Source organism: Myxocyprinus asiaticus, chromosome 41, assembly GCF_019703515.2.
Source record: "Myxocyprinus asiaticus isolate MX2 ecotype Aquarium Trade chromosome 41, UBuf_Myxa_2, whole genome shotgun sequence".
Classification (NCBI taxonomy): Eukaryota; Metazoa; Chordata; class Actinopteri; order Cypriniformes; family Catostomidae; genus Myxocyprinus; species Myxocyprinus asiaticus.
In genome coordinates this window covers 24,893,275-25,181,632 of record NC_059384.1, presented here as the reverse complement: position 1 = coordinate 25,181,632, position 288,358 = coordinate 24,893,275, and the positions used below count along the sequence as shown (strand labels likewise).

General features: G+C 37.9%; 4 protein-coding genes and 1 long non-coding RNA gene across 5 annotated transcripts; 2 read left to right on the top strand and 3 right to left on the bottom strand.

Moving 5' to 3' along the window:
* Positions 1–12,783: 12,783 nt before the first annotated feature.
* LOC127431794 (uncharacterized) lies at positions 12,784–17,587 on the top strand. The gene is made up of 2 exons (XR_007895653.1): positions 12,784–12,915; positions 16,433–17,587. It is a non-coding gene; the product is annotated as an uncharacterized LOC127431794 (long non-coding RNA).
* On the bottom strand, positions 17,258–20,070 carry LOC127431783 (C-C chemokine receptor type 1-like). Its single transcript, XM_051682327.1, has 2 exons — positions 19,971–20,070; positions 17,258–19,724 (listed from the first exon to the last, which is right to left on the bottom strand). The coding sequence occupies exon 2, from the start codon at positions 19,703–19,705 to the stop codon at positions 18,728–18,730; it is 978 nt and encodes a 325-aa protein (XP_051538287.1). The 5' UTR covers positions 19,706–19,724; positions 19,971–20,070; the 3' UTR covers positions 17,258–18,727.
* A 3,056-nt stretch (positions 20,071–23,126) lies between these two features.
* Positions 23,127–86,884, bottom strand: si:dkey-225n22.4 (collagen alpha-1(XXI) chain). The gene is made up of 29 exons (XM_051682304.1): positions 86,803–86,884; positions 82,986–83,543; positions 80,646–80,811; positions 80,189–80,414; positions 77,733–77,906; positions 76,140–76,217; positions 74,827–74,838; positions 74,631–74,732; positions 74,483–74,536; positions 73,342–73,395; positions 73,191–73,244; positions 72,184–72,237; positions 71,755–71,802; positions 71,144–71,197; positions 69,870–69,923; positions 46,777–46,830; positions 41,440–41,484; positions 38,758–38,811; positions 37,609–37,662; positions 36,791–36,844; positions 36,540–36,611; positions 34,681–34,716; positions 34,061–34,105; positions 30,770–30,802; positions 29,545–29,691; positions 28,256–28,310; positions 27,534–27,725; positions 27,354–27,431; positions 23,127–24,713 (listed from the first exon to the last, which is right to left on the bottom strand). The coding sequence occupies exons 1-29, from the start codon at positions 86,882–86,884 to the stop codon at positions 24,523–24,525; spliced, it is 2,880 nt and encodes a 959-aa protein (XP_051538264.1). The 3' UTR covers positions 23,127–24,522.
* Positions 86,885–119,764: 32,880 nt separating this feature from the next.
* Positions 119,765–203,834, top strand: vopp1b (VOPP1 WW domain binding protein b). The gene is made up of 5 exons (XM_051682339.1): positions 119,765–120,005; positions 148,493–148,551; positions 186,766–186,843; positions 192,519–192,652; positions 199,674–203,834. The coding sequence occupies exons 1-5, from the start codon at positions 119,943–119,945 to the stop codon at positions 199,880–199,882; spliced, it is 543 nt and encodes a 180-aa protein (XP_051538299.1). The 5' UTR covers positions 119,765–119,942; the 3' UTR covers positions 199,883–203,834.
* A 1,860-nt stretch (positions 203,835–205,694) lies between these two features.
* On the bottom strand, positions 205,695–272,245 carry LOC127431775 (lanC-like protein 2). Its single transcript, XM_051682316.1, has 10 exons — positions 271,774–272,245; positions 270,803–271,146; positions 261,010–261,127; positions 260,602–260,809; positions 259,114–259,261; positions 237,695–237,841; positions 217,432–217,614; positions 212,999–213,175; positions 209,374–209,446; positions 205,695–206,682 (listed from the first exon to the last, which is right to left on the bottom strand). The coding sequence occupies exons 2-10, from the start codon at positions 270,968–270,970 to the stop codon at positions 206,606–206,608; spliced, it is 1,299 nt and encodes a 432-aa protein (XP_051538276.1). The 5' UTR covers positions 270,971–271,146; positions 271,774–272,245; the 3' UTR covers positions 205,695–206,605.
* Between the last annotated feature and the right edge of the window lie 16,113 nt (positions 272,246–288,358).

Genomic DNA, 288,358 nt, shown 5'->3' with positions numbered 1-288,358 from the left:
TTTTAATAACTTTTATTAACATTAAAATACATTATTGCATTCTATAAAGCTTAAGATTATTAAAACTGCAGCGCTGCCTATTTCCACCATTGAAATCTGCTGCTCGAAAGAACCCGGAAGTGAGGTTTCTTCAGAATTTCAGAATTATTTCATCTATAACATGCGAGTAAGGGCAGCTGGTGGAGGTTCTGGTGCTCCCCTGGGGTATGATGTTGCCCCCCTAGGGAGTTTGAGCCCTACGCAGAATGCATAATATTCATATAGGGAGCTGCGTTACTATGGTAGCCTAATGGTATTTTTCTGAAAGTGATTAGTCTAATGGCTTATTAGTTTCAACAAAACTAAACTGACTTAGGCAGAACCACACAGCTCCTTCAGTTTATGTTAATTTTCCATCAAATACAAATGTAATTTATATTACTGAAAGTGGCCATTATAATTAATAAATCTGTCTACACAAGTGGTATGCGGTGTCGGAAATGCGGTAAAAATCGAGTATTATTCTTTTGATGAACTTACAACACAATACATGGAGTGGACTTTTTATCTGACCTGTTATTCATCTGAGGTAACGGCACTTTGTTGTTCCAGGGCGAATTCAAAACTGCATTTTTTGCTTCCTTGAAGGGCACTCTTGTGGAAGGGGGCGCCACTCGAAAGCTCGTTCAAAAGGAAAGTGAGAAAATTCATCTTTTCTCAGAGGGCCCTTCCACAAGACTGTTAGTGAAGGGTACATTCATACAGTAATGCCATGTTTCCTTCAGAGTATCCACTTTAAGGGCTCTGCACTTCGGAGTGAGTATAGGGCATAGGGAGAATCACTTGTGATTGGAATCCGCCCCCGATCTGCTGTAGCGGGGGCTCTTAAAGACACCTCCACTTAATTTTCTTTAATACGCCCGCGATTTACAAAGAAATCTCATAATAATACATTACTCTTATTGTGAGATTATGACAATATTTTAATTTTGTCATATTTAACTATTTTAATTTAATTATTAAAATGTCTCCCCTTTTTCTGGATGACCAAAAGTGCACCTTTAGATTTGCGCCCCTGCTGCCCCCGTTCTGTGCACGTCAGTGCTAGGATGTGTGTAAGTTCAAGCAATATGTCCCTGTACAACTGTGAGTCATTCTCCTGAGAAGTAATTTTAATGTAGGTTTCATACACAATGTGGTTTGACACAGTTGCATTGATTTATATTATGCTCGCTCAGTGTATGCATACAGTATACAGTAATTCAGACTATATATCACATAAGCCATAGCTGGGAACATTAATTGGCTATTTTGGCCCTGCAGAATTAAGAATTAAGGATTTAAATTAAAGGGAGATATTCGCAAAAGCATAAGTAAAACCTATCAAGACATGTCCATTATATATTTGTTAGTGCTTTTTAAGTTTCAGTTCATTATGGAAATGTATAGGCTATACTGAAGGAGGAAAAAACACAATTTAAAAAAGTGCGCTATAGATTAACTTTGACCCTTCATGAATAAAGCAGGCAAAATATGTGTGTGAGGCCTCAATTAACAAATGAGCAACAGTACAAAATATACTCGCTGTCGTAAACAAGCAAGCACAGACAATGAGAAATATGACTTTGGGGCTTGAATGTGTCGATAAATCAGCTTGATATTCATAGAGAGCAAAGGAGAAAGTAAAATGGTTGAGCAGCCTATACTGCAGTAACTTTAATCCGGAAAGTAACAACTGCACAATCTCTTAAAATGCTAACTGTTCTGTCATGTAAATTATTGTATTGTCAGTAACACAATGTTAAACAATTACATCTGAAATGACAATGGCTAATTGCTGTTAGTTTATATTCTATTTTTATCATCATCTGGGTTTTCAGAAATAAACTTATTCCTGACAGAAAAATCATGTTTTGCTTTTGGCCTCAAACATCTGTCAACCCTTTGCTAAATTCTTTTGAAGACATAAAGGTTCACAGAAAAATGATAATTATTTCATCATTTACTCCCTAATGCCATCTCAAATTCGTATGACTTTCTTTCTTCTGTAACACAAATGAAGATTTTTTGAAGGATGTATGAAGTGGTTTTGTCCATACAATGTAAGTAAATAGGGTCCAAAACTTTTAAGCTCCAAAAAGGACATAAAGGTAGTCCATATGACTTGAGTGGTTTAATCCTTGTCTTCTGAATTAATACGATCACGTTGGGTGAAAAACGGACCAAAATTTAAGATCATAGTCTGGGAGACCCAATTTCAGTCATGACTCAATATTGACAATATGTGAAATTACCATGTTTTGCCTTTGCAGGCAGTATAAGCCTTTTAATCCCAAATGCACCACTGAAGTGCTTTCTTAAGGTTTCAAGAAAATTTCGTTTTGTAAGGTCACCTTTAAGATCTACCACAAATGCTATATTGTTTGGGTAAGCACTGGGCCAATATTGATTTGTTGAATTAATAACTTTCTTAGGCATTAGGCAAGCATAAACATTAAGTAATAAGTTTCAGGTGAACTAACAGCACTTCTATTTATGCTGGCAGCTTATCCCAGACCTTAGTCTATATTCCTGAGCTAATCAGAGAAATCGACCGCATCCAGGCATGAATTCCAAGACAAATAACAACAGATTGGGTCACCATGGTTAATTGAATGGATAGATATAGATGTCATATATTTTGTCTTTTGCGTGACTTATCTTTTCCAAAAATGTTCCCAACCAATCAGAAGTGAACATGCAAAATACTACTGAACAAAACTTAAAATTAGTTCACTCACAAACCATTGTCTGATGTTTTCATAATCAAGTGTGTGGCCCTGTGGAAACCAAACTGATACACTAATGCACCGCACATGCTTATAAACTTACAAACAGATATCAATTGAGGGAGTGATGAAAAAATGAAAATGAATGGGGGTTTTTTCATATAGTGTTGTGTATTTCTTAATTATTGATGCACAGCTTGGTTTTGATGACTTTGAAAGATAAATCTTTAAGTGTGAGAGCTCTTATATGCCTCATTAAATTGCTTGATGGGTTGACATATTTCCAACATGGTCTCATAGAATTCACATTACTGCAAAATCACTTTAAAATGGCTTGTTGTACGTATCGCAGTAGTTTATTGGTGGAATAAGCACTAGAGGCTCCACGACAACAATGCATTTTTTTTTTATTCACTTTCACACAAATCACGAGTAAAATTGCACATTATCAGTTTATAAGTACTTCGGCTCTCCAACCCGGATAAGTTAAAAGGGACCATATTGATTATAGCAGCATGTAGTGAACCATATAGTGAATTTATTTGTAATGCATAGTTCATGATACATCAATCTGGAATGATCCCATTTTTAAGTAATTATTAGGCCAACAAATTAATTAACACTTCTTTGTTTGTAGAAATCAAGGAGTTCTTAAATACTATTCAAATGAATTATTCTAAAATAGAATTAGTAGTTTTTGTATTAATGTATGCCTGCTGTAAAAAATCATAACGGTGGGTCAGCAATAAGGGAAAAAGATAATTATAGTGGCTATCAGGATTGGATGATTTATTCATTTTATTTTGCATTGAAAGCCGACTCACCAACGTGTGCAGCTTTTAATTGTGCTAATCGCCACTCTACAGGGTCTGGTATAAAGTTCCATCAGTGATATATTTCATTAATTATTAACGCACAAACTTTGTGTTGTGAGGAAGATGTCATTTTTCTGTGGCTGGTTGAGCAAGCCATATCACAACTGGTGCTAAGATGGCGCATATTCCTGGGTAGTTGCTTGGACCCTGCGCCAACTGAGCACCACAATAGAGATGAATAGGAATGCTAACTGATAGCTCTCTCCAGGTGTTTTATAGCTCCTTGGGGTTTGGCGTTGAAAGTGTATGCCCATAAAGCTGCAGTGAGAAAATGACTTGTTGAATAAACAGACTGTTCTGTCTGTGTAATTGTTTCATTTTGTACATTTGATTGTCAGTTGTCCTAATTTTAGTGTATGAATTTTTAGTTTCTAGTGTGGACAGACAGCTTGTCTGTCGCTGGAAACTTACAGTGTCACGTCTGGTTAGGAAAAGGAGTTATACAGCCCTATACAACAGTCTGTGCTCAGGTCGTTTTTGTTTTAGAAGGAAATCGCACTTATTGATCAAAAACTTCACCCCTCCCTCACTTCACGTACTGTGTGCTGCCTGCTTTAGAAGCAAGTGCGATACAGAGACATGTTCTCTTATATCTCGCTCGGAAGGTTTTAAACATTAACATGGACATTTCAAAAAGTGGAAAATGTATGTGATATAGTAGGTATTGTTACTCTTGACAAGCTCAGATTTCTGAGACACACACAATAAACAAAGCTGCAACGTGACCATAAAAAAACAAAAAAAAAAAAAACACACTGGGTTTAAGGTTAAGCGAGGGGAAGAAAAGCAGATTTGGTTGATTTAAAACTTAATAGAGCTTTAATTTTTAAAAACCTGATCTATTTTGGAGAAAATTGTACTCCCATTTAGTGCCACACAGTGGACATTTCACCTCAAAGCTGCCACGATATCTATAACGAACCACTGCGTCAGTCACATAAACATGAGATCTGGCTCTGTATTTCTTGTTAAAACAGGAAGTTGCTGCAGGACATACTGAAGTGCTCATCCCCTCTTTTTTTTAAAAAAGCAAATAGGCTTTAGTTGTGTGTACTTTGACTGTACATTTTAAATGTGTATATCTGCTAATTCATTAATTAAGAAAACTTTTAGAAGTACACAAGCATATAGATGAACAGACATGGACAAAAAAGCCTCGAACTCATGGAATTCATGGTTATTTAAAATGCTATAAAATAAATAGCCACACAGCATGGCTATTTGCACTCCAGTAGTCTGGTAGAAACACAGAAATTGAAGACAAACTGCACTTCCTAGTGTCACTGCAGTGGTGTGGGGTATAATGACATTGTGGATGTATTTTTTCGTGCGGATGATCCGGGTTCAATTCCGCCTTTTTGTCCCACTTTTTCCCATCCTGTTTCCTGTCTCCACTCTTAATAATTCCTTAAATACTTCTTATAATAATAAATAAAAATGAAAATAAAGATTGATTTTTGTGCGGTGATTTGGTAACGGTGAAGGTCAGGGAGTTGAGAGAGAGGTTTGATCGGGGTACAATTTGCAGTAGTTTTACCATAGTATATGTATATATTAATATGTTTTTTTTGGCAGAAACCTTCGTTTTAATGCAATTAACCATGGTGTTACTACAGTAATATGGTGTTAATATAGTAACCATGTTTAATTTTGTGGTTATGTGTAAGTTCTTAGTTTTCGTGACAAGGGAGGAAGCAGGAGATAGCGAGATCCAACTCAAAAGGGCTTTATTTCCCACAGCTTCACAGTCTATATATCGTCCTGGTTACTTTCGTAACCTCCGTTCCCTGATGGAGGGAACGAGACGTTGTGTCAATGTAGTGATGCTAGGGGTCACTCTTGGGAGCCCGAAACACCTCTGGTCTTTGAAAAAAGGCCAATGAATATTGGCGAGTGGTATTTGCATACCACTCCCCCAAACATACGGGTATAAAAGGAGCTGGTATGCAATCACTCATTCAGGTTTTGTGCTGAGGAGCCGGGACAAGGTCCCAGCCATTTCAGCGGGTAGTCCAGCGTTGTGGTAAGAGGGACACAACGTCTCGTTCCCTCCATCAGGGAACGGAGGTTATGAAAGTAACCAGGATGTTCCCTATCTGTCACTCACTCGACGTTGTGTCAATGTAGTGACACTAGGAGTCCCTATACGAAACGCCACAACTAGCTGAACTGTGTTACGTGAACTGGCGGTGTGTGATGGGCAGACCACTGTGTGCCTCGCAGCCAGCGCACCAGGCCGACATGTAACCTCCCCCAATGCTGTTATAAGTGTCGAACGGCCCTTCGGAAACAAGTCGACTGCCCAAAAGATAGAGACAGGCTAGCCTAGTCGTGGCCTCTTATCCTCTTTTTTTTTTTTCTTCTCCCACTGGGGCCACCAGGTCTATGTCGGGGGGGGGGGGGGTGTGTGTGTCACTTCCAAGGGGAAGACACCGCGGAGACCACACCCTGCCCAAAGAGGGGGGGAGGGGATATTTTGAGTGAAATACGTCACATGGTCTTGCCGAGCCTTGTCGGAAGTATGTCATGTGGAGAAATCTCATGGTAGGTCCTACCCTACTGGGTAGGAGTTTCTACAAACATGGTGACTGGGGCAGAGGGGCCTCTGCTCAAGGAAGACGCAGTTTACCAACAGGGAAACAAATTAGCGGAAGATATACGTCGCATGGGGTTACCTATGGGGAACCAACACACGCGGAGCTCCTACCCCAGTACAGGGCTTAGTTAGCACATGTACTGAGCCGGCAGCGAGTTTCTCCGCAAACTCGTCTGCCACAGGGCTTGGAGGAAGTCATCCAGGGAACACAGTTTGTGAACACTACTGGGAGCCAACAGCACATGTCTTCAGCTCAGGGGAGGTGAAAGGCACTATACGCAAGCGATACACCTGGACAGCTGTCCCGGACTTACCTGCTTGTGCCTGCCACTACACGGGACGAAACCGGCTCCACCCGGAGATTGTAGAACCTCACAAAGGTGTTGGGTGTTGCCCAGCCCGCTGCTCTGCAAATGTTTGTTAGAGAGGCGCCACTGGTCAAGGCCCAGGAAGCCGCCACACTCCTGGTAGAATGGCCTCGTAGCCCTCCCGGGGGCGGCACATCCTGAGTGTGATATACCATTGCTATGGCGTCAATGACCCAGTGGGCGATCCTCTGCTTGGAGACAGCGCTACCTTTCCACTGTCCACCAAAGCAGGCAAAGAGCTGCACAGAGACTCTAAAGCTCTGCGTGCGATCCAAATAGATGCGTAAAGCGTGCACTGGACACAGCAATGTCAGGGCTGGGTCTGTCTCCTCCTGGGGCAGCACTTGCAGGTTCACCACCTGATCCCTAAATGGGGTCGTGGGAACCTTGGGCACATAGCCCGGTCCTACCCTCTTGATGGAAGTGAGTGCAGTCAGGAGGGCAGTCTTTAAAGAGAGTTCCTTAAGCACAGCTGACTGCAGGGGCTCAAAGGGGGCTCCCCGTAGACCCTGAAGAACTACAGAGAGGTCCCATGAGGGAATGAGGCATGGTCTGGAGGGATTCAACCTCCTGGCGCCTCTCAGGAACCTGATGATCAGGTCGTGCTTCCCTAAGGACTTACCGTCCACTGTGTCGTGGTGTGCCGCTATAGCGGCTACATACACCTTCAAGGAGGAGGGGGACAGCTGCCCTTCCAACCTCTCCTGCAAGAAGGAAAGCACCGACCCAACTGCGCATCTCTGGGTGTCTTCGTGTCGGAAAGAACACCACTTAGCGAACAGACGCCACTTCAAGGCATACAGGCACCTCATAGAGGGGGCCCTAGCTTGAGTGATCATGTCTACCACTGCAGGTGGTAGACCACTTAAGTCTTCCACGTCCCATCCAGGGGCCAGACATGGAGATTCCAGAGGTCTGGTCACGGGTGCCAGATGGTGCCCTGTCCCTGAGAAAGAAGGTCCTTCCTTCTGTCGCAAGGAGTGTGAGGTCCGAGAACCACGTCTGGGTGGGCCAGTAGGGTGCTACCAGGACGACCTGCTCTTCATCCTCCCTGACCTTGCACAGGGTCTGTGTAAGTAGGCTAACTGGGGGAAATGCATATTTGCGTAGTCCAGGGGGCCAGCTGTGTGCCAGTGCATCTATACTAAGAGGTGCCTTGGTCAGGGCGTACCAGAGTGGGCAGTGGGAGGATTCTTGGGAAGCGAACAGGTCTACCTGTGCTTGCCCGAATCGACTCCAAATCAGCTGGACCACCTGAGGGTGGAGTCTCCACTCTCCCCTGAGGGTAATCTGTCGTGACAGTGCGTCCACTGCAATGTTGAGGTCACCTGGGATAAGAGTGGCTCGCAGTGACTTGAGGAGACGGCGGGCAAGTTGTGACATACAGCAGGAGCGTAAACCGCCTTGACGGTTGATGTATGCCACCGCGTTGTCTGTCCGAACTAACACATGCTTACCCTGGATCAATGGCCAAAACCTCCGCAGGGCGAGCAGAATTGCCAACAATTTGAGGCAGTTGATGTGCCAACGCAGCCGCGGGCCCGTCCAGGAGCCGGCGGCTGCGTGCCCGTTGCATACAGAGCCCTAGCCCGTTTTGGAGGCATCTGTCGTAACCATGCTGCGCCTGGAGACCTGCTCTTGGTCCAAGGGCTGAAGAGTCGGCGACAGACTGGCGTGATGGCCACGCGCCATGCCCATCTCGGGACTCGAGTCTGGAGCCAGTGCTGAAGCGGTCTCATATGCATCAACCCGAGCAGAGTGGCCACCGCTGAGGATGCCATATGCCCCAGGAGCCTCTAAAACAGTTTCAGTGGAACCGCTGTCTTCTGTCTGAACGCCTTCAAACAGGTCAGCACTGACTGTGCGCACTCATTCGTGATGCGTGCCGTCATCGAGACTGAGTCCAACTCCAAGTTGAGAAAAGAGATGCTCTGAACCGGGAGGAGCTTGCTCTTTTCCCAGTTGACCCGAAGCCCTAGTCGGCTGAGGTGCGAGAGCACCAGGTTCCTGTGTGCACACAACACATCACGAGAGTGAGCTAGGATTAGCCAGTCATCGAGATAGTTGAGGATGTGAATGCCCACTTCCCTTAACAGGGCAAGGGCTGCCTCTGCGACCTTCGTGAAGATGCGAGGGGACAAGGACGGGCCGAAAGGGAGGACCTTGTACTGATACGCCCAACCCTCGAATGCAAACCACAGGATGGGTCTGTATCGAGGTAGAATCGAGACATGGAAGTACGCATCCTTCAGGTCTACTGCCGCGAACCAATCTTGATGCCGGATGCTCGCTAGAATGCGTTTTTGCATTAGCATCTTGAACGGGAGTCTGTGTAAAGCCCGGTTCAGTACTCGCAGGTCCAAGATTGGCCGCAACCCACCGCCTTTCTTCGGTACAATGAAGTAGGGGCTGTAAAATCCCTTCTTCATGTCGGCCAGAGGGACAGGCTCTATCGCACCCTTCCATAGGAGGATAGTGATTTCCGCATGCAAGGTAGCAGTGTTCTCGCCCTTCACTGAGGTGAAGTGGATGCACTGAACCTGGGCGGACGCCTGGTGAACTGAATAACGTAGTCGAGTCGGACGGTCCGGACCAGCCATCGCGACGGGTTGGAAAGCGCAAGCCACACGTCCAAGCTACGGGTGAGGGGACCAAGAGGACAATCTCATTGGATGTACCGGCGGGTGGGGCCTCGCAGCGGGGTGGAGCCTGAGGTGCCACGTCGTGCCGTGGCCGTGCTGAGTTCAGGGACATTGAAGCACTTACCTGGCTCCTTGTGACCACCCCCAGAACAGCCTGGGACGGGGGAGGAAGAGGCTTGTCCTCGTGACCCGTGGAGACCGTCACATCGGGGGCGGATTTGTGCCACAGCTGGGCATGCAGGGGCGGGGATAGCACCGCTGGAATGCCAAACCTGCCAAAATGGAATGGTGGACGGTGGTCATGATGACGGCCGTGCGCACCGGGTATGTGACCCAGGGAACAAGCTAACTGGTCTTTTGCTGAACTCTTGGGTACTGCAGCCACTTGGGCATGCGGCCAAATTAAATGAAAAGGTAACAAACCCAGGGGCATTCTCTGCAGTGCACCAGTGCAGAGGGGGAGAAGCCGCTGAAATGCGCCGTCAGATCCAGCAGAGGTGAATGAACAGCCGTGAGAATTCAGCTCAGTGAGCATCGACCGTTCGGCTCCGAAGAGAAAATTTGAATGAGTGGTTGCATACCAGCTCCTTTTATACCCGTATGTTCGGGGGAGTGGTATTACCAACAGGGAAACAAATTAGTGGAAGATATATATCACATGGGGTTACCTATTGGGAACCAACACATGCGGAGCACCTACCCCAGTACAGGGCTTAGTTAGCAGATGTACTGAGCCGGCAGTGAGTTTCTCTGCAAACTCGTCTGCCACAGGGCTCGGAGGAAGTCATCCAGGGAACACAGTTTGTGAACAAGGTGAAGGTAAGGTGTGTGCATGGGGATATCCACGATTATCCTGTATTGACCGTGCTGATTCAATTTTGGGGACAAAAGCATAGTGTCGAGGCGGCGGTTAGTTCACGCCTCACCCATCCACTAATTTTGGGCACAAATTGGCCAGCGTTTTCCACTTTATCAAGGGAAATTTGTTCAGATGGGTCCTGCAACAGAGCGTCTCGGTGTGGGGTTTGTGATGCGCTGGCTGGGGAGGCAGAGCCGGGGCCATCTACGTCAGCTCCATGTCAGGATGACGTAAGTGAGGGGGAATTCTCGGCTTCCCCAGCCCTTAGAGGATTCCCTGCAGGGGATTTCCCTCTGGAGCAGATGCGAGACGAGACACTTAGGCATGCCTTCAACTAAGTGAGAGTGATTGGTCACCACCTTCAGCCAGACATTGCACTCGCCTATCTGTACTTTTCTATTATAAATGACCGGTTGTATCAAGTGACACAGGACGCTCAGACAAACGAAGATACAACCCAGTTATTGATACTGTCGGGAAATGTTATTCCAGATGGCTCATTAAAATCTGATGGTGGGTCACTTAGGGCAGGAAAAGACACTGAACCATCTAATGGCCCGTTTCTATTGGTACTGGGCAGGCCAGATGGCTCCTCAGCCTGAGTCGGGCGATGGGGGTATGTGGTGGTGGGGGCGTGGTTAAGCGCTGGTTTGTGAATGGAGAGCGAGATCAAGAGATGAGAATGGTAAGGATCATCACCTGGCAATGATTGTCTCTAACAGCTGTGCAGTGAGAGTGGAGACAGGCTTTTAAGAGCGAGCCAGACGCCAGTGAGGAAGAGAGCTGCATGGAGCAGAGTGCGATTTGTGCTGTGCTGAAAAGCATTATTTGAGTGTGACCACTGAAATGTGAGATATACAGACTGTGAAGCTATGTGAAACTGTGTGTATAGACTCGCCATCTCCCGCTTCCTCCCTTGTCATGAACACTAAGAACTTACACATTACCAAAAAAATTAAACATGGTTACACTCAAATAATGTGGTCACACTCAAATAATGCTTTTCAGCACAACACAAATCGCACCCTGCTCTGTACAGCTCTCTCCCTTACTGGTGTCTGGCTCTCTCTTAAAAGCCCATCTACACTCTCACTACAATGACAAACAGCTGTTAGAGACAATCATTGCCAGGTGATGATCCTTACCATTCTCATCTCCTGATCTCGTTCTCCATTCACAAACCGGCACTTAACCATAGCCCCACCACCACATTATGATTTTTCTACAAAATACCTATGGTTTCTGTAGTAAAACCATGGTAAATTTTTGTAAGGGAAGGTTAGGTTTAGGGGTAGAGGTTGGTGTAGCGTGTCAGTGGAACTCTAAATAAACACAATAAACATGCTGCAGTGATACTCCTATACTGTTAATATGTAATTAGGGGTGCAAATAGTATTGCCACTATTTGCACTGGTATGTAAATAGCATATATTGCTATTTGCACTTAGTGCAAATATCCTCTGCCTAAAATAAATTATATAGTGCTGTTTGAGGTGAAAAAAGGAATGAATGAACAAACAAATGAACGGATGAATGGGGCATTGTCTCTGCCTCTGCTTTTATTCTCTCTTGAAGACTGTAGATCGGAAGCCTGCTTCTAATTTGAAAGTCTCTGTTTGCCCTGCAGAGGAAATCTACATCAGACTCGGAGGTAGCTGGTGGCCAATTTGAAAACTTTTTTGCAAGGAGCTGTCTCGCGGCCTCCCGGGGCCCCGACATCGGAGCACTCAACAATGAATCCAGCCAATAATTGCTTTGCCTGAGGAGCTAGCATGCCTTTCTCCCCCACCAGTATGCTAGCACTGACAACATACAGCCTTGGGAAAAAGCCAGACACTCATGTCTAGAGGGCAAGAAGATGGCTGACAAAAGCACCATGGGGTTGCCTACTGCACAATCAACAAGCCAGGGGAGGGAATTTTTTTTTTTTTTTTTTTGTGATTGTGCTATTTTGTGCTATATATATAATATAACTAGTAACATGAGCTCCCCAATGCATTATAAGATGTGGGTCTCTTTTAAAGGTAGAATCATACATCATACCTTATACCTAACCCTAACCTAGTAATAAACCTAATCTTAACCCTTCCCCTGAACATAACCATAAAATCTGATTGATGGGAATAATGTTTTCAGGACTTACAAGAATGTCCTACCTGGGTAAATCATGCAAAGACCCCATAAAATGGCATGATGAGTGCTGTTTGCTGTATTAAAGTTTCGGCGGGACATATTGGAGGGCCTACTCCTTTTTTTTTTTTTTTTTATGAGGTTGGCATTTTCATTCTAAAGAGCATTTTATTGGTCTAAAATGTGGATTTGCCTTTGAGTGCATTATGAGTCCTCAATATTTTTGGTGTGTTTTCCAAGAAGAGAAAGAATTTTAAATGTATATATCTACTAAAAGTAAATTTAGTTTTAGCTGAATCAAAATAAACGTAATAGAAATGGACATTTGGAAGCAACAAATGTTACATTTTGTTTTCATATAGCCTTAAAGCTCTGCAGTTGTTGCTGATCATTTATTCATCGTTACAGTGAGGCAGTTCTTGTGCAACTTCTTGTTTCTCATACATGCTTTTGTTTTGTCTCCCATGCGGGCAGTGTTGCTGCCACTCATCTTTGCCATATCACATGATAAACAGAAATTCTAAGGAGGAAGTCGAAAGATGATGTGACAAGGAGCAGCGTTACCACGTGTCACAGTCTGTGGTGGAAATGTTATGTTTGGATTGAGGAAAAATGACCATGGGATAAATTACAAGCTTTGGACAAAGAATACATTTTCTCAGTGGATGAGAAATCTGGGACAGAAACCACCTGTAAAGGTAATAGAGAGATAAGGAAGGCTTGGTCCGATGATGAAGCAAATACACACGTGTATGAATTTGAGTGTACGCCACTGTCAGAAGCAACTGTCAGGAAATTGCTTTTAAATCCCAAGGTGCATGCTATTTTCCAGTCATGTTTAAAAGTCAAGAACCCAATCTTTAAAAATCCTACCGATTCAAAAATAGCTTTGGGGTAAAAACATTCAAATCAAGAGCCAAGTGGGTGAGAGAGTTAAAAAAACACTGGCAATTGGTGTGCCAGGGGCCACTGTATATGTCAAAATATGTGGTGCTATAATCCCATAATTATGTGAAATTCAATACACATTTAGAGGAAAAGACTCTAAACAAAGTTACACTTTAGGCTAACATTTGAATGCATTTATATTCTCATTATATATCCTTCATCCACAGGAATTTTTGGGTGGATTTCTATTTTATATAGATGTCTAGACTAAAAAAAAAACTTTGATTTTGATTGTCAATAAATGTATATAAAATAGTTGTATTTATGTATGTCTGTGTGTATTAGTACAGTATTTTGTTTTATGGGTGTTGTCTCTGAATTTTGATACAGTGACCCAATGATGAAGTTTTTGGTCTCTTAGTCACACTATTCTCTTTGTATCTGCAGGTGAGTTTGTTGGACCTCTTAATCACAAAAGCACACAGTTGGTAACTAAGTGCTAAAGAGCTAATGATTTAGATAATATTTTTTAAAACCAATAATAGTTTTAAAAGTCCATTTATCTTGTGACCTTCTGATATTTGACCCAGCTGGAAGCCCCCTCCAAATTATTCTTATTGGAAATTTGTCACACTCATGTTGAAAAAAACAAAAAACAAACATATGATATATTTTTTTTTTTTCTGTGCAACACAAAGGGATAATTTTTAATAAAACAACAGTTCATAGCGACCACAGCTGTAAATCGGCAAAAAATTAAATAAATAAAAAATGTATAAACAAGTACTCAACTTGTGTGCTATATTTTAAAACCAAAATAGCTTTGTGTGGTGAACAAACCGAATTTAATCATCTAATTTAATTAATATTAATCACATGCATATTAATTAACCTCTTCTGATGGTTTAGGTAATGTCAGTAATTTAGGTGTACCAACAAACATAAATCAACGAAGAATTATATCTTACCATTATTGTGAGGTTAAAATGAGGATCCACTAGAAATGAACCCTTTTCACACTTCCGTGTTCGCGAAGTGGAAGTCATCATAGTTGGGTAAACGCAACTATGGCCGCTGCCGAGGTGTATGTGTTTTTTTGCGTTTGGAGATTTTGACCGCATCGTCCATCAACGGTTAAATCTAAACTCAATGAAAGGTTACACGTTGTTTTTCGAGGGTTATCTACATGAATGAAAAGGAAAGTAGATAAAAATACATTATTATTGAGAGGTTGTGCATTAAATCAGCAGGCACTTATTTATGTATTAAAGAAACAATCTACAAATCTGTTGCCATAAATTGCAAAAATGCAAATAAGAAGGCACAGTTAAGAAATCTGTGAGTTGTACTTGGTGAAACTTATACCTGATTGGGGGGGGGGGGATGGCGATGCAGGATTTGAAGGAGTGGAGAGACCCATATCCCGCTCCATCTGACTTATAACCATGTCAAACACACACTCTCGTGTCGGTTGTGATGTGTAATCATTCCAAAGAAACTGTGAAAGTACAGCTCAGATTTCAAAGCGTTTCACAATTCCACCTGTGAGCAACTGCTGTAAGTCCTCATTTTGAAAATACCGTCCACAGACGAAAGTGCCTTCTCATTTAATAACGAAGTTATCTTCTTTGCGTTTAATTGCCTGAGCCCACAGAGCTTGTACAAAGTTCAGCATCTTTTGGAAATTCATGGAAACACAAATCAGGGCGTTTTCTTTTAGAATTTGTGCAAATAGGAACACTGTAGTGGCACTGGTAGTTACTGTTCTTCCTGATTGCCTCCATAGTTTAACCAACTATGACAACTTCTGCTTTTCGAAGACAGAAGAGTGAAAAGGGTCCGTTCCTTCAGAAAACAGATGTAAAAAATCTCATTTGGATTATTTATGTTAATATAATTGTCTATGTTGCATTGTATCACCACAATCATTTGAAAAAAAAAAAACTAATATATATATTAATATTATATATTATGTTTCTAGTATTCTAGTTTTGATGAAACACCAGGTGACCCCCCTAGTTAATTTTTATATTTAAATGTTTTTGGCCTTATAAGGGTACCTTAACTCTTATGGAGGACTGGGGGACCTCAGTTTGAACAGTGAATCAAACACAAGAAACATTATTGACTTGATTGAGAAATCGGAGGGCAGTGGTTGCCATATTTCTTTGAAGAATCTGAGGGAGGGCTGGCCAAAAGACCTGTGCTTTCAAGGAAAATGAACCAGCATTTTCTCACAAATTTATGTACTAAAGACCTCAAAAAGATGGATGAAATGCAAGGAGGAAGCAACACTTTGCATTTCCCAGCAACACTGATGGTTGTAATATTTAATTGCTTCACATGGAGAACCATTGCCTCAGTCTGATTGTCTCAGTTAGTGACAGACCAACCATGTTGTCTCCTTAAGATAAAACAAAAATGTTTCTCGGAAAAATATAGGATCACATTAAAAGTTTTCTTTCTGTTTAAATTCTTTTTCCATTTTCACCTTATTTGGCTCCTTGAAACTTTACTCACTACCTAAAATTCAAATGACTTAGCTGAAATGTAGAAATAAAAGAGAATAAAAAGAAAAGGAAAAGAAAAAAACTGAAATGTTACCCCACAAACATTAAAACAATCTATAGGTTACATTTTGTGATTGGTTTATACATATTTTTTTAGAAAATAAGAATAATTAGTAAAATATTTGGAATGGGATAATACATTGTTATCCCTATTTATTTGTTTGTAATTGTATGCATATTTTAATTAAAAAAAAGTACATTGTTAAATTTATCCCTAAAATGTGTCAAACTGGGCCACTGGAATCATCTACATCCTCCACATTTATTTAGCCCTAAGTAATAACTGAAATGTAATAACAACATCAACAATAACAATTCTAATAATTATACTTTTATTACATTAAAAATAAATATTACAATCATTTACATTTTTCAAAATATTTTTTAAGATTTTGTAAAATGTTCAATCTTTTCTTGTAACATTTTGTGAAAAGTATTAAACATGTTTACACATTTTGAAATTTACCCTTAATGTGGTAAGAAGCTTCTACGAGTTTCTATGCTTATAATTTCACTTAAATGGAGACATCCTGAAATATAATTAAGTGCAGGTAAATTAGTTTCACTTCTGTCTTATTTCTCTTTGCCTGGAGAACAACTTAACACAAAGCAAAAATCTGTCCTATGTTTCCGCACACTCCCCAACAGTAATTCCCAGCTGAAGACACCTCATACTGTACATGACTATGTGTCATTAACCCAGACTGATTTGGTTTGACCAGTGACTCACCCTGGTCTTCTGCTTTCCTCTGCACAGCATTCCCATCATGCTCTCTGCTCCAGACTCTACACTCCCCCGCTGAGGAGGGAGGTTTCCAACAAACAGGCCAAAAGTTCCTCGGGCCCCGTATGCAATCACATACTGCAGCATGATGGAAGGCCCTCAGGAGCCCGGTACTAATCGCATTATCAGGTTTGCACAGAAAAGTCATTACAAGGCAGCTAGTTTGAGGGAAATGTTAGCACTTGTTTTAGTGGTTGAATAGAAGTTAGAAGTTTATGACTGGGGGGAGCTTAGGTAAAGTGGTACTCTACATGGCCAAAAGTACAGTATGTGGATACCATTTAATGGGTTTATTTGGGCCCCTTAATTTATGTTGCCAATTTTGTGGCTCAGGGTGGGCCCTTTTCTGTTCCAGCATGACTATGCTCTTGTGCACAAAGTGAGGTCCATAAAGACATGATTTACTGAGTCTGGTGTGGAAGAACTTGACTGGCCTGCACAAAGCCCAACCTGAACTCCATTGAACACCTTTGGGATGATTCACAATGCAGACTGTGAGTCAGACTGACCCAACTGCACATAAACTCACTTATGTCCTTGTGTCTGGATTGGAGCAAATCTCTGCAGTCATGTTCCAACATCTAGTGGAAAGCCTTCCAAGAAGAGTGGAAGCTGTTATAGCAGTAAATGGAAGACACACTCTCTATTAATGCCAATTGTTTTAAAATGTTAATGCTCAACAAGCACATATGACTGATGTTAGTACTTATCATACAGTACTTTTGACCATATAGTGTTTTGAGAAAATTGAAATTGCAAACAAGCAAAGAAAATGAACCAATACATATTTAATATGGATGAATTGTAAAAAGGAATTTATTATAATGCTTTCAAATGGAACACATTATCTCTAAAAGCAGCTGACCTTACATGAACATACAATGACAAAATGTACATTAAAGAGGATGATTTACTTTAATCAGTTTGTAGCAATGATCATACGTTAAATTCTAAAGGGTCAAAATTAAAAACATAAAGGAAGGAGGCGTTCATTTGTGCAAGAGCAAGCTGTGTAGCAATGCATTATCAGGAATTGAAAGATATTGCTCAATAATAATATGAAAGATGGGCTGACATTATTTAATATTAATTCAGCCCACTTCCTTCCACCCATTTACTCATGAAATACACATGTAGACTGGAAAACTCAAAACATTTTCTGTTTTAGTTAGTTTTCTTACATTTTTGTTCCTTTTTGTCCATTGACAGACAGATTCAAAGCAAATGCATCACATAGCATCAATAAAACTCATTATATTTGCACTACAATTGCTTGCATACTGTATATTTTGCATACAACATGATCATTTGTATTCATAGGTATTTGTATACTTTTGCATACTTTTTTACACTGGATTGACACTGATATCAATGTATGGAAAGCTTCTTAAACATTATTATTTCACTTATTACAACTTTAGAGAAGCACTAATGTTTACGAATCCTTTGAGGTTCATAGAATATTGAATTAATGGAATTCATATGTAAATTCTATTGTATTTATAATACGTGAGATTTTTGTTTAATACATTGAGTGCAAATGACAACTTTTATAAGCTGCATCTAAATTTAATCTGTAAACTAATTTGGCATTAAAAGGTTCTTTCTCAAACAAAGTTTCTCCATCATTTACTGATATATGAGGTTCCTTGTCAACTAGGGTCGCTAACTTTTTGTCACATAAATACAGGAAACATCAGCCTTTCGGCTGTCCCCCCTTGAACATTTTGTTGCTTCGGTATGGGACACAGTTCCTTCAATACGCAATATTTCACCATCCAAACTGGTTCCCCCTTGAGCGTCTTGGTATGAAAATAGGGGACATCTAAATTCCAGCCAAAATATGGGACATCCTGGATAATACTGGACAGTTGGTAACCCTATGTCACCTGTGGTGGTGCCATTGCAAAGATTTCAGAGTTCCGACAAGTCTTCAGAGAATATGTAAACATTTGTGTCTCTAAACTTGTAAATACATTTAAAATGTACAAATGCACATTATGTACGAATACTTATAAATACAAATGAGATCACCCTGGTTTTAAATATGAGCATTTATCAACATTATCTAATAAACACCAGGCAACAACATTCACAAATTTCTCTATAATTAACAACACTACTGTATATCTAGTTTGTCATACTGTATAACTATTTTGCCTTTTCATGTACAGTACTACCGTATGTACTTTTACTTTAAAGGCACTATGAAACCACAACACTCTGTACAGTCATTCTCACCCTCTCATTTATAATTGTCAAGCTTCTTTACGCTAACGACCTGCTGCTTGCGCTGACAGTGATATAGTTCATTAAACATGGAACTTGATCCACTAACAGTCTTCGTACATGATTCTGGAACTTTCTTCCCAGGAAGGTGTAGAAAACAGTGTTAATACAGAAGTATAATCGGGCAATGTTATTAGTGATGCGGATAGCATAATCATCAAGACTGTCATCACATGGGTTTGGGTCTTTGTTCTCATTTATCATGAGTATAATATTATAAGGGCTCCAGCATGCAAAAAACATGAGGACAATTATGAAAATTAGTCTCACTGTCCTGTATTTCCTTACCATTCGAGTGGACATGACTGTTAATATTATCCTGAAGTAGCAGTAAACAAATACAGCCAATGGAAAGATAAAAAAGAAAATAAATTGCTTGTAGAGGCTAAAGACCTTCCATTGAGGCTCACTGAAATCTTCACACAAAAGTCCGTCTATTTGGTACTCTTTTACAGAGAAATGGAAGAAGGGATCAAGGCTAGCGATGAGACTAACACTCCAGACGATTATAGACAGCGTAACAGCATAGCAGCTTCTGCGCTGTTTGTTAGCCACCACACAGTGGACCACAGCCAGGTAGCGATCAAACGTCATGAGGGTGAGGAAGAGGATGGAGCTATAGAAGCCGATATAATAAGCACTATTCACCAACTTGCAAAGAGGCTCGCCAAAGATCCACTCGCGGGAATGGTAGACAGCTTGAAATGGTAGCGTGAAGGTAAAAATAATGTTGGATGCCACCAGGTTGACGAGAAATATATTTGTGACCGTGTTGAGCTTTTCGAACTTGTACATGATGAGCAGGACTGCTCCATTGCCGAGTATGCTAACAACAAAGATGATGCAGTAGAAGGGTGGTAGAAAACTTCTGGAGAACTCATTTATATCAATGGTGTTGCACAGGCTTCCATTGGTTGAGTCGTAATCGTACTCCTCTGTTGTTGCAGACGATTCCATCTTGGTGGTCACCTATAACCTGAAGAATTTTAACTGTTTTATTATAATGAAAGTGTGGCTGTTTGTGGTCCACAAGTCCATTTTCATTGTTCTCAGAAGATTAGGAAAAGTCATAAAGTATCAACCTTATAATTGTTAAGCATGTTTTTTGAGCTTGATATGACGCTTCAGATGTCAACCATGAAAAATTTGCTATTATTTATACTGCTCAAAGACCCCAGCAATATAATATGAACAAATGCAAGAGACTTCATTTTTCACTTACCTCAAAGCACTTCTCACAGACTGTCTGTGAAACAGTGCATCAGTAATAACTGTACTCTAAGGTGGAGCAGCAGCAAAGTAGTGTGAACTGTATGTGTCTGTGAAAAATCTGAATCATTTCTTGATTTCATCCCCACTTCCTTTAATTTGATGACATGGGAATTTTCTCAACACCCAACTTGCATTTGAGTATATTTACTCATTAAAACTACATAAATACTAATTTTCTTCACTGTAAACCCTAAAGTTGTCATTACTATAAAAATCAAGTTGTCTTAATTAAGTATTACTTGAAGTTTTGGACTCATAACTCAAATATTAATGTTGAACTTATTTTTTTTAAAAATCCATAGACTTAAGATTTGAAGTGTTAATAACTCAAACTAATGAGTACAACATTGAGGCTACGGGGAATACCCACAATCCCTTGCTGCTTGAATTATGTTTCCTTGGTCAGAGGGAACAGATTGGGGAATTTAGATAATTGTTATTAAGAATTCATAGATGTTTTAGCTCTTTTGTTGTATTATTTATGCTTTGTTGCAAATAGATGTTTGGTGTAATGTCACCATTAGGGTGTTCTGTGTCTCTATGGTCAAGTTGGACCCTGGTCACATTATCTTAGTTCTCTTTGTGCATGTGCAGCTGAAGTGCATATATGCATTTCTGTAAATAATTATTTAATAACTGACCTGGAATCAGTTATCATCTTTATTTGAACTGTGCTTTTGTTTGATCTAAAATTGAATCAATTCAATTAAAATGTACAACAGTAGAAACAACAATATTTAAATTCAAATCTGAGTTAAGTCTACTTGCATGTAGTTAACTCAACTTAAATAGTTAAGTTCACTCTACTTGAAAACCAAGTTAACTGAACTTAAATACTCAAGTTTTGGGAGACCCCATTACCCAATGGAATTGAGGAAACGAGTTTACTCAATCAGATGAGTGCAATGAACTTATTAGGGTTTTCAGTGATGAATCCACAGAACTAAAACCAGCAAGAAGTATTATTTATTATCTTTTCTACAAAGCCATCCTTACATCAGGTAATAAAGATTTTAAGCAATTAGTTAGAGCTTGCATTATTTACACGATTTTCAAAATCACTTTATGCAGCTTTAAGTAACAGCAACAAGAATATGAGTATAAAACAGGTATTTTAATGGGTTTTACAGTCATTTGAAATTGCTACCTTTGTTCTTAGCGTGTGACAGTATAAATCGTAAAAACAGAAAATGAGTTTTTATTCAAGTGTGTTACTGTAAAACGTATAGAAATATATTTGAAAATGAAGTATATTACAATGTATGAATAAAACAACCTAGCAAAGATGTAAATACATTGGAATACTTTAAAGTAAAAGATAGTATAAGAGAGAATTTGTGAAAATATTTTGCTATTATTAAGATATATTGATGCTGTAATATCAAATTATGACAGCTGTCTTTTAAGAATATATATTTATTTAGCAAATTAGCTGGTTGTATGGATTTATACAACATGCAAGAGATATATGTAAAGGTGAAGTGTATCATTTCTATGCTATACTTGCATCACCAAATGGTATTGTAAAAATAGTGTTAATGTTTTTTAAAAAGGTTTCAAATTCTCCCATCTGCCATCTGTTGGACAAAATAGGATTGGTTTCTAAATAGTCAACCCTACAGTTACCATTTGCTGTGCTCCTTGTTATTCTACTGCCATCCTGTCTATCGCAGAACAACTTAGGGGCAAAGGGCTTTTTCTGTGAAGGGTTCCCAACTCTGGAACCTGCTACCATCTGAAATCAAATCAATAAAAGACATAGAATCTTTCATAAAATTGGTTAAGCGCTGGTTGTGCTGTACTCATTGATAATTTTCAATGAATTTTTGGTCTAATCTTTTATGCTATATGTTACCAGGGTTGAGAGCAACCTTGGTATTTATTTTATTATTTTTTTATATGATTATTTTATATTTTTTCGAATGAAAAAAGCCTATATAGGGACCTGATATGCAAATCAGCTTGTGCTATAATCTCTATGTACAATGCGTCTTTTTTAGTTTTTGTGCTGAAATCATGTTTTTGTTCTGTCCCTATACAAATAATCAAACAATTAAAATAAAATAAAAAGTCCCACCAATAACTCACAGTAATGGTTGGTTCTACAATGTGTTTTTACCAGGGTCAAATTGATCGAAACAGAAACAATGGCTTTGTTCACACTGCACATGTATCTGGGTTGTTTTTCAAATCCACTATGACTGTTTGCACAGTCATTTTGTAAGTGATGAAATCTACATTGGTTGCAATAGTATGCCAAGAGATGTTCTCATACAACAACTGAGAAAACTGAGTATTAGGACACAGTATTGTACATCCAGACAGTATTGTGCCCTTTGTGTGATGTTACATACACGTTGCATCCTGATAAACAAACAAACAAATATATAATATGATCTAAACGTTCAGACCGAGTCATATTCCTTAAAAAAATAAAAAAATAATAATTATAATATATATATATATATATATATATATATATATATATATATATATATATATATATATATATTGTTTGTTTGTTTTTTCCTGACAACAAACAACTAAATGGATTTTAGTTGGATCTGACAACAGAATATATATATAAATGTTTCTCTATTTGAATGAAGCCAATGTTACTAGAATGGATAGCAGTCACATTTCTGTGAAGTAATTGCCTCCTTTGCTGTGATGCTTAAAGCTTCAGTATTAATTTTGAAATTACTCTTACCATTTTTACACTTATGCCTTCAGGGTCTGTGGGACCCCAAACATAAAAACAGTAAAGTTAATCACAACAGAACATGAGAGTTAAGAAAATCAGTAAAGATTTAATTTTCCACTTCCACAAAGCACTTTTCAGTTTGTCTGCCAAGTGCATCAATAGAAACTGGCCTCTAAGGTGGAATCACAAAAAAGTAGTGTGAACTGTATGTGTGTGTAGAAAATGTCTGAATCATAGTTTGAAATCATCGCCCACTTCCTATAAATTGATGACCTAGGAATTTTTTCAACAACCAACTTAAGTTTATTCACTAATTAACACAAATGTTCATTTTAATTAAACCACAAGTAGCAAGATCTATTAGTTTTTATATGTTTTTATTGTCTTTTGTACAACGCCATCCTTACAGCAAATAATAGAGCTCTTAGGCAACTCAGAGATAAATTAGTCATAATCTGCATAATTTACCTGATTTACAAAACTATAGTCAGAATCAATGCAGCTTTCAGTAACAGCAACAAGAATATAAATGTGGAATGTTTATTTATTTATTTATTTGTTTATTTTTATTGTGTTTTACTGTCATTTGAGATTTCTGCTTTTGTTCTTAGCTTCTGACAGCACAGGCCTTTAAAACAATAGAGTGTTTAAAACTAATGTGTTAAAATGTATGGAAATACAATATATGAATAAAACACCAAAGCAAAGATGTAGATCAATACTTAAGAATGGTCTAACAAAAGATAACATAAGAGAAGTTGAGATAAAAATATGATATTATAACCATTTAAAGGATGAAAGTTTTTATTGAAAAAAAAAAAAAAATCTTTATTTAACAAGTTAGAAGATTGTATGCATTCACAACACTTAAAGGCTATTTAGAATAATTATATCTATCAACCTTTTTTTTATTTTTTTATCACTCACAGCTTGATTTTTTTACACTGCCAAGAGATAAGAATAAATTCACGAGTCACTGAATACACAAAATGGAATAAATACTGTAGTTTTGGTTTAATGGTTCAAATTTATTTTATGTCTTGGAATAAAACTCAGTGAGGAAAGCATGGATTTTTTTCCCCTTCAGGCATTGCAAATAATAATAATAAAATATGTCAATACTTAAAAAATATATGTATTATTTAATCGACACTGCCAGATATTTAAAGTACAGTTAATAATTAAATTCAATCAGAAATGAAGATGGCTGTTGAATCTTTTCTTCAAAAAATGGCCAATCAGAAAAATCAAATTTAAGGGCAATTTCGTGCCCAACACAAACAAAAACGTATAAAGCCTATACCCAGTATTTCTAAATTCCTGTCCCTGAATGCACTTATTCTTTTACATCTTCAACAACCAAACACTTTTATTATTGCAGATGTACAGTGCATTGTCATGCTGCAAAAGTACCTTTTTGACAACAATATATTTATTTTATTACAAGGTTTTCATAATTAAGCACATTATTTTGTTGTACTACTTCTGATATTGTTCCTATAATTAATTAGTATTAAAAAGTAATAGTGTGAAAAAGTAAATATTCACATCCATCCACAGTACTTTTCTTGCTGTATTATTTCACATACTGCCTTTGTACCCTAGTTGTTCCCAGATGATATGTTCCATTAATGGTGTTGGCACTTCTTTAAATTATTTAAATTGATCTAAACACCACTGATACACATTGGACAGACAATGTCCTGTACTAAGCCATGTTAGTAAATCCTCTGGATTGGTTGAGGCACTTCTGGCAGTGTGAGAGCTGAGCCCATGTGTTCATCCTAGTATGTGTATGTTAGAAATCAGGCCCTTTACTGTAGCGTTCATCCCTGAGGTTATAGGCTTGGTAGCAGATGGACATGTCACACACGCCGGCTGGCCCAGGAAGACCTTGCTTCCCCGGAATGCCTGGAGTCCCGGATTTACCTGGTATTCCTGGAGGACCCGGAATACCAATGCCATCACTGCCGTGGGGGCCCTGGATCCCTGTTAATGCCAAAAGGGAATTAAATGGATGCAGAAAGGGAATAAAAGTCTTACAATTACACAAGACTTGTTGTTGTGTTGTATTTCATTGATTGTGTATCTTGTTTATAATGTAATAATAAGAATACATTTTCAAACTTTCGGTATTAATTGTAATGTGGATTGATGGATGGATGGATGGATTATATATATATATTGTAATGGGGTACAAGGGAAAGGAGGAGACGAGAACTGGCTTAACAATATAAATAATACTTTAATAACCAAAAAGACACAACCACACACAGGTGTTGGACAGCTGTCCGTAACTCTCTCTCTGTCGCACTGCCGTCTCCGGTCGGAATAATTAATCAGCCTTATTAGGGGCTGGGTGTGCAGAATCACGACCCGGCCCGCCCTCCGCCCTGCCACACACACGCATATATATATATATATATATATATATATATATATATATATATATATATATATATCATATATATATATATATATACATATATATAAGATAAAGATGGCGCTGCAGATGGCTGCTTCGTTGTGGAGCTCTCTTAGTGCTAGAGATAGTGACCCCCCCCCCCCAGAACAGCACTGTGGCAGCAGTGGAGTCATTCAGGTTCCTAGGCTCTACCATCTCTTAGGACCTGAAGTGGTTCACTCATATAGACTCCATTGTGAAGAAGGCTCAGTAGAGGTTGTACTTCCTTCGCCAGCTGAGGAAGTTCAACCTGCCACAGGAGCTGCTGACACAGTTCTACTCAGTCATCATTGAGTCTGTCCTGTGTACATCTATAATTGTCTGGTTTGGTTCAGCCACCAAATCAGACAGAAGGAAACTACAACGGACAGTCAGGACTGCTGAGAAAATTATTGGTGCCCCCCTGCCCACCCTCCAAGACCTGTACATCTCCAGAATGAGGAAACATGCAGGTAGAATCACTCTGGAGTCAACACACCCTGCCCACTCCCTCTTTGAACTGTTACCCTCTGGCTGGCACTACAGAGCATTGAGCGCCAGGACATCCAGGCACAAGAACAGTTTTTACCCTCAGGCCATTTTCAACATTAACAATTAAACTGCCTCAGGACTCCCCCATAGGGCAATAATGTAAATACATATCTCATGTACATACTGTATGTAAATTCACATATTTAATTCAATAACAGTACATACCCCTACCTTGCACATACATTTCCACTTGCACATGTACATACGCCATTCTATTATATGTCCTATTATTTGTATGTCTATTTATACTCTTACCATGTTTTATATTCTGTGTCTCACTGTAATGTTCTGAGTGCACTTGTTTCTCCTATCACCCAAAAAAATTCCTTGTGTACAAGAACACTTGGCAATAAAGCTCATTCTGATTCTGATATATATATATATATATATATATATATATATATATATATATATATATATATATATATATATATATATACAGTGGCCGTGTTCGGAATGGCATACTACCCATACTACTCTTGCTGCTTCTCTCATATCTATACTTTGAGTAGAGGGTCCACAGACCTTCCACAACAAGCTGCACAGCGGTCTCTCATCATTGTGATGACACATTGACATGTACATATATGACAGACAGACATCTTTCCATGCTGCATTGCGTCTTGTTGTTCCAGTGTCTTGCCTATTGATTACTACAGGCTTTTATAACATATCTGTTGCACTAAGTACAAAAGATGGCATAATCAAAATATAATGCATCCTGTTTTCATCACGGTTCTCTGAATGGTGTATTTGCAAACCACGGTTGACTTGACCAGAGATGCAATAACCATTACCACGTTAATGTAAAAATAGTTTGAAAAACCCTGCATTGAGTACCATTCAGCTGCGCTCCATCCAGCTGTTTGAAAGGAAGAACTTACCTGGTGTATGTGTGCATCCCCAGAGTGTTGAGCTGAGTGCTGTCTCTGTCCCGTACAGAAAGTCACGCCGCGCTCTGTTGGAATTTGTTGTTGTGATAATTTATGCTGCTTTCCATTAAACTCGGAATTTCCAATTTCTTTTTTTTTTTTTTATTATTTCCATTACATGATAATAAAACTTGTTTAGCAAACGTTTGCAGAGACAGGTGTTCAAAACACTGTAAATTATATTCTCTTTTGATTATCATTAACCTGCAGAACAAATGCTAGCATTGCAGCATCATTTAACAGTTTGGTTGCTAAGTGACATCTCTGTTGACAATCAAGGTACTGCTGAATATCACAAGGTAATCAATCTCAAAATTTAAAATAAGGCCCCTGTTTGACAAGTTTCTATATTGTTGTCACTGAATTTCGAATTTAGTGAAAAGTCACGCCACGCATTTTCATTACGGATCATCATTTTCATGATCGATCATTGCTATAACTACTCAAGTACTTGTGTCCATCCCTTTTGGTTACATTAAAAAATATATATATTTCAGATTTTCTGTACATTTTTGTTCAAAATTGAATAAAACCAATATAGCACAAATATTACATTGCTACAAACTTGACACGTGTTTTAAACTAGATTCTCTTTTTTATAATCTCAGACAACCTTATTTTTTTCAATGACCCATCCATCCATCCATCCATCTGCAAGAAAAACAGAATCCTCAAGCTTGTTATTTAATAATGCCACTATACCTGTGTCTCCAGGAGGCCCTGGATGTCCTGGCCTGCTCTCTCCTTTATTGCCCTTAAATCCACGTGGGCCCATGTCCCCTAAAAGAGTGCAAATACTATTATGCAATTAAAATAAAACAAACAACAAATCCAAATGCATTTACACAATTTGAAAGTGTTATAGCCTTATATCTCTCTTACCTTTGACTCCTGGGGGTCCTTGGATGCCCAGGGGCCCTGGGTAGCCCTGAGTGCCAGGTGTACCAGGATAACCAGGGGGCCCATTGGAACCTTTAGGCCCTGGAGCTCCAGGCTGTCCCGGCGGTCCTTTAACAGTCTCACAAGTTTCACAGCGTGGAGGACTCATCATTTGCAAGAGCTGAGGTAGCTGATCTAAAAGAGATGCATTACAAAAGAGATTACTGAACACCCCATAGATGCCACTGAGTCCATTGCTTTTAAAAGGGGTCATATTGTGAGAAATCAAAATCGCCTTGCTCTTTTAAAATAAAAGTGTTATTGTACTACTAATTGCACAACTCAAAACTTCCTCTCTAGTTCAAAAAGACCATCTTTTGAAACTAATCTGCAAAGATATGGCCATGGAAAACCAAATTATGACAAATTAGGTTTTTTGGTGCAAAATAATCATAATAAAAAAAACTAGAATCACATTATAAGTGGACCACAGGGAAAAAATAATAAGAATGTATAATACGACCCCCGTTAATACAAAGCAAACTGCAAAAGATGTGATATCTCCTTTATAGTGAACATGGATTTAATCAAACAGATGTATTTGGGTGTCTCATCTTATTCTTAGCTTTTTACATATCAAGCTTGTTCACATTAAAACAAGGGAAACCTGCTCAAGCTCTCTGTTCTCTGGAGAATAATGATCTTGAACAAGGTTGAATACTCACTTCTCAGAATGTCTCCACAGAGTTTTATTAGGTACTCCTCTGAGGGAGGCTTTCCCTGAAAAATATTAGATTGAGTCTGTACATTACAACACATACAGTTTTCAAAGAAATTATAATGTTTCACAGATAATACAGGAAGAAACATGAAAACATGTTTTCCAATAACACAGACCTGAGGCATTGAGGTTTCTTTCATAATGTCTTTCATGAACATCCTGGCATTGCCTCATCATAGGCCTAGGCAGGAACTAAAAAACAGCCCTGGACCTAAGCTGGCCCCATCACAACTAACAGCATATACAGTATATACTTAACTATATGTATCAAATATGCATGATTTCTGACTTTTATAGTATTTAATTAAATATTTCAATTTAATTTAAGTATGTTTGTTTTATCAAAATATAAAACAAATTCAATTAATGTCAATGTTCAAATACACTTGCTTTACTATTTACAAAACTGTAATTTCATGCATCTCATTACATTTAATTAAACACTTCACATTTAATTAAATAACATATCACCTCTTTGAATATTAAAAGTAACTATTTAAGTTCATTTCATTTGTTAGATTAATTTATAAGCACAAATTGCATGAACTGAAACTGACCATCTTTAGTTATTATAATTTATATGTATCATTTTGTCAATTCTTTTTTTTTTCATTCATTTAAAATGCTTAATTTGTCATTTGAAAATGTAGTTTGATAGAATTTAGCATTCAACTGAAATTCATAAATCTTTAAAAAAAATATTCTGAGTATAGTTGTACAAACTATGACCTTCTGTATTAACTAATTGATATATTTAATGTAACTGTACTTTCATATGTTATAAATAACTTACAAGTTCAATACAATTATACAATAAATAATTATAATAATAATAATAATTATTATTATTATTATAATAAAAAAGACTACATTTAACTTTTCAATAAACTAAGTTATGGGCCACATTTGATTGCGATCATTTTATGATTTTACTGACCTGATTAACTTGAGCTGTACTGTATTCTAGCATGATATTCATATGCAGACATTTGTGTCTTTTCTCCCTATAAATATTTGTATATTTATGTTGTGTATAAATTTGCTTTCCACTGTGGTTCCACAAGTCGACCAGCCCACCAGGAAAAATCCTGGTGCTCGCTATGGCCAGTCCAACCCTGGCCCTAATTTATGTATGCATGATTTGTTTATTTTTTTGTGAAAGGCAATACCTGATGGTTATAGCAAAAATCTGAATTCGTAACATATAGCTATGGGATACAAAAGACAACTCACAGGTTTCCCAGGAAAGCCTGGAATGCCAGGTTGCCCTGGTGACCCATCCTGACCAGGAAATCCACGAGGTCCGACTGTGCCAATATGTCCTATTTCTCCCTTCTTTCCATCAGGACCTTTGACCCCAGTCTCGCCCGGAATACCTTTCTATTAGATAAAAAAAAATCAGGTGTCAACAGTACCATGAGACCAACCTGTTAGATGAAGGGGTCATAGTTCAGATTCTGGATTTGCAACATTTTAAGAAGCCATTACCATATTGTAATGTATACTTGCATTTATAAAAATGCATGAACGTAATAGCATTACATCACTAAGTATTAAACCAACTGACATCTGCAAACCAATGAGGATACACTTTTTCTCAGAACTAACTTCATCCTTCTTAGCCATTTTTGCAAATGCTTTGCGAAACACTAAAACTATGCCAACACTACAATCAAAGAACTGTTGTCTCTTAACATACAGTAGTTGAGACAAACCCATCTTTCACAGTACAGAGATCATAGTCTAAGTTTCTGGTTATACCTCAGTTTTGACATAATGTGTAGTTACTGTGTTCCAAACATCTGACAACCAGAAAGTGTCAAAATACATTTGTTTTCTTTTTTCTCTTTCTTTCTTTCTTTCTTTCTATCTTTTTAAAATATTATTTTGAACAGTATATACAGTATATTGTTTAATAACATATAGTTTAAACCTAAAACCATTTGTGTGTGTGTGTGTGTGTGTGTGTGTGTGTGTGTGTGTGTGTGTGTGTGTGTGTGTGAAATATTTTACTTGAAAAGTGTACCTGTGCTATTACACAACAGTTCTTGAAAGCTAGATAATTGCATTATACTGTGAACATTAAAGATAATGTATGGAAATAGGCTACTTAATAAATGTTTTAGTTTAAAGTTTTGCTTTGGTTGAAAAATAGTTTTAAAAAAGCCCAGCATGTCTGGTCCTTTGCCCACAAACATATAATAAAAAAAATATACACCAAAAATGTACTCTAGTTGACATAGCATCCACTTTGCCTGTACACTCTAACAGCACACTGAAACCATCTTAGTATAACTGTCAAGTTGTCAAATGTAAACGCTTTGTAGACATGCTTTAAAGGGCTTTGAAGCGCTTTGCCGTCCCATGTTACTTCCTTAGCAGGCAGAAACGATCTTGTTTCTTTTGTAAAATATGGTGGAATGGATTAAATGTGATTTGGCTGTGTAATTCTACAAACCTCTCCTTTGCTACCCCTGGGTCCGACTTCACCCTGGTTCAGGAAAAGAGAGGGAAAGAGGAAACTGCTTTTAAAACTTTTTATGATAATATCAGAGAAAAGCCTACTTTATTAAACGGTGACTCAATATGCACAGTTGGTGACAGGAAGAAAGAAAACATTGGTTCCATTTTGAACAGATGTTCCCTTACCACTTGCAGGGAAAGCCCCTGGAAATCATTTTTAAACCCTGAATGTGTTTGCCATCAAACTGAAAGAGATGGGATCATGATGTAAAATCACATGCTGGGCCTTCATCAGCCAAATAACAAAGATCACTGTATCTATGTGCACTTCGGCAGTCAATGTGTGATGGACTTCAAGGACACTAAATAATTTATCTTACAGTTCAATCGATATCCTTTATTTTCAAACATTTCCCACCAACATCTACTCGGTTTACTTAAACAACAAATGACTTGTGTTACACATAGATAACTAATATTGGCATTATATACATGCTGTATAGCCAGAGGGGAACTGGCTCCCCCAGCTGAGCCTGGTTTCTACAACTAACAACTTATGGGTTCCTTGCGAAGCGCAAGTGGAAACGGGTGGGAGTGTTTGTGCTATCTGTGGGTGTATGCGCAAAAACTGTGGGTGTATTGGGTGTTAATAAAGTGGTGCAAAGTGCAATTTGCTATTTTTGTCTGTTTGCAATGCAGAGTCTAAATTCAGTTACTACATTGGCAGTTTGGAGATTTCACCAGCAGGTGGTAATATAGTTAATGTCCAAACTCTGAAAATATAGTGGAACATCAAATTATTTCCCTGACGATCACTGTTGTAGCTGTTTTATGAAACAAAAATGTATGATATTTGTGTTAAACTACGTATCTTTGGGTCATGGTTTATTTTTCAATTATTATTGTTATGTTTATATTTACAATTGTATTTATGATATAATTTCTATTAGTATTTTTCCACCTGTTGTCAGAGTGATTTTTAAGTCGGAGAGGGTAAAATGTTTTTGATTTGGTATGATTTTATTGACCACTTCGTTATTTTGATTATATTTGTATTTCAGAAATATTTTTGGTTACATTTTTTTGTGTGTTTCAATAAATTAATACAATTTTTCAAAGTCAAAATTGATCGGTAGAAGTGAAGTGCATTCTGATACAATCACTGTTAATACTTGCCATGATTTGTGAGTCAGTAGATGAAAATTATTAACAAAACAAAACAAAAATTCTCTAATTTAATGAAGCGAATATCCAAATTCTGTTGAGAACCAGATTTTCCATGCATATAAAAGTAGCATGTGTCACTGTCATAGAAATGTGCCTGACATTCATCAAGCAGACAGTTAATGCACTAAAGAATGTAAGTCCATTTTTCTATCCTTCTAATTCATTGCATACAGCCCATTTACACTACCAACTTCTTATGAAAGTGTTGTCTTTGTTTATATCGTTGGTGCTTGACAGGAAATAAAATATATAATAGGAAACATACGGTGCCTGAGAAGAATCTAAGAATTAAATTGCACTTGACCCAGCCCATTAGCACTTTGTGCATGCAATTTCGCCAAACCCACAACTGCCTAGACTTACCAAAACTGTATTGTCCACTTACTTTGCCCACTGACTTTGTGTGTATGACTTATGTCATAGTGCTGTGCTTAGTGCTAGAACTCTTAAAAAAGGGCCCAATGTTTCAGACTATGTACAATTCAAACATGTAAACAGTGTAGAACTATAATTAATGTACAACATTTTTCAGTGGAGTGACAGTAGCTCGACTGTTTTCTAAATAGTGTAGCTTTTCCAGTAACAGGTTACTTTTTCCAACAAGTAGTGGTGTAGTGTGACAAAATGCTATATAGTTTGTGGTTTGTGGTCATATTGTACTGCGTATGCAGCTTTACAGATGGGCAAGCTGAGCCATTAATTATATGCGTTCAGAAATCTGATTCATTTGAAGTGATTTGGTTCATTCAGACATTTCAACCTGTTCTAAAAATGATTCATTAAATTATTTGAGTCCCTTTAAATCTCCTTTTGACCTTTTGTGGCAAAATACTGCTGCTGTTCATGATTCAGTTACTGTATATAAACTAGGGTTTTTTAGTCTTAATAGTTTTATTTAATGTCAAATATTCAAGTTTAATACTGTCACCCTAACTGAGATTCTCATTGTTTTCATCTTAGATAAATACTGCTCTGACTATAAAGTTAAATCACAGTATACAATCTGATTTTGGGCCCTCAAATAGCTTCAATGCAATTTGCTACTTTTTGAAAGTAACTTGTAATGTACTCTAGCTTTAAGAAGGGTGGCTTTACTGTAGTTTAAATTATTACTTTAAATTAGTATAGCGGTTTCAACTACAGTAGCTTCTCCAGTACTTCATGCAAGTATATCATGCATCATGGGCCACTGCACATGAAGACTATACATGTTTATTTATTTTATTTCATTTGGAAAATGGGATTTTATCCCATTTACAGATTTTTTTAAGTTGTTGTGATTAACGAAAGAGTCTAAAACTAAAGCAGTCTAAAAGTAACTCAGTGTCTGTGAGTAAGATTTCTAGCAAGATATGCTGAACTCTGTTCCCCAGAAAACAGGAAAAATTCACTCCTGAGTGAATTATTTGAATTTAAGGAGGGTGAAAGTCTTTGAATGTGGCAATTCAGATTAAATTCTCTCTAAATTTCACTGAAATACATTTTAGTTTAAACATTTTTATTCAGTATAATAATGAATTATGCAAAACTGTCATCACACACACCATACTGAGTATTTTCAGAAACATGGTAATAATGTTTTAAATGCATCTCATGACATTTTTATTTAATATATTAACTTTAATTTTATGGACCATGGAGAAAGAACACTTTTTTGATTGCATTATTTATTTTCATAAAGCATTGATTTGATGACTGTTAATTGTTTTGAAAGTATATAGTTTAGAGAAGTATGTCTAATTAGTTAAGAAAATATATTCTACAGACAGTATCTGGGAATAAATAAGCATAATTACTCAAAAATAATTATGTAATTGTTTATGTTTTGCCACAAAACCTTAGTGTGACTATGATGAATTTCTTTACAAATTACAGTAATTTGGGCCAAATTCAATCAAAATTTCAACTCGGATTGAAAGCCAAATTCTGAATTTTGTCCAGCTCTAAATGTTACATGTTGGCTTTTAATGCTTTACAACAAAAGTACCAATTACATTTTAATGTGCAGTGCTATAACAAGATGTTCCCCCTGGTGGCTGTAAGGTGTATGTACACTTACTGTAAGGCCAGGTATTCCAGGCACCCCCTTGCTGCCTTTCTCACCCTGTAAAGGGACGGAAGAGGGTCTGTGTTAGCAGGGGTCTCATAGTCTAAAAGGTTATCATTAGCATTCATAATCAACAGGAGGTTCCCATTCACCTTTAGAAATCTGTGTCTCTTCCGTTTATCTGAGGGAAATTGTGCTGACTACACTTAGGGTGGTGCAACCCACAGAGATAGCTATATGGTCAAGTACACAAACCATATTAAGGCAGTTGGTCTTGTGTTTAAACATAGCAAAACCCCTGACTACAATCACATAGAATCAGTAATTGTATAATTTGAATATGTAGTAAGCACATATTTATACAAATGTTTTCCTAAGCAATAATAATGTTAACCTTTTCCCACCAAAATCTAAGTCAAGGCTTTATGTGTGGCTTGAAAAAAAAAATGATCATACATGGAGTTATATTTGAGATCTGAGAAAGATTTGTGTTCAAAATTTGTGTTCAAAACAAATCCAAACCTTTGATAAATAATTATTTTTATAGTGACACTGAACAGTATTAAATATTAAATACATACTGTATTAGTAAGAGCACTCCCTATATCTAAAGGAAGGGATATGGGTTCTACCTGAATGCCTTTGGAACCAGATTCTCCTCTCTCCCCCTGGAAAAATAAATAAGTAAAAAATGGCACATACTGTAAGTATGGCACGTAAACTTACCATTCTTAACTCTCAGCAACATGAGAATACAGTATAGTGTTATGTAGCATTTCAGTCAATTAATAAATTCCAGCAAAAAAACACAAAGCCACAACTGTATCAAGAATATTGAACCACGCAATTAAGTAGTAATTTAGCAAACACTTTTATCCAATGTGACATATGGAAGGACAGCCCCCTGTAATAAATGAGAGGTCAAGGGCCAAGATTTTCTCCATATTAAGACAATTTCTCCAGATTAAAAATATCAGATGGTTAAAAAGATACTTAATTTATGGTATTTCATTTGGTAGACACTTGTATACAAAGTGATTTATAGTGTTCCCCAGGAATCGAACCCATGACCTTGCTGTTGCCGGCGCCATGCTCTAAAACTTAAGATTAATGCTAACATTAATGCTAAGATTAATGCTTAATCTTGTATTTGGTCAATATGCATTTAGATTCTCCACAACAATTAATAAATAAATAAGTAAACAAAAACAAAAAAAAAACTTCTTTATATTTATGCAGCAATGTCAGAGTGTTTTGGGTGGTTAAATGGGCATAGCTAAAGTGTTGCTAGATGGTTTCTAGGGCATTACTAAATGGTTGTAAAATGATTGCTTAAGCCCTAGGTCTACTTTGAACCTAGTATAATAGGTTCATTCTAAAACTAAATCATGGCCTACATACCAAAGCACGATGCTTCAATCCCATGAGATAAATAGTGCAAAGAACACATTGTAGTGAGCTGTTTTTTATGAGATTTAACTTTACCTCCCATTTTTCTTTTTTCTTTTTTTTTCGGAATAGAAAAAATTAGTCTGGAATTGACTCTTGATTCCAAAACCAGGAATCGGAATCAGAGTCGATTCCAAAATTTCTGGAATCGAACAGCCCTAGTTGGAAGCATTACAGAGTCTACTTTTAGTAATTACGTTATGGTTAGCACAGTATTTGCTCAATGAAGCGAGCAATCAATTTCATGTGCTACATGTACCTGACCTCGTTGTTAGCTCAAGCTCCACTCTTCGCCGTAATGGTTACCCCCAGAACTCAAAAATAACAGAAAATCTTCTAAATCTCAAAATAACAAAACATCAAACAGTAACAAGTATCCCCCTTTATATTCATCTTGCACAAAAACCTTTACTCTCTATCGAGTCCCATGCAAAGCATGCTGGGAAATGAAAATCCCCTGCCCAGTTTCATTAATGCTACCTTAACACCACAAAAAATATTAATGAAGTCCCAACTCAAATGGATTAAGTAAACTTCCATTTTACAAATGGATAAAATGCAATGAAATCAAGTTGTGACAAAATGTTCTAGAATTGTATTGCTTCTGTTCACATTAAATAAATTGAACAAGCAGCAAATATCCTTCCTTTTTATCTTTTTGAGTGTGTGGGGGCCTTTTGTATGGGATTTTTTGCTAATTTTTCATCCTGCAAGTGGACATTTATATTCTGACATAAAATAGTTTTGGAATAAAAACCACGATTGTTTTTTTGTTTTTTTTAACAGATACAATTCGTAAGTATTGTATTATCTTTTATAATAAAGTATCTTTTTTTTTGCTTTTTTTTTTTACTCAGGATGAAGGTTTACTGTACTGTATACCTACTTTAAAAGTATAGCACCACCATATATGGGGCACTCTTTCAGTGTTCATGTTTATAATTGTAAAAAGAGGTGCTGTAAATCAAATGTCCTCTTCTGGGTCTTTTTTACCTGAACAGAGCAGTTGTTAACAATGTTCAAGTTTTAGCAGCAGAATTACCTTGTGTCCTTTAAATCCAGGAAGGCCCATAGCACCTTGAACCCCTGGAAACCCCGGCTCACCCTGTGCACCCTGTGAGAGTAAGAATACCTCTATACAAATACAATATATAAATATACAATGTATATAAATACAAAAATAAACTCTTCACCTTACTTATCTAAGAGAGCAATGAATGGCAACATGACAATTGTGTGGCTGACTGCAAAAAAATTAACCAATCGAAAAGGCACGTGAAATTAAACTCTTACATCTTGACCTGGTGTCCCAGGAGCGCCTTGAGCTCCTTTTTCTCCTGGATCACCCTAAACACAGACAGACAGATGTAAACCAAGTGAACTTAGAAAGAGCTGACATAAATCTTAGACCAGTGGTCCTGAACTGGTGGGTCACAAGCCGAAAACTGTTCTTAATGCAAACAATACATTGGAACTAAGCATAGTTAGGATATGTTGGCCTGTTGTTGTTGAAAGGTCTGCTTCCAATCAAATTCATCTGTCACTTGGTAAAAGCAAACCAAATTAGGCAGATACTAATATGAGCAGAACTACGCAAGTAAAATTTGACCTAGAATACATTAAATACAGGTTCACTTGCAGCAATGAAAAGAATCATTTGTGCCGACCACAAAGTGTTTTGTGCGGTTAATTATTGGGTTCATAAATAAATAATAATACATAAAAACATTTTTATTTAAAGGAATTTTTGTTTACTTTTATACATTTTCTGTCTAAAAAAGTCCTGTAGCAAAACTAGTTGAGAACCACTGCCCTAGACCACATCTTATTTCTTCACTGTAGCGCAGCTTAAAGAAGGCTTTTTTTTTCATAGACAGTTAAAAGACTGTTAATCACTCTAAACATTATAAGAACTTAAAAAGGAGAAAGAAAAGCTGATACAAGACCAGCAACCTCAGACAAAATGTTTTATTAAGCACACTTTCATAATCCTTTTGATGAGGCCACAATTCCTGGAACAGCATAAATGTTATCTCTGCATGGTAAGTCCCACCAGCATTAAGTCAAGGTATTTGCATAATTGCTAAAGGTGATGTTTGGACCAGACCAACCTTAGGGCCGACAAGTCCGTCTGCTCCAGGGGACCCCACCGGCCCTGGTGTGCCCTAAAGGATTTAAACAGAAAGGATGCAGAGTTAAATACTGTCTGACTAGAGTAGCCAAAGCTGATAACATTTACTGTCCTGCTCTGTAAACTTGAAATAAAGATTAATTACTTGGTGTGTAAGAATAAATGTATTTAAATCTGACTAAATGTGAAAAGAAGTTACTTAAATTATGTATTCATGAAGTTGTACATAACAGTGGACAACACATTCTAATTAGCCTTGCAGAGTTCCTACGCTTTTACTCACCAAATTTACATAACCTTTTCAGTTTTATGTGATTACTGAATAAGGATTTTTTTAAACAATTTTCATTCAGACTTACATTAGATTTACTAATGAATAACTGTGAACTGTTTGACTGATTCATTGCAAAGAACCGACTGAAATTGATGATAACATACATAATTGTTATGGAGCAATTTTTACTCTACACAAGAGCATATATCTATCTATCTATCTATCTATCTATCTATCTATATATATATATATATATATATATATATATATATATATATATATATATATAATATTCTAAATATGTAGATTTTGTCATATACACTATATAGCTGACAAATATACAGGTATTCACCATAAAAAACTTCGCAAATACACCTTTCCATGGCTCTAAAGATTTATTTGAACAGTTCCATGTCTTTTCTTGTCCTTACAAACAGCATTTTAAAATTTGCCATGACCGGCTTTAAACACCTTTATATTTTATTTTATTTAGTATTAAAGTGAATTGCATTTTTCAGTGACTCTCAGAATCTTATTCACCACAAGGTGGCAGCAACACATCTTTTGAATTACAAATTACAGACAAACACTGGTCAAATGTTTGCCTCTCACTAGCAGAGGTCACTCAGCATTTTTTACCCAAATGCTCTGTGATCGCTGGTTAACTTTTGACCATTTCCTAATTGCTCTTTTTCCTCGCTCACTTTGTGGCTGCAGTGCTGATTAGCAGGTCTACAGCTGCCTGGGACACGATCCAATCCAATTTCTCTGAAGTATCCAATATTAAGGGTCATTTGACACAATGAGGAGGTAAAAAGGTAAGCTTGAAGTTTCCCCAGAGGGACGTTTACTCACTGAAGGTCCTTTTGGCCCAGGTGGTCCTTTCTGGCCAGGTGCTCCTCTTAACCCCTTAATCCCACAAAAGACAAGATAAATACCACAGGTGTGTAATACATTCTGTACAATTAAAGATACAGTGCAGTGCATAAAATCATGCAGATACGGGTCAGGAGCTTCAGTTAATGTTCACATCAACCATCAGAATGGGGAAAACATTTTGATCTCAGTGATTTGGACCGTGGCATGGTTGTTTGTGCCAGAAGGGCTGGTTTCAGTATTTCTGTAACTGCTGATCTCCTGGCATTTTCATGCACAACAGTCTCTAGAATTTACTCAGAATGGTGCCAAAAACAAAAAAAAAACAACCAGTGAGGGGCAGTTTTGTGGACGAAAATGCATTGTTGATGAGAGAGGTCAACAGAGAATGGCCAGACTGGTTCAAACTTACAAAGTCTACGCTCTGCACAATTGTGGTGAGAAGAATATCATCTCAGAACGCTATTTTGAGATGTGGGTTGGTGCTGTTTTGGCGACATGAGGGGGACCTACACAATATTAGGCAGGTGGTTTTAATGTTGTGGCTGATTGGTTTATATATACTGTGTGTGTGTGTATATATATATATATATATATATATATATATATATATATATATATATATATATTATATATATATATATATATATATATATATATATATATATATATATATATATATATATATACCCACACAGTATATATATATACTTAATATATATTTAAGCAATATCACACGAGCAAGAGTGTGATATGTGCCCTAATATCAGCACTGCTGTGATTCGGCCTCAGGCCAAGTGCTGTAGGTAATCACAGCAGTGCTGATTTAGGTCCATATAGCACGAGTGTGATATTGCTTATATGCAACAGGTCAATGAACAAGTAAATGTTAAAAAATTTGGAAAAACTGAGTACGGTCACAAAAAAACGCATTTGTGCATGGAACTTCTTTCTTGCACGACGGATCAGAATCTGCCATTGCTGGTTCAATGATGCGTCCAAGCCGCTCAAAAGCATAACTTCAGAACTACTAGTATCACAGCTTGGGCTGTTTCTAACATGTTATTGGAGAAACAAGGATGTGTGTGTGTGTGTGTGTGTGTGTGAGAGAGAGAGAGAGAGAGAGAGAGAGACAGAGAGAGAGAGGGAGAGAGAGAGAGAGTGAGATGGAGCATGTGCGATCAACTGTTGATGATGCTGTAGTGTGTTAGTCAGCTTTCTGAAGATAATGTCATTTTGGTGAAATTCATCCTATTTTCTCAGTGGAAAAATAGCAGTCCAAGCGGGGGTATTCCTCCCTATTTCATGGTAGCTGGCGTGCAAGAGTCTTTCACTATAGAAACTGCAATCTCCTCCATTTTGTCCTCTCCAGTGTGGAAAGACCAGTAAGAGGTAAGTGCCTTGAGTTTGTGTAATTAATCAGTCTGTTGTGTCTCTCATCTGTGATGAGCCTTAATGCTGAAGTTGTTAGTTTAAAGCCATTTAAATCTATTTTCTAGCTTTAGTAGTGTAGTAGTAATACGAGCGATCACGGAAGTGCTGTTGAATATAAACACTGAGTGACGCTGACTCACTTCACTTCACCAACTGGCTCATTTTACTCACAAAAATGGTCTTTTGCCTCAACCTGCTGGCTAAAATATGTAATGTCACAAAATTAAATGTAAAGAGACATATCTCTTAACACATATGCACTGCTCTTACACTTTAGTGTAGAAAGGCACGAACACAAATGCTCACATTTGCAACCAAATTTCATGCTATTTGACTAAAATTTATATATTTAGCAACTGGCTGATAAATGTTCAGATTTTACATTGAGAGAGTGTTGAGAGTAAAAGTTGTTCTGCGTAATGTGTGTCCAAAGACAAGACCCATGCGATTAATTTGTCATTGAATAATTATCTTTTAATACCCTTTCTGTTCTCTACTGTCAGTAACATTTAATTGTAATCACAGATAGTGCAGATGAGATAAAGCCATTCGAGTCTCTCAGTAACATGCACTCATTTACAGATGCTGTTTACAGAAATGCGACAGTACCGTTTTTAGCACGTTCAACAAATCTATGTAAATACCTGTAAAAAGTACAAATTATGCAATAAACAATAAAAATGTAACAAAAAAAATGATATATGCAATATATCTTATTTATTGATGGAATATATGGATTTGTTCATTTTTAAAAAGCTAAAATGTGACCAAAATGATCCAAAACTAATCAAATATAATTATTAAAATTTATATTTTCGTAATGTACCTAGTTAGAAGGTCCCCTGTATAATTACCAGCATTAGCTGGGAGAGAATTTCTTTCATACAGTATGTAAGCATTAAAACTGAAATATGGCCATATGAATCGTTATCGAATCGACTCGAGAGCTTAGTGAATCGGAATCGATTTGAATAGTGAAACTTGTGTCAATACCCAGCCATAATTTTATTACAGTATTTTCTTATAATTACCAAAATTCAAATATGATTCATTTTCTTTGTGCAAAATATAACATTTGGGGTGAGATTCACTCATTGTAAATTCCATTAGGTTGCCCAGAACAGAAAATCCCTTATAAGTGTGTGTGGTAGTCTACTTTAGCACACAGTGAATAGCATACAGTATATATTCCATTTAGTGAAAATTATAACTGGAGGCGATCCATACCTGTGATCCATCTGGCCCTGCCTCACCAGGAAGACCACGAATTCCCTGGAGAAGACACAATATGTCAACTGCATGATTTATGTTCTTTCTAACACTCTGACTGACAGGACAAGTGGGGCTAATGACCTTGAATTCTGATACATAGTCATTTATTATGTTCGTCTTCTCTAGTTATTGTTATTACGCCATTACCAGGATGCCACTCAATTAATCCTATGCTCTGGCAAAGCAGTTGCTCAAATGGTAGCCTGCCAAGAAAAAGGACACAATTGACTCTCTGACATTCACACATTTTCGTTGTCTGTTTTTCTAGCCTACTAAATGACATTAATTGAGATCTATTAAGGACTTTCTCCATCCATCTGCTTCCTTTGACGAGTCAAATAAGTGGCAGCGATGCACATAATGTAAAGCTGGAGGACACCTGACTGCTAATGTAAGTGATTATGCATATAATATAGGACAGAAAGAGCACAGTTGGCATGACTGTCTTCCTCAAAAGTCTGATTGCATAAGATCCTGTTTTTTTTTTTGTTTTTTGTTTTTTGGTCATGGTCAAATATCCCTAAACAGAGGCAATGCTAATATATTGGTATACATTTATGAAAAGAGCATGTCTACTTTATCATACAAAGTTCATATAAAGTTTGCATTCAAGTAAAGGGTAAAAGCTTCAATAATTTATATAATTTAGACAGTTATTGTCCCTGGGACCATACACATAAAGACAGTCAATTCGAACAGAAATTGATGAAAAAACAAAACAAAAAATGTAAGTCATTTACACTGAAAATAGAAAATATCTTAACAGAGGAGTGCAAACCTAAAAAATACCACTATTTTTTTTCCAAAATGAAACATGAGAACCCAATGCCAACTTCCTTCCTGCCATGAATTGAATAATAACTTCCCACACCCTATCTGATACCCTGATGAGGACCTACAAACAAACTGCTATGTATCTTTTACTGGAAAACATGCGTGCCACAGTATGGGTCCTGATAACTTCAGAGCCCATTTAAAGAGGTGGGTCCTGCATTGGAACAGCTAAACAACTCATATCTTTTTTAGCACCTGCAATCGTTTGCCCAAACATTTACAGTAAAATAAAACATTTATCTGCACTTGTGGTTTCCACTCCGAAAAAAACAGCCGGGCTGCAAACATGCAAGTGTTGCTATGTCTTACAACCCTCCATCCCCAGGCTAAAGCACCAACAATCAGAAGCTTCATGCCCATTCAAACCCCCTCAGGTTTTTTTGCCAAATGGAATTTGAATGCAACTTTTAAAATAAATGTATTTTTTTATAACTATGTTACATGATTATAGTAGGTAAAATTCTTATGGTAAAATATTTTGGAAGAAACCACCAATTTACAAGTCTAAATGTGGTCAATCAGACTGATCTCACTGAAATTTATGCAACCATACACCCTAACCCATACCCCAACCTGAAACCTAACTGTCAGTGGAGAAAAAATTATAATTTTAGAGCGAAAATGCAACCTCTCAATCAAGCTCACCAGTGTTATGTGAACGTGATTACTTCCCAAGGGGTTCCCATGGGACCAGAAGGCTGCTCGCATAACACACTATCAATGGCACCAGAGGGAATGGTAAACATGTTTGAATTGATGCAAAAATATCTAATGGGGGATGGCACTTCTGAGTAATTTGGCAAAAAGGGGGTTGATTTCAGAAAACATTTCCCTTGTTCTGTCACATCTTGCAGAAACTAAAAAAAATGATTAAACTGAAAATCATCTTTCCACCCTTATGTCACTCTAAATTTTTATGATTTTTTTTCTCACAAGGAGTTATTATCAAAATGCAAACAGCACAAAGCTTGGTGCATGGTGAAATATAAGGTAAATATTTGAATCCAGGTCTACTCCTAAACAGAAGTTCTACCACTGGACTATCACTCTTCACCATTAAAATAGCAACTACTTCATTTTAAAAAAGTTATTTGGTTATCTTGTTAAAGGCACCAAGTGAGCCACTAGTGACCCCTCAAAAGTAGGGGCATGCTGCCCCTGCCGACAACGTTAATGTTGACAGGCCTACAAATGTGTGGAGGAAACTTCAAGGGCTCTGTTTTATTCCAGAACCCTTAGAGATGGTTGAAGCAGAGGTAAAAATAAAAACAAGGGAATAGTCACACAACTTTGAAGTGGAGATGCTTGCATATTACCTAGCATTAATGAGTCATTTCGCAGTGAGGGGCCTCTATCGATTCCATTTCAGTCAAAGGCTCTTTTCTTTTAGAAAAACCGAATTACATCAAAAAGGAACAACTTCTGAGGCCTTCCAAGAGATTTAATTTAAGACGTAGCATACAGCAGATATGTAAGTGTAGGAAGGAGAGCAAGATCGCTTATATAATTACATGAAAGATGAAAGGTGTCATACCTGGCTAGAAAAATGAGTCAAGTGTTAATTTGATACTTTGAGATAGAAGTAGGAAAGGACTTATTAGCAAATCACAGATTTCAGTGTACAGCAAAAATGTCAAATACATATTATAACTGCTGACACGTTGATTTATTCATACCTGCTTATTACCAGCAAAGAATATGTATCATAATTTATAAAACAGTATTAGTTAAGTAACCATATCCTGTCAGTTTTTGCATACTGTTAAGAACAGTTTTTCAACGTAAAATTTTTTTTTTTCTCTTTTCCTAAATGTGTATACACTGGTTTATGATGTAGAATGACATGGCACAAGATGATATGATGTGAAGAGGCCAAATGCCACATTTAGTACTTGTCAAACCAGCATCTTTAGCATAGAAGTTTTGACAGTATATATGCTGCAGGCATTGAGTGGGAATGGTGGTTAATTTAGACTGGCAAAGCATACAGTGGTTTATTAAGTGTGTGGGCGACATTAACACGAAAACCAGACTGAGGATATTGTTGTGTTTCACTGCCAGTTTCTATAACAGCACTGCAGCTTTCACACGTTTTTCTGGATGTGCATTTGACAAGTGTATTATTACATCTTGACTGCATGTGTGAATTTAACTCAGATGTAGATTAAAAACTAAATACATTTTTCTCTAATTACTGTATCCTGCTCTCAATCAAGAATGCAAACAAAGCTCATGATAATTGATAGCAAATGTAAGGCAGCCTACATTTGGGGCAGTAGATGTGTAACTAGATTTGTACATTTTCTGAAGAAAATGTTAGTAGTTGGGTTTCGAGCCAAATGTTTCACATTTTTAAGAGCATTTCTAAAAATTCAACTAAAGAAAATGTGAATCATTGTGTGTTTCAGTCATGTTATCTTGAGGGAGCCTGCTGTGTAATGATGGAGCAGCTGAATGACCTTTTTTTATTATTATTTATCACACATATACAGTGAAATTATTTTTTTCACATATCCCAGCTAAGCTGGGGTAAGAGTGCAGGGTCAGCCATGATACAGCACCCCTAGAGCAGATAGGGTCAAGGGCCTTGCTCAAGGGCCCAACAGTGGCATCATAGCAGTGCTGAGGCTTGAACCCCTGACCTTCTGATCAGTAACCCAGAGCCTTAACCGCTGAGCCACCACTGTCCCCCTTCTTGTTTAGGGGAGAGTTGTATTTGTGGTATTGGAGTAATATCTCATATAATAAGGGCCGAAATGGCCGCTATGCCCATACGCTGCCAGCCTCCATATACCTGGGAGCGCCTGCGTTGAAAACTGTTCTGGCGGATTGTGAGGACCCACTTTAACGACATGGGGCTAGGCCTATAGTCAAGAGCTATGTACAAAGAACTGTGTGCCAGGGTCAGACCATTCATTAATGTGCACAAATGGTCAAAACACATCATTTTACAAATTTTCATCACCTTAATGCACACTTTGACTTGCGTGAAATGTTTTTGTGCATACAGTATCAAGCACTTCTATTCTGTTTTTTTAAAGCACAAATGTAAATTTCTTAAAAAAATTGTTGGTGCTTGCCTGTGGAAATGGTGCTTGCCTAAGTTGTAAGTTATAAGTTATATATATTATAAGTTATAAGTTGCTACCACATTGCTACTGTGTTGCCCATCCATTTTTGTTGAGGCGCACCCAAATGTAATTTCCTGGCTACACCCTTGGCAAACACCACTAATAACTAAAGGTACCACTGTTGCAAACTGGTATAAGTATTTTGTTGTATTTTTAGCCCAAGAGTTCTTTGAAGTATGTCTCCTAAGTGTCAATATTGCTTAACCGTAATGCCAAGAGGCCCCAGTAAAAAAAAACTTACTGAAGAAAATACAAAAGTATTTTTTTCCTTCAAATGTTCAGGATGTTTTGACATGGCAGCTTTCTTAAATATAGCACACCACTTTTTTTTTAAACGACAGATGCAAGGTACGGGGAATCGGAATGTAAGATGTTTCTTATGTTGGTATGCTGGCTCTGCTTTGAATGATATCTGAGAAATGTGGAGGGTGCCGTTCCATCATGCCCTTAGATTTGTAAACATTGTGGTTGGTGCAGGACCTTGCTTGGAGGAGCCCCAACGCACCCTCATATTTAAAGAATGTACTTCTTTTTTCAATTTTTTTCTCTCCTTTATAGAACCACTGCAATTGGTAGATTTTTGACAAACATAATTATGAAGTAGTCCTACGTTTTACTGGCAACATGTGATGTTTGTTGAGCATAAAAGTGGGATACTAAACTGTTGGAAAAGAAAAATATATTTAAATACATTTTAAGTATGTTGTTACACAACCATTCAAAAGTTTGGTCACACTTTGGACGAAATTAATGTTACTAATAAGTTTTAAATCCTTTTGATCTAAAAGTTTATGCTTAAATGCTTGAAATTAGTTTTGGTAGACAAATAGTCAATGTTTCTATGTAAAAAAACAAAAATTACAAACCAAAACTGCATGAATGTATTGTTGTTATTATTATTATTATTATTACTATTACTATTATTTAATATATGTGTTATAAAGACCATCGAGTAAAGGAAAAGCAGCCAACAGCATATATGGGAACCATTGTAATAATAAATAATAAGTAGGTGTTTCCAAACTTTTGAGTGGTACTGTAATACAATTGCTCCCCACTCACTGCTTGTGTTAGTTCACTACTGTAGCGGATTTAGGCATGGGCAACATGTGCACCTGCCCCCCCCCCCCCCCTCGGTGTCAACAACTTTGAGGGCATGTAGGCACCATACAACCCCCCCCCCCCCCCCCGTCAACAATTTTGGGGGCGTGTTGAAGCGGGTTTCGCACAGGGCGCCATACAAGCTAGAACCACCACTGGTTCACTATTATCAAATGTAATCATTGTCAAATAGCATGAAAGAAGAAGAATAGCAGAACTGACTTACTGGCACTCCTTGTGGTCCATCTGCACCTGGCAACCCAATGTCTCCTTTGTCTCCCTAAAAAAAACACATTTGTTAATCAACATATTTATTTTATCATATTTTATTCAGTTAAAATTTTGACACTCAGAATCACTCTCAAAAGAGCGTTGAAAATTAAACTTAGAAGAAAAAAAAATGCAAAGCACTATGAGGAAATTTTAAGTCAAACAAGATACGTTTTTTCACAGCACAGAGAAGCAGAATATATGACAATTAAGTGACTTTGTGTTTGTTTACTTGCAGGGTACAGGTCTCACTGGACACATAAAACAAAGCCTTTCATTATAAAAACAAGCCGGCAAAGCAGTAAACAATTTTTGTTCCATAACTTCAAAACAAGACTTTTTTCTGTCTTTCCTGTTTCCTTTTTTTACTACTAGGACTTACACCTTTGTATAAATACACAGATCTTTTGTCATTCGTAGATATGTATCTCTGTCGTAAAATGTGTATGTGATCAAGAATTTCATGTCACACCATAGAAGACTTTGATCAGAGATGTGCTGCTGGGACACAGTACAGCAAATCACTGCTCTTAAGCAAAGAGAAAATGTTTGCCCTCAATGAAAGCTTCAGGTACACTTGCTAACAATTTGACTGAGTGAAGGGGGGGAGGGGGGTTCTTTTTTTTCTTTTTCTTTTTTTGAAGAGCATGACCTACCAAGACACATAAAAACATGTAAGCAAGCAAACCATTCATTATAGAGAGTTTTGAGTCTGTAAGAAAAATATAAATCCGGACTGTGGTAGACTTTGGAACTGGACCCAATAACAACGGTACTTTCACTCTGGCCTGACATCTGTAGGTGTGTTTGGCTACATAAAACATGTTCTATGGTGTGCTAACATTTAAAGCATAATGTTAGCTGAGAAGACGTGCAATATGGTCCCAGACATAAAACTAGACAGGCTGTCTCAGTAATGTATGTCCAGTTGTCAAACAAACAGAATGTCTTGACAATAAAATTATGTCTACCCCGTACTGAAAATGTAGACATACAGTATGTATTTACTATAAATGCTTTCATCATGTTATAGGCTGGTTTTAAAGTCTATGTATGTAACAGAACCTAATGGGGAAATGTAATAAGAAAATGTAGTACTTCTTGTCCATGCAAAATTCAAGGGTGTTGTGGGTGTAGTTGAAAGAGCCCATTCCCAAGTCTCTTGATATGGTTCGGGCCCATCCCTCAATGTAAGTGTCATGTGTATTTTGTTGATTCATGTCTTTTATTTTGAAAAGTTTAGTTCATGTTCCCTTGTCATGTGATTTCATGTTTTCCCTCCATGTTCATGTGTCATATTTTCATTGGTTTATTGTTTAATTATCTTGTTAGAGTTCTGTTTTTCATTGGCTAACTTGTTTGTCTTGTTCTCCCATGTCTTGTATTTAAGCCCTCATGTTTGCCATTGTCCATTGTCAAGTACTGAATGTGAATGTATGTGTTTGGTACACTGTTGCCAAGCCAAGCCAAGCCAAGCCAAGCCAAGCCAAGCCAAGCCAAAGTCAAGTCTTAGTCAAGTCTAGTCCATGTTCATGTTCATGTTTGTTTTGTAGTCAGGGTTATTGGTTCTCACTTTCTCACTTTCTCACGTAAATAAACTGCACTTGGGTTCTCTACAATACGTCATCGTCTTCGTCATCGTCATTGCCAGTACCAGCATCGTCACAGAATACTTGACCAGCCACGAACCCAGCAGTTTTATTTCTGCGCCTACGTCAGGGGAATCGTCCCCTGGAGGACTATGTTGAGGACTTCTGCGGTCTAGCCTGCCAGGTGGACTTTAATGAGGTTGCCCTCAAAGACTGTTTTAGATTTGGACTGACTGAGTCCATTTCTTTTTTGATGGCGGTCGCAGTTCCCTCAGTCTGGCTCAATATATCGACCTCGCCCTACAGATCATTGGTTCCATGTTCACTGTGGGGGAGGCGGATGCCGAGCCAGAGTTCCACGACATAGCCGCCGCCGAGCCAGAGTTCCACGACATGGCCGCCGCCGAGCCAGAGTTTCACGTCATGGCCGCCAAGCCAGAGTTTCACGTCATGGCCGCCAAACCAGAGTTCCTAATAATGGTTGCTGAGCTAGCGCCATCTTTTGCGCCATGCCACGTCACAGCAACACCTCAGCCTGCTCCATGCCACGTCACAGCAACGCCTCAGCCTGCTCCATGCCACGTCACAGCAACGCCTCAGCCTGCTCCATGCCACGTCACAGCAACGCCTCAGCCTGCTCCATGCCACGTCACAGCAACGCCTCAGCCTGCTCCATGCCACGTCACAGCAACGCCTCAGCCTGCTCCATGCCACGTCACAGCCACACAGCTGGGCCTGGAGATGGTTCCCACCCTTATACCCACCCTTAGTTCTCCTGAGCAGGCAAGGGGAACTTTCGGCCCTCCGACCCAGCCTGGACCCTCCGAGCCCTGTATTTCGCCTTGGCCTGTCGGTCCTTCGACATTGCCTCAGCTCTGCGTTCCCTCGGCTCCACTGCGGTCCTTCAGCCTGTCGGCTTTGCCGGGGTCCCTCGTCCCTCCGGCTCCTCCTTGGTCTGTCGGTCACCTGGCTCTGCCTTGGCTTTCCGATCCTCTGGCTGCGCCTCGTCCCTCCGATCTGTCAACTCCACCGGAGACCCCCTTCCCTACGGCTCCACCTTGGTTCTCAGTCCCACCGGCTCCACCTCAGTCTTCCGATCCCCCAGCTCCGCCTTGCTCCTCCGAGCCTCCAGCGCCGCCTTGGTCCTCCCTGCCATCGGCTCCACCCTGGCCCTTCGAGTCTTCGTCTACTCTCCGGGCACCAAGTTCCATGGCTCCACCCCTCGAGCCTCTCACGGCTCCACCTTCCATGGCTCCGCCCCTCGAGCCTCTCATAGCTCCACCCCCCACGGACTCTGCTCTGGTCCCATGCCCCTCGCCCTTTCTCGCCACGCCACACCCCATGCCTCAAGACACACCCCCCCCCCAGCTCCCTACAGAACTTTGAATTTATGTCATCTTTTATGTGTTTTGTTTATGTGTTGGGGTGTCGGGAGCCGCCCCTTAGTGGGGGGGATATGTCATGTGTATTTTGTAGATTCATGTCTTTTATTTTGAAAAGTTTAGTTCCTGTTCCCTTGTCATGTGATTTCGTGTTTACCCTCTATGTTCAGGTGTCATGTTTTCATTGGTTTATTGTTTAATTATTTTGTTAGAGTTCTGTTTTTCATTGGTTAACTTGTTTGTCTTGTTCTCCCATGTCTTGTATTTAAGCCCTCATGTTTGCCATTGTCCATTGTCAAGTATTGAATGTGAATGTATGTGTTTGGTATGCTTTTGTTAAGTCAAGCCAAGCCAAGCCAAGCCATAGTCAAGTCTAGTCTAGTCCATGTTCATGTTTTGTTTTGTAGTCAGAGTTATTGGTTCTCACTTTGTAAATAAACTGCACTTCGGTTCTCTGCACTACGTCATTGTCTTGTCATCGTCATTGCCAGTGCCAGCATTGTTACAGTAAGTCTGTTTTTGTTTTGTTTTTCACCCGTTTTATCGTCCGCCAGGCGAAAATCACTTTAAATTAATTTGAGCATTTTGAGAAGTAATAGTATACTTTTCATCAACATGCCACATGATTTGAGGTATCATTCGTGTCCACAGCACACACATGTGGGATGCTTCACATGCCAAAGTTTAATACCTAGGGTAAGGGTTCAAATCATTAACCCTAAATATGAGCAATACCAATAGTGATGCTTGACTTACCAATTAACACTAATAATTTGCATTAGACTCACTGAGCACTTAATCTACTGGGATTTTCAGGCACAACATTACTTTGTTTTAAAAAGTGGTGGGAGGGGGGTGATGTCACGAAGTGGTGAAACTCATGAATATTATTTAGGTTATGTGCAGATAGAGTCAAATAATCTTTTACTGTTTTGATAGTCATTCCTAATGACCAATTCAAGTGCTCCAATAAATATTTTGCATAATTAATTTGATAACTTGATCCATATGTTACACTGTCAGTACTGGGATTTTGTTAGTCAGTGGATAAATACTTGGATCAGTTAGATTTACCCAGAATGACTGATTGGTTTCATGGTAAAGTTTTTGTCTCTAGTATAAGGAGTTCCGGGTTCTAATCCACCCTAAAATAACCTTTTAATTTAATGAACGAAAATTGCATCTGTACATTATTGGATGTATACTAATGTTGCTTTGTGATTTAACTGAAAAAGAGCGTTAACTGTGAAACAGTGGAGCGAGAAGAGAGCGTGTCTGGATGCATTGGAGAACATTGCCGCCTGCTGTCAATAAACGCAAATGATAACAGCCGAAACGAGCGCTCTTCAAAACATTCAAAATAAAAAACTAACGCTGGATCGCCACTTATTATAGCACACATGAATGAAATGGAAACTCTTGCTCAAGAACCGGGTATGTTTCTTCTGCCTTAGAATCTTACCTGACAAAAGCTGTTTCAAAAAGTGTTGGGGACAAAATTGGCATGTTGGCAATTGGTAGGGGCATTGGTAGGGGCATGTCTCCCACCGCCCCACCCGTAAATGCTGCCTGTGTATAGACATTAAGCAGTAAATAACCAGGAATATCTGTTTAAGGCAAACAAAGGCCCAAAATAAACTTCCCTCTTCATAGCAGAAATTTGTCCTTCATCAATCCTTCTTTTTAACTTCCACAAAGTACCTTTTCTCTCTTCTGAAGCATCTTGTTTATTTGTTCCTTTTGCTAAACTCTTTGGCCAGCCCTGCAATCAGTGGTTTGGACACTGGAATCCTTTCCTGTCTATTAGACTTCCGCTTGTCTGTGACTTAATTGATTTAAACTTTTATTTTGGCAGGTGAATGGATCTTTCCAGTCACCCTAAAATACATTTCGAAACAACAGTTGTCAAAAATACCACTGCAGAACTCTGTCCAATTCTCTATAAAGGGTTTCTCATTGATCAGACACACAGAAACCTCTTCCCAGACTCACAGTGGTACAAGTGTTTGGCCCATGTGATGTCGCGACTGCAGTATTGGTTTTGACATAATTGTCCACATTCTCACACAGTTGCTGGACTAAATTGATTCAGACATATAATTTCAGGTATATGATGTGCCAGATACATAAAATAACTCATACTTCAAAAACTTGTTTTCCAAAACAGTACTTATATTCCTATAAATCTGTTCTCCTGAAGCGTGGATATATTGGTGGCAAATACATGGTCCAGTCTGTCCTCTTTTGTTTAGCTTAAAGGTGTAAAATGAGTTCACCACAAAAAATCGACAAACTATCCATCTCAAACATTGCAGAACTTCAGAGGTCAACCAAGTTTAAAACAGTGCTCATGTTGGTTTTGAGCTGTATATTATTGATAAGTCTTCAATTCATCCATCTTTTCCTAACCATTCATTATTTACGGCAATGTATGGAAAGCACACGTCTTTGATTCTGACAGCCATATGAAGTAGACTAGACATTCTTGTACATTTAATAAAACAATATTGTGTTAGTTCTATAAAATACACCTGTTTATGTTTTCTCACCACCAGCCTGACCATGTAAGGTGTATACACAGCTAAAACAATATATGTGCCCATTCAGATTTGTGTGTTTCAGCAAAAGTGTCAAGAATTAATTTCTATTTTTCATGAAAAACAAGAATGATGCTTCTCTGTGGGACTCTGTGGTTTAAATGACAACTGTTAAATACACCATTTTATTCATGAAGGTATAGCATTAAGTGATGTCTCTTATTATGGAGCCAAATTTGAGGAAAACTTGATTTGGTGAATGTTATCTTGTAGTAATATACAAGAGGATTAAGGTGTACTAGATTTTTATACTAGAATTTTAAAGGCAAAAATTAAATTTTCATGTACATTCAAGTAAAATTTATTTAACCTTTAATTTGCTGTTTTTTATTTTACTTTCGGAATTGCACCTTGATAGCCTGTGGAGACCACAAAACTGAATCTAAATTTTAATAGCAAAAATACTAATACACTAAAGTTTAAGCACATACTAATATACTAAAAAAGTTTTTAGATACAGTATACATTGAATGAGGGAATGAATACACCCTAGCAACCACATAGCAATGCGCTTACACCCACTTAAAACACCTTAGCAATGGCATAGCAATGCCCTGGAAACCACCCTAGTATTGTAGCGGCGTTTGTGTCACTATATTCCTTAGAAACATCTTTTGAGAAACTAAACCATACAGGCCAACATAATAAAAGATAACCATAACCACTTTTCTGGTGTTTAAAGATAATAGTCCACGTCTAATCCTAGTTAAACTTTGTGGCAAATGTACAGTATATGAAAACAATACCATCCACATCTGAAGAGCTTGAGCCCGGGAAATTTGTGAAATTAGCTACATGACACATACAAACCCAGTGAAATTACCACACATACATTTAGGCATATACACAGTATACTCTCAGACAGTACTACACACTGTGCTCTTATTGTAAAACAATCCCACCCCAGTGAGCACACAGACGGTTTATGCATTTAAGAACCCAAGCAGTCTTGAATAATGTATGTAGAGTGTACAAATAAACATTTCAGCATTAAATACAAGAGATATGTTTATGGTGTACTAGCCGATGGTTAGACATGACACAAACAAATGACTTAAAAGACATAAATTATATAACATATTTACAGAGAACTATTTGGCATTACTGCTGTGACAACTGTACAGCCTAGTGCATCTCTGAAATTGTCTGTGTGGGTGTTAACTGTGAAAGTCGTACACTTGATCAATTGTGGGAGTTTTTACTGTTTGGCAGACAGCTCTGTGCACATGAGGGATCAGGATTAAATTTACATGGCCTTAATGTGTCTGAATTTTAAAATGTGCATATATTTGTGAGACAGGAAAAGAAGAGAAACTCAGAAAGAATCAGTGATTGTGTGGAGGTGCGAAATACTCCGAATAAATCAATTTATAAAAAAATTAATTTATTAAAATTATTCAAATGAACATTGAACAGTTAATTTTCAACATAATATTGTATTTATTTTATTTTTGTCAAAGTAGGTTCTTCACATAAGAGCATACTATTGATTTAATATTATTATTAGTAGTAGTAATAGTAGTAGTATTACAGTGAATATTACATAACTATCAGTAGTTATCTCTTTTTTTTTTTTTTCAATTAAATTGAGCTTTTATTTTGGCAGAGCTTTTATTTTGGAATTGTTCTGTGTTATTATGATGGTAGCTTCTCAATCCGGCACATCTATGTTTCTCTATGCTAAGACTGTGTTCTCATCCTCTAAGGTACTGAGTGTTTTTTTTTTTTTTTTTTTTTATCTGACACTGCACAAAAATATTATAATGCATCAGTGTTGTTGCTAATCATTGACATATCCCAGACTGTGATAATCAAAAAGTAAATAAATAAATAAATAATAATTCCCCTTAGCATTTAGTATATGGAAAATAATTCATTTTTTTGTGTTTTTTTTTTTTTTTTTTTATATATATAAAAAACAACAGTGGCATTATATAAACAAACTGGCTTTTAAAGGGTTAAAATCCCGAAAATGAATGAATATTTGGTAGTTATGATAAGGGCTGATGTTGGTTAAAAAAAATTAACTCATTGAAAGTGGAAAATAATATTAATATATAATATTATTATGCCAGTTTTTTTACGCTGACATTTTTGTCCTCTAAGGACCTCTGAGTAACTTTTTTAAATTGATGCACAAGGGTTAAATAATCTCATGGGGACATAACTTAATTGTAATGTGTGTGCTTAATGGTTACGGAATGGCATTCGTACATCAAATGGTATTGGTTTTTGGAATCTAAGCATTTTTACGAGCACGAGTGCAAGTACATGAATGCAGTATCAGACCCGTTTCTGATACCAGTATTGGTATGGGGACATCCCTACAAATTACAAATTTAGTTGTGCAATAATTTCCAACACAACCAACCACTCTGCAACTAAAATGGTAGTGTATGTGTTTGCCAAGGACACAACAGTGTCAGTAAAGAGCATACTTGATATGAAAAAGGAGACAAATGGGGCCTGGGTAGCTCAGCGAGTAAAGACGCTGACTACCACCCCTGTTTTTCTTTTTTTTTTTTCTCTCTCTTTGTACAAATACTACATTGCTCTCTTTATATTGCAATGTAAGTATGCTTAAATGTTTTATTTGTTTTTTAATTATTGGTGTTATATAAGTGGTCTCTAGTGGTCAGCAGTGCTGACTCAGCACTTGCAGCAGAGCATCTGTACACAGGTGAAGCTATTAAGCCACTTCATGTTTTTCCATTGTTTGACAATCTGATGAAGGCCTGTTTGGGCTGATACGCATTGGTGCATTTTTAAGATGTAGCCCCTTTAATAAAGGCTTTTCAATATTGAAATTCCACACAAGTGCCTGGATGTGGATTCATGTTTTCATTACTGGGAAACATCCACAAGGCTACTATTTTTCATCTATTTTGCACCCTTTCCGGAGCACCTGTGGCATTTTTTTGAATACCAGATGCGCTCTTGGATGTAATTTCTTTGTGATGATGTTTAAGAGCCTTATAACCTGGCATATATCTAGATGTGCAGTGTCGTCAAGCACACGTTCTGCATGTTTAAGAGATTATCCAGGTGTATGGAACAAAGTGATGCTGTTCAGTCCCGGCAGGGGTCAAATACGGTGGTCTGTGGCATCCTCAGCTATATTGCACTCAGAATCGACCGCGAGATAAGAATTGCGCATGCAAATTACGTTCAGCAGTGATTTTGTGGGCACGTTAGCTCTGTTGCCTGATCTACATAATTCCTTTAGTGAATTGGGTGCTAAACTAGCACAGTTACATGCAAAAATAAAAACAAAACAAAAAACAGCGCTTTTCATTCATAGTGAATTTGACCCACAATTTTGATACACAAAATACATAATTTGAGATGTGTTGGAAATTACATTTATTGTTTTTAAAATTGCTATTCAGAAAGAAAAAAAGACAAAAAAAGACAGAATTCTCCTGTGATACTCCTGTGATAAATTAAACAAACTATTAAAAGTGTGAAAAGTATGTTTTAAGAATGTTTATTTACTAAAAGTCCACAGGGCCAATAGTTTAAGAAACACACATATGTTTGTTTACATGAGTGTGCGTACGTGCCGTATCTAATTTGAGCCAGAATTGAGTCCGAGACGTTTCTAAGTTGTAAAACCTCAGCAATAAAACCCAAAGGCCACATGAAAGTAGCCAGAGAGGACTGGTTATGAGCAACTCTGTACAAGTAGGGACCCTGGTGCATGGATTGAGCATCAAGTTTTACATCGAGCTTGGGTGGCTTTTGTGGTCTTTTAACAGTCCTGTAATCTGAAAAAAAGAATGTTTTTTACCCAGTTTGGGGTTATCTGTGGACCTTTTCTTTCTTAGACTAAACTTATGAGCATGTTTTAAAGAATTATGCCACAGCATAATTGTTTAAAATAAAATAAGTCTTAGGTTTTGTTTGCCTGGAGTGTTAAGACAGACTTTATAGCAGCATGCACAAAACTGAACCAGAATGAGACATTTCGATGTCGACTGTACATTAAAGACATTTGCAAGTAAACTGCTGTTTTCTTTTAATGGTCTAGTGAACAGCAATTTGCAGAATACTAAGTATAGACAAGACAGGAGTTCGAGGAACAGAGGACGGAGTAGACGGAGAGATGGAAGGAGGGAGATAAAGGAAGAAAGTACAAAAGTATAATTGTATAGGAGAGGATGAAGGTATAGAAAAGATGGATGGTTTTGCTCTTATTGTGCAGGTGATTACCCTCACCATGCTGTTCCACCAGCTAGATCAGCAGCAGACCAGTACTAATAAGCATAAGCCAGCCTGAACCAACAGTAAGGTTGCCTATTTGTCTTAAAAGTGATAAGCAAGGATTTTATCCTTTGACACTTTTCTATTAAATGCTAATAGTGATCTCAGATGACTTAAAAAAACCTGTTTGTTGGGTGTTAGAATGTGCACATAAACATTACCAGCTGTTTATGTGCCTGGTCTATACAGTATGTAAAAAGAAGGTCTTTTAACTTCTAAGTATGTGTGTGAATAATTTTAAGGTTATATACTGAATGAATAATATGAGATATAGTATAAACAGTAAAAACAGTATATTTCCCAAACTGGTCTCATAGAATGACGTTACTATACTATACCTACATTTTTGGAAAATCATTTTTATGTGGCTGGTAAAATAAACACTAGAAGCACTACAACAACAATTACTTTTATTCACTTTCACACAAATAACGAGTAAAACGGCAGATTATCAGTTCATGGAACATTTACTTTTCGCATTGTTTCTTACACAGTGCTATTGTATGACATCTAAACACTTGCTAACTATAGTGCACGACTTCTAAACCAATACATTTTAACATCTGCATTACATGAACAACTTAATCTAAAATTTTGTTCAAGTGTCATCATTATGAGTGGTAGCTCAACTAATAGTGTTGGACTTGCAATGCAAAAGACCGGGGTACAAGTCCTAAAGGGCTAAAGAGTCAATACATGTGACGGAAGTGTCATAGGAGCGCCACAAAATAATGTGGTTGCTTCAACAATTGCGTTTTTCATCTCACATTTGCTTTAATGATACCATCAGTTAGGTTTAAGTTTAAGATTTCGGGTAGGGAGGTCAGTTTTCTTGATTTAAATCTTAATTAAAGCATTTCCCATAAATACCTCACCCGGAAGAAAATTTTACTTGCTTTTAGCATTTTAAACTTCAATTTGTTTTATATCTGTATGTATAAATTAATTTTATATTGCCAATAAAGCTTGATATAGATTTAATCTGCCCATTTGATTCTATTATTAAAAAAGTCCACTGGAAAATGGCAGAAGATTTTGCCCAACTTTTAATTATAGCATTGTGGTGGAAGGGTGTGGTCGAGCGCCGGCTTGTGAACGGAGAGCGAGATCAGGAGATGAGAATGGTAAGGATTATCACCTGTAATTAATTGTCTCTAACAGCTGTTTGTCATTGCAGTGAGAGTGGAGACGGATTTAAGAGTGAGCCAGACCTCAGTGTGGGAGAGAGAGCAACACACACGCATGCTGAGAGACTGTGTGTTTTCAGTTTACTGAAGAGCGAGTTTGAATGTTAAAAATAAAAACATTTTGAGTAGGATTTCACCGTCTCCCGCTTCCTCCTTTGTTGAAGAGCTACGAGTTTGTAACAAGCATGTCCACTGATTTTATAGCATGTAAAATATACTTTTACCAAAGATTTATACCTGTAAAAATGTCTAATTAAGTCTATTTGACCAAAAATGTACCTTTTAACATATTAAACATATTAAATATTTAAATAATTAAAATAAGCAATGACTAACCAATTTCTTGCAAGCTCTTTGAGACAAAGTATTGAGTAAATATATTTATGATTGTATTCTAATATTTGTTTTAATATACCATGTTCCATGGTTAATCGTGATTTATTCATTATTTTTTTAATCGATTCACAGCCCTAAGGAATATAAATTATCATGCAAACATCAAAATGCAAACATCTGTAACAATTTGCAAATTGCTTCTAGAATATTGGTTTTCAACATTATGTTGCACTTAATATTTAAACCGTCAGTCTTGAATTCATCTGTGGAGTATTTAGACTGGTAAAATAAATGTGAAATTTATTGTGTGTGGCTTGAACAATTCCCAATAAAAACTATGCAACTTACCATCAAATAGATAGCCCATTCTCAGCATGTGCTACCAGAACTAATATTTAGTTCCATCTGTCAACAAAGTGGAAAATGTGTTGACAGATTCAAATATGTTTTGCAACTATATCCTTAGTCTATGTATGTAATTTCTGCCTCCCCAAAAACTGTTAGAGGGAAAAATTTGCTAAATTGTCTCTCTGAGGACACAGACTAATAACTTGAAAATATAAATGTATTAAGGATCTTGCTGTGTTTAACCCAATGTTTGGGAGAATGAGCAAGAGAAGTAGTCTTCTACAAATTCCACACAATCTCCAAGATGGTACCATTTCCACATGTACAATGCTCAAGATCTTGACACACTGGTTATTATATTATACATGGCTGTTGTGTGTAAGAGCCCTGAAAGTTTAGCTAACAATGCACTGTATGCTCAGCAGTGGAAAATGCTACTTTGAAATGCAGTGGACTGTATAAACACAAACAAGCATACACACATTACGTCATCACTACCAAATGTGTACTTGATTTGAAACCTCACCGCATGGCCAAGAACATGCTCATACTGCATGTTGCAGAAAATAGACAGCATTCAGTGGTATTTGCAAAAAAATGTTTTACTGAAGTGTGTTACACATTTTGGTACAGGCCAAGGGTGTTGCAATGAACAAAGATTACAGGGCACATTTGACAGTACATGACGAACATGAGCAATTAACGCATTTAGACTACGACAACATTGTCACCAAAATACTTTGCTTTCCAGTGTCTGCACCAGAGGCACTGAATACAATTGTATGTTACAAGTAAATATTTAGGTCTCCATGATTTTGCCTTTTCTTGATTGGGCTGTTGTCATGCATTTTAACATTGTGAGGCATTATTAAGAAATTATACTTCCGAAAGTTTCAGAGCTGGTTTATTAATTTGTCTTGCATATGTAACACATATCCATTTGTAGATATGTAAACAAATTCCAGGTACTATTAGGCATGGATTGTGCAGTGCTAAATCACCTGCCATTTGTGCCAAAACAGAATATTTACTTATTCAATCAGACTGATTTATGTGTTTACTAACTGAGGATTGCTGTGCTCCAACTGTTCTCTGCCAGCAGAGCTTCATACAAGAATACATTCAACCAGGTCCAAACAGAAAAATTGAAAATTTACTGATTATAAAATTTTCCCAGCAGCCATTAAACTATATTTTGCATAATATCATAACATTCAGACTATTTTCTTATTCCATTGATATATATCTGTCTATCAATACTCAGCTATCGGAAGTGGAATTTGACACAAGAACTATCAATTCTGTTAATCGGCCAATGCTGATAATCTTAAAATGTCCAAATATCGGCCAATTTATCGGCATGGCCTACATATTGGTCAATGACAACTTAGCTATAAGAAGTGGAACTTGAAAGAAGGGGAACTACCAATTCTTTTAATCGGCCAATGCTGATAATTTAAAATGTCCAAATATTTACCAATTTATTGGCCTGGCAAACATATCGGTCTATCAAAACTGAGCTATGAGAAGAGGAATTTGAAAGAAGGGGAACTATCAATTTTGTTAATCGCCCACTGCTCATAATCTTAAAATGTCCAATTATCAGCCTATTTATCGGCCTGGCCAACATATCAGTCTATCACAACTTAGCTATGAGAAGTGGAGCTTGAAACAAGGGGAACCATCAATTCTGTTATTTGACCAATTCTGATCATCTTAAAATGTTTAAATATCGGCAGATATATTGATCTATCACTACTCAGCAATGAGAATTGGAACTTGACACAGGGGGAACTATAAATTCTATAAATCGGCCAATGCTGATAATCTTAAAATGTCCAAATATCAGCCGATTTATCGGCATGGCCTACATATCGGCCTATCACATATCAGTCTATTACAACTTAGCTATGAGAAGTGAAACTTGACACAAGGGGAACCATCAGTTCAGTTAATCTGCCAATACTACAGACCATACAGTGTTCAAATATTGGGTGATTTAATGGCCTGGCCAACATATTAGTTTATAACAACTTAGCTATTCGAAGTGGTAAACTTGAAAGCAGGGGAACTATCAATTCTGTTAATCAGCCAATGCTGATAATCGTTAAATGTCCAAATATTGGACAGTTTATCAGCCTGTCCAACATATCGGTCTATCACAACTTAGCTATGAGAAGTGGAAATTGAAAAATGCTGATAATCTTAAAATGTCCAAATATCGGCCAATTTATCGGCCTGGCACACATATCAGTTTATAACAACTTAGCTATAAGAAGTGGAATTTGACACAAGGGGAACAATAAATGCTGATAATCACAAAATGTTAAAATATCAGGCGATTTATCTGTCTGACCAACATATCAGTCTATAACAACTTAATATGAGAAGTGGATCTTGAAAGAAGGAGAACTATCAATTCTGTTAATCGGCCAATGCTGATAATCTTAAAATGTCCAAATATCGGCCAATTTATCGGCCTGGCCAACATATCGGTCTGTCACAACTTAATATGAGAAGTGGATCTTGAAAGATGGGGAACTATCAATTCTGTTATTAGGCCAATTCTGATAATCTTAGAATATTCAAATATCGGCTGATATATCTGTCTATCAAAACTGAGCTATGAGAAGAGGAACTTGAAAGAAGTGGAACTATCAATTTTGTTAATCAGCCACTGCTCATTATCTTAAAATGTCCAGTTATCAGCCAATTTATTGGCCTGGCCAACATATCAGTCTATCACAACTTAGCTATGAGAAGTGGAACTTGAAAAAAGGGTAACTATCAATTCTGTTAATCGACCAATTCTGATAATCTTAAAATGTTCAAATATCAGCAGATATAATGGTCTATCACTAATTAGATATGAGAAGTGGAACTTGACACAAGGGGAACTATAAATTCTATTAATCGGCCAATGCTGATAATCTTAAAATGTCCAAATATCGACCAGTTTATCAGCCTGACAAACATATCGGTCTATAAAAACTGAGCTATGAGAAGTGGAGCTTGACACAATAGTAACCATAAATTCTGTTAATCTGCCAATTTTAAAGATCTTAAAATGTCCAAATATCATCTGATTTATTGGCCTGGCCAACATATAGGTCTATTACAATTTAGCTATGAGAAGTGAAACTTGAAAGAAGGGGAACTATCAGTTATGTTTTTCTACCAATTCTGATCATCTCAGAATATTCAAATATCGACCGATATATCTGTCTATCACTATTCAGCCATGAGGGGTGGTATTTGACATAAGGGGAACTATAAATTCTGTTATTCAGCCACTGCTCATAATCTTAAAATGTCCAAATATCAGCCAATATATCGGCCTGGCCAACATATCAATCTATCACAACTTAGCTATAAGAAGTGGAAATTGAAACAATGGGAACTATCAGTTCTGTTATTCAACCAATTCTGATCATCTTAAAATGTTAAAATATCAGCAGATAAAACGGTCTATCACAGTAATGAGAAGTGGAACTTGACACAAGGGCAACTATAAATTCTATTAATCATCCACAGCTCATTATCTTAAAATGTCCAATTATCCACTGATTTATCAGCCTGGTCAACATATCAGTCTATTACAACTTAGCTATGAGAAGTGGAAATTGAAACAAGGGGAACTATCAATTCTGTTAATCGGCCAATGCTGAAAATCATAAAAAGTTAAAAAATTGGGTTATTTATCTGCCTGGACAACATATCAGTTTATAAAAACTTAGCTATGATAAGTGGATCTTGAAAGAAGGTGAACAATCAGTTCTGTTAATCGGCCAATGCTGACAATCTTAAAATGTCCAATTATCAGCCAATTTATTGGCCTGGCCAACATATCAGTCTATTACAATTTAGCTATGAGAAGTGAAGCTTGACAAAAGGGGAACCATCAGGTCTGTTAATCTGCCAATTCTAAAGATCTTAAAGTATTCAAATATTGTGTGATTTATCGGCCTGGCCAACATATCGGTCTATCACAACTTAGCTATGAGAAGTGGTAAACTTGAAAAAAGGGAAACTATCAATTCTGTTAATTGGCCAATGCTGATAATCTTAAAATGTCCAATCATCTGACAATTTATCTGTCTGGCCAACATATCGGTCTATCACAACTTAGCTATGAGAAGTGGAAATTGAAAAAAGTGGAATTATCAGTTCTGTTAATTGGCCAATGCTGATAATCTTAAAATGTCCAATTATCAGCCGATTTATCAGCCTGGCCAACATATCAGTCTATCACAATTTAGCTATGAGAAGTGGAACTTGAAAGAAGGGGAACTATTAATTCTGTTATTCGACCAATTATGATAATCTTAAAATGTTAAAATATCAGCAGATATATCGGTCTATCACTACTCAGCTTTGAGAGGTGGAACTTGAAAGGAGGGGAACTATCAATTTTTGGACTCCTCCACTCTCACTACCCTCGATGGCTGCCAGGGGGTACTCGGTGATTCCCCAGGTGGATAAGGCAGTTGCGGTGCACTTTTGCCCGCAGACTCCTGTCCAGGGCCTGTAGGCTTACGTCGTCACTGGTGACTAAGGCCTACAGTGCCACTGGACAGGCTGCTTCTGCCCTCCATGCCATGACTCTCCTGCAAGTGCACCAAGCCAAGGCACTGAGAGAACTGCACGAGGGTAGTTCTGTCCCAGGATTGATACAGGAGCTGTGCTCGGTGACCGATCTCGCCCTCTGGGCGACGAAGGTCACAGCGCGGTCTCTCAGGCAGGCAATGTCCTCCCTGGTGGTCCAGGAGCGCCACCTTTGGCTCAACCTGGTCGAGATGAAGGATGCTGAGAAGGTACGATTCCTTGATGCCCCATCTCCCAGGTTGGCCTACTCGGCGACACCATCGAGGACTTTGCCCAGCAGTTCTCGATGGTTAAGAAGCAGATGGAGGCAATCCAGCACATCTTGATGCGGCGTGGATCAAGATCCCGCACCCCGTCTGTTCGTTGCCCACCCGCCGGTACGTCCAACACGATTGTTCCCTTGGTCCCACTCGCCCGGAGCTTGGGGGTGTGGCTTGCGCTCTCCAACCCATCACGGTGGCTGACCAGGACCGTCCGACTCGGCTATGCAATTCACTTCGCCAGGCGTCCGCCCAGGTTCAAAGGCGTCCGCTTCACCTTTGTGATGGCCGAGAACACCGCTGCCTTGCGTGCGGAGATCGCGTCCCTTATACAGAAGGATGCGATAGAGCCTGTCCCTCCTGCCGAGATTTACAGCTCCTACTTTATCGTACCAACGAAAGGCGGTGGGTTGCAGCCAATCTTGGACCTGCGAGTACTGAACCGGGCCTTGCACAGACTCCCGTTCAAGATGCTATGCAAAAACGCATTTTAGCGAGCGTCCGGCATCAAGATTGGTTCGCAGCAGTAGACCTGAAGGACGCGTACTTCCACGTCTCGGTTTTACCTCGACACAGGCCCTTCCTGCAATACAAGGTCCTCCCCTTCGGTCTGTCCCTGTCACCTCGCACCTTCACGAAAGATGCAAAGGCAGCTCTTGCCCCGCTAAGGGAAGTGGGCGTCCGCATCCTCAACTATCTCAACAACTGGCTGATTCTAGCTCACTCTCAGGATTTGTTGTGGACCTCTGAAGTCAGCAGTGGCTCAAGTGATCCCGGGTGACCTCAACGATGGCGGACACGCTCAGGGGAGAATGGAGACTCCACCCCCAGGTGGTTCAGCTGATTTGGAGTCGATTTGGTCAAACACAGGTAGACCAGTTCACTTCCAGAGAATCCTCCCACTGCCCGCTCTGGTATGCCCAGATGCGGTGGCACACAGCTGGCCCCGGGGGCTACGCAAGTATGCATTCCCCCCAGTGAGCCTACTTGCACACATGCTGTGCAAGTTCAGGGAAGGTGTACGTGGCCGCTATAGCGGCGCACCACAATGCAGTTGACGATAAGTATTTAGGGAAGCACGACCTGATCATCAGGTTCCTTAGAGGTGCGAGGAGGTTGAATCCTCCCAGACCGCGCCTCATTCCCTCATGGGATCTCTCCGTGGTCCTGCGGGGAGCCCCGTTTGGGCCCTGGAGTCAGTTGAGCTAAAGGCACTCTCCTTGAAGACTGCCTTCCTGACTGCGCTCACTTCCATCATGGGGAACTGCAGGTATTCTCTGTCGGCAACATGTGCCTGGAGTTCGGTCCGGGATACTCACATGAGGTACTGAGACCCCGACCGGGCTATGTGCCAAGGTTCCCACAACCTCATTTCAGGATGAGGTGGTGAACCTGCAAGCACTGCCCCAGGAGGAGGCAGACCCAGCCTTGTCATTGCTGTGTCCGGTGCGTGCTTTGGATCACACGCAGAGCTTTAGACACTCTGAGCAGCTCTTTGTCTGCTTTGGAGGACAGCGGAAAGGGTGCGCTGTCTCCAAACAGTGGATCGCCCAATGGGTCATTGATGCCATCGCTTTGGCATATCAGCCCCAGGACGTGCCGCCCCCATTGGGGCTACGAGAACACTCTACTAGGAGTGTGGCGGCCTCCTGGGCTCTGACCAATGGTGCCTCTTTAGCAGACATCTGCAGAGCAGCAGGCTGGGCAACACCAAATACCTTAGCGAGGTTCTACAATCATCAGGTTGAGCTGGTCTCGTCCCGTGTGTTGTCAGGTATGAGCAGGTAAATTGCGGGACAGTGGGCCAGGTGTACCACATGCGTATAGTGCCTTTCCCCTCCCGGAGGCGAAGACGTGTGCTTTTTACCCCCAGTCATGTTCACGAAGTTATGGACCCTGGATGTCCTTCCTCCTTAGCCCTGTGGCTAGCGAGTTTGCGGAGAAAATCGTTGCTGGCCCAGTATGTGTGCTAACTGGGGTAGGTGCTCCACATGCGCTGGTTGCCCATATGTAACCCTGTGTGATGTATCTTCCGCGAGATGGTTCCCCCATTGGTGAACCCATGTCTTCCTTGGGCCGAGGCACCTCTGCCCCTGGTCGCCGTGTTTGTAGAGCTCCTCCCCCCCTAGGTAGGACCTACCATGGGGACTTCTCTACATGAGACACTGCCGACAAGACTTGGTAACACCATGTGACGTATTTCCACACAATTTGAGTGTTTCTACACAAAAAGGGTGTGGTCTCCGTGGTGTCTTCCCCTTGGGAGTGACACCCCCCCCCAACGCGGATGCTATATGGCCCCCAGCTGAATGATTTTTCCTTTTGGGGAGAAGAAAGAGAAGAGGCCACGGCTGGGGCAGCCGGTCCCCTTTTTTGGGTAGTCGTCTTGTCCCCAAGGTGCAGGGGAACGTACGACGCTCGTAAGAGCATTGGGGGAGGTTACATGATGGCCGGGTGCACTGGCTACGAGGCACTCAATGGTCTGCCCGTCTCGCATCACCATTTCACGTAACACAGTTCAGCTAGTTGTGGTATTTTGTATAGGGACCCCTATTGTCACTACATCGACACAACGTCAAGTGAGTGAAAGATAGGGAACATCATGGTTACTTTCGTAACCTCCGTTCCCTGATGGAGGGAACAAGACGTTGTGTCCCTCCTGCCACAACACTGAACTACCCACTGAAATGGCTGGGACCTTGTCTCGGCTCCTCAGCGCTAAACCTGAATGAGTGGTTGCAAGCCAGCTCCTTTTATACCCATATGTCCAGGGAAGTGGCATGCAAATTCCACTCGCCAATTCCCATTGGCCTTTTCTCAAAGATCAGAGGTGTTTGGGGCTCCCAAGGGTGACCCCTAGTGTCACTACATCGACACAACGTCTCGTTCCCTCCATCAGACGATACATTTCCTATACAATATGATGATTTCAGTCAACTTTTACTAATCTGCAGAAGGTGATTTGTCTTGCTAAATCAAGATTGCATAAAGTTACAGACTTTTAGGAGACAAATGATCCTGACTTTTCCATGCCAACAGTGATTGTTTTGACTCACCAGCTCTAACTGGGGCTATAAGGTACACATGACTGTAAGAATGGCTGTCTGTTTAGTTCCTGTAAACCATTAGCTGGTTCAGTGTTCCTTGAAACTATATCAAGGCAAATGCACTTTTTTTTTAATTGTCCTAGAAGCATCTAAGTGCTTACACAACACAACATGATGGTTAAAAATTTTGTTTTTTTTGGTGATACTTAAAATACAGATAAAACACTTGTTCTTTGGTACAACTGAAAAACAGAATAAGAATTGTTATTAAATGAAGGCTATTTGTGCGTGCACTTTTGCTGTACACTGCAAAAGAAGATAATTTTCCTAATTAGTATTTTTTGTCTTGTATTCTAATTAATATGATTTGTTTTTAAAGAATATAACTTTCATTAAGTTTATCTTTCTTAACCCTGCAAATCTGCAAATTGTATTTTCTTGTTTTAATCATAAAACTCACTAAATTTGGTTGGAATACTGCCTAAAACAAGAAGAAATCAATTTGCCAATAGAGTAAGAAAAAGAAACTTAATACAGGATATTTTCTGTGAAAACAGAATGTCTCATGCAATTAAAAAAAAAAAAGTACATTTATTTTTGCTTTAAGGATGCCTTACTGGAAAACAAAACACAAATACTGATTTAGACAATTTATGACAGTATATAGTCCTCTGGTTGATATACACTGAATAAAAAAAAAATTAAAAAAGTCATGCAAAATATCAGTGCAAACAGCAGATCTGTGTATTTTCAATGACTGCAGACAGTAGAGACTAGCACATGTTATACATTATCAAGGGCAATTGTGAACTCCACTTCAACAAAAGATAGCCATGACTGCAATAGCTGTTAACCAACACAGCGAGAGATGGATAATTCTCTGAATTACAATTCAACCTCACTGTTTCATTGTAGTAACAGGAAGGATGCGAAAATTGCACAGACGAGTTATGCTGTACAGGACATAGCTGGGTTTTTTTTTTGTTTTTTTTTTGTTTTTGTTTTGTTTTTGTTTTTTCAGAAACAGCAGAAACCAAACTCTTGTATTTATCTTTTATAAGTATAATCACAGAGAGTGATTATGAGAAAGTCAAGGAGTCTTAGTCACAATTTTTGTAGCATTACATTGGCAAAGAGCTCCTTAGGTGTGGCTCATTTTATAGGCTTCAGTTTGGTAAAAAAAATAAAAAAAATAGATGTTTTGGTGAACTTTGATAGCTGCATGATTTTATTTGACTGAGCTATGTCATTAAAATGGTGCACAATGACAAATCTACTGTATGTGGTTAGTTGACATAACATGGAAAAAAAATGTTTTTATTTATTTATTTATTTTCTTTTTTTTATCAACATCATGATTTTAGGTTACAGTGGGGTTCAAAAGTCTGAGCCACTTGTGAAAATTGTACTATTTTGCATTTTTGTAGTTAGAGAGGTTTTTATTACAAATTATAAGTATAACAATTTATGTGAAAGTTACATTGAAAAAATTTACATGAATTTCACAGTAACACTTTACAATGAAGTTCTATTTGTTAATATTAGTACATTTATTACCTATCATGAACTAACAATAAACAATATATTTTTACATTTTTACAATATATATTTTTTTTCCTTGGTTAATTTTAATTTGCGCAAATACAATTGTTCATTTTAAGTTCATGTTATTTTCTAATGCATTAACTAATGTTAATGTATACAATACAACTTTTCATGTAAAAAGTGAATTATATGTGTTTAAATTAACATTAACCAAGATTAATAAGTGATGAAAAAGTTTTGTTCATTCTTAGTTCATTTTTAGTAATATAGTTAACTAATGTTAACAAATACAACCTAATTGTAAAATGTTACAAATTTTTATACTGAAATGTATACTGTATGTCCTACTTTTGCTTTAATTACATGTTATTCATTTTATATCAAAATGTAAATTATTAATAAGGTCCACTGGAAACACCAGAAGATTTTGCCCAACTTTTAATTACAGCATGTCCACTGATTTTATGGCATGTTAAAATATACTTTTATCAAAGATTTATACCTTTAAATGTGTCTAATTAACTCTATTCGCAAAAAAATAATACAAAATAAATAACATATCATATTTAACTTATTAAATATTTTAATAATTCAAATAAGTGATGACTAACCAATTTCTTGCACGTTCTTTGAGACAAAGAATAAAGTAAATATATGTATGACTGTATTTTGAATGTTTGTTTTAATGTACCATGATTAATTGTTTTTTTTTTTTTACAGTAAACTGTGTGATTATTTATTTATTTATTTTTAGCGATTCACAGCCCTAATGAATATATATTATCATGCAAACATCTAAATGTGTTGAAATTAACATTTACACTCTTTAACACACCAAGATTAATAAAAGATGAAAAAGTTTTGTTTATTGTTAGTTCACGTTATTTCACAGCATCAAAATGTTGTTTTATTATTGTGTTGTTTGTTTCCTTGTTTTGAACACCAGATCTTTAAATGTAACTTTTGAATCTCACTGTATATGAATATTTGACAAATAACAAGATGATTTTTATTTTTTTAAACATGGAAAGTTAATATTTTTATATGCTGTAACTGGTCACTATTTGTTTATTATTTATTATTTATAATAATAATAATAATAATAATTATTATTATTATTATTATTATTATTATTGCAGTTCACTTAAATTTGTCCTGCAGTGTGACCAATTAATATGAAAAAATAATAATATTCCATGCTGTTAAAAATAGTTTTAGATGGTGTGTGTGTGTGTGTGTGTGTGTGTGTGTGTGTGTGTGTGTGTGTGTGGGCGGGATTGGGTGGTTTACAAGGACTTTTTTTTAGGTTACAAACTGGTAATTACAAGGGTATTATGCTATAAATGTGGTTCATGAGGACATTTCTAGTGTCCCCATAATTCAAATCGCTTAAACATACTAAACAATGTTTTTTTTTTACATTTATTTATTTTGAAAATGTAAAAATGCAGAAAGTTTTTTGTGAGAGTTAGGTTTAGGGGTAGGGTTAGGATTAGGGAATAGAATCTATAGATATACAGTATAAAAATCATTATGTCTATGGAGAGTCCTCATAAGGGTAGCCACACCAGCATGTGTGTGTGTGTGTGTGTGTGTGTGTGTGTGTGTGTGTGTGTGTGTGTGTGTGTGTGTGTGTGCACACGTGTGTGTGTGTGAATCTCAGGAAATGTATTAAATCAACTTGGAGAGCATTTGACAGTAATGATGAGTTCACTTTCCAACACAGGAAAGTCATGCCTTCATGTGTCACAATGGCCTCAGTGTCTCTTGAGCAGAACAAGACATGGATTGATTTAAAATTACTGTTATGCAACACTCTAAATAAAACTGCATACTTTTATACTGCTTTACACTATTAAGTCTAAATTAAATACTTAAATATAGACTGACCTTTGGTCCAGCAGAGCCAGCAGATCCTTCACTGCCAGGAAGCCCAGGTTCTCCCTGAAGGTACACAACAGTTTCTCAGGACAAAATTTAGTACAGCTTAAAAAGAACAAAAATATATCTCAACATGTATAGGTACGGTAAGCTACAAAATCATTTGAAACTTTAAAGTATTTAGAGTATTCTGCATACTCAATACATTGATTGTCTTGCGTATTGGTTGTGTACCTGGGTGTACTTGGAGCCCAGGGTGTCACAACCATTAGGACTGGTCTGCCCCACTTTTAAAAATTTTGAAAGTTTTTCCCTCCACTTTTTGGGAAATAATCATAAAACTGTATCCGGCAACTGCAATTTCTTCTGTAATGTAGTGATTACAAATTAATCAAAATGTAATCAGTAACATAAAAATTTTGATTATACCTTTTAAGTAATCTAATCTGATTACTTTTGAATTATTTACTGCATGTTTTGATGGTCTAATTTTAACTGCCAATTTTCACATTTTCACTAATCCATATGTAATAATGCAATCCATTAAAAAGTATTAGACACTTAAAAATTTAATTACAAGTATTTTATTTGTGTAATCTGATTACATTATCCATATTATATGTAGTGTGTACATTACTACACAACAATGCTGGTCACATAAAACAACGACTTTAAGAAGCCTTAGTAAACTAGTATCATTAGTAATGGACTGACGAGGATGCAGAGTAAGTGGTAGCCTAATACTACAATGGCTAAGTCCTAATCAGATAGGACTACTGGGCAAACATCATGCCACATAATTAATATTCATGAGCAAAGGCAGTAAGTTTTACATTGTTTTATGTTTTAGATTGTCCCTACCTTGGGCCTGTCTCAAGAAACCAGCAGAATACTAGTGGATTACTCCACAAGTATTGCAGAGCTCTACTTATATACAGTACCCTACAAATTTCCTTTCAAATCAGAAGAAAATAGGCCAAAAAGGACCACAGTGAAATCTGAAATGTGTTTTTCACATGGAATGTATCTTTATCTCCAGTTCTTTCAACAGATTGATGGTTGAAGCTTCATCCCAGACTGCTGTGAGTGGAGAGGCGTATATTAGTTTTTAATGAAAAACTTTATTTCTTTCTTTTTGTCACAGTGCTGCTTTGCATAATGTTGGAAAATTTTACTGTAGCTCTTTATTGCCGCTTTTACTTTTAGGTAACAGAGCACATCTAAGACAATGTAGATGTAAAAAAACTCACATTTTTATGTTGTCACATCACATTTACTCTTACCATTGGACCAGGCAGTCCAGGAGGTCCTTGTTCTCCCTTCTCCCCCTGCTCTCCCTTTAAAAAAATATATGCAAAGTTGAATGTCATAAATGGTTCTTATAACAACTTACAATTCACAATCAGCCCTTTTTAGTTCTGATTTTTTATGTGAAATATAAGTTTCAATTAACTGTCAAAAAGTCTTTCTTTAATGTATTGATTTGAATAATACCAGGACGAATCTCACAAAAATATGTCCAGGTCACATTTTACACCAAAATCAAAAGACAAAAAAAAAAAAATAAATAAATAAATAAATAAGAAATTGTATTTATACAATAAATATTAACAGACAACATATACAGTAATATACAACTATTGCTCGCTTAGCTATTCACAGCAACAGAAATTTTGATTAGGGGTGCCCAAACTTTTGCATGCCACTGTAAATAAAATGAAGCCAATAATAATAATAATAATAATAATAATAATAATAATATAAAGCAAAATAATAAAGCAAAATATAATTTTTTTAATATCTTTTTATTATTAGTTTAGGGTTCTTAACTGTTCTTTACAGGTTTCATTAGATTCTCCCACCAAGTACTTTTTTAATATATTTTTATTTTTACCTTTTTTCCTGGCAATCCAACGTTACCGATGTTTGGTCGTGATACACCCTAAAAAATTAAATAATAATAATAATATAAAGACACATTTTTAAACAAAAGTAAACCTTGCAATTTTTTTTTTTTTTTTTTTTTTTTTTTTTTTGTGGCACTAATTTATTTAGCTTTTCACTAAATAAAGCTTGATCTCTCTAGTCTGAATACACAATGAATTATACAATTCCATGCAATGCCAGTGTGCACTAAAAGTCAATTGCCAGCCCATTCTCTATTCTTCTGTGTGCTCTCTTTATATCAGGCCTGCTACATGCTTGTGTCATACACTGACTATGCTTATAAAGGGAACCATTGAGCCATCTAGAAAACGAAGTGGCAGGTTGTGCATGCCTGGCACAGAGGTTGGAAAGTGGCTCCAGTTATTTTAAGTCTTACCATGGGTCCTGGTGGGCCTGGTTTCCCTGGCAACCCTTGTTCTCCCTGGTCACCCTGGAAAGATAAAATAGACTGAATATGCTTTACAATAGTAGAAAAGAAAGGCTTGTAGTCTGCTACCTGAATTACAACCAAAAACTGGTAATTATAATGCAAGACCCAGAATATCAAACTCCACCAATGTAGGGAGACGCTCTTTTCTTGCCAAATGTTTTGTTTCATCTACATTTAAAAATAGCTTCAAAAAGCATCTGCTCTGTTTCCAAAAATGATCACTTTGTGAGGAAGGGAGTGAATTGAAGTTGTAATTTAAGTTACTGTATGGGTAATTCTTATTAGGGGCAGTTTAGACTAAGTACTTTCAATCTTCAAAAAAAATTTCATCTATGTTAAATAATTTATCACATATCTTGGAATAAAGATCTGATCAAGGCCTTGATCAACCTTCAAGTGGATGTTGCTATAATGTGAGTGGTGTAAAGTTTTGATATTGTTTGCGATGGTAATGATGTGTGATGTGTGAAAACATGGAAATGTTTTCAGTTTTTGGAGAAAAAGCTGGATAAGTCTTGAACAATCAATTCAGAAAGGAGTCTATTAACTTTGGATTTATAAAAATAAGAAAGAAATTGGTTGTTTCTGAGTTACTGATTTTTAAACACTAATGACATTTTTTATCTTCAAACTCCCACTCTGCTACCCTGGGAGATATGTGCTCCCTATTTTTCATTTCCCTGAAAACCAAATATAAACTTTTGAAAAAACTCAATTGCTAAAGTCAGAACCACATTAAGGTGATAAGAACAAAGTGGTAAGTTCTTTAAAAAAGTGCAATTAATTGCACTTTTTTAAAATGTAATATAGCCTACAGTAGAGGGAAAGTTAAAAAGTCTGGGTGGGAGACAAGCCTAAAATAGAAAAGTATTTTTTGCTTAGAATCATCCAAGGGGACAAAAAGTACCCTAACTGAAGGACCACACTTTTTTTTATTCACTTGATTGACTCACTTTCCAACCCTTTAGTCCTGGATCCCCTTTCGGCCCTGGTAGACCTGCATCACCCTAAGAGACAAAACATTTAAAGAAAGCAGAGTTCTCCCCTTAGTAAGATAAAACTACATGCTTTGGGATAGTCTATCACACCATAAGAGTATCTCACCTTGTCTCCAGGTATGCCTGGGTCACCAGGCTCTCCTCTAATACCTTGGGGTCCCTTTATTGAGAAAATGTAGACATTTCAGAAGCCTTGTTTACACAAATTGGCCAAGGCCTGAAACGTACTCTATGCAAGTATGTGAATGCAAATGTTTCTTTAGCTATGCAAGCTGAAGTAAGTATGCACTGCATTCTCAGCCATTGCCATCAGGGGCACTATAAGGGCGTTAGTGTAAACTTTCTTCTTCTATGGTTACCTTTCTCTTTTAGGCCAAATATGGGAAGTATAGGGGTGTGTTCCATTCAGAAGTGATCATCCCTATGTCCTATTCCTTTTGAGGACTTTACCATCCACTGTGAGGGCTATGGGAGGCTAAAATGTGTGGGGCTCAAAAATAAGGGTCATTCGAAACTTACTTTAAGTAATTTTTATTGGAAATTCAGTTTGAAGCGATCTTACAGCATGACTATCATGATTGTTCTCCCTTCAAAGTGCCCTCCGGAGGCTGATTTATCCAGTTTGGAATGCAGGGTAGGTCTCTGCGAAACAATAATGGGAGTTTCCCAATCTGTGAGCATTTTCAAACCAGGATGGGTGTTTTTCAACTATCCAATAAAAGTAGGGAATCTCAATGTAGGCAAATCCTGTAAACCGGTTGAAAAATGCCTATCACGGTTTGAAAACACCCACTGATTGATTGGGAAATGCCCATTTTTGTTCTGCAGAGACACAAGTCTCCAATACGATCATGGCGGAACAGAGAGGAGAATATTGCTGAGCAAGTTAGTTAAAGTTAGTTTAACTGCAAAATGTATATTGCTAGCTGCCAGAGTAATAACACATCAGGTTATACAAATCCTGGAACATGAGTACTTTGGTTTGTTCTTGGCGCAATAATGCAAGAACGCATGTTAGGTATGTTCGACGGCATTGCATGCTTGCAATGCATTGGCCAAGATTCACATTTGCATTTGCGTACGTTTCTGTTTCTGGCCTAATGCATATTTGTGCTTGTTTCTGCTGAAATTTATTCTCTGGTTAAAATTCCAAAGACAACCATTCATTTTGACAATTGCTGACCAGACTAGTATCACATTTGGCTTATTGACAACAGACATCTCTTCAAATAAAGGGGTTTACTCACAGGCTTACCATCTGGGCCCGGCGGTCCTTCATTTCCTTTTTCACCACGAGAACCCTGTTGAGAAACCATCAGCTATCAGAATTTGGTTGTAAATTGCTTTCTTTAAATGGCTCTGTTTGTGACACTAGCAATTGAGAACTTAACTGACCCTTGGTCCTGGGGGTCCTGGTGGACCAGGTGGTCCTGGAGCAACTTCATTGCAGTCGCACTCCTCCTCAATGTCTTTAGCAGGCTCACGGTCCAGAGGGCACTGGAGAGGCAAGCAAAATTATTGTCATGTAACCCTATCAATCTTTCTGATATGACAGCTGATTTGTGAAAATAATAATCTCAACCAAACTTACCCTTTCATCATCCTGTAAAACAACAAAGAGAACAGTTAGTTTACCCAAAAATAAAAACAGAACTCTATATGCAGAGTAGTAGATACAGGTCCAGTCATTTTCCAGCTTGCACTGGGATGAAAATCAAAAGGCAATAGTGCCACAGTGACCACTCACGTTTTCAGCAGCTTTTGGTTCTAGAAGTTTTTCAACAACAAATACAGTGGCAAGAAATGTATTTAAACCCTTTGGAATGACCTGCATTTATGTATACATTTGTCGTAAAATCTGGTTTGCTCTTCATCTAAGTTACAATAATGAAAAAACACAATCTGTTTTAATTAATAACACACAAATTATTGTATTGTTCTTGTACATATTTAATTCATCATTCAAATGTCATTCAAACATTCACAGTGTAGGTTGGAAAACGTGTGTGAACCCCTAGGATAATGACGTCAACAAAAGCTAATTAGAGTCAGGAGTTGGCAAACCTGGCATCCAGTTAATGAAACGAGTTTGGAGGTGTAGGTTAGACCTATTTGACTTATAAAGAGCACTTCACTGTGTAAAGCGCTTTGAGTGTAGTGTCAGAAAAGCACTATATAAATGTAACGTTCATTAATTCATTCATTCATGCCTCGAAAAAAGAGATCTCAGAAGACCTACGATCAAGAATTGTTGCTTTGCATAAAGCTGGAAAGGGTTAAAAAGTTAGCTCAAAGAGCCTGGATATTCATCTGTCCACATATAGACAAATTGTCTATAAATGGAGATGATTTAGTACTGTGGCTATTCTCCCTAGAAGTGGCTGTCCAGCCAAGATGACTCGAAGGGCACACCAGAGAATGCTCAATGAGGTAAAAAAAAAAGAACCCTAGTGCGACAGCTAAAGTCTTGAAGGAATCATTTTAACTGGTTAGTATCTCTGTTCATGTGTCTACTATACGGAAAACATTAAACAGTGTGCATACTTTTTTCTTGCCACTGTAGTTGTAAGCTAATTTGGAGCTTCAGTGGTACACTACTACTACTTGATGAGGGAATGAATTACTCATGCCATGAAGCATTATGAAGTATATACCACTGGGTAACAACCTCAGGGCTTATTGTAGTTCTGTCTTGAAAGGTTTATACATTATAGCTAAAAATCTATATCCTTATGGAGAAAATGAATGTGATTTTTACTTCCGGAACCTGACAGTTGTGCTCTATTATCAGTTGACATTTTTATCTATATAGATGTAAAAAAATGAGCAGTATATCTGGGCAATTTGAGATGTTCCACACCACAGCCTGTCAAATCACTGCAACGTGGCATTACTGTCACTTACCACAGAGTAGATTTCACATGCTGTCTCTCTCTCATTTTGCTGAGGGTCACAGTAAAGTCGCAATTTCTGGATTTCTGCCTGCAGGAAAAAAATACATTCAGGCTTCTGTAAACATAGTAGTGTTGGGTTCGAGTCCACCTTAGTGGAGTCCAAGTCCGAGTCCAAAAGGTGCAGAGTCGGACTCAAGACTGAATCCATAACAGGCCGAGTCTGAGTCGAGTCCGAGTCCGAATGAATCTGTTCATTAATCTGAATTAAAATTTTAACCGTAAACTCAACATCAATATTTTAAGCTTATTTTAACCTTCACCAATAAGAAAAACAATTTGTCAATATAAATGCAACAAAAACACCTCTTCTGCATTTCATATTCACATTTTATGATTAGCATCCTGCTGAAAAAAAATCAAATTGGATTCAGAATGAAAGCATGAAGTCAAAACTGTCCTTCAACACACTTATTGTTAATTTCTGTTGACTTTTCAATTATTTGTTGATTTTTCCCCTCCGCTCAAACATAGACTAAAGAAAGTGAAAGCTGCATTAGTCATTACAACCAGAGATATTATTATTTTGAATTGTATTTATTTTTTATTTTATTTTTTTTTTATTCATTTTCAATTTGTCCATTCAATTTAGTTTAGTTTTATCTAAAATTATGGGTGAAATACATTTAATGTAATTAATTAAATACATTTAATGTGTTTAATACATTTAATAAATAGTAATATTAAAACGTTTAATTATGCCCATAAAATAAAACAGAAAATAAAAACAGAAAAGATCAGATACCATTTGAAATGTGTTTCTGTTCTACTACACTTCACACTTTTCAGTCCTCCTGCTGTGTCTTGGTATAGCCTACTTCCCTAAAGTTAAGATAATTTTTTTTTATGACAAACTCTTCTTGAGCTGACGTGTTGTTCTTTTCACATTATATTTAGTATGGATAATAAGTGAATAGAGACTTCTCCCCTCACTTGTGTTCTTCATTGTATTTTCTGACTTTTTTGCCATTGAAACGCAAGTGCCAGCTTTACAGTAACACACAGAGGTTGTGCTACAAATATGTGATGGACTGAGTTGTACAATTTCCATCATGGTCTATTTCATCCGTCATATTAGTTTAAATATCCCTAATATGTAGCATAATTGATTTTGTCTCGATATAGTCAACATTTTCAGGTAGGAATGGCTTTGCGTAGTAATGTGAGTCTGATAAAACATTTGTTCTATTTAATAATTTGAAAAAAAAATCCAGAGTCCGAAAGGCTCGAGTCTGAGTCAAGTCCGAGTAAAAATGCATCTGAGTCCGTGACAGGTCCAAGTCCAGTAAAACTGGACTCGGGACTCGGACTTGAACTCGAGCACCCCAACTCTAAAACATAGCAAACATACAGGTGATACTGAACTATTATGTCAATCACCATTTTGTTATGTTAGTTTATTTAGTTAATAGCAGCATGCATCTAGAAACTATCTGGGTTGTATCATAAAAATAGTCACAAAAATGATCATGGTCATCCATACTGTAGTTTACTTTGGCTTGCAGTTCTGGTCAATTATACCATACAGCTACTAGAAGCTACTTACAGGAAGTGTAGCGTCAGAGCCAAAACTTTTGGAAATCTGAGTCTTCCCGTTGATGTAGATGGGCACAACAGTCTCCAGAGCCTCATCTTGGATCTGCTGGTCATCCAGGAAAAAGGTGACATGTTTGGGCTTAACCAGAACCTTCAATTGGTGCCAACTTCCATCAAAGAGACTCTGGAAAAGAAATTGGAAGGAAATCCCAAAATAAAAAAGTGGTCCATAGTACAGTGAAAAATAAATTGATGTTTGTGCTGATTTGAGCAATTATAAAGATAACTATAAAATGAAGAGTTCCTGTCCTGGATGCTGATTGGTCAATACAGCACATCAGCCACACTATAATCCACAATATAAGGTGCAATTTTTCACTTATACAGAATGTAAGTTTATATTATTTGTATTAAGCCAGGAGGTCATTCTGTGATGTTTAATCCTCTTTTGGTCCTCTATTGCAAAGTTATTTCAGTGCTATATTTCAATATTAATGTGTTGTATACCTCAGAGCTTATATTCAACTATTGTAAACTAATGACCCACCTTTTTGATGTTTGCTTTATGCAAATTAATTAAAGGAGTCATGTAAACACATAATGTTTACGTCTTGTGGCTATACTTTTGAAACAGTGTGTCTTTCAATGTTTATGGACTGGCCCCATTTACATTACTTCCATTGTAAGGACCATTGTAAATAAATGAGGTACGAGTTGAAAATATTTTTAATCGACAAATGCTGTTGATTGAGTTTAACTTGTGTTGAACCCAGAATATTCCTTTCATTATTTGTTCAATACAATGCATAAATAAATTAATTTGCCATTGTCCTTTGTTTATTGGTTTTGGTTTGATTTCTACTGTATTCTTTTCAGACTTAAATGCGTGACAAGTCCTAATAATGACCGCCCAAGTCGGACATAGCAGGTTCCCAGGTGTACTTGAAGGTAGCAATATTCACAACATATCATGGCCTCTTATGCCTTATGCAAGACTAGACTAAACAAGACTAGACTAGAGATATGCATTGTAGGAGAATCAAGTTCTGAATTGCTTATGGAAGTATTTTAATTTGGGATATAAATGGAGAGTGAGACAATTTTCCAAAACAAGCTTTTCAACTTGAATGAAGGGCTATGATGGAAGAAATTACTTTCTAAAACTCCAGGCAAGACTGCATAATGCAAGAGGCATGCTGCAAAACCACTTGAAGAATAAAAGAAGACAAGGAGCAGGTACACAATGATAATTGCTGGAACTCTGAGAAGATACAAATATCTCTAAGATTTTGGTCATTTAAAATTAACAAGAAACAAAATCCCACAATTTAATGAATTCATATTAATTCAATAAACTTTTTATTCGCAAGCAACAGCAGTGTGTGGGATTTTGTTTCTTGTTTACTTATCTCAGTTGTTTTTTTCTACGCACCTGCTGATAATTTATCAGGTGTGCGGTGGTGTTTTTTTCTTTTTTGGTCATTTAAAAATAGAAGTGAAGAGCTTTAGTGGAAAAAGTGTCAAGGGATTTTGGACAGGAAATTGCAGCTACTACAAAAACATTAACACAAGTCCAAGTTTTCAAAGGAAATGTCTCATTAAGCAGCTAATTTCTACATGCTGTACTCCAAAACTGGTGTGTAGTTTAAAAAAGGAAACGTCTCTTTAAGGAGATGGCAAAATGCTTTCACAAACTTTCTTACTTTTACTTATGTCAGTATAACTACACTAAAGTGCCACTGAAGTTGTACACTTGCAGTTGTAGGGTTAAAGGGGGCTAGCTGTCACATGGATACATTTAGGCAACTGTCAACTACATAATGAAGATAGATTTTAACCAAAAGGTTAAACTGTGCGCTCAGAACAAGGGTATTTTCATGTCAGGTTGGGGCAAATTGTCACATGTGCTTTTATAAAATGCTATTAATATTAATAATTATCATATTTGTTGGCCAAAACAATGGTTTGATATATATATATATATATATATATATATATATATATATATATATATATATATATATATATATATACAGTATATATAGTACATTATGTTACCATGTTCGCTGTTCCAGTAATTGATCTAATTTTTATCATTGTTGTGGTGCTTACATATTGCTGAAAACCTATAATAGGCTGTTTAATGGTAGGTTCCATTGTGACCCATATAGTGTGACGAGATGCTCTGCTATAAGGGCATGTTTATATTGTTGCAAAAGGTCACAAAAACGTATTTTTCCTATACAATAACAGTGGAAATGTTCAATAGCTTTTATTAATATATACTTGAAACTATTTATATAAAAATTAACATAAAAATAAAATTTAAAAAAATAAAATGAAAATATAAACCTACCCAGAGAAATATGCACTGGAGTAAAAAGTTTGACAACTAGCCCCAGTCTCTCCAATAATATAAAACTGTTTTGATTCAAATAAGTTGCTGTTAGATTTTTGGACACTAACCTCAATGCCTTTTGCATCAAAAGTAATGATCTGTTCCTTATTAACCATGTTGGTGGTTGTGAAGCTGACAGACTTGTACTGTCCACTTAGTGTGACAGCTGCCTGAACCAGTCCATCTTTAGACAGCACTCTCCACAAGTCAAACTTTTCCCTTCTTGTAGGACCTTTCAACCTCAGAGTCGACACAAACACATAGGAGGGAGGAAGGCCTTCTGGAAAAATTTCCCTTTAAAAAAAAAAAAAAAAAAAAATATATATATATATATATATATATATATATATATATATATATATATATATATATATATATATATATATATATTGACAAAGAAAAAGTAAAAAAAAAAAAAAAGTGATGATTTTCTACTGACTGCCATATGTCCAATAATTACATATTTAATCACTATGCCTTTAAAATCTTTATAATTAACAAATAATTGTTGGATTTAAAACAAACCTTGTGTTTTCAGTAATGTCAATGCTCTTGTCTAGCAGGTAGGCTGTCTCTGACACTAATGAGCCTTGTATCTTCTTAGCCTTCTGATGAATTTTCATCCCCAACATCAGCTCAAAGCCTTTCTCATCACGTGAGGCCACAGGAATACGTGTGGGACATACTGATTCTGTGGGAGGACAAAAAATGTAATTTAAAGCTGAAGTGTGTAATCTCTATGCCACTAGCGTCACCAAACGGAATAATGAAATAATGATTGTTTCAAACAGGTTTCCCGGACAATCCCCCCATCTGCAATCTGGTCAAACAAACAGATAGCCCCACCCCAGAGCCAATGTTGCTATTTTAGGCTGGTCAGGATGCTTAAACAAACAGAGCCACAGGGTTTAAGACCCCAACGCACTCACGGTGAAGTTCTTCGCTCAGAGCTAGAAAGAAGGTCGAAACAGCTAAGCAGTGGTTTTCTGTTTGCAAACAACTGTACACCACCCACCTTGCTGGGGCCATCGTTTAAAAGAGCATTTAAATATAAGAGGCTCCCTGTCCTCACAACAGACTACATGTAAAACATTAACCAATGTGTCATTAAAATGTGTTGTCAGTTACTAAATGCCTCATTCAATGAACAGAATCCGCATGAGATCAGTAAAAGAAGCTGTTTAACCGCTCAGTGATTATTGAAAGTAATATACAGTCTGTAGTAGATAATGGCTGTTTCTCAATGCAGAAAACTAATAGAATGGACTTGCGTCTTACTCTATGAAAACCAGTCTTGTCAAGCCACCTTGGAAGAATGAATTTGGAAGGACAAGAGGACGTAGAACGCATCTATTGAGAGCTTTAGATGTGCTGCGGTTTTGCAGTACTTGTGACACGTTAAAAGAATACAGTCTGTAAACACTTGTTTCCTCCATGTGTTAATTACTATATTAAAATGATGCACAACAAAACAACAAATGTTGACGGAGTATATAGAATCTCACAAGCTGTTAGACTTTTGCAAGCTTATGGGGGAGACTCTTGAGGGAAAACACAATGATAAATATCCTTTGTCTGCCACCATAGTACCAGGTACTTGATATCGTTAATACTCGGCCTGATCAAGAACACATTCGGATAATTTTATGCATTCTCGATATTTGCATTCTTGAGTATTGGAATTGAACTTCGGCAGTGGATGATGACATTGAACGAGTCCACGAGAACGTAAAAACACAAAAGAACGCACATTGAGAAACAGCCAATGTGTTTTTGTTATGTTTAAATTCTGCATTCATTGTGCTAATGCTAACACTGACATGCTATGCTACTCATAATATGCATTGGTTACCCTCTGTTGTTGTATCTTATGAGGAATTTTGAGAAAAAATCCATGAAGAAGGTAATTTTTTTTTTATATACTTGTTTTAAGTTAACGACATCGATACTACTGCAAAGATTGGTTCATAAAAGGGTTGCAGCTTTGCACTCCAGTTTGTTCATGCTGACTGATCTTGACTGAGTAAAGAATTTTACCAGAAAAAGATGTTGGCATCAGAGTTTAATTGCCAGCACAATGTTTTCCCAAAAGTTAGCACTGGCAAGCTGTTTCGAACCACTGCAACGACTCAAAAACACTTTCTCTTTTTGGCCAGATTTTGGTCAAAATGACGTCACACCCATTCTTTCCTTGATTTTGCTAGAAGTATATTGGCACCTATAAATGTTTCGGGAAATCAACCTACAAATAGCTTTCTTATAGTTGTCTCTGCATATTAAACTGGAATGGGAGAAAGTAATTTAACTTTATCGGAATTGTCATTTCAAATTCAACCATACAGCATAATTTTGCAGAATGAGCTACTGGATTTTGTTGATCACTTAGTTTCTATTTATGCAGCATAACCCCAGGTAATCCTGCATGCTGTGAACTCTCAGTGGTCTAAAATCCCACTCCTCATACCTGTATATATACTGTACGAAAAGAAAAATATTCTAAAAAATAAAATAACAACTTGTTTTCTGAATTTTGCATCTCTGACACATAATTGACTATATTTGTAGCTACTTTGTGTAATAGAAAGTGTACTCCTGCCATTGCTGACATAATAACATACAATGGCTGGTACTAGGCATATAACATCTGGTTCTGTTACCACTACCCTAGTGCTCCTCCCTACAATGGTTTCATGTCACTGGTTTGGCCCATGATCTCTGTGGTTTTCCTTCTCACTGGCCATGAATGGAGTGTGGTAGTTTGTTGGGTTCCATTAACAAGGAGCCCAGGAGAGGGATGGTGATGCCAAAAAATTGGTTTAATGTGGTTAATGTTTATGGGGTAGCTCACACGAATGCACATCTTACCCTCGCACAGCTTCTGCTCCATGGAGTCACGAATGCGGTCGATGTTGGTGTAGTCCTCTGCGTAAAGCAGATAATCACCTGCCGGCTTGTTGGCGATGGTCACCAGCTCTGATGTGGTGATCTCTGTACCTACTCCCACTGCAAAGACTTTAATCCCTTGCGCCCGGGCCTCCACGCTAGCGTCCACCACATCGTCCTGTGACTTTCCATCTGTCACCACCACAGCAATTCGGTTCTTTACCTCACTACGTTGCGAAGACGCAAAGACATGGTCCACAGCAAACTTGATGGCACGGCCAGTCTGCGTGTTGCCACCTAGATAGTTGATAACTTCAATGGCTTTAATGAGATCTTGAGTAGTCTTGTGGAGACCAAGAGGGATCTCCAACCTGGGGGTATCACTGTACTGTACTACACCCACTTGCGAGTAGTGTGAGCTCACATCGAAGCCACTGGTGACATTGACCAGCCAGCGCTTGGCTGTTTCAAAGTCCTCATCTCCAACGCTCCAAGAGCCATCAATGATGTAGACCAGGTCATTAACAGCTGTACTGCAGCCTGCACAATGGGGTAGAGAAGCCAACTTCGACCAAATACTGTATAGAGAGTGATATTTATCAATTGCCTTAAGAGCCCTGAACTATTTTTTTACATTAACACTCTGTTCCAAAACCTAGTGAGCTGCCTTGCTCTCCACTGCCTGTATAGGCCGGTTTATGCTTCCACATCGAATGGTATGGGCTTGGCGTAGCTGGTGCAACCTCCTGCATAGCCTGACATGCACCTCTCCAAAAATGAAACAACATGTCATGTCTACGCAGACCAAAACAACTGTGGTTATCTAAGCTTTTTCTCCAAGACAATTGTATGATTTATACCTTATATCACATTGTATTTGAGCTCATTTTAATCGGGAGCATCTGTTGTATTTATATTCTGTTTATGTTTTATGAAGTTACAAGTGCAACAAAAAGCCATATCTGTTTAGAACTTAAAAACTCTGCATGCTTTCTTGGTCTTTACGCGATATATACAGTATTTGGTCTGTGAGTGAAACAATAAGCATGTTATATTCTCATCGTTGAGACCTTTCTGATCTGTATGATGTTTTTGACCATATGTTTGACAGTTTGAACAGTAAATAATCAAATTTCATAATTTATGAAAGCATAACACTTGTAATTTGTCAGTTAATTCATAAGCACTCCTTAAGGGTTGGTATTACCTATATCCATTGTAAAGTTCAGCTTCTATGCTTTAAAACTACTCCCATTTTGTGTTGGTTATGTAAGTAGTTATTAATTAATTTAGTTTTTCAGCACAGAAGGTCAAAATGTTGTAAAAAAATTATTTTTATTATTATTAATTATTTATGCGACTCGAGCAAGCATACATGCATAATTTGTTTTTTCTCTGCATGGCAGACAGCATGTATGATAATAATAATAGTTAAATGTCAACATGCTCACATAATTAGATTAGCTTGATTTTAATACTACAATAATTTAATAAATAATATTTATTAAATGTATAGTTATATCAGAAATTAAGGCATTTTCTCTACATATACTGTACACACAAAAATACACTGGTATTTTGGCTGTGTGGTTGCACAACGATGCAGACACACCAGCGCAGAGCTATAAATGCAAACAACGCCATAAGTTTGATGCATAATTATATATCGGCTTTTAGGCAGCATCCTAACTGAAAATTAAACCAAATAAGTGACCGATATGGAATGCTCTATATACAGTTGTGCTCAAAAGTTTGCATAACCTGGCAGAAATTGTGAAATTTTGGCATTGATTTTGAAAATATGACTGATCATGCAAAAAAACTGTCTTTTATTTAAGGATAGTGATCATGTGAAGCCTTTTATCATCACATAGTTGTTTGGCTCCTTTTTAAATCATAATGATAACAGAAATCACCCAAATGGCCCTGATCAAAAGTTTACATACCCTTGAATATTTGGCCTTGTTACAGACACACAAGGTGACACACAGGTTTAAATGGCAATTACATTTAATTTTCCACACCTGTGGCTTTTTAAATTGCAATTAGTGCCTGTGGATAAATAGTCAATGAGTTTGTTAGCTCTCACGTGGATGCACTGAGCAGGCTAGATACTGAGCCATGGGGAGCAGAAAATTACTGTCAAAAGACCTGCGTAACAAGGTAATGGAACTTTATAAAGATGGAAAAGGATATAAAAAGATATCCAAATCCTTGAAGATGCCAGTCAGTTCAATCACTTATTAAGAAGTGGAAAATTCGGGGATCTCTTGTAACCAAGCCAAGGTCAGGTAGACCAAGAAAGATTTCAGCCACAACTGCCAGAAGAATTGTTTAGGATACAAAGAAAAACCCACAGGTAACCTCTGGAGAAATACAGACTGCTCTGGAAAAAGACAGTGTGGTTGTTTCAAGGAGCATAATACGACGATACTTGAACAAAAATGAGCTGCATGGTCGAGTTGCCAGAAAGAAGCCTTTACTGCGCCAATGCCACAAAAAAGCCCAGTTACAATATGCCTGACAACACATTGACATGCCTCACAGCTTCTGGCACACTGTAATTTGGAGTGAAGAGACCATAAGCAACCATAAGCGCTATGTTTGGAGAGGGGTCAACAAGGCCTAGAGTGAAAAGAATACCATCCCTACTGTGAAGCATGGTGGTGGCTCACTGATGTTTTGGGGGTGTGTGAGCTCTAAAGGCACAGGGAATCTTGTGAAAATTGATGGCAAGATGAATGCAGCATGTTATCAGAAAATACTGGCAGACAATTTGCATTCTTCTGCACAAAAGCTGCGCATGGGACGCTCTTGGACATTCCAGCACGACAATGATCCTAAGCACAAGGCCAAGTTGACCCTCCAGTGGTTACAGCAGAAAAAGGTGAAGGTTCTGGAGTGGCCATCACAGTTCCTGACCTTAATATCATCGAGCCACTCTGGGGAGATCTCAAATGTGCGGTTCATGCAAGATGACCAAAGACTTTGCATGACCTGGAGGCATTTTGCCAAGACGAATGGGCAGCTATACCACCTGCAAGAATTTGGGGCCTCATAGACAACTATTACAAAAGACTGCACGCTGTCATTGATGCTAAAGGGGGCAATACACAGTATTAAGAACTAAGGGTATGCAGACTTTTGAACAGGGGTCATTTCATTTTTTTTCTCTGTTGCTATGTTTTGTTTTATGATTGTGCCATTCTGTTATAACCTACAGTTGAATATGAATCCCATAAGAAATAAAAGAAATGTGTTTGTGTTTTCTTTAAAAATGGTACATATATTACCAATTCTCCAAGGTTATGCAAACTTTTGAGCACAACTGTAGGTAGCAACTTATAGGAACGCAAAATGTACAGGAGACTCGACTCAACTGATTTCAATAGAGTTTTGTGTTAGCATGTTGCTAAGCTAACAACGTTACACTCAAATTAGCATAAAAATATAAAGCACACACAAGTATTACTTATCAACACTTTTTGGTATAGAATTCATTTCTCTCAACTCGTCCAGCTTCTTGGGTTGATTTTTTCACAGAGCATGTCGCAATGCATTATTGGATTGCTTTCGTCATGAAGAGTAGATGCTATCTCAGAATTTGGCCCAAAACAGGTTTTTGGAACAGCCTTCACATTGGGAGATTGCCTAAGATTCCTTAAAATGCTCCCTACGTAGGCAACTCACAAGGATTTGGAGCTAAGTGAGACTTTACGATATATTTGTTGCTGGTTGTTGACAACAAAACAGAAACACAAAAGCAAAGTACTAGTCAAAGATAAGAAACTGCCAATACCAGCTCGAATATCATCTTCCTCTCCCGCTTGTGAATATACCAGGAAGAACAGTGCTGGTATGGACCTTGAAATCCACAACATTCTGAATTATGTTCCAGTCCTTTGTGTAAAATACCAATCTTCAGAGCCCTGGTAAATTAAGAAGATTAAAATATGTGTTGTGGATGCAAAGCAACATTGCAGTCTATAATTATTGTAAATGTATGCTTATATAATTACAATAAGATGGCTGATTCATTTGATTATACCTCTGATGTGGCACAATCACTTAAGCTAATCAGATCAAGAGCATGCATTTGCACACAGTTGTCCACAGGGGTGTTAAGATAGCTCCACAGAAACAATCAAGCAATTACTTCAGAGATTAAACATCTACTGTGGAAATGGAATGGTAATGAAAATGCCTATTGCATGATATCATTACTGTATAGAGATAACAGAACACAAGTGAGGCATTTGTAGGGCTTTACTGGCTGTTTAGATCAGTGTTACTATCAGAAATAATTAATAATTATTTCTGTAGTTATTAATTAATATTTAAATTAATCAATTGAATCTAACTCATTAAAACCTCATATGGGGCTCCAGTAAATGTAGTGTGCTACGTTTAGGAGCAAGTTTGGTTATTAGCAATAATTAATAATTATCAAAGTTAGTTATTAATTATTAAAATCAATAGAACATTGATGAGAATCAATGTTAGCTTTTTTAAATCCTTTAAATCAACAGTTATCAAAGATAATCGTTAATTGTTAACATCGATGAAACATTAATTAAAATTAACACTAGCTTATTGATCATTCAAATTCAATCATCAAAGATAATTATCAATTATCAAAAATCAATAGAATATTAATAAGGATTAACATTGACGGGGCACCACCCTGGAATCAGGGACTAATAAACAAATATTAAAACAGTCTCAATATTAGATTGTTTTCTTAGGAAAATAGGCATCCGAAGAATATCGATTTTCGGGAAAAAAAACAATGAATGAAGGTTTGAATCCGAGCACTTACATCCCGTCAGCATGATACAGGCATATGCAAAACAAACCAAAACACTTCTCTTTGTAATATAAACAAAAGTTTATTTATGCAGTAATATCAATTAATAATTAATACAGTGCAGTCAATAAACTTCCGACTTACAACTACAAACTAAACAGTGATATGATTAGATATGGAAATAAAAATAATCCTATAACACATAAGGTGTGTGTGTGTGTGTGTGGGTGTGTGATTAGTAAGAGAGAGAGAGAGAGAGAGAAGTGACAGCCCTAAAGCCGATTTCACGATCGTGGGAGAGAAAACAGCTGTCAGTTTATCACTCAGAGACGCAGTGGACGGCTCGTAAACAGTCCCGCGTTATTTGACTCTTTAATGGATGAACTCAGTTGCTGTCTCACCCGCGATGGTGAAATTGCACAACAATCCAATTTGGTTGGACCACAATACAGCAAAACAAATTTGTGATAATTAATATCCTGAGTATTAATAATGAGCGGACATGGCAGTCCGTAAACTGTACAAGCAAAAACCGTGAAACACAAGAATAGCACACTATAATATTCTATCTCTGCCCAGACGTAAACCTCTTACTTGTATCGCATGAGGACACAGGTAGAATGTGTTTTCCTCCGTCCTTTAACTCTGACCCGTTTCCTTGAGGCTCGGGTGATGACGGGAGGCCGTTTCCTCGCTCTGTCAGCGGGCGGTACGGCTGTTGATTCTCGGCGGGCTGGCGGAGAACTCAAAAATGTCAACTTGATTGAAGATGGAAGAGAAATCTTTAATCTCTTCACTTCTGTAGGCAAACGGATGAAGATGCGAATTGCTCGGCGGTCTCCTTCGGATCCGTTAGAGTGTTCAGTTAAACACAGAGTAATCTCAACTCGTCCAGCGAGATGGAGATTGTATGGCCACAGTTTCAAGTCAGACGTTACTTCCTTGTGCCACGAGGTTGCATCTGAGAGCAGCAAAGAGCTGCATCTTCACACTGCAAACAAAGTCACTGGAAGCAAATCTCGAAAAAATTTCAGAGGTATTTCAACTCCTGATGATGTCATATTTGAGGGACATTCTGTTGTGTGCCTCATCCAATAGGAGTCGAGAGTTCGATCCTTTAGTGAGCAAGGCTTCATGGATTTGTAGTCTGTTTTGGACTCCCTTTGTTTGATTTTGGCGCGATTTTTATCAGTAAGATTTACGACTTGGAAGGTGGGGGCTTGAGTTATGTTTTTACGACTGTGTTAGGCCTGCCTTTGTCTTCTATCTGAATACATGAGGCCCAATACTTTCGACCCATGTTTCTTAAACGAACCTAGATACATTTCATAACTAAAGGGTTCTGTTAACAGTTTGAACAGGCCAACCCTGAGTACTTTGGTGCATCATCCACCACCTTTTTTTGTTATAGAAATAAATGATACCACAAATCATGCAGCTTTTTTTTTTTTCAAAGAAAATAAGTAATAATATTTTGAATAATAAAAAAATCTTGTTCTCTTTGCACTTGCTCATTCACATTGCTGACGTCTTTTGCTTATTTTAACTCAACCCTACCCAGACTTTTACATTCCTGCATGCTTAAGTTTATATGTCAACCAGATGCACCCTAAATAATATGCATAAAAATTATATAAATAAAACAACATGTGTCGGATATTTTTCTAACATTTCATTGGCAGAACAACAGACCCTCTTTAATTTTGCAGACTACGACATGGTCCCTTTAATTCAGCCTTATAAAAGTCTTCTTGGTAAGAGGGCCACTTTGCTTGGTACCATACGAAATGTGGTCTTATTTTCTCGCTTCGCTTTAGTGATGTCTGCGCACTTTTATTTAGCATAAAAATGCTGCCCAACAGACCACAGGCTGCAGTCAAGGAAAATAACAATGTAAGCAAAAAAAGCTGGTGCACACAACATAGCTATAAACAAACCATGTTGCCATTTACTAGTAGGCTTTTTCTGTTATATGATACAGCAGTGCACATGTTCTTCTACGGTGTGTGTGTGTGTGTGTGTGTGTGTGTCTGTGTGTGTGTGTGTGTGTGTGTGTGTGTGTCTGTGTGTGTGTGTGTGTGTGTGTGTGTGCGCACGCGCCAATCACATTTAAGGTTTTAGCTTTGTCTAATAACGCACAGAGGTTCAAGCATCACATAAACATCACACTTACTGTACACTGCATAGGTAAAGGTATGGGTACACCCCCTTCTAATTAACAGATTTGGATATTTCAGCTACACCTTTTACTAACAAGTGCATTAAATCAAGTATACAGCCATACAATCTCCTTAAACAGGTTGTACAAAGAGCTCAGTGACTACCAATGCTCTCATAGGATGCCACCAGTAAACGTTTCACAGTCTGGTGTGGGAGAACTCAACTGGCCTTCACAACGCCCAAACCTGAGCCCACTTGAACACCTTTTGGATGAATTGGAACGCTGACTATAACCCAGGCTCCATTGCTCAAAATCAGTGCTTGACCTCACCAATGCTCTTTTGTCTGTTCCAACATCTAGCAGAAAGCCTTCCCAGATAAGTAGAAGCTGTACAAAGGGAGGACCATATTATTGCCCATAGTTTTGTTAAATGTTCAACAAGCACATATGGGTTTAGTGTCCGGGTGTCTATATACTATTTTTGGCAGTGTAGTGTAGAAACAGATAAAATTTTAAGTCATTTTTTTACTATCAATTTCCACTTTCACATTCTTCTTCTTTTGTTTTTGGCAATTGTGCATATCACCACCTATAAGGCAGGGAGGAAAATGTATGGTAAAAAAAAAGACTTTAGTATCACCCACACATATCATATCACTTCTGAAGATTTGGATGTAACAGATGGAGTCTTATTGATTACTTTTATGCTGCCTTTATGTGCTTTTTGGAGCTTCACAACTTTGGTACCCATTCACTTGCATTGTGAGGACCTACAGAGCTGAAATATTGTTCTAATAATCTATGTTTGTGTTCTGCAGAAGAAATAAATTCATACACATCTGGGATGGCAGGAGGGTAAGTAAATGATGAGAGAATTTTCATTTTTGGGTGAACTATCCCTTTAATTGCATAGAAAGTTAGAATAGAAGTAGGAATGCTGATGTCAAACAACCTTTCTTAAATCCTTTCAGAAAACAAAAGTTGTACTATTGCACTAAATGTCCACTTTATAAGGGTTATTCTGAGGTAAAGCAAGCTTGACTAAGGCCATGGCATTGTCCATGGCAAACAGAACATAAAGAATCGGTCTTGCTCATGCATCTATAACCTGTGGTGAAGCGCTGTCCCATAAAACAATAATGAAATGGTAGAGGCATTGATGACATTTCTTACAAGGGGCATTGAGGACATTTGTGAAGCCTGGGAATTCTTCGTTTGACTCTGGCTTCAATAGCAATAACCATTATGACACAATGTGGTACTTGATGAACAGAACATGAGACAGTTAAAGAAACTTCACATGTAGGTGAGGAATGCTAATGCTAACTCTAGAAAAACATGTTTTTGTGGCAAGGTTTTATAGGGAGATTGAATTGAAAGGAAACCAGCAGAAATCCAGATTCCAAAGTTGAGGTCTTCTACTTGAGATCAGTAGAACAAGATCACTCAGTGCCAAGATCCTCAATGGTTCAAGTCAAGCATCTCAAAAATATTTACAGTGCTGTTTCAAAGCTGGTAAGCCAACCATTTCTTGCAAATTGCTGATTGCTTGCACCAAGTTCCCATGTTCATGAGTTCCTACTATTAAACTGGCATAAAAGGTTTGGGGGGAAATTCTTGTTTTGATACAAACCCCTCTCAAATACAACCAAAGACCCTCAATTATCTCTGATGCAGTGCAGTCCATCAATTTAATTTGCCATATTTTTGGCAAAAACATTTTCAAAAGCTGCCGGATATGCATTCAAATAAGGCAGAAATCTAATTCCCACCAACTGGCATCAGTGGGCTAAACACTACATCAGTAATGGTTACCTGATTGCATAAGAAGGACTTGTTTTAACGTAGCTTGGATCACATTCTGTGGTTCCAGCCTCTTTTGTGCCCACTGATGAATCCCTTCATCAGTAAAGTGCTTGTGATTGTACCACAGATTGGGAAATCCTGGTGTTTACCTCTACCAGATGTGCTGTGGTATAACAGATCCTTTCGTGTTGTTTGGTGTGCATAAGGCGATTTGAACAAGATTGCTTTAATAAGAGAGATGCATCATCTCTTTGACATGGGGCCTATGTTAGCATTTTCTCTATAGTCTAGGTTCCAAATTCACTGTACTTGTCTTTTTCCCCTGTATTTACTGGGATGGTGGTCTTTAAACATAGTATTTATAATTAGTAGAGTGTTTTTATCGGCAGCCTGAGGTACCCATTAGAAGATTAAATTAAGACTTTTTTATCACAGTTTAGATCTACCTATCTATCTATGCATAGAATCTTTGCATATTTATGTTCTATGTGACTGAGCCATTATTGACCAAGCTATAGAGGAGTGTTCTCCTCTACTGAGCATGGCCAGTGGAACTTTCTAGTAAGCAATAAACAAACCGGTTGACTACAGACTCACTCACCCTAGGGATTACAACAGATGTATGTACTGAGATGCAAAGCTTATGGGTATTCTTGGCTGGCATCTAAAGACAACATCCGGATTGATGATTCTCACAAGGTCCTTTCAAAAGAGAGCCCTTCCAATTACACAGCCACTTAGAAGCTTCTTAAAGTTGGGAATTCAACCTGAACTGTGTAAAAACATAGAAGGGAGGCCACACAAGTATGTCGCTTATACTTGGGCTTTCATTAAATACAGTATGTTATTTAATGAAAAATAGCTAAAAAATAGCTAAAAAAAAAAAAAATAGCATTGCATCGCCATTCTAAGAAGTAGAAGCTTTCATGAAGTTATTTTTTAATAGAATAAAGGTGTTCTGAATGTGATATGTTAAAGGGATAGTTCACCCAAAAATGAAAATTGTGTTATCATCTACGCTCATGTTTTTTCCAAACCCATATGTCTTTCTTCATGCTGCTAAATACAGCACTGACCATTCACCATTCACAGCAGTCACCATTCACTTTCACTGCATTTGTTTTTTTTTTTTTTTTTTTTCTACATTCAGTGAAGCTGAATGGTGTCTAAAACAAACATTCTGCTAAAAATATCCTTTGCAAGTCAGTCATAAAGATTTGGAACAACATGAGGGTGAATACATGAATTTCCATTTTTTGGTTGAACTATCCCTTTGAGTATCTATGCATTTGACTACAATAATATAAATCTGATACATCAGAATAAAATTTTTGCTACATTGCAGCATTCAAAAATGAACCGGTGAATGATGTAGGCTTTAGTCAGAATGTTTATTTTTTTCCTCGAAAATATACAGGAACTAAAATGGGTCATGCTATGTTAAATTACACGCTCTGCACCCTTTGTAAGTACATGTCTGGTTCCTCCATAGGAGTGCTCAGTGCTCACAGAATACATTGCAATTCTCTCCTTGTCTAAGTGAAATTTACACAACTTGATCATGAAGGTGGTACACTGTATAGCGGTAAAAAAAAAAAAAAAAAAATCCCTTTTTTCTCTAGTTATAGCATATCAAATTGATTGAAAGAAAATAATAATGCAAAAGACAGGAAAAAGTAGACTGCAAAAGATTATACAAGTATGGTAAGGAACTCTATATAAAAACTTCTTACCTGTCCCATAGAGAGTAATATATAGATAGATAGATAGATAGATAGATAGATAGATAGATAGATAGATAGATATATAGATAGATAGATAATAATATACAATAGAATAGATTCTATCTAGAATAGTTTTTAAGGGTGTTTTGTTATTAAATTAGGTAACATTTTGTTAAATTATGTTTTACATAGTTGGTCAACAAATCATTAGTTTAATTAAGCAACTTGCAGGTAAAAATATAAAAAAGATTTGCACTCTACTAATGGAAAATTAAAAGACTGGTTCTTACCTGCTCTTTTAAAATTACCTGCTCTTTTAAAATTGCCTCCAGGAAAGTGATGACTTGAATTGTTAATTTAACTTCATAAATCATTACATCACCCATATAAATACTTGCTGTCTCCACTGGAGGAGCCATACCACTTGTCACTTACGAGTCCTTATACAGTCAGTGCTGGTGACGTCAGATAGACACACCCATCACAAGTACTGTAACTGCTCATAATGACCAACAACTAGAAACTAGATTTTTATTATTTGCTGCATATTCTTGCAGAAGCACCTCCTTTGTTGTTGTTTTTAAAAAACCCAGTATAATCTTTTTTTATTATTATAATCATGCAGTTATATTACAGATAACTGTGAATTATAAAAATCTATTCTACACTTATCACCAAATCTATAATGCATAGCACTGACAAATAGTAAAGGGAAGTGTTTTATTCCATTGCACTATTAATGAGTTTATGCTTTAATTTCTGTCATTCTGAACACCTTATACCATGCAGGTATATTGCAACTAATAATTAATAATACAGCCTTTTCCTTCTCTTCTCTTTCCTTTTCCTTTTGGGTATAATTGAAAAGAAAATGTGCAAATAATCAATAATGTCAAACAAGCCCAAAAAAATCTGTGTGGACAAATTTCTCTTCTCGGTTATCAATGTTTACTAGTTGTAATACAGGCATAATTAGAATGAATATTAAAAGGATAGTTCACACAGAACTTACATTTCTGTCATCATTCACTCACTGTATGACTGTATGACTTTATTTCTTGTGTGGAACACAAAATGAAATGTTTGGTCAAATGTTAGCCCCAGTCACCATTCACTTGCATTGTTTGGGCAAAAGATGCATTCAATAAAAGTGAATGTGACTAAGGCTAGCAATCTGCCCAACCTCTCCTTTTGTATTCCAAGGAAGAAAGCAAGTCATTTTGGTTTGTAACAACATGGTGGATGAGTAAATAATGACAGAATTTTCATTTCAAGGGTGAATTAAACCCCACAGCAACAAAGGTAACTGAAGGCTTTAAGTAGAACATAAAAAGCCTAAGAAAAGTCCACCTTAATCCCAAATTCACCTAGTTTTAATCAAATTTGCCAGTACAAATATCCATTTCTGCCATTTGATTGAAGATAGTAATATTGGATTGTCTTCCTGTATATACCCCACCCTAGATGCATTAACATGGTGAGTGGGCTGTCATTACTGAGGAGTTACATAGTTATGCACTGTTCATGAGTAGATCGATCAAAATTAGTGTTCTTCAAAGAACTGACTGACTCAGTTCTCTTTATCTCAAAATGACCTATAGTGGCTCTGCAACATCCAGACCTATAGACATACATTGCAGTTTTAAACCAGACTTTGTTGTGGACCACACATATAGATAGAATAATACTGTGGTGTGCCTTGCAATGTGAAGAATTAAGGCAGTTTGATGGTGCTTACTGCCACCTACTGACATGGATAATAAGTTGACATATCCTTGAATAGCCAAATTGCAAATTCATGATGAAGCATTTTTCAGACAACTCTCCAAATGAATATTAATACAGTGAAAATATCTTAATGATCATTTAATGGGCATTTAACCATCACTCAGAAAGTCATTTATATTTCATTAATATTTGCTGTCTCACTGAGAGTACAAAAATATACATTATCTAAGAACTTGGAGGAGAGAGGTGAAAGTGTAGACAATACTGAACTCAGAATGTTTATGTTTGAGTGTAAATGAATGCAATTTGTAGATTCAGTAGTTCATATGTTAATGTAATCTTGTGTTGACGCAGTATACGTATTTGGCTTGCTGTCCATAAACTGGAGGGCTCGGAGCTCGAGACTCGACTTGAGTCCTGATGGTTATGTTTATATTACTTTCAAATGGCTTTGGGCAGAGAGTGCATATGTAGTCTTTTCCCAAAATGTATCATTAAGGGGATACTATAAGGGCCGTAGCAAAGCTCTTTCAACCACAAATACATTTAAAGCATGTCTTTCCACTGCGGACATCTTGGTGGAACATCTTTTGGGTGATTTTCTCAGCCAAGGACTTCCCATTCTTAGCACACTTGAAATGTTTCTTTCTATAGCCTACCTACTATGTATTTAGAAATTCAAGTAAATGCCATTTTGAAACTCTAGAGGAAACACATGTGAGATTACTGGGGGTTTTTTTCTCAGGAGAAAGATCTGAGAAGTAGGATGTTACAGCAAACATCTCCTCCATTTGCTCTCTATTTTAATGCATTGCTGTCTAGAAGAAATAACTGAGATATAAAACAAATAATCAGATTTGTTATTTTACTTTCCAAAGGAAAAACACTGGTTTGACAGGGTGTGCTCATATAATAATAGTCATCACCATCATCTTACTTTTATTATTACTATTATGCAACCTAAGCTCATAAGCTCATTTTGAAACAGGTCCAAAATGTTGTAAAACTAATAATTATTATTACAAATGTAAGACATCTTCTGTCCTCAACCTAAGCTCAAGTTTCACTCTTTGCCATAATAGTAATCCACAAAAACACAACATAACAGAATCTTTTTTTTTTTATTTCAACAAAACAAAACATTAAACACTAACACTATCCTGAATATTAATTTTGCACAAAAACACATAAGATAGCACTTTATTTTTGCATTTACTCTCCCTCTCAAGTACCTTGCAAAGCATGCTGTGAGCTAGAAATCTCCTGCCCAATTTCAATTAACCAAAAAAAAAAATATTTATGTTGTCCTAATTGAGTAAAGACACTTTTTCACCAATGGCTTGTTGTATGCATGTTTTGAGTAATATGAGCTAGGGAGTATTCAGTAAAAATGACAACAGTGAAGGTTTTTATTTTTATTTTTTTTTTTGAGTGCATGTCACGGAGTAATGCAGAGGGAAAATTTGAGGAAAAGCATTTATTCAACTGTGACTCTGTGGAATTAAAAACCTTGCATTTCAAATGCTGGCCATTGAACTGATATATATATACAAACACACACAATATACATCCCCCTTGTTGCAAGAAATACCAAAAAGCATCCCCCTTGTAAAACCACCATCCCCCCTGTAACGTTTGACGTAACGTTAGGAAAGAAGTAACGAGAGCTGGATCTAAGTTCGGCTAAAAAGAGTTTAATGAAATGAAGTAAACAAAGTACAAAATAATGGGGTAAACACAGGAACAAAAGAAACATCCATGATGGGAAAACACAGGAATAAAGGAAACATTCATGAAGGGCACTGGTCATACACAGGAGGTCCAAACACATAACAACTGACAAGGACTAAGCAAACAACAGGGCATTATATACACAATGGGTAATGAGTAAATGAAGGACAGGTGAAAACAATCGAGGACAGCTGGCAGTGATGAGGGCAGGGAATTATGGGAAGTGTAGTCTGGGAGGAACAGATGACAGGGGAGAAACACAAGGCAAACAACAGTGAATCATGACACCCCTTACCATCCCTTTTAGATTAATTGTGTCATGTATTACTTAGAACTAATCATGCAAGTAAAATGTTTAATTTTCTACATTTGATAAATAAATAACAGCGATTTGCCGGTCATAATTAGATTTCAACATGTATAAGGTTGCCAGATGTCTATAGGTGAAATCCCCCAATCAGATCTTGACACTTGTACAGTTTGGATATATTCTGCCAGGGTGACGCTTTAGTCACGCAATCTGGCAGCCATGAGCGCGCGAGTTCTCTCTCCACTGCGAAAAGACGCCTGTTTTCTGAAAACACTGCAGGTTTGTCGGAGTTTAGCGATGGGTTGATTTGTCCTTTCTAGTGCTCATATGAAACTTATGCTGCTGAAGGTAATGCAAGTTTTCAAAAGTTCTGTGCACTTACAAAAATGGCCAAGATAACAGTTCAAGGAAATCTTTTGTCTTTCTTTAAAAAAGGAGAACAGAATGTAAGATATTGCTATGTTAAATGTACACATACAACATGTACATGTTTGTAACTCAAACAATTTCAGGGTTTCGCCCATAAAACGCTTTTGTGTGTAAAACAACTTTTCTACACCACTGTTTAAGCATCCTTCATAGAAACAGCTCAAACTTCCTTTACTAGTTCAGTTATTGGAGTAGAAAAAAAAATATGCCTGTGACTTTTTGCATATGCCTTTTTCACGATCATAACGCTGATTCTTTTAACTAAACCAAACCATCATAAAATACAATAACAGAGGGTAACAGGTGCATATTATGGCCATGTGTTCTAAGGGTCAGTGAAGTGATGCTAATTTTTGTCCAGATCTATTCAATTAAAAATACATTAAAAAAAAAATGCAATTCACAGAAACCATTTACTTGAAGAGCACCTATTATGGTTTTTAAATGTGCCTAATTTTGTTTTAAAGGTCTCATACAATAGATTTACATGCATCCAAGGTCAAAAAAACACTTTCATTTGCTCATAATTTAAATTGCATCAATTCCCAGTTGCCAGTGTCAAAAACGACTCGTTCAGTGATCCGTACTAAAGGATTCATTCTAAACTCCTCCTTTCAGAGAGCCTATTCTGCTCTGATTGGTCAGATGTCCCAGTCTGTTGTAATTGGTCTACCGCTTAGTGTAGTGTTTGAGGGCGGGTCAAAGCTGTTCGCGAGCAGCCAATAAAGACCAGAGGCGGGTTTTTTGTTACCAAATTATGTAGGTTAGTACAGGAAGTAAGTCTGGAATTACTAACGACTCATTTCAGGTGTTCAGAATCGGTTCTTTCTTTTGAGAGTCAATAAATCCATTTGTCGTGCATTTTGATTTTTGAAACTTTCCAGACCTTTTTACATTCACAAACATGTCATGTGGTGTTCATAGACAGTAAAAAAGTCTTATTAAAAATTGAAATTCCTGAAAAAATAAATGTTGCCATGACTAGTGCAGAATAATCTTTTATTGTTATTTCTTACATACGCAGTGAAACAACTGTGTTTTAAAATATGCTAAAAAAAAAAAATATAAAAATATAAAACTTTTAAATTGTCACATGGTGTAACCATCACGTAAAAAGTATAATAATACTTTCTTTGCACCTTGTATACATGATAGTATAATTAACTTAATCATTAATTCCCAAGTGTTGAAACATTAATTTCCACATTTTTCAAGGTAATTTAAAAAAAATATATAAACATTATGATTTTTTGAGTCAAACGTATCAAATTTTCTCAGGGTTACACTATATAACTTGAACAAAATGTGCCTTTTCATAAAAATATAATAATAATATAATAAAAAATAATTATCAGATGTTTTTTTAAAACTATACGCTCAATCTTGAGGGTCTAAAGACTGAGCTCTGTTTTATGGTTTTTATGGTCAACATAAACAACAAAATGTTTACCTACATACATGTTGGTTTCACCCAATGACTTGATGGTGGACAAAAGTGTTTTTAAATCTTTTTTTCTTTCTTTTATTTCTTTTTTAAGGTTTTTCAAAAATGTATGAAACCAAATTGGACACAAATATTATATTTCTTTTTTAGACTAGATTTTTTAAAGATTTCTCATTTTAACACCTTGGACAATCTATTTGTCAAAGACCCATATGTATTTTATATATATATATATATATATATATATATATATATATATATATATATATATATATATTATTTAACTGTCTTTTATTTAAGGATAGTGATCATATGAAGCCATTTACCATCACATAGTTGTTTGGCTCCTTTTTAAATCATAATGATAACAGAAATCACCCAAATGGCCCTGATCAGAAGTTTACATATCCTTGAATGTTTGGCCTTGTTACAGACACACAAGGTGACACACACGTTTAAATGGCAATTAAAAGTTAATTTCCCACACCTGCGGCTTTTTAAATTGCAATTAGTGTCTGTGTATAAGTCAATGAGTTTGTTAGCTCTCACGTGGATGCACTGAGCAGGCTAGATACTGAGCCATGGGGAGCAGAAAGAACTGTCAAAAGACCTGTGTAACAATGTAATGGAACTTTATAAAGATGGAAAAGGATATAAAAAGATATCCAAAGCCTTTAAAATGCCAGTCAGTACTGTTCAATCACTAATTAAGAAGTGGAATCTCTTGATACCAAGCCAAGGTCAGGTAGAGCAAGAAAGATTTCAGCCACAACTGCCAGAAGAATTGTTCGGGATACAAAGAAAAACCCACAGGTAACCTCAGGAGAAATACAGGCTGCTCTGGAAAAAGAAGGTATGGTTGTTTCAAGGAGCATAATACGACAATACTTGAACAGAAATTAGTTGCATGGTCGAGTTGCCAGAAAGAAGCCTTTACTGCGCCAATGACACAAAAAAGCCCGGTTACAATATGCCCGACAACACCTTGACACGCCTCACGGCTTCTGGCACACTGTAATTTGGAGTGATGAGACCAAAATAGAGCTTTATGGTCACAACCATAAGCGCTATGTTTGGAGAGGTGTCAACAAGGCCTATAGTGAAAAGAATACCATCCCCACTGTGAAGCATGGTGGTGGCTCACTGATGTTTTGGGGGTGTGTGAGCTCTAAAGGCACAGGGAATCTTGTGAAAATTGATGGCAAGATGAATGCAGCATGTTATCAGAAAATACTGGCAAACAATTTGCATGGGACGCTCTTGGACTTTCCAGCACGACAATGACCCTAAGCACAAGGCCAAGTTGACCCTCCAGTGGTTAATGCAGAAAAAGGTGAAGGTTCTGGAGTGGCCATCACAGTCTCCTAACCTTAATATCATCGAGCCACTCTGGGGAGATCTCAAACGTGCGGTTCATGCAAGACGACCAAAGACTTTGCATGAGCTGGAGGCATTTTGCCAAGACAAATAGGCAGCTATACCACCTGCAAGAATTTGGGGCCTCATAGACAACTATTATAATAGACTGCACGCTGTCATTGATGCTAAAGGGGGCAATACACAGTATTAAGAACTAAGGGTATGCAGACATCTGAACAGGGGTCATTTCATTTTTTTCTTTGTTGCTGTTTTGTTTTATGATTGTGCCATTCTGTTATAACCTACAGTTGAATATGAATCCCATAAGAAATAAAAGAAATGTGTTTTGCCTGCTCACTCATGTTTTCTTTAAAAATGGTACATATATTACCAATTCTCCAAGGGTATGCAAACTTTTGAACACAACTGCACATACTGATGAGCCAAAAAATTATGACCACCTGCCTAATACGCTGCTGGTCCTCCGTGTGCCGCCAAAACAGCACTGATCCACCGAGGCATGGACTCTACAAGAACCCTGAAGGTGTCCTGTGATATCTACAGGGTTGGGAGGGTTTCTTTTGAAATGTATTCCACTACAGATTACAGAATACATGCTGTAAAATTTATTTTGTAACGTATTCCTTTAGATCACTCAAGGTCAGTAACGTATTCTAAATACTTTGGATTACTTCTTCAGCACTAGTCGATATTTTCACTTGTTTTGACTATAAAAACTCTTCCAGTACAGAAAGACAAAATACACATGTTAAAAATACATTCCCTGAAAAACCTAAATACCTTATGCAGTGTTGTTTCTAAAACAAGATAAATCAAATTGATCTTGTTTTAAGGATTTTTTAGATATTTTTACAGGAAAACAATAAACAAATTATTATCAAGAATATGATTTTTGCCCTAATATCAGAGGTCTTACTAGAAAAAAAGAAATTATGATCCAACATGAATTTTCTTGATAAAAAAATATGATTGTGCCTGGTAACATGCATGTAAAATGGCTAGAAATAGCATTTTAGCTTAGCGTAAAGCTGACAATTTAAACAAGGTTTATTTCTATTATTTCTGCTCCAAACTTACTTCAAACTTACTTCTCTGTCTGCAAATCGCTTCAGTAATCAAAATACTTTTTGAATGTAACTGTATTCTAATTACCAATTATTTAAATTGTAACTGTAGTGGAATACATTTACTTATATTTTGTATTTTAAATATGTAATCCTGTTACATGTATTCTGTTACTCCCCAACCCTGGATATCTGGCACCAATACATTAGCAGCAGATCCTTCAAGTCCTGTAAATTGTGAGGTGGAGCTGCTATGGATCAGACATGTTTGTCCAGCACATCCCACAAATGCTCAATCGGATTGAGATCTGGGGAAATTGGAGGCCAGAGCAACACTTTAAACTCTTCATCATGTTCCTCAAACCATTCCCGAACAATGTGTGCAGTGTTGCAGGCGCCTTATCCTGCTGAATGAGGCCACTGCAATCAGGGAATACCGTTGCCATGAAGTGGTGTACCTGGTCTGCAACAAAGTTTAGGTAGATGACACGTGTCAAATTGACATCCACATGAATGGCCGGACCCAGGGTTTCCCAGCAGAACATTGCCCAGAGCATCACACTCCCTCCACCGGCTTGTTGTCTTCTCTTAGTGCATCCTGGTGCCATCACTTCTCTGGGTAATCCTTCCTCCCGTAACCATCATTAAAATTTTCTGTGACTTGTGCCAGAGTAGACCTTCTGTCACTTCGGACCAGACGGGATAGCCTACATTGACCTTGCGCATCGATGAGCCTTGGGAGCTCAACATCCTGTCGCCGGTTTGTGGTTTGTCCCTCCTCTGACCACTGTCAGTAGGTACTCACCACTGCTGACTGGGATCACACCACAAGCCTTGTTGTTTCAGAGATGCTCTGACCCAGTTGTCTGGCCATAACAATCTGACCCTTGTCAAAGTCGCTCAGGTCTTTACTCCTGCCCATTTCTCCTGCATTCAACATGTTGACATGAGAACTGATTGTTCGCTTACTATCTAATCTACCCAGACCTTGACATGTGGCCTTGTTAGGAGATGATTAACATTATTCACTTCACCTGTCACCGGTCATGTTTTGGCTCATCAGTATACAGTATATGTATATATACATCGATCAGCCACAACATCCTCAAACCAGCACGTCTTGCAGTGCATAAAATCATGCAGATACGGGTCAGGAGCTTCAGTTAATGTTCACATCAACCATCAGAATGAAAAAAAAAAAACATGGACCGTGGCATGATTGTTGGTGCCAGATGGGCTGGTTTGAGTATTTCTGTAACTGCTGATCTCCTGGGATTTTTACGCACAACAGTCTCTAGAATTTACTCCGAATGGTGCCAAAAACAAAAAACATCCAGTGAGTGGCAGTTCTGCAGATGGAAACGCCTTGTTGATGAGAGATGTCAACAGTGAATGGCCAGGCTGGTTAAAACTGACAAAGTGTACGGTAACTCAGATAACCGCTCTGTACAATTGTGGTGAGAAGAATATAATCTCAGAATGCTGTTCTGAGTTGGCGCTGTTTTGGCATCACGAGGGGGACCTACAAAATATTAGGCAGATGGTTTTAATGTTGTGGCTGATCGGTGTATATTTCTATGGTGCTAACATAGTGTTAGACACAGTCGTGTTAGATTAGCATTTGATATGACATCATTACCATTGTTGTTGTCTTAGTTATGGAAGATGGATATTAATTATGCAGTAAGTGTGAAATAAACTGATGCAGAATGTGTAACTGCTGTAACTGTAACATTTTAGACAGTTGTGAAAAATATTTTCTAAAATAATTTAATGAATAGTTTTTATCAATAAACTTGTTCAAAGTGCAGTAAACATTAAAAAAAAAAAAAAAATAACTAAATAAAATAAGTCAATATTTATTGTGACCACCTATAACCATCAGCACCAATTCTCCTAGTTACACTTGTGCACAGTTTTTCTAGGTTGTTGGCAAATAGGCTGTTCCAAACATCTTACAGAACTTGCCAGAGTTGTGTTTAGGCTGTCTCAGTTGCTTCTGTCTCTTCATGTAATCTCAGACTGACTCAGTGATGCTGAGATCCGCCATACCATCTGTTGCAGGAATCCTTGTTCTACATCTATTAGGTTCTATTTGCAAAAGGAATGTTTGGACATTTAAAATTGATATTTCCTATTGACACACTAAAGCAGAAGATATAAAATAACCATCTTAAATCAGTTTTTTATGTGAAACATCTAATGTGCCTAAGAATTTTGAACATCTGATCTGATTGTGATTGAGAATTTGTTCCTCCATTGAAGGTCAAGGATGGGAAAATTCCCACAGAATTTTTTGTGGTCTGTGAGATCAAGGACAGTAATGTACAAAGATGAAAGCCAGTGTAGATGGGGTCTTTTGATTTATTTGCATCTAAGAAAGTTTTGATAATGCATTTGCAAAAAAATTATTTGTGTGCTCAAAACATGCACACAGAATTGTGCCAGCAATATAATGCTTTCTTTGAAAAATAATGTGATGTCTGCAGCCTGATGGGATGCCTAGAGTAGCAGAAAGATCAATGTGAGAGTTAAGTCCAGCAGAATAGCCAGACTCACGTTTTTTTTTTTTTTTTTAAATAGATCTCACCCTTACCTATAAGACAAAGGATGTTATGAAGGTCCTGAAGGGGGAAAACCTGCGAAGAGAAAATGTTTTAGAATACCCTTTGATAAGTTATATCAAATAAAGCATGAAGAGGTTGATTTCTACATTATTTTTTCCCACAATACTCTGCTTTAAGGTGAAGTTTTTTGTCAAAATACTTAATCCTAATGTGCAGTGACAACTATAAGCACAAATGTGTAAACACTGTGGCTCTGTGACACTATCAAAACTCTGATGTGTATATTTTGAGGGACCTGTTCAGCCCAACCCGTGACTTTCTAGAACAACCTATGGCTTGAGTTTTGAGAATGTCCTTTGCCATCAACAGATATTAAGGCTAAACAATGTTTGTCAAGCCAAAATCAAAGTTTGTCTTTACAAACTTTATTTATCTAGTTAACTACTGTTATATATAATTACATAGAGGTGCATAATTTACATGTGTACTTCAGAACTGATCCACTAGGTGGCACACTTGATCCAGCTAATAATTTGAATAGCGTATATCAGTGAAATTATTATGAATTCCCTGGTTGAGTAGTTTCAAGGAAAAGAGGAATAATACTAGCAAAACACTCAAATTACTAATTTCATTAATCTTCTTTGGGGCAGGATTCTTGATCTATTCTTTTTTTTTTAGTTGGAAGACTCCAAGAAGCCTTGATTCAGATCCCTATAAAGGTTTTTAGGGGGAAGAGAGGTGTTCTTCATAATGGCCATTCATTTTGGTCATGCATTATGTCCAGCATTTTACAACTGGACATTATTACTGTATAAGGAATGCAACCGTTAGGCATGGGTGGCAATACACTGACTTTGAGAAGGAAAATATTACATACTTTCTTTCATCTGCTTTGCTAATTGGTGCAAAATATCTCAATTCCTGGCATTTTATGCTCACTGTAAGTACATTTAAGGGTAAATACATTAATCATAATTAACCACTTTATTTATATAATTGTAATATTTACTGTTTTACAGTGTTAATGCAGTTATTTTTTATTATTATTTTTTTATTTTATTTTTTTGTCTGTCTGTCTTTCTATCTATTCAGTTATAAAGGGGTAGGGTTATTTCTGTTTATCATTGTTATTGAAAGACCAGTGCATTTATTAAAGGGATGGTTAACCCAAAAACAAACATTCTGTCATAATTTACTCACCCTCATGCCATCACAGATGTGTATGACTTTCTTTCTTCTGCAGAACACAAACAAAGTTTAAAAAAAAAAAAAAAACTAAAAACTATCTCAGCTTTGTAGGTCCATACAGTGCAAGTAAATGGTGGTCAGACCTTTGAAAGTCTAAAATGCACATGAAGGCAGCATAAAAGTAATCCATATAACTCCCGTGTTTAAATCCATGTCTTCTGAAGTGATATGATAAGTGTGGGTGAGAAACAGATATATTTAAGTCCTTTTTTAATATCAATCTCCACTTTCACTTTCACGTTCTTGTTCTTTTATTTTTGGCGATTCACATTCTTCGCGCAAATCACCACCCACTGGGCAGGGAGGAGAATTTCAGCTATTGAATAGAATTTATAGAATTATAATATTAATCGGTTTCTCATCCACACCTATCATATCGCTTCTGAAGATATGGATTTAACCACTGGAGTTGTATGGATTACTTTTATGCTGCCTTTATGTGCTTTTTGGACCTTCAAAGTTCTGGCCACCATTCATTTGCATTGTATGGACCTAAAGATGCTGAAATATTCTTATAAAAATCTTTGTTTGTGTTCAGGAGAAAAATGACTAAAATACATGTGATGGCATGAAGGTGAGTAAATGATGAGAGAATTTCCAATTTGGGGTGAACTATCCCTTTAACTATTACTACTGCTTTAGGTCTGCTGTAATCAGTTTGTAATGATCAGTTGTAATGATGCAGTAGTAGAATAGCACTCCCATCTTTGAAGTGTAGTCATTATTACTCTAATTAATTGTTCTAGAGATTATTGCCAATGAAATTGGCTGAGGAAAAAAAAAAAAAAATCCTGAAAAGGCACTTTGTTGTACCTCCACTTTTTACCAACAGAGGGCATTAGTACACCACTCTTTTAAGATTTCAACTAAAGACTTGGGGTAGGCAATGTGCTGTGACTTTTGTAGCAAGGGAACAATGCAAGTGATTCTTATTATTTAAATATATATATATTTTTTTTTTTAGCATTTACTGATACTACAGATACCAGTTCTGTGCTTGCATCCCTATTGTTCATGTGTCTGACTACATGCAATTCAACCATATAGTTAAAACATACTGTATGGCACAAAATATTTTTCTACCATATGTAACCAGGTATGGCCTATCTAATCATAACATGCATACAATGATGTGGTGAAGTGGGCTTCAGCTAACAATATTAAAGACTAAAATGTCACTAAAATTAAAATGCATTTAGTCAGAAACTAAAACAATATCAAAATGTGTTGCCTGAATTTAGACTTGAACTATAATCAATCTTTACCAACATTTCACATCATTTAAAATGCTAGAAATCATAAAAGTAAACGAAAATGTATTCAAATATTTTGACTTTAAAATGTTGTAGAATGAGGTGAGTGTCTCCCCTTAACACACTGGGCAAAGACTAATATTTTCCTGCATGATCAGTATTTGCATAACAACAATGGTCTCTGGGATCATGAGAATATCCTAAGCATATAAAGCAGGTAAAAGGGAAGACAAGTCTGATTTTTGAGCTAAAGGTTGTTGTGACGAGGAGGAGATGCATGTGGCCGCGTTGCATGTGTGTGTTTGTTTGTGTTTTTTTATTGTTGAATTTCTCATTAAACTTTATGTTTACCGTTCATTCCGGTTCCCGCCTCCTCCTTGCCCGTCCTTTACCTGTTACAGTGGTGCCAAAACCGGGGAGGAATGCGCTGTCGCGGAGTCCTCGCCGCTTCCATCCGCTAGGGGAGCAGCCGCAGCCGTCTGCCTGGGGTTGCTGCCGGATGCCGAGAGCTGGAGGAACCACTACCATCTGGCGAAGAAGGGGAGGAGCGGTTCTGTCCGCCAGGGGCCGGAGGACTCGCTGCCATCTGCCGGGGGAGGAGCAAGCTGGCGCCCGGTTGAGGACCGGGCGACAGCGCGTCTGGGAGCCAGCGAGCAAGTTCTCTCTCTCTCCTCTCTCTCTCTGTGTCTTCGCTCGCCCTTTCCCTCTCCCCATGCCTCCCCTCATCTCTCCCCCAGGTTCACAGGAGGCGGGGTGGACCACCGGCTGACAGAACAGCCAGAAGGGCAGCGTCTCCCCTCCAGAGATGGGGGTGGGGGGGGTGGGGGGGTGGGGAGTTAGTCAGACTGGTGGCGCCCCAACCTGAATCGGGCGGGGGAGGAGTGTGACGAGGAGGAGGGTGTGACCGGGCCGTGATGATGCACGGCTGGCGCTGAATCAGCTGATCAGCGGGAGAGCGAGATAAAGGGGAGCCGGAGGCACCAGTTCGAGAGAGAGAGAGAGATAGACGCAAGCAGCCGTGCTGCATGTGTGTGTGTGTTTGTTTATGTTGAGTGTCTCAAACTTTATGTTGACTGTTCAGCCGGTTCCCTCCCTTTACCTGTTACAGTTGTTAAATTACAACAGCAGGTTTTTGTGCAGCCTTCTGAGATTGCATCCTACATTTGATCTCCATAATGTTTTGAACGCTGAATTAATCAGATCTAATTAAGAAAAAATTTTAAAAAGAAAATTGTACTCTGGCTTGCATCCTCAATCTCTTTATTCAGTCGCCATGAAAATCAGAATGTCAGCATGAATGCGATTGCCAGTGAAGGCTCCATGTTTCCGCAAAAAACAATTTGGCTTACACTCAGTGTGCTGTTTTGCGGCTCCTGTTACTTCAGAGGATAGTTCACCCAAAAATGAAAATTATGTAATCATTTACTCATCCTCATGTCAAGTCATATGGTTTTGGAATGACATGAGGGTGAGTCAGGGGTTCCGGGTATGTGGTTCGTATGTGCGAGGAACAGCAGCCGGTGAAGTTTCTGGTTCCTCCCTAGGGAGTAGGTGCACTGCACCTGTATGCACTGCATAATGTGCATATGGGGAGCGGCAGTACCAGTCAGTAATACCATATTGAAGATGAAAAATACCAAGAAATGTATTCAAATGGTCCATTACCACATCCTTGACAGTTTTAGCAATAAATGCTTTTTGAGTTATTAATAATAAAAAGTCTATATCCTTTCCTATATGCTGAGAACTTTCCTGACCCATGACTTATAAAAAATAAAATTATTTTTATTTCTTCTAGTTATCTACTTTATGTATACATTTGTGTTGGTTTATATGTGTGTGTTTTTTCTTTCACCTGTACTTCTTGTCTTTATGAGTAAGTAATTGTATTCATACATTGTTGGATATGTGTAACTTTACTGAACTGTACATCTTACTGAACATTTATCCTTCTGTTTTTCAATAAAAATATCAATCGTTTCAGCACAATGTCTGGACTTTTCAGACGGTCCCTTACAACACCCTTCACTGTATTAGCACGTTTCAGCACAATATGTGGACTTTTTAGACTGTCCCTTACCACACCTCACTAAATTAGCACGTTTCAGCACAATGTGTGGACTTTTCAGACGACCCCTTACTCACCATATGAAAAATTCCCAACTTACTTCAATGTTAAGTTAAAGATCTGGAACAATTTCGCCGTGACAACATCTAACAAGTTTTATGGGACAAATCACGTCCCGTATTGAACGGGACGAGTGGCAACCCTACCTGGAGGTCTAATACATTCTCATGAGAAAAGTGTGGATGCGAAAAATCGTGAGTCATTTATCGTGAGTATATCATTGTAAATCGGGGGTACAGCGGGATGATTTTAATCACTGTAAAATCTTGAGTGTTGGCAGGTCCTTGGAAGAGATACACCTTCTAGAAGAGGTTGGTTGAGAGGAGAATGAAGACTAAATTATTGACCATCATGGACAATATAACTCACACCCATGAAATCCTTGTTGAATGAGAAGCATGTATAAATGTATAGCATATACATATGTGCAAACGTGTGTGTATATATATATATATGTATATATCAGCAGACATATCACCCTATAGCTCAATTCCACCCCCCCCCCCCCCAATGCATTTTTATGGTGCAAAACATACCTTTCCAATACATAACCTTGTGTATAGGGGAGACCAGGACTGGTTGTGACATGGGGAAGTTGTCACCAGAGTTGTATTTCAGTAACTATAAGGTTTTGTGTCACAAGTCAAATTGCACTGTAACAAAGCTTCACACAGGGAGGGAAGGAGGACACAGAGAACCGGATTTCTTCAGTCTCAGGTAAGGCTTTTTAATTTTCAACTTTCTGAGCTTACAGCTTCACAGTATCTCATTAGCTTTACATTACCTCTTTAGCTTCACATTAACACATCAACTACTCAGTGGGACTCTAGATCTCTGGCTCTCTCTCTCGATCTGGCACTGGCATGGTCCTTTTATGCCGCTCTCCCCAATCTCACTACAATTAGAGACAGTTGTTAGTCATAATTTGGCTCAGGTGTATGCACCCTTATCTCCCTATTGCGTAAACTGAACAACCCGCATGAGGAGAAGGTCAAAACTGGCAACAAGGACAGCAGCTGTCTATTACCTGCCCCTGAACTTTTACCAGCCTGTTCTGCCCTCAGGGAAGTTCATAGATACTGTTCATGGCTCAAATATGCTGCAATACCACTTACAGTGGAGACTTGAGTTTTTAGTGATTGCCTACATTTTTAGGCTTAGTCGGATAGATTGGATGTAATGGAATGGAATTTGCTGAACTTCATTCTATATGTTTCAAAGGTTCACATCTGGGTTAGTTTCAGCTGAACTGTCCATCTGGCATGGCTCCAACTCTACTCTTGTTGGGTTGCACTGGGTGTCTCACTCAGGATGAGTAGTTCTGCTCTTTGACTACTTTTTCTTTTGTCTTGTAAATGATGCCTCAATAACAGATAGGCTAATCGATCCAGCCCTTCATATTCCTATAGTTACATTTATTCACTTGGAAGACACTTTTGTCTAAAACGACTTAGTCATTCAAGATATACATTTTATCATTTTGTGTGTGGCTGATTTGGCTATGGATAGGACATGTCTATACTAGAGATAGGATGATGTGGTTATCTCACAATTTGGTTTGACGTTCAAAATGATGTTCACGATTCTAAACTCAGCAAAAAAAGAAACGTCCCTTTTTCAGGACACTGTATTTTAAAGATAATTTAGTAAAAATCCAAATAACTTTACAGATCTTTATTGTAAAGGGTTTAAACAATGTTTTCCATGCTTGTTAAATGAACCATAAACAATTCATGAACATGCACCTGTGGAACGGTCATTAAGACACTAACAGCTTATAGACGGTATGCAATTAAGGTCACAGTTATAAAAACTTAGGGCACTAAAGAGACCTTTCTACTGACTCTGAAAAACATCAAAAGAAAGATGCCCAGGGTCCCTGCTCATCTTCGTGAATGTGCCTTAGACATGTTGCATGGAGGCATGAGGGCTGCAGATGTGGCCAGGGCAATAAATTGCAATGTCTGTACTGTGAGACGCCTAAGACAGCGCTACAGGGAGACAGGAAGGACAGCTGATCATCCTCACAGTGGCAGACCACATGTAACAACACCTGCACAGGATCGGTACATCCGAATATCACACCTGCGGGACAGGTACAGGATGGCTACAACAACTGCCCGAGTTACATCAGGAATGCACAATCCCTCCATCAGTATTCAGACTGTCCACAATAGGCTGAGAGAGGCTGGACTGAGGGCTTGTAGGCCTGTTGTATGGCAGGTCCTTACCAGACATCACCAGCAACAACGTCGCCTATGGGCACAAACCCACCTTCACTGGACCAGACAGGACTGGCAAAAAGTGCTCTTCACTGAGGAGTCGCAGTTTTGTCTCACCAGGGGTGATGGTCAGACCCACGTTTATCGCCGAAGGAATGAGCGTTACACCGAGGCCTGTATTCTGGAGCAGGATCGATTTGGAGGTGGAGGGTCCGTCATGGTCTGGGGCGGTGTGTCACAGCATCATCGGACTGAGCTTGTTATCACTGCAGGCAATCTCAACGCTGTGTGTTACAGGGAAGACATCCTCCTCCCTCATGTGGTACCCTTTCTGCAGGCTCATCCTGACATGACAATGCCACCAGCCATACTGCTCATTCCGTGTATGTGTTCTGCCATGGCCAGTGAAGAGCCCGGACCTCAATCCCATTGAGCATGTCTGGGACCTGTTGGATCGGAGGGTGAGGGCTAGGGCCATATCCCCCAGAAATGTCCGGGAACTTGCAAGTGCCTTGGTGGAAGAGTGGGGTAACATCTCACAGCAAGAACTACCAAATCTGGTGCAGTCCATGAGGAGGAGATGCACTGTAGTACTTAATGCAGCTGGTGGCCACACCAAATACTGACTGTTACTTTTGATTTTGACCCCCCCTTTGTTCAGGGACACATTATTCCATTTCTGTTAGTCACATGTCTGTGAAACTTGTTCAGTTTATGTCTTAGTTGTTGAATCTTTTTATGTTCATACAAATATTTACACATGTTAAGTTTGCTGAAAATAAAAGCAGTTGAAAGTGAGAGGACGTTTCATTTTTTGCTGAGTTTATATAATCTTGATTCGATATAATAACACTTAAATGACAAAGTATGACTGAAAATTGTGTTTTATTTTTTTAGAAAAATGTTTGAGAAAAACTGTACACTGTAATTTCTCATCAAAATAAAGTTCTTTAATACACAATATAAATGCTCAATAAAAGAGTTTCTCATATACCTTTCTCTATAAAAAAAACATCTGTCATGGTTATGGTGGGTCTGTTGTGTTCTTCCTGGATGTCTATGTGGCTGATTGTTTTCCTCATGTGTTTTCCTCTGTTCCCATGGGAACGCACATTCGCGCTGTTCATCAGTTAATTATCTGCACCTGCAGCTCATTTCCCTCTGCCTACTTATACCCTTGTGTTTTTTTCTTTCTCGTTGCCATTTTGTTCCGCATGTTTACGTGCTGTCCAGTCCAATCCAGTCCTGTCCAGTCCAGTCCAGTCACTTCAGTTTTCCTGTCTAGTTTTGTCCTCTTGCCCAGTCAGTTCCCTGTTTTTCTGTCAGTGAGTTTATTGTTGTGTTATCATCTCTACTTACCAGGATTACTCACCATGCTGTAATTCCGTTCCTCCTCGGCCAGATGTCCCACTCTACGCTGCTTCCAAGCCACGTAGTCGTCTCTGCTATCTCTGTTGTTGTCATTACTGTGGCCATCGCTGACTCTATTGCTGCTCTGTGTTACTACTGTTACCTCTACTGAGTTTTGCCATCTATCTGCCATTCTTTATATCTCTATTAAACAGTGTTTTTTGTGTATATCTGCATCTCTGGGTTCTTCCTTACAAACTGTGACAAGATCACAAACAAATAAACCTTCAAAAATGACAAGCAATAGAACGGAACATAACATGTCCTGAAAATGTGTGTGAAAATGAATTTATATATACAGTATATACTGTATAAATATGCACTGAGCCGACATTATGACCACCTGCGTAATATGCTGTTGGTCCTCTGTGTGCCACCAAAATGCCGAGGCATGGTCTCTACAAAACCCCTGAAGGTGTCCTGTGGTATCTGGCATCAAGACATTAGCAGCAGATCCTTCAAGTCTTGTAAGTTGCGAGGTGGTGCCGACGTGGATCGGACTTGTTGGTCCAGCACATCCCACAGATGCTCAATCAGATTGGGTTCCGTGGAATTTTGTGGCCAGGGCAACATTTTCATGTTTCTCAAACAATTCCTGAACAATGTGTGCAGTGTGGCAGGGCGCATTATCCTGCTGAAAGAGGCCACTGCCATCAGGGAATACCTTTGCCATGAAGGGGTGTACCTGGTCTGAAACAATGTTTAGATAGTTCACACGTGTCAAGTTGATGTCTACATGAATGGCCGGACCCAGGGTTTCACAGTAGAACATTGCCCAGAGCATCACACTCCCTTCACCGGCTTGTTGTCTTCCCACAGTGCATCCTGGTGCCATCACTTCCCAAGGTAAACTGCACACACATACACGGCTGTCCATGTGATGTAAAAGAAAATAGAACTCATCGGACCAGACGACCTTCTTCCACTGCTCCAAGGTCCAGTTCCGACACCCGTGTGCCCATTGTAAGTGCTTTTGATGGTGGACAGAGGTCATCATGAGCACTCTGACCGGTCTGTGGCTACGCAGCAGGGTGCAATGCACTGTGTGTTATGACACATTCCTCCCGTAACCATCATTAAAATTTTCTGTGACTCCACAGTAGACTGTCAGTTCGGACCAGACAGGATAACCTTTGTTGACCTCGCACATCAATGAGCCTTGGGCGCCCAACATCCTGTCGCCAGTTTGTGGTTTGTCCCTCCTCAGACCACTGTCGTTAGGTACTAACCTCTGCTGACTGGGAGCACCCCACAAGCCTTGCCATTTCAGAGTTGCTCTGACCCAGTCGTCAGATGTTGTGAATGTTGCTCAGGTCTTTACTCCTGCCCATTTCTCCTGCATTCAACACGTTGACTACGAGAACTGATTGTTCGCTTACCATATAATCTACCCAGACCTTGATGATCAACATTATTTGCTTCACCTGTTAGTGGTCACAATGTTTTGGCTTATAAAAGTGGTGGAGATATTTGGGGGTGATGTCACAAAGTGGCAAAACTCATAAATATGAATTAGGTAATGTGCAGATAATGTCTGTACATATTCATTTGAACATCTAACACTGTCAGTTCTGTGATTTTGTTAAATACATGGTTAGGTGAGCTTTAGCCAGAATGAAAAATTTCAACACTAATACAAGGAGTTCCGTGTTCTTTATATATGTGTGTGTGTGTGTGTGTGTGTGTGTGTGTGTGTGTGTGTTCTAAGCTTTTTGACATCCATCTAAAGTAGTTTTTGAAAATCTTGCACCACTCTGAATTGCAAAAATCATTTTTTTTTTATAAAAGTGTATTATGAATACAGATACAGCATAGTAAGACATAAGGCATGAAGAAAAATTCAAGAAAGATTGTAGTTGCATTGCAAAAATGGCAGAAATTAATTAAGAGTGCTTGTTTATAAAATGTATATTAAATGCTATGATGTGAAACATCTCTTTATAAATAAATGCCTAATATAAAAAGTTTTAGGCTTAATGGTTTTGCCAGCCTTAACGCTTAGCTCAGTTGAGTGATTGTAACTTTCTGCTGGTAGTATATACATATACTATACTATACACATGCTATATTATTTCACTTCTTTTGACTACAATGAAAACATCATTACCATCACCATGGGACATGAATTATAGCAGCCTGATGCTCACATTGTTTGGGAATGAAAGAAAATGATAGATTACTGTGATTAAAGTGGAAGCAAAGGAAATACAGTAGTTTTAAACAGAGATTTAGAGTGGTTTCAAAAGTGTATGAGTCAGCCATTCCTGTATGTATGGAAATAGGCCTCTCCACTCTATTTGACAAGCTGTATGTCTAAGCTGTATAGTTTTATACAGAATTGATTGGTAGATACCAATAATTTCAAGTTCAGTATCGTTGATACTGATATCAATATCGATACTTCTATTAAATTGATTGTTTTGTGATTTCTTGGGATAAAATGGGTAATTTATTATATTATTTTTAGTCATAATTCAAGTAATTATGATAATTTTGTTATATTTGTGAGCCTAAACAGAAAATTATTAGTTTTGTTTACCCTTACAAAAATGAACCATGTTTTCACTACAGTAACTATAGTTTAACCATGGTATTTAATTAAACCATAGTTACCACAATTAACCATGGTTACTACTACAATATTGCTGTAGTAAAATCATGGTTAACAATTTTTAATGACTTATTAACAACAATTGCACACAAACTGTCACCTTTAGATATGTTGTTATTTAGTGTGAATTTACTCCAGAAGCTTTTTCTCTGATTACCTCTACAAGACACTGATCCCTCTTGTTTGAACGAGACTTGTGACGGTGCAAACGCTTGTCTGCTTGTATCTTTCAGCATTTATGCATGTTAAGATGAGCGGAAGAAGAAATAGTTCCCATCCTGCACAAGTATTTGCTAATATGGCCTAATCCTTTTTATTTCACTTTGAAGCTTATGATGATTGTTCATGCTCATGGTAACCAAATAATAATGTCCCTATTTTAAAAAAAAATTTTTTAGAATCGATATTTTTGTGTGAGGATCGATATTTTTGATACAATATCAGTATCGGAAGCATTGATACTTTAGAATCGATCTGCCCATCCCTACTTGTAACTTGTTTTTCCACTTTAAACTTCATGCAAAGTCCACATATAGAAATGTCTTGCATGGAGGAAAGAAAACGTAAATGGTGACTTTGCTAGTTGGTGAGTAGCTGAAACTATTTGAGTATGAGTTTGCTGTAAAACTATATGAAGGAAAGTTCATCAAACATATGTTGAAAGCAGGGCCGTATTAATGCACAGGCTTACCAGGGCTTAAGCCTTAACTCCCAGGGGTATTGTCCCCTGTCAACATTCTCGGGCGGGCGCGTATGTAAACGCGTTCAGCGGGAGACGCTGATGTAAACACAGAGAGGGTGCGCAACGCTAAACCCGTCCGTGTAGCGCATGGTCATCAAGTGATAACGTCCTGCTCTGATGGATGGCAAGGGCCCAGTGAAACGGTAAGCCCTGGGGCCCCAGAGCACCTTAATGTGGCCCTGGTTGAAAGTCTGATAACACATCATGGTATTCAACCATATTCACTTTTGTAATGCATTATGAGGACTTTTGAATGAGTCACTATAGAACAAAGGCACTTCATATCTATTAAGGTAAAGGGTGGCTTTCAGTATGTTGAATGCCTTACATATTGGAGATAAATTACCATCCACAGTTTGTAGGACAGGTTGTTCCTTTCCCGGTGGAGGGAGATTGGAAATAGATTTCTGTTTCCACTAATGGCTTTTAAGTTGTAACTTGCGGCACCAGCTCGCTGCGTCAGCTTCTCTGCATGCCGTCGCAATATTCCGCACCCCTGAGGAGACTGAGTCAGCACACGACAAGAAGGCATTCTAGAATGTCCACCTCATTACCATTCGAGAATAGAAGCATGTGTGCGATTATAATGGTAGGCTATTAGAACTCTTTCTCTTGAAAATTATTTTAGTGTCCAAAACCGGGGGCAATATTTTTTATATATATATATATATATATATATATATATATATATATATATATATATATATATATATATATATATATACAGTACTGTGCAAAAGTCTTAAGCACATAAGGTGTTTCACAAAAGCATTTGTCTTAAGATGGTTATTTATATCTTCAGCTTTAGTGTGTCAATAGGAAATATAAATGTTAGACTCCCAAACATTGCTTATGCAAATAGAAAAGATTAGAATAGAAGAACAGGGAGCCCTGCAACAGATGTCATGTGCTGGACCAACAAGTCCGATCCACGGCGGCTCCACCTCGCAACTTACAGGACTTGAAGGATCTGCTGCTAATGTCTTGGTGCCAGATACCACAGGACACCTTCAGGGGTCTTGTAGAGTCCATGCCTCAACGGGTCGGTGCTGTTTTGTCGGCACGCAGAGGACCAACAGCATATTAGGCAGGTGGTCATAATGTTTTGGCTCATTGGTGTAAATTAAAAAACCAATGTGCCGAATTTCGGACAAGCACCCACCATGCAGCGACTGTTCATAACCCGAAAATCACCAGCGCTGTGCCTTTGACATCACATCCATTTTGATCTCTGGCTTGCAACATATTGTTTTTAACATAAGTAAGTAAAAGAACATTGTTTAGGTCCCTAATACGCCAAAAGCATGTTGCAAAGTAAGTTGTTTTTAGTTGTAAATGATGTAATACAGTGACAGTACTCTGTATTACTCCACATACTTCCTCAAACCCCAACCCAACACCTAACCATTAGTGGTGTAAAAATGTCATCTTAGATGAAATTGTAATCTCTGAATCACACTCATCACTGATTATGTAAATGCAAAATTCCTGGTATCAATGAGCGACGAGAATACGGCTATCCTACAACACTAATGCAATGCGCTATCGGATGCGCCACAGGAGAAGGTAAACAGACTTGGTAGCTGGTAGATGGTGCTGGTCAGTAACTTGGCAGAATGGGGTCGATGTCAGGGTATTGGAACATTCAGTAGCAACATGTTGACTTCCTGTGTGATCATGTTAGAGTATATAAATGTGCTTTCAGTCTTGCCATTTCTAACCACTAATTTCCCAATATAAGCCACCTCTACTCTCAGGCAATGGTACATCCTGCTGCATTATTATGAGGAGTTTGCTGGTTATTTTCTCAATTGAACATGATTACTATAGTAGCTGACTCTGAATGTAAATGTTTGCTCTATTAAATTTGTTCATGACTCAGTTCAATTGGCTATTTGTGGCACAATTCACAATAATTCTTCCAAAAATAGGCTGGAGACACAAATGTAACTTGACAGTTACACTGTAGGCATCTCCTTCCTTTGCCATTGAGTATTTTTATGGTTTTTATAATCATTTATTAAATTCTGTAATCAATGCATTAATTACTAATTGTCAGATCACTGTTCCTGAATGCTCTGATGCAGTTTTACACCCCATGGTAATTATTCAATAACTAAATGTATGTATTGTCTTCAAGTGAGTATATAGGCTGTATATTCTTTCAGCGAACAACTCCATGCAAAACTTTTTCATTTAATCGTGTAAATAATCCATGTAATAATTTTAGTAACATTTATCAAATGTTCAGGGCTCTCACTGGGTCACTATCAACACTATTTTAAAAGACAGCATTACACAAACCTATCCTTAACATTACATCACTTCAGCTAACAAAACTAGGGAATGTTAGATTGGGTTTCATACACAGACTATGACAGGCAGTGAGAACATTCAGTGTGAGTCACAGCCCACAGAATAATTGGATTCCCCCGGCCTCTCTTCAAAAACTCATGGCAACATAACAAGATAGTGGAGCAGGACTTCAATTCATCATGGCAAATTATCTCAACTCATTAGAGCCCTTAGTAATTAGAGAAGCTGCCCAATTAAGTGAAAAAAACAACACCAGGAAACAAACACTAGCAGACTATCTCTCTCTCTCTCACCCTCTGTCCTGTTCTTTGTTTTGATAAAAACTGCTGCCATGACAACGGACATAGGTAAATACACAGGGGAGGGCAAGAACGTGGTTTTCATCTTTGTTTCGTTTCACCTCATACACACTCTTTTCCATTTCATTCAAGACAGGTCTTATAGAAATATATATAGTTTTTGTAGCCTTAAATAGTCATTTCCCCCCTAAAAGTTAAAGAAATAGTTCACACAAAAATGAAATTCTCTCATCATTTACTCACCCTCATGCCATCCCAGATGTGTGTGACTTTCTTTCTTCTGCTGAACACAAACAAAGAGTTTTAGAAGAATATTTTAGCTCTGTTGGTCCATACAATGCAAGTGCGTGGTGACCAGCACTTTGAATGTCCAAAAAGCAAATAAAGGCAGCATAAAAATAATCCATAAGACTCCATTGGTTAAATCCACGTTTCCAAAGCGATATGATAGGTGTGGGTGAGAAATAGCTCAATATGCAAGTCCTTTTTGTTTTTCTATAAATGTCCACTTTTACTTACACCATCTTCTTTTGCCAATTCACATCCTGCATATCGCCATCTACTGGGCAGGGAGGAGAATTTATAGTAAAAAAGGAATAATATATTGATCTGTTTCTCACCCACGCCTATCAAATGGCTTCTGAATATATGGATTTAACCACTGGAGTCATTTGGATTACTTTTATGCTGCCTTTATGGGTTTTTTGGGCTTTCAAAGTGCTGGTCACCATTCACTTGCATTATATGGACCTACAGAGCTGAGATATTTTTCTTATTTTAAATTATCAAGTGAATTAAATTGTATCTGTAGAGCGTTTTACACAATACATGTTCCAAAGAAGATTTTTTTCAGCCTTTTCTTTTACAAAAAGAACCCCCAAAATATCTGTACTCTTAAGCCACTTTTAAAATCTTCTACTTTTCATTGCACTTGATCTGCATTGCATATTTAAATTACTTTTAAATAACTGGTTTTAAAGTGTGTGTGTGTGTGTATGTATATATATATATATATATATATATATATATATATATATATATATATATATATATATATATATATATTGACATTTTGTTATGAATTATAATGGCATTCTTATGTTTGTGTGGCCTATCGGTATAGGATATGTCTAATAGGTACTGTATCTTCCTATCCAATTTACATTATCGTAAATCATATTGGATTTTGTTTTAAGTAATTGGATATTGCAATGTAATTCTGGATTATTCCAATAAGACCTATTTTTAAATACATGGGGGGATAAGTCAGAAGCCTTCAGCTGTTTGTGTGTGGTAATATCGTGTGCTATTTTTTCCCTCGTGAAAATCTGTTTCATTGTTGCGAGAGGATTTCGTAACAGATACTACAGAGAAAGAGAGCAGAGAAGAGAGGAGAAGCCCACAGCTGAAATGCTGGCGCTGTTCTCCCGGACTGACACACAGACAGCGCTCGCCATGCACACAGTTTCTCCTTTGAAAAGGGTTTCATTTTAAAAGTTTAATGCTATGAATCCTCCGTCCTGACAGCTTTTAGCATCACTCTGTGCCTCGGTAGAATGAAGGAGAAAATGAAGCGACACGGAGCAAGTGTGCTGTTGACACTGTGGATGATTTTAGAGGTGAGTCGCGCGGATACTGTCAAACAGCACTGTAAGCGCTTTTTCTTAGATATTTGATGCTGTACGCTAAGGATGAACTGCATTATTTCTGTTTTAATCAGTTAAAAGTTAGTCTATCCTTTATCAAGAGCCGCATTACGACGATACTGTATTTTATACATATATAATGTCGTACCATTAGGTGAGTCTTTGTCTCTCTGTCCGCTCCAGCAGATGGAGGAAATACTGTAAATATCATGTTGTGTTGTGTCAGTTCGAGTCGGGTCAGCTGTAAAGGCAATGCAGAAGTCAGATCCATTGTGTGTGGAGCTTTGCTAACTTTAGTATTTTGATTGTTTTACTCTCAGCTAAAGCTTTAATTTATATGCTTACTTATAACAAATATAGACAGAAAGCTTTTGAAATATGACATCAAATGTGTGTTAAAAGTGTTTGTTTTTGTCTCACTGTTTATGATTAATTTTTGTGTTTATCATACGATTGTTCACTGGATGATCGCAGGCCTTTTAGATAGTGCATGTTACTGTAAAATCTAGTGAAGTTACAGTATGAGTTGTTGCAGTGAAATTTTTATTTTTTATTTTTTTATGTTTTGTGCTCTCGGATACCTCCTATATTTCTAACAGAATAATGCAAATGCATTATGTATCATCATTTACTACCAATCCATGAGATCAAAAAAGAATCTACTAAGAATCCTCAAAAGATCAAATAAGATCTGGATCATCTGAAATGCCTACTTTTGTTTATTTATTTCAGAATTTCAGTTTGTCTATCGAATATTATTTTATTCTAAGATGATTTTGTTCAGTCCTTAGATGATTCATTAAGATTGGTTCCAAATTATGATAATCCTTTAAGAATTTTTGACCATTTTTGCAGGTTTGATCTGCTCTGATTTGCCTTTTATTCTAATGTTTGTTATATTGTAGTTTATCTATTAACTATTTTGTTATTGGCTGGCTATTTAATCTGCTTAATTAATTTTATGTTTCTAAATGACTTCCCAGCTTATGATATGTAAAACATTTTTATTTCAAAGGCATTTGCTAAACTAAAGCATTAAGCATCAGCTGACCCTCCTAATGTAATATACAGTCTGTGCAGATACTAATGATATTTCACCTGATCAGTGCCTCATCAAGATAGCATTATACTGCCCTGTCAGATGAGAGAGAGAGAGATACTTTTTCATAAGTGCTTAGATGGGGATAAATCAGTATGTCAGCTTATTTTCTCACAAATCTTTGTGCATTAAGTCAAATAAAATCAGACTGTGATCACAAAGCCTAAAGACACACACGCTCACACACATATGTACGCATCTTGTTTTTTTTTAAGCGTAATTGTGTGCTCTTTAGCGTATGTGTGAATGATTAAATAAAGTAGGATGCATCCAAACCTGTAGGAAGCTTGAATCTCCACATTCACTAGTGGAATTCCTGTTTCGTAGTATTGAAATTAGGGCTGCCGAAGTAATGGATTCATTTAGTAGGATTATTATGTGAAAAATTATACTCCTGACCCATATGTAAATTACGAATGTTCCTACCATCAGAGTAATTCAAGCTTGATGTACCAATTTAAAGTTTTTGTGAATCTGTGGCAGTAGGGGGCAGTCAGTGCAGGTCCAGTTGTACAGGAAACATGTCTCATCAAACCAGCCTTTCACAGATGACGTATGGACTGAGCACAACTGAATGCAGGATTCCCGAGACACATTTTTTAGGGTGTGTTCACACTTATAGTTCGATTCTCTTGGTCCTCTTGGTCCGGACCAAAAAATAAAATTATACATTTAGTTCTGGTTCACTTAGCGTTCACACTGGCATTTTTAACACCGAACCTAAAGATATAAAACAAAAGGCATCAGGAAAAAGTCACAACCTGATTGGACAGCTTTTATGACGTTTATTTTGTGACGGAACTTGCCAAACATCCAAAACAATGCTGGCTGCTGGGTGAAATGCGCTCGTTAGATTTATATATGTATATATGGTGGTATTTTTACCAGCTGAGAACAAACAAAGAGCTAATAAAACGTGTAAAGGAGTCAAAACAGTGCCAGGAATTCCTCTGTTGCACACACAAACGAAGATATGCTGCAAGGACAGCTGACGCCGGTTCCAACGCCTGTACCGAACTGTAATGGGCAACATAGCTCCTATGATGAGAAGAACCAGGTATGCTTGAGGTCAGTATTAAAGGCAAATTACTTCCTGTTATTGGTCCATATAGACGTCTTTGCTCCATGCTGCATTCATATATCAGTCGAACCGCACCAGAGTTCGTTTGGAAGTGGACCGAGACCCACTGTTCAGGTGGTCTCGGTCCGCTTGTTTTGTGCACACCAACGTTCGGATGGCTGCGTTCACACTTGTTCAAATGAACCGCACTAACAGAGCAATTGCACCAGAGTTTGTTTTAATCGAACCAAACCTGCCAAGTGTGAACACACCCTTAAAGTTTCAAAGGATGCGAGACGCTCCAAAAGCATCCGTTTGACGCATGAATACCTAGACCAACAATTAAAAATAACGCAGATGGAAGTAGACCAATGACGTTCAATTACATGAAAATAAAACTTACAATATTTTGACTTTTAAAGACACTTTTGTATCTTCTAAATGCTTTACTTGTCTGCTGCCAGGATATGTGTATACCATATGATGCAATGTATTTGAATTATCTGAATTATTATATTTATTTTATAAAATATGTATAATTATGTAATTATTATTAGGCTTGGGATCGATGTCGTTTTTACGCATCGATGAACGGAAGATTTTCCAGACGATTAACGATATATATTAACAGAATTTTTTTCAGATATAAATTGAGCTGCTCGTTGTACAATAGTCTTTGTCTTTCAAACATATTTCTCAACACAACTTTGGTAAAGTGGGAGTGGCAGAGTTAATTAAAGTGGGTCACGCATTGGATGTGTCTGGCGGACGACATGGCACATTATAAAATTTGAAACAATTATTTTCTATGAAGGTACGTACACACACCGCAGGCTCGCCATCTCCGAAGGCTGTTAAAAATTCGGCAGTGCCAGCCACAATACTCAGCTTGCACAGTTTTCCGTTAAATTCGATCTAAATCATTATGAAAGGACATAGAATATTTACTCTAGTCAATACTGGATGATATATTGTGTATAAGTATCTTTAAGAGCCTACACAATGTATTTTCAGTTACAAATATGTCTTTTTGTTGTTTGACAGTTTGAATGAAAGACCTATTCAATGCTACATACAGAGAAATTGCATAATAAACATTGTCATTTCTAATAGTTCAGTTTGCACAGTTACTTCAGTTTTATACACTAGCAAACTCATCAACGTCACTTTGTTATTTCTTGAAGAAGCACAAAAACCATAACTTTGGACTGCCATCAGCTCGTAATGCATGTGAGATATCTGTGCCTTGCCCATACTTCTGTACCAGCTTCAGTAAATGTTATGTTGCCCCCTTGTGGTCTCCCAAAGCTATTATGTCATACTACATTGAATGGAATGCAACTGACAGTAAATTGAAAGCACACAAATTAGGCTTGTAATTTAAATGTCGGCTGATGTTAATATATTGATGCCTCAAAAATATATTGCTAAAACAATGTGTCGATCAATAATTGATGTATTAATATTTGTGCTCGACCGATATATCGGTCGGCCGATATTAGCCTTTCACCGATATATCAGTATCGGCATATATGTTTACCGATATGTGCCGATATGAAAACTTTTTTTCAGAACATATAATGCAGAAAACAATGCTTTAGAATTGGTGTCATTACATAGTTTGTCCAGCAGAGCGCGCTCCAACTCCACTGTTTACAGAGCTGACTCAGAGGTGGCTCTGCAGACAGGGCAGAGCTGAGCTGTGTGTCTTCATGGTACGTTGCTAACTAGTTTGTGAAATACATACTGGAAAGTTAATAAACAATAACCCCATAATTTTCCCTTTTCAATATTACTAATATAACGTAAACCCTGTCCCTGACAACCATGTCACTCATGTCTGTTTGCTGTAAGCCAGCTATAGTTTGTCAGTGCAGTCAGTAATGTAGCAGATTGAAAGGTAAACATCAGAGCATCTTTTTGCAGCTCAGCAGACAACGGTGCGGTGGTGGATTTTGTCTGTTGAGTGTTGATTTCACACTATGTTATTACCTATTTGGTGAGACACAATGCTGGAAAGTAAATAAATAACTTCTGTCTTTTACTCTCCGTGACAATGAGCTTATAGCTAACTAGCTAATCACGTAGCTACTTTCAGTGTTGTCAGTTGAGTGGAAGCTAATGTGTAAATATGTATTCACCAAACTATTTTGTTCAGGATTCACAGTTTGGTACACCCTTCAACCGAACAATTCCAGTCATTGCATTTACAAAATGTAATATTTAAAAGTCTGGTTTTCCACCGTTGAAAGTTTCCCCTGAACTTGCACAGCAGAATACGGTGTAACACCGCTGCTGCTGTTTACCTTGACTCTGCAGTATTAATATAGTCAGCATTTGACTGATACTAAACAGTAATACTGATGTTTATTTAGCTATTTATTTTATTTTTATTTATTATTTATTTTAATGGTCGGCATTTGACTGATACTAAACAGTGCTGATGTTTATTTAGCTATTTATTTTATATTTATTTATTCTTTATTTTAATGGTCAACAATTGACTGATACTAAACATACAGTACTGATGTTTATTTAGCTATTTATTGTATTTTTATTTATTCTTTATTTTCTCAGTTCATTTCTAGAATTTGTTGACAATGTATAATAATAATGTCAAATATTCTTTGATAAAAATATTTAAGAAAAAAGCCTTCTGAGTACCTTTGCATAGTCATATCAGTGCAAAATCAGTGAAAATTCCACATAGAAAAAGTCTGTTTTCATTCCAGCTCTAAAATTAACTAAATTGGCCACCATATAGGTAATTGGTGAATTTTCCCTCTCTAAAATCGGTATCGGTCTCAAAAATCCCATATCGGTCGGGCTCTAATTCATATTTTATAACATCCCCAATTATTATATACTAAATTATCTTTATTTGAGGGACTTTCTCAGTAAATATTGTTATATACGATTAATTCCGATTAATCTGATTAATTAATCAGCACATCATGTAATTCATTTTTTATCTTTTGACAGCGCTTTTAAATATATGGCATATCTACCTGCTTGACTTACCTATATCTTTGTTCTCATTTAAGTATCCTACAGTACATGTGCTTCACTTAAGCCATGAATGCATCAGTTTGTGTAACTCAACTGTTATAGAGCATGGAACAATCAATGCCAAGGTCATACTAATAAAATGTATGCTTTGAATGCACTGTAAATTGCTTTGGATGAAAGTATCTGCCAAATGAATAAATGTATATCTGCTTCTTGGCAATTTGACTAGTGCTTAAGATTTTCCGCTAAAGTTTTTTGTCATTGTTGCCATTTCTAAAGAAAAAAACCCCATCTCTGGTGAGCCTTCAAGGAAAACTTTGAGTGTCTTAAAACCTGGGAATCTTATTTGTAGCTGCATAACTGTTGGGTCGAACAAGGTCTTGCCTTAAATCGGATATTTGTATTCCATAACCATGAGACATGATTGTGGAATTAAACTCTTCCCTGTGCACAGTGGAAAACGTTGGTCCATCTAATGATATCATATTGTCGTATTTGTTTGTGACAATTACACCCCAGTGTCAAGCTTCCTGTGTTGTGGTTTTGGCTCTATAGAGGAACCCTTGAACCATATTGATTTACGGCAGCTTTTTCTGTGACATTGAGAAAAGGCATTTGCTACTGACTGCGGGATCAGTCAGAAGTTGACAGAAAGCAGCAGGAACTTTGATTCAGCGGTGTGCATGTCTTGTAGCATTGATTCAGGGATTTGCTCACTTGGTCCTGTGAATCTATATTTAACAGAGACAACGGTATTAGCCTTATGCCCCTGGCTAATGCTTCGTTAACACCAGCTCTGTCCACGCAGATTACCCCTCTCACTCTCAAAATGTTGTGTCTTGAACAACAGCCAATGTTAAACAAGGGCTTATGCTAAAGGAGTATAGTATGGTGTAGGCCCTGAATGGTCCACTATCAATGTTTGCATTTGGATTGATGTGTATTGTGTAAGCACTGACCGTAACAAAGAAGGTCTGCAGGGAGCCATCAGAAATTGTACTCAGTAAACAACCATTAAACTTCAGTCAGGAAAGGATTAGATATGGGTTATGTTTAAAAGCATTGTTTATGTCCAGTGTCAGGTTTTATGTTTGTGTAAGGGATGATGTTATTGAAGGATGACGTTAATAGTGTGCAAAACTTTGTAGAGACATATAATGATTAGTCTGTGCTTATTTTTTTTTTAATGGAACCAGTTCTAAACAAGAACCCGTTCTCGGTTCCTAACCATACTTAAAATTTAAATAAAACTGCTTATACATTTTGCGCAATTGCTTTAAGAAAGTGCTTGTCATTTCTCTGTACAATATGCATCAGACCGTTAGTGAACCAACTCTGGGTCAATTGTAGGCATGGTGTCTGAGGCGGAGACTATGCTGTAATAGACACAAAGCCAATAGCAAAGTCCCATTGTTCTGTTAGTTGCTTCTAACCTCAACATTAACTGGAACCATTTCCACTTCATGCTTTAAGACAGCAGAGAGATTTAAGAAATTATTGGGGAGATGGAATTGGGACACAACACAAGCCGGAATCAAACCTAACTGCTAGGCCATTATCTCCTAAACCGGTAACCAAGATCCAGCATGCTCCCAATGGATAAACCTTCCTATTGGCCTCTTAAAAACAGTTACTGTTGTTTCTCTAGCTGTAAAGTAGCCAGCAAAGATTATGTCCCCACAAAAAGAGTCTGGGACAATTAGTGCATTTGCAATTCCTTGCATGTATTATGCCTTTATGCCAGCCCAGAGATCTGTAGCACAGTGAATGAAAAGCCTGGCATAAGTCCCTTTACTTGTAGTGACATTGTTTCTTTACACAAAATGCATGTCTCAAGCCCTGAGCGTTTGTATTAACTCAACAAACAGCAGATTGTAAAAATTATTCTGCTTCTTCCCACCAGATTTCCTTGGTGAGAAAGGCTTGAGATTTGATTGGATGTAGGCTTGGAAGTAGTATCATAATGTGTCCATGCAACAAGACTTGTGGGAAAAAGAAATCTTTTGGCAAGCAGCCATCTTAGTCATAGCTTGTTGACACCCTAAATTGCAACCTTTCAGATCTTGGACAGAACTGTATGCTAATTATGTGCTGTTTACAACAGCCTTTTTACCCTTTTTATACATAGTTGAATATTGTGTTGTATTTATCACAGTATCAGGCAGTTTTGTTCACACATTTATTTAGGCATTTGCATTTTGGTTGGGTGATTATTGGTGAATTAGTTACAGTGCAAGCCAAGTTCTACTGTGTAAGTGTAGGAAAATCTGTCTTAATGTATGAGCATGCATGAGGTGTCAAATATGAAAGTGAAGATTGCAGACTTTTCAGAATGATTTTTTTAGGTGGTTACAACTTTTAGCTACAAGTTTATATTCATTATATAGCATTACATCTACTGCAAGTTCACTATTCTAGCATAGCCAGACCGCAAAAGGTTTAGTTCAAACTGCAGCTTATTCTGGCCAAGAACTGTGCTTTTAGACAGGAAGAGACTGTATGGATGACATGTAAAGCAATCAGTCACAGATTGTATTGATTTCCATGCTGTTTAGGGACAGGTTTTCTGAGATACAGAAATCTGTAATGGAAAAAAATCATTTAAATAATGGTGTGGCAGTCTCTAAACGATTATACAGAAAACACGAAGAACATTTTTGGAAAATGTGTACAATATCACTATAAAAAATAAGGATGGATTATTTCACTGACATAACTAAGTACAGACTGTGAATTTGACAAAAGTATGTCGAAAGTTCAGCTCTGTGCACCGAAATTCGAAACACTGCTCCCAGTGGCCAAAGCTGGAAGTGTTTTTGACTCTTTTACAGGTGAAATGTCCACAGGGTGTCACCAAAAGCTATTTGTAGTTTTAGTTGTAAATTATGTAATACAGTCAACATTTTGTTGCAAACCCAGTAGTGTAGTCTAGGGCATACGCAGCCATATGCCGTATGCCCACCTATCTTTCTTAAGATTTTGCGTATGCCCACCTGAAATAAGTGATGATACGTATGGCCGCCAGAACAACAAATAGGCTTTGACCCGGATCTTTTTCAATCTACTAACGCAATGCTGCAGCACTGTTGAGTGAATTGTGTTTATTATTAGTATTATTTTAAAAATGTATACAGACACTCTCTCTAAACGTGCAAGGAGCTGCGGGAGGCGGGAGCGCAACCGATGGCATGGGCAAGACAGACAGTCAGACTAAGCTAATTCACCAATCAGAATGATCATTTCAGACGCGATTGGATATTTGCTAACCAATTATATTTTCCATTTCAGTAAGGGGCGGGACATTTCCAGCATCTAATGCTGATGCGCAATCATTCCTGGAGTAACCATAATTGTTGCTGTAAATGTATTTCCCTGCTAAACGTAAATGTATGTAGATACATTTAAATGTAATTTATACAATTCAGCACCACTGCTAGTTTTGGTTGCTCTCTGCAGATGCTGGACAACTGTGTCCCCCTTTTTTTTTGCCTTTTACTTTTGTCGGTAGTGCCTTTTTCTTGTGATATCAAATCATTTCAATTAATATTTCGAAGTAGGAGAACAATTTCACTATACACAGAAAAGCACATAATAGTACATAAATAAAACAGATAACCATTCATTTTTATGTAGGCTACATATGGTAATACAAGATAAAGTGTTAACATGAACGAATAACATGTAACGTGAATAAATGTAAATATATGAATTTTAGAGACCGGGCGCATTTGTGTGTGTGTGTGTGTGTGTGTGTGTGCGTGTGTGTGTGTGTGTGTGTGAATTCACAGTATGCCTACCTCTTCAGACACTACTAGGCCTCTGTGCAAACCCCATCCTAAACCTAAGCATCAGTGGAGGAAAAATGTAATTTTAGCCAAAATGCAGCCTTTGAATTATGCTCCCTTCACTCTAAAAAATACTGGGTTAAACATAACCCAAACTGGGTTGCTTTTAGCCCAGCCACTGTTTAAATATGGGACAGAACACACGTTGGGCTAAACTAATCCAGTAAGTTGGGTTGTTCATTTTAACCCAGCAAATGGGTTATTTATTCAACACAAATGCTGGTTCATTTTTACAGGAATGCAGGGTTAATTTGATCTCACAAGTGGATTATTATGTTCAGATTGTTTTATCCTTAAAAAATATTGTAAAATAAACCCCACCATAAACAAATGTGCAAACATGGTAGTGCCTTTATTATTAGATAAATATAAATCCATGCAATAAGTACATTTAAACTATTTTACAAACATTTTAATAAACAGCATGTAGAACAATAAAGTAACATTTATAATTAATGTTAAATGCACTAGGCATTTAAAAAAATAAATAAATGAAACACCCATTCTATTATTAAAAGTATAGTTCATCCAAAAATTTAAAATCTGTCATTTACTTACCCTCATCCCAGATGTGTATGCCTTTTTTCTGCTTCTAAAATTATTTGGCTTTGTTCAGAATATCTCAGCTCTGTTTGGTCCATTCTATGCAAGTGAATAGTGGCCAAAAGTTTGAAGCTCCAAAAAGTACATAAGGGCAGCATGAAAGTAATCCATTTGACTCCAGTGGTTTAATCCGTCTTCAAAAGTGATATGGTAGGTGTGGGTGAGAAACAGATCAATATTTAAGTCCTTTCTTAATCTAAATCTCCACTTTCACATCTGAAAGAAAAACTAAACAGGTGCTACGTGTGTCTTTTAGATGTGAAAGTGAAGATTTATTGTAAAAAAAAAAAAAAGAGGACTTAAATATTTATCTGCTTCTCACTTTTTCTCACTTTCACAGTCATTTAACCACCGAAGTCATATGAATTACTTTTGTGCTGCATTTATGTGCGGTTTGGAGCTTCAAAGTTTTTGTCACCATTCAGTTGTATTGTATGAACCTACAGAGCTGAGATATTCTTCTAAATATTTGTGTTCAGCAGAAGAAAGAATGTCATCCACATCTGGGATGGCATGAGGGTGAGTAAATTATGAGAATTTTCATTTTGGGTGAACTATCTCTTTAAATGTTACTTATAATTCTAGTGTCTATAACTAAAAAAATATTTATGTAAGGAATTAATTAAATCCATAAAACTAGTTAAATTAAAATAAGAATTAAAAATGATTTACGTGCAGGCCTGTTTTGCTGAGTGGGGAATGTGGGGGAATAAGGCCTTTACATCTAAGCCTGCTTGAGGTACTCCACCCTAATTGTTCCAGCCTACAAAAAGACAATGAGAAAGAAAAGCAAAAAGGTTAAAGATATCAACCCATAATGTTAGCAATCCAACAGTCATCAGAATACTGGAAGCATGGTTAATAAATGTAAACATTTCTATGCAATAACTGGTCGAAGTTTGCACCAGTTTGTGATTTTTCAAGTGTTTGCCTTTGATGGTTTTAAAGTACAAAGAAAAATTCAGACTTTGATTCGATATTCGATGGCTCATAATTTATTTATAAATGAATAGTTACCTTATTTGTTTCCCTGACTTTTTTCTACTCTAAACTCAAATACATTTTCAATGTTTACCGTGCACGCCAACGTTTTCATGTGTTTGACGAAGCCCCACATGACGCTTGCATAGAGCGGTGTGTTGAAGCCCTGAAGCCCGTGACACGAGAGTTGTGAAACGGCCTTCGTATCAGCGATGCACCGCTCACATCTGGTGTAGACAAGGTGATACAGGGTATGAACTAAATTAATCATGTAGGTGATATATTTTGGATTCAGAACGGCAAATTTGGGCAAAAGGAGACGTTTGCATTACTAAAAAAATCTGAAAAAGTAAATAAATCTATTCAGCATCCAGAGGGCATTACAGACTAGCAAAGCCAAAGCTCACGAAACTAGTGTGACATCTAATAACAGTTGATGTCATATGAGCTGTCCAGTTCTAATTATGGAATGGTATCTTTGCATTTTCTAGTGTACAGTAATGATATTATATATAAAAACACTGAAACAAACTGAATTTCACAGAATAAATCCTACAATTTGTCCGCGCTGAAAACCGCTCACTCCTGAAAACGACCCAAAAAGCCAGCGTCAGGTAACTAATCAGCTGGGTTGTTCTGATGCCACTGCTGGGTTGTCACATTGGGGTTGGGGGAGGGATGTATAGTTCCAACTGTCAGTGAAAATGACCCAGCCACTAACCCAGCGGCTGGTTACACAAAACTACCCAACAGAGAGAAAATAATCCAATAAAATGACTCAACAGGCCCAACCCAGCGTTTGGGTTGAAAAAATAACCCAGCATTTTTTTAGTGTATTGTTTATGTGAAAATTAATATTTCCTGGTTTCTATGGCACCAGAACCTGTGCAGCGAAGGTTGTTTACACACCACACTATCAGTAGCAACACAGGGAATGGTTAACACATTGGAAATTATGCTAGAAATGTTTGATGGGGGATATCGCTTGGCTGTAATTCGGCAGAATATGGGTTCGATTTTAGGGTGTGAACATGAACATTCGGTAGTACCATGTTGATTTCCCATGTGATCATGTTACTAAGAAATCAAAGCAGAATGAAAAGTTCTGCTTGTGGATATCCAGTTTTCTGGGTACTTAGTGCCTCAAACAAAACATTCAAAGATTTGATGTAAAACTTTGGTAAAAAAAGTGCTTGTTGTTTCAGTATCTTGTAAACACAACTTTGTTTTCTGGTGGACTGATATAGTAAGGTTGCTTTCACACATGGTTCGATTCCTTGGACTGAACCCAAGTTCATTTCCCCCCTGCCCCCACTAGCCTCTGTTCACATCATATTATTTTGGTCCGAACTGTGTTTCGATTGTATCATCAAGCAGCAGCTGTTTACCACTGTAACTAGGTAACAATTCGAGAAGATGTCAGATTCACTGTGTTAAGTAAATTGTTAAAGTTTGTCTCTTTGGATTTACCACCAAAACTTGCCCTGCACAGAACGACACTTGTGTTTGTCTGCCACGAATGCATTAAATGCGCAACGATGTGATAAATGCTAGCGTTTGTCAGCCACTAGCCCGTGGATCTGTTGCAAGAGATGTGAAGAATGTGAGCTGCTCTCTGATGGCGATTTATTTGAAGACAACCAAGTATGAGAAATGCACAAGCGGTTAATTTCCGTGATTTGGTACGATTGTGTTCATATCAGCAGTGAACCGTATCCATGTTTACATGAACCGTACTCCAGACCACCTTTTCAAGCAGACTCAGGTGTCCTTCGTGGGAAAGCAGCGCTCACATCATCCAAACAAACCAAACTTTGACATCATTCGAACATCATTCTGGTGCGCACCAGAAGTGCCAGTGTGAAAGCACCCTAAAAAAACCTGTGTGCCTTTCTCTCAGAAGTTGTGTTAAGCCAGCTGTAACAAAGGTCTGTAGTTGGGCAAACAAAAGAAGAAGCGGGAGTTGGCTTCAGCGAACCACGTGAATTTATTTACACACTCTGGATGCAACTCAAACTAAAACTGCTGCTTTTTCCGCCAGACAGTGATGCTTCCACAATACACAAACTGCACTCAGGTTTAGCTCTACTTATCTCTCTCTCTCTGTGCACCGGGCCATTTTTATCTCCCCCGTCTCTCACTGCAAACACAGAAACAGTAATTACCAGCAAATTCATCTCAGGTGAACGTCCATCCCACTTCCTCTCTCCCCAGATGGGCGATTATTCTGAAGAGTGCCTCGGCAACACTACGTGCTGAGATGTTGCGCAACGGCACTGCTTCCGGGTATTGTGTTGCGTAGTCCACCAGAACTAGTACAAAGTGGTGCCACAACCACATATTATGCTTTTCACCCCGAAATAGAATGGTGACTGTCACTACAGGATAATCGTAAATATCCCCGTGCACACACCTCACCCTCACCTGATTATTTGCATACCATGCCGCATTTTGAACCAAGCATTGATGAATGGAGGTTTTGTTACAACCTGAATCCACCAAGGCTTGGTATGCCCCCCCCCCCAAATACTCACAGGTACTTTGTATGTCCCTGCTTGATCGGGGCGGCCTGTGGAGTGTCAACGCCTGGATCAATGCCTACACTTCCATCACCAGTCACTGGTCTCAGACATGTCCCGGTTCCCCACAACTCCAGCAGACTGGCCCAAACCATACGCCCACACCAGTGGTAGTGGCTTCCCCCACCTGAGAGGAAGAGTGGGAAGAGCCAGGAGAGAGAGAGACAGGGGTTATTGGCGTGTTAGGAAACCCCAGAGGCCGGGAAACCGGTCTCGGAGCAATGTTCCCCCATTTCCGGGGGAACGGGACAGGTCAGAAGGAAGGAGGGGAGAGAGAGGGGGTGAGGGAGGGGGAGGGACCACAGAGAGAGAGAGAGTGGGGCGCACTGACCCCGGATACGCTGCTAGATGGTCTTCCGCCAGCTGCACTGCTTCATCCAGCGATGCCGGTCGGTGGCACTGGACCCACTCTGCTGTCCCCTTCAGCAGTCTGGAGACGAACTGCTCCAGCACCATGAGATTGATGACATCACCAATGTTGCTGTCTTTCTCAGCCAGCACCCACCGCCGGCAGGCGTCACAAGGCTGTTGAGCAAAGGCAAACAGGCAGCTGACTTCACTCAGTGTCAGGGATCGGAACTCTTCTGGACTGCGGCCGAACTGCTGCAGGATAGCTTTCTTCTATACAGGGTATTCCAGGAGGTTGGCAAACGGAAGTTGTTAGGCCGTAAGCTGGGCCTCCTCGATCAGCAGCAGTAGGAGATGGACTGCCCATTGCGCCTGCGGCCATTTCATGTTCAATGAGCTCCAGAAATGCCTCCAGATCATCTTGCACCACCATCTTGCAAGCATTACATGGGCAGTCGCTGCTGCTGGGGTCGCGGTGGTTGCCCCCTCTTGGGGTATCAAGCTCTGCAAAGCCTGTCGGTCCTCCTCTTGGCCTTGAAGGAGCATCTCAAAATGCTGTTGTTGTTCCACTCGTAGATCCACTCCACCTGGTGTTGGGCCTGGTGGATGCTGGTGAGGGAATGGAAGACTTCCTCCAGCAGCGATGACGACTCCATAGCAGCGTATCCTTCCTCCTTCCCAGGTTTCGGCACCAGTGTAACAAAGGTTTGTAGTTGGGCAAACAAATGAGGAAGCATGAGTCGGCTTCAGTGAACCACGTGAATTTATTACACACTCTGGATGCAACTCAAACAAAAACAACGCTTTTCAGCGGCCAACATAAAACTGCTGCTTTTCAGCCAGACAATGAAGCTTCCACAATACACACTGCACTCAGGTTCAGCTCTCCCTCTCTCTCTGTCTGTGCACCAGGCCGTTTTTATCTCCCCCATCTCTCACTGTAAACACAGAAACAGTAATTGCCAGCAAATTCATCTCAGGTGAACCTCTTTCCCGCTTCCTCTCTACCCAGACGGCCGCTCGACCACACCCTCACTTCCAAACCAGCCAATCAGATTAGAGTTTACTAGATTGAGAAGGTGTTTCCCAGTTTTGTGTACAATTTGCATCAGCCTGTCAGTTAACATACTTTATTCTGAGACTACAAGTTCACTGCGAACAAATTTTGTTTTTTAGTGAACATCTAATGTTGCAACACCCCACAATAGCCTAAGAGCAAATTACACGGCACAAATGAAAGGTCTCGACTGACAGTGTGGGTTAATTGCCCATCTGCGACCTTTCTCTCACTGTCAGATCTCTCTCACTTCTTCTGTTCCCAGATAGAGTGACAGGGGAAATGTTTGGTTTCTGGATAATTCCACCCACACACAATGAGCCTTCCAACAAATGAAGCCATTCCTCTGATTGTTAGATATTTTGTCTGCCCTGAAACTGAGAGTCTGCCTTGATTCACTCAGGCAAAAAAACTTACAGTTTTGTAAAATAAACTTATTTGGACACTTGTATTTGATTTAGGAAAACTGTTCACGCAGTATTTCCAACATAATCTTTAAGTCGTCCCTTAAGTAGTCTCAGTCTCAGATGGAATGCCCATGGACTGTCCACAATCCGTTCACTGAGCGTCTAATGCAGGGGTCGGCAACCTTTTTTACATGGAGTTCCATTTTTTATTTTTTTTTCCTGGTCAATGGATGAAAACACCCCCCTCCAAAAAAAAAAAAAAAAAAACATGCGCATGTTTGAGTCCACTTGTGAAAATGTTTCTATTTTGCATTTTTCAAATGTATTTTTCATTACAAATGATATTATCAGCATAACAGTTTAAGTGAAAAATTTATGCAAAACACCATGATTATGATATAATCATGATCCTGCATGTGAATTTTCACAGAACATCTTAAGACAGTGCTTTAATGAAGAAAACCTGTGCTTTTGTACAAAATGAGTTAACACTGTTAATGTCACAAATTTGCTTATTTGATCACTGATCACAAAATTGTGTGGATTCTTAAATATTTCTTATATTAGGTCATTGTAATCATGTAATCACTAGTACATAAGCAACAGCGAGAGGAGCAGGCTATTTTATTTATATGAAGTTTTTCGCACCTGCATTACAATCTACATCTTGATGTAATCCTTCCTCATGATCACGCAGCATGTTTTCACCAGCTGAATGGGAGACTAAACACTATTAAAGTGAGACGAGACTCACGCTGTGTGTGCAAGCAAATTGTGCATCACAAGTCGATCAACTATTTAGCCCTTTTCGGTGAATCGCACCTGCAAAATCTTAAAACGTTATTTCCAGGTTTAATTTATATTTTGAATAGACACGATGTGGGTTTATGTATTCTCTTTTAATCGTTTCATGTCATTTTGAGTGTGACCATGGTTAAGGAGGGTGTACCTGTATGCAGGGTTGGAAACCTCAAGGATTAATAGTGGTGTTTTCCTTATTACATGACGTGTTGTTCTAAAAGCAAAAAGAGTCAAATGAAACACTGAATGTAGGCTGTCATCCGCTCAGCCTGACCAAAGCAAAGTGAGCGCGTTTACTCGCGCGATTAACCGAAAGTAAAGCGCTGCAGGTGTCCTGAAAATATATGCTACCTATCAGGATGTGCTACCAACGCTATATTCGCATAGTTTTCGGTTTGGGGTTAGGGTTTGGGGTAGGGTTAGGGCTTAGTACAGCCTCACCCCATATCACACTATCTGATAGTTATGCTGGTAGCACATCTTAATAGGTATTATCTGCCTGACAAGATGTGCTACCTGGGTTTTTAACACATTTCATTCTGTTGTAGTACATACCGACAGGTTCTCCCGTGCCTCCCGACAAGTGCTACCCATGTTTTAACTTTACATATCACCGTTTTTACTGCTGGTAGCACATTCTGAGCAGGTAGCACAGATTGTCAGAACACCGGTTCGTAATGTGCGACTGGCTTGCATGCACTGCAATGAGTCTGTTGGGTATACTGCGGTCTTGTCACATGTTAACTTTTTGTTTAGCCTCCCATTCATCTCATAAAAACATGCTGCGTGGTCATGAGGAAGGATTACATCAATATGTAGATTAGAATGGGAACAGGTGTGGAATATATATAAATAAAATAGTCTACTCCTCTTTCGCCATTGCTGGCGTGCCAGTGATTACCCCTCTGTGTGCCAGCATTGTTCCATAGGTTGCTGACCCCTGGTCTAATGTATATTGCACAGAGAAATGGCAAGCACATACTTGATTTGGCAAGCTCTAATTGGCTGGATTTACGCAATTTACAGGGGAAGTTTTTATCAGTCTGCCTAGAAATACATTTGTTTACAACCCTGCTAAAAAGACTGGATTAATAAGCATGCCATTCCCATGCTGGTCTAAGCTGGATTGTGCTCATTATGTGCTGGTCTATCTGGTGAAAAAGCATTGCCATGCTTTTCAAAAGCAAAACCTAGCTGGTGAAGGTGGTTGACCAGCGTGGTCTTTCTGGTGAAGCTTGTTAAGCTAGTTAATAAGCCTGGTGGGGACTCCAGTACACTAGCATCCCATGCTGGGGGAAAACCAATGCTAGTCTTTTAGCAGTGAAAGTACCAAGCAACTGAAATGAGTGCTTCTGAGGATAAACTAATTACTGGATTTGCCAAAGTTTCTGAAGTTTGTTGCATCAAATCTTTGAATGAAGAAAATTGTTTTGTCTAAGGCATTTAGGAGCAAGTACACTAGATATCCACAACTGATTTCTACACTTGATTTCTGTTTCTTGTGAAACTGTTCCCAGTGACTGCTGTGCCATTATTTAAGTATATATTTTTCCACACTGGCTATTTTTGTGATTTCATGTTTATCAGCTCCTAAACGGCACATTACAACTAAACATTACATGTTGGCCAGATATTTACTCTGTCTATATGGGTGGTTGTCTATTATAAGCTGCAAAGTGGGCCAGATTTCATGCCAATAGTCTGGCTCTGCAAGACTATTTGATTGCTTTTCTAATATAATCTTCAGCAGCCTGTATTGCCACCTTAAGCAGCATTGAGATCATATCAGTGGTATCAAAGCGGGACAAAAAAGCTGGGTACTCTATAAATTATTCCCCTACAGAAACAGCAGATTTTCATGTTGTGGATTTGCTTGCGACTCTTGTTTTGTAACTAGAATGCTTCTGCTGCAAATAGCAAAACCTGCTTTTATAAAAGCATGATTATAGATTTTAGTTAAACATGTATTTATATTATTCTAATTAATTTAGCTCCTTCTGAAGACCTATAAGTAGAAATAGAATTGTTAGATTTCTGTGTTGGCTGTTTATAAAATCCCAAGGCATCAAATAGCATTCGTCATGCACATTTTTTTATTTAAAGCATGTAAGTGTAGGGCTTTACTGGTTGTTTAGATCAGTGTTACTATCAGAAATAATTAATAATTATTTCTGTAGTTATTAATTAATATTTAAATTAATCAATTGAATCTAACTCATTAAAACCTCATATGGGGCTCCAGTAAATGTAGTGTGCTACGTTTAGGAGCAAGTTTGGTTATTAGCAATAATTAATAATTATCAAATATAATTATTAATTATTAAAATCAATAGAACATTGATGAGAATCAATGTTAGCTTTTTTAAATCCTTTAAATCAACAATTATCAAAGATAATCGTTAATTGTTAACATCGATGAAACATTAATTAAAATTAACACTAGCTTATTGATCATTCAAATTCAATCATCAAAGATAATTATCAATTATCAAAAATCAACAGAATATTAATAAGGATTAACATTGACGGGGAACCACCCTGGAATCAGGGACTAATAACCAAATAGTAAAACAGTCTCAATATTAGATTGTTTTCTTAGGAAAATCGACATCCGAAGAATATCGATTTTCCAGAAAAAACAATGAATGAAGGTTTGAATCCGAGTACTGACATCCCGTCAGCATGACACAGGCGTATGCAAAACAAACCAAAACACTTCTCTTTGTAATATAAACGAAGTTTATTTATGCAGTAATATCAATTAATAATTAATACAATGCAGTCAATAAACTTCCGACTTACAACTACAAACTAAACAGTGATATGATTAGATATGGAAATCAAAATAATCCTATAACACATGAGGGTGTGTGTGACAGTGTGTGTGTGTCAGTGTGTGTGTGTGTGTGTGTAAGGAGGGACGTGCACAAAATGGCGGACGTGACTCTCATGGAGAGTATGTCACGCGAGACTTCCGGCCAGGGAATATGACCGCGAATGGAGGCGGAGATGGCGTCCACCAGTTACCGCGTGTATCCGCTTGTACGATAGCTTAGGGACAAAGCTGGGCTTTAGCATTTAAGCTATCTATGAGCCAAAAATGTGTGCCAGAATGTTTGTGAGATAGAGAGAAGTGACAGCCCTAAAGCCGATTTCGCGATCGTGGGAGAGAAAGCAACTGTTAGTTCATCGCTCAGAGACGCGGTGGACGGCTCGTAAACAGTCCCACGTACTTTGACTCTTTAATGGATGAACTCAGTTTACCTGTTTCACCCGCCATGGCGAAATTGCACAACAGTCCAATTTGGTTGGACCACAACACAGCAAAACAAAATCGTGATGATTAATACCCTGAGTATTAATAATGAGCAGACATGGCGGTCCGTAAACTGTACAAGCAAAAAACCTTGAAACACAAGAATAGCACACTATAATATTCTATCTCTGCCCAGACGTAAACCTCTTACTTGAATCGCATGAGGACACAGGTAGAATGTGTCTTCCTCCGTCCTTTAACTCTGACCCAGTTCCTTGAGGCTCGGGTGATGACGGGAGGCCGTTTCCTTGCTCTGTCGGCGGGCGGTATGGCTGTTGATTCTCGGCAGGCTGGCGGAGAACTCAGAAATGTCAACTTGATTGAAGATGGAAGAGAAATCTTTAATCTCTTCACTTCTGTAGGCAAACGGATGAAGATGCGAATTGCTTGGCGGTCTCCTTCGGATCCGTTAGAGTGTTCGGTTGAACACAGAGTAATCTCAACTTGTCCAGCGAGTTGGAGATTGTATGGCCACAGTTTCAAGTCGGATGTTACTTCCTTGTGCCACGAGGTTGCACATGAGAGCAGCATTAAACTGTGTCCACACACTGCAAGCAAAGTTGGGTATTTCAACTACTGATGATGTCATGTTTGAGGGACGTTCTGTTGTGTGCCTCATCCAATAGGAGTTGAGAGTTTGATCCTTTAGTGAGCAAGGCTTCATGGGATTTGTAGTCTTTTTTGGACTCCCTTTGTTTGATTTTGGCGCGATTTTTATCAGTATAATTTACGACTTGGAATGTGGGGGCTTGAGTTAGGTTTTTACGACTGTGTTAGGCCTGCCTTTGTCTTCTATCTGAATACATGAGGCCCAACATAAGTAGCACGGTTTGGTTGTCTAATGAATATTCATCCCTGGTCCGGAATTTCTTAGCAAACACTCAAGTGGATAGCAGAGTTTTAAGCAGCACTGTAAACAGTCGAGAAAGGTTGACTCTTCTGTTTTTCATAGTATAAGTCATTTACATCATGCATAGATGCAAACTCTTGTGATTGAAAATTGCATTGTTTAGTCTTTTTGACATTTGTTTACTTTTCTTAGTCTGCTATGATCAGTGACGAAAGATACTCAGAACTGTATTTTTTTTTTTTTTTACAATATTTATGTTGGCTTGACAAACATACTGTTATTTTACAGACATTGTTTAGGGTTTTTCTAAAATCAAAATCAAAATTGTCAATTGTAACGCCTCCTACATCCACCAATCCATCTATGAATCCATCCATCCATCCATCCATCTAGATGTGACAGTCTGTCTGACTGTCTATTAGACGGTCTGTCTTACTTTCTAGCTAACTGGCTGTTTGTCTTATTGTAATGTATTTATAACCATCAAACTTGTAAAATTAGTTTAAACTTTCAGACATACCTTTGCCAAGCCAACATCAAAGTAACTTTACCTATCTAGTTAAAATGACTGTAGATAGATACCTTTTCCAGTGCAACTAGCGCTCATGATGCTCTCAAGACCTCCGGTCCAACATGGCAAATGAACCCCTTTTTTACACTTTTATTCATTAAAATATTGAAAATAATGAAAAGAGTGATTGTTAAAGGTTCTTGTTACTCTTCTGAAATGAGGAAGCGGGCACCAATGAATTTGCTCCTTCTCTCGTCTTTTATTAAAGCACTTTTCAGTGTTCCACAAAAATGTCAACATAAATCACTACACACTCACATGTGTCACTCTCATCCTCTGTGGCTCTCATCTTCCCATTTATCTCTCTGTTGCCTCTCACTGCAGCACAGAACAGCTGTTAGTAAATTACCCACAGGTGTAACTCCTTACCGCTCTCGTCTCTCGGTCTCACTCTCCATTCACAAATCAGCCCACTACTCCCCCCCCCACCCCATTTCTAGAGAGGAAGTCTGTGACAGCCATCTGTGCCCCCGGTCTGTGGACCACTTCAAACTTAAACGAACCAGATACCATGGGCAATCCATCCTTCATGCGATGGAACTGAAGTAAAGATCGGCCACTTGATGGCGAGACATTCCTTAACAATGGAGCTTCCGGCTAATGTACAGCACCGGACACTCCTCACTCTCGACCACTGGCGGCACTGGCCCAGATCTGGTGCTCCCTTTTAGTAAGAACAGTCAGCGTGCTAGTGACAGTCAAATAGTTAGACACAAACCTACAGTAATTGCCAACCAGCCCCAGGAACAGCCTCACCTCATTTTTGGTTTTAGGTCTTGGGCAAGTCACAATCGCTGTGGTCTTATCAATTTGTTGACGCACCTGCCCATGACCCAAATGGAAGCCCAGATACCGTACTTCCACCCGCCCAATTGCACACTTCTTTGGAATTGCAGTGAGTCCCGCCCACCGCAGCGATCTCAGGATAGCCCATGTGCCACTGCCAATCATTACTGTAAATGATGATGTCATCCAGATAGGCAGCAGCATACACAGCGTGTGGGTGGAGGATTCTGTCCATGAGCCGCTGAAACATAGCTGGGGCCCCAAACAAACTGAAAGGGTCACAAATTGGTGTAATCCAAAAGGAGTGTAAAATGCCGTTCACATGGGAGTCAAGGGAATCTGCCAATATCCCTTTGTCACATCCAGTGTCAAATAAAATTGAGACGCACCTAACCAATCTAGCAGTTTGTCAATATGAGGCATCGGATATGCATCAAATTTAGACACTTTCCGAAAGTCAACACAGAACCGAACCGACCCATCGGCCTTAGACACTAGAACCACTGGGCTGGACCAGTCACTGTTGGATTCCTCCATTACTCCCATATTGAGCATGGCCTTAATTTCTTCCCGTACCACTTGTTTCTTGTGTTTGGGCAACCTATAGGGGCGAGTACATACTACTACCCCTGGGGTTGTCTCAGTGTGGTGTTCTATGAGATTTGTACAAACAGGGAGGGGGGAAAACACATTGGAAAATTCAGCCTGCAACTTGGCAACCTCCATGACTTGAGACGGAGAGAGGTGGTCTCCACACGGGACCAGGGTGATTTGATTGGCTATTTTACTATTCACCTCCTGCCCCATCTCCTCCATCTCTGGAACAACCATCGGCAATGACACGGGCGACATGGGTGGGTCCAATGTTTCAGGAAATTAAGGTGGTATATCTGCTGCACTCCACCCCTGTCCGTTCGTATTACCTCATAGTCGACATCACGACCCGCCGTGTTACCTCAAAGGGTCCTTGCCACTTTGCAAGAAATTTAGAGCTCGATGTGGGTAATAGATTACCTTATCTCCCGTGTCAATTCGTGAAACCTAGCACCCCTGTTGTACATGGGATTGACGTACTTGAGCCTGGAGCAAATTCTCCTGTGTTACTAGTACCAGTGTGTGGAGTTTTGCTCTCAGGTCAAGAATGTACTGGATTTTGTTTTTGCTCTCTGAAGGTCCCTTCTCCCAATTTTCCCTCAAGACGTCTAAGACACCGCAAGGCCTGCGGCCGTACATTAATTAAAAAGGGGAAAACCCTGTGGAGGCTTGCAGGACCTCTCGTACTGCGAACAATAGGGGTTCGAGCCATTTATCCCAATTTCTCATATCCTCATGAATGAACTTAAAAATCATGTTTTTAAGAGTCTGATTAAATTGCTTGACCAGGCCATCCGTCTAGGGATGGTAAATACTGGTGCAAATAGATTTAATTCCCAATAATTTGTACAGTTTGCAAAGTGTACGTGACATAAACGTAGTGCCTTGGTCAGTTAAGATCTCTTTCGGGATCCCAACTCGGGAGATAGTTTTAAAGAGTACCTCCACAACACTGCATGCTGAAATTTTGTATAGGGACACTGCTTCAGGGTATCGCGTTGCATAATTCACCAAGATTAGCACAAAGCAATGCCCCTGTGCCATCCATACTAATGGCCCGACGAGGTCCATGCCAATTCTTTCGAAGGGGACCTCGATCAACTGATCAACTGAACGCAATGACGCTTTTGGAGTGGCAGGTGAATTCACCAACTGACATTTGCGACATGCAGCACACCACCTGCGTACATCCCCGTGAATGCCTGGCCAATAAAAATGGGCCATGAGACAGTTCAGTGTATTATCTTGCCCTAAATGCCCCACCATCAGATTATAATGAGCCACCTGGAAGACCATATCCCGGCGGCTTTTCAGAATTAACAACTGGGTTGTATCTGTTTTTGATTGAGTGTCCTGCGTCACTCGACACAACCTATCTTTAATAATTGAAAAGTAGGGATAGGAAAGTGCAACACTGGGCTGAAGCTTTTGACCATCAATTACTCTCACTTGGTCAAAGAGACTAGTCTCTTGTCTGCTCCAGTGGAAAATCCCCCATGGCGGGTCTACCTGACATTGAGCTGATGTCAACGGCTCAGGCAACGCCTCCTCAGCCAGTGCTGTACAAATCCCATACTGGATTAACCTATTGCAGGACCCATCCGCACACATTTCCCTTAATAATGACTGAAATGCTGGCCAATTCAGCGGATGGGTGAGGCGGGACTAACTGCCGCCTCTATTCTATGTTTTTGTCCCTGGAATTGAACAATAACAGGCACTAAAGGGTATTTGTGTATATCACCATGCTCACACCTCAACTTCACCCTCCGTGCTGCATCCAAAACCTTGTCTTGAACCAAGCATTGGTGTATAGAGGTTTGATTACATCCTGAATCTACCAAAGCTTTGTATGTACCCGCGTGGATACTAACTGCTATCCTGTACGGTCGATCGGGAGCAGCCTGCGGCGCATCAGGGACCCGAACCAACAACCCTACCTCCATCGCCTGGCATTGGTCCTGAAAATGTCCGGGTTACCCACAGCACCAGCAGACTGGCCCAGGTTTTCCCCCTGCACTCCTGGCAGCAGAGTCACCAAGCTGTGGGGGAGGCGAGAGAGAGAGAGGAAACAGGCAGGTTAGGGAAACCCCAAGAATGGGGTGCCAGGTTTGGGAAACAGCAGCCCTGTTTCCGAGGTGCAAGGACAGGAAAAGGGTGAGAGACGGGGGAAGGGTGAGAGGAGAGTGGAGAGAAAGCAAGAGACGGGGGCTCGCCGGCCCCCAGGAATGCAGCCAAATGGTCCTCAGCCAGCTGGATTGCCTCCGTCAGTGACGCTGGGCGGTGGCACTGGACCCACTAAGCCGTTCCTATTTCGGTAGCCGGCCGACTAACTATTTCAGTACCATCAAGGTCAATGACAGCTTTGGTGTCACGATCCTCTGCCAGCAGCCACCACCGACAGGCATCGCAGAGCTGTTGGGCGAAGGCAAACGGGCAACCACATTCAATGAACCGCAGCGTCCAGAAGTGCTGCCGGTGTTGTTCTAGATTACGGCTGACCCACTGCAAGATGGCCCACTTTAGGTCCATGTACTCCATAGCGTTAGTCACCGGGAGTTGTTGGGCCACGAGCTGGACTTCCCCGGGCAGCAAACGGGCTGCCCACTGGGTGTTTGGCCAGCCCCACACTTCAGCCGCCCGCTCGAAGAGCTCAATGCACACCTCTGGATCATCTTGTGCCCCATCTTCGCGAGCGTGATGTGGGGCAGGGCTATAGCTGCGCATGGGGTCGCGGCTGGAGCACTTCCCTGGGCCATCAAGCTCCACAATACCAGAAGGGCCTGATGTTGGGCCTGGTGGATGCTGGCAAGAGTCATGATAACTTCGGCGATTGGCGAGGACTCCATGACGGTGTTTCTTCCTCAAAAAATATCCTGGGATTCGGCACCACTGTAAGAGGTTCTTGTTACAATCAAATTACAAATTTCCTCCTCCTCTCGTCTTTATTAAAGCATTTTTCAGTGTTCCACAAAAATGTCAACATAAATCACTTCACACATGGTCAATGCGTGTCACTCTCCTCTTCTGTGGCTCTTATCTTCCCTTTTATATCTCTGTCACCTCTCACTGCAACACAGAATAGCTGTTAGTAAATTACCCACAGGTGTAACTCCTTAACGCTCTCGTCTCCCAGTCTCACTCTCCATTCATAAATCGGTGCTCAACCACACCCCCACCTCCACAGTGATATATACCAGTGTTTACTGGTAACATTGCAAAATAAGGATGTTTTTGTTTACATTAGTTAATGCATTAGGTATCATGAACCAACAATGAACAATAATTTTTACATTTATTAATCTTGATTAATATTAATTTATACATATACTATTGTTCAGCTCATAATGTGTTAACTTATGTTAACGTATACACCTTTTAATGTTGAAATGTAGTTATATGTGGAGAAAATAAAATGATCAAAAATGAATAAATGCTGTAAAAGTATTGTTCATTGTTAGTTCATGTTAGCTATTGAGTTAACTAATGTTCATGTATAAAACCATATTGTAAAGTGTTACCAATTTATTTGCACATAGATAAATGTGTCATTGCCATGGTTCTGATGAAATTTTAGAGGAAACCATGCTTCCCATTCAGTCTAAAAGCAACCGTCACTAGCGATGATTCAAAATTCCCACTCTAGTTGCTGCCTCTGCTCTTTCTAGAAGCTTTCATTCAGCCCTCACCGTAACATTTATATCACTGTCATTCTTCTGACCAGATACTGGGGAAAAAAATACAGTAACTTTCTCTCTGGCATACATACATCTTTTTAATGGTATGGCTGAAGTCAAAGGCATCCATCCTTCAGTGTAATGAAGATGCCCCTTCGTCAGCTGCCTAATGGCAGGCGTTTGACATCAGCTGAGGGATGTTGGGTGAGGTATATTGATTATTAAACTGGCAGGCTGAGCTGAACTCTGACTTAATGGATGAATGAGCCACAGTGTAATGGGATACCAGAGATTTCTAGCCCTGCTGGAAGGAGAGGCAGGGAGCTGTTTAAAAGCAACTCTTTATCCAGTTAGATAGAGAAAACTACATCTAAAGCTCTAAGCGACCAAATCGTGCCAAAACACGGCTAAACAGGAGAGCACTGACAATGTTGGTGGTGAAAGCCAGCCAGAGATATATTTGCAAAGAAAGCAGTGATACAGTCATGTGAATTATGAAATTAAAAAATTTTGAAAACAGTCTTGTCAAGTAATGTTAAACACATCTAATGTATTTGTGTCTCTTATACTGGAGGTTGTGTAAACAACCAGTTCTTGAAAACTTTATTTACCACCCTGAAAGAAAGTTCTTTATTGTTTTATTGTTACACAACATAGCTTCACACAATAAATAGAAAGCACATTTTTACATTTTATGAAGAAAACGTAAGCGGTACTAGCCTGTGCAAAAGTCACTGCCACAGTGCATGTTGTGGTTGCTTGCCAGGGCATTGCTATGCAGTTGTTTGAATGTTTTGGGTGGTTGCTAGGGGGCTGCTTACTGGCCCAAGTCAAAAGAGCCCACATCTAAGTCTCAGTGATATTCTGATCTCTAAATATGGCTTAAGAGTCAAGACCTGCAGTCTATCTAATATTTTTAGACAGTTGATTAGAAAAGTAGCACTCCTATCGTCAACCGGCATGTTTTGAGGGATTGTTTGTGTCTGTTGTACAAATATTGTATAAACTTTGATATTTCGGGTAAGGGGTTTGTTAAAATAGCTATAAAAATAGTGCTTTAGCAAGCACTTTTAAATCAAATAAGATTTTATGGTTGGATTATTTTGGCCTCTCAAATATTGAGCTTTTAGTTGTGAATCAATAACAAAATAATTTTCCCTAGGCCTATTAAATCTAGACATTCTGATTATGCATTTCATACAGATTTCATTATCATAAGTTGAGGCTTTGTAGCCTGGAACTTCTCATAGTGTATCACAATAACTTTTTAAAAAGTCTATCAAGTCTCAAAGACGTTTTGGGGAGTTGGTTCATTCAACTCACATTAAAAGATGAAAAAGCATTGAAATATTCGAAAGTAAGACTGATACATGTTTTTTCTTTCACTGCTGTGGAAGGGCCTCTTGCTAATTATCTTTTGATTTCCCCTGTTGTTTTCTTTTCTTTGTGCTCCATAATGTTCAACTAAGCAAAAAGTCTAAAATATAATAACCTGGAAACTGGATAGAAACTGGATCTCAAGTTCAAAACAAATTTAGTTGGCGATGTCTTCAAACTTAGAACACAAGCAAGCAATGACCTCAGCTGCTTTTATCTGCAGTGTATTTCATACATCCTGTTTGTGAAATAATTTTGCCCTATGAGGTAATTCCTCTTGGATGACTGACCCCATAAGCCAAAAGAATCTGAATTCTCTCTGGATACTGAAAGTGCTTACCTGCAAAATCTCCAACCCAATTCTTCTTCCACAAAAACTTTGCTGCGCAATTCATCCCAAACCATTTCTTCTACACCTATAAATGAGCTGTCAAATTGACAAGCCTAATAAGGAGTGGCGTGCTATTTTATTAGTGATCGGGTGTACAATGTTCGCTCCACGGGCAAAAAAACAGGAATCTTCAGAACAGAAAATCGTAGAGATGGGGTGTGGCCTCTTTTTACTTGGGGCTGGAAGGCACACAGAACACCATATCTCTGCAACAGAACATCGTAGAGACATGGGGGTGGGCTCTTTTGACTCGGGCGGTGTATTGAGGCACTTGTTAGGACATTGTGGTCAGCAAGCTTTGCCACAATGTCTCATCTAGTTTGTTTTTGCTTTTCTTAATTTCTTTGTCTTACCTTATTTTAATTATTGTATGCTATGGCCAATTAATAATGGTCTTCATTGGATCTGTATTCTGACCAATGGTTGACTTGGGTTTACCACAGTTTTATATGTTTGCAATTCCGTTTGGTGATGCAGAAATCTAAGAGTTAATATATCTAATAAAAATACTTTATATTAGAATCTCTGTGAATCGATAAAAATAAAAAAAAGCCTAATTAATCACACAGCTTTCTGTGATTAATCACAATTTATCATGGTACGTAGTAAATCAAAACAAACATTCAAATATAATTGTAAGCGAGTAAGCATTTTCTGGCGATGTGAAGAGATATGGCAACTTGCCGTTTCTCTCCCACACCGACTCACCGCTTGTGGGTGAAGTCTCCATTCTCCTTACAGTAAATTTGCTCCTCTGTTTATTATGCCTGGGATGCATGTTGCGCTTAATGAACATGCGTGCACTGCTCCACACAATTAGGTTCTGTGATAGGATGTGTAATTGAGTCAAGCATGTACCTCCTGGAAATTGATATTTGCCAATTTTAGCCACAGGAAGTGGGGAAACACATTCGTGAAGTTTCAAGAATTTAAAAAAACAACAACAAACAAGCAAACAAAAACAAAAAAACGGATACTGCATTCATTTCATAATTTTTTAACACATTAAACAGTCAACTATTAACTGCTGAAATTAATGCATTACATTTCCCAGCCATACTTTCTATGTATCACAGTTCTCATCTGTTTCATATTTTCTTTTATTGCAGTGTACAGAAGCAAAGAAATATTGCTGGTATTTCGAAGGAGGATACCCAATCTATTTCATGTAAGTGCAATCACTTTTTTTGTTTGTTGCAAACTGTCTTTCTCAGCCAGCCTAATTCATAATTTAAAAACAGTGATTATGTTTACTTCAAATATTTTATTACCTCTAATATTCACTCAACAATGTCCACTTCCACAATTACCATGCATTACCATACACAGATCTCATTATGTGCTATGCGTTGTACCGTTATGACTAGCCTTATTGGCTTGACCCAAGGAAATCTGACATTACCTTCACTAAGCCTGTCATCCGACAAGCTTTGTTCATTAACACTGTACTTTCGTGTGGATGAAAAGATAACACCTAGGTAATGAGATAATACAGCCCAGGCTTCCCTAGCCAAAGGAAGTAGAGCAAGCATAATTTCAGATATGCATATGTAGCTTAGGTTAAAGCATGATTTAAGGACCCTGAAGTCAAACACTGCTTTCACAGTATTTTAAAAAGTGTGCACTAAACAAAAAGTATTTGGAAAGTGTATGCCATTGCACTACATACAAAACATGACACTAAGTGTAATATAGAAATATAGCACACGCCCACACTTTTAAAGCAAAATTTTTGGACAAAGGGACATCTTATTATTAATTTTTTTAATTATCAAACAACATATACTGTTCAAAATGAAGACAAAAAGTATTTGGACTTATGGCTATCAAACGTAGTGGAAGCCGTCCAGTTGCTTATATTAATAATTAAATAAAATTAATACATTTGCTAAATTAAAATGGTCTGAGAAAAGTTAGTTTTTAGAAAAGGCATAATTTGTTTGCAGATGCCCCTTGGTTTAATATTTGTTTATCTAATTGCAATACAATTCATACATTTTTATTGTGGCTTAATTGTCTATAGTGACTAAACACTTTTTGGGGGCTGCTGTATGTAAGAGGTTTTATGTTCATCCCTAATTCTCAATAATAAAAAAAAGTACCTGTATGGTATAATTACTGCCCATGAATATATTTTAAATAGTCTCAAAAATCTACTAAAGATGGTAGCAGGATAGTAACCAGACAGACGATGAAGTGCTCAAGGGTGATAGCCCCATCCCCCAACCCCTACCCCATTCGTATGGTGAAATATCCTGTATTCTAGTGGTTGACCGATATATCGCAGAGGCTGATAAATCAACCGATATTCAGAATTTTTTTATTTAATTAACTAATACATTTTCACGCTTGGCTGATTCTATTTTTTTAGGCTGCGAGGGCGCTGAGAATCACCTGCTTGCATGTTCAGCATCTGAGACATTTAAATGACCGATCACAGTTCGTTTTTTTGTTACATGCCATAATGTTACTACAATAATAGGCTGGTGTGCAACACAATCTCATTTAAGTGATCCACATATCAAAGCTGCCATAGACGCACCTGAGCTCATAAAGTTAATGTGATCGTGTGTTTCACTCTCTCTTCTCTCTCAAAAGTTCCCTGTAACTTTTAACTCTCTTGTCTAATACTAAAAAGATAAATACCAATGAAACTAATATCATATACTGTCTGCAAATATGCAGATATCTCTTTAAACAGGTGTAAAAAAACAAAAACAAAAAAACTCTAGGAAATCCAGTGTCCTGTGACACACTCATACAGTAGTTCTTCCTCTAAAGCACGTTTTCTGTCAGCCTCTCCTCAGCATCTCCCTGTAACTTTTAACTTTCTTGTTTAATGATAAAAAAGCAAATATCATTCTTCTATCATATACCGTCTGCAAATCTGCAGATGTCTCGTTTAAACAGATGTAATTCACTGTTTCTTCCTGTCGAGCGCTGTTCTCTGAAGTGCATATCCAATCAGCCAGAATCAAAACTTCAGAATCAGGATAAAAAGTTTCTCTAATTCACAAATCATGATGGTCAGTCTGTGACAATCCAAGCGGGTGATTCAGCCCATTTAAAATGTCAGGAGATTGCTGCTCACACTGGATCCGCACGAGCGCGTGAGTGCAACCTTAAAGTAAATTAGCTTATCGTGCGCTATGAGTAAATGCCATATTCACTATGCACTGTATACAATGGGTTTGATTCTGCCTTTAGTGAGAAAATGCGATTACTAATGCACACATGCCATCCATGGTTGCTGGACTACTGTGTGTATTGTTATATCCTTCTTCCTAATAAATTATCAGTTTCTTCGTGTGCAAATACATAATTTTTTTAGCAATTTTATGTTTGTTATACTGTATTAATTTGTGTGATATATCGACAACCCTGCTCTCTGGATATCGACATCGGCATCGACCATTAAAAAACCTATATCGGTCGACCATTAATTCTAGGCATTGTGTACCGTATTGAAGTGGCAAAATGCTCAAGGGGGACCCACCCCCCGGTCAGACCAGGTCCAACACTTGAGGGTGACCCCCATCCTGTATTCAAGTGCTCAAACTGCTCAAGCATCCTGTATTCGTGTGGCGAAAAGTTGCCAACCATATCAGTTGCATTTTGAGAAGTCACTCTTAGGCGACTATTGTCTTTCTGTTGATGTTGAACAAAAATTCTAGGCCTTATCTCACATTAGTGCAAATGTTGAACTCTTATCAACATCTGCTCTTTAAGTTTTTCTCAGACCAACAGCTTCTGAATAATTTAGAGGTCCTCAAACTGTGCAATGCGAAACTGTGCTGGGATGTAGTGTCCCATTGGGAGTCTGTACAGAGTTCATTGGGAGGCTTCCAGTTATAATGCTGCATGTTTCTTTCTGTTCGTAACAAGCTAAAGGATTTGCGCCAAATTGAACTTCCTGCTGGCTGGCTTTTATCTCTCAATGTGTCCTCATGTAATGCTTGTGGTAGTATTCATTTGGGAAAGTGACTGCATGGCTTTTTCATTGTGGTCTGGAGATAATGTAGGAGTTCGGCATGGAGGAAAATGGAGGAATGGAAATGGAATGCTCACTGTATGAGATAGCAAACCTATCACGCAACCTAAAGCCAAGACTCTGACAGAGGGGAATTGGACAGCAATTTTATGTTTTCCCCTCTATGGTTCTTCTACCCTGGTTGCCCATTTTCTTTTGAATGATTGACACCGGCTGACACTGAATGAAGAGGCAAAACTTGTGTCTTGTTCTTTAAACTTGATCTAAAGAAGCTGTCTGAGGACGTTTAGCTGGATGATGGCCTTGACCTTTATGTTTCCTGCTGGTTGGAAAATGTTGCTCAGTTTAGTAATGTTATTATGTTTACTCTGAACTCCAGTAAACTCTCTTTGTGACTGATACATCTAAACATGTCACAGATGTAATATCAGCCTCAAATTACTTTTAAGGGGTGATTTACTCTCGCTACCAAAAACATCATACAAACTCAGCTTTTATCTTAGTACTTCTGTGAATGTCTGTAACATAAAAAATATAAACATAAAGAAATAAAAATATTGATATTTTTTAGTACAACCTGTGTGCAAACATTTTTATGCTGAAATCATGATTCATCAAGTTTACACTTAGGGCATCTAAGGTAGCAACGTGATCTCATGAGTATTTGTAGCTATGCTTACGTAAAAGTCTAGTTCAAGCACACATTTACTTATGTTTGCATAGACACTGAAATGTACAATATTGACTTATTGACAGCATCTAAAATGTAAATATTGAATTCACAGAATTAATCGGTTGCTTTTGGGCCTGTTTACACTTGGCTACTTCATGTGTTTTCACTGATCGGATAGCTATCCGATCATGAAAAGACCAGGTGTAAATGCCTTCCGAAACGCATTTGAGACGGATTTCAATCAGATCACTCAGACCACTTCAGGAGGTGGTTTTAGATGCATTCCAGACGAAACTGGTCAAGTCTAAATGCATCTGGCTGTTCAAGTCACATATGCACACTATACCCTGCCCAAACAGCGCTACGTCAGCATAGGAAAAATGCGAAACATTATAGCTGTCACCTAATATTTGCATAGGGCTGCGTCGCGCAGTAAATTATAACAAAGAAAGAGACGAATGCATGTTGTAGGAGAGACAGAACGTTTTTTTCTCATTTATTTGATGTAGATCGCTGATGAAACTGAAACTAAACACTGACATGAGGGCAGCTGACGTGCATGATGCGTCTTACCTACGAGAAGCCCCGATGGCAAAAACACACAGCACACCCATACACAGACACGCATGCGCTAGGCAAATTCAATTGGAATCAAATAATAAAGCACATCTGTTAAATTCACTGCCAGGAATTAGCATAATCACAGAAGTGCACTGAAGTTTTATTTGCATATAGTACGGGAATTGAAGATCGGATTTATGTCGATTTGGCGGAGACACGGAGACAAGTGTAAATGGAACGAGCTTTTTCAGTCGGATAGCAATACAATCAGTAAAAATGCATGAAGTGAGCAAATGTAAATAGCCCCTTTATTGCATTTATAATTAATAAGACTAATTAAATGTTAAATGCCAATGTAACATTTATTTAATGCAGTTGACACATTTACCTAATTTGACATGTTACATTTGTTCTGCGTAGTAAAATATCACAAATATATTTAAAAAAATGTTTTTGTAATATTAGGATTTGTAAATATTTGGATGTTTCTAAAGCTGTAAATATATAGGGTGACCATACGTCCTCATTTTCCTGGACATGTCCTCTTTTTCAGACCTTAAAAAAGCCTCTGGCCAGGATTTCTAAATTCGGCTTTAGTTGCATTATGATGTGCATCTGGTCTAATGGTCTAATGGCATATTTGCATTGCTTTAACCCCTCTTTGTAAGTCCCACCTTCTCGCACACCAATTGGTCGATTATAAGAGGCTTGCAGCAACTATTGGCCAAATTCCTGTCTGTCAATCTCTCTGCGAACGTGCGAAGCACTGTTGTGTCTGGCTTCAAACAGTTGCTTGACAGTAGCAGCAAATGACAGCTGAGTGGAAACAATGCCCAAACGAAAGTACAAATTTACAGAAGATTTGCACAGAAAATTCCCATGCTTTTGTCCAGATAGAGATCTGTGGGAAGCAGAATGTATGACATGTAAAACTGGCACTTATGTGTCAATTGCTAATAAAAGTGCAAGTGATTTAGAAGCGCACATTAGCTCTGCGAAGCATAAAGGGTCAGCAAAAGGTGAAAGTTCATCAGGTAAATTAATGGACTACTTCTTGCAACCAGGTAAAATTGTTATCACATTGCTTCATTTTCCATGGCCATTCAGAATAATAGTAATAGTAAATGAAGGTACACTCATGGCATCAAATATTTAATTTTAGTACATGGACATTCAAAAGAATGTTGGACATTTTTATTTATTTATATATATTTATGTTATGCTAATTGAGTGTCTTTTTCACTGTATTAAAGTTTGCATTCATAGTAACACTGTTTTGAACCCTATTATTCCACACCACCCCGATATCAAAATTTTATGAATAAGGCCCCAGGATTTTGGAACAATGTTCTCTGGACAGCTGATGCAATAGTAGAGCTGTGTGCTATCTGTCAACCATGAGATCAAGATACTGTATATTAGAGAGCACTTGGGGAGAATTCAAGGCCATCTGTCAAAAAGCTAAAAGCCAAATCATAAGTGGACCTTGCAACAAGACAATGACTTGAAACCCTCATCAAATCCATATAATAGTTCAAAATATGAAATAGCTGAGATCTTAACCTCATAGAAATGCTGAGAGCACTCAAAAATGCCTTTAAAACATCACAGAGTTAAAAAAAAGGTATGTACTTCAAATTGATGTAGGAGAAGCAATTACTGCTACACTGGACATTGAAGCTAGCTAGCTCTGACTTTTGGTGGACTTTTTGGGGGAATAAATGATTGCAAAGAATAATAATCATTGTAACATTAAATACAACATAACATACCGACATAAAAAAATTGTCTAATGGGGTCTATATCGGTTATATTTATTAAGTTTTAACTATAAAATGTCTTCTAAAAATGTAAAGGATGAATAAAAATATATGTAAATCTGACAATTGATAACATAAAGTAAGTGTATAGAGCTACAAATTTAGATTGCATATCTCAGATACTTTGGTCTTGGAAGAATTTGATGAGAAATGTGTGTGTTAATACTGAAATCTCTAACTTTTTTGTTTGCAGACGTTGATATCTTCTGAGCACAGTTTGAGACATTGTTGAGATCTCTCTGAAACTCTAAAAGAAACACATAGGAAATAGATTAGATTTATTAGGTCTTTCTCAGGAGAAACATCCGAGAAGCAGGACGCTTCAGCAGAAGTCTCCATTTGCTCTCTATTTAATCTCATTGCTACTGTATCTGTGAAGAAAAATTTCGATGTTAAATAGATCTCATTTGTGTTTTTTCTCTCCAGTGGGTTTTTCCTTAAACTGTTTACCATTATCAGATATTGTGCATGGTTTCTTTAAATATGAGTTTTGTTTTGTTTTTTCCTTGCAGTAGTTTTCAAGTCAGTGCATTTTTGTTTATGTTTGCAGGCAAATCGCCGTTTTTTTGGATGATTCAGCTCTCTTTCACCCGATACTTTTACTACCATCCCTTTCAAAAGATTAAGTGCTTATATTAAAGGCCGAGAAACCTTTCTCAGATCTGTTCTCGGACAGTTAAAGACGAGCCCAGCCATGCTGTGCGTCAGAACATAAATCACTGCAGTGCAGTGCCATATATGCCAGTATTTAAATAAGATGCTGTCATGTGGCCGCTGTGCTGAGATATGAGAGATTACTGGCTCAGGTTCAGAGCAACATCCTTAACATTTGAGTCACAGCATTTTGCAGCTTTATTTATCATCACGTCAAGGGGTCTTTTCAGAAACTTGCTCATTACTTCTTTTTGCGCTTTCTTTACTAGTATATGATATTGAGCACAAAGGACTTGTGAATCACATAGTCTTGGAGGGTAAAGGAGAAACAGTGTAAATAGAGAAAGTTGACTTACTTGAGATATTTATTTATATTTTTTATATTGACTTTTATAGACTCATATTTTCATTCATATGTTCCTGCTAGTCTTGCGTAGCCAGATTTTTGACTGACACAGCTTATACTACCCAAGAACCTTCCACTTTGAAGAGACCGTCTGGCCGACATATAAAGAACCCAACCACAGTTTTTTTTGTTTTTACATGGTGTTTAGGGATGGGTATACCTGAAATATATTATATGAAAATAATAGACAGATTACATACAATTTTTGGATTACATTGTAATGGTTACATATAGATTACATTAAACAGAAATTTTCATTGTTTAATGAAATGAGTGTAAATGGGTACCTACTCCCTGTCTACACCTGATGTGAGCGTCACGTTGCATCAAAAGCAGATAGCTCCCATTATAGCCGACAGTAAACGGATACCCTGTTCTGTTGCTGACATGGTGCAGAGCTACTCCAGCCACTTTATTATCTGGTCCGCCTGAAACAAAAGGATTTTACTTACCAAATGGCATACGTTTGAATCTTTCTGCCATACATTTTTTTTGTTACATACTTCAACTCCTGAGACCTGAGCGTGACTGTTGTGTGCATTTTCCATTCCCCTTTTTGATTTGTAACACGTAGCCCCTAAGAAACTTGCAAAACAAAAAATTGTTTTAGACCAAATAGTTTTACCAAAAACGTATGTCCACATATGTGGACAGTGGGACTAAGTTGTGAAATTTTAATAATACCAAGCTGTAGAAAGTAAAAAAAACTAATTGTTTATTATGTTTCTAGGAGTTGGCCTGTTGGTTATTCATGTTTTTGAGATGTTACAGACATTGCATCAAAAATAAGCATAAATAATTCTGATTCAAAGTAATGGCCAGCATCATCCAATCACTTTCAACCATGTTTCAATCTATATACTGATTACCATTGCCCCATGTCTACCAAACATGCCAGCCTGTGATGTTTCAGGTCTCTGGTCAAATTCTAACCACATTTATACGCAGGTTTAGCAACAATAGCATTACAATAATAAATATAGCTGCAAGCAGCAATGCGTATTCCTCCTCAAAATGGCAAATCATTTAAAAATTGATCAGTAGAGGGTTGGGGTTAAACCCTCCCAATGGAGGAATCCTAAAAAACATGTCTTTCTGTCTGAATCCTAAACAAAAAAAATGATGGCTATGGCTGGATTTGAACCTTTGACCCTTCACGTACCAACACAGCATCTTAGCTAAGTTAGCTATTCACATTGCTGAGTGTTTCTGCTTTCAATTTCTGTATAAAAAAAGAATCAGTGGCTAGCATTGTCAGATTTGGCCCAAGTTCAAACAGCTGTAATTCAGTCATCTTTTGACATATCAAGGTGAAATTTTGCACAGTACTTCAGAGTGATGTCATCTTGTTAGGTTTGAAAAACCATCAGTCAAAATTACATTTGATTTATTGACATGTGGACATTTACATAAATACGCCCCTTTCAGCCATTTTGTATTGTTTTCATTTTTGCTAAGTAACAAATTGAAAGACATCAATTCTACACATGGGTACCAAATTTCAAGTCAATTGGATCTACGGTTCAAGAGAAGATTTTCACTGAACAGGAAAATCCATCATGGTGGACCTTATGGGTCATTGAGGCTTTTTTGTTCCCCATGAGAAATGAGGCATGTACACCAATTTCAGAAGAATTGGACAAATGGGGTGGAAATGCCATCACTTTGAAAATGGAACTTTTGGGCGTGGCCTGTAGTGCCCCCTAAGGGCAAATGTGGGCCATTCTTGGTGTGGGTGTTCCCGGTGGCCTGTAGTATCAATGTGCCAAATTAGAAAATTTTTGACTGGTGACTTTTTGAGATATTGGGGCGCAAGGAGAATAATAATAATAATAATAATAAAACCACCAATAACAATAAGTTTCCTCCTACCGGAGGAATCCTAATAATAAAACCACCAATAACAACAGGTTTCCTCCTACTGGAGGAATCCTAATAATTATATAATAAGTAAATGTTCATACCAGTGGATTTACATTGAAAATAAAGTAAGATACTGGTTATTCACCCATTTAACCATTGCTGAAGTCTACTCGAGCTCACAACTGATTGTTCCGTGCTTTCTGCTCGTCCTTTAGAATGTTCACTTTGATGCTTCTAGTGTAGACAGCCTCAAGTTGTTTCAGTGCGTGTGTAGCCAGGGTGTTAAAATTAGATTTTCATCTCATGAAAACATGCATTAATCTTAAAGTAATCAGGTTAGATTACCTAAAAGTGTAACCTAAAATATTAAGTTACTGATTGCAATCTAAGTTGTGTAATTTGTAATCAGTACTGGATTGCATTTCAGAAGGAATTTACCTACCTGCTGATTATTTCACAGACATAACTCAAAGTTGAGCGCACAGTTCTGCTTGTGGATATCTAGTTACTTCAAAGATTCAAAGATTTGATTCCACTTACCTGGTTAGCTCTTGCAAATCCAGTGATTAGTTCTTCCCCAAAAACCTTGTCAAGTCAAATAAAAGAATTACTCTCAGAAGTTGGGAAAAGACTACCAATCAGATTGGAACTGGCTATCAGACAGTGCATGCCATTTTGTATGCAATATGCATCAGACAGTCATTAAATGGACTGTGGGCTATCTGTGGGCAGTCTGAGGCTGAGAATATGTTCCTGCCAACTGTCTGCTCAAGTATAGAATATTTGACCATGACCACAGCTTATACCTCATCTATATTTAATAAATCATTCTCATAGATCACAACACAAACAAAGCAAGGTACTATGATTAAGATTGCACAATAGGACAACCATTGTACAAAATAATTTGTATTTAGTTGGTTTGCTGCAAAAGAGGGCACACATTAACTTTTATATATATATATTATTACATTATATTTTATTAAATTTTTTGCACGATTAGATTAAGCCATTAATCTAACATCTCTGAATGGGAACACCTGCTTCATCCATTTGTTTTATATTGTGTGCAATCTCCTTTTTCTCTTTCAGAAAGCCGTAATATGAACTGTTATCCATTATTGATCACATGGGGCTTATATGGTGCATGTAACTTTTTAACTATAGATCATAACTTCACTTTGAACACCTGTAGGTATAGATATGGCCTTTCTCTTTAATTCATGAAAGCTTTCTCTGTGCTTTGCCATTGCACTGCATCTTTCAGTTGGTAAAAGAGCAAAATGTTTCTTGTAAATATGGGATGGGCATACTTATTTAGACCTACTATTGATGACATTGTGTACTTAATTTATGTGCCATTCATATTCAGAAGTCAGAACTCTCCATACTACAACTAATGCTGTGTGGAGGCACAATCCATACAGGCTCTGCAGTTTGAAAAAAATAATAATAATGCACTTCTACACTTGATGGCAGCCAAAAGCACTTTCTTCATTTCAGTGGACACATTGACCTTTGCTGGCTCTGAACTATGGAGGCAGGAGGCTAGACTTTGCTCATCTGCTTTATCAGTTATTTGAAGTTGAAAAAATGGCAAATTAAGCCTAGTCCGAGCACTTGATCTGGTCCATTGACCCTCCCTGCTCAGTTGAGTTGATTCCTCTTGGCTGTTTCTCTCATTCTCACTTGGCTGTCGGTTCTCCAACTATCTGTAGAAATGTAGAAAAAAAAATCATGAGGGTGTTTGATAAGTTGCTCTGTTGTTAGGTGGAGTGAGTTCTAAAGAATCTAGTCTAATTCTATAGGATTCTTGCCTTAATAGGACAGAATCATGTCACTTTTTTTTTTGTAACACACTTTCCTATTGTTAATTAGAATACCATTTAATACAACAAAATGTCTCAGTTATAAATGTAACCTTGGTTCCCTAAAAGGAAGGTACGAGACTGCATCAGTGGCTGACGCTATGGGAGCTCCTTGCAGGAGTGAAGATCACTGAACCCTTTAAGATTGGCAGTTGGTGCCAAGCCCCTTTTGCGCGCATCATTGCGTGCATATAAACTGGAGCACAGTGCCATTTCATTAGGATTTTTCATTTGAAGGGAGGAGACGAATCTCTCTGCCCCTTAACAGTGAGAAATCAGTAGTGCGGCAAGCGTATGCATTGTCTTGTTCCATTCTTTCAGGGAACCTTTCATATCCATAAATCAATGCTGTGTCAGTAGCTGATTCTATAGGAGACCAATACTATAATGCTGTGCTACTGATTTACACATACAAAGTAATAGGGAGGAAAAGGGAACAAATAACCATATATGTTAATAGTATAATAATGACACTAGCCATAATGGGTAGTGAAACATTGTACAAAGCTCTACTTCCTAAGCAGTGGAAAGGGAAGAGATAAAAACAGTCATAAACCATGAATATAATAGATACTAGCCAACTGGGTAGAGAAACATTGACATATATCTACCCTCCTTCGACGCCAAAACCTGGGAAGAGAAGGAGGAAACATCCAAGTTATAAAACCTGGCAAAGTTGTGAGGGAAAGGCCAACCTGCAGCCAGACAGATGTCCTCTAAGGATATGCCCTTTGCCCATTCCCAGAAGTAGTCCACGCTCCTGGTGGAATAAGCCTGGACCTTCCCTGCGAATCGTAAGCGAGTGCAATGACATCCATCACCCAGTGAGAAAGTGTAGCACCACATAGACATTTACTGACCAGAGGATGTTTGCCCACAGACAAAACACCCAGGGGGTCATGGCCAGTCCCTATGGCAGCGAAGCACACCTTAAGCGTTAATGGAGTAAGTCCTGCATTTTAGTGCTTTTGTAAGAAGCAGAGTATGGCCTGCACAGGGAAACGTGCTGGGTCCTCACCACGGGAGGAACACCAATCAGTGAAATGTCATTTTAAGGCATATGCCACCTTGGCCGGTAGAGTCATGTCGAGCACCAGCTACGACAACCCTTGTGTGTCAGGCGAGCCTCAACAGGGGCCGAACATGAAGTTTTCACTCTGGTTGGGGATGCATCCAACAGCTCTACCAGCTCTGGGAACCAAATGCTGTTTTGCCACTGCAGCAGAACCAGCAACACGGTTTCCCTGTCTTCTCGAACATTGCACAGCACTTGGTGTAGCAAGCGGATAGGAGGGAACTCATATTTTTGTTTTGATGGCCATTTGTGAGCCAGGGCGCCAACGCCCAGCAGAGTCGGTTTGTCCCAGGTGACAACTCTCTTTGGTTAATGTGCGGGGATCAAGGGACAAGCCGAAGCAAAGGACATTGAACAGAGATGCCACCCCTCAAAGGCAAATCTCAAAAGTGGCCTGGGGCTATTTTGTACATGAAAGTATGTGTCTTCTAGGTCCACTGATACATAGCAGTCAGACGGACAGACATGAGACAAAATCATCATCTGTCTCTCAGTAACCATTTTGAAAAACAGAAGACATGGATGCAAAGATGCGTTCGATGTCTGTGGCCCCTTAGGGTGAATAGCGCAAGAATATTTTTAAAGAAAACAGTTACACATGGCGCAAAGGTCAAAGACATCCGTCTAGCCCATGTTTACATAGAAAACGATGGTGGAAGTTGTCATTCCAAAACGATAATTCAAGCTTTTTTTCTGATTTATATCTAAACGGATCATAAGAGTTATTCGCTTGCGAACAGGACTAGTGAGGATGAAAAAAAGCAAGTTATGTCTGTGAACACAGTAGAAGTTGGGTTGCCTGTTTATCTTCTAGTTGTTTTGTGGTACCTTGTCTTTCTTTCTTTCTTTCATTCTCATCACATTAAATTCAGACAATACAGCAAATTCACAACTAAGCAAAATTACAGTTTCTTACCGTGGCATTGTAGGAAACACTTGTGTGCAGGTAAGCCACATCAGCAGATCCTCTGGAAATAATCAAAGCACTATCACCTTGCTCCATTCTGGGTAAGAGCATCAAGTTGGTCAATAAACTGACAATTTACTGTGCTGGGCTACAAAACAAGAACAGCTTGTACTTGTAGAGTCAGCGCTGACTATTTTCTGAGGAGTCTCAGATTTGTTTGCGTAAATGTAATGCTGCTATGTACTGCCTGTGTGTTAGGGGTGCTGGCAGCCATCATTTTTGCTTTTGGGTGCTGAGGCAGCAACATCAGAGATGAGGATGCAAATGACTGAATAAGCTGATCATTGAATGATAAGGTCATTGGGGAAAGATTGATTTACATGAGGCTGGCTTAGTCCTAGCTTAGTCTAGTCTTAGCTACAAATAATCATTATTAATCCCTCTGGCAAACTGAGTTGTAAAATTTTTGATGGGAATGACAACGAGGCTGTCTGGGATAGACTTACAGTCTCTTCGATGAGTTGTACTGTTGTTAAAAGTTTTTGGATCATTCCATTGACAAAATATACAAAAAAAAATGTAAAAAAAAACATTGTTCCAAAAATTACAGTAGACAAAAACTCCATGAAACACGAGTTTTGAAATTTTTTTTATAGGGCCTTTATAAAGCTTTATACAGTAGATGCAATTAAAGAGACTGTAGGTCTATCCCTCACAGTCTCATTTTCATTCATGTCAAAATTAAATATGGCTCTGTTGTAAATAAGGTCTATGGTCTATTTTTTTCTGTCATATTTGTTTTCATTTCCCCAATAATTATATACATGTATACCAGTCCATCTGGGTATGTAGATTTGATATTGTCTTAATATAGCCAAACATATTATTTTTTAATAGTTTTACCTTGTAGCTTTTGGTTACCTTAAGAAATAACTAAGCTAACATTTATGGTGACCCGTCCTGATTTGGCAAAACATAGGCCAAGTTAATATAAAGTAGGCTAATTTAACAAAGATTTTAAAAGCTATAATTTCATTAAGAAAAGTGTAACTTTATGCAAATGAGCAATGACGCAATGCAGTGACTACCAATGGGAGTGAAAACAGTGAGCGGTTGTCCACCTTATTAAGCAAGATGTTACTGTGAGTAATTTCCCTGTTCTATATGATTTGTCTCTGCCCACACACATGGACATTTTTTTTTTTTAAATGATGTGTGGAGAACTGTCAGAAATTAAATGGAGTTCCAGTTGATTCATGCATAAATAATTGTTCATCTTGTTTATGATATGTTGCATTGAGCACTTCTGCAATTGAATAAGAAAACTGATTCCTTGTCAAAATAGAATGATATATTTTTTCCCTTGCAATTCCTCTTATTTGTGATAAAATTTTCAAAAGATATGGCCAGTTGTGCTGCCCACCAATACTGTAGTAGGAATGCCCATTACGACCAACAATACATCTACTTAAGCTGTTATTCCACAACCGGGCCGTTTCTGAGCACAGTGAGTAAGGGTCAGTAGTATTTTCACTTGAGCACAGTTCAGTACAGTATGATTACAAACTGATCCCTGTACGCATTTCACAGGATGGTAAGTTAACCATACTCAGGACAGAGAACCATTCTTGTGGAATGCCTTTAGTGACGTTGTGCTCATGATTGGTCACTTCCTTAACCAGTCCATTCTCATCCTAATTCACCACACCACAGTGGAAAAAGAAACCATAACAGTGTCAACAAGCCCAGATTGGTACAGAACAGCATGGTTTGGGAATAGTAACTGTTCAGCCCGATGGTGGAAAAGTGCCTTTAGCGACCTCCAGCCCTAAAGTCGCTGTCAGTGTGAATGGGGCATAAGCAGTAGCGGATTTAGGGTGGCATTTTCCCGGTCAACAACTTTGGGGGCGTGTTGAAGCGGGTTTTGCACAGGGCACCATACAAGCTAGAACTGCCACTGGGCATAAGACATCAAGAGCAACACCAATCATCCATTCAAGTGGACTGCTTTTGTACCATGGAGCTACAGTCTGCTCCCACCACAATGTATAAAGAAAAACTTTTGTTTGTTCTCCTTGAACATTGCATTAACATCACTTTAGACTGTTAATATATGTAAATACTGCCACTTTAAAAGTGAACAGCAGTTGTTAGAGACATGGTGCTGCAGTTAACGCAAATGCTCACGCTATGTTGAGCTTTGATGCTCTCACATTAGAATCTGGCCCGATCTTATTCCTCTCTCTGTCTCCCAGTACTTACATTTACATTTATTCATTTGGCAGACACTTTTATCCAGAGCGACTAACAAAAGAGGAAGAATACAACATAAGCAATTCATCTTAAGGAGACAGCAGTACGAAGAGTGCTGCATTACAAAGTTACAATGGCATCAGAAAAATACTATCCAAGACAGAGATTAGAGTGCAACAAGAATAATATATATACTGTATATAGATAGATAGAAAGAAAGAAAGAAAGAAAGAAAGAAAAGAAACAGGGTGGCCCCCCAAAAAATGGGGCCACATATGTTTGATTTCTCATATCTTAAAATGCAAAACATTTTTGGCACACTTCTACTCTTGGTCCCGAACACATTTGTGAACTTTATTTGCATCAGTTGCACAAAATAAAGTGGCACCATCAGGCGATACACAATGGCTGTATAATAGATACATTACTTTCACTCAGAAATTATTGAAAACTTCACAAATTCAGACAATTTACTTGACAACAAAATTACATCACTGTGACGTCAGCGTGAGCAACAGCTTGCAACAAATAAATAAGTAAATCATTTAGCTAAGTTTTCAATGGCAGCATACTTCAGTGCATCTCTTTCTTTGTGTATATACTGTATATAGTATGTATTTATATTTTTATTAGTTTTTTTATTTTTTTTTTTACTTTCGCTCTTCTCTGTGCTAACCCACAAAGGTTAAATACAACTATAAATAAACTAAATAAATAGCAGTCACAACAAATACACCACATACAGTATCTATTCCAAAATGCTTTAAAATCTATCACTTTTTAAAATCATATGAACATGGCAGATACATGCATTATTAATTCTTGGTTGAACTAAATAATTTAAGTGTCATTTTTCTTCACCTAATATTTGAAGTGCATTGTTTCCAAGAAATAAAAACAATAACAGAAAAAGGCTATGATTCAATTTAAAGTCAAACCAAATGAAAACAGACAAAGACCAAACAAAAAAGTAAATAAATAACTAAAAAGATAAATAAATTGGTACAATATTCACATGCATGTACGTATATATCAACTGAAATATACAGTACATCCACTTCACTTACTTGTATGTCTATATGTTCCAGTATTACATTTATTTATTTATTTATTTACATCCATTCGGGTGCATAACCTATCAGCACATCTAATACCCATATCTATATCTATATCTAATTTAAGTTTAGTATATACATTACATTTAATTTAGTATAAGGGTATAGAAACTTTTTCATATATAAAATTTTCTGACATGGTATACCATGCAATTTGAGATTTTATCTATTGTTCTTTTTCAAACTATTTAAATTCTTGTTTCTACATTTGTATTGTATGAATTAGATTTTGTAACCAAACATTTTAACCAATTTAGCAAAAAACCATCTGTCAACCTCACAGACACAATCCCAGTTAAGACACTAAAGTGTAAATGCACTGTCAAAGAGAACACCTTATTGACCAGTCAGCATCAACTTTCAAGCTGTTGGAGCTGTTGGATCCAGATGCACAGAACTGTGCACTCAGTTCAGTAGAAATAAGGCAACCAGTGAAGGGGGTTGGTTCCATTTTAACTCTAATGCAAACATTGGAACATTGGACTTATGTTCATGAGATGAATTCAATTAATAGGTAAAAAAATGATCCTTGAAATTAGACAAAATACAATGCTAAATGTTTTTGACTAAACGTGTCTGCAAATTTAGTGACATTTTTTATCATTATTAATTTTATCATCATTAGCTTAATGCTGGCAGACAATTAAATTGGCAAGAAAATCTGACAGACATACATTAAAGGAGGGCCATATTAAGGGGCCAGTAACCACCTAGCAACCATTCAGAACAATCTATCAACATGGTAAAAATCACTGCATAGCAGCACCCTGACAACCAACCACTACACCCTAGCATTGTGCTTGCAAGTTTTGGTTAAGCACCCACCACTCACATTTTCTTCAGAAACTTTTGAAATGCAGTTAAACCATTGTTATTTCTATGGCATTTGGCCTCTATTTTGTTTAGGTTACAAAATGCTAACCTTTGTGCATGACATTTTGATAGTTGCTTTTACAGCGTGAGAAATGATAGCTAAGAATGACACAGAAATTTGAGTTCAGTTTGTTTCTTTTGTCTGTGTGAAGGATACAGACAGATTTGCAGTGGTGCTGTTGGCAAAGAGTACGCATTGGACTGTGAGATTAACTGCCACAGCTTCCACCAGGAGCACTGACTCTTGCTGTGTCAGACAGATGAATTCACTCTTATCATGATACTAAGAACTGTTGGAATATGACTTGCCATACCCAGATTGTGTTATATTTTATAGCCATGCTTATTTAGATATAATAGCATCAAGTAAAAAAACAAAAATCCAACAAAACTTAAACTGCATAATTGAAGCGTTCCTGGAGTGTCAGATGGAAAGAGCACGTTATGTAAAAATTGTAGTCAAAAAGTATATGTCGAGGTCATTTTTGACCTATGTTTGCATTTTACGGTTAATTGTAAACACTTTATATTTGTAACATATGGGACTTTCCCCTAGGGGTCGCTAAAGGTGTGTCTTTTATTTTGAAGTTATGTATTTTTCGTTGGGGTCTCCCTGAATTGTTTCCAGGTTTGTCTTGTTACCTAGTTAATTCTTGTTTATTTGTCTAGCATTGTTTGATGTTTCTGGTGCTTGGTGAGTTTTTGTTTTTTGCTCTTGATGGTTTTCTTTGTTATAATAAAAGTTCTACGCTAGGGATTTAAATCTACTGCTTGCCAGACCCATCACTGTTACAATATTAATTTTCCCTTTGTTATGGGTTTATAGAGGTTCATTTATGAATAATAACTCAAATGTTATTAGTCATATACATTTTTATATGTGGTTATAACCAGGGCTCGAGTTGAGGGGGAATGCGAGAGGATGACATCCCTCTTGTTGCAAGAAGTACCAAAAAGCATCCCCCTTGTAAAACCACCATCCACCTTTACAATCCCCTTTAGATTAATTGTGTCATGTATTACTTAGAACTAATCATGCAAGTAAAATGTTTAATTTTCTACGTTTAATAAACAAATAACAGCGATTTGCCAGTCATAATTAGATTTTGACATGTATAAGGTTGCCAGATGTCTATAGGTGAAATCCCCCAATCAGATCTTGACACTTGTACATTTTGGATATATTCTGCCAGTGTGACGCTTTAATGCAATCTGGCGTGGCGTTCTCTCTCTCCACTGCGAAAAGACGTATTTTTTTTTTTTTTTTAAAACACTGGCAAACAGATATGTCAGAGTTTGATATGTCCTTCCTAGTGTTCACATGAAACTTATTCCACTGAAGGTAACTGCAAGTTTTCAAAAGTTTCGTGCACTTTCAAAAATGGCCAAGAGAATATTATATTTATTTAATATTATATTTAATATATATATATATATATATATATATATATATATATATATATATATATATATATATATAGCCAATAAAATACTTTTGTGTGTAAAACAACTTTTCTACACCACTGTTTAAGCATCCTTCATAGAAACAACCCAAACTTCCTTTACTAGTTCAGTTATTGGAGTAGAAAATGTGTGTATGTGACAGTGGGCGAACGATCTAGAAAAACACTTTTTCCTGATCATGGGTGCCTGCAGGATTTCATCTGAGGGTACGCACAGAAATCGGCCTTGTACAACCTGATGTCTAAGGGAGTCCGGGGACATGCTCCCCCGGGAGAATTTTTTTGCAAAAACAACACCAAAGCTTTCAATTCTGGTGACTTTGTGAAAGCATTTTTTTTTTCTCGAGTATGAGTTGCGTTCACATAACTATTGGCTAAAGCATTTCTTCCAGTAACCGTTCACAACAGACGTGTTCTCGTGCTAAAAAAGCTAAATGTACCACAACGAATAGAGCAGAACGCTGATGCCTCGAGACACGTTTTTATCAGTTGGAGTTATTTTTTAACTTAAAGCGGCTTCTTAAAAAAGTGAAACGTAACGCAGTTGTCAAAAGACATCCATCTAGCGAATGTTTACATCGAAAATGATTGAAAAACTGCGTGAGTGGACGTAAAAACACGTACAGTTTGAACAGCCCCTTGTTCACATGATACAGCACTTGCTGAAGTTACCTCTCAAAGTTACCTCTCAAAAAGACAGCCTTTTGTTTCAGTTGACTGTAGGTAAATTTCCACTGTATTCAGTGCTGTTTGTTCTCTGTATTCATAGATATCCCAATGTTGTTTTACTGTGTGAGAAACCGCTCCAAATGATTCCGTGAGAGAGCGGTCCAAACAAATTACAATGAATCACGAATCGATTCAGACAGTTTTGTAAGCCCGTTTGGCCAATTCACTGAAAAGAACAGACTCAAAATAATTATTAATTCACAAATTGAGCATTGTTAGTTCTTTTAAACAGCCACGAGACACACTTCATGATTGATTCAATATTCTGAGAATAAAATATTTCTCATGTCAGTCGGAATGCTCATGGTACGCACAGTGCGTACGGGCGTACAGCTGCAGGTGCCTTTGTTCCTGATCATAACATGGATTCTTTTCATAAAGTTCATCATAAAATACAATAACAGAGGGTAACAGGTGCATATTATGGCCATATGTCATAAGAGTCAATGAAGTGATGTTCAGATCTATTCAATTAAAAATACATAAATAAAATGCAATTCACAGAAACCATTTACTTGAATATACCTGTTCTATGATGAACATTTTTCAATAGCTGAGTTTAAAGTCATATTGATATTTTTTTGGGGCTTAAAAGTGAAAAATGTCATGTGGTGTCCAGAGACACAGTCTCATTAAAAGCTGAAATTCCTGGAAAAAAAAAAAAAAAAAAATGTTGGCATGACTAGTGCAGAATAATCGTCCTGGTTGCTTTCGTAACCTCCGTTCCCTGATGGAGGGAACGAAACATTGTGGAATTTGCATGCCACTTCCCGGACGTACGGGTATAAAAGGAGCTGGTATGCCACTCATTCAGGTTTTGTGCTGAGGAGCCGAGACCAGGTCCCGGCCATTTCAGCGGGTAGTTCAGCGTTATGGCAAGAGGGACACAATGTCTCGTTCCCTCCATCTGGGAACGGAGGTTACGAAAGTAACCAGGATGTCTTGGAGGACCGCCGCTGGGGCGCCATACATGCAAAGATGGTGGTCGTGACGACGGCTGAACATGTGACCCAGGGAACAAGATAAACGCTCTGCTGCTTCACCGCCGAGAACTGCTGGGCAAAGTCCTCGACGGTGTCACCGAATAGGCTAACCTGGGAGATGGGGGCGTCAAGGAACCATGCCTTGTCAGCCTCGTGCATCTCAACCAAGGTGAGCCAAAGGTGGCACTCCTGGACCACCAGGGTGGACATCATCTGCCCGAGAGACCGCGCCATGACCTTCATCGCCCGGAGAGCAAGGTCGGTCGCCGAGCGCAGTTCCTGCATCAATCCCAGGTCAGAACTACCCTCGTGCAGTTCTTTTAGTGCCTTGGCTTGGTGTACTTGAAGTAGAGCCATGGCATGCAGGGTGGAGGCATCTTGTCCAGCAGCACCGTAGGATCTAGCCTTCAGGGACGATGTAAACCTACAGGCCCTGGATGGGAGTTTTGGGCGCCCACGCCAGGTGGCGGCGCTCTGCAGACGCAGGTGCACCGCGAGCACCTTATCCACCTAGGGGGTCACCGAATACCCCCTGCCCGCTCCGCTATCGAGGGTAGCGAGAGCAGGGGAGCTGAAAGACTTGGACCGGGCAGTACAAGTTGCCTCCCACGATCTTGTCAGCTCCTCATGCACTTCCGGGAAGAAAGGAATGGGGCATGGCCGTGGCCGTGGGTGGCGCCCCGAGCCCAGGAACCAATCGTTGAGCCACGATTCCACTCTAGCCTGACGCTCGTGGCCGCCCGGGAAAGCATGTCAGTCATTTCCGCGTCGGCCTGGGCGACCACTCCCGAAGGAGGAAGCTCAGTCGAAGCCTCTGCATCCGACTGGACAAGCCCGCTCTCCGAATGAGCCCTGAGACGAGCCGTCTTCCCGGGCTTTCGAACTCGCCCTGAGACAAGCCGGCGATCTCGTCTGTGCACCCGACTGGAGCAAGCGAGCGTGCTGGGGAATGGGACGTGGGGGGATACCCAGCGGAGGTGGTCCCATTGAGGTCCCCAAATCGCCCCCAGTGCTAACCGGCACGGCCTCATACCCGTAGATAGAAGGATCGAGGTGGGGAGCCGCTGGGGTGGCTTGCTTTCTTACGAATGCAAGCCACGAACGCAACGTTGCCATGGTCATGTTCTTGTAGTGAGGACAAGACCCATCCACGAACGATGTCTCCACGTGGCAGCGCCCAGACACGAAAGACAGCGATCGTGGCTGTCAGAAGCGGAGCGATATCGACCGTAACCAGGAGAAAGAAAAAAAAAAGGCTGCTCTTTTAGAAAGAAAATATACTCTTTTTTTATTTTAGAATATACTCTTTTAGTTGTTTCTGCTGAAGCGCCCAGGGGCGTTCTCTACAAACCACAGATGCAGAGGGGGAGAAGCCGCTGAAATGCGCCGTAAAATCCAGCAGAGAGAGGTGAATGAACTCGGTGGATGAATTCAGCTCAATGAATAGAACCGCTCGGCTCCAAAGAGAAAATCTGAATGAGTGGTTGCATACCAGCTCCTTTTATACCCGTATGTCCGGGGGAGTGGCATGCAAATTCCATTCACCAATTCTCACTGGCCTTTTTTCAAAAAAGCAGACATGTTTGGGGCTCCCAAGAGTGACCCCTAGTGTCGCTACATCGACACAACGTCGAGTGAGTGACAGATAGGGAACTTTTATTATTATTTCTTAAAAAAATAAGCAGTGAAACAATTGTGTTCTAAAGTATAATTCATATTTAAAAACACTTTTTTTTCAACAAATCAAAGTCATTGGGTGAAACCAACATGTAGGTAGTTATTTTTGTTTATGTTTACCATAAAAACCATAAAACACGCAAACCTTTAGACCCTCAAGACTAAGCGTGAAGTTTAAAAAAATATCTGATATTTATTTTGACATTTTTATGAAAAGGCACATTTTGTTCAAGTCATGTGGCGTAACCCTGAGAAAAATTTATATTTTTGAGTCAAAAATGCATCATATTTTTATATAAAAAATGTACCTTGAAAAATTTGTTTGAAAACTTTTTGGAAATTAACGATTAAGTTTATACGCTCATGTATTCAAGGTGCAAAGAAAGTATTATAATACTTTTTTACTTGATGGTTACACAATATGTCAATTTGAAATTTGTAAATATTTGTAAAAAATTCTATAAAGGTTTTTTAGAAATGTATGAAACCAAATTGGACACAAAGATTAGATTTCTGAGAACTTGTTTTAAACTAGATTTTTAAAAGATTTCTTATTTTAGCACCTTGGACATTGGATAAGTATTAGTGAAATAAATCATGAATTAGGGCATTTTATGTTTTTATTAATGTAAGTATGAAAATCATTTATAAAATGTAAGTTAAAAGGCTCACTATTTGGCAAGTATTACATGAAAATCCTTCTTTTTATTCATGTTGTTATAACAGCATATCAATTATTTATAATGCATTTGTAAATTACATATTGGTAATGAATGAACCCCATTATAAACATGTAATAATGGAAACAATAATGCAAAGTGTTACCATTAAATTCTTTAAAGTATTCACCCAAAAATTAAAATTCTCTCATTACCATCATGCCATCCCAGATGTGTGACTTTCTTTCTTCTGCTGAACACATACAAAGATATAAGAAGAATATTTCAGCTCTGTAGGTCCATACAATGCAAGTGAATGGTGAGCAAAACTTTGAAGCTCCGAAATGCATATAAAGGCAGCATAAAAGTAAAAGTATATCTTCAGAAGCGATATGATGGGTGTGGGTGAGAAACAGATGAAAGTGAAAGTGAAAGTTGAGATTGATAGTAAAAAAGGACTTAAAAATGTATCTGTTTCTCACCCAAACTTATTATATCGCTTCTGAAGATATGGATTTAACCACTGGAGTCTTCTGGATTCATGTGGATTATGTTTATGCTGCCTTTATGTCCTTTTGGAGCTTCAAAGTTCTGGCCACCATTCACTTGCATTGAATGGACCTACAGAGCTGAAATATTCTTCTTAAAATCTTTTGAGTTCAGCAAAGAAAGAAAGAAAGAAAAAAAATGCACACCTGGAATGGCATGAGAATTTTAATTCTGGTGGAAAATATCTCTTTAAATTTGTGGGAATAATATGATGACGTTGGTTTATTTTTAGAGGCCAGTGAGGGTATTCTTCCATCGGTTAGCCCTCACAGCATTTCACAGTACTGACATATTGACACTTTCTCTCACAGATATGAAACGCCTTAGAAGAAAACTCACTACCATCCCACTGTTAAATCACCTTGTGTCAAAATCGTTTGTACTTTTGCTTTTGTTTCAAGCTATTAAAAACTAACAATATTCTGACTTGCATGTCTATTACCATTACATCCAGGTAAAGATTATTGTCACAACAGAAGAACAGAGTTTTCCCATTTTCCCTTTTTGGCATGTTTTCCAATATTGTCATTGTGGAAATGTGTGGAAAAGTGTCTCAATTTGATTCATGTTGAAATGGTACTATATTTATGTGAATCACAACCTATACCGTTCCATTAGGCCCTGAGAAAATTAATTGTTAAAGAAGTTTTTTTTTTTTTTTTTTTTTTTTTTTTAAAAGTAATTTGATTTATATTAAATGAATGCTTTCACCGGGAAACTTGCCGAGGCTATGACTTTAGCTTGCACTACAAAAAATCCTTATTTCTGCATCTACATTTCATTTCATTAACAAATATTAACTAAGATAATTTAGGAGTACCAATATCTGAAATTTAGCAAATAAGACTTTCATTTAAGTGCTTTGATTTAATTGCTGCCTTTCATTAAAAAAAAAAAGCTCAGCCCTGCCTTTTAAGTATTGCAAAACAGACTGTTTATATAGTACATGGTTTGCAGGTTTTAATATTTACAATTTTAATTAAGTCTCCACTCCAATTTTAGCATGTCTTAGAATTTTAAGTGTTCTTCTGGCAGCTGACAATTGTAGACGCAGAAAACTTGGACGGTGCAATGAGTGTTTGGCATGTCTACATGCTCTTAAACAGCTTAATTCTGCTTGAGTGGATTCTATTTGCGTTTCTGTCCTGCTGTGTGGATAACAAAACTGGTTTGAGTGCTTCTGGACTCAATCAGTTGTCCGTCTGTCCATTCCACTTGAGAGAGGAGACTGGCCCAAAGACGGCATGCTTTGAATTCTGAATTGGTTCCTGATGCTGATAATATCATAACATATTAATAGACCTAGACAGAATATGTTGACTTTTGGTTGCAATTTTTGTGGTGATTTCGGAGATATGGATTTAAACATCGATTGTACTAAACTCTTATTGGTTGCTGAAAGCATTATCAAAATAGCCAAAATTGTAATAAATGGGGATGTAAGAAGTGAGGAATGTGTAGAACTTTATGCATGACGGGCGTTCTAGTTCTGCGGGTGCAGATTCTGTGTTGATCTGCATGTGAATTAGTTACGAATAAGGCAATTACTGATTTGGCACAGCAGAGATGAAAAGTCATTGCACTCCATTTGAGGCATATAGATTCCACCTTGATTTTCATATAATATGAAGTGTTAGTGCAAAAACAGGATAAGGAAAAGGAACACGGAAGAATGTTCAACATGGCAGCTCTAGAAAAGGAAGTCTCCACTTTTCAGTAAAAAGACTCAATCACTTTTTTGGGAAAGGCATTACCTAGTCTTTACAACAGTCTTTATTCTTGAACATGCATGCACATTAGCTGGACCAACCTGAAAATATAGGTTTTTAGCTTGATTTAAGCAAAAAAACAAAACAAAAAAAGCAAGATTCATAATTCCAAAGTGTTTTAACATAAACAATTAAAAAATGTCATCTTTAAATCAATGAATAGATTACAACTATCTTGCTAACTCCAGGTTGACATACATTTGTGTCTTGTGTACAGGTTGCTGTCTTTAAGTTGCAGAGTGCATTGATGTGTCATTTTGATTTTTCATTGGCAGTCTATTTTGGGATGTTGCTTTGACAGTGTTTAGAATAGATGCTATTTGCTCCTCTAATGGAAATAATCAATTGCACCCAACCCTCTGCTTCTCTCATAAATGGCCCATTAAGTATGATAATACATCAAAGTAATTCTAATGGAGCTCATTCATTTTCCTTCGACCTTTCTGTATATTTCAAAATATTCACAGTAAAACATTAAACATAAAGTGTCATTTCTGCCAACACAGGCCCATTTTTCTCAGTGAGAATAATTCAGCAAGTGTTTTTGATTCACTTAAAAGAACCGGCTCATAAGAGTCATTCATTGTTGTGTTTTGCGCTTTAGATTTAAAAGAACCAGTTCAGTAGAGTAATTTGTTTGGGAATTGGACTACACTGGTCACGCAATAAGTTTTGTGCTCTAAATTCAAAAGAACCAGTTCATAAAAGTGAGTCATTTGGGAATTGGACTACACTGGTCATGCTGAATGTTTCATACTGTAGATTTAAAAGAACCAGTTCATAAGAGTGAGTCGTTTGGGAGTTGGACTATACTGGTTACGCTGTATGTTTCGTGCTGTAGATTCAAAAGAACCAGTTCATAAGAGTGAGTCGTTTGGGAATTGGACTACACTGGTCATGCTGAATGTTTCATACTGTAGATTTAAAAGAACCAGTTCATAAGAGTGAGTCATTTGGGAGTTGGACTACACCAGTCACGCTGTATGTTTCGTGCTGTAGATTCAAAAGAACCAGCTCATGAGAGTGAGTCGTTTGGGAGTTGGACTACACCGGTCACGCCGTATGTTTCGTGCTGTAAATTCAAAAGAACCAGCTCAAACGAGTGAGTCTTTGGGAGTTGGACTACACTGGTCACGCTGTATGTTTCTTGCTTTAGATTCAAAAGAACCAGCTCATAAGAGTGAGTCTTTGGGAGTTGGACTACACTGGTCACGCTGTATGTTTCGTGCTGTAGATTCAAAAGAACCAGCTCATAAATGTGAGTCGTTTGGGAGTTGGACTACACCGGTCACGCCGTATGTTTCGTGCTGTATATTCAAAAGAACCAGCTCATAAGAGTGAGTCGTTTGGGAGTTGGACTACACTGGTCACGCTGTATGTTTCATGCTGTATATTCAAAAGAACCAGCTCATAAGAGTGAGTTGTTTGGGAGTTGGACTACACCGGTCACGCTGTATGTTTCATGCTGTAAATTCAAAAGAACCAGTTCATAAGAGTGAGTCATTTGGGAGTTGGACTACACTGGTCACGCTGTATGTTTCATGCTATAGATTCAAAAGAACCAGCTCAAAAGAGTGAGTTGTTTGGGAGTTGGACTACACCGGTCACGCTGTATGTTTCATTCTGTATATTCAAAAGAACCAGCTCATAAGAGCGAGTCGTTTGGGAGTTGGACTACACCGGTCATGCTGTATGTGTCGTGCTGTATTTTCGAAAGAACCAGCCCATAAGAGTGAGTCATTTGGGAGTTGGACTACACCGGTCACGCTGTATGTTTCGTGCTGTATTTTCAAAAGAACCTGCTCATAAGAGTGTTTCGTTTGGGAAATAAACTTCACTGGTCACGCTGTATGTTTAGAACTGTAGAGTCAGTAGAACTGGCTCATTTCATTTACATCAGATGGTCTGTTCCTGTCTAAGTTTGCAGTTCTTTGCCAGAATAAGTTGCATTGTGAACCAGATGATTATGTTGATTAGTTAAAGGGTCTGGTTACGAGAAGGAGCTTTTTCATGTAAAAAATGTACAATTAAAAATACAAAGTACTTGTTTTGATGTTGAATTTCTCTTCTACATCCCAGAACCTTAAACATGCTGAGTGTTTAGGCATTGTGATGTTCCTTCCTCAAAAAGTGAGCTTTATTTCTGTCTTCCCCATTATATGTACCTCTTTGATTACTGAGTCTTAGTCATTAGCAAGCTGCTGTTTAGGTAATGCTCCCAGGAAAAATGTCCTTTGATGCAGCCACCTTGTCATTTTGTTATGCTGAAGAGCTCAACCAGGAGGGAGATGACTTCTGCCACTAATCCCCGTTTTATCCTTGAGCATGCCCTCTACTCACCTGCATGTCACAGGGCAGAATACCCAATGAAGAAACATTCATTAAATATGAAATCACTACACTTCTGAGGCTGTGGAGGTTGTAGATGTGATATATGTCTTTCATTGCATTTTAGAATGCTCTGAAATGATTCCCTATTATGAAAGAATTATATAGTATATATAGTAAGAATTTTATACTTCTAAAAAGAAAATGTTACGTCCAAAAGACTTTCAGAATGAAGAAAAAATTAAAAGTTCAAGATTAAAGTATGTTTGCTTATGTTTCTCTTGCCAGTACAACAGTGGTCTTGGAGTGCTGACAAGTATCGGCATGCGTCAGCATGAAGCAAATAGATCAAGAGATTCGACTCAAATGATTCTTTCGCAACTCAGACATCATTATCACAAAACCACATGCAATTTACATTTGCAGCTGTGTTATTTTTAGCAGTGTCCAGTCACAAATGTAATGAAACTGTCTGGAGAAATGTATAAGAGTAAAATTATTTCTTTATTTTTTGGCATTAAATATAGTGAAGTAAAAGTGAAAGTCAACAGAAATATTTAAACTCGAATAAAGTACAAATATTTAAAAACTTTACTTAATACAGTAAAGAAGTAGGCTATTTTCCCTTTGTTACTATAAACCTATGCCATTGTAGAAATTCTCTTTATGCAGCCACATCTGCAACCCAAGATTAAAGAAATATACCGGGTTCAATACAATATGAGCTAAATTGACAGCATTTTTGGCATAATGTTGATTACCACAAAAAAAAAAAAAAAAAAAAAAAAAAACATTCCACTTGTCCCTCTTTTTCTTAAAAAATAAAATAAAATACAAATCTGGGTTACAGTGAGGCACTTACAATGGAAGTAAATGGGGCCAATCCATAAACCTAAAAACACTTGCTGTTTCAAAAGTATAGCCACAAAACATAAACAATATGCATGTTAACATGATTTTAGTGTGATAAAAGCGCTTACTAATCTTTTCTGTGTAAAGTTATATTTAATTTGACAACTTCGTTGCCATGATGATGTAATGCTGTAAACACTAAAACCCTTAAATAATACAAAAGTTTTAGCAAAATAATTAATGTAAGTGCTTTTATAAAATTATAAGCTTCAAATTTCTGCCTTTAAACCCTCCAAAAATAGGCCCCATTCACTTCCACTGTAACCTCAGTTCCCTATCTGTCACTCACTCAACGTTGTGTCGATGTAGTGACACTTGGGGTCGCCCTTGGGAACCCCAAACACCTCTGATCTTTGAGAAAAGGCCAATGGGAATTGGCAAGTTGAATTTGCATGCCACTTCCCCGGACATACGGGTATAAAAGGAGCTGGATTGCAACCACTCATTCAGATTTATTCTTCGGAGTTGAGCAGTTGTGTTTCAGCTAGCTGAATTCCTCTGCTGATCCATTCACCTCGAATGCTGTTGGATTACAGCGGTTTCTCCCCCTCTTGCACGATGGTGTGCAGAGAACGCCCCTGGGCGCTTCAGCAGCTAATAAAACAGTATATTTTCCTAATAAAAGAGTGGCACAGACGGAGCATCTTTTTAAAGATGCCTTTCCGTCTGTGTATAATTCCTGGCTGCAGTATAAATCTCTCCGCTTCGGACGGCCACGATCACTGTCTCATGTGCTTGGGCGCTGCCCACGTGGAGACATCGTTTGTGGATCTCACAATGAGAACATGACCATGTCAACATTGAGGTTGCGGCTTTCCTTCGTCAGAGGGAAAGCCACCCCAGCAGCTCCCCGCCTCGGTCCTTCACCTACGGGTATGAGGCTGTGGCGGTTAGCACTGGGGGCGATTTGGGGACCTCAATGGGAGCTTCTCCGCCGGGAAACCCCCCATGGACCTCCCATTCCCCAGTATGCTCATGTGCCCCAGTCGAGTTCTGGGATGAGACTGCCGGCTCGTCTCAGGGCGAGTTCGCGATCTCATTCGGGGTTCGCGAAGAGGATGAGCTTTCGATCGCAGCATTGGAGAGCGGGCTCCTCCAGAATGATGCCGAGGACTCGACTGGGCTCCCACCCTCAGGTGCGGTCGCCCAGTCACAGGCTGACGCGGAGCTGGCGCCATGCTTGCACGGGCGACTGCGAGCGTCGGGCTGGAGTGGAACCCTCCACTCCCCCCTGAACCCTCACGGCTCGACAATTGGTTCCTGGGTTAGAGCGCTGCTCATGGCTGCATGATGAGCTCACGAGATCGTGGCGGGCACCTTTCACTGCCTGGACCCTATTTATGGGCTCCTCCACTCTCACTACCCTCGACGGTGGGGCTGCCAGAGGGTAGTTGGCAATTCCCCAGGTGGATAAGGCGGTTGTGTTGCACTTGTGCCTGCAAAACGCCGCCACCTGGCGGAACCGTCCGAGACACCCATCCAAGGCCTGTAGGCTTACGTCGTCACTGGTGACTAAGGCCTACAGTGCCGCTGGACAGGCCACCTCCGCCGTGCACGCCATGGCTCTCCTGCAAGTGCACCAAGCCAAGGCACTGAGAGAAATGTGCGAGGGTAGTTCTGACCTGGGATTGATGCAGGAGCTGCGCTCAGCAACCGATCTCACCCTCCGGGCGATGAAGGTCACTCTTTCGGGCAGGTGATGTCCACCCTGGTGGTCCAGGAGCGCCGAAGGTGATGTCCACCTTGGCCAAGATGAAGGAGGCTGACAAGGTACAATTCCTTGACACACAATCTTCCAGGTTGACCTATTCGGTGACACCGACGATGACTTTGCCAAGCAGTTCTCAACAGTTAAGAAGCAGATGGAGACTATCCAGCACATCCTGCCGTGGCACGGATCAAAGATCCCGCACCCCGTCTGCTCGTCGCCAAGGGTGTCCCCCTGTGGCAGCAACACAGACCTCTGAAATCTCCACATCTGGCCCTTGGACGGGACGCAGAAGACCTAAGTGGCCTACCGCCCGTGGTGGTAGACACGATCACTCAGGCTAGGGCTCCCTCTACATGCGCCTGTATGCCTTGAAGTGGCGTCTGTTCGCTAAGTGATGTCTTCCCAATGCGAAGACCCCCAGAGATGCGCAGTCGGGTCAGTGCTTTCCTTCCTGCAGGAGAGGCTGGAGGGGCGGCTGTCCCCCTCCACCTTGAAGGTGTACATGGCCGCTATAGCAGCGCACCATGATGCAGTTGACAGTAAGTCTCTTGGGAAGCACGACCTGGTCATCAGGTTCCTTAGAGGCGCGAGGAGGCTGAATCCTCCCAGACCACATCTCATCCCCTCGTGGGACCTCTCCGTGGTCCTTCGGGGCCTACGGGGAGCTCCATTTGAGCCCCTGGAGTCAGTTGAGCTAAAGGCACTCTCCTTGAAGACTGCCCTCCTGACTGCGCTCACTTCCATCAAGAGGGTGGGGGACCTGCATGCGTTCTCTGTCTGCGACACGTGCCTGGAGTTTGGTCCGGGATACTCTCACGTGGTACTGAGACCCCGACCGGGCTATGTGCCCAAGGTTCCCACGACCCTGTTTCAGGATCAGGTGGTGAACCTTCAAGTGCTGCCCCAGGAGGAGGCAGACCCAGCCTTATCGTTGCTGTGTCTGGTGTGTGCTTTGCACATCTAGTTGGATCACACGCAGAGCTTTAGACACTCTGAGCAGCTCTTTGTCTGCTTTGGAGGATAGCGGAAAGGGAGCGCTGTCTCCAAACAGAGGATCGCCCACTGGGTCATTGACACCATCACTTTGGCATATCACGCCAGGACGTGCTGCCCCCCCTTGGGGATACGAGCACACTCTACTAGGAGTGTGGCGGCCTCCTGGACTCTGACCAATGGCATCTCTTTAGCAGACATCTGCAGAGCAGTGGGCTGGGCAACACCCAATACCTTCACGAGGTTCTGCAATATCCGGGTTGAGCCGGTCTCATCCCGTTTGTTATCAGGTACGAGCAGGTGAGTTGCAGGACAGCTGGCCGGGTGTACGTATAGCGCCTTTCCCCTCCCGGAGGCGAAGACGTGCGCTTTTTACCCCCAATTGTGTTCACGAAGTCGTGGACCCTGGATATCCTTCCTCCTTAGCCCTGTGGCAGGCGAGTTTGCAGAGAAACTCGTTGCTGGCCCAGTACGTGTGCTAACTTGGCCCTGTACTGGGGTAGGTGCTCCACATGCGCTGGTTGCCCATATGTAACCCTGTTTGATATATCTTCCGCGAGACGGTGCCCCCGTTGGTGAACCCACGTCTTCCTTGGGCAGAGGCCCCTCTGCCCCCGGTCACCGTGTTTGTAGAGCTCCTCCCCCCCTGGGTAGGACCTACCATGGGGAATTCTCCACATGAGATACTGCCGACAAGACTCGGTAAGACCATGTGACATATTTCCACACAATTTCCTCCCCCTCAGGCAGGGTGTGGTCTCCTCGGTGTCTTACCCTTGGGAGTTTTTTTTTTTTTTTTTTTAAGGGGAATCCACATTATGCCACATTATTTCTTTAATTTAGAACCTAACTGAAAGTGTCTGATGATAGAATGTTATCAGGATATATGCTGTCTTCATGTGCTATCGCAAATACGAGTTTCTCACTCGGAAGTTGCACATGAATAAACCCCTCGAGTCATAATTACGACTGTGAAACTCAGAGATAATTTTGATACAGAGTTTCCGAGATGGGAGGAGTTGTAAACATTCAACATGACAGAGGAGAGGTGGGGGCCTGAGTAGCTCAGTGGTAAAGACATCTGGCTACCACCCCTGGAGTTCGCTAGTTCGCTAGTTTGAATCCCAGGGCGTGCTGAGTGACTCCAGCCAGGTCTCCTAAACAACCAAATTAGCCCAGTTGCTAGGAAGGGAAGAGTCACATGGGGTAACCTCCTCGTGATCGCTATAATGTGGTTAGTTCTCATTGGGGCGCGTGGTGAGTTGAGTGCGGATGCCGCGGCGGATGGCGTGAAGCCTCCACACACACTATGTCTCCGTGGCAACATGCTCAACAAGCCACATGATAAGATGCATGGGTTGACGGTCTCAGACGCGGAGGCAACTGGGATTCATTCTCCACCACCCGGACTGAGGCGAATCACTACACAACCACAAGGACTTAAAAGCACATTGGGAATTGGACATTCCAAATTGGGAGAAAAAGGAGAGAGAGAAAAAAAAAACATGGCGGAGGAGAGTATGGTTTCTGTAGTGAATGATATTTTTTTAAATACAGCTAATTGTTAGCACTTGCCGTTTTGGTCATATTCATTTATGGATATCAGGAACCATTTGATGCATGTTGTAAATTTTTACACCGTAAAAACAGCTTGTATTTGACTAAAATTCCATTAATGTCTGCAAGCTGAGTAATATTTTTTATGGTGTCAAAATAAAAGTTCCTCAAGAAATATATATGAATGAAGGTTTTTTCCAACAACAAAGCACTTCAATGCGATATACTCGTAATTACCATTTTAGAAGTGGGAAGTAGGATAATTCCGATATCACATGAAAGCAGCATAAGTGAGTAGCATTTGGCATGTCATGTGATCTCCACCATGAGGGGGCAACCCACATTATTGTAGTAGAAGAACATGGCTTTTTCCAATCTACACCACTCGTATTAGTGTGTTTCATGTGAGTGCACATTTCTTAAAAGCACTTTTTATTTATTTATTGGAGTGAAATGATTAATTCATAGTTAATTCTATATTAGCTAAATAATACATAATATTATAGTAGTAAAGTCACAACTTTAACAGATATTGTGTGGTACATCATGAAGTATGGTTAATAAGCAGAATGTAGGCTCATGAATAGCTGGCATGTGCCTCATAACTTGTCAAAACTGTGACAATTCCTTCCAAGTCTGTCCTCTGCATGACTGCCTGCAGCAGTTTTGGACCACTGGCCAGCTGATCTTTCACTTGCATTCATGACAGTAAGATCTGACTGGATCAGGCCCCAGGACTTTAAGGACAACCTCTTAGCCACACTTAAATCCCAACTGGTTTGTGCAAGTCAGCAACCGTACCTCAGCAAGCAAGCTCTAATGCTAATCAGAGTATAGTGCTCCCCTTGCACTCTTGATACATTTATAGAGTACACAAAGTTAATTAAACAGCTTAATTAAATATATTTAATGGCATTAAATGTATTTTACACAATCAGCACATTTACCTAATTTGACATTACAACTGTTTCATTCTATTCAATGTGATTTCTAAAGACTGTAGCAATAGGAATTAAAATATGACTAACCAAGACTAGCAGCAAAAATATTTAGCTGCATCCCAAATCGCGTACTTCTACACAATACTACGCCATTTTGTAGTGTAAGTCGTGTGCTCACACTGAAAAATGCAATAAAAAGAAGAGTACTACGAGTACCCGGATGATTTACTTCTTCAACCAAAATAACAGAGTGTGGAATGTTGGACACTTCATGCACTCAGCCTTGCCCTATGTAGCGGAAGGGGTGGGGTTATCTGGCCGCGATACTGACAAAACAATTGTAATTAATGGTGAATGTGGCAACTAGTGAAATTTCTGTCAAAACAGCACCTTGCAAATGTAAGTTGAATGCTTTACCATCACCCCATACTGTGTGAATATGTACGTTATTTGAGATGTAAATCTTGGACTGAGGTTGGCTAACGTGCTAATGCTAGCGGCAACAAATCGAATGTGTTTGAAATGTCACTTAAGTTAGCTGAGAAATGGTGAATGCTTCTGTGTAGTAAAAAAATAAAACTAACGTTAGTGTACCATTTGAGACAATAATGAAAATTCATACAGTAAATGTGCATAGTGCATAGTGTAAGCGCCAAGCGCCATTTGGGACATAGCTTTTGTTACATATAATTATCCTTCCTTCAAAGAGAAACTGAATGCATTAATATTTAATGTTCTACATTTTGAAATGTGTATATGTTGCAAATTATATTTTTTGTTTGTTTGTTTTTGTAGTTAACACTAATAAATGTTCATATTCTAAACGATTAGTTCAATTAATGGTGTTTGTGTTCTTGTGTAGAGTATGTCTCTGGCCTTAGATTTGCAGAAATATTATGGAAGTGAGTGCAATGAGACTGAATTCTTTGTTCTATATGACATCATTGTTATCTATAACTGATCTCATTTTGATTTAATGGGGGTGGGAGTGCGACATCATCTCAGAATGAGGAACTGCTAAATCAGTTACAACTCTATGATTGCAGCACAATGTCAAATTAAACATATGGTTCCCAGCTGGAATCTATTAAATGGGAGCACATTGCAGGTTCCACAAATAAACGCAAGCATGGAATAATCATTATAAGGCACACCATAAAGTGTTCTGTAGTGCGTCATCTCTCTATGATCAGTTTCAAGACTTGCGTTTTCTACTGGACAAAGTAGTATAAAAACAAATATAATAATACAGTAAAACTGTGGTTCTCAGCTGGTTGTTTGGGACTCAAAAATGGGTCAAAGGTCTGTTCTTGTGGGGTCATGGACAGCAGAGCAAAAAATCAATGCATAATGCAAAAATAATAAAATGCAACTAACCATATAACTTTTAAAAGGGAGGAGGAAATGCTTCCTTATTTTTTGTTGTCGACGTCAAAGGTTATCAGTCCAGTCGAATTCACTTCGCAAAGTCACTTGGAAGCTAGCCAAACTAGGCAGATGCCTATATGGACAGTCTGGGGGGAAGGATTTGGAAACCATTATAATTTTTGCAATTCTGTTTGGTGACGCTAATGGCACAGAAATGACATACTTCACTTTTAAGGTAAACAATACAAAAATATACAGTGAACAATTAATGCCGGCAACAGATGGACTAGAGTTTGGTGCTGTTTGTCTAAGAGCTAGTAGCCCTCACTAGAGGTCGACCGATAGTGGATTTTACCGATACCTAAGTTGGGCAGTACCTGCCGACAACCGATGAATCAACCGATAGTTTTTAAAATTGATACTGAATGAAAAAATAACACTCAAAGTAAAATAGTGCTGAACTTTATTAAAAAAATAAACAGTACTGACTGAACCATGAAAATGTATTGTACTTTTTTAAAATGAAATAAATATGTAATTATCAACATATATGAACTAATATTCAAGTTTTAAAGTCAGCTGATTTTTAAATTGACGTTGTTTCCTTAGTCCACAAGACGGCACAATAAATAAATAAACCATTCAGCACCGTTATATTACTGCAAATAACATTTCTGGCTGTTAAAAAAGAGCATTTCATTTTCAACTAATGTGCATAAAATAAATAAATAAAAAGTTTTAGTCACCCCATATTCTCAAATGTTCAGTCAAAAGTAAAATGAGAGGGGAAAACGCTTCAATAGACAGTTCACATGGTGTTACACTTGCACTGATTCCTACTACTCCAGACTCAAGCTTCATAATATCAGTGAAACACCACATTGATTTTTATTCAGTACAGTTGTATGTAGGGTAGCAATATTCACAGATAGCAGTGGTATTCGGCTGAACTCGGTGGTGAAGCAGCTGAGACTATGAGCCCAGGCCAGGGGCTGTTCAAACAGACGAAACACAACAGACTGGATCCGAACGCGAGAATCTCGAGACAGACACACATTTCCAAGTTGAACATCTTTCCTGACAAAGCATTTAAACAAGTCATAGCTTAATCTGAGAAACGCTTATAAGAGAGCAAGATGCATCAGCCAAAGACCTCCACCAACTGTAAGGGGCTGTTCACACCAAACTTTTTTGCAACCATCCATTTGTTTTTCTAGATGAACATCTTTGTTTCCCTTTGTTTTTGTTTATTCAATGTCTTGCGCAGGAGCTCTGTTTTTTAGATGCTGTGTCTAATTATAAAGAACTTTAAAAGCATAATGAGACACAGCACAACAAATACAGTTTAACAGAAAGCAGGTGTCTCGTTATGCTTTTAAAGTTTTAAAGAATGTGATCAATCTGAAGTCATCGTATTACAGTGAGGATAAAAAAGTAGAATTGAAATCAGATGCGTTTCTGATTTGTTTATACGTTTCTCTCGGCTGCATGAAGATATTAATTTGCTTTCTCACGTCACTAGCTTTAAATATGCAACTTAGCTGGCTAATGAATGCATAAATGTGACCAGCTGGATATAAACTAATGCAAATAGATGGCAATAGATGTCTGATAACAATCATGACATTTAAACATTTGGGTAGGACTTGTGTGTATTTTTGTCACATTGTTCTAACCGCTTGATGTTAGCTTTAATGTTAGCGTCCTCTCAGCCTCTCGTCCTCAAACATACTGCTGTTCTCTACTAATGCAGCATCTTGTCCACAAATTAATTACTTTATAATGATATGACAACGTGTACTGTAGTATACTGTATACATACCTTTTCGTTGTTGATGTTTTAAATCTGCATCTAAAGTGTTCCACTCCATGCAGAGTGAAGTCTCACATGTCAAAACAAACACCACAAGGCATCAGTGAAGTGATAGTTATTATTTCGCCTCTAGAGGACACTCTCATACTGTATAACGACAGCAGTCCCTTCCCAGCCGCTCCAGCACTGGACGCAACGGGGAAAAACTATCGGTGTGGATTTTTGCTGATAACCGTTAGTTCCAGAAATCTGTTATCGGTGCCGATTAATCGGCAAAACCAGTATATCGGTCGACCTCTAGCTCTTACTATGTAAATATAATAGGGTTAATTCTGTTGTCCTGGAAACTGTAAATTGGATGTCCTGTCCTTTAATGGCATGAAAGCATTGTGTCCATTTTACTCCATGAGGGTCATTAGCATGCTCTGTGATCCCATTTGCAAGACCTCAAAGACATAGACCATTCTTATTAGAGATCTAGATAAGCCACTGCGACCTCAATGTGTGTTGCAATTCCTGCATCTCATATTATTTTTATTGCTACAAGCAGCACCAATGCTAGGCTTGTTATTTCTCCTGATAAGATGCACAAGGCAATTTGTGGATAGCTTAATTGAGAAAAGCTGAATAATTAATGCTTCTTGGCATATTTAATCAGTTCTCTTAAACCAGGTAATATCAGCATGCAACAGCAGTATGTCCTTGTATAAACAATGCACTGGTACACAAGGAACATCATAAGCTCTACACAGATGTTTCCTTTAAAAAATGTATTATTTGATAGTGAGTAAATAAAAAAAGACTCCAAGGGCCCAGTGAGATATCAGATGGCATGAGCAATCGGATTTGCCTTTGGACCCTCAACACTTTTTTAAATAATAATTTATAATCATTATAATAATTTTATTTATTTATCACACATTATACATTTGCACATATACAGTGAAATTCTTGTTTTCACATATCCCAGCTAAGCTGGGGTCAGAGTGCAGGGTCAGCCATGATATGGCACCCCTGGAGCAGATAGGGTCAAGGGCCTTGCTCAAGGGCCCAACAGTGGCAACTTGGCAGTGCTGGGGCTTGAACCCCCAACCTTCTGATCAGTGACCCAGAGCCTTAGCTGCTGAGCCACCACTGCCCCACGAGGCCAGTACTAGTCAAAGTGAAGACAGACAGAGAATACGTCTACTCTAGTTGGAGCAATCGTAAATAGAAAAATCCAATTCACTTTATTGACCTGACTGCAGAAATAGAAATAATGGAAAAGTAGGTGCCGTATTGGCATACTTTCGAATATATTGTGAATAGTTCTGGCACTCAGTAAGAATAACACTGGAAAATGTTGAAAATCAATGGCTAGGTATATAAACAGAATATACTGTACACCCACACAAGACACTACATGCTTTTAAGAGCCCTCCAAAAAAAAAAAAAAAAAAAAACAGTCAATTCGCATGGTCGATGCTAATTATTTAGCAAAATTTTTAGTGCTTATTAGCGGGTTGCACAAAATATGTCCATGCACATGCTGTAATCATTGTGAAATAAGACGAGCCTTAGCGGAAAGAGAATTCTTCTTCTAATGACTTCATCATAAGTTCTACAAGGACATTTCAGCAAAAAGAGATCTGTTTTTCATTTATCTTCCATTTCGTATTGTATTAGTATTCAGTGGATCAGCAGTTCAGTGGATTTATTTTCATTTTAAATCCCTGCTGCCTCATCTGTCAAATCATTGCTCCTATTTTCCATATGCAAGATCATATTGGCTCTCTGTGAAGGGCCCGGGATCCTTGCAAAAGTTTTGTTCAAAATAGATACAAACATCTTTCAATCTTTTAGTTTTGACCTCTCATTTTATTTCTCCACAGATGTCGCTCGTACGAGGACTGTTGTGGGACGCGTTGCTGTGTCCGAGCCCTATCCATCCAGAGGCTGTGGTATTTCTGGTAAGAACTATGGTTTTCTTTTACTTTTTTTCTCACTGTCCTCTTTTGCAAAGCAGTACACTCATTCACAGGAAATGGTGCCATTTGTGTCTGAAAATGTCAGGTAAATATATATTTTATTATTGTTTATTTAATGCATTCCCCACAATATTCATATCTGTGGTCAACAAATAGGGGTTTTTCAAAGTTAAAATACTTAAACTGTTAACCCCTTCAACCCCTTTACAGCAAGTTTGGAATTCATATACTTAAAATTTTAATAGATAACTGAGTAAATTCTGATATTATTAATTAGTTTTGGTGTGCATTATTATTAAAGTCAATTAAAGGAATATTTTGGGTTCACTACAAGTTAATCTCAGTCAACCGCATTTGTGGCATAGTATTGATTACTAGAAAAATGTATTTGTAATTCCTCCTTTTCTTAAAAAAAAAAAAAAAAAAAAGGAAAAATCTGGGTTACAATGAGGCACTTACAATGGAATCGAATGGGGCCAATTCATAAACGTTAAAATACTCACTTTTTCAAAAGTATAGCCACAAGACATAAACAATATATGTTAACATGATTTTAGTGTGGTAAAAATCACTTAATAACCCTTTTCTGTGTAAATTTATAGTCAATTTTACAACTTCGGCGATGTTATGTGACAAAATTACAATTACAACTTTTAACAGTTTAACAGAATTAATGTTAGTGCTTTTATAAAATTATAAGCTTCAAATTTCTGCCTTTAAACCCTCCAGAAATTACTTTCATTGTAAGTGCTCACTGTAACCTCGATTTTTTTTTTTTAACCACGAAAAAAAAATCAATATATTAATAACTACAGTCTTGACCAACACAAAATAGGTATTGTTTGAAAGCTTAGAGGCTTTACATTATAGTGCATGTAGGCATTATGACCAAAACTGAACAAGTGCTTTGAAATTTGCAGACAAATCAGAAGTGTTGGGTTTTGAAAATGTATAAAAAAAATTTGCACTGTACATATTTTTGCAATCAGTAAAAACATCAATCTGTTCAAATAGCCTTGTGTCATATGTTGTTGAAAAGATCTTAAAGAGTAGAATACAACCATCATATTTGTTTTACTCACAGACAAAAATATAGTGAGTAATACCAAAGTATATTTCTTTGACAATTATGTTGGTGTTGCTTATATGCCGCGTTTTTGCTTATAACTTAAAAATAAATGGACCGTAAATGTTTTGATTTTTCAGCAGTTTCTTCGGCTGAGAGTTCAGAATGTATCATAATCTATATCATTAAAAAACTGAAAAGTTTTCTTTACAATAATACCAAACACTTGATCCTTGTTTTTCTTTTTGTCAAGTTATACGCCTTTAATTTTGGGTATGCCACTGAAACAGGAAATCTTTAAAAACACCTTCAGTGCTTAAAGTGTTAAAGAAAAAGAGGGATGAGTCAAAAATTTTTGTTTTTGTTTTTGTTTTGTGGTAATCAACATTATGCAACAAATGCTGTCGATTGAGCTTAACTTGTATTGAACCTGGAAAATTCCTTTAAGTGAAACAATATAATCGAAACAAACTAATCGAAATAACATTTGACTTTTCAAAACATGAAACATGATGTTTCCCTTTCAAAACACCTTTTGTGTCAAACCTGTGACATTGACATTTTGGGGTTGAAGATCAGTGCAAAAATGCCTAAGGACAGCCTTAGCTAGCAAATATTATCACACCACACTACTGTGCATTACTGTATTTTCAACCAATATTCTTGTGTTTTGTGCCTAAAACATTTGTTTCTATAAATAATTGATTACTATGTTTTTCTTCCAATAACAGACAACTATTGACCTTGGCAGGGCCGATATATGTGTAAACATCATAACATATTGATAAAGACTGTACAACAGGCTCATAAAAAGACTCAGAAACTTAACACTCTTTGAACCATGTGGTCAAAAAAGAGAGAAACATTATTATGCCACTCCTTCAAATATGATGCCAGAAAAATCAAACCATTGTTAAAAAAAAAAAAAAAAGGGAAAAGGGAAAATGTCCCTGCATAACAAATTCTGTGTTTTCTCAGAAAATGCAAAAAACATAAAAATAGGAAAGCTAAATTTAGGTACTATTTTTAAAAACAATTCCACACAACCCATTGAAATGTAATGATTATGAATGGGAACATGCAAATTGTCTAATTTCAATTCCCTTTTTATTGTATCAGTAGTAATTAATGTGGACACAAATGGAGAACAATTGGCACGGTTTCCAGAGTGTGACGCTTGTTAGGATGTAGTTCAGTCAACACCTCACACCTCACACTGTAGCTTATCGCAGCAGTCTTATTATTCCAAGACAATAGGTCACAAATACTGTATGTTGTGCATTGACGAGACACACTTACTGTTTGCATAGCTAATGAGTTAATGAAATCACCCAAAATAGTTCACTCAAAAATACCCCAGTAGTTCTGTCATCATTTACTCACCGTTCAGTTCATGTCCTCCCAGAACTGTATTCTTCATTATTCCTACCCCGTCCTTTGCATCGCAAGTGCAGCGCTCTATCAGTCGGGCTACCGTGCAGTTTGGTTGGGCTTGAACAAGTTTGTTAATGTAGTTGGTTATGTAATGCAAATAAGTCATAAGTTATGAGTCATGTGCTATAGGAAAAGTGTTTTGATGTTAAGATAACATTGTGCAATAAACAGAGCAAAAAGTAAGTGTTTATGAACTAATAACAATGGGCCTCATTCATGAAACACAAGCAGAATGAATTTTTGTGTAAATCGTTCATAAAGCTGCTCTGAAGTTAATTTTCGGATTCATGAAAATCTTTGTATTTTCAAAACGTTAGTCGGTACAAACAAAATTTACACCTGTTCCCGACCACGTGTAAATCGTGCGTAAGACATCCAAACGTGTTGTGTTCTTTCAGACAAACTGACATGACTACATTTTGATACAAGTAAAAGAAAAAGCCAACACACTGTCGCATAGCTTTTAATATCTGTAATATCTTACAGTGTTTTGGTCAAAGATCTTCTTACGCCATTCTATCAGTTTCTTGGAAGATTGTTCCTGTTGCAAGTAAAGTATATCACTGTATAGTCTTGGATTTACTCGAGAAGTTTCTCCAGTGATGCTGGCAATGTGCTCAACTGAACCAGAGAAGGTGGTGGACATCCTCCTGTCGGCATGAACTGAACATTTTTTACACTAAAGCTTCATGTCAAACCATTTTTATCGACCTCTTAGACTGTTTAATTCATAAAAGAACCTCTGATGACAGCAAAGTCGACTGTAAGTTCCTCACTTTCTTTTTAGATGCGAGTGTTTGCTAAATCAATATTTTACGATGTGAATGCACTCCATTAAAAATAAATTTTATTTTTATTATTGTTTGCATATATGTTAAAAACGTCCTGTTCTCATTTACTATACAAGCCTTCCTTATATGGCGTTTCATGGGTGTGGATTATGATAATTGATAATGAATGTGCACTTGCGCTCTATTTACGAACGTTTGGAATTCACTAACATACACAAGTTGTACTAACAAATCTTGGGAATACGAAGTGTTCATGAATCTGGCGGAAATGTTTAAGCTCCATTTTAAGTGGAAATTAATCCCAATTCTTTCGTATATTTATGAAATTTTCATAAATGAAGCCCAAAGTCTTTCTAGCAAGTCAGTTCACTGTCGGCCATCTTTTGAACGCTCTCGGGAGGTTTCCAGTCATGCCAGTGCAGCTCCTATCTACTTGAAATGGAAAAGACCGAAATCTCCTAAACGGTTGGTCAAGATTACGACTTATTTAAAATCAACATTAAAATCTGACAACACTGGAATCATTAATTGTGCTTCTTTACCTCAGATAATGCTAAAAAACGTACATTTCTTGGCTTGTATAGCTAATGCGTGTTGTCGAGTTGATTGACAGGTGATGCCTGTATCTAAAAGGTGATTGGATCTTTTACGTGTAAGGTGGGACTTTCTTTTTACATCCGTTGACTGTTGGCTGCCGTTCCAATTTCTTCCATTCATTTTAATAGAAGTAGCCCATCTCTGCTAAATAATTTCTGCTAATAATTAGCCATTCTTGTGATTTGTATGAAAGGCACGTAATACATAAAACGAGTCACGTAAAAATCCTTTTGCAAAAATGAAGGTGTAGTGATGTTTTTCTGTGAGACCAGGTGAGATCTATTTCTTTCAGAAAGAAAATAGCGCTGCTTTGCAGTTCACTTTTCATATCCAACAAGAATCTGCGCCCTTATGGCACAATGACTTTGCCAATGACACTAACAAAAGGAATATTGGGTCTTTTTATGGGCTTCAGGTGTCAACACAGATTTCTAATTGCATCAACTTCATTTTGTAATTTCGTTTTTCCCCATAAGCTTATATTCACATCAGCACTCTTCCGGCATTACTATTCAGACCTACCTCTCGCTTTAGAGCAAGGGTCATTGGTTTGCCCTTCTGAATCAATGCCCTGTGTCCATTCAAGTGATGCCACTTTAAACGAATTGCTTTCCTTCGGTCACATCATGTCTTTAAATTGTCTGATTTAAGGCAGTGAGTTTAGTTAATGAAGGCTAAGACACATAAAAGAGGGAATATGGGGTATATACTTCTTTAGCTAGAAGTGCTAAAAATAGGTATTAGTGCTCATGCATGACCCTGATTTACGCTCAAAGAAGAAAAAAAAACAGTTGTGCCACTTTTGCCCTCTGAATTACACTGCAAAAACCTTCTTCTTATTCACAAACCACCCGCAAACCAGTTTAAAGTGTTAGTTCACACAAAAATGAAAATTCTCTCATTTACTCACCCTCATAACAGATGTGTATGACTTTCTTTCTTCTGTAGAACACAAACAAAGATTTTTTGAAGAATATTTCAGCTCTGTAGATCCATACAATGCAAGTGAATAGTGACCAAAACTTTAAAGCTCCAAAAAGCACATAAAGGCAGCATAAAAATAATTTATACAACTCAATTGGTTTAATACATGTCTTCTTAAGCCATCTAATCTGTTTTGGGGGAGAACAGACCATAATGTAACTCATTTTTCACTGTACATTTTGCCATTGCAGTCTCTAAGCATGATCATGATTTCAAGCTCGATTACACTTCCTAGAGCTTGATGCATGCGCAGAGCACTAGATGGCACTAGGAAGTGTAATCAAGTTTGAAATCATCTGCTCTCACCCAAAACTGATTGCATTGCTTCAGAAGACATGGATTAAACCACAGGAGTCTTATGGATTACTTTTATGCTGTCTTTATGTACTTTTTGGAGCTTCAAAATTTGATCACAATTCACTTGCATTGTAAAGTATTCTTCTAAAAAAATGTGTTTGTGTTCATACAAATCTGGAATGACATAAAGGTGAGTAAATGATTTTGATGGTGTGGCATGCGTATTGAAATTAATCCATTGTCATTATTTTCAGAACTAACATGCCTCCTGTCTATGTAAATTAGGCTAATTGTAGTTTGCACTTTGTTCACAAAAATTACCTACTTTGCATAATTTCTATAGTGAATTGTGTGCCAAAACAACATAGTGTGCAAATAAACAACGCTATCACATTTGGATAATTTATTCTAAAAGAATCTCTGTTTTGATAGATAATGGTGGTGATTCTAGAAGAATTTGTCAATCAGATCTTCCTTCTTTCCCATAGGCTGTTGCTGATGATGGGCGTGCTCTTTTGCTGTGGTGCAGGCTTTTTCCTTCGCAGACGGATGTATCCCTCTCCGCTCAGTGAGGAGCCCTCTTTTAATGTGTCCTTCACCAGACAGCCTGTCAGCACACCTGGTGAGTTTATCACTGCCGTTTAATTCTCACGTCATCATATTCTCTTGAACGCATGAAACTATCAGTGTTGGGGACTAGTTAAAAGGACATTTCAGCCAAAAATGAAAATTCTCTCATCATTTACTCACCCTCATGCCATCCCAGATGTGTATGACTTTCTTTCTTCTGCTGAACACAAACAAAGATTTTTAGAAGAATATTTCAGCTCTGTTGGTCCTCACAATGCAAATGAATGGGTACCAACATTTTTAAGCTCCAGTGGTTAAAGGGTCATGAAACACTACAACACTTTTTTTGAGATTTAAACAGGGACATATGTCTTGCACACAAGGGAAGACAATGTACAAATTTGTTATTTTTAATTTCAAGAGGGAAAGGGTTAATTTAGGGATTTTTCGGGCTATTTTCATCTTCCGGGTTTGAAATGAACATCGAGTCAACGTCACAGGTCATTACGTACTTGGTTTATGCTTTCCATTGAATTTCAGCAAAGCTACGTCACAGGTGTTCTCGATATTATTCATGAGAAGGCGTGATAAGCGAGTCCTTGCCATGCATGTGACCAGCACTTCAAACTCTCAAGCGCCATCAGTCAGTTGAGAGAGTTGATAGTACTGTGACGCAAATCCCCCCCCCCCCCACCGTTGCTGACAGAGGGACAGGACAGGACTTTCATTCAAAGGCAACACGTTTCAAATGTCTGCGCAGCATGCATTTATTAACGTAAGTGTTTTGAGATATGTGGTGATGTGCGGTGTCTCTTACTGGGACTCATTAGAGATGCAGATTACTTTGATTGTCCCAGACACAAATCCATCCATGATCCATCCATCCATCCATCCTTAATGTAAGTGTGTTAACTGATATAAGCACTTATATTTGTAAATCATCGTCTTGGAATAAGTCTCAAAAGTTATTAAAGTTTAAAAAACATTAACATATTTTCAATACAGAGTACATGGCTTGGCATTTATTTGCGTATTAAATAAAACTGAGTGACTGGATCTGACAGTTGTTGGGTTCACTCCCCCTTCTTCCCTCACTCCGCTGCTGACCACACCCACTTTGAGTGCATCATTTAAAAATGTGGCGAGAGCTCAACTGTGCTGAAACGGGGGTGTTGTGACCCTTTAAATACATATCTTCAGAAGCGATTTTATAGGTGTGGGTGAGAAACAGATAAATATTTAAGTCCATTTTTACTTTACATCCACCTCCCTGCCCAGAAGGTGGCAATATGCAGAAAGAATGCAAATCGCCAAGAAAAATATTGATCTGTTTCTCACCCACACTTATCATATCACTACTGAAGATATGGATTTATCCATTGGAGTGTTGTGGATTACTTTTATGCTGCCATTATGTGATTTTGGATCTTCAAAATTTTGGCCACCATTCACTTGCATTGTATGGACCTACAGAGCTGAGACAGTCTTCTAAAAATCTTCATTTGTGTTCTGCAGAAAAAATAAAATCATCCACATCAGGGATGGCATGAGGGTGAGTAAATGATTAGAGAATTTAAATTTTTTGGTGAGCTATCCCTTTAAATAAAAGTAGCGATGCTGCTAACTTAACTAAATTTTTCAGTAGCGTGACAGTAGTTCCACTATTTTATAATAGTGTAGCTTTTCCAGTAACGATCTACATTTTCCAACGAGTAGTGCTGTAATGTCACAAAAAGCTACATTTGTCACATTGTATTGTGAACATTGCAATGGAACCGAGGGAGTAATCAAACACACTCACCTAAACCGTCCTCTCCCTCTCATGTTGCACTGGGAAAACCAAATAATTTAAGTGAATCGGTTCTTTCAGACTGACAGTTCATGTAAATGAACCGGTTAAAATAAACACTTCCATTATATTTAGCATTAGGAACTCTGATTAATTTTAGTGAGTTGGTTCTTTCGGACGGTTCATGTAAATTAACTAGTTCACATAAATGATTCACTGATTCACTTGAGCCCCACACACTCTTAAAGGGACTTTGCCATCTTTTTTTAAGCAAAATATTAAGTGTATTGCTGCTGTTTATCACTATATTTTAATTCAGTTATATAAAATAGGGCATTTTGTAGTTTATTAGTATTTATGTTGGTATTTATACAATTTAATGTTCTCATCGTATTTGTTTAACCCTTACTAAATTTAACCATAGTTGTACTGTAGTAATGTTGTAGTAACAATGACTGTAGTAACCATGTTGTTTATTTATTTATTTATTTATTTGGCTGGTTTTTATACAGTTTGCCATGGTTTTACCCAAGTAATACTGTAGTATCCATATAGTAACCAATGATTTTACTAGTAATATAGTTTGTAGTAACCATGACTGTTGTATCCATGGTTAATTTTGTGGTTCCTACAGTTTTACTATAAAAGTCATGGTAAAACTATGGTTACTATAGTAAAGCCTTGGTTGATTTTCATTAGGGAATGTCACCCTAATTACATATATAACTCAGGTGATATTATTGAATTACTGACTTCAGTAAAATGGCTGTTGATAGTAACTCACTTTAAAGATTAAAAAAGACTCAAAAACTCCTGAGTCATATTCCAAGTCTTCTGAAGGCATATGGTAAGTTTTGGTGAGAAACAACCCAAAATGTTTGTGTGGCACTTCTGACTGACCATTACTGGAATTGCTGCATGTATGGATTCAGTTTCAAACCAGTACAGGCTCTATTTTACTACCTTAGAAAGCAGCTGTCTATGTAGGAAGTAGAAATTGAGGAAGCTCACTAAGGTTTGGAACATAGTGTTGAACATGTTGCATTTAGTGTTGTCACTATTCTGTCTTGCCAGCAGATTCAGTTATTATATCCATGCTGCCGCTACAAAAGATGCCAAACATTTCACAGTTTGGTCTTTTTTTTACGCAGACAGATGAGGTTGAAATGCACTTCCTGAATCTTCTTAACTATTGGGGTCTTTAACAGGCAGTTATTGTTAGTGTGCTCTAACTAAAAGCCAACGCTGGCACCTCACCACAGACTTGATTTATTTCCCTATCTCTCTGTGCCAAACAAGCAAAAAATTGCAAATGAGCCATTCTTGTGTGTGAGCAGACATGTTGCCAACATATGGCCAACAGTGTCCTGCTGTTCTGAATAGATGAATTAAAAATATTTCTGGATAACCAATTTTGTAAGTTGCTGCATTATTGTAAGCTGCTGGCAATTTTTTCACTTGTTTGGTGCATTATTGAAACCTTAACCTGCACTCCACAGAAAACTTGTTATACAGCATATTAAAAACATTGCTGTGTAATTTGCAATAAGATAGCTTCATGTGAAACTTCATTTCCCACACAATATTTTTGGTGTGTTCTACTTATGTTTTGGGGGGAAATATAGGTCACTTTTCTATGACTTTTGAAACTTTATATCAGTACCGAGTGGAAATGAACTGAGCCGAGTCGTTATATGTGCTACTCGAGTGGAAAATTGAACTGGAAATTTTAATAAGATGGCAATTCCTTGGGTTTTATTTCCAAGGACATTTTGTTCAGAGGATAAATTAACATGAAAAAGGAAAAACTCTCTCTCATTTATCTTACATTACATAGTTGAATTGAAAAACAAAATAAATTGGTTCAATTGTGTTCTATTTTAAGAAGAAAACTAGCATCAATAAGAGACTGAGTTAACTGAAGTTTAAATCTGAATAATATAATGCATTTGCAAATATATTGCAAATTGCATGTATATTTGAAACAGTAGATACTGTACCTCCTCAAATGCGACACCCTGTGGCTGATACTTCATATTCCCGTAGCTCATTAATATCAGATGTGGCACAGATTCGCCTCAAGCTCTGTACTAAGATCTTACAAACTTATGAGTATAAACTGTAGACTGTACTAAGAAACAAACTGTAATAAAAACAGTTTTAACAGTGTCCTGTAATGTGACTTGCCATAATTGATCTATTATTTATGTTATCTATAAAATAAATATAATAATTAATCAATGTAATTCATCAATTTATTCTATTTAAAAAATATTTTAAAAAAATCACAATTCTGATATAATAATTTTATAGTACATGCAGTTTTTTACCTCATGACCTCTTATTAACAAAATAGTAGGGATGTCCCAGTACAATATTTTTGAGAACGAGTACGAGTACCGATACTTTCTTTCTGAAAGTTTTATTTTATTTTTTTTATTTCTTAACTCCATATCAACAGATTATTTCAATTTTATCATCAAAATGGGGTTTAAATAAATTAATTAAAACTTTAATCAAATGAAAAATAATTAATTTTCAACATAATATTGTATTATTTTTTTTATCAAATGAAGTGCTTACTGTTTATACAGAACCTCACAGCACAATCCAAAATGTGAGATATTGCTTAAATATAATACAATTACCATTGATTTATTATTATTAATAGTAGTTGTAATACATGACTTTACAATAGTGATACACTACCGGTCAAAAGTTTTGAAACACTTGACTGAAATGTTTCTCATGATCTTAAAAATCTTTTGATCTGAAGGCGTATGCTTAAATGTTTGAAATTAGTTTTGTAGACAAAAATATAATTGTGCCACCATATTCATTTATTTCATTATAAAACTAACATTTTATTAAAAAAGAAAAAGATTTGGATCAAATAATAAAGAAAAGCAGCCAATAAGTGCCCAACATAGATGGGAACTCCTTCAATACTGTTTAAAAAGCATCCCAGGGTGATACCTCAAGAAGTTGGTTGAGAAAATGTCAAGAGTACATGTCTGCAAATTCTAGGCAAAGGATGACTACTTTGAAGATGCTAAAATATAACACAGTTTTGATTTATTTTGGATTTTGTTCAGTCACAAAATAATTCCCATAGTTCCATTTATGTTATTCCATAGTTTTGATGACTTTACTATTATTCTAAAATGTGAAAAAAAAAAAAAAAAAAAAAGAAATTATAATAAAGAGGGAGTAAGTGTTTCAAAACTTTTGACCGGTAGTGTATATTTCTGTCATACTTTTTTTTTTTTTTTTTTTCATTTAAATGTAGCTTTTATTTTGACGGAGCTTTTATTTTGAAGTGTTTCTTTGTGATGACGGTTGCTTTTCAGTCTGAAACAGCCAGGTGCTACGTGACTCAAAGTGATTATAAAACTGCAAAAGCCTGCTATCTTATTAAATAAGTATGTACTCTGTATGTACCTCATGCTACAAAGTGAATTTGCGCTCTGTTCGCTGTCATCTGCAACAAACAGAGCACTCGATGCTATTGATGGTCTTTCCCCTGTATGAGCCTTGGAGGAGCATAAAGGGTCCTGAAACACTCCTCTTCAGCTCAAGTCTGCCTCACAACCATTTTGAAAAATGCAACTCATCTGGGTGTGGACAGCTGTGAGAACAAGGGCCTTAGTGGGTGGGGTGGGGCAGGGAAGAGGAGAAAAAGGGGGGCAAGCAATCTGTCATCTGTCAGTTGCCCATGCCAGCTCTCACTAAATATCAGGATAAAGTATGTAAGATATGTATAGCTGGCAAAATTAAAGTCCAACTAAATATGTTGTACGCCGCTGTCGAGAGAACAAATCAACTGTCTGAATTAGTCACTCATTATTATTTCACTAATACAGTTAACAGCGTCAAAGATTCTCACAATTACTCATAACAAAATGCACAAATAAATTATACACTGTTTTGTAAGCTCACAATACAGTACACGGAATGACACTGGCCATTTTATATCTGTAATTTACACTTTAATAACTTTTGAGACTTATTCCAAGACATTGATTCACAAATATAAGTTAACACCCTTACATTAAGGATGGATGGATGGATGGATGAATGGATCAGTCAATAGCGTTTGTGTCTGGGACAATCAATGTGAACTGCGTCACAAACGAGTCCCAGTCAGAGACAGTCCATCTCACCACATATCTCAAAACACTCACGTTAATAAATGCGTGCTGCACGAACATTTAAATGGTGTTGCCTTTGAATGAAAGTCCTTTCCCTCTGTCAGCAGTGTGGAAGGGAATCAACTCTCTCAACTGAGGTGCTTGAGAGTTTGAAGCGCTGGTCATGTGCATGGCAAACACACACTGACAAACCTGCAGTGCTCACTTGTCAAAGAGTAAAGGCCACTTCTCATGAACAATATCGAGAACACCCATGACGTAGAGGCTCTGAAATTCAATGGAAAGCTAAACCTTGTTGTCACGTCCTGTGACGTTGACGCGGTTCATTTAAAACCCAGAAGACGAAAATAGCCCAAAAAAAACCCTAAATTATCCCTATTCCTCTTGAAATTAAAATAACAAATGTTGAAATTCTCTTCCATTTTGTGCATATATACATATATACCTGTTAACATCTAAAGGTTTCATGACCCTTTAAAGGTACGTGCGGTGCAGCCGGCATCGGCACAACACTGTCTCCACACATTCACTAGTGCTCTGCACACATTTGAAGTGCACTGCACATGCAAAGTAAACTATATATTTATCTCATCAAATTGCAGTTTTTGCAGTTAAATAATCTCACTAGGACATAATGTGATTAGAATTTGTGCGCTGATTGTTTACGTAATGACATTTGTTCGTCAAATGGTATCGGTTTTTTGGTATCTGAGCATTTTTACGAGCATGAATATGAGGACACGAGTGTGGTATCGGTAGTATCAGTTTCGGGACATCCCTACAAAATAGGCTAAATGGGATATAAAAAATGTACTTAAAAAATGATTTAACCGCAGACCATTTAAAATGAACTAGTGTAGCTAGTTAAAGATGATTAATAATTGTGAAAAAACTTAAAAGAAATGGTGACCAGTTACAAAACATAGGATATGCACTTTCCCTTCAACATATACAGTAAGTACATTTTAACCTAATATCTCCATGTTTAATACAAATTTTTTAATGAACATGTATGCCAAGTACCCATATTCAAAAAATAACAATATAATAGCCTAGTATTCCAATAACAATGTTATGATATTTTATACTGATAGAAAAAATAGATATAAACTCATTCCATCTTTCTCCAACAGTCTCCCAGCAACCAGGCTTGCAAGGCTACGTTGACCCCTGCAGCACCATGACAACGGCCTTAGCCCCTGCCTACCCAGGTCAGCCCACCCCAGCCCATATGTTGAGCTTGTACCCACCACCCCCCTCCTACTGCAATCAACCACCACCCTCATACGACCAGGTCTTCAAGACAGCCGAGAAGAAGAACCACAATGAATCATCGCAATGAAAGAGGCCACGAGAACAGTCCACGTGACTGTTTTCTTTTTTATTTGCTTGTTGTAAGGACGTCTCTTTTTTGCACGCTCCCAGTTTGTCATTTATCCCTTGATAGGTGCACTGTGGTGGGGCAATAAAGGAAATGCATCCTTGAAAGTGGGATTTCAAAAGCCAAAAGAAGAAATGGACTTCTCTACCTGACAGAGGTTTGAAGTACCTGTCACAATGTAAAGTTCAGAAGAGAAATGGGAGCATTTCAACTCTTTGAAAACGTATGTATTCTCATCTACAGTGTGTGAGACACTCTAAAGGGAACCTTGGAAGGTAGTTACAAAAACACCCACGCTGAGACACCAGGTGATAGCAATCCGTTGTCCTTCGGAAAACAGGTGCTCACTCGGTGGCAGATGAGATGCTATGGAAATCATTGAGCAGATTAATGCATGACATCAATTCGTTCACCTTGTACAGTCATGGACCCATGAAGCAGGGAGTTGACATACTGTAAACATTGACCCAGATACTGATCCCAAATCAGTCTTGCATTTATCTAAGCCAGTGAATATCATGCGATCATGATAATGACAGGTCATGGAACAGTACATACATGCAATCTAGCCTCCAAAACAGGACATTGGCTGTTTCTTTGTTCAAATGTAAATGATTTAATGGGTCAAGACACTCTGCTATGGGTAAATGGTACGGAACTAATTGGGTTCTTATATGTGTTCTCTTTTACCCAGAAAAATTTGAAATAGATGATGAACTCACAAGGAGGGAGTCTATTGAAGCCATGTTAACCATTTTTGTCACAGCAAGAGAAAGAAAATGTATTCACATCTTTCCAGTTCATTACACTCATAGAGCCCTGCTGTTGTGGATGGGCTAGAAAATTACAAAAAGACTCATTTTGGATTAAATGTCTCGTTTTGTTATGAGCTCAGTCCCATTAATGGCCCTCTGTGAGTATCTTGTGATTTGTTGGAATTTATTTGTACAAATTGATTATTGGGATACACATTTCATTGAATTGTGTGCAGTTGAACGACAAGGATTTATCCCAGTGAGAATTCTAACTGCGTTTTATGTCGTTATATGGAGGGAGTGATGCATTTAGTGCAACAACTGCTTGAAAGCAACTGTAGCCAGGCGCATTGTAATTAGTTTTAGCCCTCTTTAATTAGGAATAATAAGAGATTTTGTTTTGGATTAGCACTCAGAAAATATTCTACATGCTTTCTATGTTTTGCTACAGTTTCCTGGTGAAATTAACACTAGAAGCGTTACAACAACTGTGCGTTTCTTTCACTTTCACACATATCACGGGTACTATGGTTGTTAATGACTTAATAAACACTTATTTTTTGCTCTGTTATTCTCACCCTGCCATGTTATGATATCAAAACTAATCTAATTACTCTAATGCATCATTTGAAAAGTGATACATTTAATGCTTGTATTACAGACCCACCTACATTTACACATTTATTCCAATGTGATTAGCTTGCGCTGTAGCTCACCTGATTGTTGGAGTGTTGGACTTTGGACTCGAAGACCGATGCTCGAGCCCAGCTAAGGACACTCGAAACGAAAGGGAAAATTAAGCAAAAGTGCCATAGAAGTGACAGGAAATGGCATGGTTGCTTCAATAAATGTTCTTTTAATGTCAACTTTGCTTTAAAACACTATCGGTTAGGTTTAGGTGTTGGTTTAGGGTAAGGATGTCTGTTTTGTTTACCTCTCATATAATTTATTTTAACTGTATTGGTTAGGTTTAGGTTAAAGTTTTAGGTTTGACCTTGAGCAGAATATACCTTTGGGAGCAGAAAGGCATCAGGCTTTTCTTTTTTTTTTTTTTTTTACACAAATATCACCACACAACCTGATTTCATTCATATACATAGCTATTTGTACGTTAATATTTGTAACATTTAAACATACATGTTGGTGCATTTGGATAGACACTAAAACTTACAATAAGGGCATTTAAAAGCATCTAAAACGTAAAAATGTTTACGTATTTATAGCTTTAGAAACATAAAATATTGACAAATCCATAACAACTATATTTGAATACACAAATCGATCATAAATATGAATGTACATTTTTACTGTTTTATAGATATTTTAGATCCCTTAACCCTACCCCAACCTCTAAACAGAACCACATTTCAACAATATAAAAACATGTAACAAGTAGATTAATGTACAGTAGCAATAATTTTTGTTACAATATATTAATTTCTATATATTTTACAGCTGCTAATCCCACACCTACTCCTAAACCTAACCATAGCCATTTATTAAGCATATAAAACACATAAAAGGCAGATTAATTTAATCACAATAATTTATTCAGAAAAATGGCAAAATTCAGTACAAAAGTATTCCAAAGTGTGATGCGCTGCCGATGTGCTCCCTGCCAAATACAATAGCATTGTGTGAGGAAGAGAGTAGAATTAAAATTATTAATTGCTTTAAATCTTCTCCTGATGCACTCCATATCGGCGCTGTCATATCTCATTCAAACATATATATCGCAGAATACGGCATTTCGCAAATGGTCACGAGACACTTGAGAGCCAATGAGCATTCGACATCACTGCCGTAAAAACGCTTGTTGTAATGCTTGAGGCGTCAATTTTTGAATTTTGAAAATGAAACCAACGCGGCTTGACGGTTACAGCGGGTGTGACGGCAGATGGAGACGGAGATCGTTGAATTTGGGTCTGTTTTTCACGGAAAGCAGTCTGAAGATTTGGATTATAGCTAACAAATGTATGGGTTAATTTTATTATTGTTTTGTGGTTCTTTTTGTGGTTTATTTAGTTTTTTGGCATATTCTGAAAACTCTTTTGCTCATAAACGATTACACAGTTTTTATTCATTTTAACATTTTAAAGTTTAGTCTTGGTTAAAGTGATGTAATCTTTTAAAATGTTGTGTAGGGCAGCAGAAATCACACAGAACTAAATAAAACCATTCAAATGTCATATTATAATGTCAGCTGCATTAAATAAATGTGATGGCATTTAAGAAATCTCATTGATTATAAACTAAATGTAATTAACTGGTTAAATCTATGAATTATTCCAAATTAATCAATTCAAACAGTACACGTATACATTTGTAAGTTTCTAGTATGTAAAATGATTATGTTTAGATGCTGTCAATATGTCAATATTGTACATTTCGGTGTCTGTGCAAACGTAAGAGAATGTACGTTTGCTAGAACCAAACTTTACATAAGAATACATACGAATTCTCATGAGATCACGTTGCACCACAACACTGTTGTTGCGAATTAGCAGACTGGTCTTTTAGCCCAATCGTGCAAGGTTTTTAAGTATGTAAAGCATAAAAAGCATAATTTATCAGTCTAACAAAGAACTCCCCATTGCAGACCTAATATCTACTGAAAATGTTAGGTGACCATAAATTGGTCCTGGTATATTTAAAGTACTTTGGAAAAAAACATGTTAAAAGTGTTGCTTTTCATAGTTGTGATTACATTGTTAATGGTTTCATTTATTTCATCAGCTTGAAGTTTAACTATGCAAAAGAGAAATGGTGTATGTTTGCTAAATGTTAGAATTTAATTAAGATAGGTTAGTGTTTCTTTTAATCTCATAAAATCCTTTTTTGAAGCATGGTTGGGAAGATGTTTAAATGACAAGGTAGATTCTAACACGACACATTATAGGGTGTCAAAGACAGCTGTGAAATTTTCTGCACCTCAAGCCTTGAGTGACAAATCAATAACTATGCAGTACTAGAAAGATGTGCGAGCTGTGATATTGGGCATGTAAAAATGTGGGAAGATCTGACAATTTTGTTTAGTAATTACACTGTTACCTACACTGTCATTGACACATCAACAACCATGTCATGTGAAAATATTTTAATGTCAAAAGATAGTCAGTTGTTCATGAACTACATTAATAAAGCACACCTCTGTTTGAGATGTTTGGTTTACCTTTAATATATACAGATTTGCATATTGGACAGTTATTGCTAATTTTAGGTTAGTTGTATTATGAGGCATTGTATTTTCACAGCAAAAATAGCTTACTTGCCTGGTTGTACTGTAGAATTTTATAGCTAACTACCTAAATTAACACAACAGCCAATGATGGCAAATTAATTCAACTACATACCCATTAGGCTAATTAGATCCATCTGCTTGGCTCATTTTTCAGATTACAAAGGTTAATAACTTCAGTCAAAGCTGAAATAATTGTTAGATGACAGAGTTCTGACATAGCGGATTCATCTTGTGGCTTTTTAAAAAATACACTTTACAAAGATCTCGTATTGAAATGTAATCGCAATATACTTATATAGCTACAATGGCAATGGTATGTGGAAGTCCAGGCATATGGAAAATGGCTACAATTTAATAAATTGACAGAATAGATGATGTTGAGATACATTTGTTATCCAAAGATGGCACATCTTAACTCATGATCACAGAAGTTGCACAGTTTAGTTATAGCAATAGCACCCCCTTTCATCAGAATATTACAAAATTTGGTGCATATCCTCAGATTGTCCTGATGTCTATGTTTCCCAAATTTTATTAAGTTTAGACATTGCATTCAGAAGATACAGGCCAATTAGCCAGTATGGGACACACTGAAAACTTTCATTGGCTCATATTTGCGATTTAATTATTTAATGGTGTCTCTGTGGCGCTATGAAAATTCATCTGTTTGTTTTGAGTGACCCATCTCAAGAGAGACAATAACATTGACTTGCCCAATGGTGTGTGCTGGTGGCGGGACTGTCTGACTGTCAATCAATGGCAGAAGGGGGAGTATTCAGAAAGCGGTTTAAAAAAAAAAAAAATCCAATTCTTTTTGGTGGCGTTAGTGCCACAGAAATTACGTGTTTCATCTTTAAGTACTCAAAGGAAAAAGAACTGTGATTCTAGTCCACACAGTTTCTTAGTTACACAAAAAAGTACACTTATTATAGGGCCTACTAGTACCTCATGAATGTCTCTGTGCTCGCCTGAACAGTGGGTCTGAATAGTCACTAAACCTTCCCAACTACTTCAAACAATTTCTCAGAATAGTCATCGTTGACGCACTAAAGCTTGAACTCAGCTCAGGGCAGTCAATCTCAACGCCCACTCAAGGTACTGGCAGTTTTAACACTGCAGTGGAAGGTGGGAACAATTGGATTTTATGTAAAACACATAGCCTGTGACCCAGTATTACCTTACTGGAGACATATATCAGAGAGAATAAGGGTGAGTCATTTCTTCAAGCAAATAATAAGTCTACTTACCTGCCCAAAGAGTTGGATGTAATGTTCAGGGCACCAACACACTAGAATATGATTTTGAAATACTAAAGCTAAAGAAGTTATACTTCTAATGTTGTGATTTATTTCAACTGACTAAGAATGAATTGCACCTTCTGGTAGCACTGTTTAGATTCACATGCTATTTGCATTGTTTTAGCGCCTCATTTATAAAAAACATTATGCAAATCGGGTAACAGCACCTGACTCGGTTCTCTGAAATGCCGAAAGTGCACTCGACTGCACCATGCATCTCGATATATACGCCTGGTTAAAACACTTTTTTTCTTATCATTTGATGAATTATGACTGCTATCCTGAAAAGAAGAGAATCACTAAAAAATCAACAATGACTTCAAATAAATATGCATGGCGCCACACTACACCAGTGCAGGAAGCCCCTGGTTAAACTGAATTGCAAACTGTTTAATGATTTCGTCCCTCAAACCTCTAAAAAGGAAAATGATAGCGATAACTTACAGTACATACAAATATTTTGCTGTGTATATAGATAGATTCAGACATGGTCATTTTTGACCGGTTCAAAAAAAAAAGCCCAATTTATTGCGACATTCATAACAGAGTTTGCCTGAGGAAACAAAATTTAACAGAACAGTTCATTCTTTCAGGTACAATGGATTATTTCTTTCATTGAGACATTTACAAATGGCAACTGGAACGAAACACTTGAACATACACAAAGAACATCCTAAAGAACCACAACATGTTGGATACTGTTGATATTTTACCTAAAGGCACACATACAACGGCACATTCACATTCCGACATGAGTACATCTGTTACCATCCTCATGCAAAGACAAAGACAACATAGACAGTTCCTGGACAAGTGAACAGCTTTTACATGGGAACAAACATCCCAGTGTGTGACAGAAACAATCAAATTGATGCACTGCTAATAACCAGGAAGGAACACAAGCATGCAGATGCAAGGTTTTTAGCAAAACATTAAGCCCTAAAATCGTGTCCTAACCATACAGGCGAAAGGACATTTTGTTGATAACTTGGTTTCTTTTTCTGCGGCATCACGGTGGTTTTGCGTTCAGTGTGGAAAGACAAATTGCTTGTCTCTGGAATCGTCATGTTGCTCCTTGTTAGGACATGTTGAAAAGATGATAAAATAAAAAAAATGAAATCTTTGCATAAAATATTGTCAAAATAAAAATACAACAACAACATATGGATAAAGGCAATAAGCTACAAAGACAGAACGAGGCGGTGGTGTTTGAAGCTATAGGCTGAAGGTTGGATTTTTTTTGCGTCCGTTGTGGTGAGGAAGAAATTATTTTGTCTTCTTCATTTTAAAGGGTCCTTCCAGGGTGAAGTAATCATATCATCAAATGTGCACTGAAAGCATGTAAAACTCCAGATAAAGGAGTAGGAGTCTATGCTTCCAAATGCACAGGTCAGAGTTCAAATGCAGGGAAGCAGGAAGCCTCAGGTTGAGCGAGATCTGAGAGATAATGGATGGCTCCGGCCATACCTACAACCAAGAGTTCAAAATCATTGTTAGATTTGGTTTTGCTGACAGAGAGATATGCAAGATCTTTAGAAAGCAATAATTTATTACTTCATGAATAAGACCGTAATTAGTGTTTCATCTTACAAGTACTATGCTAAAGAGTACAACAATAGTCACCCACTTTTCAGCCATCTTGGTTCCGGAAGTATTTTTTCCATTCATTTTTTTCATAGGGATTTAATAAAATCAGTCATTAGAGTTCTAAGCCATGAACCAAACCAACCAGCTCAGAGGTAAATCACAACATTACAAACTTTGATTTGAAGCAAAAAAGTATTTGAAAATTGGACAAAAAGACAAAAGGTCCAAGACATTGACAACTGCAATCCCATGAAGCATTGCAAAAACAATGGAACAAATATAAAACTACTGATTTAAAGTTGTTGATTTTAACTACAGAAACAATATATCTAAAGTGTATTGCAAAATATTGAGATACACAAGAAACAAGTAGTTTGAGAGTGTACGGAGTCTAATTTGATTGCGTCATTCATAGTTTGTGATGGAACTAAGCAGTCGCTGCAGAGCTCTTTTGACACGTTTCACTGGCCACGATTTTCTGATTGGTGCGTCTTTCTCAGCAGGATCATGGTTAGTGTAGTTACCCTAAATTCGGCTATAAAATAAGATTTTTAAAATAAAGCAGACTGATGGCTTTAACTGCTTAACTTTAAATCTCCACTTTCACTTTCAGCTTCTTCTGTTTTTGGTGATTCACATTCTTTGTGCATATCGCCACCTACTGGGCAGGGAATATATATTAAAATAGGACTTAAATATTGATCTTTTCTCACCCACACCTATCATATCGCTTCTGAAGATATGGATTTAACCACTGGAGTCGTATGGATTACGTTTATGCTGCCTTTATGTCCTTTTGGACCTTCAAAGTTCTGGCCACCATTTACTTGCATTGTTTGGACCTACAGAGCTGAAATATTCTTCTAAAAATCTTCATTTGTGTTCTGCAGAAGAAAGAAAGTCATACACATCTGTGATGGCATGAGGGTGAGTATATGATGAGAGAACTGTCATTTTTGGGTAAACTATCCCTTTAACATCAGGTTGCTCCAGGGTGACTGCACTGTAATCAGTATACTGTACATCGCTATGAAAGCAAGCATCTGCTAAATGACAGCTTGTTTTTGCTAATCATAAATATGAACATGGACAATATATTTAACATGTCCTATATGTACTTACATATATAAATAACAGAAGGAACATCTGATAAATAATAAGATTTAAAAAATACATTTTGACCCACGTTTGTAAACTAGGGGTATTAATAGGAACTCACATTTAATTATAAAAAAAAAAAGCTAAATAAATGCATAAACAACTGGTTGACATGATCAAAGGTACATTGTACAATGTCAGATGAAAAGGCCACTTCGTGTGAAAAATACAGCAAAAAATTGGAAGCCCCACATATGCATTGTAGATGACTTGTGATTTATAAACTACCCAGCAATCTGAATTTCTGTTACTGATACAGTGATATAATGTTGTATCAGTGTTGTGGGGATGTTCTGCATGGGAGTTAGTAGTAGGTTCTTATCCAAAAGCCAGCTACAAAGAAAGTGGCGGGACACATCAACCGACCAATCAGAATGTGGCTTTTAATAAGACTTGGAGTGCAGGAAGTGGGTTACCATGACAACAATAAGGTAAAGCAGCAGATAAATCACTATAGATGCCAGCTCGGTAGTTGGCAGTGAATATGGGCTCAGGCTGGCCCGGTGACCACAGTGTCTGTGGAGAGTTTAATTTTTTTTTTTAAAGCATCAGAGATTCAGTTCATTATAGGGCAGTAGGTGAAGCTAAAGCCTTACTTGCTAAAATACATCGAACTATGTAAATAAATGGATTTTGGCTTTTTAATGTTATGTCTGGTCACTTTTTTGGTAATTTTGCCATTCATTTTTTATTAGAGTAGAGAGAGGATAGGAAATGATGGGGAGAGAGAACACTGAACCAGGATTGAGAAATGTTGCAAGCCGAATTCGACCTCTCATTACCCACATGAGCATCTCATATTAATACTTCAACATATTCTGGCTTTAACTGAATCATCAATGCTGTAAAAATGCTTTAAAAGTTTTGGCTGCAAGTCAATAAGCCAAAGAAAATTCTAGTCTTAGCACTGTAAAATATATTTAAAACTACATTTTTTGGAAGACTAAATATATGATGCATTACTGTATATAAATTGATGTAAATCATATCGTAATTTATTGTGGCTCTTCATATAACTCTCTGTGCCTCAGGCATTCATTACATTAGCAAGGTAGTTGCTGGATACTGGGTAGTGTACACAGTAAACAGCAAATACACAACAGAGGGATTCGAGCAATCTCTGTGTCTTTTATTGCGCCACAGAGAATGGCAGACATTGATTACGTCTAATGAAGAAATAGGAGACGGTACTTCAAAGTTGAAAACAGACCAGGAAGCTTCATGTAATTGGCCTTTGATCGAGTCATAAAACCTCATCAGAAATGAGGACAACCATCTAGCTTTATTAGACCTCAGTTACTGCAGAGATGTTTATTTCATTGATTTAATAATTATGTCTGTAGTGGAAATGTGAAGATAATTCATAAGCTATTTGAGGGTATTTTATCAGCGAGACATGACAACTGGTTTTACCTTCAAAAAGTGAGTAAGGCCGATCAGGAATACGGCAGCCATGGGTTCCATAGTCCAAACACCATTCAGCAAACTAAAAAAGATACACACAGAATATACATACAGTAGACGATACCATAAGTCAAATCTTGGTTCCAGTGAAGCACTTACAAAGGAAGTGAATGGGGCCGATCTGAAATCGTTAAAATACTTACCATTTCAAATTTTAGCCACAAGACATAAACAATATGTGTGTTACCATGATTTTAGTCTGATAAAATCGCTTACCCCTTTTGTGTAAAGTTATAGCCAATTTTACAACTTTGTTGCCATGATGATGCAATGTCAACAAACCCTAAAACAACAGTAAAAATGACCATTTAAACAACGTTACAGCTCAGTTTTAAAAGAAGAATTTATGTAAGTGCGTTTTTAAAATTATTAGCTTCACGTTTCTGCATTTAAACCCTCCAGAAATTGGCCCCATTCACTTCTATTGTAAGTGCCTCACTGTAACTTCGATTTTTGCCTTTTTACGAAAAGCAGGGACGAGTCGAAATAATTTTTTGTGGTAATCAACATTATGCCACAAACGCTCTCGGTTAAGCTTAACTTGTACTGAACCCGGAATATTCCTTTAGTTGTCATGACAATAACATCATAAAGAGGATAATGATTTATATTAGTCTTTAACATGCTAATTATGATGAAGCTGTTTATTTATGAGAAAGACATTTTATATCCCCTGAACTGTGAAACATATTTGTGTCCTGATGTCTATGCATATCGCTAAACTCCACAGTTTCTCATCATCTCTTGGGAAAATAAAAACATGAGCGACGGCAGTGAATCAGTTGTATTGACAGGGCAATTTCTGCTTCACCTTTTCATAACAGCAACAGAAACCTTTCACTCAAGCTGATACATTTTCCACAAGCCAGAGTTATTCACTGTTCCACGCTGGCGATAGAGAGGCCACTTTAGTCAAAGAAGACAAAATGAGAGATTGTGTCTGGCGGCAATGGTTAATTTAGGCTGGAAAATGACTACTGCTGTAGACAGCAGAGCCAATTATGTTTTCATTACTTTTGCAGGTTTGCCAGGCTCTGGCAATTATCGGCAAGCTGCCGGGAAACAGGGGGTGATACAGACCATCAATCTTTAGACAAATCGGCTAAGGACGCTGTATGCTGATCGGTGATCAGAAATAGATTTTGCCTGCAAGTTAATAATGGCTAAAATTAGAAGTGAGATGGGATAGATGACTCAAGAGTACCAGTTTGGAGTTGGTAGTTCAGTTCTAGAAAAGGAGTCAAACATTGCACTGTTATTTTTCAATGGCTATAAATCAGAACATTTAAAAATGATTATTAAAATAATGTAAAATTGAAAAACTACATAAAAATGCAGTCTGAGGCCACAAATAAAATGCTTTAAAAAGAATTTTTAAATTTATATTTCAAATTACAGTATTAGCATAACAATTAGAGTGCAAGGTTAAATTTGTAAAAGTAACATGCAAAACCTGATTATCCATGTTATCCCCGCATGATCTGAGAAATTTCAAGGAAATCTGACCTTTTGTACAAAGTACTTAACATGGTCAACGTCACACATTTTCTTACTTGATTAGGGCCTTTTTTTTTTTATTTTATCCCCTTTTCTCCCAATTTGGAATGCCCAATTCCCACTACTTAGTAGGTCCTCGTGGTGGCGCGGTTAATCACCTCAATCCGGGTGGTGGAGGACAAGTCTCGGTTGCCTCCGCTTCTGAGACTGTCAATCTGCGCATCTTATCACGTGGCTTGCTGTGCACGAAACCGCGGAGACTCCCAGCATGTGGAGACTCATGCTACTCGCCGCGATCCACGCGCAAATTACCACGCACCCCATTGAGAGCGAGTACCACTAATCATGACCATGAGGATGTTACCCCATGTGACTCTACCCTCCCTAGCAACCGGGCCAATTTGGTTGCTTAGGAGACCTGGCTGGAGTCACTCAGCACACCCTGGGTTCAAACTCGCGACTCCAGGGGTGGTAGTCAGCGTCAGTACTCGCTGAGCTACCCAGGCCCACTTGATTAGGGACTTAAGGCGGTCGCACACCGGACGAGAAGTGCCACGACACGTCGCGGCACAGGTATCAAACACAGGGCAGGTCGATGAGGTTCACGTGGTAGACAGTACACACCAAAGTTAGCAAGGTTTTTCCCTTCTTAAAGAATGAACAAGGCTAGAGTATATAATATATGTCCATTGATAATGATTTGGGTAAAGGTTTATGGAAAATATTCGAGTTGCGCTCCGTGGCGTGGCAGAAATTTGAGTTGTAGGTGGGCGCTGCCAACAGACGCCGAGGCGGCGGTACATTCATAGAAAACAATTGTTTTGAATTTTAACGTGCGCCATGTTGTCCGCCAGATGCGTTCGGTGTGCGACCCCCTTTAGGAATAGGTCCTTATTCATGTTAAGTCACAAAATGTCTGTTTTCATTGTTCAAAATCCATAAATGTTGTTTTTTCCAGGTTAAAATTTGATTTTGAATCCTAGCTTTTTAATGTGGCCTCAGACTTTTGGACCACACTGCAAAAAAAAAATAAAAAAATACAAATAGAAAAATAAAAATAAAAACAGCTATATGATTTTAGCAACCTTAGGACAAAACACCATTCAATACAGCCAAATTACAAGATAAGCCCTCGATCTGAGGTAAAGTGTGCGGTATACCTAGAAAGGCTCATACAGACAAGCAGTCATGTGACTTTATCTATTGAAGTGCTGTTTCCATGACGTCAAGTTTAATAATACAGCTCATTGGCTCTAAACAGCAGGTGGTGGCTGTGGTGTACAAAGACAGAGCGCACTGTAAATGAACTTAATGTGTACACATGCAAAAGCACCTACTAGTGGGCACCCAATGTAGATTCAATTTTGCATTTTTGTTATTTTTAAAGGAAATGTTCTGCCAAAAATGAATAGTTTGATCCAAAAAGGACACACAAAAAAAACCCAACAACTACAACAACACTGCAATTTCAGAGTGAATAACGACTTAAATGTAGACTTAAAGGGGTCATGACATGAGAAATCAAATTTTCTTTAATCTTTTGACACATACGAGGAAATTGTACAATAAAAACATACTGTAAGTTTCAGAACTCAAAACGTCTCACTGCAAAAAGAGCATTTGTTGAAACCAAGCTGCCAAAACGCCTCGTTTTCTACTTCCTCCGCATTGTGATGTCATACTGTGGTAGATATTTGCATCTGACCACCTCCACAACTACACATCGACGCCTACTTTACCTTTAATCACTTCCGTACCCCACCCAGTAGCAGTGAGCAGTGAGATGGCAAGGAGAGAGAGAGAGAGCTGCTACTGTCAAGTCTTAAAGGAGAAGAAGCACCAAAACAGTGTTTCTGACAGAGGGTCAGAATGAGGGTGAAAAATTATAGTGTTTTACAAACATATGACTGCTTTCAGTGCAAAAAAACTTTACTAATATTATAAGTGAACCTCAAGGAGCATATTCAAATGATAAAAAAGGCATGCCATGACCCCTTAAAAAGCTATCAAATGACTTCAGAAAACTTGAACTATAAGTCTTTTAGCAACAGTCACAAATCATTGTCACACACACTACCTTGCAGGCACGATACAGATATTTCTTATCCTGTGTGATGTGGTAGAGGGAGAGAAAGGCATATCCATTCCCAGCAGTGCCGTGGCAGATGCCGTAGCCTTTCCTAAGTAAGCCTCTCTGCCAGATCACCTCTCCACATTCAACAGCGTCTTTCAGGTACTTGTCATCCTTGAAGACCTAAAAAGCAAAAACACAAACACACTAATTATACAAATGATTATAGTCTTCCAATTACTAGATTTACTACTTCCTGTTGGTGTTGCTGCAGACTCAATGATTGATTTAATCTCAAAATCAATACAGAATGACAAACCATAGTTAATAGTTACAGTCAAATTAAATAATTATAGTGAAGCATAATCAAAGCATAATTCATATTTCAGTTTTGATCCAAAAACATATTAAACAATTATTTAGTATTTTATATATATATATATATATATATATATATATATTGGTCGTTGTTTTAACTGTGCTATATAAATAAATTGACATTGACAAAATGTTTCAAGATCATGAGAAACAAATTCAGTCAAGTGTGTCCAAACTTCCAATGTATATTAACAGTTATAACCCTTTTGTATGTATCTGCACAGTGTGTTATAACATGATATACTCAGCAGCCCTAGATCTAACCATCATTGCATTACAACTAGCCTATAAATGGCAGATGTAGGCATACTGTATAATAGTTTGGTTTACACATACATACAACTAAAATAACCTCACTTTGTTTCACACATTTCAGTGCATTATGTAGATTTCCACTCAACACGCCGGTCCTGACAGCTGGTGTCATTTGTCAAAGCTGCAGTGCTAAAGGCGCTGGAAGAAAAATTCATTTTCCAAATATAACGTATGCTCAATTTTCCCTTCCAGCCCAGAGGCTACCCACTCAGACAGAGATAAAGAGAGAGAAAGAGATGGCCCACCAGTCCATGCTACAGAGATGGGGGCAGAGAAAAATAAACCCATCAGAACTGTTCAGAAAGTTAATGACTACATAATAAACATATTTATTATTTTAGACTATTTTACACACTGAATTATGCCACAATAAACAAGTAACACTTACTTTTAATAAATATGGTATTTGTTTATCCTTTTTAAACATAAAAAAAGTCCTATCTGACTGATAAAATGAGTGCATTATGTTTCAAAGGAAGTATCAGAACTCCAGGTTTCCCAGATTCTCCACTAGATGTCACTGCGGGGTGCTTTTTGCTGAAGGAGCGACTAAGAACTAACAGGAAGAAACTCTGTGACCTAAAGAAACAAAGGAATGTGACCTTAAGAACTACTGCACAGAAGACAGACAGACTGATATTGAGAAAAAGAGGAAAGAAAGATTTGTGAAATAGTGATCTTGTAAAAGTGGGCTTTCACTGAATGCCATTTAAAAATGGCAGATTTAATGCTTCTATGAAATAAAGAGCTGATTTCATCTTTTTATCCATCACAGTTAGCTCATACCATCACACCAATTCAAGCTATATTAAATTATAGTTGTGTGAAATGTATTTTTTCAAAAAAGGGGCATATTTACACAGCAGCTTTATAAGGAAATGTGCCATAAAAAGGAAAAGGAAGTGGCCCAGATACATTTTATATTTCTAAAGAAATCTTAATGTAAACCCCCACCGAGATGTGTTTGTACACTAAGTCTGCAATTTGCAATTAGAGATTAATGAACTGCCTTGCACATATTTTTGTTCATGTGATACACCCTTCTGGATAATTAATGTGTCGTTACCATTTTTCTAAACCGTAACATGTGGGTTCTTTTCAGGACAGGGTGTTTTCATACTGATTACCTATACAGAGTTGGGAAAGCTACTTTGAAACCGTAGCTTCCTAAGCAACAAACTACTCATAATCTAAAGTAGTTTAACTACAATCAAGCTACTCTTTAAAAAAAAGAAGAAGAAAAAAAAAAAAAAAGTAGTTAGCTACACTACAGGTTACAAACAAAAATTGAAGCTATTTAAAGAAGAAAATGTTTTTAAATACATACTGTAACAATTAGATTATATTTAATTAGGGTAACAAAAAAAAACACATTAAATTGAACATGTATATATATATATATAAACTAATACAAATAGAAAACACCAGGGGCTGGGCAGGGGCTTAATTGAATTAGTGAGTAATTCACGTAAACTAGTTCAGTGATTCCAAACCGGGGGTACACGAAGATAATTGTATATATTGCTATGTTGAACTTATAAAACAAAATGTACGACTTAAAATAAAAATAACAGGGATAAGGGCTGGGTAAAAATAAAAATTTTCTAATTAATCACGATCCTTTTTTGAACGATCTCGATATCCATTCTTAAAATCCCAAGATAGACCTTTTAATAAAACAAAGCAGTAATTTGACTCACCCGTGTAATGTTTGTTCAAAGACAAGATCCATACAATCATTTGTCATTGATAATGTCTATTTTAATATCCTTTCTGTTCTTAACTGTCAGTTAATGATCAAAACAACAAAAATAAAAAATTGATTATAATAAAGAAGCCGTGAGACTCGTTAATATTCGCTCAAACAAAACAAAATGCGGAACTGCCACTGATATAGATCAGTGGGAATTGCTGGTTTTCTTAAAGAGACAGTACTGTTTAAGCATTTGTTCTACATATCAGTGTAAATAGTACAAATTGTGCATGCAAACAATAAACATGCAGGCCCAACTATATATACTGTATATACAGTGACAAGAAAAAGTATGTGAATCCTTTGGAATTAGCTGGTTTTCTGCATTAATTGGTCATAAAATGTGATCTCATCTTCATCAAAGTCACAAATAGACAAACACAATGTGCTTAAGCTAACAACGCACAAACAATTATAATCTTTCATGTCTTTATTGAACACATCCCATTAAACATTCACAGTGCTGTGGAAAAGTAAGTGAACCCTTGGATTTAATTACTGGTCAGTCCTCCTTTGGCAGCAATAACCCCAACCAAGCATTTCTGTTAGCTGCGGATTAGACCTGCACAACGTTCAGAAGGAATTTTGGACCATTCTTCCTTACAGAACTGCTTCAGCTCCGTGTATATATATACATATATGTATGTGTATATATATATATATATATATATATATATATATATATATATATATATATATATACACACAGTGTGTGTGTGTGTGTATGTATGTATATATATATATATATATATATACATATATGTATATACATATACATATATATATATATATATACACACACACACACACACACACACACACACACACATATACACACACTGTGTGTGTGTGTATATATATATATATATATATATATATATATATATATATATATATATATATATATATATATATATATACACACACACACACACACACACATATACACACACTGTGTGTGTGTGTGTATATATATATATATATATATATATATATATATATATATATATATATATATATATCACACACACACACACTGATCACTTCACTGGCTACCTGTAGCTGCCCACATCAAATTCAAGGCTTTGACTCTGGCCAATGGAACCGCACACTCTTACTTAAATTCACTTCTCCAGGTCTTTGCTCCAACTCGCTCTCTGCTGTCTATGAATGAGCAGTGTCTGGTGGTCCCATCACAAAGAGGCTCAAAGTCTATTTCACGATCTTTCACTTTCTCTGTTCCAATGTGGTGGAATGAGCTTCCAACCTTCACACGATCTGCAGATACCATTCTCAACATTTAAGAACCAGCATAACACACATTTGTCCATGAGCACTTAACCTATCCACACTAACTGTACTTACTATTGAACTTAACTTGCACTTACTGTACACACACACAAAAAAACACACTTCTGCATTAGTGCCTATACTACTCCAGCCACCTTGAGAGCTTTGGCAGTACAACAATGTAGATGTTGTTGAACTTTGTATGACAAATTGCTTGCTATGTTCCACATTTGTAAGTCGCTTTGGATAAAAGCATCTGCAAAATGACTAAATGTAAATGACAAATGTAGCATTCTGTGACCACTACTCATTGGAAAATGTAGCTCATTACTAGAAAAGCTACACTTTTATGAAAAAATACTGACGGGTTACTGACCAATGTTCAGTATGTAGTTTGTTACATCCCAACACTGGACATGTATGGAACATTTATAAATATGAATGAGAACAGAATCTGAAATACAGTGCATACATACATTTATCTCTCACAATATATTCTATGCATATCTATACAATATACTGTACATAATACATATACTGTATATTATCAAGATGCATTGTGTAAATGTAAAATGTGAATATTTTTATTTATATTTTTTCCGTGTGTGTGTCTAAGCAGTGGTTTGTGTGTATGTGTGATTTGATGTGATGATTCCTCCAGATGGTTTGTGGTGCCATTGCAGCTTGTGTGTTTGTCACTCACTGTATGAGCCATGATGAGCATATGCACCACCCCAGGTGCTCCATGACACCAGTGTACCAGTCTGTCGGTCTCGTTGCTCAGGGATGATGGGTAATTGCCAGAGCGGAACTTCTTGTGTCGCACGTAATCTACACTGGGCCGAACCAGCTCATTCAAAACATCTTGATTTACTTTAGCACTGGGCTGCAAAGTAAAGAAAAAGTTCAATTAAATTAATGTGGGATTTTTTCATTATATTAAAATACTTTCTATTATCTCAGCTTTATAAGCAGAAACAACCATAAATAAACCATTTGTAGTTTATTTGCCCCAAAAATTTAAACACTGTGTCTCTATTAAATGTTGACCGATTTTGCCGATATTGATAACTCATAATGTGGTGGGAAAGGCCGATAACCAATTAATCAGCCAATTGTTTTTAAAATAATTTTATGGAATGTTAAAAAAAAAAATCTTATTCGTTTCACACTATGATGGGCACAGATAGAGGCTACAAGAGTGCAAAATGAATAAAATACCAGATGCAGTCCACTGTTCAACCAAAATCCCAATAATAACTAGAAGAAAAAAAAAAAAAATACGATTTGGTGTATAACACAGGAATTTTAACTATAAACAAGCCCGAAACACACTGGACTCTTATTTGAAATTATGGAGACTTGGCCTCTTTACAATGCTCTATATTAAGTATTTATAACCAAATAATTTTTTGTTTACAGATGAGGTTTAATAAGGATTAAGGTTTATTATTATTATTACGTGATATGAGTTTGAGATACAATGTGGCGACGGGTTACGTTTCAATATTGTCGCAATTTTCTTTGTACGCCGTCACTTCAATTTAGAGCACTTGATTATCTAATCAAAATAACAAAATATGCATTGAAGTGAGGATAAAAATATGGATGAATATTGTCAATGATGACAGATTTACATAGATACACCAAATCCCCACGAGGTGTCAGTGATTGTTTTTATTTCACTTCTAGAAGCAGCTGTTGTACTGTAGAACTAAGCCATTCTAACCATTGACTCCTCTAGCGCTGGCCACAGAGGAACAGGGAGGAATAAGTAAAACAAACAAAAAACTATCAGCAACTATCAGCATAGATTTTTGCAGATAACCGATATTACCAAAAAGCAACTAAAGGGATGATTAATCAGTAAAACCAATATATATTGGCCTCTAGTCTCTATGGCATTTTTTTTATATTGCTCTTATTGTTTGAGTGGCCCAGCCAGCCAGACACAACACTGGCTCAACCAGTGGCGAGAGTGTGGGGCACAATGTCAGACTAAGTGTGTATTCAGAAAGCTGTAAGAAAACAATGTTTATATTTGCATACTGTTTGGTGGCGCTAGTGGTGCAGAAATTACACACTTCAGCTCGAAGTTTCCTTACAGTACAGCAATGTAACTTTCTAGTTATAAAATGTACAAATTTATGACAAAAGGCACGGATTTATTTAATAACTTTCAGAGGAACATCATCAAACCTGCAGCTATAGATACATTTAAATGCAGTCCATTTCTGTTAAGACCTAGACACATAAATATCTATAATACCTACCATGCAAATTCTCATTCATAGTGACCACTTACAGCAGTTAAAGAGCGGAGCGATGTGTCAAAATGAATTTAAAGATGTTAGGCTTGATAAACCACTGAAGGCTCCCACAGAGCTACAAGAGCTACTGCTGTTAGAGCAAATTAAAGAGAGGACGACATCTTAGCAGGCAGAGTAGCTGTGATGTACCAGATCAGCTGGAAAACCAGTGGAGTCTTCGCACTTCACAAATGTGCTACTTCCACAACCAATACTGGTGTTACTAATTTATGTTAATACGAAAAAAATATGAAGCCTTTCTGCTAGTTTTGTGCTTGTTATATGGTACAATTTTAAAGTGACTTTTAAGGTAGCACAATTACACAAAAAATAATGGAGATTAAGATTATATCTGCTGCAATTAACTATAATCAGAAAAGTGTCAATTATAGAATTCCACTAGCTCTACTCCTGTTGCATTAACATTTCTATATACAGTACATGTTTTTTGCAATTGTTGAGAATTGTAACCAGTCACAGCTATTTGCTAGATGTTGCTTGCAGTGTTTAGTTTGCAGTGTAGACAGTGTAACACTCAATGTACACTGCAAGCAACACATTTGTCCAGACTTTTTTTTGTTACTTTTGCGACTGAACAGCAAAACAATACATCTGCAAATGTAAACTGCATGAAGTTCGGTGATAGTGACTGGCGAAAAAATAGTTTTAATCAAATATTTTAAATAATTGTATTCTTTTGAATGGGTAAAATCAGTTCAAAAAGCAGTCTTAAAGATTTGTTTCACGTATCGATTCGCAAACTCACAAGAACAACCCAGGAAACACATGTTGTGTCTACACTTGGGAATCTAAAGAGAAGAAACTTTTCATATAATACATTTTAATCTGCATTTTTGGCTATATCTTATTTGATAAATTTTTGTCTAAACTTTATTAATGTTGTCAAATACGTACTATTACCATTTACACTGATGAGCCAAAACATATATATGTGCTGTTGGTCCTCCGCGTGCTGCCAAAACAGCACCGACCTGCCGAGACATGGACTTTACAAGACCCCTGAAGGTGTCCTGTGGCATCTGGCACCAAGACATTAGCAGCAGATCCTTAGACATTAGTAGCAGACTTGTTGGTCCAGCACATCCCACAGATGCTCAATCAGATTGAGATCTGGGGAATTTGGAGGCCAGGGCAACACCTTGAACTCTTCATCATGTTCCTCAAACCATTCCCAAAAATGTGTGCAGTGTGGCAGGGTGCATTATCCTGCTGAAAGAGGCCACTGCAATCAAGGAATACCATTGCCATGAAGGGGTGTATGTGGTCTGCACGTGTTAAATTGATGTCCACATGAATGGCTGGACCCAGGGTTTCACAGCAGTACATTGCCCAGAGCATCACACTCCCTCCACCAGCTCGTCGTCTTTTCACACTGCATCCTGGTGCCATCACTTCCCCAGGTAAACAGCACACACGTACACGGCCGTCCACGTGATGCAAAAAGAAAACGGGACTCATCGGACCAAGTGACCTTCTTCCAATTCTACAAGGTCCATTTCTGACGCTCGTGTGCCCATTGTAGGCACTTTCGACAGTGGACAGGGGTCATCATGGGCACTCTGACCGGTCTGCGGCTATGCAGCCCATACACAGCAGGCTGTGATGCACTGTGTGTTGTAACACATTCCTCCCGTAACCATCATTAAAATTTTCTGTGACTTGTGCCACTGTAGACCTTCTGTCGGTTCGGACCAGACAGTATAGCCTTCGTTGCCTTCGTGCATTGATGAGCCTTGGACACCCAACAACCTGTCGCCGGTTTGTGGTTTTGTCCCTCCTCTGACCACTGCTGACTGGGAGCACTCCACAAGCCTTGCCATTTCTGAGATGCTCTGACCCAGGTGTCTGGCCATAACAATCTGGCCCTTGTCAAAGTTGCTCAGGTCTTTACTCCTGCCCATTTCTCATGCATTCAACACATTGACAACGAGAACTGATTGTGCGCTTACCATTTAATCTACCCAGACCTTGACATTTGGCCTTGTTAGGAGATGATCAACGTTATTCGCTGCACCTGTGAGTGGTCATAATGTTTTGGCTCATCAGTGTAATTGTACTTTTGATACTTAAGTACATTTAATATTGGTTACTTTATAATACAATTACTTAAGTATTTTTCTCATGAGCTACCTTCCGCATCTCTTTCTGTCCTTGTTAGAGTCAGTTGTCCTTTGTCTTTGAAGACTGTAGTGTACAACTATGAATTCTTCTGTTTTTTTGGCAATTTCAAGCATTGTATAGCCTTCATTCCTCAAAACAATGATTGACTGACGAATGCTGTTTATTTTTTGCCATTTTTGACCTAATATTGACCTTACGACATGCCAGTCTATTGCATACTGTGGCAACTCAAAAACAAACACAAAGACAATGTTAAGCTTCATTTAATGAACTAAACAGCTTTCAGCTGTGTTTGATAAAATGGCAAGTGATTTTCTAGTACCAAGTTATCAATTTAGCATGATTACTCAAGGATACGATGCTGGAGTGATGGCTGCTGGAAATGGGGCCTGTCTAGATTTGATCAAAAATGACTTTTTCAAATGGTGATGGTGCTGTTTTTTACATCAGTAATGTCCTGACTATACTTTGTGATCAGTTGAATGCCACTTTGGTGAATTAAAGAACCAATTTCCTTCCGAAACAGCAACATTTTTACATTATTCCAAACTTTTGGCCGCCAGTGTGTGTGTGTGTGTATATATATATATATATATATATATACACACACACACACACACACACACACATACATATATATATATACACACATATACATATACACACATATATATATCTGTGTGTATATATATATTATACACACACACATACACACACACACACACACACTGTATACATATATATAATCGTGTAGCCCTATAGTTCCTTTTATAAACTTCAGCTGACTTTTACTGTTCCTGAAACATTACACCTGAATTGCAAATGTGAATGGATTGCGTGCAAACCCATAGGTTGCCTTTTTAGTTTTATCAAGATAAATAAACCAAATGAATGCAACATCAAAGCAACACATGCCTACACAAATATTAACATAAACTGTTGTTTGAGAGCAGCAGCACTGGTCCACTATAATACCGGCCACTGGACCATGTCCTCTTGCTTCACCATGACGAACATTCCTGTTACCTTGACAACCGCATGCAAACAACACCAAATTGCAGCCTGAATGTCTCTGCTGGCCTGATCTGCCTACAGTGGCTGTGTCTGAAACCATGAAAATGCTGCCTCTGGAGGCTGTATACGGAGGTAGGAAGGGATCAAGGCACGTCCGAATCCAATGTTTACATCACATCCTGTCTAATGAGATACCTTCATCTGATCGATTTTTGAAGACAGCATAGATGTATCCTTCGCTGCCTATGAAATCCCACAATTCTGTGTGTGGATCCACAACGGTTGAGCTGAAGAAAAACATTGCGGCTGAAGAGGCATTGGATAGCCAATTTGTGTATAATGCAAGTTTTTTCCAACTTTTGATTTAATTTCTAGCTAGAAATGAGTATTGTAGTTATGAAATATACACTTGGTTATCGCCAAAACTCTCTTGATTTTGTTCTAGATTATTAGACCATTTTGGAACAGTTGGGCTGAATGAAGCAGACACATTACCTTTAGTGGGCACCAGATGGCGTTAATCAGTTGCTGGTCCAAAACCAGTTTCTGGAGCTGCCTTCATACACAAACACTGTCTGCTGAGTCACTGACTGATAAGGCAGCGAGGCAACAAGACAACTACCTTTGGTTTCGGACGCAGCCAGTATATGCCAGCTGCCTTAAACTTACAGCTTTGTTCCACTTGTATCGATGTGCAAGTATTATATGGGGATTGAAAGGACAATATGCAAATATACATTGCCAGTTTGTATGTATCATTTAAAAAAATAGTTTAAACCTACTTCAAATGAAATATTATATAATAAGATGCATAATAAGATGAGGTCAAATGGATATATTTCGGGAGTCATATCCATCTGTCCCATAAAAAAAAATCCACAATGTAGCACTAACATAAAATTATACAAAGCCTCTTTCCACAAAGTGTGCCATTATTCATATTTACTGTATATAGTTATGTTTAATGAAGCACCGAGCCAAAACGGCCACTCATTGCACCCTGGCAGCTTCGTGAAGCTCTATTACTGTACCTCAAATTACATCACAGGCCCCCAGGGTTAGATTCTGAAAAGCCCACTGTGCTATGTCTCTGTTAGAGCTGCTGTCATAGAGTGGAGTAGATCATTTACAACTAGCACATACGCAGTGGCTGAAAAGGCTGCCTTTATTGCATGGGATAAAAGATGAGCCATTTTAGTACTTTTCGCCTCTGCTTTTCAGAGTAAAGCGTTCAACATAAAGATGCAACTCAAATAGGAGCAGACTGCATATGTGTTCTTAGAAGGCTCCAAGAAAACCCATTAGAGTGGGCGGCAATTGCGTGGGGATTATCGGCCAATGCAAGGATTTATGCTGAGAGACACAATATAAATTATATAAATTATCGTCCAAGTTAGACAAACACTTCTTTTATTCCATTCCACAGAATATAACAGAACAGAACAGAATAATATAAGCAACGAGACCGTGCGCTACAGGGATTTTACCACGGGTAAGGGGTGTTAAGGCTAGGATATACTCGTTTTTTTCTATGTGCCGTTACATATCTTGCTCTAGCCTTTTAAAGTATACTTTTTGGTATACTTTTTACCGTGGTAAAATCCCTGTATCTTACACTCAATTATATATAATTACAAATTATATAATAATTAAAAATGAATTAATAATATAATAATATAGTTTTCCAAAATTATTATTAAACATTTATAATAAAGTTATTATAAAATGCCTTCTGTATGTTGTGATAAAGTTATTCTAATTTTAATAACTGGACTAAACAATTCTTCTACCAAGTAATAGTTCAATAATATATTATGCTTGACAACATTGCAACTTGGTCCCTATTTGCTGAAGTGTGTAATAGTGAGTCACTAGTGCCACCGAACGGAACTGTAAATTGCTTATTTTCAAACATGCCCCCCGTCTACTGTTGATCGAACAAACAGATAGTCCTGCCTCCAACTCATGCCATTGGTTGAGTCAATGTTATTGTTTCGGTATGGATGGGTCACTCAGAACAAAGGAATTTTTATAGTTCCACAGAGACAGTGTTTACAGTGCCCAGCAAGACAGTCACATCTATGGCAAGTGCTACAGGAAGCGTGGGGTGAAATGTCTCTTGAGTATCTGGACAAACTGACAGCTAGAATGCGAAAGATCTGCAAAGCTGTAATTGTCAAAATTGAATTTTGACTTACCCCTCCTTTTCTTTAAAAAAAAAAAAGCAAAAATCTGAGTTACAGTGAGGCACCTGGATGTGAATGGGCCCAATATGTAAATGTTAAAATACTCACTTTTTCAAAAGTATAGCCACAAGACATAAACAATATGCGTATTAACATGTTTTAGAGTGATAAAATCACTTACCTTTTCTGTGCAAAGTTATAGCCAATTTTACTATATACGATGTAATGCAAACAAAACCTAAAACCCTAAAATGACTGTACAAATTACAAGTTAAACAAATTTACAGCTCAAATAATACATGAGTTTTAACAGAAGAATTAATGTAATTGCTTTTATAAAATTATAAGCTTTGCATTTCTGCCTTTAAACCCTCCAACAATTGGCCCCATTCACTTCTATTGATGAGTCAAAATTATTTTTTGTGGCAATCAACATTAAGGCACAAATGCTGTCGATTGAGCTTAACTTGTATTGAACCTGGAATATTCCTTTAAGATGGGATAAGAGAAAGCAGTTTAACAAAGATAGTTACACACTTCAGCTTTAATATAGAATGTAAAGTCAAAGGTGTGCATTTTACAATGGCTTCCAATTAGGCTCATACACGATGTGATACACATACATCATACACAAAGATGCACGATCACAGATGTGCCATATGTTTCAAACTGGGCTCATTCAAGCAGAATGTATAGTCATAAATTTCCATTTATAATATGTATCACCACACAACCAGGGTCTTTGAATTTGTTTCTGTGACTTTCATCAATGCTGAGATTGAACCAGCAAACATTCAATTATCAGCCCTGAGCCATAAGCGCTACACCTCCATAGTCTGTATTCTGCCTGGGTGATATTTCAATATTTTTCGGTCATTTGAGGACAGTCAATATACATACATATCTGAATACAATAATGTACTTTCTCTGGAATGATTCTAAGGGTTATTTTCCCCTATAGGAACAATATTTTGGGCCAAAAAGCCAGAGCTGCAAAGTATATATAAAATATTAAATGCAAGAACTAAAATATAGTTAAAAAGAAATGTAATAATAATTAAACAAATTGCTCAGTTGGTGTTTTGAAATAACACATTGATACACTGATTTGCGGAAATTAATTGGACTCTAAATATGATTCAGATCAACTTAACTAAACTAAAATAAAATAGTCTACAGACACTTCTTTAGAAAATTTAAATCACCAAAAAAGGTGCATTAGGGATCACAAGAACATTCATGATCACCAACATCACATATACAGGTGCATCTCAGTAAATTAGAATTTCGTGGAAAAGTTCATTTATTTCAGTAATTCAACTCAAATTGTGAAACTCGTGTATTAAATAAATTCAGTGCACACAGACTGAAGTAGTTTAAGTCTTCGGTTCTTTTAATTGTGATGATTTTAGCTCACATTTAACAAAAACCCACCAATTCACTATCTCAAAAAATTAGAATACATCATAAGACCAATAAAAAAAACATTTTTAGTGAATTGTTGGCTTTCTGGAAAGTATGTTCATTTACTGCATATGTACTCAATACTTGGTAGGGGCTCCTTTTGCTTTAATTACTGCCTCAATTCGGCATGGCATGGAGGTGATCAGTTTGTGGCACTGCTGAGGTGGTATGGAAGCCCAGGTTTCTTTGACAGTGGCCTTCAGCTCATCTGCATTTTTTGGTCTCTTGTTTCTCATTTTCCTCTTGACAATACCCCATAGATTCTCTATGGGGTTCAGGTCTGGTGAGTTTGCTGGCCAGTCAAGCACACCAACACCATGGTCATTTAACCAACTTTTGGTGCTTTTGGCAGTGTGGGCAGGTGCCAAATCCTGCTGGAAAATGAAATCAGCATCTTTAAAAAGCTGGTCAGCAAAAGGAAGCATGAAGTGTTCCAAAATTACTTGGTAAACGGGTGCAGTGACTTTGGTTTTCAAAAAACACAATGGACCAACACCAGCAGATGACATTGCACCCCAAATCATCACAGACTGTGGAAACTTAACACTGGACTTCAAGAAACTTGGGCTATGAGCTTCTCCACCCTTCCTCCAGACTCTAGGACCTTGGTTTCCAAATGAAATACAAAACTTGCTCTCATCTGAAAAGAGGACTTTGGAACACTGGGCAACAGTCCAGTTCTTCTTCTCCTTAGCCCAGGTAAGACGCCTCTGACGTTGTCTGTGGTTCAGGAGTGGCTTAACAAGAGGAATATGACAACTGTAGCCAAATTCCTTGACATGTCTGTGTGTGGTGGCTCTTGATGCCTTGACCCCAGCCTCAGTCCATTCCTTGTGAAGTTCACCCAAATTCTTGAATCGATTTTGCTTGACAATCATAAGGCTGCGGTTCTCTCGGTTGGTTGTGCATCTTTTTCTTCCACACTTTTTCCTTCCACTCAACTTTCTGTTAACATGCTTGGATACAGCACTCTGTGAACAGCCAGCTTCTTTGGCAATGAATGTTTGTGGCTTACCCTCCTTGTGAAGGGGGTCAATGATTGTCTTCTGGACAACTGTCAGATCAGCAGTCTTCCCCATGATTGTGTAGCCTAGTGAACCAAACTGAGAGACCATTTTGAAGGCTCAGGAAACCTTTGCAGGTGTTTTGAGTTGATTAGCTGATTGGCATGTCACCATATTCTAATTTTTTGAGATAGTGAATTGGTGGGTTTTTGTTAAATGTGAGCCAAAATCATCACAATTAAAAGAACCAAAGACTTAAACTACTTCAGTCTGTGTGCATTGAACTTATTTAATACATGAGTTTCACAATTTGAGTTGAATTACTGAAATAAATGAACTTTTTCACGACATTCTAATTTATTGAGATGCACCTGTATATTGTAAATATTCAATGTACAAAATTGACTACAAAGTATCAATAACAATTTTTCAGCTGTGTCGTTGGTATTGACAAACTGGAGCATATCAATATCACTGAATTACTACTGACAGGCCATCAAGAAAGAAAAGATAATAATTTATTTGAAACTATGCCCATAACTGCTGAAAGGTTTTCCAACTTTGTTAGGGGTCACCATTTCATTATGGATTACATCTTTAAATGCTGTTATTAAGACTTTGATGGAGTTCAACAACAAAACTTAATTTACTTCGATTAAGGAGTGTTGTCCATCTCACAGAGGGCAGAATTGTGCACTCTGCACTAAAGTCAGCTACCCAAAAATGTTAACTGGTGCATTTGTGTGGCCCTCAAATCTGATCTTAATGTGGACCATAAGTCTGTCTGGGCCATCGTCCAAGGCAGTAAGTCAAAGTTGGCCCTTGTCATCACAAATTTTGTGTACAGCTCAACATTTTAAAGTTCAAGATAAATTATTCATCACCTCTAAGGACCTCCAATCAATCTTGCATTTGACTTCTGTTATGATTCACTAATATGGAGGAAAGAGTGCAAGACTAGGCAGCTATTTTTAAAGGAATAAAGTAAGAAGAAATATATCACAACACTACAGTTTATTTCACTGTTTTCCAGTGCTTCATGCATTCAGTTGCACTAGTATAGTTGACTCAACATTGTGTCCATAACATTTAATTTAAATTTTGTAGTAGATGACAGAAAACACTCCCTGATGGAAAAGGTGGCTTGGAAAAAATAGCGTGCTCATTCTAATCTCCTATTGCTGCACAATCGGCTGTACTTTATGGAAGAAAAACTTAATAGAGCAGTGTTCAGAGAAAAGAATAGTATCACCATGTCTTTCTGGGATGGTCCGAAGTCATCTAGAAGGTTCTGCACCATCAACAGAAGCTTGCATGGTTTGAATCCTTGGAGTACCACATTTTTAATCTATGTTTTTTTGTGACCTTAATATCACTTTCCATCCAGTAGTCTTTAGCAATATCCCTGTCACTAACAAAAGCCAAGTCCTTAATTACTGTATATCATCATCCAGAAAGTGACATAATTTTGGTGGGAAAACAATAGCAAGAACACCATATGATGCACTGTGGTGTGAGTTGGTTTGTCTCACCTTAAATCATCCTGTTTGATAAAACTACAGAAATCAGTATGATATAAAAATTACAAACATTTGTAAAAAAAAAAAAAAAAAAAAAAAAGAAAAACTAACATCCTCATGTAAGCTTACTCTGAATCTCTCACTGAGCAATGGCTACATTCACCTCTTTATTTCAATCTTGTTAGACATCCTTTTAATGTTCTTGCAATTTTGTAAATACGTTATAGTTAATAAAGTTTAATTGCCTAGCTTCTGAAAGTCTGCTACACCCTTTTATTCACCTTATTCAGCCATGCCCCTTTTTAGCGTTCAGCTCTTCCGAATGTTATCATCTAACTTCCTGTTTGTATTGAAGTTACTGTGAAGAGTCGATCAAATTGGATTACGTGTGGGAGCACAGAAAATATTTTTCACCAAGAGTTGATGGTGTGAGTCTACACCACCCCTTTGCTACGTGAAAATACTAGTGAGGTGAGATCACGTGACTCTTCGGCAGCAATGCACGCATAGTCCTTCGGTCTGCTCACTTTGCCAAATTTGTATAATCCTGTCAGTAAATTTTGAACCACTCTTTATCTAGCCCACTATGAATACCTCAACAGGCAATGACAATCAGAAAAGAGAGATTGAGCAATCGCCAATAAAGAAAAATTCAAAGATTCCACAATCTCGAGAGTGGATCTCAACGATGCTATTGCTAACAGTATTAAGCTAGCACTCAAAAGCAACAAAATACTCTGGATTTGGTTGTCGCTTCGACAGTAAGAGAAGCGATAGATTCTATACTGACCCCAGCATTGCGTGACCTGCATTTGGATATACAAGCGACCAACGATTTTGATAAAGAATTAAGAGCAGAAGTTGAAAAGCTAGCCAGCACGGCCAAACAGACATGTGACCGGGTAGATTCCATTCAGGCAGCTGCACGTGAGGATGGGAGGACAGTCACAAACTTAAGAAAGCAGCTGGAACAACTTAACGATAAAATGACGGACATTGAAGACAGGAGTAGAAGTAATGTACGACTGGTGGGGTTGCTGGAGGGGGCGGAGGGCTCCGATGCAGTTGGCTTCCTCAGAGCTAATCTTTCCAAGTGGATCCCTTCATTGAAAGGCCGCGACATCGAGATTGACCGATCCCATCGAGTGTACGATGGAAGAAAAAGTAACTCCGATCGGCCGCGTACTCTCATCTTCCGTGTACTACGATGGCATGACAGGTCAGCGATCCTGAAAGGTGCTTGGCAGGCGTATCCGGTGAAATGTACGCAGGACAATGTCACGCTACTATTTTTTTCCTGACTTTAGCCCAACCACAACTGCCAAGAGAAAGAGCTTCAATCCAGTCTTGAAGAAGATGACAGCACTTGGTCTGCAGACCCTTCCTCATCTATCCGGCGGCAATTAAACTATGGCACAAAGGTGAGCAGATGATGTTTGACTCTCCTCAAAAAGCGGAGGATTTTGTCAGCTCACTGTCACAGAAGACGACGTATTCTGCAGCTCTACAAACAACGGGAAGAGAACGGCTAGCGTCACCATCTCTTCAGCTCAGCGAGGGGAACTTAATGATGAGGGTTGTGGTGATCCTAACTGCCCTGGAGAGGACAATAACAAGGTGGCCATGGACACTTGTTAATTTCTTGTTGGAATCTTGTCCTCCCTGTCCTGTATTCTTGTCTGTTGACTGGTAAGCCTAACGATTTTTTGGGCTAATGGAGAGCAGGTTTGATCACTAAGTTTTTGGCTCTGTGGGCCTTCTGGGGACATGTCTTGCGTTGTAGTGGACTGGTCACGCATCAACATTTTTTTGTTGTTGTTCATGCAGACCTACACTCTCGGTAATGTGCGGTCTGCTTTGGGTTTTTTTTACATAGTTGTTTGTCGTTCCTTTCTCTTGTTTGGTTCTATTCCCTCCAACAGGCATCAATACTTTTATTTTTATTTATTTTATTTTTTTTAAAGATTATGTGTCTAGATGGCTTGGTATCTAGAGTATATACTAACGTTTACATGTCACTTACAGTATGGCATTGCTTTTGTTTCTCTTCACTTAGACACAGTCTTGGCATTACGAGCATACAATGCATGTTCTGAATATCTTATCACTGAATGTGAATGGCCTAAATTCTGCTATCAAACATACCCATATATTAGAATATTTACACCGAAAATCGATTTCCTGTGCCCTGATACAAGAGACACATTTAAAACAATGCGGCATGGCACGTTTTCAAAAAAAGTATTACAAATTGGCAGCCTTCTCTTGCGCTCTTAATAAAACTAAGGGGGTGCTTATCTTAGTCGATAGGAAGCTACATTTAACTATTGAACATACCAGGAATGATGATGAGGGTAAATTTGTCTTTATCCCCTACAAAATACATAATGACAGATTAGCATTGGTCTCCATTTACTGCCTGAATGTGGCAGACAGTGCATTTTTTACATAAATTTCCAATACATTACTTGAGCAGATTGATTGTCCTTTAGTGGTGGGTGGTGATTTTAATGCTGTCTTAAATCCTGCATTGGATAAATCTCACCCTGATACAACAGCTAACCCATCTTCTAAGTTATTGAATACATTTATCACTGAACTTAATAAAATCGATCTTTGGAGAATTCAGAATACTACATCTAAAGACTTCGCATTTTTTTCTAATAGACATAAGACTTTCTCTAGGATAGATTACATATTTCACAGCCCATCTCTAATTTCATCTAACTCCTCCATCTCTATATTACCAATTTTATTGTCTGATCACTCTGCAGTGTTGTGTAATGTTCACTTTTCCAACATTAAGACCAAGGCCCCTAGATGGCATCTTAACACATCAATACTAAATAATCAGATATTAATTAATTCGCTAAAAGATCATATAAAGGTATTTCTCAAAATTAATACACCTTGCGATGTGGACCCTCAAATATTGTGGGAAACGACTAAGTGTGCTATATGAGGATTCTGTATATCTTTCTCTTCTACTCTTGCCAAAGTGAAAACCCACCAGTTTACACAATTAGAAAATAAGATCAAATTATTACAAAAACAAAATTTTTCTGATCAACAGGCTACACGATTGTCCTCCTTAAAAGAAGAATATGATTTGCTTTCACTATCAAAAGCAGAGTTTATTTTACATAGGACTAGGCGAAAATATTATTTCGAATCGGAGAGACCTAGTCATTTATTGGCCCTTAGGCTGAGGGAATGTGAGTCTAAGGCATATATCAGCGCAATAAAAATCATCGGATGATCAGGTCACCACGAATCCTACGATGATTAACAACATATTTAAAGGTTTTTACACCAAACTGTATAAAGCCGAAATCGATTTTGATGAATCAATTTGCAAGGAATATCTAGATAAATTAGAATTGCCTCGGATCCCACAGAGGGATAAATAATTTTTGGAAGCCCCGTCAAGTGTGGAGGAGCTCTACGAATCACTAAAAAGCCTTCAGAAGGGCAAGTCGCCGGGCCTAGACGGCCTCCCTCCTAAATTATATTTAGAAATATGGGATTTGGTAGGGACACTCATGCTTGATTCGTTTAATTTTGCGATTGAGCATGGTGTATTTTATAGAAATCAAAAAACATTGTTGATATCATTGCTTCTTAAAAAGGGGAAAGATCCATTAGATTGCTCCAGCAACAGACCAATATCACTCATCCCATGCGATTTAAACGTTTACACTAAAGTTCTTGCCTCTCGCATGGAGAAAGTAATTCATGGCTTTATCAAGAAGGATCAAACCGGTTTTATTAGGGGGCATCACTTGTCTGATAATATGCGTCGACTCTTTCACGTACTTGACTTTGCAGACTCTCACCTGAGCCCCTGTGTGGTTTTTTCACTTGATGCAGAAAAAGCCTTTGACAGGCTAGAATGGAACTATATGTGGGCAGTTCTGTAATGTTTTGGTTTCGGTGAACATTTCATTTCTATGATTAAGACACTATAACACTCACCTGAGGCATCAGTCTTGACTGGTAATATTATCTCCCCCCGTTCCCTCTACAGCGGGGAATGAGGCAGGGATGTCCACTTTCCCCCTTATTGTTTTGTCTTTCCCTTGAACCACTAGCACAAGCCATTAGGAAATCTGAATTAGCACTGATTAAGATTCATGACCATAATCATATTATTTTGCTGTATGTTGATCACATTATTTTATATTTAGACCACTTTGATATTTCAGTAACTGGTATAATTAAGGAATTTGATCACTTTAGTAGTTTATCGGGGTACAAGATAAATTGGACCAAATCTGCTTTAATGCCAATTAACAATGTTATGGTTAACTCTCCTATCCCCTCATTTATTCCTATTAAAGATTCTTTCATTTATTTGCATATTACCATACTATAAAAACATCCATAAAATTGCCAGAGACAATTTTAATAACATTCTAGTCAAGATCAAGAGTGATACTCAAAGATGGAATAACCTTAAAGTCTCTCTTCAAGGCAGAATCTCCACAGTCAAAATGAATTTGCTAGCTCGGCTTAATTTACTTTTCTCTATGCTGCCGCTCTCTCCCCCTCCAGGTTACTTTAAGGAGATCAATTCCATACTTTCCTGTTTTATCTGGAATGGTAAATGACCTAGAATCAAACTTACCACGTTGCAGCTTCCTATACTTTCAGGAAGATTGGCTGTACCAAATTTTTAATTATATTACTGGTCGTTCCAACTTAAGGCTTTTCATACTTGGGTTGATCCTCAATCTAAAGTTTCATGGAGAGTAATTGAAGCTGACAAGGTTAAACCACATAGACTCCAAGATATTCTATTTGCTGGCACAGGAAAAAAACTGATAATTACAAATTCAGCCCAGTTGTGGCTAATTCTATTAGGAACTGGAAAAGGGCTGTACCTCTGATGGGAGGACTTTTCAAATTTTGTAACAACACACTCTTATGGCACAACTTTAATTTTTTATGTGGAAATCGTCCATTTGTCCAACCCTCTTGGTCTTCATTGGGCATAAACACATGCATTGACTTATATGATAACCAGGGACTCTGTTCGCTTCAGGAACTAAGAACTAAGTTTTGTTTACCAGTGTCCTCATTTTCAGTTTTTTTTTTAGTTTTTTCAGTTATGCTCTGCTCTCAAGACATATGGAGTTCCCTGTGCATCTCCCATTTCCTCTCATCCTATGTGGGATTGGATTGCACCATCCTATGGTCGGCCATCTGTTTCTTTAATATATAGTAAACTTAACGGTCTCATCTTAACTTCAAAAAACTTGGCTCATCATCTTATCCATTTCAAAGAGAATCAGAATGAGCTTTATTGCCAAGTATGCTTACATATACAAGGAATTTGTCTTGGTGACAGGAGCTTCCAGTGTACAACAATACAAAAACAATACAAAAACAGCAGCAAGACATAGATAATAATAAAAAATACAACTAATTATACACATACGTACAGACACACACATACATACATACACGCATACACATGGGTAGTGCAAATCTAACACAATCTGTTATGTACAGTGCAAATACAAATCTGTTATGTACAGTGCAAATGTTTTTTTGTTTTGTTTTTTCCAGAGGAATGAAATGGCAGAAGAGGTTGGATGTGTTGGATAAATATAAGAAAGACTAAACTGTGTATTGCACATAGTTATTGTTCAATGGGGCAATTTAACTGTTCCTGTGCCTGATGGTTCTGGTGCTCAGAGCTGTGAAGCATCGGCCAGAAGGCAACAGTTCAAAAAGGTAATGGGCAGGGTGAGTGGGGTCCAGAGTGTTTTTTCCAGCCTTTTTCCTCACTCTGGAAGTGTATAGTTCTTGAAGGGGGGCAGGGGGCAATCAATAATCCTCTCAGCAGTCCAAACTGTCCTTTGTAGTCTTCTGATGTCTGATTTCATAGCTGAACCAAACCAGACAGTTATTGAAGTGCAGAGGACAGACTCAATGAACGCTGAGTAGAACTGTATCAGCAGCGCCCGTAGCAGGTTGAATTTCCTCAGCTGGCGAAGGAAGTACAACCTCTGCTGGGCCTTTTTCACAATGGAGTCAATGTGGGTCTCCCACTTCAGGTCCTGTGAGATGGTAGTGCCCAGGAACCTGAATGACTCCACTGCTGCCGTAGTACTGTTTAGAATGGTGAGGGGGGTCAGTGTTGGGGTGTTCTTCCTACAGTCCACAATGATCTCCACCGTTTTGAGCATGTTCAGCTCAAGGTTGTTTTGACTGCCAGCTGTTCAAGTCATCCATAGAACATACATAACCCCTTACAAGAGGTTCAAAATTAAACTACAACTGACTTATAACTGCCATATCTGAAACACTGTATCATCAGGTACTTTTCTTCATATGTTTTGTGAGTGTCCAATTGTTGTCAATCTATGGACTCATGTAAACTTTGTTTTGTCCTCCTTACTACAAATTGATTACATCTCTAATCCAGGTTTATGTCTTCTCAATGCTGATTCTGACTTCTGTATAGGTTCATTACAAAAAAGAAATGTTGTTTGCTGGTTTTACAGCTGCAAAGAAGACAATAATACAGAACTGGTTTACTCCGCATATGTGTGCAAAAACATAATGGATTCATAGCCTCCTTAAAGTAATGAATTGTGAATGTACAACAGCACGAATTAATAAGGCTAAACCTGGAACCATTGATGCATGGCAATGTTTTTCTTCCAACATATTGGATTTTATAAAGGAATGACTATATAAAGTAACACTTTTTATATAATTTTTTTTAATTATTATTTTCTCCTCTCTTTTCAGATTGATAAATTATTGATATGTCTGTTGATCCCCCTTCCCTATTTGTTTGTTTGAATGGATGTTATCTTGTTATATCTAAAAGATAATAAAAAGTTGATCACAAAAAAAGAAAATGCTAGTGAGGTGTTTTCTGTCACTGTACAAGTTTTTTTCCGACACTCAAGAAGGAAAATTGGACCTGGCAGATCACATTCAGCTATCAGACATCTATCCCACACTGCACTTTTTCATGATACAAGCGTTTAATTGTTATACGTGTAATTCTGCTTAATTTTTTGGGGTTTCAACTTAAAGTTAATAATTTGTTGTTAATAATCAGTTGACAATAAATTTCAAACAGGACAGCTCGTATTATTTTACATGCAAGTTCATGACATTAAAGGAAATAATTTGTACTTTTTAAAATACATTTTTCACCTCATTTAAGAGGCTTAAATGGGATTAAAATAGTTGTAAACACAATATAAAATAAAACTTGCACTTTTTATATGTGTGTGTGTGTGTGTGTGTGTGTGTGTAAAAATATAGTAGCACCTCTTCCCCCATTCTGGTTTAACATTAAAAAAAATCTGCTCACCTTAACTATAACACGATGGGTGAATGATATGAGAAGATGGTCAGAGGTGTCAATCAGAGATATTTTTAATGACTTTGTGTTGTCTGTTGGAGTTTCATGAGCAATGAGGCATATCAGTCCGTCCACAGTGTGAAGGTAGGATCTTATGGATTTATGAATGAAGTACTATTGTTTTAAAATCTCCCCGCTCTGTTTCCAGTTGTTATGACATCCCCTGAACATTTTAAAATACCCATGATGACTTTTGACAACTCTATAACCTGTAAATCCACTCTGCTAACTAATTACACTTTTACATCAATGCCATAGTTATCTATATAGATAATGCTAGACCGGAAGTTCAAAGACAACATCTTCAAGATCGCTGTGCGCTAGTTTCTCTGGGGCATAAGATGAATAGAATTCCTTAAACTACAACACAATCATATCCATTTTTTTTTTAAGTTGCAAAGTTTAAAACAGCAATGAATGCAATTCTTAGGCAGATTATCTGCATTGCCCCAAGCAAACTATTTCATGAACTTATATTTTAAAAAAAATGTTTTTAAAAACCAACATACCCAGACATATAGACTTGATAATATCCGGAAATTCAGGCCACCAATAACCAATTGGCAAAATATAAAAAATAACTATTAGTGCCCGACCGATATATCGGTCGGCCGATATTAGCCTTTCACCGATATATCGGTTTCGGCGTATATTTTACCGATATTTGCCGATATGAAAACTTTTTTTCAGAACATATAATGCAGAAAACAATGCTTTAGAATTAGTGTCATTATGTAGTTTGTCCAGCAGAGCGCGCTCCGACTCCATTGTTTACAGAGCTGAGCTGACGGTGGCTCTGCAGACAGGGCGGAGTTGAGCTGTGTCTCCGTAAGTTAACTAGTTTGTGAAATACATATTGGAAACTTAATAAACGATGACCCCATCATTTTCCCTTTTCAATATAACTAATATAACATTAACCTTGTCCCTGACAACCATGTCACTCATGTCTGTTTGCTGTTAGCCAGCTATAGTTTGTCAGTGCAGTCAGTAATGTAGCAGACTGAAAGGTAAACATCAGAGCATCTTTTTGCAGCTCAGCAGACAACGGTGCGGTGGTGGATTTTGTCTGTTGAGTGCTGATTTCATGCTATGTTGTTACCTAATTGGTGAGACACAATGCTGGAAAGTAAATAAACAACGTCCGTCTTTTACTCTCCGTGACAACGAGCTTATAGCTAACTAGCTAATCACATAGCTACTTTCATTGTTGTCAGCTGAGTGGAAGCTAATGTGTAAACATGTATTCACCAAATTGTTTTGTTCAGGATTCACAGTTTGGTACCCCTTTCAACCGAACAATTCCAGTCGTTGCATTTACAAAATGTAATATTTAAAAGTCTGGTTTTCCACCGTTGAATGTTTCCTCTGAACTTGTATAGCAGAATACGGTGAAACACGGCTGCTTTTCTGTTTATCTTGACTCGGCAGTATTAATATAGTCAGCATTTGACTGATACTAAACAGTACTGATGTTTATTTAGCTATTTATTTTATTTGTATTTATTCTTTATTTAAATGGTCAGCATTTGACTGATACTAAACAGTACTGATGTTTATTAAGCTATTTATTGTATTTTTATTTATTCTTTATTTTCTCAGTGTTCGTTTCTATAATTTGTTGACAATGTATAATAATAATGTCAAATATTCTTTGATAAAAATATTTGTTTAAGAAAGCAGCCTTCTGAGCACCTTTGCATAGTCATATCGGTGCAAACTCGGTGAAAAATCCACATTCATTCCAGCTCAAAAATTGACTATATCGGCCACCACATCGGTAATCGGTGAATTGTCCCTCTCTAAAATCGGTATCGGTCTCAAAAATCCATATCAGTTGGGCTCTAATAAAAATCTTATATTATGGCACTGCAAGATACAGTAGGCCTATAAACACAATATAAAGACATAATTTATGCATACAATGTCTTTCTTACCTGCATGAGTATGTAGTAGATGCCTGCCAGACCATGGGCTGCACCTACATACTGTTTCTTATGCCACTCGTAGAGCAGTGGGCATCGCTCCGTTTTCTTTTCCTCTTTAGACAAGTTTTTCCCCGACTCCAAAATAACATTCACCACCTTGAAACAACAGAGAGTCCACTGGGATTAGCTAATAGTCCTTTGATGAATCAATTTATTGGTGATTTTACAGTGATCAGCAGGTTTATTCACAGTTGTTCAGCAAAGGTTAAAGAGCAGATGAAAACACTTTGTCAGCAGATGCTGAGGAACCGAATGAATGCACTGCAGTAATGCCACTGTAAAATGTTCAACAAAGATATTAATTAAAGACATTGCTTCAGAGGAATGAGGAACTAACGGCAAATTCAGACCAAAAAATTAATAACATTACCACTCCAAATACTACTCTTGGTAAACCGCCTATTACTGGACACTTTCAGTTGCAGAATAAATTAATAATGGGTAATTAATAAAGACAAAATCCAGAAAGCAGGGTGGCCGACAGGCTGATATATCACTAATAGTGTTGTCAAAAGTACCGGTACTTTGGTCCCAAGTCAATACTAAAATAAAAAAGATGTAAAGATACCAGTGTTTCTGCAGTACCGGTATTACCGAGCACCAACTAAATCTGGTACCAGCGCGTAGTATGACTAACACACAGCTCATTTTGAGCATGCGCTCTGTTACTCCTTACGCTGAAATCAAATTAAAATCGTGACAGGTCCTAGTGTGATTCATTAAACTGCTAAAGGCTGCAATCTTATTGTGTGTAAAAGAGCTGCGTACTTTGAATGTATATATGCGACCGCTCATGCATACTGATAGTCATTCACGACATGTTGTATGAGATGACAGAGCAGAGCACTAATCTCCTGTGAACCAATCAGCACATGTAAACTATATATTTATATAATTAAATCACAGCATCTGTGCTTTAATCTCAGCTCAGCTTTATTTATATCGCATTTAAAACAACAGAGTTGACCAAAGTGCTTCACAGTAATACAATTTATAACATAACATTTCAAAATTACCACATACACAAACACCAGTAATCTAAAATCCAAACACTCCAAAATTGTGACTCAAAGGCCGGTGTATAGAGATGAGATTTCAGACGTGACTTAAAAGTCTCCATGCCAACTGTTTATCTGGAAAGTGAAGCTTCAGTAAAAAAACAAAACAAAAAAAAAAACATCATAATAAAAGCAAAGATTATTTTAAAAATATTTTATATTATTTTATATTAAAGATTATTTATTAATCCCAAAGCAAACTTGAAATTTATCGGGCCCTAAAAAGAACATACTCTTTGGCAAGTTACCTAACCATAGTGGCCAAACAAAAGGAAAACTCTGACAAAGTACAGACTGAGTGAGCACAAGCTGGCCATAGAGGAGGGTCGACACAGGCAAATGTGGCTCCCTAAAGCAGAGAGACTGTGCTCTCACTGTGATCCAGAAGCAGTTGAAACTGAGCAGCATTTCCTGACCCAGTGCACAAACTATCAAATCATTCAGCAAGAGTACTTTCCAAAAATTACTAAAACCTTCAGTGATTTTCAGAATTACAGCAATATAGATAAACTGCCTCTACCATTGGGAGGGAATGAGGAATGCTGCAGGGTGACAGCCAAATATGTGTCCGCCTGCCACAACTTGAGGAACAACCAATAAACCCCCTGTTCCACATGACCATTTTGTTAATTAAATAAAAATATTTTTTTTCCTACTTAACGATATCTTTATTACTTTTATTATTTCCAGTTCAGTTAATATTGTCTTAATTAATATTGTTCTATTGATACTTTAATTTCACATTGGAAAGTTTGATTCACTGTTGTAAAAATGAACAGCTTTACCAATGTACTACAGTCATGCCAATAAAGCTCACTGAATTGAATTGAAATTGAATTAAAAGCACGTTTCAAAATACAAGCGAGAGCACTGAAATTTAATACGTTTTGACAGAAATATATTACAACTGTATAGTTAAATTTAATATTCACTGTAATAAAAATAAATAATAATAATACAAATAATAATAATAATAATAATTAAGCAACATATCACAAGCAAGACTGCTGTTGAGTTGAAAAGTTTTATTTTTACTTATTAAAATTAAGAATGAATTGATTAGACACCATTTTGATGATGAAATTAAATTAAACTCTAAAACATGGTCAAAGGTGGTCACACCGAATACTGATTTACCTTTTTTTAGGTTTACTGGACTTTGTATGACATTAAGTGATAAATGAAAACTATTTATGTCATTATTTTTTAAGACATCCTCACTATGCAACATTTTTCACAAGTGCCTAAAACTTTTGCACAGTACTGTAAATCCATGTAAATGTCAGGTTTAATAACATTTGTACAGGTGAATGGGTGCTGGACTACAGCAACACGAGCACAGGCACTTGAGTGTGCGCTCGGGCAATATGTGTGCGTTTTCCAAACTGCATTTTTGCGCCCTTGAAGGGCACTTCGGAAAGGGGACGCAACACGAAGGTTTGTTCCATACAAAAGAAAGAAATGTAATTTTTGTCACAAAAGGCCCTTTCACAAGACTTTTAGTGAAGGCTACATTTAAACTGTAATGCCATGCTCCCACATCAAGAGCTTTGTCTTTCCTAGTGAGTAAGGCATAAGGACGATCCCTTTCTATTGAAATTCGCCCTGTTTCACAGGCGCAGCACATTTATTTGAAGGACTACAGAGAAATAATAGCCTTTGATTCACAAAATGCTTCCAAACACAAGAGATAAGGTGCAGTCTACACTGGCTGTGTATAAAGCTGATGGTTTAAATTAAAACTGTATACTGTATAAGTGCCAAGATTTGTGCTACAGAATGTGGAGGACTTGCATTAAAATAAATATTCCTTAATAGCCCAGCTATGTGCACGGTAACATTTTGAAAGAGTTCACAAAAGTTATGTTATTTGTCAGAACCCGGGAATAAAGAATGTTTGTTGCCATAGATGCGTCAAACACAAACTCAAATTAGCAGGGAATAAAGTGCACAGTGAGCTATGAGCCTAAATAGCACAACAGATCTTCAAATTATAAATCACATTAAAGTCGAACAAAAATAACATCTGTCACTGCCTGCAACATAGTAGGCATTTTATTAAATCAATGGAAAATGCGTAAATCTGCCCAGGCAGGTTCACGTCGAGCTGCAAAGTTTCAGGGAAGAGTGGAGGGTTCCACTCTAGCCCGACGCTCGCGGCTGCCCAGGAAAGCATGTCTGTCATCTCCGCATCGGCCTGAGACTGGGCGACCATACTCGAAGGAGGAAGCCCAGCCTAAGTCTCCGCGTGAGAGTGGACGAGCCTGCTCTCCGATGCTGCGCTCCATAACTCATCGTCTTCCCGGGCCCCGAACGAGAGGTCAAACTCGCCCTGAGACGAGCCGGCGGTCTCACCCGAGAGCCCGACCAAGGCAAGCGAGCGTGCTGAGGAATGGGAGGTCCGTGGGGGGTTACCCGGCGGAGGTGGTCCCATTGGATTCCCCAAATCGCCCTCAGTGCTAACCGACGCGGCCTCATACCCGTAGGTAGATGGACTGAGGCTTGCTTATGAAGGCAAGCCGCGCCCGCAACGCTGCCATGGTCAATGAGGAGAAGACCCATCCATGAACGAAGTCTCCGCGTGGGCAGCGCCCAGACACATAAGACAGTGATCGTGGCCGTCAGAAGCGGAGAGATAACGACCACAACCAGGAATAACACACAAACGAAAAGACATCTTTAAAAAGACGCTCCGTGTGTGCCGCTCTATTAGAATTGAAAATGTACTCTTTTTTTTTTTTTTTTTTTTGAATATACTCTTTTTGTTTGTTCTGCCGAAGCGCCCAGGGGCACTGGTGCAGAGGGGGGAGAAGCTGCTGAAATGCGCCATAAAATCCAGCAGTTTGAGGTGAATTGAATTCAGTGCACTGAATGCAATCGCTCTGCTCCGAAGAGAAAATCTGAATGAGTGGTTGCATACCAGCTCCTTTTATACCCGTATGTCCAGGGGAGTTGCACGTAAATTCCACTCGCCAATTCTCATTGCCCTTTTTTCAAAAAGCAGAGGTGTTTAGGGCTTCCAAGAGTGACCCCTAGTGTCACTACATTGACACAACATCGAGTGAGTGACAGATAGGGAACAATTTTCAAAAAACGCATAGATGCACATGTGAACAGCCCCTAACTCGCCTACTTGAAAAACTGACCTGGACCTGGCCCAAAACCCGAAGGTTTGTCGGGTACTCTCGGACACGTAGAATAAGCGAATAGTGAATTAGGTATTTGAATACATGTGCATCAAACAGTTAACTGAATTTCGACTATTCAAGAATATTCATATTATTAACGCATGATTTTGGTTCGGTTCATAATTCAAAAGTACATATAATTGGCCTTGTAAGACAATGCTCACGTATTTCACTGTAATAATTACTCCAAAGTTTTCCAAACATTTCATCTATTTGAAAAATCTGCCAAGCTTCCTGTAGAGCATATAAAGGTGAACGTAGTCACTTATCTAGTGTCATGCAGTATTATTATAGCCCAATATATATTATATATATATATATATATATATATATAGTTTTTTTTTTCATTGGGCATGGGGGCCTCCATGGAGCACCGGCCCATGGGCCTCTCAGTTCAGCTACCACACATACAAGCAGGCGATTCTTGGCATCCTCAAAAACAAAGATCAAGTAAAAAAAAAAAAAAAAAAAAATTTATTAAAAAAAAATGAAACCAAACTAACAAAATAAAAAATTTTAAATTTTTTTTTTTAAAACCGAACAATATATATATATTAAAAAAAAAAACTAAAATAAAAAACTGAAACAAGACAGAAACAAAACAAACCCAAAACAAATAAACAAAAATAAAACAAAAATAAAAACAAACACCAAGTAAATAAAAAAAAAAGCCAAACCAAAATCTGAAACAAAACATGAACAAAAAATAAATAAACAAACAAAATAAAAACCAAAGACCAAGCAAAAAAAAAAAAAAAAACATGATTCATGATCACCAACATCACATATATATTGTAAATATTCAATATACAAAATTGACTACAAAGTATCAGTAACAATTTTTCAGCTGTGTCATTGGTATTGACAAACTGGAGCATATCAATATCACTGAATTACTACTGACAGGCCATCAAGAAAGAAAAGATAATAATTTATTTGAAACTATGCCCATAACTGCTGAAAGGTTTTCCAACTTTGTTAGGGGTCACCATTTCATTATGGATTACATCTTTAAATGCTGTTATTAAGACTTTGATGGAGTTCAACAACAAAACTTAATTTACTTCGATTAAGGAGTGTTGTCCATCTCACAGAGGGCAGAATTGTGCACTCTGCACTAAAGTCAGCTACCCAAAAATGTTAACTGGTGTATTTGTGCGGCCCTCAAATCTGGTCTTAATGTGGACCATAAGTTTGTCTAATAAAACAAATATAAAACAAACACCAAGTCAAACAAAACAAAACAAAACAAAAGCCAAACTAAAATTTGAAACAAAACATGAACAAAACAAACCCAAACCAAAAAAATAAAAAATAAAAAAATTCACATCTCTTATTTATGTTTGTATTTCACTGCAGGGACAATCTCTACAAACATACCCATAAAAAAGGTTTTGATTGTGTCTGGCACACCTTTCTTAGAAGTAAGAGTGAAATGAAACACCACACACAGCTTTATGAGAGTCTTATTCTCTAACTCGAGTTCAAAAAGATAGAACCCATGCATTGCCCACTACTGTTTGCATGACTGATGGGATTAGACATGACACGTTTCCACAACAGACGTGTCTCCTGAGAGTCTAGATGGTGTCAATGAGACGCAGAGCAACGCTCAAAGATTTACCCCTAAAAGAGCTTTGTCATCTGGGGAGTACTGCAGAGGCAAGAAAATGGACAGATGAAAAATAAAAGACATAAAGCAGAGATAAACTAGAAAATGATAGATAGACGACAGACTTTTAATGAGGAGAAGTAATGGGACCAGTTAATGTTAGGAGTGACTGATTCAAAATCATTAAGAGGCTAATTTTGAGTAACTGTATTTAAATGTTAATGTCTCAAAGTGTCTCGCTGAGGCTACTTCAGACAATGGACTGGAGTGATGGGCAATCGTTGATTCTTAAGTACTTGAGTCACTCAATATAGGGCAACACCGTTAAATACAAACATAACTGGTCAATTATTTATCCTAAATATTGACAAATCAAGAAATCACTTTAATTAATTAATTGTGTGTGTATATACAGTATTGTTTTTCTTAAGTTTAATATATATTTTAATCTAAATGAAGTATGACTTATGGTCTGAGGACAGGTGGTTTTGGGGGTTAATGTTATAATTTTAATAAAAAACATTTTTTAAATGAAATCGTACATTTGTGTTAAGGAAATCGTACTTATTATCTCTGATTTATTTAGAAGTGGAAGTGTTGCTATTTTCAAAATGAATGGCAGGTAAATTTGTTGGACATGTTCAGTTCCATTTCTCAAGAATCAATATAATGTGCATACAGCATGCACCATATATTTGCCTTGGGCAAGTGATCTCTCTTTCTCTTTCTCTGAAATTGCCCATCACAAAATGACCACTGCAGCATAGTGTTTGAGAAAATCCCAACAGAACAGACAGTGTGCTTTCAATATAGCAAGTCAAAGTCACAGATTCAGACCTTTGCCGTAATTAAAGCTGTATTCTGACCCAATACACCACGAGTTGCATTATCAGCAAGTTACACCTCTCTGCATTTGTCATCTCACTACTGTACTCCCACTTCCTAAACAATAGCATCAAGACAGAGTCATCATAAATAATACAACACACCCACACAGTGACCAATTGGCTTGATGTACAACCACAAAGGGTGGCATCACAAAACTACACTGTCACACATCTGTCCCCATAAAGCTCTGGCTCTCTACAGAACTGTTCGGTATCAAGCAGGACTTGTTTGAGCAATGTATATAATTCAACACAGAGCAAATACACACAAAACTAAATCTGTATTGAATATCATCAAAAGGCTGATATGGTATTTGGAACATTTCTAAATACTTTGTCTTAGTTTTGATTAATGCATCTATTGTTTGTTTTTTTCATTTTAAACCTGACAAAATTTGTCATTCACATTTTTAAGTGTGGCTTAATAGTCCAAATACTTTTTGGAGCCACTGCTAAAATTATTTTTATTTTATAGCACTGTTATACTGTAGCTATGTCACCATGCCCCCAATATGATTTGAGGAGAAATATACTGTATGTGAGAAATCCTTCCTTCAGCTCTAAAAGCACCCTCTAAAAATCAAATAATAAACATTTTACCTCAAGTACTGTATGGCGCTATTTTTTCTGAAAAACTAAGAACAAAGCAAAATGCTAAATATACCAATTTAAATATTTTCGATGAGGAATGTTTCCCTCAGATCACTGAGATCAAGGCTGTCAAACACAGCAAACTGAAGGCACACAAAAAGCAAAAGAGAGCTATGAAATTCAGGGTTTAGCCTACAGAGAGTTTGGATGCCAAAGCTGTCACTAGAGAAGTTTTGAATCTTCCATCAAAACACATTGTTTAAAGTATAGAAAATGTCTATTTTAAGACACTATAAACTGCAAAATGCACTACAGAGGATAAACAGACTAATACTGTCCTGTAGAGTCTGCTTTTACCTCACTGTAAAGACAATAATGAGATGATGCTGAGCAAAAAATGTGTCCAAAACTTAACAAATTTAACTTAAAATGTCCATTTTAAATAGGTTTTATAAAGTAAAATGTTGTTACTAAACCCTATTACAGGGAGGTTATTTGCAGTAATAAGTGAAAGTGATATATGTCAATTTTGAGATTATCAGCATTGACCGATAACCGTGCTCAAACATGGCCAATTAAAGCTGATGTGTGAGATTTTGTAGGATGTTAAAATTCTTTCTAGTGTCCCAGTGGTAAGGCCGGTTTATAATTCTGCGTTGAACCTACCCGTAATTCTGCTTTGGTGTGTTTGCATCGTTTTGTGAATACACAGCCAAAATGCTATTGTATTGAGAGAAAATGCCCTGACTCCAATGCCATAAATAATCAAAAGCTATGTCATTCATGGATATAAAAGTATTTATTGAATTATTGTAGCATGATAAACTAGTTTATCAAAGTATGTTGTATTAAAGTATTTTATTTATCATACATGTTGCCAGCCATGCAGATAAAAAAATAAATCAGTCATATACTTTATGCTTGCTCTTGAGTCACTTAAATAATAATAAATAAATATTTTGGCATTTTTCGACACTCAAAAAAATAAAATAATCCCCACCAAATTAAGAAATAACTACTTGCTTGACCAACACAAAATGGGTGTTGTTTTAAAGCTTATCAATTGGACTTTACAATGCAATATAAACAACTCTTAACAGGTGCTTTTTAATTTGCTGACAAATAATTTATGAAATATAGTTATTTTACTGTAGACCATACAGTCAATCATATGGCCAAAACATTGTACAGACTGGAAAGTTATTGAATAAAATACAACAAATATTGTGTCACTCACATACCAAATATATATCAAGTAAAAGCCCAGAGAAAAAAAAGCTTATAAGAGTTTATAAGTTGTAAACAGATGTGTCTTTTTGTCACGTTTTTGCTTGCGACTTCATAAAACATAAACAGAATACAAAAACAGCAGATGACCCTGAAAAATGAAAGGATTCTAAATACAAGGTAACACGATCACTGATCAGTTGATCCTATGCATAGATCCTAAAATAATCTTGGAGAAAATGTGATGCTACCTCAGATATCTGGGTACGGCGCAAGACCCACTTTTGTGAGGGTAACTCGTGAAAGGAACAATGGCGTGCTCCTTCCCTCCGTAGTGCTAGGGTCAACTCCTTGGGCAAGAGTGAATAACCCTTGAGCCTCCCATACTAGGGTCACAGTTGTTTATATACGTATTTATTTATTTTTTTCTCTCTCTCTATACTGTACTTGTGTTTTCCCATCTTCATTTACCATCACTGTCTAACTCTCCATAATGACCCTGAGTAGTTAAAGTTCTAGAATCCCCCTGTTACTCGTAAAATACTACAAAAGATTAACATATTTAACATATTAAACAACATGTTTGCCGTGAGTTGCGACCCGTGTTGGTGGAGGAAGAGATCCTGACTCCTGAGAAATGTGGTTTACTGCGGCTTCCATTATTTCAACAGTGCTTTGGCTCCTACTTCACCTAGACGGGAGATTGGAAAGGCCCGATCCAATCAATCAGCTAGTCAGGACATGCTCCGGTAATGCTATGTGATAGGTTAACATCAGCTATCTTTTCCATATCTCCAGAAGGCATTGGCTAAGGGTCAATCTAGTAGATGGAACATCACTCGTACTTTGTGCTCGAGTATACCATCCCTATATCCCTGGTGCATTATCTGCAGGATTTCCGTGGCTTTGTGCATCCCCTAGTTGGACTCCTAGGTGGATGGGGAGTAGAGATGATGAAGCATAATACGCTAAACATGACTACCAAACACACATCCAAAAAATGACTCTTAGACCTGGATATGGATTGCACTTCTCAGAATCCATGTGCTTCTACATCTAACAATGAAGACTGGCCAAAGTTTATAATAATCTGCATCATCAGATATGCCAATCACAAAGCTATCTCATTTCGCCATTCACAAGGGCATTACAGGAATAACTGGTACTGTTAAGGAGGTGAAGAAACTGCTATCTGGTCAGATTCTGGTGGAATGTTGTAAGAAGGCTAATTCAGAGAACCTTCTCCGTGTCAATTTGCTTTCCAGACTTGACATAAAGACTTCTCCACACTCAACAGCAATGGAGTGATTTGTACCAGAGAGTTGGATGGTGTAGATGAAGAAGAAATAACTTCTGAACTTAAATCTCAAGGAGTGATGTATGTGAAAAGAATAACAATCAAAAAAGAAGATCGAATCATCAAAACTGGCACTTACATTATTGCCTTCAATAAACCTCATCCTCCAGAAAGAATCACAATCGGGTATATGAATGATCCAGTGGACTTATTTATACCAAATCAACCTAGATGGTTTAACTGTCAGAAGTATGGACATGGATCAAACAGCTGTAAGAATAAGCATATCTGCAGTAATTGTGGAGAGGAGGATCATGACAAAGAAAACTGCCAAATGACACCCAAATGCTGCAATTGTACAGGAGAATAAATGGCTATATCAAAAGAATGCTTGATGTGGATGAAAGAGAAAGAAATCCAGAAAATAAGATGTCCAAAGAAAATCAGCTACAATGAAGCACGCAAACTGGTCTCTGTGTTTCCCTCTTTCATTGTAAATAAAACTTTCGCCTCTGTGGTCAAAAAACTTTTCGTTCAGTGGATTGCCATACAGATTTGACCTGGCTACAAAAGGATAAACCACAAAATGTCAACAACAGTAAAGACATACCTCCTCCTAGATTAAAGAGTGCAGGAAATCAGAACTACGCCAACCCATAGCCAGACCAAACAGAACTTACAAACAGAAAATCAAATAATTAACAAGAATTCTAAAAAAAAAAAAGCAGGATGTTCACAATCAAAAGTATCACAAGATGAGAATACAAAGGCGGAAGCAATCAAAGATGTTGAAATGAAAGAGAGTGGCCATCACATTAGGAGCCGCTCACCAAAAGGCAGAACTCGGGGGTAATATCCCTATTCTCCCAACTTAAACATGGATCACACTATTATCCAATGGAACTGCAGTGGGTTCAGAGCTTACTTCTCAGAATTGCAACGATTAGCTGCAATTATCAATCCACTTGCCTTTTGTCTACAAGAGATGCAGTTGTCACCTGATACTACCCTTTCTTTTAAAAACTTTACCATTTTAAATTATTTTGGTCCAAACAATAGACATGCTTTTGGTGGAACAGCTATCTTAATTAGAAATTATGTGATACACAGATACATCACACTAAATAGCAATTTACAAGTAACCACAGTACATCTAACCCTCCAGAGGCCTATCACAGTATGCTCCATATACATTCCACCGGATATGACTATACAGCATCAAGATCTGGACAACCTTGTGGAGAAGCTTCCTTCCCCCTTCATACTTATGGGGGATTTTAACAGCCATAATACCTTGCGGGGGAGCAATCAGTGTAATGCAAAAGGCAAGAACACTGAGGACTTTACAAACAACCATGCCCTGTGCCTTTTAAATGATGGGTCTCAAACCTATTTACACCCTAGACATGGTACTTATTCAGCAATTGACCTAACCATCTGCCAGCCTGAGCTACTACTAAATCTATAATGGAAAGTGTGGAATGGCCTCTGTGGAAGTGACCATTTTCCAGTAATCTTGACATTCAAAGGAAGAAGCTTTTCAAACCTTATGTTATGAAAGATTCAATGCAGTTCCGGAGGATGATCCAGATCCTATTAAAAATGTTACCACTATTTTAATATCCATAGCAAATGATAACTGCAAAAAGGCAATAAAAGGGCGGAAGAAAGCTGAAAGAAGATTCTTAAGAAGTCCAACAACAGAAAAACCTCAAAGTAAAAATAAATAGAGCACAAGTGTGTAGAATAATAAATGAGTTGAAGAAACAAAGTTGGAGACAATTTGTATCCAATTTAACATCAAAAACTCCAACAAAAAAGGTTTGGAATCTGATTCGAAGAATGAAGAGCAAGAACAGTGGACCTCAAATTCAACATATTAAACATCAAGACTCAGTCTTGACTACAAAACAAGAAACTGCAAATATCCTAGCGGAAACCTTTGAAAAGAACTCCCTCTATTGAGAACTGCTTCCCTGCCTTTAAAACATTTCAGGCACAGGAAGAAAAGAATGATGTAAACTTTTCATCCAATAATATGGAACCTCACAACCAACCTTTCACTATGGAAGATCTATTGCGGGCCATAAGCAGATTATATGATACTGCAACTAGACCTGACAATATTCACTATCAATTTTTTTAAAAAATTTGCCTCACACTATCCTTTCCTTACTTTTAAAAATGTTTAACTCCATCTGGATGTCAGGGGATGTTCCATATTCTTGGAAAGAAGCGAAAATTATTCCTATTCCAAAGGCAGGAAAGGATCATAACGAACCTTCCAACTACCGACCTATAGCCCTGACGAGTTGCTTATGTAAAACCATGGAGAGAATGATTAATGAACAACTTGTATGGATGTTGGAGTCTCAACATCTTATAAGTAATGCACAAGGTGGATTTAGAAAAGGAAGAAGCACTATAGATCACCTCATCAGCCTTGAAAGTTATGTATGTGGTGCTTTTATCAGAAAAGAACATGCTGTTGCTGTCTTCTTTGACTTGGAGCAACTTTTTATCAAATAGACATTTTAAAGCCAGGGTAGGTAATACTCTATCGGACCCACTCAGACAAGAGTTAGGAGTACCTCAAGGAAGCATCTTATCAGTGACCCTGTTTAGCATAAAAATAAACAGTGTTGCAGAAGTCATCGGATCAAATATTCATTGCAGTCTTTATGTAGACAACATTAGTATTTGCTACAGAGGCAAATTCATGAACAGTATTGAACGGAAAATCCAGCTTACAATTAATAGGGTTCAGGCCTGGTCTGTGTCCAACATGTTTAAGTTCTCAATGAGTTAAACAGTCTGTATGCATTTTTGACCCAGAGCTATTAATGAATGGCCATCCCATTAAAGTTGTTAAGGAGACAAAATTCCTTGGAATAACCTTTGACAATAAATTGTCTTTTATCCCTCCCAGATTTTAAAAGATAAATGTTTTAAAGCAATGGACATTTTAAAGGTTTTAGCAAAGACTAAGTGGGGAGCAGAGAGTTAAGTTCTTCTAAACTTTTACAGAACGCTGATCAGATCAAGTTTGGACTACGGAAGCATAGTGTATGGCTCAGCCAGAAAATCATATATCTGACTTTTGGACACAGCTCACCATCAAGGCATATGTCTGGCACTGGGGGCCTTCAGAACATCACCAATTCAAAGTCTATATGAAGAGGCTAATGAAGAATAACAAAGAAAATCCAGCATATGATGCAATCTTCTCACCCCAATATTCGTATCTGTATGAGGGAAAACCAAGGCTTATACAACCTCCTAGTCTACAGATTAAATGCATCTAGAAATCATAAATGTTGATTTAAGCATACAAGAACAGACATACTTCTACAATATCCAACCCTGTAATCTCAACAAATCAAAAATAATCCTGGATTTTACAAGAAAAAAAAATCTGAAACCCATCTGAATGAATACCTTCAACAAATCCTGGATTTCAAAGAGATGTTTCCATCACACACACCTATATATTCAGATGGATCAAAGTCTGGAGATCATGTGTCGGCTGCATATGTGATCAAAAAAGCAGAATAATGATCCCCAATCAGAGTTAAATTTTTACAGCAGAGGTCAAGCTATTATTCTAGCACTGGATCAAATTAAGACCACACAAACAGAGACATTTCTTAATAATAACAGATTAAAAATCATGTCTTCAAGCACTTGCATCACTCAAAAATGACCACCCAGCCCTTGTAAAGATTTTAAATCAAATTGTCAGTTCTGGAGGCACAGAATTGTAATATTTACTTTTTCTGGGTACCTGGCCATTGTGGAACCCGAGGAAATTAACAAGCAGACTCCTTCTATAGATCTTAAAAAAATGCTCCATACCACCCTCTGATCTGAAACCTACCATAATCTATTACATCATCAACAAATGGCAAACAGAATGGGATCAATGCATTAACAACAAATTGCATGTACCCTGTAGTGGGCAAAAGACGTATCTTTATTTCAGTAATCGCTGGGATCAGATCATTTAAACCCATTGCCAAATGATCGGAACTGCACCCAAGAATTTCACACACCATTGCACTTGTGTATATGGCTGTGTGACAATAAAGTGATTTGATTTGATTTGAAATAGGACATTCCAGACTCACACATACGTTTTTAATATCAAATGAAGATCCACCATTATGCACCGCATGTCAGAATCCACTATCTTTGAAGCATATTTTATTGGACTGTGCTGGTTTTGTTTTTTTTTAGGAAACTATTTTACTCAGCAAACACTTTAAGAGATTTTAAACAAAGTCAATCTCAAATCAGTTTTAAAGTTCTTATCGAAAATACATTTTAAAAACCTTATATAGGTTTTTAATTACCTTTTAACATATTCTTACTTGTTTTTTGGCATGAAAATGCCATGGAAGCTTGCATGACTTAAAATCACTAACTAACTAACGGGGTGCAAATGGATGTTTCATCACGATACGATCTTGAATCGATTCTCTTGGCCAGCGATCCGATATTTGCAGATACTTCCAAATCTGCCACGATACGATACGATTCGATTCGATTCGATTCATGGGCCTGTGATAGATATTCCTATATTATGTGCCTATTTCACACAATCAATTACATTTTTTTTTTTTTTTGCCCTCAAATGCAACCAAAATATAATTTTATTATTTTATTCAGCTCTCTGTATACACATTGGGACATCCACAACAAAATAAGGTACTTCAGATGTTGAAAAAAATTATACAGATAAATAATTTAAAAAATAAAGTATTTATTAATAAAGTATCTGTCTGTCCGTATATAACTATCCGTGCTTTTCTTGGCTACAACTTCCACAGTTGTAATGAAAAATTCTGTTACAGTTAACTGGGATAAATGTTAGCAAGGGTGTTGATGTGTAGATGTGTTAAGTCTTATAACTGATGCTGGAGATGTACGGACTGGCTGACATGAGAGTATTAAAATAAAGGTACTTAAATGTCTACATCAATATTTAAAAGTTGTATCGATAACATTGGATCGTTGGTCATTGGATCGATGTATTGATCCAGATTGATGGATCATTACACCCCTACTAACTAACTAACTAATTAACTCTAACTACCTCCCTCCGACAGTATATTTTTTTGTCATCCTGGGGGACGGTCTCTGGTAACAAACCAGACCAATCACAGCTATTGTAGTCTGCATTGATGCAACGCATCGTTACATTTTTGAAGAGGTGCAAATCAGGCTACAGCATAGGCTATGCCGTAACAAAATCTTTTTAACAAATCAGTCCACTCGACACCATCTTTGGAATGCTCCCGGGCAGCTATTTCTATGTAAACAAGCGGCATACAAGTGCAGCTCCTATCTACTTAAATGGGGAAATTCCGAAATCACCAAAACGGTTGGTCAAGATTATGATCAAAGAACATATTTCAAATCAGCAGTAAAATCTGACAACACTGGTATCATAAATTGTGCTTCTTTATCTCAGATTACTCTAAAAAACAACATTTTCTCAGCTTGTATAACTAATGAGCTTTCTCGAGTTGATTGACAGGCGACGTCTGTGTCTAAAAGGTAACTGGCTCTTTTAACTGTAAGGTGGGACTTCTTTTCTACATCTGTTGACTGTTGGGCGTTCCAATTTCTCACATTCATATTAATAAAGTTGCCCATCTCTGCTAAATAGTCTTTGGCCATAACCGCCATAGCTGTACGTAGCCTAAGGCGTAATTTCAACACAGAAGTGTAAATCGGCCTTAGTATGCAGAGCCAACTATAAACAAGTTGATTTCACCTAAAAGTGTGAGAACACTGTCTGTGGTGCTATCAAAACATTCCTCTGTTTATTTGAGTGGCCCATCCAGACTGACACAGCAACATTCGCTCAACCAATGGTAAGAGTTTGGGGCGGGACTAATTATTTGCACAACCAATGAAAGACAGGGGGAGTTTCGTGGAACCTATTTGAAAACAGTGATTATTTTTTGCTATTCCAGTTGGTGACTGACAGATACCAATTGTGTCAGTCTCATGCACATTTTAATTTAATGTTGGTTGAAGGTTAATTTTATTTCAGCAATTTTGCATATCTCATTTGATTAAATTGTATTATATACATTTTGGATTTATAACGGCCATCGGCCACCCTGCTCTAAAGATATGGGTACAGACAGGCCACTTGTTACTTTTCAACTAAATGTTACTATATAATGTACTACTATAGTACATTACTACTGTGTATTACACTAAATTCTATAAATTTTAGATATAGAAAAATATAATAAATCTATAAAGACAAAAATACAACTGACATCATTCAAACATTTTCAAGAAAGAAGGTAATAGAACAAATGAGGAGAGAGGTTATTCATTTCACAGAACAAACAACAGCCTTTTTGCTGTTTTAGTAAGGTGCTTGTCCTTAAACAATTTTATTAAGGGATTTAGAAGTCCACAAACCCTACAAAATACACACTGCAACAAAAGTACTCTTAAGATATCTATTGATATGATGCCCAAAATAGATGTAGGTAGCTCCTTAGGTTTTAAGACAGAGAACCCTGTTTTCAGTCATTTCTTTGTGCCATAATGGGTTCTGCTTGGTTGCTAGCATTCTGTTTGCCTGGTCAGCCCTGAGACCTGCACTAAGAATAGCCAGAGATGGAGGTAAGGAAGTGTGTGTGTGTGTGTGTGTTACTGTATAAATCATTTCAAGTGACTGCAGAGCACAGATTGTACACTTTACCAACACTTCCAAATTCTCTACCTCCTCCCCTTTTAAAAACAACACACACACGCACTCACAAGGTGTCCACTGCCTGATTATTATTTCCGCCTGTGAGGGGTGCAGTGCAGCAGAGTGGAAAAAAAGCTCCTTACTTGTCTTGCTGCCTTCAGTCTGAACTACTGCACCACACATTCTTTTTTCACAGATTCTTATTTCCCCACACTTTTAATATCCATCAATTCTAGGTATGCTCGATTCAAGTCAGTTCAATTCAAGATAATTACTGCTATTTTGTCCCAAACATGGCAAAAATAAAATACACAGTGTGCCAACAAACACATTTCTCTCTTCTTATTCTCTTCTCTTTTCTGGCTGTGTCCCCATTTGTCCTGCCCACATACTCTGTAAAACTGGATGGTGGCCAACGCACAAAGACTATAATGTATGACACACAGTTAAGTGGCCCATGAGAGGCTAAACATTTACAGTGCAGGTCAGTGGGTTTAATGCATCTGATGCAGCGTCTGGGAGGAATAGACACACAAACACTCACAAATACCCTCTGGAGATCGAGAAAAAAAGAATAAGCTGAAGATTTGTATCAAAAAATGTTTTGCAATACCTGCCTGCCAATGCTATGTACATATATGACCACATTTTGTGATTAGAATTGTAATATATTAACAGTAGTTGATTAGTTCTGCCACTAGTCTCAGTCGGCACTATTATGTTATACTACAGATAAAACTGCCCCAGATGGCACTTAATAACAAAACCGATTTCAATGAATCACTTTTTATGTAATTTTATGCAAAAGTGAAAATACATTGGTCGCAGATTGCTTACTGTCCACAAAAAACCGCTGTAAGCAAACCACACTCGCACAAAATGGTTCGAATTCATTTAAAGTGACCACACACAAGTCAATACCGCCGATACTTCACAGTGTTTTGTGAGTCATTGCGTAAAGTAAACATTGGCCTACCGATTAGTCGACCACTTTACTGGACTAGTCGACTAGTAAGAATTAGTGCTGTCACAATATAAAAATTTCAGTAATCGGTACCAATACCAGTAAAATTTTATGATTCTCAATACCAATTTCGATACCACAGAAAAAATAGGTAATATGCTATTGAACAAACTCCTTTAGCCTATTAAATGTTACATTTTAATGTAAATAATACTGATGATTCCTTCAAATGTTTCTCAGTTAAGTAAATATTGCTTCATGTTTTTTTAAAGGTGCACTCAGTAACTTTTGTCTCAGTGTCATCTTGGACATACACTGAAACCTAGCGGCTTGAATGCAGCATCATTTAAAATCAATAGTTTTCAGTTTCAGATGCCACTGTAAAAATGTACAGTTCACAGTCAGTCATGATTAATTTAATCAATGACTGAAAGTGTCAAATAACAGGACGGTTACTGAGATTAAGCGAGTAGTGCGGACCCTCTCCATGTAGAATAAAACTCAGGTCACTGATATGACCGGATTCTTCATTTTAATGTGAGTGGTCATGATTTCCTACATATATAGCAAAATTACAATTCATGTCTTTAAGAGTAAAAATTTTTAATGAGGAAATAATTTCTGAATGCACTTTAAGTAGGACCTTATGTATTCATTTTTTTTTATTTTTATTTTTTTTATTTCTATTAATTGTTTTTCCAAAATTCCATGTTTTCCCATTTCTTTTTATTCAGAATTCCATGTTTAATTCCATGTTAATTCAATTTCATCTTCAAACTTTTGTCTAATCAAATGAATCCAAACTTCAAACAAATGAAAATACAATTTTTAATTTTCATAAAAAATAAATAAAATAAAAAATAAATAAATAAAAATTAAGTGCTTTAGTAAAGATCCTCACATCATAATCTAAAACACAACATTGTTCTAATTTTGTCAAATAAAATGCTGCACAACAGAGCATCTCTTTAAAAGTTAAAACACTGATGAAAACTTCTATTCAGTACAACAACACTCTGGCTTGTGAGACATACAGTGCATCTGGAAAGTATTCACAGCGCTTCACTTTTTCCACATCTTATGTTACAGCCTTATTCCAAAATGGATTAAATTAATTATTTTCCTCAAAATTCTACAAACAATACCCCATAATGACAACGTGAAAGAAGTTTGTTTGAAATCTTTGCAAATTTATTAAAAATAAAAAATGAAAAAAATCACATGTACATAAGTATTCACAGCCTTTGCTCAATACTTTGTTGAAGCACCTTTGGCACCAATTACAGCCTCAAGTCTTTTTGAGTATGATGCTACAAGCTTGGCACAACTATTTTTGGGCAGTTTCTCCCATTCTTCTTTGCAGGATCTCTCAAGCTCCATCAGGTTGGATGGGGAGCGTCGGTGCACAGCGATTTTCAGATCTCTCCAGATCTGGGCCACTCAAGGACATTCACAGAGTTGTCCCAGAGCCACTCCTTTGTTATCTTGGCTGTGTGCTTAGGGTCGTTGTCCTGTTGGAAGCTGAACCTTCGCCCCAGTCTGAGGTCCAGAGCGATCTGGAGCAGGTTTTCATCAAGGATGTCTCTGTACATTGCTGCATTCATCTTTCCCTCGATCCTGACTAGTCTCCCAGTTCCTGCCGCTGAAAAACATCCCCACTGCATGATGCTGCCACCACCATGCTTCACTGTAGGGATGGTATTGGCCAGGTGATGAGCAGTGCCTGGTTTCCTCCAGACATGACACTTGCTATTCAGGCAAAAGAGTTCAATCTTTGTTTCTCATGGTCTGAGAGTCATTCAGGTGCCTTTTGGCAAACACCAGGCGGGCTGTCATGTGCCTTTTACTGAGGAGTGGCTTCCGTCTGGTCACTCTACCATATAGGCCTGATTGGTGGAGTGCTGCAGAGATGGTTGTTCTTCTGGAAGGTTCTCCTCTCTCCACAGAGAAACACTGGAGCTCTGTCAGAGTGAGCATCGGGTTCTTGGTCACCTCCCTAACTAAGGCCCTTGTCCCCCGATCGCTCAGTTTGGCCGGGCGGCCAGCTCAAGAAAAGTCCTGGTGGTTCCAAACTTCTTCCATTTACGGATGATGGAGGCCACTGTGCTCATTGGGACCTTCAATGTTGCAGACATTTTTCTGTACCCTTCCCCAGATCTGTGCCTCGATACAATCCTGTCTCGGAGGTCTGCAGACAATTCCTTGGACTTCATGGCTTGGTTTGTGCTCTGACATGCACTGTTAACTGTGGGACCTTATATAGACAGGTGTGTGCCTTTCCAAATCATGTCCAATCAACTGAATTTACCACAGGTGGACTCCAATCAAGTTGTAGAAACATCTCAAGGATGATCAGCGGAAACAGGATGCACCTGAGCTCAATTTTGAGTGTCATGGCAAAGGCTGTGAATACTTATGTACATGTGATTTTTTTCATTTTTTATTTTTAATAAATTTGCAAAGATTTCAAACAAACTTCTTTCACATTGTCATTATGGGGTATTGTTTGTAGAATTTTGAGGAAAATAATGAATTTAATCCATTTTGGAATAAGGCTGTAACATAACAAAATGTGGAAAAAGTGAAGCGCTGTGAATACTTTCCGGATGCACTGTAGGTTCAACATAATAATAATAAAAATAATAATGGTAATAATAAATGACATTTTACTAAACAATAGTAATATATTTCTGTCGCAATTTCTTAAATTTCACTCGTCAAGCTTTTATTTTGAATCAGACATTTATTTTGACGTGAAGGCGTTTCTGGTTCTGTGTTTTGACCGTAGTTTCACACTTCTGGATTAGACGTTAGTTATATAACTCAGATGTGATTGAAGCGCAAAATGCTGCTATTTAATTATAAATATATATATTGTCTCCAGGCGCTGTGCAATTCACATTAAATGAGCACTCTCTTCTGTCATCTACTTCAATAAGCACAGCGCACACTGCTCATAAAATGTGGTGTTTTGATCATTCTGTGTTTTTAGCATATGAGCAGCTTCACACATTCACTTTTGCAACACCAAGCACATACAGACTGTATATTTATTGAATTAAATCACATCCATTTGCGGTTTATTAGGCACACTAGGATATATCACAATTTAAATTTTATTAATTGTCCATTTCAGTATCAGGACACTCGTTTAAAAGAGTGTGTGAGCATTTGTAAGCAGCCTTCTGCCAGTCACACAATGCTAGGGGACCGAATTGAGTCGGTGCTCGTACTGTAGAAACAATTGTATCATTAAATATTTTTTTATTTTAGTATCGACTTGGTACCGAATTGACACCACTTCTAAGAATATTAGTCATGGGAGCCTGGGTAGCTCAGCAAGTATTGACACTGACTATCACCCCTGGAGTCGCGAGTTCGAATCCAGGGTGTGCTGAGTGACTCCAGCCAGGTCTCCTAAGCAACCAAATTGGCCTGGTAGCTAGGGAGGGTGGAGTCACATGAGGTAACCTCCTCGTGGTCGCGATGAGTGGTTCTCGCTCTCAGTGGGGTGCGTGGTAAGTTGTGCGTGGATCGCGGAGAATAGCATGAGCCTCCACATGCTGTGAGTCTCTGCGGTGTCATGCACAACGAGCCACGTGATAAGATGCATGGGTTGACTGTCTCAGAAGTGGAGGCAACTGAGACTTGTCCTCCGCAACCCGGACTGAGGTGAGTAATCACGCCTCCACGAGGACCTTGTAAGTAGTGGGTATCGGGCATGCCAAATTGGGGAGAAAAGGGGAGTCATACAGTCATACATATTAGTCATACAGTCCGTATTACTGTAGTATTACAGTGTAATAACAAATAAAACAATCACCTTGGCAATGGTGGTCTCGTCCACAGTATCAGGCCCGATTTCTTTATTCACGTACAGTAGGGCGAAGAGGTAACCGGCCCGCCCATACAGAAGCTCGTCAGGAATGTCGGAGTCGAGACTGAGGACTGAACGCTGGAGCTGGAGCAATCTGAAAAGAGAGGAGAGAACGATGTAAAAGGTAGAGTTGAATATGTAAAATCTGTCTTTGTAAAATGGCTCTTAAACTTCCTAATTGTAAAAAAAAAATATATTAAAAAAAGGGAAAAGTATTAAGGAAAGGAAGAGGTACGGGAAAAGTTCAAAGTTTAAATCTCTCTTATCTTTGTATAAAATTTATTATACTTTTTATTCTACAACCTTCTGTTTTTGCACTTTTAACTGAAACCCGTGTGTGACAAGCACTATGAATTGAGAGCAAAATAAGGGCAGCGTTAGATCAGGGTTTACAGGATATATAATCAGACTCATGCTGAGAGCTGCAGTCTAGCAGACCATCCATCAGAGGAACGAGTACAGAGCACACTGCATGCAGTCCTGCTGAAAACAATGCCAATGTACAAACACGCTCCACACGCATGAGTGAGACAGAGAGAGTGTTTCAATACAGCAAAAGATTGTGCTTCTAAAATGCCTCAAAGAAAAATGTTCTTGTTATCTCTAGTTTTTATGTGTTGCACCTAGTGGTGCTGTAATCTAGTTAAACGTTCACTACTTTGAAGAATCTGAAATATAATATGGCCTATTGGTAGATTAATCACCCAACTGATATATCAGCCTATATTTCTTTTTAACATTTCTTTAAAATTTTCAGCTGAGAGAAAGGAAATTATTGACAACAGAGAGGGGGGATTGTATTGAGACATGTCACAGACTGGATTCGAACCTGCATTCCCCACATGAGCACCAAAGTGCAAAAATGTCAAGAGCACATGCGCCAGGGGGCCTGGGTTGCTCAGTGTTAAAAGACGCTGACTACCACGCCTGGAGTTCGCTAGTTCGAATCCCAGGGCGTGCTGAGTGACTCCAGCTAGGTCTCCTAAGTAAACAAATTGGCCCGGTTGCTAAGGAGGGTAGAGTCACATGGGGTAACCTCCTTGTGGTCACTATAATGTGGTTCGTTCTCGGTGGGGCGAGCGGCGAGTTGAGCGTGGATGCCGCGGTGGATGCCGTGAAGCCTCCACACGCGCTATGTCTCCGTGGCAATGCGCTCAACAAGCCACGTGATGAGACGCACGGGTTGATGGTCTCAGATGGGGAGGCAGCTGGGATTCGTCCTCCGCCACCCGGATTGAGGCGAATCACTACGCGACCACGAGGACTTAAAAGCACATTGGGAATTGGGCATTCCAAATTGGGAGAAAAAAAAAAGAACACATGCGCCAAGCGCTGCGCCTCAGCTCTGCTTGTCCATGACAATAGGTGGAGAAACCAACCAAAGCTAAAGAGAAGAGGCAAAAAGACAAAGGGAAAGTCTAAAATGGTGCTTACTTAGTGAGGCACTCCTGGGACTCAGTCTGGTTTTTTAAGTGGTGGTGGACAACGGCACCTACAGCGAGAGGCCCTGCATCTCCACACAAGAAGGTAACACGCCGACCATTCAGGTTCCGCAGTGTGCGTTTGACATAATCCAGAGCGCGCTGAAGATGTGAGGCCTCATGGGTGACCCGATTAAGCTGCAGGTAGAGAAGGGCTATGCCTGGAGACGACAATCACCTTTCAAAGCATTGGGACTCCAGCATTTACACAGTGAATGTATGGGACTGTTCCACTATCATAATTATATTAATTTATATAACATATAAAAGACCCCATTACATCAAAACTAATTTACAAATATATTCCAGATAATCCTTTCATATTAATTGTTTAAGCATGCTGATTATGTTTGGTATTCACCTGTCCAGCCCGTATAGGTGGAAAAATCGTGTGGATCTGCAGTCTTCAAACCCTCCTCCATTTGCTGTAGAAGATCTTTAATCTTATTCTGCACTTTCTTCTGAAAGGCATCACTGATCTATTTTCAGAGAAGGAAAATACATTTTCCAACCGTTAGAAATAAATGAATGTGGTCTTAGTCCAGAGACATACTCTACGTTAGTATGCAAACATACTTGAAGGCTTGGCCACCACATTTCAAGTGTGTGATCCCATAATGTACACAATTAACCTGCATTCCTGTGGTTTTAACAAACCTTCAAATGTAGCTCCCTTCAAATGTCTGTGGCATTAAACCGAATGTGTTAATAATAATTCAGATGGTTAACTGAATATAATTTAGTTAGCGAGCTATAAACATCTCAACAGTTTAACCAACATGCTCAGCAAGTTTTAGAAATAGAAATAGAATAGAAATAGAAAATTTATCACAGACATTTAGGCTAATGCCTGCAAGAGCACCCATTGAGAACGCAACACATCATTACATTGCATTATGAATTGTGTCACATTTCGGACTTCAACAACGCTTGAAACCTGTCCGCTAAAAGTGTTTGTGTTCATATATTTTTGCATTTGCATTGCACAGAGTTAGCTATGCTGACAGCTTAGTTTGGAAAACAGTTGTTTACTAACAACTATGAGTTCACATAAAGAGACACTGGCACTGAAGAACGCAATACATTAACCAACAGTTGTTTTTTTTAAAATGTTATTGCCCGATTACAGAGCCTTGTGGAACCCCCACCATAATTCAAAAGAGAATTCACTAATCAAAGACTTAATATGGTGCGATCTCAAAGACACATTTTTAACTCTAAAATATTCAACTGTACTTCAGAGGCCTCTTGACCCTGCAAAGCACATGTAGCTCTGCATTAGAGCACTGCTCACAGTAAAAATTGATAGAAGAATTCAAAGTAATTTCCCAAAAGCATGCAAACGATTAACATTAAAGTCACGAACAGTACCAAATAGAGACTAAAATGGAATAGCTAATTGTACTCCATTCCAACTCTCATCTGTGATTTGTTGACAGTGGTACAAAGGATATATTTGGCAACCTCAGGATCTTGGTGGTCACCCAAATCCTAAAACAAGAGTCATTTGTTTTCTGTTCATAATGTGTATTGTCATTTGTTTTTCCCCCACAACTGATGTCAACTCTGAAGGTCTGGGTTCAATAGTTTAGTAACCTTGAGCACAGAAGAGGGATGGTGGATCGAATCCAGAGTCATTTCTTTCTGCTGCAGCAATGTGACTGTGAGACAAATCTTAATGAGGACCAAACCTCACCACTCATGCAGGACACTTACTTATAACCAGCATCTCTGAAGAACACTGACATATCCAATCTTAATATAAGTAGGCCAATGTAAAAATGGTAGGACCTAGAAATTGCATGTAAATTAATGTTCAATATGGGTACCATAGCAAAGTGATGTATTCACTACTAGGGTAATCTGATATATATATATACATTGACAGGCAGTGTGTGTGTATGTATGTGTGTGTGTGTGTATATATACACACACACACACACACACACACACACACACACTACCTGTCAAAAGTTTTGAAACACTTATTCTTTATAATATTATTTTTTTTTTTTTTTCACATTTTAGAATAATAGTAAAGTCATCAAAACTATGGAATAACAAATGGAACAATGGGAATTATGTTGTGACTAAACAAAATCCAAAATAAATCAAAACTGTGTTATATTTTAGCATCTTCAAAGTAGTCACCCTTTGCCTAGAATTTGCAGACATTTTCTCAAACAACTTCTTGAGGTATCTCCCTGGGATGCTTTTTAAACAGTATTGAAGGAGTTCCCATCTATGTTGGGCACTTATTGGCTGCTTTTCTTTATTATTTGGTCCAAGTCATCAATTTCAAAAACGTTTTTTTTTTTTTTATACAATTCTAGCTTTATAATGAAATAAATTAATATGGTGGCACAATTATATTTTTGTCTACAAAACTAATTTCAAACATTTAAGCATACGCCTTCAGATCAAAAGATTTTTAAGATCATGAGAAACATTTCAGTCAAGTGTTTCAAAACTTTTGACCGGTAGTGTATATTACATAGGACTGATTGACATATTCATGCTCCATGGTATGTACATGGTACTTATGGTACCAAGATACTTCAAAGAATACCATGGTACCAAAAAAACATGGAATTGCAATGGTACACATAAAAAAAATAACATGGCATTACCATGGCATGTCCAAATAAACAAAAACAAAACAAAACAAAAACAAAAACACACAAAAAAAACATGGTAGTACTATGGGAATTTTTGATTTAGAAGTGAATTAAAAGTATTGTAGATCCTAGGTTTGGCTCCGGTCCCTCCTTCAATGCAAGGGATTTTTTAATCCCCCAGGCAAAAATTGTATGTCTGATCCCTTAGAAAAGTAATTGCACATATCTCCTCAACAAGCAGCAAGATTTATCATTCTGTAGCATCAACCATGTGTGATGATGAGTACGTAAGTTTAATAGTTAAAGAAGTATGCTTAAATCCCTAACCCTAAGAATAAGCAATAGTAATTAGACGTATACTGAAAACAAAATGTAAAGAAGGCAAGCTTTTTTTGGCAATCCAACTACACCATCTTATCTCTTGTATACTGTCCCCTGTGCTAAGCACATTTGGAGTTAAACAATGCAGATAAACAAGATCTAGTCCCTGTTGTGCTCTAAAACCAGTGAAACAACCTCCTTCCTGTTTGTTCATTAGCCTGAAACAACACCCAGCTGCCTGCTCCAGGAATGAGTGTTTTAAGCAGATAAAGCCCTACTGCGTTTACAGAGAAGAAACAAGCACAAACAAGCTTGCAACCAACAAGTCTGATCCACAGCGGCTCCACCTCGCATCTTACAGGACTTGAAGGATCTGCTGCTAACGTCTTGGTGCCAGATACCACAGGACACCTTCAGGGGTCTTGAAGAGTCCATGCCTCGGCGGGTCGGCACTGTTTTGGCAGCACACGGAGGATAAACAGCATATTAGGCAGGTGGTCATAATGTTTTGGCTCATCAGTCTTCAGTATATATTTGTATCAAAGTGCCTTTGTATACCAAAAACGTAGTAGATTTGTGTTTTATTGTGTGGATTATTTAGACTCTTGAATCGTTTAGATGTTATAACGTTAAATTCGTAAACTGGCAGGGTTTTGTGCAAATGTAAAATACAAGTAGATATTGTTCCAATTGATAATATGTTTTAACCATTAACGTTATTTTTTATTCTAATCACCCCTCAGACTGTGTCTACATGATAATACTGTAAGTTGCAATATTTTGTGAAAGTGTCTCAAATGTTTTTTTTCCTCCTTGAGCAAATCGACAACACACTTGTCATCAATGCTGCAGCTTGTAGAGAGATGCATTTTATTTTATCTATCGGCTCACTAGAGAACTCCAATGTCTTTTGTACTGTGGTGATTCCATAGTTGTTAACTACTGAACTTGTCAAGTAGTTCTTCTCATCCGTGATGAGCAAAAGGCAGTCCAGCTAAAAGTTTCTTTGCACCACCTACCATACAGGGGTAAAATTGCTTGTCAATTAGTACCACCTATTGTAAAGGCGTGAATGTGCTAACGGTGATAATTCGCTTTTAATGAGAAAGGGCCATTCGTTGGCGATTCGTCACCTCTGGTGTGCAACATCCTTTAGACAGCAACTTATCCCTGATCATGACAAAGGATGTAAAGGTTAACAAAACAGCCATTGAAAGCACTGTAGCATGGGTCTTGCCTCTAATTGTGAACAGTTAAGGGCTTAAAAAAGATGGCCTGCTGGCCCGGGGCCAGCATAAGTGTGTTTCGGGACAGTTGACGGGAATGTCACTTGCCCTTTCAGGGCAGTGCTGCATAGTCACTAAGGGGCCGTTTACACGACAACGTTTTCAACTAAAAACGGAAAACATTTTTTGCATTTTGGCTGTTCCTTTACATGACAACAGCGTTTTGGGGCCTGAAAACGCAACCTTTTGAAAACGGGTTTCAAAGTGTACGTTCTGAAAACGATGCCGTTATCATCTCCGTGTAAGCATACAAAAATGCACATTTGTGAAAACGATGACGTCATGCGCATGCGTATTACGTGTTATATAAAGAATGATGGATTGATAGGCATCGATTTGAGATTTATAATTATCTATATGATTACTGGTGTCTGTGCAAATAACAATAATCAACAATTTATTCATTTGGAGTGTTTTGTATGGAGTGTGAACATTGTACAGTAGGCAGAACCTGCAATTTGAAAATCTTGAAATGAATGTATGGATTCAGATGGGAAAAATGTATTTGTATTTTAAATGTTATTTATTTACTTAATTTTATTTGATGTACCTTTACCCTGCAATTCATTCACCCACCGCTTATGTATATAGCCTACAGACAGAGATATGATGCCATGTACAGTATTCAATATGAAAACATGAGGCAGTGAAAATGCATGTTAGATCCAGTGTACACAAGACCTCTCTCTTCATCTGAAGATATCCATATATCAGAGTTCTGTCTGATATCCAAAACCAGTCAACATCAACAGCTTGTTATGTTAACTTACTCTCCTACCAGCCCAAGAGTCAGCAGGGGGAATACAGAAGAAGGCAGGAGACAAAGTGATAGTAAAAATGAGCAGAGTTTATTGAATAATCTTGAGAGTTCAGTCTATCTAGCGAGTACTTCAAAACAATGCGCGAGACATTCAAAACTACAATGGTGGACTACAGGACTGTGTTTGTGCTGCTCAAGATTTTGAGTTTACTGACACTTCTCCAACAAAGTAATTGTAGTAATAAAGCAACCTCATCATCTGTCCAGACAAAATTGCTCGATACTTTCACCATCTTCATTGTTTGTATTCACCGCTCTGTGGAAGAATGCTTATGTGCGCAGGTGCGTACTGTTTCTTTACAAAGTGACATCGCCAACTACTGGCCTGGCATGCATAATACAGCATTTATAGTCGTTTTCACGGATCCGTGTGAACGGGGATCGTTTTGACAATGTTGTCGTCTGTACGTGAAACTTTTCAAAAACGCAAAGGAAAACTTTTCCGTTTTTAGTACATCGTTGTCGTGTAAACGTACCCTAAATGTAACATTCGATGATCTTGTAAATGTTTTTATACAGTAGCATGAGGCGAATTCTGCTGATTTAAACTGGCAAACACATAGGCCTATCAGTTTTTGTCCAAATAGGTGGCAGTATAAGAAAATGGAATCAGTAAGAATGGGTTAAAAATTACAAATCAGTCAGTAGGTGTAATATTTTGCACTGTATGCCATCACTTTCCAGCAAAGCTAGTATTTTGTAAAGAAAACATAACATTTAATGTAAAATAGAAATATTATTCCTGGGACACACACATACAGTATATACACTGCTGACCAAAAGTTTGGAATAATGTACAGAAGTGGAATAAATCTGATCAAAGCATAGTCAGGACATTACTGATGTAAAAAACAGCACCATCACTATTTGAAAAAAGTCATTTTTGATCAAATCTAACAGGCCCCATTTCCAGCAGCCATCACTCCAACACCTTATCCTTGAGTAATCATGCTAAATTGCTAATTTGGTACTAGAAAATCACTTGACATTATATCAAACACAGCTGAGAGCTATTTGGTTCGTTAAATGAAGCTTAATATTGTCTTTGTGTTTGTTTTTGAGTTGCCACAGTATGCAATAGACTGGCATGTCTTAAGGTCAATATTAGGTCAAAAATGGCAAAAAGAAACAGCTTTCTCTAGAAACTCATCAGTCAATCATTGTTTTGAGGAATGAAGGCTATACAATGCTTGAAATTGCCAAAAAATGTAAGATTTCATACAAAGGTGTACACTACAGTCTTCAAAGACAAAGGACAACTGACTCTAACAAGGACAGAAAAAGATGTGGAAGTCCAGATGTACAACTAAACAAGAGGATAAGTACATCAGAGTCACTAGTTTGAGAAATAGACACCTCACATGTCCTCAGCTGACAGCTTCATTGAATTCTACCCGCTCAACACCAGTTTCATGTACAACAGTAAAGAGAAGACTCAGGGGTGCAGGCCTTATGGGAACAACGGCAAAGAAAAAGTCACTTTTGAAACAGAAAAACAAAAGCCCTACTAAAAGGTTAGAGTGGGCAAAGAAACACAGACATTGAACAACAGATAACTGGAAAAGAGTGTTATGGATCTTAACCCCATTGACCTTTTGTGGGATCAGCTAGACTGTAAGGTGCGTGAGAAGTGCCCGACAAGACACATCTATGGCAAGTGCTACAGGAAGCGTGGGGTGAAATGTCATCTGAGTATCTGGACAAACTGACAGTTAGAATGTCAAGGATCTGCAAAGCTGTCACTGCTGCAAGTGGAGGATTTTTTTGATGAGAACTCTTTGAAGTATTTTAAGAAGTTCTGAACATTTTTTCAAATTGTAATAGTCATTTTTCACGTTATTAATGTCCTGACTATACATTATGATCACTTGAATGCCAGTTTGGTGAATAAAAGTACCAATTTCTTTCCATAAGAGCAAAATCTGTACATTATTCCACACTTTTGGCCTTTTTATATATATAAATTATTATTATTTATTTTTTTATTTTTTTTGTGGGGCCAAAATCCTTACCGTTGAGCTCTTAAACTGAAATCTAGAACCTTCTTGATATGAGCTTGTTCAAATAGAAAGTTCAAGTGTTTTGTTATGATGGATGACCAGTCCTTGGAATGTGCTAAAGACATTCTTTATTCAGAATTAGATTTCATCTGCTGTACAATTAAATATATCTGTATTTTCACTAATCTATTATGCTCTTCTCCTAGGCAAAGAAGAAATCCAAAGCAGTGCCATCTCACATAGGCCCAAAATCACTTTTTCAGACTTTATCTTCTACTGTTCTATGCTGGTGGAAAGACGTTCCGAACTCCACTCGAGGTAGCTGATTCTCTAGCTACTTTAAAGAAACATCTGAACACGCATCTCTTTCGTGAGCAATTGACCCAATCCTACTAATGCACTAACTGTCTTGCTTCTCCCTAAAAAAAACTGTCTCTCTCCTTCCTCCCTACTTGTACTTCTATGAGCAATTTGAACCTTTGCATTGCAGCACTTCTCATGTTATTGCCTCATTAGGATGAATCACTTTTGCTGTACTCTTAATTTGGATTAAAGTGTCTGGTAAATGAAATGTAAATGTAGACAAGGAGACCGAAGACAAGCACTCTACAATAAACAGCATGTGAGCATATATGGGAAAACTCAAAACAGTAATTTTGATTGATAGCTGAACTTGTTTATTTTTATTTTTTTTAGGTTGCTTTTATTTTTAACAGTTCAGTTTAACATTTCTTTTTTCCAAACTTGTTTTATTTATAATTTTTACATTTATTGTTTGTTTCAGTTATATTGTCTTTTGCAGCTTTTTTGATTGTTCATCATTTGTATGTTTACTGCTAGCTTTTGTAACATTAATGTATCCATTACATAGTTTACATTTGTATATTTTACTATTTTCTTTAGATATTGTTTTATTTTTTTATGTTGAACAATTTTTACATTTATTTCTTGCTTTTGTTATATTGTCTTTCTGCAGCTTTTTTATCCTTTACATATTTTCACAATTATGTAAAGATTTGAGTATGTGTATTTTTTTTTCCATGAGGGTTGCAATTATGTTGGCAATGTATGACACTGAGTGTTTTAAACCTTAATAATTTATTTTTTTTTTTGCCAAAATATGAAAATATTACATTATACACTATATTGCCAAAAGTATTCGCTCATCTGCCTTTAGACGCATATGAACTTAAGTGACATCCCATTCTTAATCCATAGGGTTTAATATGACATCGGCCCACCCTTTGCAGCTATAACTACTTCAACTCTTCTGGGAAGGCTTTCCACAAGGTTTAGGAGTGTGTTTATGGGAATTTTTGACCATTCTTCCAGAAGCGCATTTGTGAGGTCAGACACTGATGTTGGACGAGAAGGCCTGGCTCGCAGTCTTCGCTCTAATTCATCCCAAAGGTGCTCTATTGGGTTGAGATCAGGACTCTGTGCAGGCCAGTCAAGTTCTTCCACACCAAACTCGCTCATCCATGTCTTTATGGACCTTGCTTTGTGCACTGGTGCACAGTCATGTTGGAACAGGAAGGGGCCATCCCCAAACTGTTCCCACAAAGTTGGGAGCATGGAATTGTCCAAAATCTCTTGGTATGCTGAAGCATTCAGAGTTCCTTTCACTGGAACTAAGGGGCCAAGCCCAGATCCTGAAAAACAACCCCACACCATAATCCCCCCTCCACCAAACTTCACAGTTGGCACAATGCAGTCAGACAAGTACCGTTCTCCTGGCAACCGCCAAACCCAGACTCGTCCATCAGATTGCCAGATGGAGAAGCGTGATTCATCACTCCAGAGAACGCGTCTCCACTGCTCTAGAGTCCAGTGGCGGCGTGCTTTACACCACTGCATCCGACGCTTTGCATTGCAGTTGGTGATGTATAGCTTGGATGCAGCTGCTCGGCCATGGAAACCCATTCCATGAAGCTCTCTACACACTGTTCTAGAGCTAACCTGAAGGCCACATGAACTTTGGAGGTCTGTAGCGATAGACTCTGCAGAAAGTTGGCGACCTCTGCGCACTATGCGCCTCAGCATCCGCTGACCCCGCTCTGTCATTTTACATGGCCTACCACTCGTGGCTGAGTTGCTGTCATTCCCAATCACTTCCACTTTGTTATAATACCACTGACAGTTGACTGTGGAATATTTAGTAGCGAGGAAATTTCACGACTGGACTTGTTGCACAGGTGGCATCCTATCACAGTACCACGCTGGAATTCACTGAGCTCCTGAGAGCGGCCCATTCTTTCACAAATGTTTTTAGAAGCAGTCTGCATGCCTAGGTGCTTCATTTTATACACCTGTGGCCATGGAAGTGATTGGAACACCTGAATTCAATTATTTGGATGGGTGAGCGAATACTTTTGGCAATATAGTGTATATGGGGCTTGGTAATGTTAAGATTTTGGCATAACTGTGGTTTAATTACAGCTGCTTTCTGGGGATGTAAAGGATAAGTTGTGGCCGAGTTCTGGTGCGGCACCAGTAAATTGTTTGGCTGTTTTCTGGCTGATGTCTGGTGATTCTGGCACAGTTGTGTTCCAATTAAGGCTGCATGCTGGGGGGACAGGATAAGTGTGGCTGAGTTTTGGCCTCTTTCTGGGGAGGATATTGGCTTACATTCCGTAAGTGGCTTTTGGGCCAGTTTTGGACTGTAATTCCACACGGTATGTGGGCCAAACTTGCAGGCGGAATGCAGCCAGATCCGGGCCAGGAGCGTTTTCCTATCTGGGTTCTCATATACACACTGCATATGCTGCAGATCATCTACACAACAGAGTAGCAGACAGTAGAAGTCTAACAGATTTCCAGCAATCCAGACAATACGTACACAAACAGGACCCTGCAAAAACAATCTAAAGGATATTATCAGCTGCAAAAATACAGCACATCTCTTCTATTTGGATCAGCCTACTATATTTAGACTTGCACGACCAAAATATTAAAGACCTTAAATATCAGAATAACACATTATTTTTGCGCATGATTACATGATCATCTATTAGTGACGAATGCTGTGTGTCAAGACCCAAGTAGTTAGCAGAATGTTTGTAAACACAGACCCTTCTGTACCAAACAAGCATATAAATCGATCACAGACCTTTCCATTCGCATCAAAAGGGTCGTTGCTGTTACTGTCAGCTCCTGAATTTGATGACACAAGCAATCCCTGGTCCCAGTCCGAGAAAGGGTTGATAAAACTGCGCTCCTCCATCTCTGACTCTCCGCCTGTGGCCTGCTTCAGTCTCTTCGACATGTTCTCTCCCATCTCAACGGCGGCCCGCCAGGGACAAACTTACTACGGCTGGCGTACGGAGAAAACGCGTTTTTTATTTTTTTATTTTCTCTTATCAGGTCCTGATGCTGCTGGTCGCGTGATGCAACTGGTCCAGTCCGCACTGTTAATGGTTAGAAGTCACTTCCAGAGTATTCAGGGCGGTGTCCCTTTTGAATTAAATACAAAACAGTTTAACTTTTATATGGGTCAATGACATGAAGTTTTTAAAACATACATAAAAAATGCAGTTCACACAAAACAATTACTTGAATACACCTCTATTATGATGAAAATGTTTTCATTATTTATTTATTTTATTTATTTATTTGAGATCATGGTCATTTATTTATTTTTATTTTTATATTATTTTATTATTACTTTTTAATTCAATAAAATTATTATGAGTAGTAAAAATAGTAAATATATTAATATATATTAAATTAAAATATCTCAAATATATAGGCCTTGGCTACATTTCTTCGAACAAGACACGTGTGTTTTAAACTAGATGTTTAAAAGATTTCAGATTTTTACCACCTCGGACATCCTTATTTGTTATTGACCCATAAACACTGAAATCATCAAGTCTGCTGTTCATTGAAATCACTCTTTAATAAAGTTGCGTTGAAGTGCACGTCCAAATCATGAGCACAATGCGTCGTCCTAACACTATTTCACTGGCAAAACAATAAAGGTCCATGGACATTGCAGTTTTTGAATGCAAGAGTTTATATTCACCATAAAGCATCCCATTCATAAGTAGAGGACGCGTTTAATGGCAAACGATCACTTACAGTTCTCGTTCAGTGCAGCATAATCGAGGGACGCAGAGCTTGAACTGAAGCAGGATGATTTCAGTCCTGAAGAATACTGTCAGCCTGAAAGCTTTTCATTCACCATCCTCCAAAAGAAGCGATCAGATCAATTAAAGCCGGTCTGGATGCATTGTGTTCCATTGCAATTCCCATATGCCATGTACCAGTCCTTTCCTTTCTCATTTCCGGGCTTTGGCTTTCTTTTTTTTACATTTACGCACTGAGGGAATCAGATCCGGCTGCTGTCACCAGAGCAGGATAAATAATGATTCTGCTGCCTCTATCTTGAGCACATTTGATGCATAGGACGAAACAGATGGCGATTTCGCTGTGTGATTTCTTCACCATCCAGGATTTTACAGCAAACAAATCCATAAAACCTCTCAGCCGCATGCTCTTTCTCTCTCTCTCTCTCTCTCTCTCTCTCTCTCTCTCTCTCTCTCTCTCTCTCTCTCTCTCTATATATATATATATATATATATATATATATATATATATATATATATATATATATATATATATATATATTAGGCTATATTACAGTTAACAAATCGTAGGTTATGGACTACTGTTCAATGCACACTTAAAAAAATGGTAACCTAAAAATATGCTTTATGTGGTGACATCTAAATTAACTGGTTTTATTCAAGTCAAAAAACATTATTTAAGTGTCACTGCTTTACGTTAATTCACACATGAATGTACATGAACATCTGATCTGCTAAAGGTTGTGTATTTTTTTGGCATAATGTTGATTAACACAAAAAATAATTTTGACTCATTTGTCCTTTTCTTTAAAAAAAAAAAAAAAGCAAAAATCGAAGTTACGGTGAGGCACTTACAAGGAAAGTGAATGGGGACAATTTTTGTAAGGTTTAAGAAATGTGAAGCTTTTCATTTTATAAAAGCACTTACATTAAGAAAAGTTGTTTAAATCGTCCTTTTAGAGTTTAGGAGTTTATGGCACTACGTTGTCATGGCAACAAAGTTATAAAATGGGACATAACTACACAGAAAAGGTAAGTGTGAGCAATTTTATCACACTAAAATCATGTTAACATGCATACTGTTTATGTCTTGTATTTTAACATTTACGGATTAGCCCCATTCACTTCCTTGACACATGTTCATTCTTGTGGTCATCAACTTTGTATTTAACCCGGAATATTCCTTTAAATTCTTATTACTGAATGTTATGCCTAAAGAGTTTCCTATGTATATATATTTTTTTATTATTATTATTTTTATCACTGTTATAACCTATAGCCTTTTGCACAATTTGTTCACCTTAAAGAGAAAATTGATTCATTATTTAACACAAAAGTAATTTTGAGAAATATTAACCCTGGTCTTTTCCATACAATAATATTAAATGGGGACTAGAGCTGTTCAGCTTTAGAATGACAAAAGCCACCATAAAACTACCATAAATCTAGTTCATACCTGACTCATGGGCTATATTTCAAGTCTTCCGAAGCCCTGCAATAGCTTTCTGTGAGGAAGTCTTATGAACTACTTTCATGGTGATATTTTGTCCTTTTTGGAGCGTGATAAAACCTGGTCACTTTATGCATTCACTATTCACTATATGTAAAGAGAAGAATGAATAGGCCTATTCTTCAAAACCCATAAAATCCACAAAAGAAAGAAAATCAAGTTTGGAATGTCATGACAGCGAGTGAATAATGACATACTTTTCATTTTTGTGTCTAAGTCTACTCTTTTACAATTTTGATAGAGAGAGAGATTTTACTTTCCTTACCCCAGTTTCAGTATTCTTACTCACGTCTTATGCTCTGTCCTGAAACATTATCTTTCTAATTTGAGAAATTCATAATCTGTACTCTAGAAAGTGGCACTGGTAAATCACATTACTCCTAGATTCCTTGGAGCTGAATAATGCTGTAAAAACTAGAAAGAAAGTCAATACAGGTTTTGATTGACATGGAGGTGCACTGAAAAAAAGGGAAAGTAGCTCTACTGAAAATACTAAACCAGTACACTTGAAATCAACTTACAGTAATACATTTATGTTTGAGATGAGAACATAATTATATTGCGCAAAGTCCAAGTGAAATTCAACATAGTCATCAAAAAGTGATATGATCACATTGCTATGAAATGTTCAAATGGACTCAGACTTCTAAAAGATGGTGTTCAGTTAACATGAATTGTATTGCTTGCTCAATTAACTTATTTTAAATGAGCTAATGAAACACAATTCTTTAACATTTGGTCTCAACTTCATTTCATTGTGTACAATCCATCTATGTTCACTAAATCCAACAGTGTTAGGACAATGTGAATAAAATTTGTTGAATCAATGTATTGCTGAAATCGAGAAGGGGATTTCCAGTTCCCAGCATGCTTTGCATGGAATTGGACTTGAAGAGTACATTTTAAAATTAAGTGTTATATTAATGTGTTTCTACGCAAAATGAAATAGGTAGGAGACTTTTTAATGTTTAATGTTCTGTTTAATGTCCCTTTTACCTAACATGTTATAAATGCTTAATAAGACTTGCTAAATGTTAGTAACCTATGAAACTGTACCTTAATGTAAAGTGGACACATGTGAAGCATTTATTAAAGAGTTGCCAATATAGAAACATATAGAACATGTAGTTCGGGATGGTTTAGTTGTCATCAGGCTTTATTATATGATATACTGTATGCTGTAAATGAGCATGGAGACTTGCAGAGGACTTTAGGTAACTACATGACCAGTTAAGTTGGGACACCACTCGGAGTAGCACTGATCTTGTCTTCAACGTGACAAGGAAATGGAGAACACAAGTGAGTCAACACATTACAGTAATTAATACACATTTACATTTATTCATATAGCAGACTCTTTTATCCAGAGTGACTTACAAAAAGAGGAAGGATAACAGCATAAATTATTCATCTTAAGGAGACAGTACTTCAACAATTGCTGCATTACAAAGTTTCAATTGCATTAGAAAAGTACTAGCCTAGATTATAGTGATTTATTTATATATATATATATATATAATTTTCACAACGCAGACTGTAGAAAAATTACATTATCCTTCCTTTTGTTCTCACTATAATCCTCTATTTTTGCTGCATTTTGACAAAAATCATAAATTAGGACATATGATGTTTTTGAATTAAGTATGAATTAGTGTGTTTATGAAGCATTTTTAACAAGTAGGCTAAAATGCTCACTTTTTTGGCAAGAATTTAATGTGGACCTTTTTATTCAACAAACCCCTTAATGAAGCCTTAACAAAGGGAACTTTGATGTAAATCTATCTGTCTGTCTGTCTGTCTATCTGTCCATCTGTCGTCTATCTAACATGTATACATTGCTCCCCATCTTCGCTTTTGACATCAGATCAGCCAAAATATCCCATGCAAAATATTTACCAAACAGATATTCACTCCTCTATCCCTTCCAACCTGATCTCATGAAAATTTGTACATATTTTACGAGTTGGATATTTCATATGATTTTGTACGATTTCGTTCATATGAATTAGTACAATTTCATCCCGTGCAAATGCCCGGAGTGTGTAAACATGATAGGAAGCTGTTGTGTGCGATAGAAGCAAGTAATTGTCACATTTTAGATGTCCAGCGATGTCATTGGCTGTAGTGAAAGTCGTACGAATTCATACGAGTGCAGTCGCATGATATCATACGATTTAGCCAAATTTAGAAGTCATACGAATCCTTGCGATTTCGCTGTGAGAGTGTTGATCCTCTCACAACCTTCCAACATCAGGTCTTTCCAGTGGCATCATGCAGTTTAGAGAGCCAATTTCTTGTGTAAACATGAACAGATGGCATCTCCATCTCCATTTTGCTACAAGCCATGATCCAACCAAACACCCCTGCATGCCCAACTTCTATGATCAAATGCATCCATGTAGTACACCTGAACACATTACATGCATGCACTTCCAAGTTGCATTGACAAAATAATAAACAGTGTTCTTGCAGCAAGATCATTTTTGTTTTGTTTTGGTTTACTGAATTTGTTCTAATGTTGCATCAGCAATGTACAGTAGTGTGATAAAGTAGCAACTTCAGTATAATAAGGAGCAACTGATAATAAAAAAATAAAAAAGAAAAGAAAAGAAAAGAAGAAGCCAATGCAGACCTGTTTTGTGTGTGTGTGTGTGTGTGTGTGTGTGAGTGATGAGTTAGTGTCAAGGTGGAATTAATACACATGAACAGACTGGCATTGGCATACAATCAGTGTAATAACTAAGGGTGCAGATGGCCATTTTATCTACTGAGAGTTTTAAATACTACTATCTCTATGACCTTGAAAAATGGCCATATTAACTTTTAAGCAAGTAGATTACCATTGAGGGAAAACTTGAGAATGGATGGACGATGGAAAAATGTAAAAGGTGTTGGTTGTTGTTAATCTTATTATTATTTATTTTGTTCTTGGATTCAAAGATGTGGCTCATGTGGTGTTGGTGCGGAGGCAAAGTAACAGAATTTATTGATAATAAAACACAGCAGAGCTGGCGAAGCATGAGGGAAACACGGCACTGACTGCAGCGTGGAGATGGAGGGTGTGATCGTAGGCTTGTGTGCATTGTGTTAGTGTGGAGCACAGATCCGCAAGGAATCCTCTGGAGGATAGTGTGTTCATGGGTTTGTGTGGATGATATGAAAGGATGAAATCGAAGCGTGTAAAAAATAGTGCCCAACGAGCCTGTCTATAATTTAGACACTATACTCCACGAATAAACTCCAAGTTTTTGTGGTCAGTCCAGACCACAAAAGGTACCCCCGAACCCTCTAACCAGTGGCACCACTCACCTAAGGCCAATCTGAAAGCCAATAATTCTCTATTACCAATGTCGTAATTCTGTTCTGCTGGGGTGAGGTGGTTCGAGAAAAAGGCGCATGGATGCATCTTTCCATCCGAGGAAGAGCACTGCGACAGAACAGCTCTGACGCCAACCTCTGACGCATCCACCACCACCAAGAACTGACATGAAGGGTTGGGAGTGTTAAGGATGGGAGCAGTAGTAAACCTTTCTTTTAATTTAGAAACATGGCTTCAGCCTGCTGGGACCAGCAAAACTCAGTACGCAGCAAGCTGGCTGTAGTTTAGAATGAAACGGCGATAAAAATTGGCAAACCCCAGAAACCTTTGCAAGGATTTGTGGGAATCTGTGGTTGGCCAATCGGAAACGGCTCTGACCTTAACCGGGTCCATGCGCACTCCCTCGGATGAGACGATGAACCCCGGGAACGAAACGATTGCGCATGAAAAGCACACATCTCTGCCTTAACAAATAGCCGGTTCTCTAGCAGTTGCTGAAGCACCCGCCTGACGTGCTGGACATGGTCCTTGATATTCTGGGAGAAGATTAGATTATCATCTAAGTAAACAAACACAAAGACGGACGCTCCCTGCAAGAGTTCGAAAGCCGAGGTCATCAATGGCAAAGGACAGCGATTCTTCACCGTGATGTCATTCAGCCCCCGATAATCTATACAGGGTCTAAGCGAGCTGTTCTTCTTCTCCATGAAGAAGAACACCGCCCCTGCAGGAGAAGAGGAAGAATGGATGAGACTGGCTGCTAGAGAATTATTTATGTATTTATTCATGGCCTCCCTCTCGGGAGCAAAGAGTGAATATAACCGACCTCGTGAGAGGGAAGTACCAGGAAGCAGATCAATAGCGTAATCATATGGGGGATGAGGAGGAAGGGTCGCGGTGCAGAACTGACTGAACACCGCCCTCAGATCATGGTATGCCACAAGTACACTGGATAAATCCACTGGTTCATCCTGAAATGAAACACAAGACTGGACAGGAGAAACAGCAGATTTAAGACAATGAGACAGACAATACGGATTCCAAGCAAGAACAGAATTGGTTGACCAGTCAATGTGAGGATTGTGCATTACCAACCATGGATGCCCTAACACCACCGGTGCTGATGGAGACTGGACCAGGAGGAAGGACAGCTGTTCGGAGTGATTGCTGGAGACGAGGGTAAGCGGTTTGGTGGAATGGGTGACGATCGCCAGTGGCGTGCCGCTGATGGTATGAACCGTGATAGGCTCATCCAACTTGACCACCGGAATTCACCATCTGGAAGCCGTGGCGACATCCAGGAAGTACCCCTTCACTCTGGAATCCACCAAAGTAGAGACGTCGGTCCATACTGCAGTCGGGCCGGGAGAAGAGTCCGTAGTGCAGGGGTTTTGCTCAGTGGAGTTGCACTGCCAGTAACCCCCTTCCTACTGACGAGCATTGGCTTTTGCTGGGCAGTTTGTGGAGACATGACCAGCGCCAGCACAGTAGAGGCAGAGTCCCTTGGTGATACGCCGCTGCTTCTCCTCTGGTGACAGCCGTGTCCTCCCGATCTGCATGGGTTCCGCTTCAGACTGCAGTTCCGATGACCCGGCAGCAGGAGTGGGGTGGTGGTGATGGTCAGTCGGCTTGGGATGTTGAGAACGATGTCTGCTGCGTCGAAGCACAAGATGCTGGTCCACTCTAATGGCCAGATCCACCAGGCATCAAAACAGGGAGGCAAGTCCAAGGTGTGAATTTCATCCTAGATGGTATCACATAACCAATGTAGGAACTGATCCCACTGCGCTCGATTATTCCATTTGCAAGATGCAGCGAGGGTGCGGAATTCGATGGCATAGTCTGCGACTGACTGGTTACCCTGGAACAAACTGGCCAGAACCCTCGCCACTTCACGGCCCTGGGCTGAACGGTTGAAAACTCGGCGGATCTCTGCCAAGAACTCTTGGAACAATGAGCAGCAGGAACTGCCATTGTCCCACATAGAGGTTCCCCACTCGCCGGCCCTCCCGGACAGGAGCGTTATGACGAAAACCACCATAGCTGTTTCCAAAGGGAAGGCGGAGGGCTGCAGCGAGAAAAACTGTGCGCACTGGGAGAGGAATGTGCGGCATGACCCTGCCTCACCTGAGTATGGAGCTGGAGGGTTGAGACTGGGTTCAGAACGTCCAATGCTGGGGGGAACTGTTAGGACCGATGTGGGAGCTTCCGCAGTGGGACCAGTATCGGGAAGCAGGTGAAGTTGTTGGACCAAGGACATGAGCTCCGCAAGCTCATCATCTCTATGGTGCGGTTGGAGGCAGAGATCTGGTCTTGCTGGTGAACCAACAAAATTCCCTGCTGACCGAGTGCTGACCGAAGGTTAATGTCCTCCGCTGGATCCATCCTGGCTAGATTGTTCTGTCATGGATGAGACCAGAAATCAGGCAAAGTAACATAATTTATTGATTAGATAAAATATTTTTATTGCTAGATATAAAAAAAGATGTCACATATATCATTATCTCTCATTATTGATGCAGTCGCTCATGTATATTTGATAACCAAATCCTTACATTTAGCGTTACTGCTTTAACGGCGCTCCATGACTGTCGGAGAATAAATATGATAGATAGACAGATAAGATGTTCCATGTGCAGAATAGAGCCTTAATGTTGCAGGATGATAGCAATGATGAAATAGGAAGGAAGAGAAATAAATAAGGGCATAAAACTGTGACACAATTAGAAAGGAAGTGAGGGTGGGAGAGAGACAGAGAAAAGATGGAAAGGTCAAAGAGAGAGGGAAAGAGAGAGCATTAAGTGGGGGAGGAACAGCAAAGTCATTAAAGGGATTGGTTGCCTAGCTCCAATACACAAGTGACACATCTGTACCACCAGCGCAGAGACCTGCTGCCTGACTGTGGATTTGATGGATATAAGAATTCAGCTCTGCAGTTGATTGGCCTGAGGCCCTTAAAGGTCAGCACCATTAATTTCAGCTAAAGCTCTTAAATGGCCCAGGTTTGCAGTATATTTACAAAACACTGGGGGGCTTAATTTAGTATGATTAATGAATTAATTTGCCTTTAGCTGTGGTGATCAACGACTAAAAGATATAATTGATTAAAAAGAAGTAAAATTCTGATCATGCGTGTGGGCAGCTTTCTTTCTCCTCATTTGCACATTGTGAAACTTGATTAAATGGCTTGCAGAGAATAATTGTAACGATGCTGGCACTGGCAATGATGAAGACGATGACGAAGTGTAGAGAACCCAAATGCAGTTTATTTACAAACGTGATAACCTATAACCCTAACTACAAACGTGAAACATAAACTTGACTAGACTTTAAACTTGACATAAACATAACATGGCTTGACTTGGCTAGAACAAAACATCCACATACATTCACATTCAATACTTGACAAAAGACAATGGAAAACATGAGGGCTTAAATACAAGACATGGGAGAACAAGACAAACAAGTTAACCAATGAAAAACAGAACTCTAACAAGATAATTAAACAATAAACCAATGAAAACATGACACATGAACATGGAGGGAAAACATGAAATCAGATGACAAGGGAACAGGAACTAAACTTTTCAAAATAAAAGACATGAATCAACAAAATACACATGACAATAATGGTCATACTTATAGTGCCTATAAAAAAAACCATCATACCTCTTTGGAATAGTCTTAAGTTCCTATCCTTAAGCCACTGCATTGTTTTTTTTTTTGTTTTGTTTTTTTTTGGTGTTTAGGGTCATTGTTGTGCTGTAGGGTGAACCACCTGCCCATCTTCAGTTATTGAGCTGAGGGCCACAGCTTTCCTCAAGAATTTGGGTTAAATGGCAGCATTAATTTTCCCTTCAATTCTGACCAATTGCCCAGTCCCATCTGACGAGAAATACCCCCACAACATATTGTCAAGAGATTATGTTGAAAATTCTAATCACTTAGAAATTTAATAACGCACCTCTCCTCAGCAAGCCACACAATTTGAGGTATAATTCATGTTTGTAGCACAAATAATACAGGACGAGTTGCACACTAAATTTGAATGGTTTGAATCCCTATCTCTAATATAAGCAATGGTAATGCTTGCCTTAGCAAGCACTACTAGTAATCCCTCTCCAATGAGGAAGTGGCAAATGTCATGAAAGTATATGCCATGTGAATAATAAACACACAGTGTTAGACATGCAATGTGCATGGCAACATGTACAGACATTACCATGATAGCCGAGATTATCTCTGTGTAAACAGGATGGCCTTGACGATGAAAAAAATCATAAATGAAATGTAATAGCTTCTGCAGGAGAGGATTATGGGACAGAGCCAACAGCAGCTAGACACTGAACAACAGCAGTTAATCAAGAAGCGGCATTCAGCTTAAGATAAGAAAAAAAAAAGTGGCGGAGATCCAAGTGCTCCTGAGAATTACTTAATTTGGGCTCGAGTCCAGATGGTATGTCAATGATGTGTGTATGCTTTCGGTTGTAAAGGGACGTAATGAACTGTGCTGGCTGAAATCACTTTGATAATGCTGCATTATCACATACTGTATTTGTCTAAAACTATGCAATACAGTTTATCTTTCCAGCAACAACTGGAAAATGTTAAAATGTATTAAGCATCAGAATATGACATCTGAGATCAAGTAAGCTGAATATATATACTTAAAGGAGTAGTTCACAAAAAAATGAAAATTTTCTGATCATTTACTCACCCTCATGCCATCCCAGATGTGTATGACTTTCTTACTTCAGCAGAACACAAATTAAGATTTTTAGAAGAATATCTCAGCTCTTTTGGTCCATACAATGCAAATGAATGGTGGCCAAAATTCTGAAGCTCCAAAAATCACATAAGTCATAAAAGTAATCCACATGTCTCCAGTGGTTAAATCAATGTCTTAAGAAGTGATATGATAGGTGTGGGTGAGAACCAGATCTATATTTAAGTCAATTTTTAGTATAAATTCTCCTCAGTCAATCTCGACTTTAACTTTCACATTCTTCTTTTGTTTTTGGTGATTCACATTCTTCATGCATACTGGGCAGGAAGAAGAATTTCTAGCCAAAATGTGCTTAAATTTTGATCTGTTTCTCACCCACACCTGTCAAATCACTTTAGAAGATATGGATTTAACCACTGGAGTCGTATCAATAACCTTTATGCTGCCTTAATGTACTTTTTGGAGCATCAAAATTTGGCACCCATTCACTTACATTGTAAGGACTTACAGAGCTGAAATATTCTTATAAAAATCTTAATTTGTGTTCTGCACAGGAAAGAAAGTCATACACATCTGGTATGGCATGAGGGTAAGTAAATGATGAGAGAATGTTCATTTTTGGGTGAACTATTCCTTTAAGAAAAGTTTTTTATTTAAACTAGATTTTTGGTTCTTGCACATGCAATATTAGCTGCCACAAGGAAGGCTAGGGTATTTTAGGTGGTAGCCCGGCCGTGGCTAAGTTGTTCTGAGTGGTTTTCAGCACATTTCTAAGTGGTTGCTAGAGAGTTCGGGGTGGTTGCACACTGGCTTGAGTCAAATGAGTCAGCCCTCAAGTCTTTATGATATTCTGATCCCTCAATATGGCTCGGGTCCCTCCTCTTTAATGTAAGACTACTTTTATTTATTTATTTATTTATTTTAGAATTGTTGGTAACACTTTACAATAAGGTTCCATTTGTCAACATTAGTTAATGCATTAGGTATCATGAACTAACACTTTTTTTACATAATCTTTGTTAATGTTAGTTAGTAAAATACAATTGTTTATTGTTAGTTCATGTTAGCTAATAGTGCATTAACTAATGTAAACATATAATAATAATAATAATAAAAAATGTATTACTATATGTTGAAATTAGCATTAACAAAGATAAATTAATACTGTAAAAGTATTGTTCATTGTTAGTTCATGTTAACTAATGTTGTTGGAACCTTATTGTAAAGTGTTACAGAACTGTCAACGAATTGCCACTGTTAAATATACTTTAAAAGTAAGTAAAATGGATGGCTGAGAGCAGATTCACACATTTTCTATTAAATCCTTGTTGCTGCAACAAAAATAAACCACTTTAAAATCCAACTGTGGCCACCCCACGCTCTTGATGTTGTTTTCCAATCCTACTTTAATTAACATGATATAAAAAGACGAATAGTCACAGTGAGGGGAAACAGGGAGTTGCATATTATCATAACTGTGTTTTGGAGACTTAATATATTCTCTTAAACAAAATGTACTTCAGTCTAATTCAAAGGGTGGGCTGGTAATTACGTTTATCAAACTGGGGTTATTAAACTGGTGGTTTCAAAGATTATATGAACAAGGCTTCCCATGAGATCTCTCAAAATATAGATGAATTATGCAGCCAAACATGTCATGTCCATAAGGAAATAGTGCATTTATTATGAAGTGAATCTCTGAGAATGAGAAAATCAACAACTAAACCACCTACATGCCATGCTTGTCAAAAACCAACCTACGTACTTACTGAGTTGTTTAAAACAACCCAACAAATCTTCACAGTTGCAAAAACTGTCCAGGCCTGATCTGGTATATGAAAAGACATGTTATGACATCAAATAACTAAGAAATATTTAAGATTCTGCACTATTTCTAGGTCACTAATCAAATAAGCTAATTAGTGAGTTTTTCTAATTGCAAATTTGGAGTCCATACCAGTTCAAAAGCATGTATTCAAGTAGAAGTGGGCCAATACCTAAATATATGAAATTGTACTTTTTCTTTTTTTTTTTTACTTAAATGGCTATGCTGACCATTTACATCTGAAACCAAATGCAAAATAGATGCATTTTAACAATTGGGCTCAGACTTTTGAACCCCACTGTATGTATTTTAATAAATGGTCAACCTCAATCAGCTGCTATTAGCCTTCTTATGGTATTGAAAAATGGCACCTCCCTTTGGTATTCACGGTCATTTTTGACCAGAAGGGTCAGATGTTTTTTGATGATGATAATGATGCCATTTCTTCTCCCCTGAAGTAGGAACAATACAATTATGCATTTCATTTGGGATTTTATGTTATTTTTTATCTTATTTAAAAGTAAATTTCTCAATTTTACCATTAATTTGCATATACAAATAGGCACATTTTGAAAATAAATAAATAAATCCGAACCTACACTTCTATAAGTCGAAACATGAAGAAAATATGAGAATGTGACATAAATTGGAGGCAGATTGCTGCCATCTGGTGAACAAAATATAAAAACATGTCATGCCAGTAACAACGCTGTAGCCACCTACTGTGTAGTCTGATGGCTTGCTGTAACCTAATTGTATATTTTATTCTGCATTGTGAGTTTGTTATCATCTCACCCCTTCATTTCAGTGTGTGTTTAGCATTTTGACTGATTTATTTATTTATTTGACAAATGTAATTAAAAAAAAGCTCTGTGTTATAGTCTCACCAGTTCATTTGTGTGTGTGTGTGAGTGTGTGTATGTTTTGCACTGAGGATGTTTTAGAGTCACACCCTGTAATTTTTGACTGTTTTTCTTTTTTTTTTCCTTTTTCTGCATTGTGGCTGATTTATTGATTGTATTTGACAGCTAAAAAAAATTGCATAATTTCTTTTTTTTTTTTTTGGTCTTTATTCATTTTCCATTGTTGGTCAATTTTGACCGCAAATATCAAATGTGTGTTTTTTTTTATTATTATTATTATTATTTTTTTTTTTATGACCACTTAGACTTAAAGAATCAAGCCCACTTTTTTGGTATGATCAGATGGCAAATGAAGGAAAAGTCACCAAGTCTTGTGCTGCTCAGATAAAGGAAACCATTTTTATTAAATGAGGAAAATTTATTTATGTCAAAAAATTACCGAATACCATAGGAGGGTTAAGAGACAGCTGGTAAATCTGCATAAATACAATTCTTGTTTTGCAGTCTTTGTGTTATTGACTCAAGTTGAGTCACAATCCATATTCAGAAGTGGTATAGGCCACAATGTGTAACCATTATTTCAACTAAAAACAACTTCAGACAAGACAAGTACCTTATCAGTTGCATGCTGCATAAGAGTGCAAATTGATGCAAGTGCTTTCTAAATTCATTTTCAATATCTAATCTCCACTTTAGCGCAGAAACATAATGTTAAGAAGTGGACTCGTTAACAGCCAATTATTGTTTTTGACAAGATGCCAAGCCCCCAGGAATGATAACCAGAACTTGGGATGCACGAAAACATCTGAGTAGAACCCCATTTCTGTAACAACGTGTAATAAAATAATGTAATAACAATCTAATATACTGCAATGAATGCTTTCTCAAGTACTTGTTGAGTTATTTTAAGGTGTTTTGATCCAAACAACATGTATATTCGTTTTTTTTGTGTTTTTTTTTTGTGTTTGTTTTGTGTTTTTTTTTAATTCCATATTAGCTTATTACATTCCACATATATGATATTATACTGTAGTTACTCAAAATTATGGCTTACGAAACCCATCCTTGATATTAAATCAATGTGCAATTTCACAAAATGTATTACGTTTATTACATGCTTTAAGATTTCAAAGACAAGAGCGCCCTCTGACGGTCGAGTTTGTGTCTGCCTCAATTCCTTTGACTTTGTCACTGTAAACGACTGCATTGCACTTAAGATTTCTGTTTGAAACTCTACATGAACACTGCAGTTTTCAAAAAGAGGGCTGACTTTTTCTGAAACCTTTTCAGCCTTAAAGAAAAGCTTGGTGACTGACCTTTAGAAAATCACAAAAGCGCACACAAAAATCAATTCATCCTCACCACTGCATAGTCTCTCCGTCAGCAGCTTTTTCAACAAACTCTTGCGTGAGGGAAACACGAATGAAGAGATATTCATCAGTGTCAACCGCAGCTAGACGCAGGTTTGAGCTATTTTTGCTTGCAGTCTGACAGGTTTAAATAAACTTGAAATAGTTCAAGGGTCTAAAATGCCTGCTACTCACAGCTCATGACATCCATTGTGGCTAATAATTATTCAATTTATTTTTTATGTCTTGCTTTCTCTCAAGAGCCTGGCTGCTTTAAACACCAACGTCTTGACTCAAATCACAGCTAGTGTGTATAGAGTCAGACACATATCTCCTGAGAAATGATCCAAAACTATCTTAACAAGTGTTATGAACATACAAATAGCCTAAACCACTGAATGAAAATGTATTTTTCAATGCTGGGAAGATACTATAGGTCTAATGGATGTACCTTACGTTTCTCTTTGATTCAAGGCTACTAAGAAGACAATATAAAAGCTTTATAGCAAGAGTCCTTAAAGGGATGGTTCACCCCAAAATGAAAATTCTCTCATCATTTACTCACCCTCATGCTGTCAAAGATGTGTATGACTCTCTTGTCTTCTGCTGAACACAACCGAAGATTCTTAGAAGAATATTTCTGCTCTGTAGGTCCATTTTATGCAAGTGTATGGTGGCCAAACATTGAAACTGCAAAAAGCTCATAAAGGCAGCCGGGGCGTGAAGGTGTAAACACCTACAAAGTATCATGCTTACACTCTAGAGAGCAAGTAAGTGTGAGGACTTGATCATTTAACATACAAATTACAATGACGGTGAATACTAAAAACATCATATTAAGAACAAAATGAGCTCTGAATAATCACGAAAAGACAAATAACTGAAAGTTACGACAAATAAAATAACAGCAGTGTATCTAAAATCGGCAAGAAGTAAAGCAAAGCAGTACACACTAATCTGCATAATTTATTCATAACGCAAAGCATTACTGGGAACTGAGCGTGGCTTCTTTTCACAGTATTATTAATTAGACACAGATCGCACATCTTGCTGAATAATGTTCACGCCTGACAGGAACACAGGAAATAAATTATGAAAAATATTGCTTTGAGGCTATTTGAGTCTTTGAGGCTTATTTTGTGTAAAGGATAGCAGAAACAATGCTTGTCAGATCATTAGGGCTCTTCACGTTTTCTCAAGAATAATTTGCTGGAGAAGGAATTCAGACACTATGGATATAAAAATGCAAAAAACCTCACTTAGAGTGAACATATGAGCAATTAATCTGCAAAGATCTTTGCTCTCTAAGAGGTATGTGTTTATTCTTTACATTTGTTTACAAATATATATTTCGAGGTGTTGTGTTTATAGGCCCTATTTAAAATGTCATTTTATTTATAATAATTTCTACATATACTAGTCAGTTTTTTAACATGAAAAATTGTATAAGATAACATTAGTTAATACAATATGAACTAACATGAACAAACAACAAACAGATGTATTTTTATAAATTGACATTAGCCAAGATAAATAAATGCTAAGAAAATTGTATTATACATCGTTAATGATATCTAATGCAAACCTTATTGTAAAATGTTACCCAGTAATTATCATACTTGCAGTTTCCATGACCTCATATTAATTGAGACACTGTTTTATTTGTACTTATAGAAAAAGTTTGAAAGGTGATCAAAATAAGGCGATATTTTAATGATTTTGCCTATGGCCCACAAACCCACGGGCCGCCCCAAAATATAACTCCTTTTTCACAATACATCCCGACACCAGTAGTCTTCTTTGCGATCATATTTTCAAGCTCGATTATACTTCCTATCGTCATCTATTGCTCTGCTTGATCATGACTGTGCTTAGAGACTGCAATGGCAAGATGTACAGTGAAATATTTGTTATAAATTGTTATGTTCTCACCCAAAACCAATTAGATCGCTTTAGAAGACATGGATGAAACCACTGGAGTCTTATGGATTACTTTTATGATGCCTTTATGTGCTTTTTGGAGCTTCAAAGTTTTGAAGAGCTGAAATATTCTTCTAAAAATGATCATACATGGCATGAGTGTGAGTAAATGATGAGATCATTTTCATTTTTGGGTGATCTTTTCCTTTAAAGATCTATAAAGACATGGAGAGAAAGAGAGAGTGTATGAGGGCATATAACGAGCAAAAGACTGAGATGAAATGGGTTCAGCTGTAACATAAATAATTCATCAAATGATTTCCTCATTTTTAAATTACCTCATTATTGTTGATTGTTATCCTCTTGGCTGTAAGTGAAGGTTCACTTCAACCTTTCAGATGACTTTCATTTGAGATCTTAACTTAACTCCATATAGGCTTATTATCCTATTGGCCATCGTTCATAAAAACTACAAATCAATTGCATTGTTTTTGCAAGTTGATATTTTATGACAACTCTACCTGAAATAAAATAATTGGTTGAAAGTATAAAAAGGACAGATAGCCATACACCCTGCAGAGAAATCACCACCACCAGCACCATCATTTTTAATACCAAAACTCTTCAAAGAAATTATTTTTATATATAATATGTAATAAATATGTAATAAACATGTAATTAATTGTAATTAATTCTTTCTCAAGTACCTTTTGGGTTATAATTGACCTCTGTTAAAGGGGCGAAAAGAATTCTGATGTCGCTTTATCACTCTGCAGTCTCTATATTTTTTTTACTCAAAGACATATTTCATGTCCATTTATTTATTGGGTAAGTAGCCATGTAATAAGCACTTTTTGTCAGGGTCCTGATCACCCTGTTTTTATTTATTTTATTATTTTGTATAATTACCGGCTGCCTGTACATTATCCCTTTCTTATAAACTCAGCAAAAAAAGAAACGTCCTTTCACTTTCAACTGCTTTTATTTTCAGCAAACTTAATATGTGTAAATATTTGTATGAACATAAAAAGATCCAACATCTAAGACATAAACTGAACAAGTTTC

Coding starts and splice junctions, on each gene's coding strand:
- LOC127431783 (XM_051682327.1), bottom strand. CDS start 19,705: ATGGAATCGTCTGCAACAACAGAGGAGTACGATTACGACTCAACCAAT.
- vopp1b (XM_051682339.1), top strand. CDS start 119,943: ATGAAGGAGAAAATGAAGCGACACGGAGCAAGTGTGCTGTTGACACTG. Junction 148,552..186,765: donor GGATACCCAATCTATTTCAT/GTAAGTGCAATC, acceptor ATTTCTCCACAG/ATGTCGCTCGTACGAGGACT. Junction 186,844..192,518: donor CAGAGGCTGTGGTATTTCTG/GTAAGAACTATG, acceptor TCTTTCCCATAG/GCTGTTGCTGATGATGGGCG.
- LOC127431775 (XM_051682316.1), bottom strand. CDS start 270,970: ATGGGAGAGAACATGTCGAAGAGACTGAAGCAGGCCACAGGCGGAGAG. Junction 237,842..259,113: donor ACGAGACCACCATTGCCAAG/GTGATTGTTTTA, acceptor TGTTGTTTCAAG/GTGGTGAATGTTATTTTGGA. Junction 206,683..209,373: donor GCCTTACTCACTTTTTGAAG/GTAAAACCAGTT, acceptor TCTTGGTTGTAG/GTATGGCCGGAGCCATCCAT.
- si:dkey-225n22.4 (XM_051682304.1), bottom strand. CDS start 86,884: ATGTTGTGGATTTCAAGGTCCATACCAGCACTGTTCTTCCTGGTATAT. Junction 73,245..73,341: donor CAGGCATACCTGGAGACAAG/GTGAGATACTCT, acceptor TTTGTCTCTTAG/GGTGATGCAGGTCTACCAGG. Junction 71,198..71,754: donor TTGGATTGCCAGGAAAAAAG/GTAAAAATAAAA, acceptor ATTTTTTTAAAG/GGAGAGCAGGGGGAGAAGGG.